General features: G+C 45.8%; 10 protein-coding genes and 1 long non-coding RNA gene across 12 annotated transcripts; 2 read left to right on the top strand and 9 right to left on the bottom strand.

The window, feature by feature from the left end:
• The first annotated feature begins 774 nt into the window (after positions 1-774).
• LOC125727584 (uncharacterized) lies at positions 775-7,640 on the top strand. Its single transcript, XR_007388800.1, has 3 exons — positions 775-834; positions 5,362-6,200; positions 7,596-7,640. It is a non-coding gene; the product is annotated as an uncharacterized LOC125727584 (long non-coding RNA).
• A 53,502-nt stretch (positions 7,641-61,142) lies between these two features.
• On the bottom strand, positions 61,143-80,619 carry LOC125727580 (germinal-center associated nuclear protein-like; the record flags this gene model as incomplete). The annotated part of the gene is made up of 24 exons (XM_049004404.1): positions 61,143-62,244; positions 72,364-72,514; positions 72,610-72,789; positions 72,978-73,107; positions 73,191-73,442; positions 73,546-73,936; positions 74,011-74,108; positions 74,261-74,447; positions 76,285-76,453; positions 76,536-76,688; positions 76,774-76,887; positions 76,971-77,102; positions 77,195-77,295; positions 77,385-77,581; positions 77,676-77,899; positions 78,019-78,173; positions 78,257-78,419; positions 78,501-78,769; positions 78,849-79,046; positions 79,143-79,247; positions 79,445-79,574; positions 79,953-80,091; positions 80,220-80,301; positions 80,416-80,619. Coding segments are annotated over 24 exons (4,083 nt in total), but the record flags the coding sequence as incomplete, so codon positions are not given.
• Positions 80,620-85,235: 4,616 nt separating this feature from the next.
• On the bottom strand, positions 85,236-99,034 carry LOC125727572 (germinal-center associated nuclear protein-like; the record flags this gene model as incomplete). The annotated part of the gene is made up of 13 exons (XM_049004394.1): positions 98,929-99,034; positions 98,635-98,832; positions 88,529-88,797; positions 88,285-88,447; positions 88,047-88,201; positions 87,704-87,927; positions 87,413-87,609; positions 87,222-87,322; positions 86,998-87,129; positions 86,801-86,914; positions 86,563-86,715; positions 86,283-86,480; positions 85,236-85,296 (listed from the first exon to the last, which is right to left on the bottom strand). Coding segments are annotated over exons 1-13 (2,046 nt in total), but the record flags the coding sequence as incomplete, so codon positions are not given.
• A 188-nt stretch (positions 99,035-99,222) lies between these two features.
• Positions 99,223-100,777, bottom strand: LOC125727577 (germinal-center associated nuclear protein-like). The gene is made up of 5 exons (XM_049004401.1): positions 100,511-100,777; positions 100,200-100,429; positions 100,005-100,086; positions 99,738-99,876; positions 99,223-99,359 (listed from the first exon to the last, which is right to left on the bottom strand). Exons 1-3 carry the CDS (start codon positions 100,596-100,598, stop codon positions 100,036-100,038), a joined length of 369 nt encoding a protein of 122 aa, XP_048860358.1. The 5' UTR covers positions 100,599-100,777; the 3' UTR covers positions 99,223-99,359; positions 99,738-99,876; positions 100,005-100,035.
• Positions 100,778-158,438: 57,661 nt separating this feature from the next.
• Positions 158,439-233,488, bottom strand: LOC125727578 (germinal-center associated nuclear protein-like; the record flags this gene model as incomplete). The annotated part of the gene is made up of 27 exons (XM_049004402.1): positions 158,439-159,539; positions 225,203-225,353; positions 225,449-225,628; positions 225,817-225,946; positions 226,030-226,281; positions 226,385-226,775; positions 226,850-226,947; positions 227,100-227,364; positions 227,575-227,728; positions 227,831-227,965; positions 228,042-228,104; positions 229,087-229,284; positions 229,367-229,519; positions 229,605-229,718; positions 229,802-229,933; positions 230,026-230,126; positions 230,216-230,412; positions 230,507-230,730; positions 230,850-231,004; positions 231,088-231,250; positions 231,332-231,600; positions 231,680-231,877; positions 231,974-232,113; positions 232,202-232,404; positions 232,785-232,923; positions 233,052-233,133; positions 233,249-233,488. Coding segments are annotated over 27 exons (4,686 nt in total), but the record flags the coding sequence as incomplete, so codon positions are not given.
• Positions 233,489-233,990: 502 nt separating this feature from the next.
• LOC125727575 (germinal-center associated nuclear protein-like) lies at positions 233,991-234,950 on the bottom strand (the record flags this gene model as incomplete). Its single annotated transcript, XM_049004397.1, has 1 exon — positions 233,991-234,950. A coding segment is annotated over exon 1 (960 nt), but the record flags the coding sequence as incomplete, so codon positions are not given.
• LOC125727576 (germinal-center associated nuclear protein-like) lies at positions 234,937-236,258 on the bottom strand. 2 transcript variants are annotated; one of them, XM_049004399.1, is made up of 5 exons: positions 236,043-236,258; positions 235,830-235,959; positions 235,462-235,641; positions 235,220-235,370; positions 234,937-235,125 (listed from the first exon to the last, which is right to left on the bottom strand). In XM_049004399.1, exons 1-5 carry the CDS (start codon positions 236,212-236,214, stop codon positions 235,039-235,041), a joined length of 720 nt encoding a protein of 239 aa, XP_048860356.1. In that variant the 5' UTR covers positions 236,215-236,258; the 3' UTR covers positions 234,937-235,038. The 2 variants fall into 2 exon arrangements, with proteins under 2 accessions (XP_048860356.1, XP_048860355.1); XM_049004398.1 differs by having other exon boundaries at positions 235,028-235,370.
• Positions 236,259-237,684: 1,426 nt separating this feature from the next.
• On the top strand, positions 237,685-239,860 carry LOC125727574 (uncharacterized). Its single transcript, XM_049004396.1, has 4 exons — positions 237,685-238,631; positions 238,861-238,957; positions 239,424-239,525; positions 239,712-239,860. Exons 1-4 carry the CDS (start codon positions 237,718-237,720, stop codon positions 239,790-239,792), a joined length of 1,194 nt encoding a protein of 397 aa, XP_048860353.1. The 5' UTR covers positions 237,685-237,717; the 3' UTR covers positions 239,793-239,860.
• A 2,145-nt stretch (positions 239,861-242,005) lies between these two features.
• On the bottom strand, positions 242,006-247,168 carry LOC125727571 (uncharacterized). The gene is made up of 8 exons (XM_049004392.1): positions 246,943-247,168; positions 246,478-246,580; positions 246,166-246,265; positions 246,025-246,077; positions 245,684-245,768; positions 243,699-243,753; positions 242,294-242,484; positions 242,006-242,151 (listed from the first exon to the last, which is right to left on the bottom strand). The coding sequence occupies exons 1-8, from the start codon at positions 246,963-246,965 to the stop codon at positions 242,006-242,008; spliced, it is 756 nt and encodes a 251-aa protein (XP_048860349.1). The 5' UTR covers positions 246,966-247,168.
• A 2,698-nt stretch (positions 247,169-249,866) lies between these two features.
• LOC125727579 (germinal-center associated nuclear protein-like) lies at positions 249,867-256,953 on the bottom strand (the record flags this gene model as incomplete). Its single annotated transcript, XM_049004403.1, has 22 exons — positions 249,867-250,232; positions 250,307-250,404; positions 250,557-250,821; positions 251,032-251,185; positions 251,288-251,422; positions 251,499-251,561; positions 252,552-252,749; positions 252,832-252,984; positions 253,070-253,183; positions 253,267-253,398; positions 253,491-253,591; positions 253,682-253,878; positions 253,973-254,196; positions 254,316-254,470; positions 254,554-254,716; positions 254,798-255,066; positions 255,146-255,343; positions 255,440-255,579; positions 255,668-255,870; positions 256,249-256,387; positions 256,516-256,597; positions 256,714-256,953. Coding segments are annotated over 22 exons (3,789 nt in total), but the record flags the coding sequence as incomplete, so codon positions are not given.
• A 1,403-nt stretch (positions 256,954-258,356) lies between these two features.
• LOC125727573 (germinal-center associated nuclear protein-like) lies at positions 258,357-260,595 on the bottom strand. Its single transcript, XM_049004395.1, has 7 exons — positions 260,332-260,595; positions 259,867-260,257; positions 259,512-259,763; positions 259,299-259,428; positions 258,931-259,110; positions 258,685-258,835; positions 258,357-258,590 (listed from the first exon to the last, which is right to left on the bottom strand). The coding sequence occupies exons 1-7, from the start codon at positions 260,422-260,424 to the stop codon at positions 258,504-258,506; spliced, it is 1,284 nt and encodes a 427-aa protein (XP_048860352.1). The 5' UTR covers positions 260,425-260,595; the 3' UTR covers positions 258,357-258,503.
• Positions 260,596-288,358: the final 27,763 nt, after the last annotated feature.

Raw genomic sequence — 288,358 nt, 5'->3', positions numbered from 1 at the left:
ATAGGAATGGCTAAGGTAAGATAGAATAGGATAAGGTAGGATAGGAATGTTTAAAGTAAGATAGGATAGGATGTGGTAGGATAAGAATGTGTAGGATTGGATAAGATAGGATAGGAACGGGTAAGATATAATAGAATAGGATAAGGTAGGATAGGAATGCCAATTGTAAGATAGAATAGCATGTGGTAGGATTAGAATGGGTATGATAGGATGGAATAGAATAAGGTAGCTTAGGAACGGCTAAGATATGATTGAATATGCTGATTAGGAAAGAGTAATTTAAGATAGAATAGTATAAGGTAGGATTGGAATGACTAGGGCAAGATAGAATAGGATGTGGTAGGATAAGAATGTGTAAGATAGGATAAGGTAGGTTAGGAACGGCTAAGGTATGATATAATCGGATAAGATAGCATTTGGTAGGATAGCAACGGGTAAGGTAAGATAGCCATTCTTATCCTACCACGTCCTACTCTAAGATATGATCAAATAGGATAAGGTAGTGTAGGAACGGCTAAGATATGATGGAACAAGCTGGTTTGCAACAGCTAATATAAGACAGAATAAGATAAGGTAGGATAGGAATGGCTAATGTATGATAGAATAGGATAAGGTAGCATAGGAACGGCTAAGATATTACAGGATAGGACAAGGTAGGATAGGAATGGATAAACGTAAGATAGAATAGGAGAAGGTAGCATAGGAATGGCTAAGGTAAGATAGAATAGGATAAGGTAGCATAGGAACGGCTAAGATATGATAGAATAGAATAAGGTAGGATAGGAATGCCAATTGTAAGATAGAATAGCATGTGGTAGGATTAGAATGGGTAAGGTAGGATGGAATAGAATAAGGTAGCATATGAACGGCTAAGATATGATAGAATAGAATAAGGTAGGATAGCAATGGCTAAAGGTAAGATAGAATAGGATAAGGTAGCATAGGAACGGCTAAGATATTACAGGATAGGACAAGGTAGGATAGGAATGGATAAACGTAAGATAGAATAGGAGAAGGTAGCATAGGAATGGCTAAGGTAAGATAGAACAGGATAAGGTAGCATAGGAACGGCTAAGATATGATAGAATAAGCTGGTTAGGAAAGAGTAATATAAGATAGAATAGGATAAGGTACGATAGGAACAGCTGAGCTATGATAGAATCGTATAAGATAGGAACGGCTAAGATAGCATTAGGTAGGATAGCAACGGGTATGCTAAGATAGAATAGGATAAGGTAGGATAGGAAAGGTTAAGGTAAGATAGGATAGGATGTGGTAGGATAAGAATGTGTAGGATAGGATAAGATAGGATAGGAATGGCTAAGATAGAATAGGATAAGGTAGGATAGGAATGCCAATTGTAAGATAGAATAGTATGTGGTAGGATTAGAATGGGTAAGGTAGGATGGAATAGAATAAGGTAGCATATGAACGGCTAAGATATGATAGAATAGAATAAGGTAGGATAGCAATGGCTAAAGGTAAGATAGAATAGGATAAGGTAGCATAGGAACGGTTATGATATGATAGAATAAGCTGGTTAGGAAAGAGTAATATGAGATAGAATAGTATAAGTTAGGATTGGAATGACTAGGTCAAGATAGAATAGGATGTGGTAGGATAAGAATGTATAAGATAGGATAAGGTAGGTTAGGAACGGCTAAGATATGATTGAATATGCTGATTAGGAAAGAGTAATTTAAGATAGAATAGTATAAGGTAGGATTGGAATGACTAGGTCAAGATAGAATAGGATGTGGTAGGATAAGAATGTATAAGATAGGATAAGGTAGGTTAGGAACGGCTAAGGTATGATATAATCGGATAAGATAGGAACGGCTAAGATAGCATTAGGTACGATAGCAACGGGTAAGGTAAGATAGAGTAGGATGTGGTAGGATAAGAATGGCTAAGATATGATAAAATAGGATAAGGTAGTATAGGAACGGCTAAGATATGAGGGAATAAGCTGGTTTGGAACGGCTAATATAAGACAGAATAAGATAAGGTAGGATAGGAATGGATATGGATAAAGGTAAGATAGAATAGGAGAAGGTAGCATAGAGATGGCTAAGGTAAGATTGAACAGGATAAGGTAGCATAGGAACGGCTAAGATATGATAGAATAAGCTGGTTAGGAAAGAGTAATATAAGATAGAATAGGATAAGGTACGATAGGAACAGCTGAGGTATGATAGAATCGTATAAGATAGGAACGGCTAAGATAGAATTAGGTAGGATAGCAACGGGTAAGCTAAGATAGAATAGGATGTGGTAGGATGAAAATGGCAAAGATATGATAGGATAAGGTGGTATAGGAATGGCTAATATGAGATAGAATAAGATAAGGTAGGATAAAAATGGCTAAGGTATGATAGAATAGGCCAAGATAGGATAGGAATGGCTAAGGTAAGATAGAATAGGATAAGGTAGGATAGGAATGGTTAAGGTAAGATAGGATATGATGTGGTAGGATAAGAATGTGTAGGAAAGGATAAGATAGGATAGGAATGGCTAAGATTTAATAGAATAGGATAAGGTAGGATAGGAATGGTTAAGGTAAGATAGAATAGGATGTTGTAGGATAAGAATGTGTAGGATAGGATAAGATAGGTTAGGAACGGCTAAGATATAATAGAATAGGATAATGTAGGATAGGAATGCCAATTGTAAGATAGAATAGGATGTGGTAGGATTAGAATGGGTAAGATAGGATGGAATAGGATAAGGTAGGAAAGGAACGGGTAAGATATGATAGAAAAGGGTAAGGTAGGATAGGAATGGTTAAGGTAAGATAGGATAGAATGTGGTAGGATAAGAATTTGTAGGATAGGATAAGATAGGATAGGAACGGCTAAGATATAAAAGAATAGGATAAGGTAGGATAGGAATGCCAATTGTAAGATATGAATAGCATGTGGTAGGATTTGAATGGGTAAGATAGGATGGAATAGAATAAGGTAGAATAGCAATGGCTAAAGGTAATATAGAATAGGATGTGGTAGCATATGAACGGCTAAGATATTATTGGATAGGATAAGGTAGGATAGGAATGGATAAAGGTAAGATAGAATAGGAGAAGGTAGCATAGGGATGGCTAAGGTAAGATAGAACAGGATAAGGTAGCATAGGCACGGCTAAGATATGATAGAATAACCTGGTTAGGAAAGAGTAATATAAGATAGAATAGGATAAGGTACGATAGGAACAGCTGAGGTATGATAGAATCGTATAAGATAGGAACGGCTAAGATAGAATTAGGTAGGATAGCAACGGGTAAGCTAAGATAGAATAGGATGTTGTAGGATGAAAATGGCAAAGATATGATAGGATAAGGTGGTATAGGAACGGCTAATATGAGATAGAATAAGATAAGGTAGGATAAAGATGGTTAAGGTATGATAGAATAGGCCAAGATAGGATAGGAATGGCTAAGGTAAGACAGAATAGGATAAGGTAGGATAGGAATGGTTAAGGTAAGATAGGATATGATGTGGTAGGATAAGAATGTGTAGGATAGGATAAGATAGGATTGGAACGGCTAAGATATAATAGAATAGGATAAGGTAGGATAGGAATGGTTAAGGTAAGATAGAATAGGATGTGGTAGGATAAGAATGTGTGAGATAGGATAAGGTAGGATAGGAACGGCTAAGATATAATAGAATTGGATAAGGTACGATAGGAATGCCAATTGTAAGATAGAATAGGATGTGGTAGGATTAGAATGGGTAAGATAGGATGGAATAGGATAAGATAGGAAAGGAACGGGTAAGATATGATAGAATAGGTTAAGGTAGGATAGGAATGGTTAAGGTAAGATAGGATAGGATGTGGTAGGATAAGAATGTGTAGGATAGGATAAGATAGGATAGGAACGGCTAAGATATAAAAGAATAGGATAAGGTAGGATGGGAATGCCAATTGTAAGATAGAATAGCATGTGGTAGGATTAGAATGGGTAAGATAGGATGGAATAGAATAAGGTAGCATATGAACGGCTAAGATATGATAGAATAGAATAAGGTAGGATAGCAATGGCTAAAGGTAATATAGAATAGGATAAGGTAGCATAGGAACGGCTAAGATATGATAGAATATGCTGGTTAGTAAAGAGTAATTTAAGATAGAATAGTATAAGGTAGGATTGGAATGACTAGGGCAATATGGAATAGGATGTGGTAGGATAAGAATGTGTAAGATAGGATAAGGTAGGTTAGGAACGGCTAAGATATGATATAATCGGATAAGATAGGAACGGCTAAGATAGCATTTGGTAGGATAGCAACGGGTAAGGTAAGATAGAGTAGGATGTGGTAGGATAAGAATGGCTAAGATATGATAAAATAGGATAAGGTAGTATAGGAACGGCTAAGATATGAGGGAATAAGCTGGTTTGGAACGGCTAATATAAGACAGAATAAGATAAGGTAGGATAGGAATGGATATGGATAAAGGTAAGATAGAATAGGAGAAGGTAGCATAGGGATGGCTAAGGTAAGATTGAACAGGATAAGGTAGCATAGGAACGGCTAAGATATGATAGAATAAGCTGGTTAGGAAAGAGTAATATGAGATAGAATAGGATAAGGTACGATAGGAACAGCTGAGGTATGATAGAATCGTATAAGATAGGAACGGCTAAGATAGAATTAGGTAGGATAGCAACGGGTAAGCTAAGATAGAATAGGATGTGGTAGGATGAAAATGGCAAAGATATGATAGGATAAGGTGGTATAGGAATGGCTAATATGAGATAGAATAAGATAAGGTAGGATAAAAATGGCTAAGGTATGATAGAATAGGCCAAGATAGGATAGGAATGGCTAAGGTAAGATAGAATAGGATAAGGTAGGATAGGAATGGTTAAGGTAAGATAGGATATGATGTGGTAGGATAAGAATGTGTAGGAAAGGATTAGATAGGATAGGAACGGCTAAGATATAATAGAATAGGATAAGGTAGGATAGGAATGGTTATGGTAAGATAGAATAGGATGTTGTAGGATAAGAATGTGTAGGATAGGATAAGATAGGTTAGGAACGGCTAAGATATAATAGAATAGGATAATGTAGGATAGGAATGCCAATTGTAAGATAGAATAGGATGTGGTAGGATCAGAATGGGTAAGATAGGATGGAATAGGATAAGGTAGGAAAGGAACGGGTAAGATATGATAGAAAAGGGTAAGGTAGGATAGGAATGGTTAAGGTAAGATAGGATAGAATGTGGTAGGATAAGAATGTGTAGGATAGGATAAGATAGGATAGGAACGGCTAAGATATAAAAGAATAGGATACGGTAGGATAGGAATGCCAATTGTAAGATAGAATAGCATGTGGTAGGATTTGAATGGGTAAGATAGGATGGAATAGAATAAGGTAGCATATGAACGGCTAAGATATGATAGAATAGAATAAGGTAGGATAGCAATGGCTAAAGGTAATATAGAATAGGATAAGGTAGCATAGGAACGGCTAAGATATGATAGAATATGCTGGTTAGTAAAGAGTAATTTAAGATAGAATAGTATAAGGTAGGATTGGAATGACTAGGGCAAGATAGAATAGGATGTGGTAGGATAAGAATGTGTAAGATAGGATAAGGTAGGTTAGGAACGGCTAAGGTATGATATAATCGTATAAGATAGGAACGGCTAAGATAGCATTTGGTAGGATAGCAACGGGTAAGGTAAGATAGAGTAGGATGTGGTAGGATAAGAATGGCTAAGATATGATAAAATAGGATAAGGTAGTATAGGAACGGCTAAGACATGAGGGAATAAGCTGGTTTGGAACGGCTAATATAAGACAGAATATGAAAAGGTAGGATAGGAATGGCTATGGTATGATAGAATAGGATGTGGTAGCATATGAACGGCTAAGATATTATTGGATAGGATAAGGTAGGATAGGAATGGATAAAGGTAAGATAGAATAGGAGAAGGTAGCATAGGGATGGCTAAGGTAAGATAGAACAGGATAAGGTAGCATAGGAACGGCTAAGATATGATAGAATAAGCTGGTTAGGAAAGAGTAATATGAGATAGAATAGGATAAGGTACGATAGGAACAGCTGAGGTATGATAGAATCGTATAAGATAGGAACGGCTAAGATAGAATTAGGTAGGATAGCAACGGGTAAGCTAAGATAGAATAGGATGTGGTAGGATGAAAATGGCAAAGATATGATAGGATAAGGTGGTATAGGAATGGCTAATATGAGATAGAATAAGATAAGGTAGGATAAAAATGGCTAAGGTATGATAGAATAGGCCAAGATAGGATAGGAATGGCTAAGGTAAGATAGAATAGGATAAGGTAGGATAGGAATGGTTAAGGTAAGATAGGATATGATGTGGTAGGATAAGAATGTGTAGGAAAGGATAAGATAGGATAGGAACGGCTAAGATATAATAGAATAGGATAAGGTAGGATAGGAATGGTTATGGTAAGATAGAATAGGATGTTGTAGGATAAGAATGTGTAGGATAGGATAAGATAGGTTAGGAACGGCTAAGATATAATAGAATAGGATAATGTAGGATAGGAATGCCAATTGTAAGATAGAATAGGATGTGGTAGGATCAGAATGGGTAAGATAGGATGGAATAGGATAAGGTAGGAAAGGAACGGGTAAGATATGATAGAAAAGGGTAAGGTAGGATAGGAATGGTTAAGGTAAGATAGGATAGAATGTGGTAGGATAAGAATGTGTAGGATAGGATAAGATAGGATAGGAACGGCTAAGATATAAAAGAATAGGATAAGGTAGGATAGGAATGCCAATTGTAAGATAGAATAGCATGTGGTAGGATTTGAATGGGTAAGATAGGATGGAATAGAATAAGGTAGCATATGAACGGCTAAGATATGATAGAATAGAATAAGGTAGGATAGCAATGGCTAAAGGTAATATAGAATAGGATAAGGTAGCATAGGAACGGCTAAGATATGATAGAATATGCTGGTTAGTAAAGAGTAATTTAAGATAGAATAGTATAAGGTAGGATTGGAATGACTAGGGCAAGATAGAATAGGATGTGGTAGGATAAGAATGTGTAAGATAGGATAAGGTAGGTTAGGAACGGCTAAGATATGATATAATCGGATAAGATAGGAACGGCTAAGATAGCATTTGGTAGGATAGCAACGGGTAAGGTAAGATAGAGTAGGATGTGGTAGGATAAGAATGGCTAAGATATGATAAAATAGGATAAGGTAGTATAGGAACGGCTAAGATATGAGGGAATAAGCTGGTTTGGAACGGCTAATATAAGACAGAATAAGATAAGGTAGGATAGGAATGGATATGGATAAAGGTAAGATAGAATAGGAGAAGGTAGCATAGGGATGGCTAAGGTAAGATTGAACAGGATAAGGTAGCATAGGAACGGCTAAGATATGATAGAATAAGCTGGTTAGGAAAGAGTAATATGAGATAGAATAGGATAAGGTACGATAGGAACAGCTGAGGTATGATAGAATCGTATAAGATAGGAACGGCTAAGATGGAATTAGGTAGGATAGCAACGGGTAAGCTAAGATAGAATAGGATGTGGTAGGATGAAAATGGCAAAGATATGATAGGATAAGGTGGTATAGGAACGGCTAATATGAGATAGAATAAGATAAGGTAGGATAAAGATGGTTAAGGTATGATAGAATAGGCCAAGATAGGATAGGAATGGCTAAGGTAAGACAGAATAGGATAAGGTAGGATAGGAATGGTTAAGGTAAGATAGGATATGATGTGGTAGGATAAGAATGTGTAGGATAGGATAAGATAGGATTGGAACGGCTAAGATATAATAGAATAGGATAAGGTAGGATAGGAATGGTTAAGGTAAGATAGAATAGGATGTGGTAGGATAAGAATGTGTAAGATAGGATAAGGTAGGATAGGAACGGCTAAGATATAATAGAATTGGATAAGGTACGATAGGAATGCCAATTGTAAGATAGAATAGGATGTGGTAGGATTAGAATGGGTAAGATAGGATGGAATAGGATAAGGTAGGAAAGGAACGGGTAAGATATGATAGAATAGGATAAGGTAGGATAGGAATGGTTAAGATAAGATAGAATAGGATGTGGTAGGATAAGAATGTGTAAGATAGGATAAGGTAGGATAGGAACGGCTAAAATATGATAGAATAGGATAAAGTAGGATAGGAATGCCAATTGCAAGATAGAATAGAATAAGGTAGGATAGCAATGACTAAAGGTAAGATAGAATAGGATAAGATAGCATAGGAACGGCTAAGATATGATAGAATAGGGTAAGGTAGGATAGGAATGCCATTTGTAAGATAGAATAGCATGTGGTAGGATTAGAATGGGTATAATAGGATGGAATAGAATAAGGTAGCATATGAACGGCTAAGATATGATAGAATAGAATAAGGTAGGATAGCAATGGCTAAAGGTAAGATAGAATAGGATAAGGTAGCATAGGAACGGCTAAGATATGATAGAATATGCTGCTTAGTAAAGAGTAATTTAAGATAGAATAGTATAAGGTAGGATTGGAATGACTAGGGCAAGATAGAATAGGATGTGGTAGGATAAGAATGTGTAAGATAGGATAATGTAGGTTAGGAATGGTTAAGGTAAGATAGGATATGATGTGGTAGGGTAAGAATGTGTAGGATAGGATAAGGTAGGATAGGAACGTCTAAGATATAATGGAATAGGATAAGGTAGGATAGGAATGCCAATTGTAAGATAGAATAGGATGTGGTAGGATTAGAATGGGTAAGATAGGATGGAATAGCATAAGGTAGCATAGGAACGGCTAAGATATGATAGAATAAGCTGGTTAGGAAAGAGTAATATGAGATAGAATAGTATAAGGTAGGATTGGAATGACTAGGGCAAGATAGAATAGGATGTGGTAGGATAAGAATGTATAAGATAAGGTAGGTTACGAACGGCTAAGGTATGATATAATCGGATAAGATAGGAACGGCTAAGATAGCATTTGGTAGGATAGCAACGGGTAAGGTAAGATAGAGCAGGATGTGGTAGGATAAGAATGGCTAAGATATGATAAAATAGGATAAGGTAGTATAGGAACGGCTAAGATATGAGGGAATAAGCTGGTTTGGAACAGCTAATATAAGACAGAATAAGATAAGGTAGGATAGGAATGGCTAAGGTATGATACAATAGGATGTGGTAGCATATGAAAGGCTATGATATTATAGGATAGGATAAGGTAGGATAGGAATGGATAAAGGTAAGATAGAATAGGAGAAGGTAGCATAGGAATGGCTAAGGTAAGATAGAATAGGATAAGGTAGCATAGGAACGGCTAAGATATGATAGAATAAGCTGGTTAGGAAAGAGTAATATAAGATAGAATAGGATAAGGTACGATAGGAACAGCTGAGGTATGATAGAATCGTATAAGATAGGAACGGCTAACATAGCATTAGGTAGGATAGCAACGGGTAAGGTAAGATAGAATAGGATGTGGTAGGATGAAAATGGCAAAGATATGATAGGATAAGGTGGTATTGGAACGGCTAATATGAGATAGAATAAGATAAGGTAGGATAAAAATGGCTAAGGTATGATAGAATAGGCCAAGATAGGATAGGAATGGCTAAGGTAAGATAGAATAGGATAAGGTAGGATAGGAATGGTTAAGGTAAGATAGGACAGGATGTTGTAGGATAAGAATGTGTAGGATAGGATAAGATAGGATAGGGATGCCCATTGTAAGATAGAATAGCATGTGGTAGGATTAGAATGGGTAAGATAGGATGGAATAGAATAAGGTCGCATATGAACGGCTAAGATATGATAGAATAGAATAAGGTAGGATAGCAATGGCTAAAGGTAAGATAGAATAGGATAAGGTAGCATAGGAACGGCTAAGATATGATAGAATATGCTGGTTAGGAAAGAGTAATTTAAGATAGAATAGTATAAGGTAGGATTGGAATGACTAGGGCAAGATAGAATAGGATGTGGTAGGATAAGAATGTGTAAGATAGGATAAGGTAGGTTAGGAACGGCTAATGTATGATATAATCGGATTAGATAGGAACGGCTAAGATAGCATTAGGTAGGATAGTAACGGGTAAGGTAAGATAGAGTAGGATGTGGTAGGATAAGAATGGCTAAGATTTAATAAAATAGGATAAAGTAGTATAGGAACGGTTAAGATATGAGGGAACAAGCTGGTTTGGAACGGCTAATATAAGACAGAATATGATAAGGTAGGATAGGAATGGCTAAGGTATGATAGAATAGGATGTGGTAGCATATGAACGGCTAAGATATTATAGGATAGGATAAGGTAGGATAGGAATGGATAAAGGTAAGATAGAATAGGAGAAGGTAGCATAGGAATGGCTAAGGTAAGATAGAATAGGATAAGGTAGCATAGGAACGGCTAAGATATGATAGAATAAGCTGGTTAGGAAAGAGTAATATAAGATAGAATAGGATAAGGTACGATAGGAACAGCTGAGGTATGATAAAATCGTATAAGATAGGAACGGCTAAGATAGCATTTGGTAGGATAGCAACGGGTATGCTAAGATAGAATAGGATTTGGTAGGATGAAAATGGCAAAGATATGATAGGATAAGGTAGTATCGGAACGGCTAATATAAGATAGAATAAGATAAGGTAGGATAAAAATGGCTAAGGTATGATAGAATAGTCCAAGATAGGATAGGAATGGCTAAGGTAAGATAGAATAGGATAAGGTAGGATAGGAATGGTTAAGGTAAGATAGGACAGGATGTTGTAGGATAAGAATGTGTAGGATAGGATAAGATAGGATAGGGATGCCCATTGTAAGATAGAATAGCATGTGGTAGGATTAGAATGGGTAAGATAGGATGGAATAGAATAAGGTCGCATATGAACGGCTAAGATATGATAGAATAGAATAAGGTAGGATAGCAATGGCTAAAGGTAAGATAGAATAGGATAAGGTAGCATAGGAACGGCTAAGATATGATAGAATATGCTGGTTAGGAAAGAGTAATTTAAGATAGAATAGTATAAGGTAGGATTGGAATGACTAGGGCAAGATAGAATAGGATGTGGTAGGATAAGAATGTGTAAGATAGGATAAGGTAGGTTAGGAACGGCTAATGTATGATATAATCGGATTAGATAGGAACGGCTAAGATAGCATTAGGTAGGATAGTAACGGGTAAGGTAAGATAGAGTAGGATGTGGTAGGATAAGAATGGCTAAGATTTAATAAAATAGGATAAAGTAGTATAGGAACGGTTAAGATATGAGGGAACAAGCTGGTTTGGAACGGCTAATATAAGACAGAATATGATAAGGTAGGATAGGAATGGCTAAGGTATGATAGAATAGGATGTGGTAGCATATGAACGGCTAAGATATTATAGGATAGGATAAGGTAGGATAGGAATGGATAAAGGTAAGATAGAATAGGAGAAGGTAGCATAGGAATGGCTAAGGTAAGATAGAATAGGATAAGGTAGCATAGGAACGGCTAAGATATGATAGAATAAGCTGGTTAGGAAAGAGTAATATAAGATAGAATAGGATAAGGTACGATAGGAACAGCTGAGGTATGATAGAATCGTATAAGATAGGAACGGCTAAGATAGCATTTGGTAGGATAGCAACGGGTATGCTAAGATAGAATAGGATTTGGTAGGATGAAAATGGCAAAGATATGATAGGATAAGGTAGTATCGGAACGGCTAATATAAGATAGAATAAGATAAGGTAGGATAAAAATGGCTAAGGTATGATAGAATAGTCCAAGATAGGATAGGAATGGCTAAGGTAAGATAGAATAGGATTATGTAGGATAGGATTGGTTAAGGTAAGATAGAATAGGATAAGGTACGATAGGAACAGCTGAGGTATGATAGAATCGTATAAGATAGGATAGGAATGGCTAAGGTAAGATAGAATAGGATAATGTAGAATATGATTGGTTTAGGTAGGATAGGATAGGATGTTGTAGGATAAGAATGTGTAGGATAGGATAAGATAGGATAGGAACGGCTAAGATATAACAGAGTAGGATAAGGTAGGATAGGAATGCCAATCGTAAGATAGAATACGATGTGGTAGGATTAGAATGGGTAAGATAGGATGGAATAGAAAAAGTTTGCATATGAACTGAATTTGATGATGTGCATTACTACTAATCCTGCTGACCTTTCTCTCCTGCAGACAGGGGCAACGCCGGAGGAAAAAGGACACTGGAAACGGAAAGCTGGAGTGTTGGGGAGTGATGGGGACTGGAGGGAACAAACAACTAACCTTCCTTTCCTCCCAAAGTCTGCCTTTCCAGGACTGGCAAAGGTGGCCCATGGATTGGACCATGCCTCACGCGATGCAATGGTTCAGTTGGTCCAGAGACACTGGGCCGCCCCTTTATTCACGGCTTATGCTCAAACTTTCGTTTCCAGGTGTTCCACATGTATGACTCACAACATGAGTCGTGCATTGAAGCCACCAACTGCCACAACTCCTCCAGCTGAGGGTCCTTTCCAACATTTGCAGATGGATTTCATAGAACTAACACCCTGTAGAGGTTATCGTTATTGTCTGGTGGTTGTTGATCTCTTTTCCAGATGGGTGGAAGCCTTCCCGGCCAAGCAAGCAACGGCCCAGATAGTTGCGAATAATCTGTTAAAAGAGATAACCCCACGATGGGGTGTTCCAGCCCGCATTACCACTGACAATGGTACACATTTCTCTAATCAGGTGGTCCACAAGCTCTCTGAGTGGTTCCAAACCGACCTTCGACACTACTGCGCTTATCACCCGCAGAGTGGAGGGATTGTTGAAAGAGCAAACCAGACTCTGAAATTAAAATTGGCAAAACTGTGTAGTGACACGGGACTAGATTGGGTGACAGCCCTGCCGATTGTGTTGGGGGCAATGAGAGGCCGCCCACACCAGCAGACAGGATTGGCACCACATGAAATATTGACAGGACGACCAATGCCAGTCCCGTATCCAGGGGGACGGGTGAACTTAGAAACTGTAGATGGCGATCTGTTAACTTATCTGTCTAGCTTACAGGAGACTCTGAAGGAGCTCCATCAGCAGGTCAAAGCCGCTACTGAGCCAGCAGTGGGACCGAACACATTGCTCGTCCGACCCGGGGAGTGGGTGCTGATCAAGGACCTGAGACGCAACCACTGGAACCAACCCCGCTGGAGAGGACCATTCCAAGTCCTGCTGGCCACCCCACACGCTGTGAAAGTTGAAGGAGTGACTGCATGGGCTCACCTGTCTCACTGTCGACGCACTGCACCACCGCTGGAGAAATGAGGAAGACAAAGGAAAATGGACTGATACTATTGGTGCCGCTCCACCGGCACTCCCTGCCAGGGCTGACTGTGTGCAGTGCTCAGAGGAGACAACAATCTCCACTGATGGCGGCGACTACATAGGTTTTAAAGAATTGTTCCTCCCTGAGGAAGATACTGACAGTGAAACGATGGTGTGATACAAAATTTGACATATTGTATCAAAGGGGGGAGTGTGATAGAAAATTCTTGATTATGCTAATCAGTGATCAATAATGAAATATAGATGTTATGCAAAATGCATTACCTAATCAGTAATTAACAATTAAGTTTATAATTGTGTTGTTGATTTACACATAGTGGTTGAAACAATGTAATTTACTTGTCATTAATTGAATGTATCAAACAATAATGCAAATCTGCAGAGATCAAAGGGGCTCCACTCCAACAACTGCTGCAAACGCCGCGGCTCCCTGAGTGCCATCACCCGTCAGCTCATCAGTCTCTGCAACCAACTGCCAAGACCCCCCCCCCCCCCCCCCCCACTCTGCAAACAAGTAAACCAACTTCCTTTTATTCTAACAACCTAAGCTATTTTTAACCTGCTATATGACGTTAGGGTCGTGTTCACACAAACTGTGCTTGCTTTGCAGAACAGTATTTCCCTTTTAAGGTTACTCATTTAAATCTGGTCATTGCATTTCCATAATTACACTGTTTGTTTCTATTCCGTTATTTCGTGTTTGTTGTTTGTGTTAAGTGTAATGTCTGTCTTATGTTAGTTGTAGTGTTAGCTAGGAATAAATGCATGTCTTTTACACAACTTCTGCCTCCGTTCATTGAATGCTCACAATAGTCCCTGCCTATGTGCGATCTGGCTACTAAGCTCTGAAACCTCAAATTCGCCTGAAATATCGCGAGACTCTCTCTCCACGACCATCAGGGGAGCTTCGCAATGTTTACATTGCCTGGTGATGCAGCTCTCTGGACAAGCCTTCTAACCCAGGTTACTAAGCGATACTGGTAATTAGTAAATCCCATTTAAGTGGCACACTAACAGACTCACGGGGATTCGCAAATTGAGTGTGGAGGAGCCGACCATTCAGCATAACAATGGGTTAATAATCAGCATTCAATAATAATTAAAGTTAATTAATTTCAAAACATATTGGTGGAGATATTAAAATTTACCTGAGCTAATAATTCCTACACGTTTCAGAACAATTTTACCCAGAGCAGCGACGGTCTGTTAGCGCGGTGCTATGCTAATTGACAGGAATTGTGGTCCTGCCATTTTTCATCAAGCTATATACAGCTAAATTACTTGAACAGAAGACACTCGTTCCAATTTGACAAGTATTATCTTCAGGGAAGCATGGCAAGACAGCATGAGACAAGGGGTTTTCTAGTTGGATTTTACAAATGCAATACTACTTAGATACTATATAGATATTGTATATAGTGTATAGTGCTGTATAACGTATTGTGCTGTACAATATAGATGTATTGAAATAGATTCGACTGTACTCATATTTAAACCCTGCTGATCATACATGTCATGCCCGGCCCGTCCGCTCCTCATGTGTGCCACGCCCCCTGATTACCCACGTGTGCTTCCCTGATCGTCTCCAGCTTTGTCTGTTACTTTGATTAGTCTCTGTGTGTTTTAAGTCCTGGTCTGACCTGTTCCCCTTGTCCGTCATTGATGTAAGTTAGCGTCCTATGTTACCTGATGTTAGTGAATGTCCGTGCCTTCGTTTCCATTAAACCCCTCGTTTGCCCTGATTTGCGGCTTCCAGCCTGTTTCTTGTTTGCCTGCCCGCACGATCGCCGTTCCGTCCGGCTTAGATCGTGACAATACACACATATACAGCAAATTTGCCAGTGTTAAATTAACACTGCATGGTGTTTATATAATTCTCACCAAACCAGTGTTGTTGTATATTGTTAAATTGTATTAGCTGTTATAGTGTTCAGTTGACACCATAGACTGTTAGATCACTGCAACTCCACCTCTTCCCAGATTCTAAGCCCATATACGTGGCACACAGGTGCATAATAGGTGGCCCCTATCTGCCCCATTTTAATGTGCACACAAGAACTCATATGAGGATCATAAGAACTGTCCTTATTTACCAACCATCATGAGAAAGACTCTGACCAAAAAGGCCCCCTCAGCCTTTTCTTATTGTGCATCAAAGTCTTTATAGCTCAGTGCCGATTGTTTTTGAAAACCAAAGACCCATGTGTTAATTAGTTAAGCGGCACCTTGCTTTTTATTGCGTATGGTTTTTACGTTAGTCTTTTGTCAGAAAAAAGTTTGTACTTGTATCTTTCAATTGTAGGTGTGGTGTATTTGTTGATCTAAGCCGATTTTGGTCACCCATTCTGACCTTGGTTGATGGGCTTTATATGTGGAAACATGTTACAAGAGTTGCGACACCTTTGCTATGCAGCTCCTGGTACCACCCACTTCCCTGTAATGATGCTGGATGTTTATTTGCATACCATGGTATGGTACAGCCTTTCAACAGATTTGTATTTTTTTTTATCCACCATGATGGTGTTCAATAAAGCAAGTATAAGAAATATTAGTAAAGCTTGTAGGGCAGTTATTAGAATTATTTTTCCTGGGGTCTGCTTTGGTAGGTTAGTGAGCGATTGATGCTCTCTGAAGAAGTTTTCTTGAGCTAGATAGAAATGCCATGATAAGGCAAATACTAATGGATGATAAATCTGAGTAAAACCATCTCCCAGGAAAAATGTCAGTATTGTATGTACTTGCCACATTGAACAGAATCCACATGAATTCCTCTGGGATCACACACCTATCATAAGTACTATACTATTCAGACCACCTGGCACACATCAATTCAAGCATAGGAAAAGGTCTAGATTTGTAACATTAAAATGTGGTAGAGACTAATATCCATGACATACCATCCTAAAACATGGTGTGTTCTAAAATTTAAGCCCAATAAACAATCTGAATATTAAATGAGCAAAATAATTTGATTTGTTCTTCTATCCAAAGTTGTGGTCTAAAAGCAGCAAGGCCACCACCCATTATATCTGCTTTAGGGAAAATGCACTCCTGTAGCCACTAGGGGAGCCCTCACCTTCTCTGAGCCCTGCTAATAATTATGTCATGCATTCTAACAAGCTTTATAAGCTGTGTTAATAGGCATTACTTTTACACTAACACTCCTGCTGAGAGACTAATTTGATTACCAGTCTTTGCCTTATCATTAGGAACACATTTAGAGAATTTGCAGAGTGCTGTTTCACAGTGGATTCTCCCTGGTTTTCCCCAAGAACGGTACCATACATTTTATTCACTTGCATACTGCAGATGATTGCAAGAAAGCTTAATTAGTTTACTCTTATACCAGTGCAAGGAAATTGTTTAATACATGCTTAAAAAGGAAATTAATAATTACATTTTTAAAACATTCATTCTCTAACCCAATCCCAACTTCATAGCACATGTAAGGCAAGAATCAAGAAGAAGCATGTATTCAGCTACCAAAACACAGTGTGCTGATCTTCAGAAAAATCAAAGTTAACATTATTTAAAGTTTACATACCAAGAGACCTTATTGCTTTTTTGCTATTTTTCATGATGGTGGGTTAATCAAACACAGTACTTAGCTGCCCCAGACATAAGCCACCCATTATGCACCTGTGTGTCACTTATATGGGCTTGAATTCTGGGAAGAGGTGGAGTTTCAGTGATCTAACACTCTATAGTGTCAAATGAACACTATAAGAGCTAATAAAATTTAACACTATACAACAACACGCATTGCACTCTACAAAGTGTTAAATGTAACGCTGATTAGGTGAGAATTATAAAAACAGTATGCAGTGTTAATTTAACACTGGCAAATTTGCTATGAAATTCACACAGAGCTTTCGCACTAGCCACAAGTGGCTACCGCACACTCTCACACGCCCCATCCACCCCCAGCAGTCACTACGACAGAGTGAGAGAGGGAAAGAGTGTTAATTGGAAGAGTGAAAACAGTGAAAAAGAGAAGGATAGAATGTTCCGCTTGTCATGTTAGATTTAGCAAAGCCTAACACACACTCGGCAGAAATTGCCCCTGTGTCAGTAACCCAGTAACCCTACCTTATCAATTACACAGCTGTGTCAATGACGCTTTTTAAGACTTATGTTTGATTAGAAGTGTAATCCACCAATCAGAGATATACATGCATGCACCAATCAGAAAGCTGCACTTCTGCTTGCCTTCAGTTACACATACATCACATATGCAATCTAACAAACCATTGCCACTTCTATACATTAAACACGAGAGTTCATCCTTCTTCACTCTGATGTACCAAATTAAATACAGGAGAGACTTCATACTAATCTGTAGAAAATAATCTGAATAACCTATCAAGTCAAGAGCTTTAGGATGAATGATCTAAATAAAAAGGTAAAAGTGAAAGATTTTGCCTGACTTTCTCCAGCCTTGTCTGAAACTTTGTCTTTATCTTACAGAGGTGTTAAATGCCGTTATATCATTAAGGAAGGTTTACTGTTGATCACTTGAGATTACAGTCTTCATGTACGTCTTTTTATTCATACCTCTTATAATGTATAATCAGTTACGCACTTGTATGTGGGAAGCTGAAGTACAGCCTTGCAACATTCATTACAAGTTCATTACACCTATATGACCAGAACATTTTTCCCCCCATCATATTAATGTGGATTTGGATAAAAATGTCTTCCTTTTAAATTTATATTAATGTATATTTCAGTTAACCAAATGTCAGCCTCACTGTAGGTAACAAAGGAGAGACATTTTATACCCTCACAGACCAAAAACAAGGGGTTCAACATGTGACGACTACACAGTAATGACTGGCTAAGATGTTTCTGTGACTAATATAAACTCACCTTGTGTAGGGCAAGTACAGCAGTACGCATAGGACGTCAGGACTCACACTGAAATTCCCTACATTTGGATATATTATGTAACTCATGGTTTTGTAGGAATGTTGATACACACATATACAAAGATATCATATATGAATTTGGATTTGGGACTGGAGAGGCTTGTAGTACAAATTCTGCAAAATTTTTATAATGGTTGTTGCAAATATTATGTACAAACTGTGACAGAAACTTGAATGCAAACATGGGTTTTGTTGGGAAAATATCATGAAATACATTACTGAGAAAACTGCGGTTTCTTTTACTCCTATTTAATACTATTAAGCAGAGACATCACAAGGAAAAGAAACTTATTTATAATGATTTATACAGCAGACAATAACTACACATACAAATATAGCACAGAAAAATCCAATAATACTATCGGACAAAATGGCCATGGAAATGTAACAGAGAGCTGTGAGCTGGAGACCAGAGTCTTGACCTTAAGGAGTCAAATAAAATATTTAATTTCTCTGTTGTGCCACAAACCTTACAGATACACTACTTTTCAAAAAGAAAAGAACTTACTTCCTCACACATTTCTAAAAGGATGTATTTGTCAAATCCCTCCAGCTCACTGAGAAATAACACATCAAGAGCACATATGGCCTAAATAAAGATATAATATAGACATATAATACACTGGGCGACATTTTAAAATGTTTTGTTAGGTGATTTAACAAAAAACAAGTGCATGTTCTACAGTTTTTTCTGTAGTTTCAGAATATGGCTTCCAATTTGCCACCACATGTCTGGTTTTGTCACAATTTACAATTAAAGTTCAACATAAATTACACTAACGACATCAAATTTGGTGAATAATATCAAATGACATTTTTCAAACACCCTTCATAAACAAACGTTTTTAGTATATTTAGTTTTGCTCCAGTATGTCTGCTTTTTTGACGTAACTTTATTTCATATACAATGCATTGTATTCCTAGTAATGTCATATTAAATCACCAGTAACCTGTCATAGACTCTTGTACAAACAAGTCAGCAGGGTTTACAGGCAGCTTGCAGTTATGTAAACTTACAGGTATGCTGCTGCAGGTCCACTGACGCCGACCTTTGCATGCAGAACTTTGATCCGCCTTCCGGTACTGAGTGACAGACCACCTTGAATTGTTGGACTATCTTACAATTATCATGCCCCGCTTGTCCGCTCCTCCGGTGTGCCACGCTCCCTCGTTAACCTCGTGTGAAATCCCGATGTTATTAGCAGTTTCCACTTGTTTTCATTAGTCCTATGTATTTAACTCCACATCAAAGTATGTTTCCCCAGTCCTGTTATTGGAGTCGCTACCTGTATTGCCCGACTTAAATATATAATTCATTGTACAATATAGGCCTACTATACATACGGTCAGGGGCGCATGGCGCATTCCCCGTACACGCGCGGCAATTCCTTGTTAGCAGCGCAAATGCGTATTTGTTTTATGTGCATTCATGTAATGACAAAAAAATTACCGTGCATGTTAACATTTATGTGGCTAATTTGTACTTCGTTCTGGACATGAAGGCTAGAATGCACAGTGATTCTTTGTCATAACAGCGCGAATGCACATAACATAAATACTCATTTGCGTTGCTACAAGACATTTCTCATACCAGTTATGTGTCCCCTGCATATGATCTGACAGCCTGAGTCTCGCGCCAGATGCGTCAGAGTTCAACGATGCCTCATTGCAGATTGCAATACGGCCAGGTCATGGTCCCTGCCACGGCCAGCCCGAGCGACTCAAGTGTTGCTAATTTTCATGGAGAAATACATAGAGCAAATAGTCAACGAATCAGATCTGAGAGACAGTGTAATTTCTGACCAATCAGAAATGAGTGGGCCAGGCTGCCCGTGGGCCTGGCCGTCTTGCATCCTGTAACGAAGCACTCTTTGCTAGGTTTGCTAAAGCTAAACTTTATCGGTGCGCCCTTACCCTACCTCCAACCTTGGATAAAGTGAGATGCTTTTATTGTCACTGAAAATACAATGAGATGTCATTTGGAGCAAGCCTGTAGACGCCATAGTAAGCATAAAACTATAGACTAACACTTATAGAGTATAAATACAGAAAAAAAACATTTAAAGGCTAAAGATACATACACCAAAAATAAAAAAGAATAAAAATAAAGAAAAAATTCTGGTGCTGGAAGCAAAGAAACCAGTAGCACATTGTAGTGATGAGTCGGTTGCGAACAAAACGGCTCTCGGAGCCGGTTCTTCAAAGTGAACGATCGGAGCCGGCTCCTGCCTGTGAGCCGGAGTCAGAACCGCTTTTTTTCTTTCTCTATTTTTTCCACCCGCACGGATTGGTCAACTACACGATGTGTGTCTGCACTGAGCAGGAGGGGGAGGGGCGGTGCTACAGGGTGCGTTCGACTTGGGATTTAAGTCTTAAGTCGTCTTGCTCTCGTGAGGTTTTTGTACCATGTGACATGGTCACGGATGGTAACATTTTGCAGCGCCGGCTGAAGTCGGACAAAAAAATCTAACCATGATGCATTGCGTTGGGACCACAATGCACTGCTTTAAGCAAGCACTGCAAATGGCTGTGTGAAGTCGAACGCACCCATAGACAAATACAGCAATCACATGCACTGAGAGAGAAACAGGAAGGAAGGAGATGTGCGCGACAAAATGAGTGACTGTAGGAAACGGAAAGTAAAATTTGGATACATTTCAATTGCATTGATAATACAAAGGCAGAGTGTAGAGCTTGCAAGGTTAAAATCTCATATCGAACAGGTTCTACAAATACCCTGCATTGGCACATGAGAACTGTACATCCATCAGTGCAGTGGGAAGAAAAAAGACAAGCAAGTGAACCTGCTACTAAGGAAAGTGACAGTTTGTCTACTGCAGTTTGTCAATGTCTACACCGTCATCCAGTACAGCACCACAACCACCTAGACCTACAACCTAGAGCTCTATGAGACAGTTTCTGCAAACAGAACACAATTGATGAGGAATTGTCTAAAATGATTGCGTGTGATTTCCAACCATAGTAATTCATTTCACTAATAATTTTACATTATTTCTGGTAATAAATTCATTTAAGCACCAAAGAAAATCTGAAGAGCCACTTGGGAGTCGAAAGAGCCGGCTCTTTTAAGTGAGCCGAGCCAGAAGAGCCGGATCTCTTAAAAGAGCCGGAATTCCCATTACTAGCACATTGTTAGATATTACACAACAACAGCGTAGCATTGAAAAGCTCCGGGCCGCTGTTTCTGCATGCACTGCCATTTTGGTTTTTGTTTACGTTGGAGTGGATGAGTCAGATGGCTGAAGATAGAAGACAACACTGCCATCTAGTGGTCAGGGGTTTAAATGCCAACAGAAAATGAAAAAGTCTGACAAATTTTTGAACTGATTAGCTGTGAATTTTGTAAAACAGCAGAGGCGGTTGGCTGGAGATGCACTAATGATCGGCTTGCAGGTAGTAGAACAATGACCAGCTGAGTCTTTCCTCAGTGTTTCTACTTTAAATAGCAAAGGGTATCATAACACACTTTAGAGTACTTGGTACTTCACTCATTCTTCTATCTTGGTGCCATGTTTCACCATCTCTATCAGTGTCATCAACATCAGTGAAAAGGTGTCTGGGATGCTGACCTTAGAAGCAGAGTTTCAAAGAAGAGCTGAGGAAAGGGGGGGAAAACACCCCCCTTTGAAAACCTCTGAACACTAGGGGATAAGAGCCTTAATGAAGGAAAGATCAGCAATTTGGTGTGAAGCACTTAAACAACTTAGTTAAACTTGGCATAAGAAAAGACAAACAACATAACAGAGAATGGTTTCAATCCATCGAACTCTGGGTTATGGGCCCAGCTCACTTCCTCTGCGCCAAACTTTAAACAGCAAAGGGGCTCTGGACACACATAATGGTACTTAGTGCTTCTTTTCAGAGACCCTAGGTTATAAAGCCCCCGTGAGGTGCAGCATGAGCCTTCCTCAAGCGATGCCTAATGTATGCATGACAAGCAGGTAAAAGCTGTTGGCCATAGACAAAGTGAGACCCAGCAGAGGACATGGCCGTTCTAAGCCTCAGACCTGGTATGGTGATGAAGCTTCCTGTTACACTTTCTACTGCCTTGGTTCATCGCAACAATCAATATGATAAAGAGAAGGAGTCATCCTAGATGGGACTCAAACCCACCCCTCCACTTTGGGATCCCCAGTACATAATGGGGAGCGGGGGGGGGCATAATGAATTCTGAAGGTCCCCGTAGCCCTCAGCCCACTGGGAAGATGCCCAGTACGGAAATGACAGATGCTAAAATAGATGCTAAAGACTCAAATGGCCTAATTGTCAGTGTTTGTTATAGACACCTAATGTAGCTGCAGAGAAAAGCAAAATGTTATATGACGACATCAGGATTATGAGTAATAAAAATGATGTGGTGGTTATGGGTGATTTTAATTTACCAGGGATACAGTGGGACACAGTCTCTGGCTCTTCTGTAAATGAACTCGAGATGGTGGAAGTGGTACAGGATTGTTTTTTTACTCAGTTTAATACCCCTACCAGGGGAGAAGCCATTCTAGATCTTCTTTTCTCTAATAACCAGGTTAGGATTGGAAAATTAGAGGTTTTAGAACCACTGGACAGTAATGAGCATAACATGGTTAAATTTCAGGCTAATTTTCGTGTCGGAAGAGCAAAATCCAAAAGAAAAAAATATATTGTGAGGAAGGCAAACTTTAATGGTATGCGACTGAAATTAGAAACTGTAAACAAGTTAAATGGCAAAACGGTTGAAGAGGCATGGGAATTTTTTAAAAGGACATTGTTGCAAGTGCAAGAGGACTTCATACCTGTTTCCAGCAACACTAAATCTAGGAAACTACAACCAAGGTGGTTTACTAAGGAAATTAAGAATAAAGTCCGGAGGAGAAGGGCAAAATAAAGCAGGAGTCTACAGGTTGAGTTAAAAAATAACATTAGACTCAATAAGAGGAATGTAGAAAGGAAGATTGAATTGGAAGCTAAGAATGACATTAAAAGTTTCTTCCAATGTTTTATCTCCAAAAGACTCTAAAAGCTAAAATCACTCATTTACAGGATAGTAAGGGGTTTATAATTGAAAATGAAATTGATATAGTAAATGAATTTAATGATTATTTTACACGGGTGTTCACAGTAGAAAACACAAATAACTCAGCACCATGTAGATTCATTGAATTATTAGATGTCCAGAAGTCCTTAAGCTCAAAGCTACAGGGTTTTTACAAACTGTATCAGCCTGGATTGAAAACTGGTTTACAGACAGGAAGCAGTGGGTAGTTATTAGAGGCATAATGTCACAGTGGACCTGCGTTCATTGTGGGATACCATAGGGTTCAATTTTAGGACCACTATTGTTCCTAATTTGCGCCAATGATATTGACATCAGTACATACAGTAAAATGGTTAAATTTGCTGATGATACCAAGGTGAGTGATGTAGCAGATACTGATCTATCAGAGGAGAGACTACAATAGGATTTAATTAGCAACTGGGCTGATACATGGCAGACGAAATTTAAAGTAGATAAATGTAAGGCTATCCATGGAGGGAGCAGAAATATAAAGTACAGATATTTTATGGGTTCCACTGAAATAAAGTTAGCTGATTATGAGAATGACCTCGGTGCGTATGTTGATGCTTTCATGTTCCACTCTCGTCAGTGTGGGGAAGTAATTAAAAAGGCCAATTGGATGTTAGGTTACATCTCTAGGTGTGTGGAGTTTAAGTCAAGGGAGGTCATGCTACGATTTTATTGTACAATTCCTTGGTAAGACCCCACCTAGAATATTGTGTGCAGGTTTGGTCACCATACCTTAAGAAGGACATTGCTGCCTTGGAAAAGGTGCAATGCAGGACTACGAGAATGATTCCTGGTCTTAGAGGAATGTCTTATGACGACAGATTAGTTGAGCTGAATCTGTTCAGCCTCGAGCAAAGAAGACTAAGTGGGGGCATGATCCAGGTATATAATATTCTAACAGGTCTGGATGGCGGTGACATGACATACTAGAACTCGTGGCCACAAGTGGAATTTAGCGGGAGAACATTTTAAAACTAATTTGAGGAAGCACTTCTTTACACAGCGTGTAGTTAGAGTATGGAATAGTCTTCCTACCAGTGTAGCGCAAGCTAAAACCCTGGGTTCCTTTAAATCAGAGCTAGATAAGATTTTACCAACTCTAAGCTGTTAGGTAAGTTTTCCCCAAAAGTGCTTGATGGGCCGGATGGCTTCCTCTCGTTTGTAAAATTCTTATGTTCTTAAGGTTACTTTTCCTATAGAACAAGTCTATACATTGTCCTTTTATTAAACAAACTAAATAGCCTTATGCTATTTATCTTATTTACGCAAAAGCTTGTCATTTTTGTCTCTACACGGTCGCACATTTACAATTCTCCTCTGCTCTCTGTATTGCGCATGGCGGACTTCCGCCCCGATGCAGACAGGTGAGCACACTCCCACCAGCGGACAGAGAGCGCGCGTCGGAAAGTATGTCACGTCAACCATCTGAAAAGCAGACAAAAATATCTGCTGTGCCATACATCTGTGTATGACTCCTCAGATCTCCAGTCCGGTCAAAAGTTTCACTAATTATCTACTTCTTTCCTTGCATGTTTAGTCCTATACTGAACTCCCTGATCGCTACACCTTACTGTTGCTTTAAGTTTAAGATTCGTCCAAATTTATAGTAACCTACCCACACTTATACTACAGAGAAAGTTTTTGCATTAAAGCTCGCAAATATTAAATTTCGATTCCACAGTTATGGCTTTAGATACCTAGGGATCCTGGTATATCATACTTACACAAAACTAATTATGGTAAATTACTATGTGAAACAAAGAATTATCTCCAAAGATGGGAAATCCTTCCTCTATCCTTATTGGGGAGAGTGGAGAGCATTAGAATGAACATACCACCTAGGCTTCTCTTTATGTTCCAGTCCCTGCCCATAGGGGTCCCTATATCCACATTCAAAACGCTCAATAAATGGTTATCCAAATTTACCTGGGAAAACAAAAGACCCAGGATTGAACTGAAAAGACTGTTAAACCCAAAAGAGAATGCGGGTCTGGACTTACCTAATTTAAAAAATTATTACTTGGCAGCCCAACTTATATCATAGTGGTATGGATAACCCAGGACAGGGAGGCTCAGTGGGTGGGAATGGAACAGAGTATCTGCCCAAATTTGCCGCTGGACATAGCAATTATTTTTAATCAAGATACATGGAAAGTAAATAAAATGATTAACATTTGGATAGGAAACACTCTGAAAAGTGAGAGAGAGGCTGAGACGCTCTTCATCAATATCAAGAGCAATGAAAATTGCACATGATGTTGATTTTTTACCATATAAATTAGATACAGGGTTTAAGACATGGGGAGAAAAGGGTTTAACCAGTTGGATCAGTTGTGTGATGGAGGAGATCTAATGTCCTTCGAACATCTTAGAAACAAATGTGGCCTCCCAGTGCCCAACTGTTTTAGATACCTACAGTCAACAAATATATTGTTTATATTAACAATTAAAGGATTGGTTAAAAAGAACATTATATCATATATTTATAAAATATTACAAAAAGAGTCAACAGTGTTAATATCAAAGAGAAATGGAAACTAGAGATGAATACTGTCATTAACGATGAAGATTGGACTCATTCATGTAAAGAAGGACACAGAATAACAAACAGTCCTACATGGAGGGAATTTGATTGGAAAGTTAAGATGAGATACTTTAAGACTCCCCTTCTCACCTCTACGTTTGGCAACACCTCTAATCAGGGGTTTATTGGAGGGGTTGTGACCTGGTAGGAGACCACACCCATATTTTTTGGGATTGTCAAAAACTGTCAGAGTACTGGCAAAATATACAGGAAGAGATAAAAAAAATGTTTGAACATAAAATTACCACTTGAACCAGTTCGTTTCATACTAGGAATTATGCCACAGAATATAGTGCATGAAAATAAGGTTGTATTACTGAGAGTTCTTCTTGTAATTGCCAGGAGGATGATAACGATCTCCTGGCTAAAACCCCAGCCACCCACGACAGTACAATGGAAACAAAGAGGAAAGAAAGTGTATAATATGGAATTTATAACTGAAAAATTGTTAACGAGAACGGAGTGTTTTGTGGAAGAAATTTCTCGAAGTCCGATGTTTAAGTGTTTGACAGAACTTTATTATTCGATGAGCTCACAGGGAACAGACACTCAGCAATCATGCGTCTTGTGTTCTGCTCCCCGAGCAACAAATGCATACATCTTTTATGGCCTAAAATGCGACAGTCATCTGACAAATCAAGGACAAATCGGATTTTTGGACGTTCCAGTTACTTCTGCCTTTCAAGGTCCAGGCAGTTCAAAGAAAGTTTGGCCATCTGGAGATACCAGTTTCTTCTACGTTTTCAAGGTCCACCTATCAGCTTAGAACAAGTCTATCTATTTGAGACTTTTCCTTTTGCTATATTATTCTAGGACTCGTTGTTCTCTTTTTCTACATTTCATGTTATCCAATACCATGCATTCATTTTATAATATCTTCTGCAACAGCTTACTTCTCAGGTCATGCCTTTGCTTTAACCTGGGCCTCTTGCTGATCAAGCAATATATGGCAAACATGTTAGTTCCTCTATAGAAAATAGAAATTTCTTACTTAAGCAGATTTGCATTCTTGTTTGATACATTCAATTAATGACAAGTAAATTACATTGTTTCAACCACTATGTGTAAATCAACAACACATTGTAAACTCAATTGTTAATTACTGATTAGGTAATGCATTTTGCATAATCATCTATATTCCATTATTGATTACTGATTAGCATAATCAAGAATTTTCTATCACAGTTTCTTTATTAAAAGGTTTCCAATCTGTAATTTTCTTTTTTCAACAGAAGTATGGCACTTAGGAAAGGATAGGGTTGAATTGAGACTTCCATGTACAGCACTGTGCAAAAATCTTAGGCAGGCAAAGAAAACGATGTTTAGATTGTCCTCGTGTTGGTGTAAAACTATGATATTATGCCTGTCAAAGTGTCTCAGCTTAGCCATTTCAGAACCTCTGCTAACATCATCCTAGTATTTGTAGCGACCGTCCAGTGCAGCCATGTATTTTTTGACTTGGCCACTAGCACACCTCATACAGCTAGTCAATCTGTCAAAATCATGGAACGGCTGAGGTGCCCCTGAGGAGAAGTTTGGGAACTGAAGCGGTGTTCATCTAGCCATCCGACTAGATATCAGTATCTTTTTAGAAAAGAGAAGAAATTATTACTAGTTTTTATTGTGTTCCTCTTAATTTACACATTCTAATGTTAAATTGTGTTATTTGTTCTAAGCCAAAGTACACTTGCTACCCAGATAAACAGCTTTAAACATTTCTTTGGACTGCCTAAGACTTTTGCACAGTACTGTATATCTTAGAACATAAGAAATTTACAAATGAGAGGAGCCCATTCGGCCCATCAAGCTCGTTTGGGAAGAACTTAACTAATAGCTCAGAGTTGTTAAAATCTTATCCAGCTCTGATTTAACCATCTCTCTCAATATAATATTGGGATCATTTATTCTCTTCAGAGGCCTCCATAGAATAATGCATCCATCCTCTCAATTATGTTTAGACAGACGTATCCTAAGGCACCAGGGCAACAACAGTCAGAATAACAACAGAATCATCAATTTCACAGCTAGTTTTAAAAATTGCTTTAATGCAGAGTGATTACAGAAAAAAAGATAAGCAAATTAGGTAATATTAACAAAATTATTAAAACATGTAGAGTAATAGACATATTTGTCTTTCAGACATATTGTGCTTTTTTAAGAGCAGAAGGGATACATTAAATCAGGATTATATTTTGTTTTTAATGATATATATATATATATATATATATATATATATATATATATATATAATTTTTTTATTTACATCATTATAAATGAGAACTATAAGTGATTGCTAATTACTGTTAACTAATTTCCTGTATGATCTTTCTCCCCTTCAGTGTTAAAAATAATTATATGTCAGGGGGCCAATCAGTGGAGGCACACGGACACGGTGGCCGGTTATCCTATTTGTTCAGCGCCAGCCCAACAAGTAGAGTATTCAGAACCATGGACAGTGATCTGTGCTACTATGACGTCAGGTCCTTTCATTGGCTCCATATATTTTTCTAGAAATAACTAATTGGCTCTTTTCTAGAAATGTCCAGCCTATATGAAGAGAATATTTTATTTTTATTTAGACTAAGAAACTACAGAAAATCAGCTCTGCATGTGATCTCCCCTTTACTGCTCAAGGAGGGCACACGCACATCAACAAATATCAATGCAACAATTACAGAAGAACAATTTCTCACAGCTTCAGAAGAAGTCAGATTTCTGTGTAATTCAGAGATTGTCCAAGACTTCTGCTAGAACATTTTCTGCACTTGAACCGAATTTCAAAATAAATGACACCTGGGTGACCCAGGTTCGAGTCTCTGCCTGGATCACATGTGTGTGGAGTTTGCATGTTCTCCCCATGTCGTCGTGGGGTTTTCTCCGGGTACTCCGGTTTCCCCCCCACAGTCCAATAACATGCTGAGGCTAATTGGAGTTGCTAAATTGCCCCTAGGTGTGCATATGTGAGTGAATGGTGTGTGAGTGTGCCCTGCAATGGGCTGGCCCCCCATCCTGGGTTGTTCCCTGCCTCGTGCCCATTGCTTCTGGGATAGGCTCCGGACCCCCCACGACCCAGTATGATTAGTGGTTTGGAAAATGGATGGATGGATAAACCTGGGACTATTAAAAGAAGGTGATGCTGCCTGAACCACCAACCAAGGCTGAGAGGAAAGGGAGGAACACTAGTCAAATGAAGGAAGAAAAGGCCACAGTATCTCATGGTCATGAGTACAAAAGTCAGGGAGTGTTATGAAGAAGACACCACACTTAAGACCATTGGTTTTATGCAGTGAATTACACCAGAGAGAGTTTTTGCATTTTAGCTGTGTCATGTAACATTCCTCAGACTTCATTTTAATGTTTTCTTCAACGCAACAAAGTCCCACGGTAACAAAAGCGCTGAGGTCTGGATCGTTAATTGCAATGTGGGGAGTGCAGACCAGCTGGGGTGGGGGATCGTGCTCAGTCACGATAAAAGGCAAACGGGTAAATTGTGAATACGCACTTAATCTAACTACAGTTTAACGTTGTTCCACATACCAATATCACTACGTATCGGTATCGCAAAACAAAATTTAAAATGTTAAGATTCTGTCATTCTGAATATCTGAGTATTTAAGACATTATGTTCCATAGCGATTTGTGGAGATAAATACCCTCGGACAGTAGCGTTCATTTCACAATTAAGTCTCTTTAAGTCATTGTTTTATGTTAAGCAGGATGAATGTGTGATTTTTAATTAATAAACGTTTAAGGGATATATGCTTATGCTGTCGCATACTGTTCTCGGTATACAACTTGACTTATAAAAGTCTGTTAATCTTATTATAGAATAATATAGAGAATAATTATACAAGAACTATAATTATTATGATGTTATTATTTAATGTGTGTGGGCCGTGTTGCTTGATTACATTTGACTCCTCGGCACGTGGGACGCTGCCGGTTTGAAAGACGCGGCTTCACTTGTTTTCTGCACCAAGGTGGGTTGCCATTCTGCTCCCATTTTATCGGATAATTTATCTTATTATTTAGTATTTGTCAAATTTGCATGTATATTAAAATATGTTTTATGAGTAAAGTCAGTATATTGCTTTTAAATAAAGTGATTTTGTTCCGGGCTACTATGTTAATTATATTTAAATTTTATGCGCAAAGTGTAGTTGACATTTAACTTTTCCGCGTGCGCTTTCCTGCGTTTAAGTACATTATTGCGCTTGCTAGTGAGTAAATTAGTTCATTTCTTTTAAATAAAGTGAACATTGTTGTGGGGTGCTGTGTTGGTTAAATTTAAATTTCATGTGCAAGTCGGCTAGTTTCCTGTGCCGCAAAGTCTAGGTGATATTTCACTTTTCCGCGTGCGCTTTCATGTTGCATTCTACTGCGGATGCGGGTGGTTTCGCTCGGTGCTGCCTACAGCAATGATATTCCACCAGACTAGGAGAGGGCAGATGTATTGTAAGAAACACAAATAAAAGTAGTGAAGCAAGTCCTGTAAAGTTTGTTTGGTGACTAAAATCAGTATATTGCCATTTAGTAAAATTTAAAATTGTTCCAGGCTTCTGTTTTGATTATATCTAAATTTTATGTGAAAGTTAACTAGTTTCCTATGCTATAATGCAATTGTTCATTGCGGAGGTGTCAGTGCAGAACTGTATTCCATGTGCCAGGAGTGACTGACAGCTCCATTGTATTGCCTGTATGTTGTTTTTCCTCATTCAGATACAGATGAATTGCAAAAGCTGTCAGCTGGAGCAACGCTGAACAGGAGAAGCGGTTTCAGAAAATGGATGAATGTCCCCAGAGGTGTGAGTTAACAGTTTTAACCACTGCATCACTGTACCATGCCCCTGTATAGGATATGTAGAAGAACCTGTTGCAGTTATCTGGTGTGTGTGTTTTTGACTCTCCCTGCCGGCCCCTGGAGGTTTGGGCTTCCCCTTTGAGTCTGGTGCCTCCCAAGGTTTCTTCCTTCTAGGGAGTTTTTCCTTGCCACTGTCGCCTATGGCTTACTCACTGGGGGCTTTGGGTGGGGATGCTGTAAAGTGCTTTCAGACAATGTAATGTTGTGATAACGTGCAATACTTTGTTGTGTAATTTTGTATTTACTCACGCAAATAAAATATTGTTTGATAACAAAAAACACTTGTTTCATTCTTTTTCCCTGCGAACATATCAGTCACTTCCCTCCTGCTCCTGCATTCAAAAATGAAAGTTTGTCCTGCACTGCACTTTATTGCTGTGGGTTCCACAGGAATGCAGACCTCTACTTTGGTGTAATCCTGCTGCTGTTGTAGATGGTCTGCTCGCACGCTTTCACATTGTGCACAAGCAGATTTTTTGTATCTCTGCAGAGAAGCATTCTTTTCTTCTGCCTGGCAAATCCATCATTATAATAGCAATCCACCTAGCGCCCCTAGCTCTTAAAGAAAATGTTTGAAAAAATTAGTTTATAGCATGTTTACACCATAAAAACAGCAGTGACTGAGTACACCCTTGTGGACCAGGCGCCTGGCTTTGACTATTTTTCTGCCATTAAACTAGCAAACGTGGGTTGGCCATGACGTAAAATAACTTGTGCCTTTAAATTAAAAAAAAAAGTCCTGTGTGTTGTAAAGTGAGGTATGAAACAGATACCAGGCCGCTTCAGTGAGGGTCAGCGTAAGTTTTATTCATGTGATTTTGCGGTTTAAACTGTTTCATTGGAATCAATCCAACCAGCAGCATGAAGACTGCAAGCCAAAGAAGTGGGACGATGCCTGAGAAGAACAACTCAGTCAATCCTCACGTCTCCTCTCTCCTCAGGCGATTGATGGACTCTGAGCATGAGACATGTACAAAAGATGAGGACTCTTCTCCACTATTCAAATGGAAATTGTTCTTAATCTTTTATTTATACCTTTTGCTTATACCGTAAGATTTAGGAACACACTGAAAAAGATCAACTTTAATACATTTGAAGGTTGAAGTTATTGGAATTTGTAACGGCTGATTTGGTGGAATATGATTTTGGACAGAACTGTCAAAAAATGTGGAATGAAAATGCAGTTTAATGGTTGAATCCGTGGCTTGCCTAACTTGTTATAAATTGCACACACATCCAGCATTAAAGTGACAGGGAGGTATTAGACCAGAGTTGTTGCATTACATTAACACAGACCAGCAAAAAATATAACATTATTCTAACATTAATGTAATGTTGTTCTGAATAGATTTCTATGTCCAGTCCTGATTTCAAATTGGGCCTTTAAGCCTAGAATATGGTCAGTTTTAAAAATACTTGACTTTGTTGCAACTCTGACTAAGTTGAATTCCATCAAGTGGTTAACGGGTGTGAAGATTATCCTGAAATTTTCAAGTTAATGTCATTCCAGTTAATGTGAGTTTGTTCTGTGTGGGTCTCTGTCTCAGGCTGTCATTTTCGTCTTAGTCTCATTTAAACCACTTAACAATATGCATAGATTGCATAGCTGCAAATGTAAAATACAAAAATTAACTTGGAAAGCATTCTACAACAACATTCAGTATTGTGGAGTATTAATAGCATTTATTGCCAATTCCAGTTGCTAGGTAACTTCTATATTTTGAATAGAATACAAGATAATATTTTAAACTAGATTATAGTTAATTTTTATTTTTCTGTTTAAAAAAGACAATTGCTGTAATTTACATAGGACAAAACCTGTAAAAGACATTTTGTAATTATTTTCTAAATGAAATGAAGATGCTTTGTTACTCCCCTTGGGGAAATTCTCTTTTCACCTACCCCATCTTGCTCTACTTGACACACGGGCACAGACAAAGGTAACAGCAAACCTGGCAGCAAAGGGCAGCCACCTGTAGGGACACCCATGGAGCTGGGGGTTTTACAGTGATTAACAGCAATTTTGCAATACTTTTCTGGCAGCTTTTTTTTTTGCTAGGTATTTACAGTAAATTCCACAGTCAGTTCTACACTAGAAGAGACATCATTCCTAAGCGCAGCATGGACTGCTTCTGGACACAGTATCTAATGCGACTTCCAGAGTCACTTGAGTAAGCTGGAGATAATTCATCCCCGGGAAAGAGAGCCTGCAGTAGGCAGTCTACCAAAAGAGGGCCTTTCCTGTTCCCTTGGTGAATTAGAACACCAGTGGAGAGAGCTCTCCTGTTGCAGTTTCACAGAGATGAACAACATGGAGAACTTTGGATTGAGGTTTTGCAGTAAGAGGGTGCTGAAGGAAAAAGGAGTTTCAAAGACATTGGACTGCCTGTACTGCCGATTTTGTCTCTGCCCATTTCAGATGTCCAGATGTTTACTAATGTGACATTCCTTAAATACAACCACCGAAACAGAACGGTTCTCAATTTGTTGCCAAGTTTGGTAGATGTACAACTTGGACTGCAAAGAGATGGACTGACGCAGAGGCGGAGCTGAGGATAGGCCTGGGTGGGATTGACAGCTGGACCTACCCAGTCAGATTAATGAAATGACATTTTTTATATATAAATTACCGGCTTCTAACTCTGTTCCTATACATCACTGTTGTTACTGTGGCAAGTATGACAGAATGTGTGAGCTCCCTCTAGTGGTGCTCTAGGTAGAACACCACAGTCGTGAGTGTATTATTGTTGCAGTCACCATGTTGTAAATATATAAGACAATTTAAGAAAATTTGGGGTAATGAGCTTCATTCAGACCCTCCCAAATTTAATACAAGTCCATCCATCAGCCACTTTACCGTATTTCAATGCTGCAGGAGGATGCTCACATGAAAAAAATAAGACTAATTCATTTCTTTATCCAAAACTATTTCTTTCCTCATTCATTAAAACGAAAAGAGCTTTAACTTGTGCATGCATTGCTTCATTTTAAGCAGCATTATGGAGTGTCGTTGAACATAAATTTTTCTATGAAGGGTCTGATTTTCTGCATGTTTTACTCCTGGTTTGGGCTATAAAATTGGAAGGAGTTGCCAAACCTGACTGTGCAGGGTCTGCGCTGTTCTCATCTGTGGACAGTGTGTGGGTTTGTGGGTCAGGCATAAATTTGGGGGGGGGGGGCTCCCTCTAGCATTAAAATAGGGAGATATCCACTAAAATAATTCTTCATATTCAAAAAAGTTCAGATAAAATGAATCAATCTCAACAGTTCATTTAAAGTGTTTTCACCCCAAGCACACCTATCCTTACTGAAAATGGTTTAGTCTAAAGTCCTGCTCTGGGGTACGTTTCCTATACCACAATGCACATTGGCAAAAGACAAATATATGTCAGGAAAATATATAGCAAGAGATCAAAGAAAATTGATACATTCTGTGGGCCATGTCTGCTGCCGCATGGCAGAAGGTGTGAGGGGGAAGTGCAGGGACGATGTCGGCATCACCAAAAGGAGGGCTACAGCTCTTTGGAGGGAGCCGGTGAGGAGGGCTGGGGGGAGCCAGTCTGCATCCTCTCACTCCTGGGGAGGACTGAGTATTGGCCATCCTAGATCTGAGCGGCACTAGAGGGAATCCCGGGGTGCATAAATCTCTGTAGTCTACCCACCTCCAAGACATCTATGCTTTCTACTCCCCAGCCACTTCCTCTTGGCCCACCAACATTTGGCCCCCTGTAGTGTGATCACCAGGGTTCCTCAATATGTGGCACCTCCACACCTGGCTCCTCTACATCAGCCATCCCTTGTCTGGGCCCCTCTACAGCAGCCCCCCTCTGACGTGGCCCTCAGTCTCTCAGGGCGACACTGTCCCCTGAGTCCCCAGAATCCCTTTCAGTCTGGGAGATCACCTAACCCCACCCATCCTGCTGCCTAATGCCGGTGTCGTGCTGTAAACTGTCCCCCTGCCACGGAATGTAATCTCTCATTTTAAAGGCAATGTCGCTTCGCTTCTCCTGCGCGGCAGCAGCGTCCGCTCGCTGTAACATCGGTTGTCTTGTTTAAGCAGACTAAAAACTCACATTTCTTGTTTATTATGATATTTTACAGTCAAAGTTAAGATTAACATCCTCCTGTAATACGTCGCAAATGTGACACTTACTACTATTTCATTTAAACGCGACAATAATGCATTTCTTTTCGACGCTCGTTCGTGCAAATACAGTCGCCTTCAGTCTCAAGAAGCGATTCATCTACTTGAGTAATATTTTTAATACTTTGTTGAATTAATTCTGCCTCAATTTCTTTGCTATTCTGTCTTCTTTTCATAACTATAATGCGGCGATTAGCTTCATACTGGGCACCGACACACCTGGAAATGACGTAACATTGAACCAAATGCCAAAAGTAATCAGAAGTCAGCACCCTGTCCAGAATGCACAGATAACAAGCTACACTGCAAGTCGTCCAGCCACGACGTCACCCAGCCACTCGTCTACCATCTAAAATACAGATAAATTACATGTGCTCCGTATTTCCGCAGATGACATTATTTTGAACTGGACCATAAAGAAAATATTCTTGGCCTGGAGGGAGGAGTGCTGGGCTATTTTATAGGAGGCTACTCTTTCTTAATAACCCCATTTTTAATTCTGAACAATAAGCTTAATAGGATGGGGCGACATGCTGGTGCAGTGGTTAGCACTGTTGCCTCACACCTCTGGGACCCGGGTTCAAGTCTCCGCCTGGGTCAGATGTGTGTGGAGTTTGCATGTTCTCCCCATGTCGTCGTGCGGTTTCCTCTGGGTTTTCCGGTTCTCCCCCACAGTCTAAAAACATGCTGAGACTAATTGGAGTTGCTAAATTGCCCGTAAGTGTGCATGTGTGAGTGAATGGTGTGTGAGTGTGCCCTGCAATGCGCTTCCCCCCATTCAGGGTTGTTCCCTGCCTCACGCCCATTGCTTCTGGGATGGGCTCCCGACCCCCGTGACCCAGAAGGATAAGAGGTTTGGAAAACGGATAAAACTGAAGAGCGATTTAAAATAGGTGATTGTCCAGTAAGAGGATTTAACTTTAGCTACAGTGTTTTTTGTTATACAGGTATATTTTGTTTTACGAAAACAACATTTACTTCTACACTATACGGTCAATTAAAGTACCTTCTGCATCCTGGAGATGGTCATTACCTTCTGGAGAGTCTATTTCCTCAGCAACTCTCTTGTTGCTACCTTCTGGAGACAGATGAATGCTGAAAAGATCTTCCATCTGGTCAGCAGTAATTGTGATTGGCTCAAAGCAGAACAGGTGGCGCAGAATGTAGACAGTGTTTATAACTCACTTATTAATTATCAATGTGTTACTGGTTACTTTATTAGTTTATATTCAAAGAAATAATAGCAACTTGATCCATGATGGTCAAAGGATAAAATTCTGATCCTAACTAACGTACATGTAAACAGAACACAGAATACCTCTGAAATGGACCCTGACCCCTGTGGATGACCTGAAACGTGACAATGTCATGTTCCAGCAGATTCCCGTCTCTTATTGACCGGATAGGCCTCAGACAACCTGCATTGGCCATGAAGTCAAGCAGAGGTGTCTTTCACTTCTCAAGGTCCTCCAGAGTTGTACTTTCAGGTACCTGCCATCAAAATGGACTGTTATTGAGGCTACTTGAATTATAACTTTTTAGTAAGAACCCACACACCCATATCATGTTTGAAGCCTTTCAATTGCAGCATTAAAATTAGGCAGCATTCGGCAGGTAAAGGAGCAATATTTACTGGCAGGCACATGGGACGATTAATCTGCGCAGTAGGGACAACGTGAAGAGAGGAAAATTTGCTGTAAAAAAACTCAATTTGTTCGCCATAATATCTTGCTGACCTCCTTCCCAGGGCTTAAACTGCCCACAATGCTTTTCCACCCTCTATGCATATTTAGTATTTCCCTGATATATCAGACGCTGATATGGGCAGTACGGTATGCGCTCCGTCTGGTTAGATGTGGGCCTGCACTTTCTTAGGGGCCTGCCCCTCCTGACACAGACTCTTCCAGAATCTCATACTCCTCTCCATTTCCCATTCTTCACACTGTTTATTAGTGTATGGGAACGGGACAACCCTAACTGAAGGGTCAGGACTTGCACACAACACACACCCCTCCTGCCCTAATGAAGTGGCAGTATACTTAGCCCATTTATACCACCAATTTCCAAGTGTACGTTTTGCTAACCCATCCAGGTCTACTTCATCTTGGGCATCCTTCTAAAATTTACTCACTCTCCTCACTCCCATATCTCCCCCCATTTCTCTCCGCTTTCGCTCACTGTAATCTGAGAGGTTATTCAGCATCAAAGGACCAGGCTGAGTCAGTGAAGTCAGTTGTCCTGTGCTCACCTGACCTGTGGTCCTGCTGTGCACCCAGACCTGAAGGGCCTGATAAATCATTAGCATCACTAATATCGTTGCTGTCAGCCGTACCAGAACCCACAGCTTCGTGTCCTGTCTGGAGTGGCTGGTCTGCTTGCGATGCTCTCTCTTGACCTTCACTCTGCTCTGATCCTGAAACTGACTCCACACCAAGCTGTGGAGCTCCTCTGGGAGCTCCATCAGGGCCATCTGAGTCAAGGGCAACTGCATCCTCTGTGTAGTTTTCAGTGACTCTGTCTTTCGTGCAGTACTCTAGTGCAGTGGTTCAAATGGTACCACGTATTACTCCCTTCTACCTGCACCGCTGTTGCTGTGGCTCGTGTCACCTTGAAGGGTCCCTCTCGTCGGGGCTCGTGCCACTTTCACCGGAACACTCGCAGGTAGACTTTATCTCCGGGAAAGATGACTGGCTCCTCCTGGTCTGTGTCTTCTTTCTGTGCTTTCTCCTTTTCCTGTTTGGAAATAGTTTTGTGTATTTTGGTTAAAGTCCTCATGTACAACTTTAATTCATCCCCCAGCTGATCTAGGCTGGGTCCCTTATACGCCCCCTCCAAGTCGATCCAGGCATAGGTCTCCCTGTCAGCATTTCATGCGGAGACAAATGCATCACCTGTGCGTTTCCATCCGATATGCCATCAAGGCTGTTGACAGGGCATCGACCCAGTTCATTTTCATGGCGGCGCAAATCTTATTCAGCTTCTGCTTAAGTGTGCCATTCACTCTCTCCACCATACCCTGCAACTGAGGGTGATACACACATGCCAACTTTTGTTTTATTCTCAGCTGTTAAACCACTAACTTTTAACTTTCCCCAAAAAGGCAGCTCCATTATCAGAGCTTATTTCAGTTGGTATCCCAAACCTCGGACTCTCTGATCAGGAATTTCACCACTGTCATCGCCCCCATGTCCTTGGACGGTATTGTCTCCACCCATCTGCTGAACCTGTCCACAATCACAAGCATATATCGCTTTCCATATGCTGTTTTTCCCATGTCCACATAGTCCATCACCAAGTGTCTGAACGGTCCCTCAGGCACTGGAATGTGCCCTACTGGGGCCGTGATTGCTTTGCGTAAATTGTTCTTAATGCACACCTCATATTCTGACAACCTTGCATCCGTCATTGCTTGCAGCTATGGTGTCCAGAAACCTTGTTCTGTAATTTTCTCTAACACCACCCCCCTTGTGCAATGGTCAAGACCATGCGCATCCGTTATCAAAATGTTGGCCTGGCTGCCGCATCAGAGGCTGCATTTCCTTGAATAACAAAATCACGACCTTTGCGGTGGGCCTGACACTTAACAATAGCCAAACGCTTGGGACGCATCATTGTGTGTAGCAACTCCAAAATCTGATTATAATGCTGAATGGGGGAGCCGTCACTTTTGCGAAAGCCCCCTTGCTTCCAGACTGCTCCAAAGAGATGGCATACATCGTGTGCGTATGCAGAGTCTGTGTAGATAGTAACTGTCTTATGTTGTCCTCGCCGGCACGCTGTAGTCAAAGCCTTTATCTCCACTAATTGAGCGGAACAGGGTTGTGCCACTGGCTCTGAAACGAGAGTGTGAAAATCATCACCCTGTGCCTGGACTACAGCAAACCCAGCCTTCAAGGCATCCCCATCTCTCCAACATGAGCCATCCACAAACAAAACCATCTCGCTATTTTCAATGGGAGAGCTCTCCAAGTCTGCTCTCAGTTTAGTGTAAACCAAAGACTCTGCCACACACTCATGTGGCTGCCCCTCATCCTCCAGGGGAATGCTGTCTGCAGGGTTTACTGTAGTGCAGTGCTTTATTGTCACATCCGGGTAAGAGAGAAATGCAAAGTACGCTAGCTGCCTTGCTGGGGTCAACACAAATTTGCCTTTGTCAATAACGTCCACCACCTTATGTGAAGTATAAAGTGTTTTTGCATTCTAGCTGTGTTACAGTATGTAACACAGCCTTCAACTTTTTTCCCAACGCAATGCAGAACATGCAGGGGTGCCAAACAAAACAGTGGAGCTGCAGTGTAGCCAATTATTTCTTTCAGTAGTTTTAAAATCATTTGTGTGGCTGTGTGTTAGAGATGGAGGTGAGCAACACTGAGGCATCTCAGGGAACCATGTTGCCCATATTAAAAAACACACACGCATGCAACTCAGGCAATCCAGCATTTCTTATTTCAGTTATATATGACACTGCATGAGGGGCATCGTGGTGGTGCAGTGGTTAGCACTGTTGCCTCACACCTCTGGGACCCGGGTTCGAGTCTCCGCCTGGGTCACATGTGTGCGGAGTTTGCATGTTCTCCCCATGTCATCGTGGGGTTTCCTCCGGGTACTCCGGTTTCCCCCCACAGTCCAAAAACATGCTGAGGCTAATTGGAGTTGCTAAATTGCCCGTAGGTGTGCATGTGTAAGTGAATGTTGTGTGAGTGTGCCCTGTCATGGGCTGGCCCCCCATCCTGGGTTGTTTCCTGCCTCGTGCCCATTGCTTCCGGGATAGGCTCCGGACCCCCCGCGACCCAGTAGGATAAGCGGGTTGGAAAATGGATGGATGGATATATCTTGTACTAAATGTGCCGGTGCAGTAGGTTGGTGTAGAACCTGTGGGGTTTGGTACCATCAGCAGCTCACCATGGATGAAGACCAGTGAAAAGTGAAAAGAGAGTGAAAAGAAAAAATCAGCTGTGAAAATAAGCACTGCTAGATGCCAAGCGAGTCCTAACAATGTGCTTCAAACTCCAGAGAGGGCAGTGGGGTGAGCAGGGTTAATGGGCGTCATGGAGGTGCTTGAGGAAAGAATCACCATCACTCTGGCTGGAAGAGTAACAGGATGGATCCGGACAGGGAAGCTTATAAATGCGTGGTGAGTCGGGTAAGAGCCTCATCCAGGCGACTCCACGCCACCGGAGAGAAGCCAGCAGGCTACATGCATCGCAGAGATGGGGCGGACGAGGTAGCATGCTGGGCTCCATTCATCCTGAGGCCATTGAGGGTATTTACCACCACTCAAACCATGCATTTGCATGGGGCCCCCTGTTGGCCACAAACAGTCACTACACTACATATTAAGTGAGCTCCCTCCTTACTTAGGAGACGCAGAAGCAGCGTGTTCTACCAATTAACTAACTACCATATTCTGACTTGGCTTGCTAGCTATTTATATAGAAAACTCTGAAAGTCAATTTCTGGATCGGGCCCCAGGAACATGCCCAGTCTAAGACAATCACCCCCTTCCCCTTGTACCTCGTGATTGTCAAATTAAGCTTTTTAACACGTACTGCAATATTAAAACGAGTATGAGCAGGTCACGCCCCATATCTGTCAGACGTAATTTGATGGTTCCTGCCTCTTATGCATCATTTTGATTCGTAGTGCTGGAGGTGGCAGAAAACAGAAGTGAGGGCCGTTATGTCACCGGAGAAGGTCAAACAACAGCAAGGGGAATAAATCATTAAAGGCCCAGCAATCAGAAGTTAGTGGCAACACTCATTACTGTCGGGGCGCTAGGCAACTGTGAAGGAATCAAAAGGCAAGGCATGGGGAGCAGGGGCTGATGGGAATCGGGAACCGGGGGGGCATGAACCAGGCTCAGTCTTTCTCTGGGACATTTTTTGTGTTTTTGAGAAAGCACAGGCAGTCATTCCTTATGGTAGTTGGAGGTTAAGGGCCTTACTCAGGGCTCCACCAATGACCACTCTGCCAACTCCAGCATTTGAACCAGCAACCTTCTGATTATAAGCATGAGGTTCCAAACTACTGCAGGATATGGGGAGGTTCTTCAGCAAGGTCAAAGCCTGCAGATCCTCTGGCCCTGACAGCCTCCCCTCCCATGTCCTAAAACCACAAGGAGCACCACTGGCCCATCTTCACTGGTATCTTCCACATCTCCTCATCCCTATATACTGTCGCTCTGTGCCTCAATAGGACTACAGTTGTGTCACTGTCAAAAAAGGTGGCACTGACCTCCGGAGTCATGAAATGTATCATCTCAAGGGACATTTCAGGAGGCATCCTAAGGATGCTCGTAATAAGTTTGTAAACGCCAACCCTAGCGGCCTCCCTACTCAGTTTAAAACAGTGGTCAGAGATCTTGGTGTCCTGGTAGACTCCGACCTCTGCTTCAGTGCTCACATAAATAGCATTACCAGTACAGCATTTTACCATCTACGGAACATAGCCAAGCTTCGGAAGATGCTTTCCTTTCAAGATGCAGAGAAACTAATACATGCCTTTATAACTTCCAGATTGGACTACTGTAATGCCCTCCTTTCGGGTTGTCCATCTGGATCCCTACATAAACTTCAGTTAGTACAAAATGCAGCAGCCAGAGTTCTCACAAAAACTAAAAAATTTGATCACATTAGCCCTATCCTGTCCTCCCTGCACTGGCTACCAGTCAAATCTAGGATTGACTACAAAATACTGCTGTTAACCTACAAAGCTCTGAATGGCCTTGCACCACAATATCTTAATGATGTTCTGGTCCCTTACAACCCTTCTCGCCTGCTTTGATCACAAGGAGCAGGATATCTATTAGTTCCTAGAGTAGACAGGACTACGGCAGGCTGCAGAGCATTCTCTTACAGAGCTCCGCAGCTGTGGAATGGTCTCCCCGCGGATGTGCAGGATTCAGGCACACTCTCGCTATTCAAGTCTAGATTAAAAACGCACTTGTATAGTTTAGCGTATAGGAAACCTAGTTCTAGTTCCAGCTAGTCGCTCACTCCCAGTTAGACTAACAGTATGAGGTGAAGAGCTGGGTGGGGATCAGTGTCCTTGGCTTTGGATAAACTGATGCGTCGGTGCTGTCACTCTAGCCTTACACTAGAGTGCTGATGTTCAGGGAGTCCCCATGCCTGTGTTCCCGCCTGTCTCTCCCTCTTTCTCATGCTGCTATAGCCAGATCTGCCGGAGCCTAGATGAATATTGCACTCAATCATTTTGCTTGCACTGCCTCTAGTTTCCTCAACTCTGGCTAATACACAATTTTCTTACTTCCTCCCCCACCCCTTCTGGGGTGTGCTGCCCGGAGAACCATAACATCGAGGAATTTATGCTTCTGCTGCCTGCAAGACCACTACCTCCACTTCCGGCAACTACCCTCCAGCCTGCCTGCCCTTGGCTCACGGATGCCTCTCCTTCCTCCCCTGCTACTGTGCCACTGTTCATCTTGCCATCATGCATTAAGCACCCCGTGCCTGCACCGGTCAGCCCCTGCATCGAGACTGAAATTTCAACCCCTGTATTAGCTTAAATTATATAATTTTGTTTTGTTTGACTCTTCTGCCGGCCCCTGGAGGATGGGCCCCCCCTTTGGGTCTGGTTCCTCCCAAGGTTTCTTCCTCTTAGGGAGTTTTTCCTTGCCACCGTTGCCTTTGGCTTACTCACTGGGGGGTCTTTACGTGGCAGAAATGTAAAGCGCATTGAGACAATGTAATGTTGTGATAATGCGCTATATAAATAAAATTGCATTGCATTGCATCTGCCCCCCTGGAGGGTCTCCCTCTCACCCATCATGGCACCTTTGAACATCAGGACAAAAAGAGCATCTCTGCCAGGATGTTATTCATCAAACTGACTTTCAAGATTATCACTGACAAGTTCCTGAGCCGGGCCTCAGGAGGTCCATCTGCAGCTGTCCTGGACATCTTTATTGACAGGATGCAGAAGGAGAAGATTAGGAATAAAACATCAAGGTCTTTGATCATCAACACAAGGACCCAAAGGGCTGATGCCTGAGCTCATGCTATGTTCCCTCCCGTGTGTCCGAACTCAGGGGCAAACATATAATTAAATCTGATAATACCACAGTAATCGGTCTCAGTAATCACAGAGTTCCTGTGTCTCCAACTGTGCGTCTTCTGGCTGCAGGAGGAACCCCAAGTGAACAGCATGAGAACTTGCAAAAGAACAAAAGCTCAACAGTGAAGTTGATGGAAACTTCTTTTTCCAGGGGGTGAATAATCTGCCCCCTGGCCTTATGAATCCTAGCCCCTCTCCCCCCTCATTCACAACATGCCACGCACACATGTACGACCTCTGGGGGGGGGGGGGGCATATGCCGTGCATACTACGGTGGGGAGGGCCATTTACGTGGCCTTACTCACTCTGTTGCGCGGCCTTCTGCCTCCCCGTTTTAATTGCACTTTAGTCATCACATACCAGTATACACACGGGGCCTTGGGGGGCGGGGGCACTACTCAGAGCCTGGTGGTATCACTCGCCTCTGTGCTGCTGCCGCCCCCAAATTTTACTCACATCATATACATTGAGGGTCTTGATGGGGAGGAGATGTGGAGGAGAGCTGTTCACAAGCAGCGCTCCTCAACGCTTCCCCCGTCAATTTTAAATTCATCTTAGTTTCTCAACTGTCATACTCACCCTTACACTACATACAGTCTCATACATCACCACACGCCTCCAACACTCTACCTTTCACACAGGTGCATGGGGGAGGAGAGTGGGAGGGTCTTCCTACTCCCCTGCTTCCTGCCGGGGGTGTGGGGGGGGCGCTTGGGTGGTCGCTCGGCTGGTGGCGCCCTGGGGTCGCGGCTGGTTGCATTCTCCCGCACGTCGGAGGGCAGTTCGGAGTAAATGGGCCTATGTCTTTTTGTCTCTGTGTGTGGGTGTCTGTGTATGTTGTGGGGATGTGTGTATGGTGTATGTGCATGGCTGCGAGGTGTGTTTGCGGGGTGTCTGTGTGGATGGTGGCGGCCTGGGTCCGTGCTTGCTGCTCCGTCCTGGGTGCGGTTGGTCTCCTGGGCATGGTTGCTGGCCCCTTTCCACTGGCTGGTGGCCCGGGGGGGGCTCGGGCCTCTCCAGCGTGGGTGAGGCTCTCTACTGGGAGCTGGTCGGCCCCCGGCCGCCTGGGGTCCTAGGGGCCCTGGCCTTAGCTCATACGGGAGTGGCCGCGCCCTCGCATTTGGGAACCCACCTCTGGTTCTTTGGGGCTCATGCCCTTTTGGCTGCGGGGGCTGCGTCTGGGACCTCCCTCCTCCCCCGGCTGGAGTGGAGGCATGGCTGTTATTGGGACGTGGGGCCCGGCTCTTCCGTGCTCTTTGGGTGCTGCGTACGTCCTGGTCCTCCCGGGCCTGTCTCCGCCGACCTCTGGCTCTTGTGGGGTGTGGTTGCGGCGTCCCACCCTTGCTATTTAGTCCATTTCATGTTGAAAACACACGCACACAACACACGCACACAACACACGCACACAACACATGCACACAACACACGCACACAACACACGCACCCTAGCCTGCATCTCGCCTACACAATTGAGCACACATGCACTTATACTTGCATGCATCCATCCAAGCACACACTAAGATTTTATATGCTTGTATAGTTGTGTTACTTTCTTCACTTTTTAATTTTGTTTGTTCCTGAATTCATCCATTTCTGGATAATTTCACATTTCTGAATTTATCCACTCTTGACATGTTTCTCACTTATTCCTTTTTTCTTTTTCCTTCTTTTTTCCCTCCTAATCTGTCCCTCCTCTTCGACCAGCTCACCCACTGCAAAATTTTGTATGTGTTCAAAATAAAATAAATAAATAAAATCAAATAAAATAAAATAAAGAAATCGATTAACATGAGGAGTCTATACAGAGTTTATAGAGCCCCTCATGGTAAAGCAAACATGTTTGGCAGAGCAGTGCATTCAGACCTCGATTCTGCTAAAGCTGCCGGACAAGACAAAGGCGAAAAAAAAGAAGAAGGTGGGGGTCAGTGCAGCAGTGGATAGTTCAGGTCCAGAAAGTAAAAATCCAGACCAAGATTTAGTTTCAACCAACCAGCTGAGTACTCTGAGTCTGTGGCACTTTACACAACTAGTTGTTTGAAACAAAATACAGGACTGGATTTTTACTCTCTGGACCTAAACTATCCACTTCTGGATCAGTGTCATTCTTAAAGTCGTGTTTCAACTTCTGGCAAAGTTCTCCCAGGAGCCCATCTCTGTTGTATGTACATTTGACATGTAATTCATTCCTGCCCAGATCCCTGACAAACAGTTGGAGGCAGAGTTACTTACTATCAGAGTATGTGAATTTATACACACACCAGCAGCTGTGACAGAATAAGATATTTCCTGTATACTGCTGCCACATAGTGGACACAAGGAAGACTGCAATCAATTCTAAAATCAGTCAGTCAACATGCTACCGCCACAGACTATTATTGGGAAGTGATAAAACTTCAGGGAACAATATGAATATAAAAATATAGATGTAGTAAGTATATTGTGCAAAATGTATCTTCATCTTAACTACGCTGAATGGTGGAGTGAGAGAGAGTGAGAGCCTGTCCCAGAGTAAGTGATCCTCACCTGGAGGCCCATCAGTGAAGAAGAGGATGAAGAGGAGCATCAGAGGAGCCTGAAGTGTGTATCGCTGACCTCAGATCTGTGGAGACTGACACTCACTTCCTGACTCTCCATAACTTCACTGCCTCCCTTTTTCTGGGTTTTAAATGTTTAAAAATCATCCATCTATCTTTGATAAAAATAAACTGTTTGTGCACTGATACATTTTCTCTCTATTTCTTGTCTGTAATAAGGAAAACAGTTTGATGCTGCTTTTGTCCTGCTCTTACCAGGAATAAATATTTTGATTACATCTAGAATCTTATTTTAGAAACATGATCCATCCATCCATCCATCATCTCCCGCTTAATCCGGGGTCGGGTCTCGGGGGCAGCAGCCTCAGCAGGGAGACCCAGACTTCCCTCTCCCCGGCCACTTCGTCTAGCTCCTCTGGGGGGACCCCGAGGCGTTCCCAGGCCAGCCGGGAGACATAGTCTCTCCAGCGTGTCCTGGGTCTTCCCCGGGGTCTCCTTCCAGTGGGACATGCCCGGAATACCTCCCCAGGGAGGCGTCCCGGAGGCATCCTGATCAGATGCCCGAGCCACCTCATCTGGCTCCTCTCAATGCGGAGGAGCAGCGGCTCTACTCTGAGTCCCTCCCGAATGACTGAGCTCCTCACCCTATCTCTAAGGGAGAGCCCAGCCACCCTGCGGAGGAAACTCATTTCGGCCGCTTGTACCCGCGATCTCGTTCTTTCGGTCACTACCCAAAGCTCATGACCATAGGTGAGGGTAGGAACGTAGATCGACTGGTAAATCGAGAGCTTCGCCTTTTGGCTCAGCTCTCTCTTCACCATGACAGACCGATGCAGCGCCCGCATGACTGCTGACGCCGCACCGATCCGCCTGTCGATCTCCCGCTCCATCGTTCCCCCACTCGTGAACAAGATCCCGAGATACTTAAACTCCTCCACTTGGGGGAGGACCCCATCCCCAACCCGGAGAGAGCACTCTACCCTTTTCCGGCTGAGAACCATGGTCTCGGATTTGGAGGTGCTGATTCTCATCCCAGCCGCTTCGCACTCGGCTGCGAACTGCTCCAGCGAGAGCTGAAGGTCACGGCTCGATGAGGCCAACAGAACCACATCATCCGCAAAAAGCAGAGACCTAATCCTGAGGTCACCGAACCGGACGCCCTCAACGCCCTGGCTGCGCCTAGAAATTCTGTCCATAAAAACTATGAACAGAATCGGTGACAAAGGGCAGCCCTGACGGAGTCCAACCCTCACCAGAAACGAGTCCGACTTATTGCCGCCCATGCGGACCAAACTCTGGCACCGGTCATACAGGGACCGAACCGCCCTTAAAAGGGAGCCCGGTACCCCATACTCCCGGAGCACTCCCCACAGGACCCCACGAGGGACACGGTCGAATGCCTTTTCCAAGTCCACAAAACACATGTAGACTGGTCGGGCAAACTCCCATGAACCCTCCAGAACCCTGCTGAGAGTATAGAGCTGGTCCACTGTTCCACGGCCAGGGCGAAAACCACACTGCTCCTCCTGAATCCGAGGTTCGACAATCCGGCGGACCCTCCTTTCCAGGACCCCCGAATAGACCTTACCAGGGAGGCTGAGGAGTGTGATCCCCCTGTAGTTGGAGCACACCCTCCGGTCCCCCTTCTTAAAGAGGGGGACCACCACCCCGGTCTGCCAGTCCAGAGGTACTGCCCCTGATGTCCACGCAATGCTGCAGATGCGTGTCAACCAGGACAGCCCCGCAGCATCCAGAGCCTTGAGGAACTCTGGGCGAATCTCGTCCACCCCCGGGGCCCGGCCGCCGAGGAGCTTTTTGACCACCTCAGCGACCTCCACCCCCAAGATAGGCGAGTCCACCCCCAAGTCCCCACACTCTGCTTCCATATTGGAAGGCGTGTCGGTGGGATTGAGGAGGTCTTCGAAGTACTCCCTCCACCGACCCAAAACGTCCCGAGCTGAGGTCAGCAGCGCACCATCCCCACCATAAATAGTGTTGATGCTGCACCGCTTTCCCGCCCGGAGCCGCCGGATGGTGGACCAGAATCTCCTCGAAGCCGTCCGGAAGTCGTTCTCCATGGCCTCACCAAACTCCTCCCACACCCGAGTTTTTGCCTCAGCGACCGCCAAAGCCGCATTCCGCTTGGCCTGCCGGTAGCCGTCAGCTGCGTCTGGAGTCCCACAGGCCAGAAAGGCCCGATAAGACTCCTTCTTCAGCTTGACGGCATCCCTTACCACCGGTGTCCACCAGCGGGTTCGGGGATTACCGCCGCGACAGGCACCGACCACCTTGCGGCCGCAGCTCCGGTCAGCCGCCTCCACAATGGAGGCACGGAACATGGCCCATTCGGACTCAATGTCCCCCGCCTCCCCCGGGATATGGGAGAAGTTCTGCTGGAGGTAGGAGTTGAAACTCTCCCTGACAGGGGATTCCGCCAGACGTTCCCAGCAGACCCTCACTATACGCTTGGGCCTGCCAGGCCTGGCCGGCTTCCTCCCCCACCAGCGGAGCCAACCCACCACCAGGTAGTGATCGGTTGACAGCTCCGCCCCTCTCTTCACCCGAGTGTCCAAAACATGCGGCCGCAAGTCCGACGACACGACTACAAAGTCGATCATCGAACTGCGGCCTAGGGTGTCCTGGTGCCAAGTACACATATGGACACCCTTATGCTTGAACATGGTGTTCATTATGGACAGTCCGTGACGAGCACAGAAGTCCAATAACAAAACACCGCTCGGGTTCAGATCGGGGGGGCCGTTCCTCCCAATCACGCCCCTCCAGGTCTCACTGTCGCTGCCCACGTGAGCATTGAAGTCCCCCAGCAGAACAAGGGAGTCCCCAGGAGGAGCGCTCTCCAACACCCCTTCCAAGGACTCCAAAAAGGGTGGGTATTCCGAACTGCTGTTTGGCGCATAAGCGCAAACAACAGTCAGGACCCGTCTCCCCACCCGAAGGCGGAGGGAGGCTACCCTCTCGTCCACTGCGGTAAACCCCAATGTACAGGCGTCCAGCCTGGGGGCAATAAGTATGCCCACGCCCGCTCGGCGCCTCTCCCCGCGGGCAACTCCAGAGTGGAAAAGGGTCCAACCCCCCTCAAGGAGACTGGTTCCAGAGCCCAAGCCGTGCGTCGAGGTGAGTCCGACTATATCTAGCCGGAACTTCACAACCTCGCGCACCAGCTCGGGCTCTTTCCCCATCAGAGAGGTGACATTCCATGTCCCTAGAGCTAGCTTCTGCAGCCGAGGATCGGACCGCCAAGGTCCCCGCCTTTGGCCGCCGCCCAGATCACTTCGCACCCGACCCCTATGGCCCCTCCCATGGGTGGTGAGCCCATTGGAGGGGGGACCCACGTGCCTTGTTCGGGCTGCGCCCAACCAGGCCCCATGGATGTAGGCCTGGCCGCCAGGCGCTCGCCATCGAGCCCCACCCCCAGGCCTGGCTCCAGGGGGGGGCCCCGGTGACCCGCGTCCGGGCAAGGGAAAACGTGGTTCCAATATTTTTCTCATCATAAGGGGTTTTTGAGCCGTGCTTCGTCTGGTTCCTCACCCAGGACCTGTTTGCCTTGGGTGACTTTACCAGGGGCATAAAGCCCCAGACAACATAGCTCCTGGGATCATTGTAACACGCAAACCCCTCCACCACGATAAGGTGTCGGCTCCAGGAGGGGTAGAAACATGATTTCATAGCAAAATTATTGATAGCTGGCCTTCACAGTGAATCATTCATGCTCACAGTTTAAACTACAAACAAATTAATCAAATAAGTCTAGTTCTTTTCTAAACTGTTACTTCCTCATATTGCAAATGAGCAAAGAGCAGTGAAATCAGACTTATTCTGAACAGCAGAAATGTCGTCATACAGGATGTGAGTGTGAGACTCTGCAGAAACACTGTGTGCCGCATACAGAGGGTCTGACCTCAGGCCTTTGTTTCAGTCTTTATTACGTTTTATACAGTTTTAAAATGTCACTGCAGTAGGTCCTTTTAATATCTGTGGATCAGTACAAATCAAGAAGTCCATTAGGAAGGTGTCTGTATGACAGGGGCGGGGGTGTCCAGAGGGGAAGGGGGGCAAAGTCAGGTGATTCACTTCATCTGGGTCTTATCAGCAGTCCTGTCAGACTGAGTGCTGTTTGTCTTTCTCTCAGCACCACAATGGTGTTTCACACATAATGGGGTCCGTGGGCGTCCTCAGTCATTTTCAGGCTTTCAAAGCTCATCAATCATAAAAAGTCACATGGATCTGACACTCTGACACTGTTATATTCATTTGTTTAAATTCAATGAAAATACTATATATTACAGCTAGTTGGTGGATCCGTCTGCTCTTTATCTGCTCCTCACTGGCATACCTGGGTCTCTCTACAGTGCTTCCCTGAAGCATCAGAACCATTTATAAGGGAATCTATGTGTGGCTGCCCTCTAGTGGATAAACAAAATTCAGCTACTTACATAGTTTGACTGTATTTCCCTCCTAGTTTAGTTTAGTTCCTAATTTAATCTATCTGATGAAGCTGAAGGCAGAGATGGAAATTAGTTTAGTCATGACTTCAGACAAGGGATTCTGTACAATCAGAGATGGAGCTGCTGGTTGGGCTGGTCATCTTTTTCTGACTGATGTAGCTCTGGATGTAAAGTTACAAACTGCTTAATATGTATCAATCTGTTTTATAATGTTCACACAAAAAAGTGCTTTTAATGTGTTTGCACCTTGTATCTCCCACAATGTGCTTCTGCATTTGATTCCTTCTTGGCTTGGAGGTAAAGAGATTTAACTGGATGGATTTTACTTTTGTGAAGCACTATAGTCCAAAGCTGAACTGATTATTCAAAGCTTTCTGGTTTTTAAGTAAAACTACTTCATTTAAATTATCTGTAACCCACTTTGCGCCTTTCTAGACTCAACAAAGCATCATTGCCAACAAAATATGTTACAATTAAATCAGGTAAAGAAGTTTCATTTGGAATTTACTGATCCAGGTTTTCAGAACCATGGACAGCAACTAGATTTACTGTCATTTAATGGGATTGAAAGCAGAAAACACAGGGATGTTTTCATTTGATGTTGTCTTTCTTTTTACTTTTGATATGCCGTCTTCCTCCTTAGTTGATATGTGAGGCTGCTGTCAGCTGAGACAAACTGGTGTGATTTGTGATTGGATTGGATGGTGGTGTGATTGGAGCGATAAGTGGGCGGTCCTGATTTAATGCGTACATCACCCTCTAAAAGAGTCCCTGATTGGTGGGCCCTGACAAGGAGGCGTGACCTAATAACCCCAAACCGTTTAAGTTTGTGGAATTTGTTTTTAATAATAACCAATTTCATAAAAATACTAAATGTTTTGTAAAGTATCAATTTATTAATCATGTATTAAAACAAATAATGACCAGTATAAAAGACATATACAAAACTATGCAAAAGTCTTGGGCCGTCAAATAAAATGATGTTCGTCTTGGTCTAGAATTATAATATTTTGTCCATCAAAGAGTGGCAGCCCAGTCATTTCAAAATCTCTTCTAAGTCAGTACAGCATTTGCACCAACCATCTAATACACCCATATATTTTTGACTTGACCATTAACACAACTCCTATGGCTAATCAATACATCATTAACATTTGTTTAATAATTAAATTAATTAAGCGAGCTGGTGGTGAAATTTAACAAATACATGGAATGGCTGAGGTGCCCCTGAGGAGAGATTTTGTAACCAAAGCGTGGTTCATCTAGTGATCCAACAAGGCATCAGCAACTTTTTGGAGAAAAGGAGAAATTCTTGTTAGTTTTTATTGTGTTAATTTTAATTTGCATATATTTTAATGATAATTGTGTTTTTGTTCTGAGCAAATATACAAAACCCAGATAAATAGCATTAAACATTTTCTTTGATGGCCCAAGACTTTTGCATAGTACCGCATTTTTTCAGAATTAATAGACAATTTAATAAAATCCAGTCTAACCTTCACTAGTTAACTATTATTAAACATTAACCAGCAAGTGGCAGCAAAGCGCTTGTGAATAAGTGGCCAATACGTGGTTGTACAGGTTCCCAACAGATAATCCAACACTGCAGATCAACCTCTCTGTGTTTAACTGACTCTCTTGCTATGACTGTACAGACTTAGCAGGGTCAAGTGAAAGAGGCCTCACTGCAGTTAACATAACCGTGTACCTCGGCCGGTTGGGGAGGTTCTTACCATCTGTCCGCAGGGGGTCCCTGCTTTTGGGGTATCCACTCTGCGGGGGGGGGGGGGGGGGGGGATCCAATAGAGGAGGAGGAGGGACTCAACCTGGATGTCTTTTGTCTTATGCAGTCTGAGAGTTGACTGAATGCTGGGGCGGGGGGTAGTTTTTCCTCTGTGGTGGGGTGTCTTGGGCTCTGTGGGGCCCGCTGATGCCACTGCCTTTGGCCCCGGTCTGGATGGGCCTGGGCCCCCCACCTTGGATGGATTTCGGGGGGGGGGGGGGGGGGGGGGGGGGTGCCTATGGGGGTCAGCGGGGGAGCTGGCTCCAGAGGGGGGGGAATTTGGCCCCCCGCCATTCCTTTCCTCCCCATCCCGAAGTGCCTCCCTTCTCCCGCTCCATCACACCACCACACACGTAGGGCTTTGAGGTGCAGGTGCGTTGCTGGGATACAGGGGAAGTATCCCTCCTCTGTCCCCTCGCGACCACATGTACCTCATTCATACACTACAACGTAGACACTCTCATTACTTACTCTCTCACAACACATACATTTAGGGCCTTGGGGGTGGGCACACAGAATGGCATCCAGAGGGCGGTCTGTTCATTCAGCCTTACCTCTGGTGCCAGGGCCCACATCTCAATTTTAATCACACATAGACATTGAGGGTTCTGGGGAGGGGCCGAGCTAACACCAGCTGTTGGTCGGCAGGGGATGGTTAGCGCTATGCCCTTCACCTGTTTTAAAAGCACTTTAGAACAACACGCACCAACAACACATCTGAGCGGGCGAAGGGGGGCATGGGGTCTTTTCACACCCCCGTTCCCTGTTCGCCATTTGGGGCTGGGGGCTGAGAGGAAGAGCTGTGGCCCCGCCGCCACACTCCCTGCCGGTGGATGGGGCCCCCGGCCGCTGGTGCGTTGGTGGTTCTCGATGTCCAGGGCTGGGTGCTTGGGTGGGTGCTGGCTCACCCTCGGCGGTTGCCTGGCGGGGTCTGGCCCTCCTGGCTCTGTCGGCCCTTGCTGGGGGGTGGGGGGGCCCTTGGATCTCTGGGCCCAGGGCCTGGTCTGTTCTGGTGGGGCTGGCCGCCGGCGGAGCTTGCGGGCTCAGCGCCACGGCCCCCTGGGGCTCCTGCACTGTGGCTGCCGGATGGCCTCCCTCCGGAGCTCTCCTCTGCCCTTTTCTGGGTGAGGGATGCTATTCTCCCTGCGGTGGTCCTCCGGGGGCTCCCATGCCCTGGGGGGCCTCTGGATGTCTGGGGTCCGGGCCTCCTCCGTGTCTGCTTCATGTCCTGAGGGATGGGGCTGTGGCTCCCCACACACACTACTAGACATTTACATGGAGAAACCTTTTGAACACCGGCGCGCTCACAGATACAGGTGTGCACACAGGGGTACAAACAGGTTCTCACAGACACAAACAGGAGTACAAACAGGTTCTCACAGATACACGCAGGTGTACAAACAGGTTCTCACAGATACAAGCAGGTGTACAAACAGGTTCTCACAGATACACGCAGGTGTACAAACAGGTTCTCACAGATACACGCAGGTGTACAAACAGGTTGTCACAAACACACACTGTCTTTATCGGCTGTTGCTCCTTAACATGCTCATTGTGATTCGTACAGATGTTGGTTGTTGTTTTCTCTCATCAGCAGGTATTGAAGCAGATTATCTGTGGTTTTCTTTCTTCTTAATTGTTTTTCTCTTTTCCCTCCCTCCCTCTCTATTTACCTTCCTCTCTGTTTTCGTCCTTCTGTCCCCCTCTCTCTCCTTCTCCCTCTCTTGAGGAAATAAATAAAAATAAATAGAAATAAAGTAGTCCTCCGCAGAGGGGGGGTGGTGGAGGGAATATATATATATATATATATATATATATATATATATATATAAAATATATATATAACCATTTATTTCCAGCTTGTCTGACTCATTCTGCTCCACGAAGGTCATCTCCTCTGCCAGCTTCCTCTAACACAGGGAGACCCTCTGCTTCTCTCTGATTGGTTCCCGCTTTCTACAGGAGGTCCAGTGCAGCTGAATGGTGATGATGGTGCAAATCAGATAAAACACACCAGTCCCAGCTTTCAGTACAGCATCCAGAACCTGCTCCCACCTGTCAGACATCAGTGTGTCTGTCAGTCACACGTATCACAATTAAACCTGAAGAACAGAAGAGTGAATCTATTCTGACTGAAGTAAAACCATCTTGATGATCAACAGCAGCACCGATAAGCCCAGTCCTACATGCAGAGCCAGCTGGACCAAAGAGCTGAATAAGAGGGTGGATTTGAACAGTAAAGTCTTACGTGCTTTATAGCAACATGGTACAGCCATCTGTACTACTGTATTACACAGGTTACATGTGAGGAACAGGAGACATTAACAAAGAGCATGAAAATAGCTAGAGATTATCACACAACATGTTACACTATTTTGTAAAAACAGGCCTGCAGTCGTTCCCCAGCAGCATAGGGCACAAGGCAAGGGCTCACCCTGGATGGGATGGGATCTCAAGTTTATTATTAATAAAATAAAATAAAAAATAATATCTTTTTCTCTTAAAATTAAAATGACAGTTTCCCATTACTGTGTGATCAGGTAAATGCTGCTAGCTGGATCCCCACACTACTGTAAATGCTGCTGAATGCTTACCTCAGTTTTTCATTATCCCCTCCTTCTTCATCATGTGCAGAGAAAAGGAGAGCAGTGGAAACAGGAGAAAGGATCGTTAATAAAAAGCAGTGCTCTGTTAGTCAATAAAGACAAAGAAAAGGTCACTCTTGAAACTGAAATATAAATTATGAAAGGTATTCTACAGAGAAAATGATTAGATGGAGAACAATGAATTAGTGTCATGACCAAAGTATTCACATCCCACGGCACTGATAGTGAACAGGTGAGATAAATGATTTTATTAACATATTATAATGTATTTATTGTAGCAGGGTGGCACGGTGGTGCAGTGGTTTGCAATGTCACCTCACACCTCTGGCACGTGTGCTCAAGTCTCTACCAGAGTTCTGTGTGTGTGGAGTTTGCATGTTCTCCCCGTGTCATTGTGGGGTTTCCTCCAGGTACTCTGATTTCCCCCCACAGTCCAAAAACATGCTGAGGCTAATTGGAGTTGTCAAATTGCCGGTAGGTGTGCTTGTGCGAGAGAATGGAGTGTGAGTGTGTCCTGCAATGGGTTGGCACCCTGTCATGGAACGTACCCTGCCTTGCGCCCATAGGGACCCTGAATTAGACAAGCAGTTTCAGACAATGGATGGATGCAGCACTGGAACAGATATTACAGAGTACAACTGTAACACTGGCCTACGCTGCAATGAAAAACCACCTACAGACATGTTAGTCAGTCTTCACACAATTAGACTGATCATAAACTAGAAGACACACATTCTATATTAGAGACACCAATTAGGCTGACTGTGTGTTTTTGGATTGTTGGAGGAAACCCACACAGCATGTAGAGAACATGCAAACTCCACACAGAAAGAGCAGAAGCCAGATTCAAACCCCTGAACATGGAGGTGTGAAGCAACAGCGCCACCTACTGGATCACCGTGCCACTATCATTGAAACAATAATCCCAATAAATTATTGTTTCACAACAGCTGATAAATATCCTCACAAAGAAGCACAAACCCCTTTGTGAGTGAAACTGCTGGGTTTCAAAAATAAAATAAAATTAGTATTTATCTATTTATATTCAAGCACAAAGGATTCACAGGCAGATTTAAATCAATTACTTACGTTTGACAGTTATATGAACTGGAATCTGCAGGTTTCCAGCAGCACACCAATGCCAGCCAGTGTCCTTCCTCTCCAGCCCACTCATTGTCACAATGAAGGTTTTATTTTCTGTGTCATCCCTGATCAGGACAGGCCTCCCATGCAAACTCACTGATCTCTCTGATGCACAGGAGCCCCCAATCTTACACCACATCCTTTGTCTTTTGTTGTTTCCATAGTAACACTGTCTCCATCCACACCCGTCACCTCCTGTTTGTCCACTGACAGCCCTGGAGGACTTCAACACACAGGTAAAACACTCAAAGACTTGCACAGCAATGAAATGTTTTATGAATGTCAGCCCATTACAACATACATACTGTATGTAAATGTTTGGCCAATAAACTGACATTTTTTAACATATTGCTTATCATATTTAACCTCATGAAGTCGCCCGATTTAGCTGACACTGTTACTTCTTCCAAGTCTCGTTTATCATATTGAATTAAATTAAAATGCAGATTTTTAAAATATTAAAAAAAATTTCCATCAGTGTTTGTGTTAAGGTCCTTCCTTTTTGACTCAGTGACATGTTACATACTGTGCATCTCATTGGCTACAGTCTGCAGTACAGACATCTTACCATCAGTGACTGACAGATTAACCTGATCAGAGAGGCTCCACTGATCTTCACACCACACCAGTACCGATCGGAGTCCTCAGCTGTCAGATTGTTGATGGTCACAGTGAAGACTCGCTGGTCAGGATCATCTCTGACTCACACTTTACCCTCCTGTGGAGAGTCAGTGTGTACTATGGGAGTACATGACCTCACATTATACCCTCTGCACCAGTATTTCACATGAGTTTTATATCTGTCACCATAGGAACATGGGATTGTTACAGATCATCTTCTCTGTACACAGGCCCATTTCACTGTAGACACACTGTCAGCACCTGTGGGGAAAATAATTAACTGAATAAGGATTTTCCATCTTATGACATCTCTAAGTAATTATGCTTGGTTTGTGTAATACTTAGATTAGGTCATGTGTAATTAACAGAACAGTGATGATGTATAAAAGTCAAAGACCATCATTTTACTATAAGAACAAGGAAAACAAAACTAGTGTCTGATCTTGGGAAGGGCTTCAGCAGGATGTGGGATCGGGAATCTGAGCCTGGCAGTGTTTTCTAGGGTCTGAGAGGAAAATCAGGACCTTAAATCCCTAGTAAAAGGCCTAGATGAGGTGAATGAATGGGCTTGTCACTGTGTGGGATGGCCACACCCCTTCAGTACTATGGCCTTACTTGTAAACATATCCAGTCCTGTGATACAGGCCCTCTCATATTCCCTCTATACATGCTTCCTTTGGGCTCTATTTGTGAACGTTATTATGTAAAATATCATTGCTATGCTGGTGATACGCAGCTCTATCTGCCATTAAAACCTGGTGACTGCTGCTCTCTGGTGGCCCTTTCTAACTGTCTGGAGGATATTAAGAACAGGACAGCAATGACTTTCGTCCAGATTAATGAAAACAAGACAGAGGTAATGAGTTTTGGTCACTGTTCATGATCTCAGAGAACAATTAGGGCCTCATTCAGAAAACTTCCAGTCACATACTAAAAATCTTGGTGTCATCTTTGATTCATCACTGAGTTTGATAAACAAATAAATGCTGTTGTGAAGGGGTGTTTCTGTCAGCTGAGTTCAATAGCCTGGCTTAAACCACACCTTTCAGCCAAAGACCTGGAGAGTTACTCCTGCTTTTATCCTGATTGGGTTACTGCCGTTCTCTGTACCCAGGTTTACCAGAAGCATCTTTATTCTGACTACACCTTGTTCAAAACGGTGCTACCAGGCTCTCAACAAAAAATAGACACCAAATTTCCCCTGTGTTGGCTGCATTGCATTGGCTACCTGTTAAGTTTTGAGAATTTCTGAGAATACAGTTTAAAGATTTCTTATTTCTTTCTAAGGCGATACATGGCATAGGTCCCCAGTCCGTCTCGGAGCTAATTCAGCCTTACACCGCTTCTTATTAGATGCATCTCTGTACTGACCCTGCACACACAGGAACACATTTTATTTATCTATTTAATCTGACTATTCTGCTTTGCACATCATGTATTTAACATTTATAGTGATTTTATATTTATTACTAGATTATTGTATAACTTTTGCACTGTTTTTTGAACTTGGTTGTTGCTTAGTCTTGTTTTTCCATGGAGCACCATTATACCAAAAATAATTCCTTGTAGGGTCAACCTACTTGGCAATAAACCACAGTCTGATTCTGATTATTTTTTGTGTAACATTGGCCAATGTCTCTACTTTTACTATATATTTATATTATTTTGACCTACAGCACTTTGGCACAACATAGATTGTTTTTAAATGTGCTATAGAAATAAAAATAATTCAACTTGATATAGAAACGTATTTCAAGTCATCCATCTTGCCGAGATGGGGGTTGCGCTGTGACCCCTGGTGGACAAATTATGCAGCAACAGTACTCATATCATGGTTGAAAGTTCTGTCTTCAGTCTCTCTGTTTCTTTTTAGTTATCATTAATTGGCCATTATAAACCAAATGCTGATAGCGATTTATCACAGACTCCTGCATTAATGAATTAAAATATTCATGATGAATAAAGAAGATGAATTGGCGCTAATGTGTATTTTTACTGTGTTATTGATGAGATAAATATTACAGTACACGGATCGCTCTGGTGTCTCAGAAATTGTCTCCATTTTTTCATACCAATTTATCATTAGTACAGTAGTGCTTGCAGTTCACAAATGCTTTGGCCTACAAACAATTTGGTTCACAAAAACAAAATTTGGTCAATGAACAAACTCGACCAGATTCCTTTTTTTATACTAGTGTAACACCGGCGGGGCGCATATCCCAGCATGCCCCGCGTACAATTGTAAATAGAAGGACCACGACAGGCACCCAACAAGCACCGAACCCAAATACACAGATGGGAAACACAATGTTGTCAGAAGCTGAACTGCGAAATGCAGATGCAGTGAGAGATTTACACACACTAAATACACGTTAGGATCGGACAGGGTATACACACAAGACATGGGCAAAGTGTAAAGTGAGGTAGACCTTCATGGGTCAGTCCATTGCAGGGCAATGGAAGCTGGAGAAATGCCATGTGAACAGCAGAAATGTGGTCATACAGGATGTGAGGGTGAGACTGTGTGCTGTATACAGAGGGTCTGACCTCACGGCTTTGTTTCAGTCTTTAGTATTGTGATGACATTGTGATAGCCCAGTGATAACTATACTGGATGGGTGGTACCCCTTTAAAGACACTTCCGGCATGTAAATGGAGAACGAAATTATAGTTATACCGAATCTCCTACACACAATACCAAGGTTACCAACTTTGCTCAGCTGACCGGAGTGAGACGTTCAATTCCCGTAAGATTTCAATGCGCCAGCCTGAGAGTCTGAAAACACGTCACACCAGATGCATGAGAGATGGAAACCTGGGATATTCAGTCGAATCAGATCAAATATGATGCTAAGTTAGTACTAAGTTAAAATATGTTCCGGACTTGTAACATGCACCCATGATGTGGAACAGTCAGCAGGCTGTCTCTGGCCACGCCCCCTACACTCGGTCCGGCCCCTGGCTTTTCCTGAATTCTGATTTCTTTAGATAAACATTGACTTCATTCATATTGTTATTGATTTATCGACAGACCATCATACGTTTTAGACGTTATAATAACAACACTCTATTGATCCCCAAAGAGAGAAATTCTCTCCTTGCCTGCCCCCTCTTACTGTCCATGATACACAAGCACATATGTAGAAAAACGTCAGCTTGGAAGCCAAGGCATGGACTTAACCTACTCTTTAGGGTTCAACTGGAAACTGCCCCATGGCCGAGCGGTCTCAAGCCTCCCAAGCAGCGTAAATGGCCTTTCAAAGTAAGGTGTATTCTGTTCTCCGAAGTAAGGCGTGGGTTTGAATCCAACTTCCGACAAAAGTTCTTCAATCGCTACAGCAGAATTTGAGCAACTGCTTGGCTTTAATTGCTTTGTTTTATTTTTGCGTTTCAGGCAAAACTACATAACACTTAAAGACACTTCCGGCATGTAAATGGAGAACGAAATTATAGTTATACCGAATCTCCTACACACAATACCAAGGTTACCAACTTTGCTCAGCTGACCGGAGTGAGACGTTCAATTCCCGTAAGATTTCTTTGCGCTAGCCTGAGAGTCTGAAAACACGTCACACCAGATGCATGAGAGATGGAAACCTGGGATATTCAGTCGAATTAGATCAAATATGATGCTAAGTTAGTACTAAGTTAAAATATGTTCCGGACTTGTAACATGCACCCATGATTTGGAACAGTGGCCAGGCTGTCTTTGGCCACGCCCCCTACAGTCAGTCCGGCCCTTGCCTTTTCCAGCGTCTAGTCGGGAAACTTCGACGCGTTTCGTACCGCTGGCACGAGTTCGGCTGCTTCGTTTCAAAATGTTTAATGTAGAACAGCGCTATGAAAGCAAATGTTAAAAGACATTATGTCAGGACTTTCACTGAAGGCAGCAGAGCATCATATGTTACTGCTAACGTTTCGTGTTGTGTTCAGGTTGTTAAATAACATATACTGTCATTCTGATTTCTTTAGATAAACATTGACTTCATTCATATTGTTATTGATTTATCGACAGACCATCATACGTTTTAGACGTTATAATAACAACACTCTATTGATCCCCAAAGAGAGAAATTCTCTCCTTGCCTGCCCCCTCTTACTGTCCATGATACACAAGCACATATGTAGAAAAACGTCAGCTTGGAAGCCAAGGCTGGACTTAACCTACTCCTTAGGGTTCAATTGGAAACTGCCCCATGGCCGAGCGGTCTCAAGCCTCCCACGCAGCCTAAATGGCCTTTCAAAGTAAGGTGTATTCTGTTCTCCGAAGTAAGGCGTGGGTTCGAATCCAACTTCCGACAAAAGTTCTTCAATCGCTACAGCAGAATTTGAGCAACTGCTTGGCTTTAATTGCTTTGTTTTATTTTTGCGTTTCAGGCAAAACTACATAACACTTAAAGACACTTCCGGCATGTAAATGGAGAACGAAATTATAGTTATACCGAATCTCCTACACACAATACCAAGGTTACCAACTTTGCTCAGCTGACCGGAGTGAGACGTTCAATTCGCCACAAGTCTGCACACCCAGATAACACGCATATAAAACGTATGCAACAGTTGTGTTACCTTTTAAATAGTCTGTAGGTTTTGCAAACTACTCTAACGCCTTTGGTGTCGCTGATTTTACGTTTATACTAGTGTAAAATAGACTTGCCGTAAGATTTCTTTGCGCCAGCCTGAGAGTCTGAAAACATGTCACACCAGATGCATGAGAGATGGAAACCTGGAATATTCAGTCGAATCAGATCAAATATGATGCTAAGTTAGTACTAAGTTAAAATATGTTCCGCACTTGTAACATGCACCCATGATTTGGAACAGTCAGCAGGGGGGGGGGGGGGGGAGGGATTATCTGCTCCCTGCATTTAAAAGTGCATAACAGAATTACATGACAGTGAGCGCAGGGGCAGGTAGACATTATTTCAACAAGCAGAAAACTATCAGAGGAAGCAGTTCATAATGAACATCATACAGAATACAGGAAGTCCCCAGAATAGAAGATCCATCCTAAGTCAGTCTTAAAGTCAAATTTATTGGTGTGAGAAGAGTAATACTACAGAACATTATAGTACAGTAATATTAAAAATAACTGCATACAGTACTGTACCTCAAGCCCACGAAAGAATAAAGCAGGGTGATGTTTTCATGAGCATCATAAAGTAATGCATATGTTTGATATTAAAAATAGTTTTAAACTAAATTAGTATGATAGGATCTATGGCCATCTGCTTTTAAATGCAAAATATCTTAGCTACATCAAGTCAGTCGAATATTCTTAACCAGCAGACTGTCTGTACATATGCAGATGGCTCCCTGCTGCCACCTGTAGGGCATCCACGGGCATATTTTCTTAAAAACCAGCCAGCCAGTTTATAAAAAGAACTCAGTGGCAGACTGCTTAGTGAACTGCTGTGATCTTCAGTTCAATTACATGAATATATAATTGAGCTGCATGACATTTCTTTAAGAGTCTAAAAAAAGACATACTTTTGCAATGGTGTACAATGCAGATATTACCTAAATTGTTAATTTTGACCAACAATACACAAGGTTAAAGAAACAGCAGTAACAACCCCACGTATGAGTGTCTAATATGGGCAAATAACGTCACAGGTTTTAAAGATTCTGCAGCAAATTGTGATTCAATTTAAAAGTACAATAAACAAAGTTTCATGATGGAAAAAAACAAAGAAATAGCCATGGGTTTCTAAATACAATAACATTTTAATATTTAAAATTTGCACAAAAAAAAAAAACCCTAAAAAACTGTCCATTTCCTATGACATGTTTTTCCCCCAGTTACAACACTCCCAATGTTGTGTAAATTACTGTACATCATACTCTTCAAAGCAATATATGCACAAGTACCACACAACTAAATATACTGCAGAAATCAGGCATAAGAGAGACAACTTGTGGCAGTCAACGGCAGACATCAGGTGGGTCACATGACACTCAGTCATCAACAATGTCCAGAAGGCAGCTTAGCTTCAGCTCACATGCGAGCTCCTCCTCCCGGCTTGCAGAGATCAGCTGCTCCAGCTCCTGTAGACGCCTCGCCATAGAACTGGCAGCTCCCCTGGCCTGGTCACTGCGGACACTGCGCTCCTTCTGCTACAAAAATGGGCACAGAAACAGTCTCAACTGATGAGCACAGGGTACTTGGGGTCTTAAAATGTGAGCAACTGTGTAGCACAGGGTCAATACCAGGGCAAGTGCAGGTGGGGCAGCCATCTTTGGGGAGGGCACTACGATCTCCGGTACAGACAGTAACGAAGAAGGCAAGAAAAGTGGTGAGGAGGAAGAGGAAGGGCCCAGGGACTCGACGTCAAGCCAGGTACGCAGCTGGTCCTGGAACCTGCAGATCCAAGTCAAACAGGAAATGGCTCAATGTTTATGCCACAACTCACATGAGAGAGTACACGTGTGTAGCATGTCTGTTCTCTGTCAGACCTGCGGCTCTGTTCTTTCTCCTCCTCAATGCGAGCCAGGAGGTCCTGGGGGCTGGAGGCAGCATCCAAAACAGGGGCAACACCGGATCCGGACTCAGGGTCCTCAACCATGCTGTGAAACAGCTTCTGTTGAAGACGTGGCCTGGCCAGTCGAGGATGAGGCCACATGCTCTGGTGACACCTGCAATGGCAGAGACTTTGGATAAGAAGACAGTATTGTACACCACTCTTGGGGATATGAGCAAGACTGGAAGCTGATGGCTTTCCCTCTTCTTCCATTTAATAGTAAATAATATTCATTAAATCTGCAGGTCACTGTTAACAGTCTATCTGGAATGTGTTAGATTTACATGGCTGGCTGGCTCTTACCCTGCCTTCCCCTGCTGCTTGTCCCTGTGCGTCTGCTTTACGGCATCCACCCAGCAGGACGGCGGTATGAAGCCCTGCAGCCCATCGCTCAGGAAATACACCGGGATTTCTCCGTCGTCACTGATGACATCTGGAGATGGTGGGATAGGTTCACACCTGCATGGCATCCCCAGTAGGCCCCCCCAAACGTCAGACCCACCCCACCCCCCTCACCTTCACTCACGGGGCACCCAGGAGGGTTCCAGTCCAGGAGTTGGTGCTCTACACAGAGCATGACAATTTCGTCCCAGGGCACCTCCCAGAAAGTGGGCTCCTTGTCCGGCCCCCCACCTCGGCCCACACAGTCCTGACGCAGCCTCTCCAAAAGGTTCTCCAACTGGGACATAAGGAGTGGCTGGCTGTGGCGGGACCATGGGATTTGAGATACGTACTGGAAGATGGAGGCAACCAGCTGGCTCCAAGGAGCTGGGTGGGGGGAGCGGTGGCAGCAGCAGAAATTTAAGGAAACAGACTAAGAAGCAGCCACTTAGCAAGAAATCCGAATTCCGAATCTGAGGCATGGACATACCCCCCACGGCTGGCAGCGGCCAGTCGGGCAGCCGCAGGCTCAGGACTGCCCCCTGGAGCCACTCCAGGTGCTCAGCCGAGTTCCAGAGCAGATGTGGTAGGCAGTCACCACCCCCTGGCACCGAGAACTCTGCCACGGGCCAGGAGAGGCCAGCCAGACTCGGGGACGACACAAGGCCAGCCAAGAAAGCCAGGACAGTGTTGTAGAGGCCGATGACGGGTGCAGGGCCCTGGGAGGGCAGTCCCGCCATGTCACGGTCCCTCCGATCACGGTGAAGCCTACCAGCAAACTCGCGGCAGAGCCCGGCCTCCACAACCTGCACCAACGTCTGCGAGACGAGCCGGGCTGGTGCCGTGGAGCGGGCAGCGAGCCACCTGACGGCATGGCGGATCTGCGGGGATACGGGGGGTGATAGTCAATGGGATGGTTCAATCTTACCGAGGCCAGCGACAACATGCACACTCACCTGCTCGGATCCTTGGGGTTCGTTCGTGGTCTCGGGGATATGGACGAACATGTACTCTGAAATCAAACCTTCCTCAATGAGTGTCTGAAGCATCAGGTCTTACAGGGAAAGGAAACCGATGGTCAGACAGGAGGAACAAACCAACTGTATTAGCTCTGCATACGTAAACATAGCCTCAAGAGAAATGCTATAAGTAAAGTAAGCGAATCCCACGCGACACCTGTTGTCATAGACACGGTTAGTGTCACACCTTCCTCTAGCCGTTCATCGCTGGCCCTGTGCCCAGCCTGCCCTGGGACCACCACCACCAGAGGAAGGGCCTGTGGCCAGGCATTAGCCTGCTGGATCTGCCGGAGCTGCAGCAGGGCGGATAACAGGAAGATGTCCCCGTCTTCCTCATCAGCCCCGGGACTGACTGCCGAGGGCAGCAGCATCAGCAGGGCGCCCATGCCCATCAGCCCCTTCCGCTTCTCCAATGCCAACTGGCCTTCCTCGCTGAGGGGCCCGCGGGCCACCTGACCCACAGTGAGAAACATGGCCTCACTTCCTGCACTTGCACCCTTCGCAAACATCTGTGTTACCACAGGACCTGCTAATATCACATAGTGCCAGACTATGCTAGGCTATGTTAAGCTATGCTAGACTAACATTAATGACAGAACATGCAACACAGGGGCATGAAGCCTGTCGATATTCATCGGCAAGTTCCCCCCTATCTGCCACACCTTCACACACACGTGCACTGTGTGCATGCGCTCCCCCACGCTCCGCAGGCCGCTGCTGATGCTCAAGGTTTGCATGTGTCCGTTGGGGACCATCTCCCTGTGTTCTTGCTTCTCCGAGTTACCGAATTTGGACTCCAGCCATTCTGTCAAAATCCTGCATCAGAGATGGGAGGGGGGCACAAATGTAAGCTCCAGGACCTCTAAACCCAACTAACACCCAATCCCTCCCCGAACGACACCCAGTTCCCCCACTTACTGGTTAGCAACACTGGCATCTCTTTCATGATCACTTGGCAACAAGAGGGCTGCCTTCCAGAAGATTGTGTCAGATGGGTTCGAGACGCTTGCTGCCACCAGACTGAGCAGGTCCAGTGGCCCCCACACAGATTCGCTGAAGTGGATGGAGATGTAGATGAGCACATGGAGAGTGATGGATGGCTAACAGCTACTCTACAGTAGCACCATACCTCAGGAGCTGCTGGTAGAACAAGTGAACCTTCATCTGATGCTCGGTTTCCCTTCGCATCTTCGCCAACCTGCAGAAGGCAGCAGAGTGTCAGCATCGGTACACTTAACACTATAGCAAATCAATGGCCAGCAAAATAAACGGACAGGACGGAAGTCATTTTGGGAAGTACTGTCTAATTCAGCAGAGGTGCCCCGATCCAATATTCAAGATACCTAATCAGACGGATCGGACATCGGCCACATGTGACCGATCCATGTTCAATAATTATTTAGTTATTGCCAGTCTATTTCTTCTTATACTGAGTGGTACAATCAAATCGCACAACAGCTTTCCCCCCTTTTTTATTTTTTGTGGCATTCAAGCTGAACGTTAACGCTTCCTCGGTTTTTTGACACTCAGTGTGTGTGAGTGCAGTGACTTCCCCTGCTATGACGTCATGTGCATGTCCTTTGTAGTGGAAGGATCAGGTGATGGTAGCAAATGCAACTTGCATGCTTGCGAAGCAAACTAACATGTCTAAAACCTGGAAGAATTTTATGCTTGAAACAACCAGTAGCACAGCGATTTGCGATCTTTGTAAAAACAAAGTAACATTCAGTGGAAAATCCCACTAATAGTGCACTCAATTAAGGCAATGCAAGTAATATGAAAAAAAGCGATGGTTTGGAAGCCAGCTTGGGCTGTTTTGCGCACTCGCTATAGCTTGATACACGAGGTGCTGCTATCACAGTGAAAAGTGACGCATGCCACTTGGGTGTACTTGTGAAGATATTCAAACAACTGCAAAATGTCTCAAAAATGCTCAATACAAGATGCACAAAAGAGGTGGAACAGTATCTTATGTATGTTTCTTGTGGGCTAATTAAAACTTCTTTTCCATTTGTATTTACTAGCTTGGAAAAAAAAAAGAGCTTTGGTCCTGGATCATACTCATAATCAGCCAATACCTTATGTTCAGGTATCAAGATTATATTGGCACTGAAAAAGTGGGATCGGTGCACCTCTATTATGAATATTATGTCAGCATTATTATGCTGTGAGAGAGATGTACCTGGTGCAGGAAACAGAGAGGTCCCCAGCGTGCCCCAGGTTGACCACGCCCCGGGCCAGCCTGTCCAGGCAGGGTGAGGGGGGGGCACTGGGGGCCAAGGCCTGCAGCCTGAAGCGGGGGTCCACACAGCCAGGGGCAGCAGGAAAATCACGCATCTGTCGCTTCAGCTGCCTGCGCACGGCCACCACATCACGCCACCTGCAACACATGCACAGGGTGAAGCCCGGTTGTCGGCGAGCATGTGGGCAAAATATCTGGTCCCCTTACCACTGCCCCTTACCTTTTGATGAACCTGCGTATACTCAGAAGCTCTGCTTCCAGGACGTCTTGGGCCAGCAGGGTGAGCTCACCACACAGCGTCTCCTCCAGCAGTACCTCACACACGTCTTGTGAGCTGCGAGCCACACATTCTGCCTGCTCTTCTTGGGCACGCCTGGCACGAAGGGGCATGCGTTCAGCCTATATACAGTTATCTGAACACTCTCTATGACCTCTGATCCCCCTTGGCTCACCAGTACCTGATCTCTGTTGAGGCAGTCTCCACGATGCAGTCGCGCAGCACCTCCTGTGTGATCTCGGCACACAGTGTCTTGCTGAGCCGGGCCAGGTGCTCCTCGTGTTCCTGCTTTCTCCTGACAGAGACAGGCCCATCAGATGGCACATCCCCTCAAAATGCACCCACCCCTCCTCCCCAGCCCAGACAGGTGAGGCCTACCTGGCTTCCTCCATCCTGCGCTTCTCCTCAGCGATATGCTCCCTCTCTGCCTGGATCTCGGCAGCAGAAACCTCCCGCAGCATCTGCTCCACCACCTCACTCAGCACTGCCTCCACCTGGCCGTTGCACATGCTGCAACAACCCATCCACATCACCAAACTGGTGTTGGTTGAGTGTGACAACCCTCTAGAGGCCACTGCTCCCTATCTGGCTCACGCTCCTACCTGAGTGCAGCAGAGATGTACTCGGCTCCGGTGGCAGCCACGTCAGCCACCTCGGCCTGCACTACCTCCTCCAGCATGGCCTCTACCTCCGTGGCGATGTCCTGCAAGGGGGGGGGGGGTTATTTGTCATTACTATGGCAATACCAACACACTGCTACTGGGTTGACACGCAGCAATGAGCAATCTATCACCTGCTCTGTGTAAACGGGCTCCGGTGGGGGAGGCGTAGGTGGGGCGACTGGTGGTGCCTCCGACGGAGATGCCCCAAGTGCTCCACTCTCCTCTCTACCAGGGAGGCCAGCTGACTCCGCTGGGTCGCTCGGCATCTTGGATCGGTGCTGGAGGGCCCGCGCATCCAGCTCAATGGGGGGCCTCTGAGGGGAGGCTGCTACAGCGTGGGCAGGAAAAATGACAAAATTACAATCAGAGGCCAGAAGGTGGACGAAGCGTAACAGTTAGCGGAAGGTGGAGTGCAGACGCACCAGCCCTGGGCACACTGCCTGCCTCCGCTGGCTGCCCATCCCCACGGTACTTGTTGCGGCTGTCAAAGCTGTTGACGGGTGTGTGTTGGGGTGGGTTGGGCAGTGGCGCGCCGTTGACCACTTGGCCCACCAGCACCTCCCGCTTCCTTGCGATGGCCACAGAGCGCTTTGGACGTGGCTGGATCTCAGGCTCCTGGTACGCTGTCCGGCTTAGCTCCACCATGCTAGGGGGAGGGCAGAGCTTCAATAAAATATACCACCCATCATAGATTAGCACCCCCATCAGAGATAAGCCACCCTGCCCCCAACACAAAAGGGACAACGAAGCACAGCCCAGCCTTACCCTGCATCGACCGCGAGCCCATACTGCAGCGCGAGGTCCGAAGCCTCGCCGGCATTCTGGAACATGAGCATCCGGACCAGGTCTTCGACCGGGAATGTGGTGGAACCACGGGAGCTGTAGGCCACATTCAGGGCCCGCAGAGCCTCACGGCGCACCTGTAGGGGGCACCAGAGCGGTCCAGGTAAGTGAGGTATTGGGGCTGATGAGGATGTAGGGAGCGGAGCAACGGCTCCCCCACCTGGTCGAAGTAGCGGTGCAAGATGCAACCAGCCAGATACGAGGCCACCTTGACCAGCTTGAAGAACCTCACGAAGTTGTTGCTGTTGACAGCGGCAAAGGCCTGGACGGCAAACTTCACCTCCGGAGAGTTTCGGAGCTCCGCCCGGAATTGCTGCACCTCCCTGCAGGTAGGGAGGGAATGAAATGTCAGCTGGAGAGGTGCCACGGTGACACGGGACACCGACTGCCGGCCAGCCACCCACCGGAGGATGTCTCCATCATTGAGCTTCAGGAGCACGCTGTACTGCCGAAACTCTGCCTCATGAGGGCAGTAGATGTTCTTGCTGGCCAGGTCCTGGTACATCTCCTTGAGGCTCTGCAGGCATTTGGTCAGGTTTTCATTGTTGATCTTAGCATCAAAGGACATCATGGGCTCCTGGCACAGGTGGTGTGCGCAGTGGATGTGGAAGCGGGCGCACTTTTCAATAAGGGACACCGTAAGCGGGTCGCACAGGTGCTGCTGAGTGATATCCTGCAGATGGCCCAGAAAAAGGATCAGGACGAGGCCCGCAGGGCACAGGAATAATGAGACACGGACTAATGTTGCTCACCTTCCGGATACCTCGTGTGCGGTTCCACACAAAGTCATACCAGTCACGGTAGTTGTCCTCACCCTGGTCCATGACCTGGGTAACCAGGTAGTTCATGGTCATGTTCAGCACAGTAAGGGGCCGCAGTTCATGGGGGAGGGGCTCCTCCTGGTCAGCAGAGGACCTGCTGTACTCCTTAATGGCAGCAGTGTGGTCCACCTGCGTGGGGTGCAGAGGGTGATTTGCAGCCTGTGGTCTGTCAATTCATGGCGGGGAGGGGGAAGCATTAGGAAAGAGGGGCAGGGGTGGTGATACCTTCTCCGTGTTGGGGATGACCTCAAAAGAGCTCAGTTGGTTCCGGGTCTCCCTCATGTAACGCTCCTTCTCCGGACACATGTCAGGACACGTACCCACAAACACCTTGGACAGATCCAGGTCGGTCCTCTTGGGCCGAGCTGTGCCAGAGGAGACCGTGTCAGCTGGCGATTCACTTTGGGGTGGGAGGGGGGGGTGGCTCAGCAACGTGACCCTAGGGGGACCTACCCTGTCGCAGGATCTTGTCCCGCTGCTCTAGCAGACGATACTTCTCCTCTGCGGTTTCAGCTACCTGGCCAATCAGGTGGAAGAGGGGAGAGGGGAGGCTGCTGGCTAGATGTTCGGATTCGAGGCCGTCTGGGCTGGGCTCCATCTGCGGCTCACTCTCAAACTGCAGGGCCTTTGTCGCCAGGGGTTTCTTGGCTGGTGACCTGAGAGGGACAGACCAAAGGCTGAAGAGCTTCTAAAAGCTGGCAAAACCTGGGCTCCTTTGAACACCTGGCCAGTAGGGGGCATAGCAGCCAAAGAACTCAGTTTGACTTTAATGTCACGAATCCGAGCCTGAGGTAAAGAGTTTCATTACCAGATGACCTAACATAACTCAAGCTGCTTGGAAAAAAAACAAACAAAATGTATACATAATAAAAAACCAGAGTGATCCAGATTTTTATTTTTTTTTAAAGAACTTGCATTGGGTTTCAAAAAGGTGATTTTCTTCCCTAACTTAATTTAATAAAGACCCGGCCATCTTATTGTAAAATTGAGTTATTTACTCTTACGGTAAGAGAATGATTTAAAGACAAGATTACCCTCTGGATAGGGATGAGCTGGAGGACCAGCCGGAGGTGGATTTGGAGAGGGCTTTGCAGACAGGGGCTGACTCAAAGCCTCCTGCCTGGCTCTGAGGATCAGGGTCATCTGGAGGCCTTTGGCCCTTCTCTCCTGGACCTAAGAGACACACAGAACCAGTTCATCGAAACAGCTGACATGGGAATGAAAGGCTGCAACGAGTCACAAAGACCCCGCCCTGGCCTTGGCTCGATGCACAGATAGAGAGCACCGTAATAGTCACTCACTCTGCTTCTTCCTCTGCCAGAAGATGGTGAGCTCATGCCTGCGCAGCAGTTTGCCCTTCTTCTTGGCTTTGGCAGCAGAAGCCTGAAAGATACCAAAAGTCAGTGAGGAAAGCCCGGGAGATCATGGACGAGACCACAGCCTAATGAGTACAGCGACCAAGCCCCCCCCCCAAAGGTGTGCAAAGCCATTGCTCACATGGTCGTGGAAGTGCACTATGGCCAGGTTCTTCTGGGGCCTGCAGAAGATCCGCTGCACACGTCCGAACTGGCGGAAATGTTCCCCCAGGATGTCCTTGCTGTTAAGACTGGCTGGAATGTTCTTGCATTGGAGCACCATGGCTTCGGAGGGTGACATCCCCCCCAGGCTGTCTGTGCTGTCCAGGCGGCGGGCACGTCTCACTGTTGATGCTGCCTCAGTTTCGGGATCTGTGGCAAGTGTCACAGAGTTCAGTTTTTCAGACTATACTTGGCTTCGAACCCAATGTGCTTCTTCCTGGGAGTACTCACCCAACTCCTCCGCCCTCTCAAGGACCTCCCGGGTTGGGGCCTGTGACCTTGGCGGCGTTGAGGGTGAGTGGCTGGTGGTCGGTGCCATCGAACCCTGGTGCTCCGCCTCCCCCCAGTCTGGCTGTGGCTCCTCACTCCTCTTCGGCTCTCGCCGGGTCTGTAGGGCCGGTGTCTTCAGGATGCTGGTCAAGGCACTGCGAAAGATGCTGCTGACAGGCCCCCGGCCCCGGACCAGGGGCCTCTTGGGAGGGTGCCTGGGGGCGGAGTCAGCACCAACTTGGGGCTCCTCTGATAAATGCTCCACCATCTCCTCCTTCCGCTTGGTACCCTTAGCCGCTGCCTCCCCTGCATTCTCCCCCTCATCGCCCCCCCCCCCACGGACCTCACCAGACACAACCCCAGCGTCAGTCTTGGGTTTTAGCGGACCAAAGCTGACAGCACCAAACAGTGGCCGGGGCTCATGGAGGCTAGAGGCAGAGTACCTGGAGACAGAGGCGGCCTGGGAGGTCCCCCCACCCAGGCCACTGCCAGCACCAACGGAGGGTGCTGCTGGTTTCGAGAAGCTGAACTCCTGGGTGGTGCTGGGATGTGCATCTTTGGTGGGGAGGATGCTGCTGGACACTGCGATGGGCTGTGAGAAGCTAAAACCTAATGCTCCAGAAAGGAACTCAGAGGCAGCAGGAGCAGGCCCACTGCTGTCCATACTGGTAGCGGTGGTGCTGGATGGGCTGGAACCAAAAGACTCGGACACAGCCTGGGACACAGCCGGTTCAGGACTGGCGCTATAAATAGGTTTGAACACAGCTGCGTCTGACGGCTTGAAGCTGAACTCTGAGGTGCTAAATCCGCGGCCCTGAACGCTTCCAGGGGAGAATACCGAAGAAGACCCTGTGGACAACTGTCCGAATCTCAGTGGTTGACTAGACCCCGAGGAGGGGGGAACAGAGGAGGCGGAGATAGCGTTAGAGCCGCCGAAGCCGGGTGTGTGCTGAGCAAATCCGCCGGTCTGTCCGAAGGCAGAGGTCTGGGGAAAAGCCGAGTTCTGGTTAAAGACAGAGCTCTGACCGACCCCGGCCGGCTGCCCGAAGGAGGGCGGCGGGCCGAACCTGGTGTCGCTCTGTACAAACGACGGGGTCTGACTCCCAGAACTGGGCATGCCGAAGGTCGGGGCCTGTCCAGACGCCGTCCCGCCAGGCTGCCCGAAAAGGGATCCGGTCTGGCCGAAGGCAGACGATGTACTGAAGAGCGAGGTCTGGCCGGTGCCCTGGCCGAGGGCAGGCGGCTGCACGAAAGGGGCGTTCTGCTGGCCGAAGGAAAAGAGCCCCGAGGTCGGGGCGCGCGGAGACTGAAACGCTCCGCCTTGTGTTCTGCCGAAAAGCCCAGACGGATTCATTGTGTAAAAAGCCCAAAAATACGGCCTTCAAAAGTCGAAACAGAGTTCTTACAGCGCGGTAGATTTCGGCGTCCTTCGGCCTGGGAGATTATATCCGCGCCTGTGTCACATCTGCGGAAATATACAAACTGGCAGCTCCCCTGGCCTGGTCACTGCGGACACTGTGCTCCTTCTGCTACAAAAATGGGCACAGAAACAGTCTCAACTGATGAGCACAGGGTACTTGGGGTCTTAAAATGTGAGCAACTGTGTAGGCACAGGGTCAATACCAGGGCAAGTGCAGGTGGGGCAGCCATCTTTGGGGAGGGCACTACGATCTCCGGTACAGACAGTAACGAAGAAGGCAAGAAAAGTGGTGAGGAGGAAGAGGAAGGGCCCAGGGACTCGACGTCAAGCCAGGTACGCAGCTGGTCCTCGAACCTGCAGATCCAAGTCAAACAGGAAATGGCTCAATGTTTATGCCACAACTCACATGAGAGAGTACACGTGTGTAGCATGTCTGTTCTCTGTCAGACCTGCGGCTCTGTTCTTTCTCCTCCTCAATGCGAGCCAGGAGGTCCTGGGGGCTGGAGGCAGCATCCAAAACAGGGGCAACACCGGATCCGGACTCAGGGTCCTCAACCATGCTGTGAAACAGCTTCTGTTGAAGACGTGGCCTGGCCATTCGAGGATGAGGCCACATGCTCTGGTGACACCTGCAATGGCAGAGACTTTGGATAAGAAGCCAGTATTGTACACCACTCTTGGGGATATGAGCAAGACTGGAAGCTGATGGCTTTCCCTCTTCTTCCATTTAATAGTAAATAATATTCATTAAATCTGCAGGTCACTGTTAACAGTCTATCTGGAATGTGTTAGATTTACATGGCTGGCTGGCTCTTACCCTGCCTTCCCCTGCTGCTTGTCCCTGTGCGTCTGCTTTACGGCATCCACCCAGCAGGACGGCGGTATGAAGCCCTGCAGCCCATCGCTCAGGAAATACACCGAGATTTCTCCGTCGTCACTGATGACATCTGAAGATGGTGGGATAGGTTCACACCTGCATGGCATCCCCAGTAGGCCCCCCCAAACGTCAGACCCACCCCACCCCCCTCACCTTCACTCACGGGGCACCCAGGAGGGTTCCAGTCCCGGAGTTGGTGCTCTACACAGAGCATGACAATTTCGTCCCAGGGCACCTCCCAGAAAGTGGGCTCCTTGTCCGGCCCCCCACCTCGGCCCACACAGTCCTGACGCAGCCTCTCCAAAAGGTTCTCCAACTGGGACATAAGGAGTGGCTGGCTGTGGCGGGACCATGGGATTTGAGATACGTACTGGAAGATGGAGGCAACCAGCTGGCTCCAAGGAGCTGGGTGGGGGGAGCGGTGGCAGCAGCAGAAATTTAAGGAAACAGACTAAGAAGCAGCCACTTAGCAAGAAGTCCGAATTCCGAATCTGAGGCATGGACATACCCCCCACGGCTGGCAGCGGCCAGTCGGGCAGCCGCAGGCTCAGGACTGCCCCCTGGAGCCACTCCAGGTGCTCAGCCGAGTTCCAGAGCAGATGTGGTAGGCAGTCACCACCCCCTGGCACCGAGAACTCTGCCACGGGCCAGGTGAGGCCAGCCAGACTCGGGGACGACACAAGGCCAGCCAAGAAAGCCAGGACAGTGTTGTAGAGGCCGATGACGGGTGCAGGGCCCTGGGAGGGCAGTCCCGCCATGTCACGGTCCCTCCGATCACGGTGAAGCCTACCAGCAAACTCGCGGCAGAGCCCGGCCTCCACAACCTGCACCAACGTCTGCGAGACGAGCCGGGCTGGTGCCGTGGAGCGGGCAGCGAGCCACCTGACGGCATGGCGGATCTGCGGGGAGACGGGGGTGATGGTCAATGGGATGGTTCAATCTTACCGAGGCCAGCGACAACATGCACACTCACCTGCTCGGATCCTTGGGGTTCGTTCGTGGTCTCGGGGATATGGACGAACATGTACTCTGAAATCAAACCTTCCTCAATGAGTGTCTGAAGCATCAGGTCTTACAGGGAAAGGAAACCGACGGTCAGACAGGAGGAACAAACCAACTGTATTAGCTCTGCATACGTAAACATAGCCTCAAGAGAAATGCTATAAGTAAAGTAAGCGAATCCCACGCGACACCTGTTGTCATAGACACGGTTAGTGTCACACCTTCCTCTAGCCGTTCATCGCTGGCCCTGTGCCCAGCCTGCCCTGGGACCACCACCACCAGAGGAAGGGCCTGTGGCCAGGCATTAGCCTGCTGGATCTGCCGGAGCTGCAGCAGGGCGGATAACAGGAAGATGTCCCCGTCTTCCTCATCAGCCCCGGGACTGACTGCCGAGGGCAGCAGCATCAGCAGGGCGCCCATGCCCATCAGCCCCTTCCGCTTCTCCAATGCCAACTGGCCTTCCTCGCTGAGGGGCCCGCGGGCCACCTGACCCACAGTGAGAAACATGGCCTCACTTCCTGCACTTGCACCCTTCGCAAACATCTGTGTTACCACAGGACCTGCTAATATCACATAGTGCCAGACTATGCTAGGCTATGTTAAGCTATGCTAGACTAACATTAATGACAGAACATGCAACACAGGGGCATGAAGCCTGTCGATATTCATCGGCAAGTTCCCCCCTATCTGCCACACCTTCACACACACGTGCACTGTGTGCATGCGCTCCCCCACGCTCCGCAGGCCGCTGCTGATGCTCAAGGTTTGCATGTGTCCGTTGGGGACCATCTCCCTGTGTTCTTGCTTCTCCGAGTTACCGAATTTGGACTCCAGCCATTCTGTCAAAATCCTGCATCAGAGATGGGAGGGGGGCACAAATGTAAGCTCCAGGACCTCTAAACCCAACTAACACCCAATCCCTCCCCGAACGACACCCAGTTCCCCCACTTACTGGTTAGCAACACTGGCATCTCTTTCATGATCACTTGGCAACAAGAGGGCTGCCTTCCAGAAGATTGTGTCAGATGGGTTCGAGACGCTTGCTGCCACCAGACTGAGCAGGTCCAGTGGCCCCCACACAGATTCGCTGAAGTGGATGGAGATGTAGATGAGCACATGGAGAGTGATGGATGGCTAACAGCTACTCTACAGTAGCACCATACCTCAGGAGCTGCTGGTAGAACAAGTGAACCTTCATCTGATGCTCGGTTTCCCTTCGCATCTTCGCCAACCTGCAGAAGGCAGCAGAGTGTCAGCATCGGTACACTTAACACTATAGCAAATCAATGGCCAGCAAAATAAACGGACAGGACGGAAGTCATTTTGGGAAGTACTGTCTAATTCAGCAGAGGTGCCCCGATCCAATATTCAAGATACCTAATCAGACGGATCGGACATCGGCCACATGTGACCGATCCATGTTCAATAATTATTTAGTTATTGCCAGTCTATTTCTTCTTATACTGAGTGGTACAATCAAATCGCACAACAGCTTTCCCCCCTTTTTTATTTTTTGTGGCATTCAAGCTGAACGTTAACGCTTCCTCGGTTTTTTGACACTCAGTGTGTGTGAGTGCAGTGACTTCCCCTGCTATGACGTCATGTGCATGTCCTTTGTAGTGGAAGGATCAGGTGATGGTAGCAAATGCAACTTGCATGCTTGCGAAGCAAACTAACATGTCTAAAACCTGGAAGAATTTTATGCTTGAAACAACCAGTAGCACAGCGATTTGCGATCTTTGTAAAAACAAAGTAACATTCAGTGGAAAATCCCACTAATAGTGCACTCAATTAAGGCAATGCAAGTAATATGAAAAAAAGCGATGGTTTGGAAGCCAGCTTGGGCTGTTTTGCGCACTCGCTATAGCTTGATACACGAGGTGCTGCTATCACAGTGAAAAGTGACGCATGCCACTTGGGTGTACTTGTGAAGATATTCAAACAACTGCAAAATGTCTCAAAAATGCTCAATACAAGATGCACAAAAGAGGTGGAACAGTATCTTATGTATGTTTCTTGTGGGCTAATTAAAACTTCTTTTCCATTTGTATTTACTAGCTTGGAAAAAAAAAAGAGCTTTGGTCCTGGATCATACTCATAATCAGCCAATACCTTATGTTCAGGTATCAAGATTATATTGGCACTGAAAAAGTGGGATCGGTGCACCTCTATTATGAATATTATGTCAGCATTATTATGCTGTGAGAGAGATGTACCTGGTGCAGGAAACAGAGAGGTCCCCAGCGTGCCCCAGGTTGACCACGCCCCGGGCCAGCCTGTCCAGGCAGGGTGAGGGGGGGGCACTGGGGGCCAAGGCCTGCAGCCTGAAGCGGGGGTCCACACAGCCAGGGGCAGCAGGAAAATCACGCATCTGTCGCTTCAGCTGCCTGCGCACGGCCACCACATCACGCCACCTGCAACACATGCACAGGGTGAAGCCCGGTTGTCGGCGAGCATGTGGGCAAAATATCTGGTCCCCTTACCACTGCCCCTTACCTTTTGATGAACCTGCGTATACTCAGAAGCTCTGCTTCCAGGACGTCTTGGGCCAGCAGGGTGAGCTCACCACACAGCGTCTCCTCCAGCAGTACCTCACACACGTCTTGTGAGCTGCGAGCCACACATTCTGCCTGCTCTTCTTGGGCACGCCTGGCACGAAGGGGCATGCGTTCAGCCTATATACAGTTATCTGAACACTCTCTATGACCTCTGATCCCCCTTGGCTCACCAGTACCTGATCTCTGTTGAGGCAGTCTCCACGATGCAGTCGCGCAGCACCTCCTGTGTGATCTCGGCACACAGTGTCTTGCTGAGCCGGGCCAGGAGCTCCTCGTGTTCCTGCTTTCTCCTGACAGAGACAGGCCCATCAGATGGCACATCCCCTCAAAATGCACCCACCCCTCCTCCCCAGCCCAGACAGGTGAGGCCTACCTGGCTTCCTCCATCCTGCGCTTCTCCTCAGCGATATGCTCCCTCTCTGCCTGGATCTCGGCAGCAGAAACCTCCCGCAGCATCTGCTCCACCACCTCACTCAGCACTGCCTCCACCTGGCCGTTGCACATGCTGCAACAACCCATCCACATCACCAAACTGGTGTTGGTTGAGTGTGACAACCCTCTAGAGGCCACTGCTCCCTATCTGGCTCACGCTCCTACCTGAGTGCAGCAGAGATGTACTCGGCTCCGGTGGCAGCCACGTCAGCCACCTCGGCCTGCACTACCTCCTCCAGCATGGCCTCTACCTCCGTGGCGATGTCCTGCAAGGGGGGGGGGGTTATTTGTCATTACTATGGCAATACCAACACACTGCTACTGGGTTGACACGCAGCAATGAGCAATCTATCACCTGCTCTGTGTAAACGGGCTCCGGTGGGGGAGGCGTAGGTGGGGCGACTGGTGGTGCCTCCGACGGAGATGCCCCAAGTGCTCCACTCTCCTCTCTACCAGGGAGGCCAGCTGACTCCGCTGGGTCGCTCGGCATCTTGGATCGGTGCTGGAGGGCCCGCGCATCCAGCTCAATGGGGGGCCTCTGAGGGGAGGCTGCTACAGCGTGGGCAGGAAAAATGACAAAATTACAATCAGAGGCCAGAAGGTGGACGAAGCGTAACAGTTAGCGGAAGGTGGAGTGCAGACGCACCAGCCCTGGGCACACTGCCTGCCTCCGCTGGCTGCCCATCCCCACGGTACTTGTTGCGGCTGTCAAAGCTGTTGACGGGTGTGTGTTGGGGTGGGTTGGGCAGTGGCGCGCCGTTGACCACTTGGCCCACCAGCACCTCCCGCTTCCTTGCGATGGCCACAGAGCGCTTTGGACGTGGCTGGATCTCAGGCTCCTGGTACGCTGTCCGGCTTAGCTCCACCATGCTAGGGGGAGGGCAGAGCTTCAATAAAATATACCACCCATCATAGATTAGCACCCCCATCAGAGATAAGCCACCCTGCCCCCAACACAAAAGGGACAACGAAGCACAGCCCAGCCTTACCCTGCATCGACCGCGAGCCCATACTGCAGCGCGAGGTCCGAAGCCTCGCCGGCATTCTGGAACATGAGCATCCGGACCAGGTCTTCGACCGGGAATGTGGTGGAACCACGGGAGCTGTAGGCCACATTCAGGGCCCGCAGAGCCTCACGGCGCACCTGTAGGGGGCACCAGAGCGGTCCAGGTAAGTGAGGTATTGGGGCTGATGAGGATGTAGGGAGCGGAGCAACGGCTCCCCCACCTGGTCGAAGTAGCGGTGCAAGATGCAACCAGCCAGATACGAGGCCACCTTGACCAGCTTGAAGAACCTCACGAAGTTGTTGCTGTTGACAGCGGCAAAGGCCTGGACGGCAAACTTCACCTCCGGAGAGTTTCGGAGCTCCGCCCGGAATTGCTGCACCTCCCTGCAGGTAGGGAGGGAATGAAATGTCAGCTGGAGAGGTGCCACGGTGACACGGGACACCGACTGCCGGCCAGCCACCCACCGGAGGATGTCTCCATCATTGAGCTTCAGGAGCACGCTGTACTGCCGAAACTCTGCCTCATGAGGGCAGTAGATGTTCTTGCTGGCCAGGTCCTGGTACATCTCCTTGAGGCTCTGCAGGCATTTGGTCAGGTTTTCATTGTTGATCTTAGCATCAAAGGACATCATGGGCTCCTGGCACAGGTGGTGTGCGCAGTGGATGTGGAAGCGGGCGCACTTTTCAATAAGGGACACCGTAAGCGGGTCGCACAGGTGCTGCTGAGTGATATCCTGCAGATGGCCCAGAAAAAGGATCAGGACGAGGCCCGCAGGGCACAGGAATAATGAGACACGGACTAATGTTGCTCACCTTCCGGATACCTCGTGTGCGGTTCCACACAAAGTCATACCAGTCACGGTAGTTGTCCTCACCCTGGTCCATGACCTGGGTAACCAGGTAGTTCATGGTCATGTTCAGCACAGTAAGGGGCCGCAGTTCATGGGGGAGGGGCTCCTCCTGGTCAGCAGAGGACCTGCTGTACTCCTTAATGGCAGCAGTGTGGTCCACCTGCGTGGGGTGCAGAGGGTGATTTGCAGCCTGTGGTCTGTCAATTCATGGCGGGGAGGGGGAAGCATTAGGAAAAAGGGGCAGGGGTGGTGATACCTTCTCCGTGTTGGGGATGACCTCAAAAGAGCTCAGTTGGTTCCGGGTCTCCCTCATGTAACGCTCCTTCTCCGGACACATGTCAGGACACGTACCCACAAACACCTTGGACAGATCCAGGTCGGTCCTCTTGGGCCGAGCTGTGCCAGAGGAGACCGTGTCAGCTGGCGATTCACTTTGGGGTGGGAGGGGGGGGGTGGCTCAGCAACGTGACCCTAGGGGGACCTACCCTGTCGCAGGATCTTGTCCCGCTGCTCTAGCAGACGATACTTCTCCTCTGCGGTTTCAGCTACCTGGCCAATCAGGTGGAAGAGGGGAGAGGGGAGGCTGCTGGCTAGATGTTCGGATTCGAGGCCGTCTGGGCTGGGCTCCATCTGCGGCTCACTCTCAAACTGCAGGGCCTTTGTCGCCAGGGGTTTCTTGGCTGGTGACCTGAGAGGGACAGACCAAAGGCTGAAGAGCTTCTAAAAGCTGGCAAAACCTGGGCTCCTTTGAACACCTGGCCAGTAGGGGGCATAGCAGCCAAAGAACTCAGTTTGACTTTAATGTCACGAATCCGAGCCTGAGGTAAAGAGTTTCATTACCAGATGACCTAACATAACTCAAGCTGCTTGGAAAAAAAACAAACAAAATGTATACATAATAAAAAACCAGAGTGATCCAGATTTTTATTTTTTTTTAAAGAACTTGCATTGGGTTTCAAAAAGGTGATTTTCTTCCCTAACTTAATTTAATAAAGACCCGGCCATCTTATTGTAAAATTGAGTTATTTACTCTTACGGTAAGAGAATGATTTAAAGACAAGATTACCCTCTGGATAGGGATGAGCTGGAGGACCAGCCGGAGGTGGATTTGGAGAGGGCTTTGCAGACAGGGGCTGACTCAAAGCCTCCTGCCTGGCTCTGAGGATCAGGGTCATCTGGAGGCCTTTGGCCCTTCTCTCCTGGACCTAAGAGACACACAGAACCAGTTCATCGAAACAGCTGACATGGGAATGAAAGGCTGCAACGAGTCACAAAGACCCCGCCCTGGCCTTGGCTCGATGCACAGATAGAGAGCACCGTAATAGTCACTCACTCTGCTTCTTCCTCTGCCAGAAGATGGTGAGCTCATGCCTGCGCAGCAGTTTGCCCTTCTTCTTGGCTTTGGCAGCAGAAGCCTGAAAGATACCAAAAGTCAGTGAGGAAAGCCCGGGAGATCATGGACGAGACCACAGCCTAATGAGTACAGCGACCAAGCCCCCCCCCCAAAGGTGTGCAAAGCCATTGCTCACATGGTCGTGGAAGTGCACTATGGCCAGGTTCTTCTGGGGCCTGCAGAAGATCCGCTGCACACGTCCGAACTGGCGGAAATGTTCCCCCAGGATGTCCTTGCTGTTAAGACTGGCTGGAATGTTCTTGCATTGGAGCACCATGGCTTCGGAGGGTGACATCCCCCCCAGGCTGTCTGTGCTGTCCAGGCGGCGGGCACGTCTCACTGTTGATGCTGCCTCAGTTTCGGGATCTGTGGCAAGTGTCACAGAGTTCAGTTTTTCAGACTATACTTGGCTTCGAACCCAATGTGCTTCTTCCTGGGAGTACTCACCCAACTCCTCCGCCCTCTCAAGGACCTCCCGGGTTGGGGCCTGTGACCTTGGCGGCGTTGAGGGTGAGTGGCTGGTGGTCGGTGCCATCGAACCCTGGTGCTCCGCCTCCCCCCAGTCTGGCTGTGGCTCCTCACTCCTCTTCGGCTCTCGCCGGGTCTGTAGGGCCGGTGTCTTCAGGATGCTGGTCAAGGCACTGCGAAAGATGCTGCTGACAGGCCCCCGGCCCCGGACCAGGGGCCTCTTGGGAGGGTGCCTGGGGGCGGAGTCAGCACCAACTTGGGGCTCCTCTGATAAATGCTCCACCATCTCCTCCTTCCGCTTGGTACCCTTAGCCGCTGCCTCCCCTGCATTCTCCCCCTCATCGCCCCCCCCCCCACGGACCTCACCAGACACAACCCCAGCGTCAGTCTTGGGTTTTAGCGGACCAAAGCTGACAGCACCAAACAGTGGCCGGGGCTCATGGAGGCTAGAGGCAGAGTACCTGGAGACAGAGGCGGCCTGGGAGGTCCCCCCACCCAGGCCACTGCCAGCACCAACGGAGGGTGCTGCTGGTTTCGAGAAGCTGAACTCCTGGGTGGTGCTGGGATGTGCATCTTTGGTGGGGAGGATGCTGCTGGACACTGCGATGGGCTGTGAGAAGCTAAAACCTAATGCTCCAGAAAGGAACTCAGAGGCAGCAGGAGCAGGCCCACTGCTGTCCATACTGGTAGCGGTGGTGCTGGATGGGCTGGAACCAAAAGACTCGGACACAGCCTGGGACACAGCCGGTTCAGGACTGGCGCTATAAATAGGTTTGAACACAGCTGCGTCTGACGGCTTGAAGCTGAACTCTGAGGTGCTAAATCCGCGGCCCTGAACGCTTCCAGGGGAGAATACCGAAGAAGACCCTGTGGACAACTGTCCGAATCTCAGTGGTTGACTAGACCCCGAGGAGGGGGGAACAGAGGAGGCGGAGATAGCGTTAGAGCCGCCGAAGCCGGGTGTGTGCTGAGCAAATCCGCCGGTCTGTCCGAAGGCAGAGGTCTGGGGAAAAGCCGAGTTCTGGTTAAAGACAGAGCTCTGACCGACCCCGGCCGGCTGCCCGAAGGAGGGCGGCGGGCCGAACCTGGTGTCGCTCTGTACAAACGACGGGGTCTGACTCCCAGAACTGGGCATGCCGAAGGTCGGGGCCTGTCCAGACGCCGTCCCGCCAGGCTGCCCGAAAAGGGATCCGGTCTGGCCGAAGGCAGACGATGTACTGAAGAGCGAGGTCTGGCCGGTGCCCTGGCCGAGGGCAGGCGGCTGCACGAAAGGGGCGTTCTGCTGGCCGAAGGAAAAGAGCCCCGAGGTCGGGGCGCGCGGAGACTGAAACGCTCCGCCTTGTGTTCTGCCGAAAAGCCCAGACGGATTCATTGTGTAAAAAGCCCAAAAATACGGCCTTCAAAAGTCGAAACAGAGTTCTTACAGCGCGGTAGATTTCGGCGTCCTTCGGCCTGGGAGATTATATCCGCGCCTGTGTCACATCTGCGGAAATATACAAACTGGCAGCTCCCCTGGCCTGGTCACTGCGGACACTGTGCTCCTTCTGCTACAAAAATGGGCACAGAAACAGTCTCAACTGATGAGCACAGGGTACTTGGGGTCTTAAAATGTGAGCAACTGTGTAGGCACAGGGTCAATACCAGGGCAAGTGCAGGTGGGGCAGCCATCTTTGGGGAGGGCACTACGATCTCCGGTACAGACAGTAACGAAGAAGGCAAGAAAAGTGGTGAGGAGGAAGAGGAAGGGCCCAGGGACTCGACGTCAAGCCAGGTACGCAGCTGGTCCTCGAACCTGCAGATCCAAGTCAAACAGGAAATGGCTCAATGTTTATGCCACAACTCACATGAGAGAGTACACGTGTGTAGCATGTCTGTTCTCTGTCAGACCTGCGGCTCTGTTCTTTCTCCTCCTCAATGCGAGCCAGGAGGTCCTGGGGGCTGGAGGCAGCATCCAAAACAGGGGCAACACCGGATCCGGACTCAGGGTCCTCAACCATGCTGTGAAACAGCTTCTGTTGAAGACGTGGCCTGGCCATTCGAGGATGAGGCCACATGCTCTGGTGACACCTGCAATGGCAGAGACTTTGGATAAGAAGCCAGTATTGTACACCACTCTTGGGGATATGAGCAAGACTGGAAGCTGATGGCTTTCCCTCTTCTTCCATTTAATAGTAAATAATATTCATTAAATCTGCAGGTCACTGTTAACAGTCTATCTGGAATGTGTTAGATTTACATGGCTGGCTGGCTCTTACCCTGCCTTCCCCTGCTGCTTGTCCCTGTGCGTCTGCTTTACGGCATCCACCCAGCAGGACGGCGGTATGAAGCCCTGCAGCCCATCGCTCAGGAAATACACCGAGATTTCTCCGTCGTCACTGATGACATCTGAAGATGGTGGGATAGGTTCACACCTGCATGGCATCCCCAGTAGGCCCCCCCAAACGTCAGACCCACCCCACCCCCCTCACCTTCACTCACGGGGCACCCAGGAGGGTTCCAGTCCCGGAGTTGGTGCTCTACACAGAGCATGACAATTTCGTCCCAGGGCACCTCCCAGAAAGTGGGCTCCTTGTCCGGCCCCCCACCTCGGCCCACACAGTCCTGACGCAGCCTCTCCAAAAGGTTCTCCAACTGGGACATAAGGAGTGGCTGGCTGTGGCGGGACCATGGGATTTGAGATACGTACTGGAAGATGGAGGCAACCAGCTGGCTCCAAGGAGCTGGGTGGGGGGAGCGGTGGCAGCAGCAGAAATTTAAGGAAACAGACTAAGAAGCAGCCACTTAGCAAGAAGTCCGAATTCCGAATCTGAGGCATGGACATACCCCCCACGGCTGGCAGCGGCCAGTCGGGCAGCCGCAGGCTCAGGACTGCCCCCTGGAGCCACTCCAGGTGCTCAGCCGAGTTCCAGAGCAGATGTGGTAGGCAGTCACCACCCCCTGGCACCGAGAACTCTGCCACGGGCCAGGTGAGGCCAGCCAGACTCGGGGACGACACAAGGCCAGCCAAGAAAGCCAGGACAGTGTTGTAGAGGCCGATGACGGGTGCAGGGCCCTGGGAGGGCAGTCCCGCCATGTCACGGTCCCTCCGATCATGGTGAAGCCTACCAGCAAACTCGCGGCAGAGCCCGGCCTCCACAACCTGCACCAACGTCTGCGAGACGAGCCGGGCTGGTGCCGTGGAGCGGGCAGCGAGCCACCTGACGGCATGGCGGATCTGCGGGGAGACGGGGGTGATGGTCAATGGGATGGTTCAATCTTACCGAGGCCAGCGACAACATGCACACTCACCTGCTCGGATCCTTGGGGTTCGTTCGTGGTCTCGGGGATATGGACGAACATGTACTCTGAAATCAAACCTTCCTCAATGAGTGTCTGAAGCATCAGGTCTTACAGGGAAAGGAAACCGACGGTCAGACAGGAGGAACAAACCAACTGTATTAGCTCTGCATACGTAAACATAGCCTCAAGAGAAATGCTATAAGTAAAGTAAGCGAATCCCACGCGACACCTGTTGTCATAGACACGGTTAGTGTCACACCTTCCTCTAGCCGTTCATCGCTGGCCCTGTGCCCAGCCTGCCCTGGGACCACCACCACCAGAGGAAGGGCCTGTGGCCAGGCATTAGCCTGCTGGATCTGCCGGAGCTGCAGCAGGGCGGATAACAGGAAGATGTCCCCGTCTTCCTCATCAGCCCCGGGACTGACTGCCGAGGGCAGCAGCATCAGCAGGGCGCCCATGCCCATCAGCCCCTTCCGCTTCTCCAATGCCAACTGGCCTTCCTCGCTGAGGGGCCCGCGGGCCACCTGACCCACAGTGAGAAACATGGCCTCACTTCCTGCACTTGCACCCTTCGCAAACATCTGTGTTACCACAGGACCTGCTAATATCACATAGTGCCAGACTATGCTAGGCTATGTTAAGCTATGCTAGACTAACATTAATGACAGAACATGCAACACAGGGGCATGAAGCCTGTCGATATTCATCGGCAAGTTCCCCCCTATCTGCCACACCTTCACACACACGTGCACTGTGTGCATGCGCTCCCCCACGCTCCGCAGGCCGCTGCTGATGCTCAAGGTTTGCATGTGTCCGTTGGGGACCATCTCCCTGTGTTCTTGCTTCTCCGAGTTACCGAATTTGGACTCCAGCCATTCTGTCAAAATCCTGCATCAGAGATGGGAGGGGGGCACAAATGTAAGCTCCAGGACCTCTAAACCCAACTAACACCCAATCCCTCCCCGAACGACACCCAGTTCCCCCACTTACTGGTTAGCAACACTGGCATCTCTTTCATGATCACTTGGCAACAAGAGGGCTGCCTTCCAGAAGATTGTGTCAGATGGGTTCGAGACGCTTGCTGCCACCAGACTGAGCAGGTCCAGTGGCCCCCACACAGATTCGCTGAAGTGGATGGAGATGTAGATGAGCACATGGAGAGTGATGGATGGCTAACAGCTACTCTACAGTAGCACCATACCTCAGGAGCTGCTGGTAGAACAAGTGAACCTTCATCTGATGCTCGGTTTCCCTTCGCATCTTCGCCAACCTGCAGAAGGCAGCAGAGTGTCAGCATCGGTACACTTAACACTATAGCAAATCAATGGCCAGCAAAATAAACGGACAGGACGGAAGTCATTTTGGGAAGTACTGTCTAATTCAGCAGAGGTGCCCCGATCCAATATTCAAGATACCTAATCAGACGGATCGGACATCGGCCACATGTGACCGATCCATGTTCAATAATTATTTAGTTATTGCCAGTCTATTTCTTCTTATACTGAGTGGTACAATCAAATCGCACAACAGCTTTCCCCCCTTTTTTATTTTTTGTGGCATTCAAGCTGAACGTTAACGCTTCCTCGGTTTTTTGACACTCAGTGTGTGTGAGTGCAGTGACTTCCCCTGCTATGACGTCATGTGCATGTCCTTTGTAGTGGAAGGATCAGGTGATGGTAGCAAATGCAACTTGCATGCTTGCGAAGCAAACTAACATGTCTAAAACCTGGAAGAATTTTATGCTTGAAACAACCAGTAGCACAGCGATTTGCGATCTTTGTAAAAACAAAGTAACATTCAGTGGAAAATCCCACTAATAGTGCACTCAATTAAGGCAATGCAAGTAATATGAAAAAAAGCGATGGTTTGGAAGCCAGCTTGGGCTGTTTTGCGCACTCGCTATAGCTTGATACACGAGGTGCTGCTATCACAGTGAAAAGTGACGCATGCCACTTGGGTGTACTTGTGAAGATATTCAAACAACTGCAAAATGTCTCAAAAATGCTCAATACAAGATGCACAAAAGAGGTGGAACAGTATCTTATGTATGTTTCTTGTGGGCTAATTAAAACTTCTTTTCCATTTGTATTTACTAGCTTGGAAAAAAAAAAAAGAGCTTTGGTCCTGGATCATACTCATAATCAGCCAATACCTTATGTTCAGGTATCAAGATTATATTGGCACTGAAAAAGTGGGATCGGTGCACCTCTATTATGAATATTATGTCAGCATTATTATGCTGTGAGAGAGATGTACCTGGTGCAGGAAACAGAGAGGTCCCCAGCGTGCCCCAGGTTGACCACGCCCCGGGCCAGCCTGTCCAGGCAGGGTGAGGGGGGGGCACTGGGGGCCAAGGCCTGCAGCCTGAAGCGGGGGTCCACACAGCCAGGGGCAGCAGGAAAATCACGCATCTGTCGCTTCAGCTGCCTGCGCACGGCCACCACATCACGCCACCTGCAACACATGCACAGGGTGAAGCCCGGTTGTCGGCGAGCATGTGGGCAAAATATCTGATCCCCTTACCACTGCCCCTTACCTTTTGATGAACCTGCGTATACTCAGAAGCTCTGCTTCCAGGACGTCTTGGGCCAGCAGGGTGAGCTCACCACACAGCGTCTCCTCCAGCAGTACCTCACACACGTCTTGTGAGCTGCGAGCCACACATTCTGCCTGCTCTTCTTGGGCACGCCTGGCACGAAGGGGCATGCGTTCAGCCTATATACAGTTATCTGAACACTCTCTATGACCTCTGATCCCCCTTGGCTCACCAGTACCTGATCTCTGTTGAGGCAGTCTCCACGATGCAGTCGCGCAGCACCTCCTGTGTGATCTCGGCACACAGTGTCTTGCTGAGCCGGGCCAGGAGCTCCTCGTGTTCCTGCTTTCTCCTGACAGAGACAGGCCCATCAGATGGCACATCCCCTCAAAATGCACCCACCCCTCCTCCCCAGCCCAGACAGGTGAGGCCTACCTGGCTTCCTCCATCCTGCGCTTCTCCTCAGCGATATGCTCCCTCTCTGCCTGGATCTCGGCAGCAGAAACCTCCCGCAGCATCTGCTCCACCACCTCACTCAGCACTGCCTCCACCTGGCCGTTGCACATGCTGCAACAACCCATCCACATCACCAAACTGGTGTTGGTTGAGTGTGACAACCCTCTAGAGGCCACTGCTCCCTATCTGGCTCACGCTCCTACCTGAGTGCAGCAGAGATGTACTCGGCTCCGGTGGCAGCCACGTCAGCCACCTCGGCCTGCACTACCTCCTCCAGCATGGCCTCTACCTCCGTGGCGATGTCCTGCAAGGGGGGGGGGGGTTATTTGTCATTACTATGGCAATACCAACACACTGCTACTGGGTTGACACGCAGCAATGAGCAATCTATCACCTGCTCTGTGTAAACGGGCTCCGGTGGGGGAGGCGTAGGTGGGGCGACTGGTGGTGCCTCCGACGGAGATGCCCCAAGTGCTCCACTCTCCTCTCTACCAGGGAGGCCAGCTGACTCCGCTGGGTCGCTCGGCATCTTGGATCGGTGCTGGAGGGCCCGCGCATCCAGCTCAATGGGGGGCCTCTGAGGGGAGGCTGCTACAGCGTGGGCAGGAAAAATGACAAAATTACAATCAGAGGCCAGAAGGTGGACGAAGCGTAACAGTTAGCGGAAGGTGGAGTGCAGACGCACCAGCCCTGGGCACACTGCCTGCCTCCGCTGGCTGCCCATCCCCACGGTACTTGTTGCGGCTGTCAAAGCTGTTGACGGGTGTGTGTTGGGGTGGGTTGGGCAGTGGCGCGCCGTTGACCACTTGGCCCACCAGCACCTCCCGCTTCCTTGCGATGGCCACAGAGCGCTTTGGACGTGGCTGGATCTCAGGCTCCTGGTACGCTGTCCGGCTTAGCTCCACCATGCTAGGGGGAGGGCAGAGCTTCAATAAAATATACCACCCATCATAGATTAGCACCCCCATCAGAGATAAGCCACCCTGCCCCCAACACAAAAGGGACAACGAAGCACAGCCCAGCCTTACCCGGCATCGACCGCGAGCCCATACTGCAGCGCGAGGTCCGAAGCCTCGCCGGCATTCTGGAACATGAGCATCCGGACCAGGTCTTCGACCGGGAATGTGGTGGAACCACGGGAGCTGTAGGCCACATTCAGGGCCCGCAGAGCCTCACGGCGCACCTGTAGGGGGCACCAGAGCGGTCCAGGTAAGTGAGGTATTGGGGCTGATGAGGATGTAGGGAGCGGAGCAACGGCTCCCCCACCTGGTCGAAGTAGCGGTGCAAGATGCAACCAGCCAGATACGAGGCCACCTTGACCAGCTTGAAGAACCTCACGAAGTTGTTGCTGTTGACAGCGGCAAAGGCCTGGACGGCAAACTTCACCTCCGGAGAGTTTCGGAGCTCCGCCCGGAATTGCTGCACCTCCCTGCAGGTAGGGAGGGAATGAAATGTCAGCTGGAGAGGTGCCACGGTGACACGGGACACCGACTGCCGGCCAGCCACCCACCGGAGGATGTCTCCATCATTGAGCTTCAGGAGCACGCTGTACTGCCGAAACTCTGCCTCATGAGGGCAGTAGATGTTCTTGCTGGCCAGGTCCTGGTACACCTCCTTGAGGCTCTGCAGGCATTTGGTCAGGTTTTCATTGTTGATCTTAGCATCAAAGGACATCATGGGCTCCTGGCACAGGTGGTGTGCGCAGTGGATGTGGAAGCGGGCGCACTTTTCAATAAGGGACACCGTAAGCGGGTCGCACAGGTGCTGCTGAGTGATATCCTGCAGATGGCCCAGAAAAAGGATCAGGACGAGGCCCGCAGGGCACAGGAATAATGAGACACGGACTAATGTTGCTCACCTTCCGGATACCTCGTGTGCGGTTCCACACAAAGTCATACCAGTCACGGTAGTTGTCCTCACCCTGGTCCATGACCTGGGTAACCAGGTAGTTCATGGTCATGTTCAGCACAGTAAGGGGCCGCAGTTCATGGGGGAGGGGCTCCTCCTGGTCAGCAGAGGACCTGCTGTACTCCTTAATGGCAGCAGTGTGGTCCACCTGCGTGGGGTGCAGAGGGTGATTTGCAGCCTGTGGTCTGTCAATTCATGGCGGGGAGGGGGAAGCATTAGGAAAGAGGGGCAGGGGTGGTGATACCTTCTCCGTGTTGGGGATGACCTCAAAAGAGCTCAGTTGGTTCCGGGTCTCCCTCATGTAACGCTCCTTCTCCGGACACATGTCAGGACACGTACCCACAAACACCTTGGACAGATCCAGGTCGGTCCTCTTGGGCCGAGCTGTGCCAGAGGAGACCGTGTCAGCTGGCGATTCACTTTGGGGTGGGAGGGGGGGGTGGCTCAGCAACGTGACCCTAGGGGGACCTACCCTGTCGCAGGATCTTGTCCCGCTGCTCTAGCAGACGATACTTCTCCTCTGCGGTTTCAGCTACCTGGCCAATCAGGTGGAAGAGGGGAGAGGGGAGGCTGCTGGCTAGATGTTCGGATTCGAGGCCGTCTGGGCTGGGCTCCATCTGCGGCTCACTCTCAAACTGCAGGGCCTTTGTCGCCAGGGGTTTCTTGGCTGGTGACCTGAGAGGGACAGACCAAAGGCTGAAGAGCTTCTAAAAGCTGGCAAAACCTGGGCTCCTTTGAACACCTGGCCAGTAGGGGGCATAGCAGCCAAAGAACTCAGTTTGACTTTAATGTCACGAATCCGAGCCTGAGGTAAAGAGTTTCATTACCAGATGACCTAACATAACTCAAGCTGCTTGGAAAAAAAACAAACAAAATGTATACATAATAAAAAACCAGAGTGATCCAGATTTTTATTTTTTTTTAAAGAACTTGCATTGGGTTTCAAAAAGGTGATTTTCTTCCCTAACTTAATTTAATAAAGACCCGGCCATCTTATTGTAAAATTGAGTTATTTACTCTTACGGTAAGAGAATGATTTAAAGACAAGATTACCCTCTGGATAGGGATGAGCTGGAGGACCAGCCGGAGGTGGATTTGGAGAGGGCTTTGCAGACAGGGGCTGACTCAAAGCCTCCTGCCTGGCTCTGAGGATCAGGGTCATCTGGAGGCCTTTGGCCCTTCTCTCCTGGACCTAAGAGACACACAGAACCAGTTCATCGAAACAGCTGACATGGGAATGAAAGGCTGCAACGAGTCACAAAGACCCCGCCCTGGCCTTGGCTCGATGCACAGATAGAGAGCACCGTAATAGTCACTCACTCTGCTTCTTCCTCTGCCAGAAGATGGTGAGCTAATGCCTGCGCAGCAGTTTGCCCTTCTTCTTGGCTTTGGCAGCAGAAGCCTGAAAGATACCAAAAGTCAGTGAGGAAAGCCCGGGAGATCATGGACGAGAGCACAGCCTAATGAGTACAGCGACCAAGCCCCCCCCCAAAGGTGTGCAAAGCCATTGCTCACATGGTCGTGGAAGTGCACTATGGCCAGGTTCTTCTGGGGCCTGCAGAAGATCCGCTGCACACGTCCGAACTGGCGGAAATGTTCCCCCAGGATGTCCTTGCTGTTAAGACTGGCTGGAATGTTCTTGCATTGGAGCACCATGGCTTCGGAGGGTGACATCCCCCCCAGGCTGTCTGTGCTGTCCAGGCGGCGGGCACGTCTCACTGTTGATGCTGCCTCAGTTTCGGGATCTGTGGCAAGTGTCACAGAGTTCAGTTTTTCAGACTATACTTGGCTTCGAACCCAATGTGCTTCTTCCTGGGAGTACTCACCCAACTCCTCCGCCCTCTCAAGGACCTCCCGGGTTGGGGCCTGTGACCTTGGCGGCGTTGAGGGTGAGTGGCTGGTGGTCGGTGCCATCGAACCCTGGTGCTCCGCCTCCCCCCAGTCTGGCTGTGGCTCCTCACTCCTCTTCGGCTCTCGCCGGGTCTGTAGGGCCGGTGTCTTCAGGATGCTGGTCAAGGCACTGCGAAAGATGCTGCTGACAGGCCCCCGGCCCCGGACCAGGGGCCTCTTGGGAGGGTGCCTGGGGGCGGAGTCAGCACCAACTTGGGGCTCCTCTGATAAATGCTCCACCATCTCCTCCTTCCGCTTGGTACCCTTAGCCGCTGCCTCCCCTGCATTCTCCCCCTCACCGCCCCCCCCCACGGACCTCACCAGACACAACCCCAGCGTCAGTCTTGGGTTTTAGCGGACCAAAGCTGACAGCACCAAACAGTGGCCGGGGCTCATGGAGGCTAGAGGCAGAGTACCTGGAGACAGAGGCGGCCTGGGAGGTCCCCCCACCCAGGCCACTGCCAGCACCAACGGAGGGTGCTGCTGGTTTCGAGAAGCTGAACTCCTGGGTGGTGCTGGGATGTGCATCTTTGGTGGGGAGGATGCTGCTGGATGCTGCTGGACACTGCGATGGGCTGTGAGAAGCTAAAACCTAATGCTCCAGAAAGGAACTGCCAGAGGCAGCAGGAGCAGGCCCACTGCTGTCCATACTGGTAGCGGTGGTGCTGGATGGGCTGGAACGAAGGCAGAGGTCTGGGGAAAAGCCGAGTTCTGGTTAAAGACAGAGCTCTGACCGACCCCGGCCGGCTGCCCGAAGGAGGGCGGCGGGCCGAACCTGGTGTCGCTCTGTACAAACGACGGGGTCTGACTCCCAGAACCGGGCATGCCGAAGGTCGGGGCCTGTCCAGACGCCGTCCCGCCAGGCTGCCCGAAAAGGGATCCGGTCTGGCCGAAGGCAGACGATGTACTGAAGAGCGAGGTCTGGCCGGTGCCCTGGCCGAGGGCAGGCGGCTGCACGAAAGGGGCGTTCTGCTGGCCGAAGGAAAAGAGCCCCGAGGTCGGGGCGCGCGGAGACTGAAACGCTCCGCCTTGTGTTCTGCCGAAAAGCCCAGACGGATTCATTGTGTAAAAAGCCCAAAAATACGGCCTTCAAAAGTCGAAACAGAGTTCTTACAGCGCGGTAGATTTCGGCGTCCTTCGGCCTGGGAGATTATATCCGCGCCTGTGTCACATCTGCGGAAATATACAAACTGGCAGCTCCCCTGGCCTGGTCACTGCGGACACTGCGCTCCTTCTGCTACAAAAATGGGCACAGAAACAGTCTCAACTGATGAGCACAGGGTACTTGGGGTCTTAAAATGTGAGCAACTGTGTAGGCACAGGGTCAATACCAGGGCAAGTGCAGGTGGGGCAGCCATCTTTGGGGAGGGCACTACGATCTCCGGTACAGACAGTAACGAAGAAGGCAAGAAAAGTGGTGAGGAGGAAGAGGAAGGGCCCAGGGACTCGACGTCAAGCCAGGTACGCAGCTGGTCCTCGAACCTGCAGATCCAAGTCAAACAGGAAATGGCTCAATGTTTATGCCACAACTCACATGAGAGAGTACACGTGTGTAGCATGTCTGTTCTCTGTCAGACCTGCGGCTCTGTTCTTTCTCCTCCTCAATGCGAGCCAGGAGGTCCTGGGGGCTGGAGGCAGCATCCAAAACAGGGGCAACACCGGATCCGGACTCAGGGTCCTCAACCATGCTGTGAAACAGCTTCTGTTGAAGACGTGGCCTGGCCAGTCGAGGATGAGGCCACATGCTCTGGTGACACCTGCAATGGCAGAGACTTTGGATAAGAAGCCAGTATTGTACACCACTCTTGGGGATATGAGCAAGACTGGAAGCTGATGGCTTTCCCTCTTCTTCCATTTAATAGTAAATAATATTCATTAAATCTGCAGGTCACTGTTAACAGTCTATCTGGAATGTGTTAGATTTACATGGCTGGCTGGCTCTTACCCTGCCTTCCCCTGCTGCTTGTCCCTGTGCGTCTGCTTTACGGCATCCACCCAGCAGGACGGCGGTATGAAGCCCTGCAGCCCATCGCTCAGGAAATACACCGAGATTTCTCCGTCGTCACTGATGACATCTGAAGATGGTGGGATAGGTTCACACCTGCATGGCATCCCCAGTAGGCCCCCCCAAACGTCAGACCCACCCCACCCCCCTCACCTTCACTCACGGGGCACCCAGGAGGGTTCCAGTCCCGGAGTTGGTGCTCTACACAGAGCATGACAATTTCGTCCCAGGGCACCTCCCAGAAAGTGGGCTCCTTGTCCGGCCCCCCACCTCGGCCCACACAGTCCTGACGCAGCCTCTCCAAAAGGTTCTCCAACTGGGACATAAGGAGTGGCTGGCTGTGGCGGGACCATGGGATTTGAGATACGTACTGGAAGATGGAGGCAACCAGCTGGCTCCAAGGAGCTGGGTGGGGGGAGCGGTGGCAGCAGCAGAAATTTAAGGAAACAGACTAAGAAGCAGCCACTTAGCAAGAAGTCCGAATTCCGAATCTGAGGCATGGACATACCCCCCACGGCTGGCAGCGGCCAGTCGGGCAGCCGCAGGCTCAGGACTGCCCCCTGGAGCCACTCCAGGTGCTCAGCCGAGTTCCAGAGCAGATGTGGTAGGCAGTCACCACCCCCTGGCACCGAGAACTCTGCCACGGGCCAGGTGAGGCCAGCCAGACTCGGGGACGACACAAGGCCAGCCAAGAAAGCCAGGACAGTGTTGTAGAGGCCGATGACGGGTGCAGGGCCCTGGGATGGCAGTCCCGCCATGTCACGGTCCCTCCGATCATGGTGAAGCCTACCAGCAAACTCGCGGCAGAGCCCGGCCTCCACAACCTGCACCAACGTCTGCGAGACGAGCCGGGCTGGTGCCGTGGAGCGGGCAGCGAGCCACCTGACGGCATGGCGGATCTGCGGGGAGACGGGGGTGATGGTCAATGGGATGGTTCAATCTTACCGAGGCCAGCGACAACATGCACACTCACCTGCTCGGATCCTTGGGGTTCGTTCGTGGTCTCGGGGATATGGACGAACATGTACTCTGAAATCAAACCTTCCTCAATGAGTGTCTGAAGCATCAGGTCTTACAGGGAAAGGAAACCGACGGTCAGACAGGAGGAACAAACCAACTGTATTAGCTCTGCATACGTAAACATAGCCTCAAGAGAAATGCTATAAGTAAAGTAAGCGAATCCCACGCGACACCTGTTGTCATAGACACGGTTAGTGTCACACCTTCCTCTAGCCGTTCATCGCTGGCCCTGTGCCCAGCCTGCCCTGGGACCACCACCACCAGAGGAAGGGCCTGTGGCCAGGCATTAGCCTGCTGGATCTGCCGGAGCTGCAGCAGGGCGGATAACAGGAAGATGTCCCCGTCTTCCTCATCAGCCCCGGGACTGACTGCCGAGGGCAGCAGCATCAGCAGGGCGCCCATGCCCATCAGCCCCTTCCGCTTCTCCAATGCCAACTGGCCTTCCTCGCTGAGGGGCCCGCGGGCCACCTGACCCACAGTGAGAAACATGGCCTCACTTCCTGCACTTGCACCCTTCGCAAACATCTGTGTTACCACAGGACCTGCTAATATCACATAGTGCCAGACTATGCTAGGCTATGTTAAGCTATGCTAGACTAACATTAATGACAGAACATGCAACACAGGGGCATGAAGCCTGTCGATATTCATCGGCAAGTTCCCCCCTATCTGCCACACCTTCACACACACGTGCACTGTGTGCATGCGCTCCCCCACGCTCCGCAGGCCGCTGCTGATGCTCAAGGTTTGCATGTGTCCGTTGGGGACCATCTCCCTGTGTTCTTGCTTCTCCGAGTTACCGAATTTGGACTCCAGCCATTCTGTCAAAATCCTGCATCAGAGATGGGAGGGGGGCACAAATGTAAGCTCCAGGACCTCTAAACCCAACTAACACCCAATCCCTCCCCGAACGACACCCAGTTCCCCCACTTACTGGTTAGCAACACTGGCATCTCTTTCATGATCACTTGGCAACAAGAGGGCTGCCTTCCAGAAGATTGTGTCAGATGGGTTCGAGACGCTTGCTGCCACCAGACTGAGCAGGTCCAGTGGCCCCCACACAGATTCGCTGAAGTGGATGGAGATGTAGATGAGCACATGGAGAGTGATGGATGGCTAACAGCTACTCTACAGTAGCACCATACCTCAGGAGCTGCTGGTAGAACAAGTGAACCTTCATCTGATGCTCGGTTTCCCTTCGCATCTTCGCCAACCTGCAGAAGGCAGCAGAGTGTCAGCATCGGTACACTTAACACTATAGCAAATCAATGGCCAGCAAAATAAACGGACAGGACGGAAGTCATTTTGGGAAGTACTGTCTAATTCAGCAGAGGTGCCCCGATCCAATATTCAAGATACCTAATCAGACGGATCGGACATCGGCCACATGTGACCGATCCATGTTCAATAATTATTTAGTTATTGCCAGTCTATTTCTTCTTATACTGAGTGGTACAATCAAATCGCACAACAGCTTTCCCCCCTTTTTTATTTTTTGTGGCATTCAAGCTGAACGTTAACGCTTCCTCGGTTTTTTGACACTCAGTGTGTGTGAGTGCAGTGACTTCCCCTGCTATGACGTCATGTGCATGTCCTTTGTAGTGGAAGGATCAGGTGATGGTAGCAAATGCAACTTGCATGCTTGCGAAGCAAACTAACATGTCTAAAACCTGGAAGAATTTTATGCTTGAAACAACCAGTAGCACAGCGATTTGCGATCTTTGTAAAAACAAAGTAACATTCAGTGGAAAATCCCACTAATAGTGCACTCAATTAAGGCAATGCAAGTAATATGAAAAAAAGCGATGGTTTGGAAGCCAGCTTGGGCTGTTTTGCGCACTCGCTATAGCTTGATACACGAGGTGCTGCTATCACAGTGAAAAGTGACGCATGCCACTTGGGTGTACTTGTGAAGATATTCAAACAACTGCAAAATGTCTCAAAAATGCTCAATACAAGATGCACAAAAGAGGTGGAACAGTATCTTATGTATGTTTCTTGTGGGCTAATTAAAACTTCTTTTCCATTTGTATTTACTAGCTTGGAAAAAAAAAAAAGAGCTTTGGTCCTGGATCATACTCATAATCAGCCAATACCTTATGTTCAGGTATCAAGATTATATTGGCACTGAAAAAGTGGGATCGGTGCACCTCTATTATGAATATTATGTCAGCATTATTATGCTGTGAGAGAGATGTACCTGGTGCAGGAAACAGAGAGGTCCCCAGCGTGCCCCAGGTTGACCACGCCCCGGGCCAGCCTGTCCAGGCAGGGTGAGGGGGGGGCACTGGGGGCCAAGGCCTGCAGCCTGAAGCGGGGGTCCACACAGCCAGGGGCAGCAGGAAAATCACGCATCTGTCGCTTCAGCTGCCTGCGCACGGCCACCACATCACGCCACCTGCAACACATGCACAGGGTGAAGCCCGGTTGTCGGCGAGCATGTGGGCAAAATATCTGATCCCCTTACCACTGCCCCTTACCTTTTGATGAACCTGCGTATACTCAGAAGCTCTGCTTCCAGGACGTCTTGGGCCAGCAGGGTGAGCTCACCACACAGCGTCTCCTCCAGCAGTACCTCACACACGTCTTGTGAGCTGCGAGCCACACATTCTGCCTGCTCTTCTTGGGCACGCCTGGCACGAAGGGGCATGCGTTCAGCCTATATACAGTTATCTGAACACTCTCTATGACCTCTGATCCCCCTTGGCTCACCAGTACCTGATCTCTGTTGAGGCAGTCTCCACGATGCAGTCGCGCAGCACCTCCTGTGTGATCTCGGCACACAGTGTCTTGCTGAGCCGGGCCAGGAGCTCCTCGTGTTCCTGCTTTCTCCTGACAGAGACAGGCCCATCAGATGGCACATCCCCTCAAAATGCACCCACCCCTCCTCCCCAGCCCAGACAGGTGAGGCCTACCTGGCTTCCTCCATCCTGCGCTTCTCCTCAGCGATATGCTCCCTCTCTGCCTGGATCTCGGCAGCAGAAACCTCCCGCAGCATCTGCTCCACCACCTCACTCAGCACTGCCTCCACCTGGCCGTTGCACATGCTGCAACAACCCATCCACATCACCAAACTGGTGTTGGTTGAGTGTGACAACCCTCTAGAGGCCACTGCTCCCTATCTGGCTCACGCTCCTACCTGAGTGCAGCAGAGATGTACTCGGCTCCGGTGGCAGCCACGTCAGCCACCTCGGCCTGCACTACCTCCTCCAGCATGGCCTCTACCTCCGTGGCGATGTCCTGCAAGGGGGGGGGGGTTATTTGTCATTACTATGGCAATACCAACACACTGCTACTGGGTTGACACGCAGCAATGAGCAATCTATCACCTGCTCTGTGTAAACGGGCTCCGGTGGGGGAGGCGTAGGTGGGGCGACTGGTGGTGCCTCCGACGGAGATGCCCCAAGTGCTCCACTCTCCTCTCTACCAGGGAGGCCAGCTGACTCCGCTGGGTCGCTCGGCATCTTGGATCGGTGCTGGAGGGCCCGCGCATCCAGCTCAATGGGGGGCCTCTGAGGGGAGGCTGCTACAGCGTGGGCAGGAAAAATGACAAAATTACAATCAGAGGCCAGAAGGTGGACGAAGCGTAACAGTTAGCGGAAGGTGGAGTGCAGACGCACCAGCCCTGGGCACACTGCCTGCCTCCGCTGGCTGCCCATCCCCACGGTACTTGTTGCGGCTGTCAAAGCTGTTGACGGGTGTGTGTTGGGGTGGGTTGGGCAGTGGCGCGCCGTTGACCACTTGGCCCACCAGCACCTCCCGCTTCCTTGCGATGGCCACAGAGCGCTTTGGACGTGGCTGGATCTCAGGCTCCTGGTACGCTGTCCGGCTTAGCTCCACCATGCTAGGGGGAGGGCAGAGCTTCAATAAAATATACCACCCATCATAGATTAGCACCCCCATCAGAGATAAGCCACCCTGCCCCCAACACAAAAGGGACAACGAAGCACAGCCCAGCCTTACCCGGCATCGACCGCGAGCCCATACTGCAGCGCGAGGTCCGAAGCCTCGCCGGCATTCTGGAACATGAGCATCCGGACCAGGTCTTCGACCGGGAATGTGGTGGAACCACGGGAGCTGTAGGCCACATTCAGGGCCCGCAGAGCCTCACGGCGCACCTGTAGGGGGCACCAGAGCGGTCCAGGTAAGTGAGGTATTGGGGCTGATGAGGATGTAGGGAGCGGAGCAACGGCTCCCCCACCTGGTCGAAGTAGCGGTGCAAGATGCAACCAGCCAGATACGAGGCCACCTTGACCAGCTTGAAGAACCTCACGAAGTTGTTGCTGTTGACAGCGGCAAAGGCCTGGACGGCAAACTTCACCTCCGGAGAGTTTCGGAGCTCCGCCCGGAATTGCTGCACCTCCCTGCAGGTAGGGAGGGAATGAAATGTCAGCTGGAGAGGTGCCACGGTGACACGGGACACCGACTGCCGGCCAGCCACCCACCGGAGGATGTCTCCATCATTGAGCTTCAGGAGCACGCTGTACTGCCGAAACTCTGCCTCATGAGGGCAGTAGATGTTCTTGCTGGCCAGGTCCTGGTACACCTCCTTGAGGCTCTGCAGGCATTTGGTCAGGTTTTCATTGTTGATCTTAGCATCAAAGGACATCATGGGCTCCTGGCACAGGTGGTGTGCGCAGTGGATGTGGAAGCGGGCGCACTTTTCAATAAGGGACACCGTAAGCGGGTCGCACAGGTGCTGCTGAGTGATATCCTGCAGATGGCCCAGAAAAAGGATCAGGACGAGGCCCGCAGGGCACAGGAATAATGAGACACGGACTAATGTTGCTCACCTTCCGGATACCTCGTGTGCGGTTCCACACAAAGTCATACCAGTCACGGTAGTTGTCCTCACCCTGGTCCATGACCTGGGTAACCAGGTAGTTCATGGTCATGTTCAGCACAGTAAGGGGCCGCAGTTCATGGGGGAGGGGCTCCTCCTGGTCAGCAGAGGACCTGCTGTACTCCTTAATGGCAGCAGTGTGGTCCACCTGCGTGGGGTGCAGAGGGTGATTTGCAGCCTGTGGTCTGTCAATTCATGGCGGGGAGGGGGAAGCATTAGGAAAGAGGGGCAGGGGTGGTGATACCTTCTCCGTGTTGGGGATGACCTCAAAAGAGCTCAGTTGGTTCCGGGTCTCCCTCATGTAACGCTCCTTCTCCGGACACATGTCAGGACACGTACCCACAAACACCTTGGACAGATCCAGGTCGGTCCTCTTGGGCCGAGCTGTGCCAGAGGAGACCGTGTCAGCTGGCGATTCACTTTGGGGTGGGAGGGGGGGGTGGCTCAGCAACGTGACCCTAGGGGGACCTACCCTGTCGCAGGATCTTGTCCCGCTGCTCTAGCAGACGATACTTCTCCTCTGCGGTTTCAGCTACCTGGCCAATCAGGTGGAAGAGGGGAGAGGGGAGGCTGCTGGCTAGATGTTCGGATTCGAGGCCGTCTGGGCTGGGCTCCATCTGCGGCTCACTCTCAAACTGCAGGGCCTTTGTCGCCAGGGGTTTCTTGGCTGGTGACCTGAGAGGGACAGACCAAAGGCTGAAGAGCTTCTAAAAGCTGGCAAAACCTGGGCTCCTTTGAACACCTGGCCAGTAGGGGGCATAGCAGCCAAAGAACTCAGTTTGACTTTAATGTCACGAATCCGAGCCTGAGGTAAAGAGTTTCATTACCAGATGACCTAACATAACTCAAGCTGCTTGGAAAAAAAACAAACAAAATGTATACATAATAAAAAACCAGAGTGATCCAGATTTTTATTTTTTTTTAAAGAACTTGCATTGGGTTTCAAAAAGGTGATTTTCTTCCCTAACTTAATTTAATAAAGACCCGGCCATCTTATTGTAAAATTGAGTTATTTACTCTTACGGTAAGAGAATGATTTAAAGACAAGATTACCCTCTGGATAGGGATGAGCTGGAGGACCAGCCGGAGGTGGATTTGGAGAGGGCTTTGCAGACAGGGGCTGACTCAAAGCCTCCTGCCTGGCTCTGAGGATCAGGGTCATCTGGAGGCCTTTGGCCCTTCTCTCCTGGACCTAAGAGACACACAGAACCAGTTCATCGAAACAGCTGACATGGGAATGAAAGGCTGCAACGAGTCACAAAGACCCCGCCCTGGCCTTGGCTCGATGCACAGATAGAGAGCACCGTAATAGTCACTCACTCTGCTTCTTCCTCTGCCAGAAGATGGTGAGCTAATGCCTGCGCAGCAGTTTGCCCTTCTTCTTGGCTTTGGCAGCAGAAGCCTGAAAGATACCAAAAGTCAGTGAGGAAAGCCCGGGAGATCATGGACGAGAGCACAGCCTAATGAGTACAGCGACCAAGCCCCCCCCCAAAGGTGTGCAAAGCCATTGCTCACATGGTCGTGGAAGTGCACTATGGCCAGGTTCTTCTGGGGCCTGCAGAAGATCCGCTGCACACGTCCGAACTGGCGGAAATGTTCCCCCAGGATGTCCTTGCTGTTAAGACTGGCTGGAATGTTCTTGCATTGGAGCACCATGGCTTCGGAGGGTGACATCCCCCCCAGGCTGTCTGTGCTGTCCAGGCGGCGGGCACGTCTCACTGTTGATGCTGCCTCAGTTTCGGGATCTGTGGCAAGTGTCACAGAGTTCAGTTTTTCAGACTATACTTGGCTTCGAACCCAATGTGCTTCTTCCTGGGAGTACTCACCCAACTCCTCCGCCCTCTCAAGGACCTCCCGGGTTGGGGCCTGTGACCTTGGCGGCGTTGAGGGTGAGTGGCTGGTGGTCGGTGCCATCGAACCCTGGTGCTCCGCCTCCCCCCAGTCTGGCTGTGGCTCCTCACTCCTCTTCGGCTCTCGCCGGGTCTGTAGGGCCGGTGTCTTCAGGATGCTGGTCAAGGCACTGCGAAAGATGCTGCTGACAGGCCCCCGGCCCCGGACCAGGGGCCTCTTGGGAGGGTGCCTGGGGGCGGAGTCAGCACCAACTTGGGGCTCCTCTGATAAATGCTCCACCATCTCCTCCTTCCGCTTGGTACCCTTAGCCGCTGCCTCCCCTGCATTCTCCCCCTCACCGCCCCCCCCCACGGACCTCACCAGACACAACCCCAGCGTCAGTCTTGGGTTTTAGCGGACCAAAGCTGACAGCACCAAACAGTGGCCGGGGCTCATGGAGGCTAGAGGCAGAGTACCTGGAGACAGAGGCGGCCTGGGAGGTCCCCCCACCCAGGCCACTGCCAGCACCAACGGAGGGTGCTGCTGGTTTCGAGAAGCTGAACTCCTGGGTGGTGCTGGGATGTGCATCTTTGGTGGGGAGGATGCTGCTGGATGCTGCTGGACACTGCGATGGGCTGTGAGAAGCTAAAACCTAATGCTCCAGAAAGGAACTGCCAGAGGCAGCAGGAGCAGGCCCACTGCTGTCAATACTGGTAGCGGTGGTGCTGGATGGGCTGGAACGAAGGCAGAGGTCTGGGGAAAAGCCGAGTTCTGGTTAAAGACAGAGCTCTGACCGACCCCGGCCGGCTGCCCGAAGGAGGGCGGCGGGCCGAACCTGGTGTCGCTCTGTACAAACGACGGGGTCTGACTCCCAGAACCGGGCATGCCGAAGGTCGGGGCCTGTCCAGACGCCGTCCCGCCAGGCTGCCCGAAAAGGGATCCGGTCTGGCCGAAGGCAGACGATGTACTGAAGAACGAGGTCTGGCCGGTGCCCTGGCCGAGGGCAGGCGGCTGCACGAAAGGGGCGTTCTGCTGGCCGAAGGAAAAGAGCCCCGAGGTCGGGGCGCGCGGAGACTGAAACGCTCCGCCTTGTGTTCTGCCGAAAAGCCCAGACGGATTCATTGTGTAAAAAGCCCAAAAATACGGCCTTCAAAAGTCGAAACAGAGTTCTTACAGCGCGGTAGATTTCGGCGTCCTTCGGCCTGGGAGATTATATCCGCGCCTGTGTCACATCTGCGGAAATATACAAACTGGCAGCTCCCCTGGCCTGGTCACTGCGGACACTGCGCTCCTTCTGCTACAAAAATGGGCACAGAAACAGTCTCAACTGATGAGCACAGGGTACTTGGGGTCTTAAAATGTGAGCAACTGTGTAGGCACAGGGTCAATACCAGGGCAAGTGCAGGTGGGGCAGCCATCTTTGGGGAGGGCACTACGATCTCCGGTACAGACAGTAACGAAGAAGGCAAGAAAAGTGGTGAGGAGGAAGAGGAAGGGCCCAGGGACTCGACGTCAAGCCAGGTACGCAGCTGGTCCTCGAACCTGCAGATCCAAGTCAAACAGGAAATGGCTCAATGTTTATGCCACAACTCACATGAGAGAGTACACGTGTGTAGCATGTCTGTTCTCTGTCAGACCTGCGGCTCTGTTCTTTCTCCTCCTCAATGCGAGCCAGGAGGTCCTGGGGGCTGGAGGCAGCATCCAAAACAGGGGCAACACCGGATCCGGACTCAGGGTCCTCAACCATGCTGTGAAACAGCTTCTGTTGAAGACGTGGCCTGGCCAGTCGAGGATGAGGCCACATGCTCTGGTGACACCTGCAATGGCAGAGACTTTGGATAAGAAGCCAGTATTGTACACCACTCTTGGGGATATGAGCAAGACTGGAAGCTGATGGCTTTCCCTCTTCTTCCATTTAATAGTAAATAATATTCATTAAATCTGCAGGTCACTGTTAACAGTCTATCTGGAATGTGTTAGATTTACATGGCTGGCTGGCTCTTACCCTGCCTTCCCCTGCTGCTTGTCCCTGTGCGTCTGCTTTACGGCATCCACCCAGCAGGACGGCGGTATGAAGCCCTGCAGCCCATCGCTCAGGAAATACACCGAGATTTCTCCGTCGTCACTGATGACATCTGAAGATGGTGGGATAGGTTCACACCTGCATGGCATCCCCAGTAGGCCCCCCCAAACGTCAGACCCACCCCACCCCCCTCACCTTCACTCACGGGGCACCCAGGAGGGTTCCAGTCCCGGAGTTGGTGCTCTACACAGAGCATGACAATTTCGTCCCAGGGCACCTCCCAGAAAGTGGGCTCCTTGTCCGGCCCCCCACCTCGGCCCACACAGTCCTGACGCAGCCTCTCCAAAAGGTTCTCCAACTGGGACATAAGGAGTGGCTGGCTGTGGCGGGACCATGGGATTTGAGATACGTACTGGAAGATGGAGGCAACCAGCTGGCTCCAAGGAGCTGGGTGGGGGGAGCGGTGGCAGCAGCAGAAATTTAAGGAAACAGACTAAGAAGCAGCCACTTAGCAAGAAGTCCGAATTCCGAATCTGAGGCATGGACATACCCCCCACGGCTGGCAGCGGCCAGTCGGGCAGCCGCAGGCTCAGGACTGCCCCCTGGAGCCACTCCAGGTGCTCAGCCGAGTTCCAGAGCAGATGTGGTAGGCAGTCACCACCCCCTGGCACCAAGAACTCTGCCACGGGCCAGGAGAGGCCAGCCAGACTCGGGGACGACACAAGGCCAGCCAAGAAAGCCAGGACAGTGTTGTAGAGGCCGATGACGGGTGCAGGGCCCTGGGAGGGCAGTCCCGCCATGTCACGGTCCCTCCGATCACGGTGAAGCCTACCAGCAAACTCGCGGCAGAGCCCGGCCTCCACAACCTGCACCAACGTCTGCGAGACGAGCCGGGCTGGTGCCGTGGAGCGGGCAGCGAGCCACCTGACGGCATGGCGGATCTGCGGGGAGACGGGGGTGATGGTCAATGGGATGGTTCAATCTTACCGAGGCCAGCGACAACATGCACACTCACCTGCTCGGATCCTTGGGGTTCGTTCGTGGTCTCGGGGATATGGACGAACATGTACTCTGAAATCAAACCTTCCTCAATGAGTGTCTGAAGCATCAGGTCTTACAGGGAAAGGAAACCGATGGTCAGACAGGAGGAACAAACCAACTGTATTAGCTCTGCATACGTAAACATAGCCTCAAGAGAAATGCTATAAGTAAAGTAAGCGAATCCCACGCGACACCTGTTGTCATAGACACGGTTAGTGTCACACCTTCCTCTAGCCGTTCATCGCTGGCCCTGTGCCCAGCCTGCCCTGGGACCACCACCACCAGAGGAAGGGCCTGTGGCCAGGCATTAGCCTGCTGGATCTGCCGGAGTTGCAGCAGGGCGGATAACAGGAAGATGTCCCCGTCTTCCTCATCAGCCCCGGGACTGACTGCCGAGGGCAGCAGCATCAGCAGGGCGCCCATGCCCATCAGCCCCTTCCGCTTCTCCAATGCCAACTGGCCTTCCTCGCTGAGGGGCCCGCGGGCCACCTGACCCACAGTGAGAAACATGGCCTCACTTCCTGCACTTGCACCCTTCGCAAACATCTGTGTTACCACAGGACCTGCTAATATCACATAGTGCCAGACTATGCTAGGCTATGTTAAGCTATGCTAGACTAACATTAATGACAGAACATGCAACACAGGGGCATGAAGCCTGTCGATATTCATCGGCAAGTTCCCCCCTATCTGCCACACCTTCACACACACGTGCACTGTGTGCATGCGCTCCCCCACGCTCCACAGGCCGCTGCTGATGCTCAAGGTTTGCATGTGTCCGTTGGGGACCATCTCCCTGTGTTCTTGCTTCTCCGAGTTACCGAATTTGGACTCCAGCCATTCTGTCAAAATCCTGCATCAGAGATGGGAGGGGGGCACAAATGTAAGCTCCAGGACCTCTAAACCCAACTAACACCCAATCCCTCCCCGAACGACACCCAGTTCCCCCACTTACTGGTTAGCAACACTGGCATCTCTTTCATGATCACTTGGCAACAAGAGGGCTGCCTTCCAGAAGATTGTGTCAGATGGGTTCGAGACGCTTGCTGCCACCAGACTGAGCAGGTCCAGTGGCCCCCACACAGATTCGCTGAAGTGGATGGAGATGTAGATGAGCACATGGAGAGTGATGGATGGCTAACAGCTACTCTACAGTAGCACCATACCTCAGGAGCTGCTGGTAGAACAAGTGGACCTTCATCTGATGCTCGGTTTCCCTTCGCATCTTCGCCAACCTGCAGAAGGCAGCAGCACTGGTTGTCGCGTTGAATACAGCCGTCTATGGGAGCGAATGCGTCAACAGAGCCGCCATCTTGGGACGGGGTAGAGCTCCTTTTAAATGAATGAACGTCTATCAGGGACAAGCTGGCATTCAGAAATAAAGAACCATAAATGGGCAAATTTGAGAAGCGATTTTTATTGTCTTGGTTCATTATAAATGTCAGACATGTATTTACGACCGAGCCACGAGTAAATCGACAGAGAAGCGGGTTTTCTTAACACAGCCTACTTTTATGTTCAAAATGTAATGCACATATAGGTATTTTTTCATTCTTCCATTCGAAATAAACATACACTACTCTCCTACTACATGCAGAACAATGCAAATACAAAACACAACAAAAAAAGGCCAGCAATGTTAGCTGAAAGACCCTGGTAATCTCCATGATAAGCCCCATTGCGTTACCACTCATGCATTTATGCAGGCCGGCCCGTGGCATTGGCAATATAGGCAAATGCTAAGGGCGCCATTCATCCAGGGGGTGCCACAAACGGAGGAAGAAAAAAGTGTAACATTCCACTATTCTTAAAGCTAGTTGGTATTAATGCGTCTTAATATGAAAAGAACAAGCCCACATGAATTTACCTGCTTAGCAAAGCCTATTAAGTAATAATAATAATAATAATGATGATGATGATGATGATGATACGTAACTTTCCTATGAGCCGCCCGCCCTTGTAACCTCCCTCAATAACGAACACAAGTTGATCTCTGATCACGGGCATTTATTCACATATCTATCCGGTCGAGCATGCCGTGAGAACTAGATAAAATAAAGCACATACATCAAAAAATGAATCAGTAAAAACACAGGCATTTTCCTAAAAATAACCAAACACAAACCTAAATAGGCTACAGCTTGCTCACGCCATTAACTTATGACTGCAGCTCATACAATAACTCCAATATCCATGAATATTGACGTTATAACTTAAAACACTTTCTCAGCCGCATAACAAATGCTGCACTTATAACTGAGCAAAACAAAAATGTTACCAGCAAAACTGACCAGACCTAAACCCAAACGCAACATTAGTTCCGCTATAGTTTCCCTACACCTGGGGGGGGGGGGGGGGGTGCCGGCGCTGATGCTCGCCTAGGGCGCCTCATCAGCTAGGACCGTTACTGCATTTAAGCATTTAGCAGACGCCTTTATCCAAAGCAACGGGCATTTGTATAGACTTGTAGAGAACTATAGTCAATGAACTGTACACAATACATTTTCCAGACAAGGAAAATACTTTATTATTTTTTTTACATTTACGGTAATATGAAAGATGAACATCCAGTTACCTCCTTTTTGGAAAAATAACTATAGACAGGGCAGGTCTATACACACAGGCATCTTGTATATATTTGTCAAGAACTATAGCCAATGAACTGCAATATATACTGGTGTCAGTACAGAAGCTGTGTCTTTCCTGTGACGTGGGGGTGGGAAGACAGAGGCTCTGTGTCTAGTATTTAGTATCCTTATAACAGTACTATTTTACACAGTTTCTTCCTCAAACTGCTGGTCTGTAGTTGGAGAGTATGTACTTTTGCCACATGGTCTTCTCTCAACTTGTGAAAGCAAGACAAGTGAAATTAAATTGAAGCGATGGTTGCCAATGCCATCTTGAGTTTCAGCAATGTGATCACAAAGATTAAATATATCCTGAAAACCTACATCTGCTTTCACAACCCTGTTCAACAGAGACTGGATGTTGGAGGCTTGTCTGATGCACTGCTCAGCTGAGCCAATCGCCTTTAATTAATTTAATTAATTAAATTAAACTTAAGTTGCTTCAAAATATTGTTTTAGTTTTGTAATTGATGCAATTTAAGTTTTAACAATAGCAGTCAGTGGTCAGAGACTTTTGCACAGTGTCAGTAAAGTAGAACAAGTTTATCCACAATTTCTACAGATTCAAATGAAATAATAAATTGATCATAACTTACAACTTGGAAGCCATTCTTGAGAAGTTGTTCAACAAAAGATGAAATCTTCAACAGAATCTGGAGCTCTTGTCTCGCTGGAAGCAGAGGTAGAGTGACTTTACATGTGCAGGTCTCCTCTCCTTTGGCACCTTACAGGGTCCTCGTCACCCAGTTTAATTTGCGGTTTAGAAGCATTTTTTTAAACATGTTGGGATTCAGTTGCAGCGCGCTGACTTTGTGTGTTTCGGGGCATATCTCAGGACGTCAGGATACCAAAATGGCGGAAAAAAAAAAAGTTTACGTCATCAAAATGGCGCCCGTGATTCTCTTTGGGTCCTAATGACCCAGTATTCAAATTTAATGGGATTAGGAGCGGAGCCTGCATTCAACTACCATGAAAAAAAAAACAACTAAATACTAATCAGATATGAAACCAAAGCGCTATGGCAATGCAGAAGGGATGGGGCTAAAGGTATGAAAGAATGATAGCTAGTAATAAACAGCTAAACTTGTAATAAAAAGCAGGCTCCGAAAAGACAGCCCACTGTGAATACGCTCAGAGTCCTAAGGACCTAGGATTCAACTTACCTAGTATTTCGCCGAGCTGGGCCTCTCCAAACGCTAGCACCGTGCAAAACCCTTGCAGCACCGTGGAAGACTCTCTCACTCCAGCGGGGGCGGGTCCGTAAAGAGATCGGCTGCCGCTTTCGCCGAGCTGGGCCTTTCCAAACGCTCTCACCGTGCAAAAGCAATGTAGCACCGGAAAAGACGCATTCACTCCCGCGGGGGGGGGTCCTCTGGGCTCGACTGCTGCTTTCCCTGAGCTTCCCCAAACGCTGTGCCAAAAGCCTTGCAGCTTCTGAGCAGAAGCGTCCACTCCTGAACTGGGGGGAACAACGGGGGAGGGGGTTTCGGCGCTCATGCAGGAATATTTTGCGACTTTGCTTTTCATCTGGGATTTAGCTCTTTACATAGAAGGTAAACATTGTGCTCTGAAATATCCAGAATGTTGCAAAATAGCAGCGAAATGTTTTTGTTTTGAAATGGGCTGGGGTGTTTGTATCCATTTAGTTTCGTTCTTTGCATTCCCCGTACACGTGATAGCTTTATGGCAGTAATTACTCTGGGCGCCTGCCTGTCTGGGTGGTCGGCTTCTTTTATCTTTTGTCAGTGACCAAATGGTGAGCTAGCAAGAGGTACTAAAAATAGCTTTACAGCAGGGAAGGACCAGGCACAGTTACTGAGCAGAAAACGGTCAAACGGTGGCAAAAAGCAACCAAATATATAATGGCATGCCCTTTTTATTTTCTTTTAATAAATTGTTTTTTAGAAGTCAGCATATTTTATACAACAAATTATGCATTTTGCATGACAAATTGCAGTTCAGAGTGTTTTCGAGGCTTTGGAATAAACAATTACCCAAATGTCGGGAAAGCCCATTGAAATGAATGGGAAGCGAGAGGCATAAAGCACTTTGAGGGGCTTGCGCAGTTACTTGGAGCGTTATAAAAGCAAACCATTTGAATATGTTTGCTCTAAAGAGATCCAAATTCATAAAAAAGTACAAGTCATTACATTTAATTTTTTTTACATTGATTTAACAATAAATATTGTAATTGCCGCTAAGTGTCGCACTTACTTTGACCGGCTTTCCACGGTCTATGTCGACATCTAGTGGTAAAAAAAAGCATTACATTACACATAAGGGATGACTTTTTGCAGTAAAGACGACATTTTTTGTATTCGCAAATTTAAAAAAAATATATTAATAAAACTATTAAAATTGGGTCACGAGGACGCGCAGCAGAATCATAGGATGGTGAAATTTGAGGAGCCAAAGTGCATACCATTCTGACCGCGTCCCCCACCTCCGCCCCCCGTAGCCCCGCCCTTCAGTGTCACTGTGAGGGACACCTTGAAATTCAAATGTGAAAGAAAGTAACTTTTAAAAATGATAAGAACTGAATTTATATTTCTAAATAAAGTGATAAATCGATAGTGCAGTTGTAAAACTTCTGCACGACTTCGCCACCACATCACATTTCCATCCATCCATCCATTTTCCAAACCGCTTATCCTATTGGGTCGCGGGGAGTCCGGATGCTAAGTTATGTTGCTGCTCATATACATTTGATTTATGTCTGTCTTTGCCATTTAAAGACCATGTTGTGACTCGGGCAACTTTAATATAAACTACTGGAGCTGAAATATTCTCAGTTTTACAATCCCTTGATTAATATGGAAGATCGTAATTTAATATAAACAGAATGGTAATAATGAAAGTTTGCTTTCTTGTCACAGTAATCTACCGCAACGCACCGCATACCATCGGAAGGCTACTGCGATTCTGAGCAACATTGGCAATATGATCCATTTTTTTCGCCGCTATTACCCTGAAATTTCTGACTGAAATCGCTACCCCGCTCTAATGCACACTAGGACTCACCCACTCTTCGCAGCGAGCCAGCCTTAACTGGAAACTGCCCCATGGTCGAGTGGTCTCATTCGCCCGACTCAACGTAAACAGCCTTCCGAAGTAAGGTGTATTCTGTTCTCTGAAGTAAGGCGTGGGTTCGAATCCAACTTCCGACAAAAGTTCTTCAATCACTACAGCAGCAACTGGTTAGCTCTAATTGCTTTCTTTTATTTTTGCGTTTCAGGCAAAACTACATAACACTTAAAGACACTTCCGGCATGTAAATGGAGAACGAAATTATAGTTATACCGAATCTCCTACACACAATACCAAGGTTACCAACTTTGCTCAGCTGACCGGAGTCAGACGTTCAATTCGCCATAACCCGGAACTTCATCAGAAGTAGTTAGAAAATGGATGGATGGATGGATGGATGGACGGACGGACAGATCAATAAAAGTACAGGACATCCATTTTACAAAGAACCGTCAACACTAAATGTGTGCACTGGTCATGCTCCTGGAAATTAAACTTCTTTTCTGAAAAGCAGCATGTTCATAAATTAGCTGCTGTTATACCTTGGGGAAACAAATGCAGATGAAACTGTAAAACAAACTGCAGTGGCAAAACAGTTCTGGCTGCCCGCCAGCCCTTCTGCCTGTGCTGCCCTGCCTGCCTACCCTCCTGCCCATGACATCCTGTCGGCGACATGCCACAAAGCAACCCTTCTTTGCCACAGGAAATGTCTGGTGCAATTTCTTTTTTAATTGTACATGTCAATTGCATAATACCTTAAACTATCCATCCATCCATCCATTTTCCAAACCGCTTATCCTATTGGGTCGCGGGGGGTCCGGAGCCTATCCCGGAATCAATGGGCACGAGGCAGGGAACAACCCAGGATGGGGGGCCAGCCCATCGCAGGGCACACTCACACACCATTCACTCACACATGCACACCTACGGGCAATTCAGCAACTCCAATTAGCCTCAGCATGTTTTTGGACTGTGGGGGGAAACCGGAGTACCCGGAGGAAACCCCACGACGACATGGGGAGAACATGCAAACTCCGCACACATGTGACCCAGGCGGAGACTCGAACCCGGGTCCCAGAGGTGTGAGGCGACAGTGCTAACCACTGCACCACCATGCCGCCCTACCTTAAACTAATTCTTTATTATTTCTATCATCATCATCATCATCATCCTGATAAGTATTTCATTAGTATTCCACGGTATTTTGATTTTTCAGGAATCATTGTGTGTACTGTATACTTTTAAATTAGTTTGCACTATATGTAGTGTCTCTGCACCTGTGCCTTACGTACTTGCTGCAGCTTGCACAACAACTTCTCTCAGGCATCAGTATAGTTTATCTAATGCAATATTTGTTGTTTGTTTATTAAGTGGTTTTAGGTATTTTGTGTGTTCCACTTAATTTAGTGTAATTAGTCCTAGTTGACTCAGGTTTAGTTTGATATTTCCTTCTGTTTGTTCCTCTGCATCATGCTACTGTCATAACATGTCAATGTCTTACCTAACTTTTGTGCATTATGTTTTGGAGAGAAAAAAATCATGACTTTTTTTTTTAGATTCATCCACTGATTCTATCACCTCTGACACATCCCCCCTCAATATTTGTTTGTTTGTTTGTTTATGTATTTGCTTGGGGGGTGGAATTAACAAACAGAAATAACTGAATGAATCAGGGTAGTGAAAAACATTTATAAACTTATAATTTTGGTATTGGTATGATCCTGTTCTGGTTAGTTAGCCGAGGGAGTAAATCATCAGGAGTTTCATCTCTCAAACTCCTACTACACTCACTCAGCATCACAGTATGGACTCCCCAATGCAACTGATCTGCACGTACTCTGGGAGGAAACCTGGTTCGGGAACAGCACCATGCAGGACAGACGAGCTCTACAGAGGGTTGTGCGATCAGCTGAGCGCACCATCTGCACCGAGCTCCCTGACCTGCACTCAATCTACAGCAGGCGGTGCTGGACCAAGGCCAAGAAGATCGTGAAGGACCTCAGCCATCCCAATAATGGACTGTTCATTTCATTAGAATCTGTAGAAATTGTGGATAAACTTGTTCTACTTTACTGACACTGTGCAAAAGTCTCTGACCACTGACTGCTATTGTTAAAACTTAAATTGCATCCATTACAAAACTAAAACAATATTTTGAAGCAACTTAAGTTTAATTTAATTAATTAAATTTTATTTTAATATAAATGTAAGTAATTAGTCAACATGTTTCAATAGCTATGATTATGTACATTACAAACCTAAAATAATATTTTGAAGCAGCTTAAGTTTAATTTAATTAATTAAATTTTATTTTAATATAAATGTAAGTAATTAGTTAACATGTTTCAATAGCTGTGATTATGTACTTTACTCAGTCTAGGAGCCATCAGGATATGCAAATGTTATTTATCCAAACCACTGTGAAACGAACAGTGTTGATGATGACTGGACTGTTTCTTTATTCAACTAAAAGTAATGAATCAAATCTAATCTTTATTTATGACTTTTTTTTATTTTATTTTATCCCCAGTGCTTCGAGCAGGCATTTCCTGCTCTGCTCCGTGTGCAAGAAGACACAGCCAAGCCTCTCAGTGCATCTGGCTAGGGTGTGCATGAAGAGGTCTTCGAAAGAGGCCATCCAGGAAGTGATGGAGAAGGAAAAGCAGAATTCCCTTGAACTTCTGCAGTGGGGCAGGGTCTTCAGCTACAGGCTGAACTTCAGCTACATTATGCCTGTCAAAGTGTGTCAGCTTAGCCATTTCAGAACCTCTGCTAAAATCATCCTAGTATTTGTAACGACCATCCAGTGCAGCCATGTATTTTTTGACTTGGCCACTAGCACACCTCATACAGTACAGCTAGTCAATCTGTCACTGACTTTTTAAACCATCCATCCATCCATCCATCCATTTTCCAAACCGCTTATCCTATTGGGTCGCGGGGGGTCCGGAGCCTATCCCGGAAGCAATGGGCACGAGGCTGGGAACAACCCAGGATGGGGGGCCAGCCCATCGCAGGGCACACTCACACACCATTCACTCACACATACACACCTATGGGCAATTTTGCAACTCCAATTAGCCTCAGCATGTTTTTGGACTGTGGGGGGAAACCGGAGTACCCGGAGGAAACCCCACGACGACATGGGGAGAACATGCAAACTCCACACACATGTGACCCAGGCGGAGATTCAAACCCAGGTACCAGAGGTGTGAGGCAACAGTGCTAACCACTGCGCCACCATGCCGCCCCCCTTTTTAAACCAGTATAATTAATTATTTAATTGAGCTGTTGGTGAAATTTAACAAAATCATGGAACGGCTGAGGTGCCGCTGGGGAGAAGTTTGGGAACTGAAGCGGTGTTCATCTAGCCATCCAACTAGATATCAGTAACGCTTTAGAAAACAGAAGAAGTTATTACTAGTTTTTATTGTGTTACTCTTAATTTGCACATGTTCTAATGTTAAATTGTGTCATTTATTCTAAGTCAAAGTACACTTGCTACCCAGATAAACAGCTTTAAACATTTCTTTGGACTGCCTAAGACTTTCACACAGTACTGTATGTCTTAGAACATAAGAAATTTACAAATTAGAGGAGGCCTTTCGGCCCATCAAACTCATTTGGGAAGAACTTAACTAATAGCTCAGAGTTGTTAAAATCTTATCTAGCTCTGATTTAATCATCTCTCCCAATATAATATTGGGATAATTTATTCTCTTCAGAGGCCTCCATAGAATAGTGCATCCATCCCCTCACTTATGTTCAGACAGTCAGAATAACAACAGCATCATCAATTTCACAGCTAGATTTAAAAATTGCTTTAACATAGAGTGATTACAGAAAAAAAAGTAAACAAATATTAACAAGATTATTAAAACGTAATAGACATATTCGTCATTCAGACATATTGCGCTTTTTTAAGAGCAGAAGGGATACATTAAATCACGATTATATTTTGTCCATAATATATATATATATATATATATATATATATATATATATATATATATATTTACATATATATATATATATGGTGGTGCAGTGGTTAACACTGTTGCCTCACACCTCTGGGACCCAGGTTCGAGTCTCTGCCTGGATTACATGTGTGTGGAGTTTGCATGTTCTGCCCGTGTCCTCGTGGGGTTTCCTCCGGGTACTCCGGTGTACCCCCACAATCAAAAACATGCTGAGGCTAATTGGAGTTACTAAATTGCCCATAGGTGTGCATGTGAGAGTGAATGGTATGTGAGTGTGACCTGCGATGGGCTGGCCCCCCATCCTAGGTTGTTCCCTGCCTCGTGCCCATTGGGAACTGGGATAGGCTCAGGAACCCCCGCGACCCAGTAGGATAAGCAGTTTGGAAAATGGATGGATGGATGGATGGATATATATATATATTTATAATTTTACATCATTATAAATGAGAACTATAAGTGATTGCTAATTACTGTTAACTAATGTCCTGTAATCAGTGGAGGCACACGGACACTTTGGCCAGTTATCCTATTTCTTCAGCGCCAGCCCAACACCCAGCACCACAGACAGTGACCTGTGTTACTGTGACATCTGGTTCCTTCATTGGCTCTATTTATTTTTCTAGAAATAACTAATTGGCTCTTCCAGACTATATGAAGAGAATATTTTATTTTTATTTAGACTAAGAAACTACAGAAAATCAGCTCTGCATGTGATCTCCCCTTTACTGCTCAAGGAGGGCACACGCACATTAACAAATATCAATGCAACAATTACAGATGAACAATTTCTCACAGCTTCAGAAGAAGTCAGAGTTCTGTGTAATTCAGAAATTGTCTAAGACCTCTGCTAGAACATTTTCTGCACTTCAAAATAAATGACACCTGGGTCCATTAAAAGAAGGTGATGCTGCCTGAACCACCAGCCAAGGCTGGGAGGAAAGGGAGGAACACTAGTAAAATGAAGGAAGAAAAGCAGCCCACCCTATCTCATGGTCACGGATACAAAAGTCAGGGAGTGTTATGAAGAAGACACCACACTTAAGACCATGGTTTTATGCAGTGAATTACACCAGAGAGAACTTTTGCATTTTAACTGTGTTACGTAACATTCCTCAGCCTTCATTTTTTTCCACAGAATGCAGGACATAATTTACGGTGCCAAACAAAACAGCGGAACTGCATTGTAGCCAATTATTTGTTTCAGTAGTTTTAAGATAAATAGAACATAAAATGGTTGTTTTACTTAGGTAAAAATCCAGTTGAAACAGACTTTATTTTAAAAAAGTTACATTGGCTTTAAGTGATGGCACATGTCGCTTGTGTTAATACTGCTTTGATTTTGAGGATGAAGTCTGAAGTGTAGGTGACATGCAGAAGCATGCAATTTGACGTTTGGGGATTGTAGTTTTTAATGGGACAATTTGAATAAGGAATACTGGTGATATGCTTTTTAAGGGGACAGCACACGAAAATTATAATACAGAGTATTAAAAGAACCGCTCTTTAAAGGAACTGAATTATCTTAGTGTATTTTACATCACAAGCACTCTCGGTCCGTTGGGGAGTCCGTCCCACTGTACTTGGAGAATGCTGCCATGCATTAATCATAAATTTCATTCAGTTGTGCGACAGAAGTTCCCTTCTAATGTTTTCTTCAACATAACAAAGTCCCACGGTAACAAAAACGCTGAGGCCAGGATCGTTAATTGCAATGTGGGGAATGCAGACCAGCTGGGGTGGGGGATCGTGCTCAGTCAAGGTAAAAGGCAAACGGGTAAATTGTGAATACGCTCTTAATCTAACTACAGCTTCTTGAATTGTGGGAGGCGTGTGTAACATAACGTTGTTCCACATACCAATATCACTACGTATCGGTATCGCAAAACAAAGTTTTAAATGTTAAGATTCTGTCATTCTGAAAATCAGAGTATTTAAGACATTATGTTACATAGCGATTTGTGGAGATAAATGCCCTCGGACAGTAGCGTTCATTTCATATTAAGTCTCTTTAAGTCATTGTTTTATGTTATGCAGGATGAATGTGCGAATTTTAATTAATCATCCTTTAAGGGTTATATGCTTACGGTGTTGTATACTATTCTCGGTGAACAAGTTAACTTGTAAAAGTCTGTTCCTCTAATTATAGAATAATATATAGAATAATTATACAAGAGCTATAATTATTATGATGTTATTATTTAATTGTGTGGGCCGTGTTGCTTGATTACATTTGACTCTTCGGCACGTGGGACGCTGCCGGTTTGAAAGACGCAGCTTCACTTGTTTTCTGCACCAAGATGACGAGGTACGTTGCTTTTCTGCTCCCATTTTATCGGATAATTTTTCTTATTTAGTATCTGTCAAATTTGCATGTATATTAAAATATGTTTGGTGAGTAAAGTCAGTATATTGCTTTTAAATAAAGTGATTTTGTTCCGGGGTACAATGTTAATTATATTTAAATTTTATGCGCAAAGTGTAGTTGATATTTCGCTTTTCCGCGTGCGCTTTACTGCGCTTAAGTAAATAATTGCGCTTGCTTGTGAGTAAATTAGTTCATTGCTTTTAAATAAAGTGAATATTGTTGCGGGCTACTGTGTTGGTTATATTTAAATTTTATGTGCAAGTCGGCTAGTTTCCTGTGCCGCAAAGTCTAGATGATATTTCACTTTTGCACGTGCGCTTTCCTGCGCTTTCATGTTGCATTCGGAAGAGGATGCGGGTGGTTGCGCTCGGTGCTGCCTACAGCAATGATATTGTCAGCAGACCAGGAGAGGGCAGATGTATTGCAACAAACACAGATAAAAGTAGTGCAGCAAGACCTGAAAAGTTTGTTTGGTGACTAAAATCAGTATATTGCCATTTAGTAAAATTTAAAATTGTTCCAGGCTTCTTTCTTGATTATATGTAAATTGTATGTGAAAGTTAACTAGTTTCCTATGCTATAATGCAGTTGTTCATTGCGAAGGTGTCAGTGCAGAACTGAATTCCATGTGCCAGGAGTGACTGACAGCTCTATTGTATTGCTTGTGTGTTTTTCCTCATTCAGAAACAAACGAATTGCAAAAGCTGTCAGCTGGAGCAACGATCGATACTGGGCAACTTGGGACAAGTGGATGGAAGTGATTGACTGGGAAGATGAGGAAGAGCTGTGCTCCCCAGCAGAATCACCCTCTGACCAGGCTGACCGTTCCATCGTGTCACACACCCGAAAGCCAATTGCCAAGGCAGTTAGCTGGACGGATGATGTGTATTGGGCAGCCTGGGACAAGTGGGATGAGATCATCTGCTGGGGTGAAGAAGGAGAGTGCTCCCCAGCAACTCCACCCATCAACCAGCCTGGGAGGGATAAGGGGTTAGACATGCATGGGTTAGAGGTTTTTCTGTTAAATGAAAGGACAGTCTCCATAAAGCCTGCAGATGACCACCAAGACAGGCTGAAAATAGGAGCCGTAGTGGTCGACCTCTGCCAGTTTGAGCTAGATGGTGTAAATGATAAATTTGAAATTGTCGAAATACAAATTGGAGAGGTCAAATTGGAGGAGACTGCAGAGAGGGGTTTTAATTCAGAATTTGAATTGGAAATTATGGATGTGGAGATAGAGGTTGTAGACAGTGAATTCCAGCTGAATGCTCTTAATTGGGAAATTGCTGGAACTAAAGTGGACAAATTATTAGTGGAACACCTGAACATAACTAATCTAGAAGCAGGCAGTGTGAAGGTGTCCACATCAAATGGGAATGTGGTATATGTCAATGGTATGTGAGTGTGTTTGGTAATGATGGGTGTGAATGGTGTGTGTAAGTGGTGTGTGTGTGTGTATGAGAATGGTGATTGAATGGTGTGTGTGAGGTAATGGCGTGTGAGTGAGTGTGAGTGGTAATGGCGTGTGTGAGTGAATGGTGTGTGTGAGTATATGGTGTATGTGAATGGTCTATGTGTGTGTGAATGGGGAGTGAATGGTGTGTGAGTGACTGGTGTGTGTCTGGTGTTTATGAATGGTGTGTGTGAGTGAATGCTGTGTGAATGGTGTTTATGAATGGTGTGTGTGTGAGTGAATGCTGTGTGAGTGACTGGTGTGTGAATGGTGTTTATGAATGGTGTGTGAATGAATGGTGAGTGTTTGTGTGTGTGTGTGTGAATGATCTGTGTGTGTGAGCCTGCCCTGTGATGGGTTGGTGTCCCATCCTGGGTTGTTCCCTGCCTCGTGCCTGTAGCCTCTGGGATCCATCTGACCGCCTGTTCCAAAAGGCAAATTGATCCCCACATCCCTGAACAGGAGAAGCGGTTTTAGAAAATGGATATATGTTCCCAGAGGTGTGAGGCAACAGTGCTAACCACTGTACCATGCATATGTATAGGATATGTAGAAGAATACCTGTTGCAGTTATCTGATGTGTGTGTTTTTCACTCTCCCTGCCGGCCCCTGGAGGTTTGGGCTTCCCCTTTGAGTCTGGTGCCTCCCAAGGTTTCTTCCTTCTAGGGAGTTTTTCCTTGCCACTGTCGCCTATGGCTTACTCACTGGGGGCTTTGGGTGGGGGTGCTCTAAAGCGCTTTGAGACAATGTAATGTTGTGATATCGTGCTATACTTTGTTGTGTAATTTTCTATTTACTCATGCAAATAAATAATTGTTTGATAACAAAAAGCACTTGTTTCATTCTTTTTACTGCGAGCATATCAGTCACTTCCCTTGTGCTCCTGCATTCAAAAATGAAAGTTTGTCCTGCCCTGCACTTAATTGCCATGGATTCTACGGGAATGCAGACCTCTACTTTGGTGGAATCCTGCTGTTGTTGTAGATGGTCTGCTCAAACGCTTTCACATTGTGTACAAGCAGATTTGTTTCTGTATCTCTGTAGAGAAGCATTCTTTTCTTCTACCTGGCAAATCCACAAATATAATAGCAATCCACCAAGGTGCAAGTGCACCTAGCTCTTAAAGAAAATGTTAGAAAAAATTAGTTTATAGCATGTTTAAACCATAAACACAGCAGTGACTGAGTACATCCCTTGTGGACCAGGCGCCTGGCTTTGACTATTTTTCTGCCATTAAACTAGCAAAGGTGGCTTGGCCATGACGTAAAATAACTTGTGCCTTTAAATTGTTAAAAAAAAGTCCTGTGTGTTGTAAAGTGAGGTATGAAACAGATACCAGGTCGTTTCAGTAACGGTCAGCGTACGTTTTCTTCATGTGATTTTGTGGTTTCAAATGTTTCATTGGAATCAATAGTATTTGCCAATTCCAGTTGCCAGGTAACTTCAATAATTTGAATAGAATACATGATAACATTTTAAACTAGATTACAGTTAATTGTTATTTTTCTGTTTAAAAAAGACAATTGCTGTAATTTACATACGACAAAACCTGTAAAAGACATTTTGGAATTCTTTTCTAAATGAAATGAAGGTACTTTGTTACTCCCCTTGGGGAAATTCTATTTTCACCTACCCCATTTTGCCCTACTTGACACATGGGCACAGACGAAGGTGACAGCAAGCCTGGCAGCAAAGGGCAGCCACCTGTAGGGACACCCATGGAGCTGGGGGTTTTACAGTGATTAACAGCAATTTTGCAATACTTTTCTGGCAGTTTTTTTTGCTAGGAATTTACAGTCAATTCTACACTGAAACAGACGTCATTCCTAAGCGCAGCATGGACTGCTTCTGGACACAGTATCAAATGCGACTTCCAGAGTCACTTGAGTAAGCTGGAGATGCTACATCCCCGGGTAAGATTACCTGCAGTAGGCAGCCTACCAAAAGAGGGCCTTTCCTGTTCCCTTGGTGAATTAGAAAACCAGTGGAGAGAGCTCTCCTGTTGCAGTTTCACAGAGATGAACAACATGGAGAACTTTGGATTGAGGTTTTGCAGTATGAGGGTGCTGAAGGAAAAAGGAGTTTTAAAGACATTGGTCTGCCTGTACTGCAGATTTTGTCTCTGCCCATTTCAGATGTTCATGTAAAGCGTGAATTTACTAATGTGACATTCCTTAAATATAACCACCGAAACAGAACGGTTGTAAATTTGCTGTCCAGATTGGTAGATGTACAACTTGGACTGCAAAGAGATGGACTGACACAGAGGCGGAGCTATGGATAGGCCTGGGTGGGATTGACAGCTGGGCCCACCCATTCAGATTAATGAAATTACATTTTTTATATATAAATTACCGGCTTCTAACTGTTCCTATACATCACTGTTGTTACTGTGGCAAGTACAATAGAATGTGTGAGCTCCCTCTAGTGGTGCTCTAGGTAGAACACCACAGTCGTAGGTGTATTATTGTTGCAGTCACCATGTTGTAAATATATAAGCCAATTTAAGAAAATTTGGGGTAATGAGTTTCACTCAGAAGTCCATCCATCAGCCACTTTTCCATATTTAAAGGCTGCAGGAGGATGCTCACATGGAAAAAAAAGACTAATTCATTTCTTTATCCAAAACTATTTCTTTCCTCATTCATTAAAACGAAAAGAGCTTTAACTTGTGCGTGCATTGCTTCATTTTAAGCAGCATTATGGAGTATCATTGAAGATAGAAAAGTTTATGAAGGGTCTGATTTTCGACATCTTTTACTCCTGGTTTGGGCTATAAAATTGGAAGGAGTTGCCAAACATGACCGTGCAGGGTCTGCGCTGTTCTCATCTGTGAACAGTGTGTGGGTTTGTGGGTCAGGCATAAATTTGGGGGGAGGGGCTCCCTCCAGCATTAAAATAGGGAGATATCCCCCAAAATAATATAATTCTTCATATTCAAAAAAGTACAGATAAAATTAATCTATCTCACCAGTTAATGTAAAGTTTTTTCACCCCAAGCACACCTACCCTTCCCGAAAATGGTTTAGTCTGAAGTCCTGCTCTGGGGTACGTTTCCTATACCACGATGCACTTTGCAAAAGACAAATATATATCAGGAAAATATATAGCAGGAGATGAAAGAAAAAAGATACATTCTGCGGGCCATGGCTGCTGCCGCCTGGCAGAGGGTATGAGGAGGAAGTGCAGGGACGATGTCAGCATCACCAAAAGGATGGTTGCAGCACTCTGGAGGGAGCAGGTGAGGTGGGCTGGGGGGAGCACCAGTCTGCATTCTCTCACTCCTGGGGAGGACCGAGTATTGGCCATCCTAGATCTCAGAAGCACTTGAGGGAGTCCCGGGGTGCATAAATCTCTGTAGTCTACCCACCTCCCAGACATCTGTGCTTTCTACTCCCCAGCCACTTCCTCTTGGCCCACCAACATTTGTCCCCCTGTAGTGTGATCACCAGGGTTCCTCAATGTGTGGCACCTCCACACCTGGCTCCTCTACATCAGCCATCCCTCCTATAGGCCCCTCTACATCAGGGCGACACTGTCCCCTGAGTCCCCAGAATACCTTTCAGTCTGGTAGATCACCAAACCCCAACCATCCTGCTTCCTTGTCACCACACGCCCCTCCTTCCCCCCACGCACTCAAGCCCACTGGTGCAGAAACATTCGCTGCCAATGTAGTGAAGAGCTCCTCAGGTCTGAAGGTGGAAAAAATATCTGTTCTGAGGGGCATCCGGGAGGAACCGGCAGCCCTGATGGAGCAGTATGAAAGACACCATAAAGAGGTGATCGCCTACCGGAGAGAGACACTGGCCTTACTGGCCCAAAGGGTCAGGAGGCCCAGTGTGACAATATACTGTATCTCCCCACCTCTTAATGTCAAGGGCGCCTCCAAGGGGCGGCCACATCCCTCCTTGGAAACCTCTGGCCACCCCTGTGGCAGCCCCCAAATATGGCTGTAGAGAGATTGTTTTATAGCGAAAGCTGTGGTGCACTCAGGGACCATTAACTGTGTAGCACCTGGGGCCTGCATCATGAAACTGAAAGTCTGAGTTAGAACAAAAGTTTTAGCCTAATAAAGTCAAACAAATGCAATGCGCGATCATAAAAATCATGCCTGTAAGAAGGCTCCTGCAGTTTTAAGGGCGCACCGGTGCATGCAAAGGACTGTGGGTGCACTGTGGGGACACCGAGGCACGCGCTGACAGCGTGTTAGAACTTAAAGTTTTTCCTGGTCAGCAATATATGGAAGTCCTTACATTATATGTATGTATTAAGTTATATAATTGTGCTATGTAATTACCGAATGACGCTAAACTCATTTAGTTTGGCTTTAATTATGCTGATGTTTAATGCCGGTGTTGTGCTGCAAACTGCCCCTCTGCCACGGATTGTAATCTTTCATTTTAAAGGAAGTGTAACTTCATTTATCTTGCTTTAAGCAAACTGAAAACTCACATTACTTGTTTATAATGATATTTTACAGACAAACCTGAAGTTAAGATTAACTACCTCCTGTAAAACGTCGCAAATGTGACATGATTTAAAGGCGACAGTAATGCTTCGCTTTTCGACGACAGACGCCTTCAGTCGCAAGAAGTGTTTCATTTTCTTGAATAATATTTTTGATACTTTGTTGAATTAATTCTGCCTCGATATTTTTGATATTCTGTCTTCTTTTCATACTTATAATGCGGCGAATAGCTTCATACTCGGCACATCACACCTGGAAATAAAATAACATCGAACTAAGCAACAGAAGTAATCAGAACATAAGAACATAAGAACTATACAAACGAGAGGAGGCCATTCGGCCCATCAAGCTCGCTTGGGGAGAACTAAACTAATAGCTCAGAGTCGTTAAAATCTTATCTAGCTCTGATTTAAAGGAACCCAAGGATTCAGCTTGCACTACATTATCAGGAAGGCTATTCCATACTCTGACTACACGCTGCGTAAAGAAGTGCTTCCTTAAATCCAGCTTGAAATGTTCTCCCGCTAATTTCCACCTATGGCCACGAGTTCGTGTATTTAAACTAATGCTGAAGTAACTATTTGGTTGAACAGCATCCAAACCTGTTAGAATCTTATATACCTAGATCATGTCCCCCCTCAATCTCCTTTGCTTGAGACTGAACAGATTTAGCTCAAGTAACCGTTCCTCGTATGACATTCCTCTAAGACCAGGAATCATTTTTGTAGCCCTACGCTGCACCTTTTCTAAGGCCACAATGTCCTTTTTAAGATATGGTGACCAAACCTGCACACAATATTCTAGGTGAGGTCTCACCAAGGAATTGTATAATCTTAGCATTACCTCCCTTGACTTAAACTCCACACACCTGGAGATATACCCCAACATCCTATTGGCCTTTTTTATTGCTTCCCCACACTGGCGAGAATGGGACATGGAAGCATCAACATACACACCAAGGTCTTTCTCATGATCAGCTACCTTTATTTCAGTGACACCCATGAAATACCTGTACTTTATATTTCTGCTCCCTAGATGGAGTACCTTACATTTATCGACGTTAAATTTCATCTGCCAGGTATCGGCCCAGTCACTAATTAAATCAAGATCCCGCTGTAGCTGCTGAGCCACTAATTCAGTATCTGCTACACCACCCACCTTGGTGTCATCTGCAAATTTCACCAGTTTACTGTATATATTGGTATCCATATCATTTATGTAAATTAGGAACAATAGTGGTCCTAAAATCGAACCCTGCGGTACCCCACTATGAACGCAAGCCCACTGTGACATTGTGCCTCTTATAACTACTCGCTGTTTCCTATCTGTTAACCAGTTATCAATCCAGGTGGCTACGGTACCTAAAATACCTGTCACTTTGAGTTTAAGTAGGAGCCTCTTGTGGGGGACAACATCAAAAGCCTTTTGGAAATCTAAGTAGATGACAAGTAGTCAGCACCCTGCACTTCTTAGTATTTAGAAGTTATGTTTTTCATTGGGTCGAACTTGCTATATCTTGACGTTAAAATTTAGAAAGCTATGTGATTTAAAAGTACTTTTTTCACTTTAATATGACATTATTTTATTAATGCTATATTATTCGTTAAACTTTTGTTTTAGTAGTGTGTGAGATCACAATCACCAGTTACAGCTACTCTTTGCTGAAACAGACATTAGACTAATTATGTCTGGATAACTGAGTACATACTGTATTGTGCATTTTTTCCCAGTGGCGAGTCTCCAAAGTTAGCCAGACTTCTGCATCAAGCTGCAAGGATATTAATGAGACAGTCTGAAAATTCAGACATAGTTGTAGCAGAAGCGACATCACTGGTGTCAAATCAAACACCTGGGGTGTCAACCTCAGCCAGTCTTTCTGCACTTGTTGCACATTCTGAATTTAACACATCTAGACAGGACCAGATTGAAAGAAATCTAGTCCAGCTGTTCCAGTTGTATGACCGTTTTAAGAGGACAAAGGGACCCATACCAAAGGGTGAAATAGAGAGCAAGTATAACAACAGAGTCATGGACACATGACTTCTTCTGTTTTGCGGAAAAAGATGTCCATCCTTTGCCAGAAGAACATAGTCATTTACAGAACTGTGGCCTAGGTAGGAAGCGAATAACATTCCCAGATAAAAATGGCAATTACAAAGACCTCTGAGATGTCCTGTATGCAGCTTATCCACCACTTAATACTTCTGGAGGATTTCAAATTTTGGCATGTTTTAGATCAATATATTTGGAACCTCTGCCAATACCACCCAATGGATATAGCGTGAAATACCTTAGAACAGAGAGTGGTTTGAATCAGGCAGTCGACTATATCCGTCCACTCCGTCCAAGTTAGCATAAGCACAGATGGATTGTGTAAGCTTAATGAGGTTAGTCACAAAAAATCTTGCCTTTTTTGTACACTTGTAAATGTTTCATGAAAGCATCTCACTTCTCCTACGAAATATCTTCAATTTCTTTAAACTACTACAAATAATTACTAAATAGAGTTATGTTCAGAGATTTACATATGTCTTGTTTGTATTATGCTGTGTTTAACTGTTATGCTTTCTACCTTAAGGGCCAAGCATTGGTGCTGGAAAAATGTCAGACCTGTAGAAATTATATTCCCATGCAGTCTCTAGTTCAGCATGTTGAACAGTGCTCAAGGTAAAATACATGATTTAGACTTTTTTTGTCTTGCATCACCTGAGACATTATTTCAATGTGTGTTAAATGGACTTTAAAACTCGCTGAGCATTTGTTAAAGTATTTAGATGTATGCTGAGTGATTTTAATGTATCATTTAAATGAAAATGTCTTTATATTCTTCTTGTAAAGCAAAACCAACAGCCAGATACCAGATGCCAGGCAGAGGAAGCACCTTGTACTTCACAATCACTAGCTAACATCCAAGCTGATATCACCCCGCAGATTTTAACTTCCACTGTTATAGACACAGAAAGTCCATCTGTTTGTACATACAGGTATGATTAATGTAAATGAGGTCTCAGAAAGATAGAAAATGTAAGAACAACCTCAAATGAGCAAATTTTTTCAGGGACTATTTGGACCTTGTTTGCTCTGATGTGAGTGAGTCAGAGGATGAACAAATCAGTCGAGCTATAGAAGAGTCATTGATAGAAATGTCAAGTGAGTTTAATGTTCAAATGTCGCAATTTTGTTATGTAGTGTTTTTTTATGTTTGGTTGTGTGACTGTCTTTTCAGGCTGCAGGATGTCTTGCAGATGCTGCAAAAGGAATATTGATAAGGATGAAGCTCTTCGGTTCAACATCAACCGGAAGAACATTTAGGATGGTGCTGTCCGCACAATGAGGAGACCAAATTTCTCTGCCAGAAAGAGAATTGATGCCAAATTCACTTATGAGGGAAATTCTGTAGAAGCAGTTTATATGGGTGGCCCAATGAGGGAGTTCTTCAGACTTGCATTTCAACATATAAGGCAGAGCCCAGTGTTCACAGGTTCTGACTACCAGCGAGTTTTGGAGTGCCATATATGTGTGTAAGTGTTGCAGAGGGAAACCATCAAACATTTCATATATATGTCAGGCTTTGGTTACTGTTGAGAATGTAATTGCATGATTTCTCATATTTCTCTGGTAGCTTTAAAAGAAAACAGCTACTTTTATGCAGGAGAGTTGATTGCAATGGGCATAGTTCAAGGAGGACCATCCCCACGTTTCTTTGCTCCAGTCTTGTATCAAGCCATAGTGTCAGGTGCAGAAAGTGCAGACATTGAGGACATTCATGATCATGAATTAAAAAGCTTGCTGTCAGAGGTAGGGGAAGAACGTGAATAATTGCATTTCAGACTGCTGTACAATTTTAAAATGGTGTTTATAGCAATGTTTACGTATTCTTTAGTACGTTTTGTCAGTTCTCTTTATGCTCATGTGCATTTGAAAAGCTTGATATTAATGTTTGCATGAACAAATAATTCACTGTAAAAATAAATGTTTTCAATCCAGTGTCAAGTTGTGGCTTCAGAGTTTAAGAAAAACCTGAACAAAGCTGTTGAAAGATGTGAGACCCACCTGATGCTGGCTGGATGTCTGCGAAGCATCTCTGTCAGTAATAAAAATGAAGTGGTGCAAGACGTCATTAATTGGTTTGTCCTTCAGGATAAGGAAACACTTTGAAAGGCATGTTCCTCATCATGTATTATCCATGTTCAAAGTTTATAGGGCATTCAAAATTAGTGGATGTTTTTTTTCTCTTTTGATCAATGTATCAAAATTTTTTATAGGTTCCAGGATGGGCTTCGTAGCTGTGGACTACTGGATGCTATCCAGAGCCATCCAGGCGTATTCAGAACGGTATTTACAAAGATCAACGAAAAGCTTACAGCTGAGAGTATTGAACAGCAGTTTACAGAACAAAGGTCTGAGCGAGGGAGCGACAAATACAAAATCGAAAATGAAGCTATCTCTTGGATGCTAAGAGAAGGTATTCCTCAACCACAATTAGAACCAAACTTAAAAGGATGTGGAATTCTAAAGAATGATGGTTCTTCCTAATATCAGCACTACATATATTTAAGTAAAATTCAGCCTTATTTACTTTATACATGGAACCTGGCAAAAGCAGCCAGCCATTACTGACACATGAGAAATTATAGATAGAACATTTTTCTTCTAAAATGTATAGTAATTTGTATCAAAATTGTAACTAATTAAAAATTAACTGACTAAGTATATATGACTATACTATACGCTACATAGTGCAGGACAGTTACACTTATTTTTGCATTGTTCATTGATTTTGCATATGCTTCATACAGGTTGATAGAACTGTTTGTTGTTACATTATTTTTACACTACAGAGACTTAAACTGTGCCTTATTGGCTCTTAAACTCAGAATCTCTCGAGTCCCCTTTAGGAACAGGCTGGGTCATATGATTTGACATGTTACACACTGGATAACTGTAACAGGTTTTCTCCTATATATCCCATACATGGGGATGGCACAGTGGTGCAGTGGTTAGCACTGTTGTCTCACAACTCTGGGACCATCCAACCATCCATCTTCTGAAACTGCTTCTCCTGTTCAGGGCCGCAGGGGCTTCTCCTGTTCAGGGCCGCATTTAAACCCAAATCCCAGAGGTGTGAGGCGAAAGCGCTAACCACTGCATCACCGTGCCACCCGCCTCTGGGAACATACTGCGGTTAATTGGAGTTAACAAGTTGACCATGAGTGTGAATGGTGCACACAGGCAGGCATGTAAGTAGGCAGGCATGTAAGTAGGCAGGCATGTAAGTAGGCAGGCAGACAGGCAAGCGCGCGCGAACACAGACAGGCAAGTATGCACACATGCATAAAGGCACTCCTCCAAACAGTCAAGCACACACGCACACAGGCAGGCACACACACACATAGGCACGCACAAATGTACGCACACAGGCACGCACGCAGACACACACACACATAGGCAGGCACAGACACAGGTAGGCTCACAGGCACTCAGAGGCACCCATGCATGCAAGGACACACAGAGACACAGGTGCATACAAGCACACAGGAATGCACGGACACTGGCACGCAAGCACAGGCATGCACAGAGGCATGCACACACACAGACATATACACACAGGCAGGCACACACACGGACACACACAGGCGCGCAGACAGGTAGGTACTTACACAGGAATGCACGCACCCACACAAGCACGCATGCACTCACACAGGCAGACATGTACACAGGCACGCAGACAGGTAGGTACTTACACAGGCATGCACACATGCAGGCACGCATGCACGCACAAAACTCCTCGTCCTTAACCCAGGACTTCCAAACATAAGCAAAACACAGTTACAATATTAGTTGTAATTATTAGCATTAGTAAGATTCCCCTTACATTGCATAATAGGTAAGAAATAAATGGATGTAGGGGCGGCATGGTGGTGCAGTGGTTAGCACTGTTGCCTCACACCTCTGGGACCCAGGTTCGAGTCTTCGCCTGGGTCACATGTGTGTGGAGTTTGCATGTTCTCCCCATGTCATCGTGGGGTTTCCTCCGGGTACTCCGGTTTCCCCCCACAGTCCAAAAACATGCTGAGGCTAATTGGAGTCGCTAAATTGCCCATAGGTGTGCCTGTGTGAGTGAATGGTGTGTGAGTGTGCCCTGCGATGGGCTGGCCCCCCATCCTGGGTTGTTCCCAGCCTCGTGCCCATTGCTTCCGGGATAGGCTCCGGACCCCCCGCGACCCGATAGGATAAGCGGTTTGGAAAATGGATGGATGGATAAATGGATGTAGAGAAGAAACATGTTTACAATTCAAAGTATATTAGAGATGCTGTAAGTATGTATGTGAAGGGTTCAATGGGGCTAATCCCACAATGATTAAAAACAATTTGACAAATTCAAATAACAGGCTGAGAAGGATGTTCAGCTTCAGCCACCGGCTCTCGTTTTTGACAGTGGGGTGTAATTTTGCCGGTTCTTTCCTTTCTTCTGTTTCCCATACGTTGTTTGCAGAGGCCCCTTCACCACATCGCCATGTGATGTGGACACCTTCACACTGCCTGCTTCTAGATCATTTATGTTGAGGTGTTCCACTTTAGTTTCAGCAATGTGTAAATTAACATCATTCAGCTGGAATTCATCGTCTACAACTTCTAATAATAATAATAATAATCAATACTTTATTAATCCCTGTGGGGATATTGCGTTTTTTGTGTCTCCCTCAACATGCCCTTTGTGGAGTAAGTTGTCTGTGAAGGGCAGCTACCTGTTGGGGCGTCTAGGGAGCTGGGGGGAATTAAGGGCCTTGCTCGAGGACCCGCAGACGTGCTGAGGCTGGGTTTGAACCGGTGACCTTCCGATTACAGGCACAAGGACTTGGTCTATGTATTGACCCCTGCCCCCCAACTGTGTATGAGTAGCATTTATGGTGTTTCTTGAATGTGAGCTAGTACATAAACCAGCTAGTACCCACCCTTGCAAAAATACTCTAGAGTTCCGTCATACACATTCTTTTATTTTCTTGCATTGTCCGTTTTTGTTCATAGTCTGTAATTTTCCGAATAACGGCAATTTCTGATAACTACTGGAACTATGAATTCCGGAGGGGAGAATATATTCATGCAAGTTCCATTACATGCTATAGATATATTGATCAGATACCTTTCTTTATCAGACTGTTACTGTACCACTGTTAAAAACCACAGATATTTTATTCTGATTGTATGCATTTCCTTATTAGGGCACATTAGTTAGTTCTTTTAAAAAATCAGTTTATTCTGACATCGTAAATTTCCTGATCAGAGTTTACCCTCTTTAAAATGACAGGGTTACACTTGTGCCATTTAATTTCCGTAATCTGTGGCAGTCAGTGACAATGACTTATTTACTACCAAACAGCACTGAGATTGAGTAGAGTGAGGGGCTTAGGGCGTATTACGGAAGAATAAAAGCTGAGTCCTGTATCCAGGCGAGATGCGTAGCTGACAGGCTGATGAACGTTTCAAACTCTTACCTCCACCGTACTGACAGGAACGGCGAGCAGCTGTGGCGTCATGGCATCAAACTTCTGTTTCTCCAGGCAAGAAAACAACCAAGACCAGCCTTAATAATCTAAACACTTTGAAGACTGATATAAATGGTAAATATGAGGCGTGAATACCATCCAACACTACCAGTTACTCAGTGAATACTCAGTCATGCAGAAATATAATCTAAAGTTATAATTATGGGGACATGTGGCCATCCACTGCAGGTGACAATGTCCTAAACTCTTTCATACTTAAAGAACGCTTACAGTTATTACTTTGTAAGGATGCATAGAACTCCAGTTCAGTATATTTATGGAATATATACAGCAGCAACTACTTTATGGTCATTTATTAAGTAACAGACTTATTTTCTACCTGCGGGATCTTATAATTATGCTGAAATAAAAATGTAACTTACAGCGTAAAAACATGGAATCCAGTCCAAAATTTATTTAGTTTGACATGTGATCAAAATTCAGAGTAAACTAATACATGATAGCATGCATGCAAAAGATCAAGGGCAGAACAGGGGCTGTGAACCCAGTCTGCATTAAAATGGAATTAACCATCTCTCTCAATATAAAATCGGGATAATTATTCTCTTCAGAGGCATCCATAGAATAGTGTATCCATCCCCTCACTCCTGTGTATAGAGGCATATCCTAAGGCTCCGGCAACAAATTTCAGCTCAACAACAGCATCAATAATTTTACAGCTAGTTTTAAAACTTGCTTTAACATACAGTGATTGCAGAAAATGATAAACAAATTAGGTAATATTAATTAAATCATTAAAATGTGCAGAAAAGGTTTTGAAGTTTACATCACGATAAATGAGAACTACACGTGATTACTAATTACTGTTAACTAATTTGCTGTCTGGACTTTTTACAGTGAGGGGGGAAAAGTCATTATATGTCAGGATGCCAGTCAGTGGCACAGACACAAGTTGGCCAGCTGGCCTATTCATTCAGCACCAGCCCATCAAGTAGAGAATTTATTTACGTAGTTTTAAGTGGACAGATTTCTGACTAATTTTGAAGCATGTGCAACAAGTAATGACAGATATTGACGTTAGTTTCACACATTCAAAAATATTCAGTAACTGCGTTGCTTGTGACATTTGCGTTTGGTTTATACTTTCATAAGGTGTTCGAATTTTTAACCAATATGTTTTGTTTTGCCATTTCCAAATATATGTGTTATTCTAACATCCGGAATACGGCACGTATGGTAGATGTTCATGGACGTGGATGGTACTCACACAAAGGATGTGAGGACCGACTTCAAATAGCATATCTCGGGGGGGCCAATAGTACTATTGGCACACGTTTCCCTTCGTATCAAAACATGGGTTAGTATGACGTGTTCGTAGTGAGCATATATATCCTCTATCAGTTTTATCACAATCTCGTATATCATACCTTTTGTTAGTATAGGTATCTAGCTATTCTCCCTTTACCTGTAGAGTCCATTAATCACGGCGGGGGTTGCGGAAAATAAGGAGGACGCTATAGCGGATCAGTCCAATATTTATCTTCTCCGTCAACTCCGGGAGAGAGAGCAACAGGACAGAGACAAAAAAAATCCAAAATCGAGGTAGTGAAAACAGACAGGTGGTCAGGCGATCGGCATCGGCAGTGAGAGGGCTAGGCTATAAGCGAAGGGCGGAAGAGGCAGAACAGAGGTGGAGACAGGTCAGGGAATAAACGCTGGAACTTAGCACGGAGGGCTGAAGACCGGCAGGTGTGCCAGACACGAATAAAAAGGCTCGCCGATTACCCCGACGGGCATCAGCTGGTAGAGGAGGGCAAACGGTAACCGGTCCTGCCGGTTCTCGGGACAGGTGTAGAAGCGCTACGGCCGCTGCTCAACTCCCTCCTAGGGAAACCAGCGGGGGTGTGGCAGGGGAGTCCCGCGTGACATCATAGGGGCTTCCCCTGGGCGATCCACGACACCATTATGCCCCTCCAGCTATTATGGACAACCCGTGGAATCTACATTGAGCTTGGTGTGTAGCTACATTATACATTCCCCCATGCCCAGTGCATAAAGTATCATTACACTGAGGTATTTCAGGCTTTAGATGTAACCACATAGTAGAACTAATACTCCACAGTTGCTTCCATGCACTATGATTAGATGTCAATAACATTCGTTGAACATTATTTCGTTGTATTTTGGCATTTAACATAGCCATAGTACATGCAGTCCAATTCATCCATCGAGTTCGGTCACAGCCACTTGAGGGGGCACTCCGGCAGACGCAAGGATGTTCTTCCCCCTATAACACCCCCTGCAGAAGTACATCTCACTTCCATTAGTAGGGGCCAGTTCAGCATGGTTGGTTTGCTGGACAGGTGAAGTTGTCTTGCTGTCGATCTTGTATGCTGCTTCTCCATCCAATCCTAAAAGTGGAAGTGTGCTCCAGCTCGGTCATTGGGACTGTATCATAGCCGAAGGCTGTCAGCAGCATTGGCCACGCCGTCCACCAGGGCCATTGCGCCATCCTTCACGCATAAAGAAGAACTGACATCCACATTACTGTAGTTTTCTCATAAATAACATTTATTAGCTGGGATACGTCACCAACTTTCGGCGCCTGGCTTCATAACGGCCACAGTGTTATCTTGTCCCACTGTTTCTATAAGGAAACATTCCAATTATTCCTTTTTCTGGATCTATTTTTATAAATGAATTGTGAAGGAAAAGGAAAATATGCAAAGGAGGCCAAACTAACACTGCAATCTGGAGTAATTTATTTTATTCTTTTTATAATAATGGATGAAGTTTAGCTTCCTTACACTCTCTCTGTACCTCTGTTTCTAATGCGGGTTTACGTGAAGAGTTGTACTGTATTTAATCTAACTACAGCTAGATCAGTACCAGAGATAAAAACACTGGATGTCCCGTTGAATACAGCCGTCTTTGGGAGCGAATGCGTCAACAGAGCCGCCATCTTGGGACGGGGTAGAGCTCCTTTTAAATGAATGAACGTCTATCAGGGACAAGCTGGCATTCAGAAATAAAGAACCATAAATGGGCAAATTTGAGAAGCGATTTTTATTGTCTTGGTTCATTATAAATGTCAGACATGTATTTACGACCGAGCCACGAGTAAATCGACAGGGAAGCGGTTTTTCTTAACACAGCCTACTTTTATGTTCAAAATGTAATGCGCATATAGGTATTTTTTCATTCTTCCAATCGAAATAAACATACACTACTCTCCTACTACGTGCAGAACAATGCAAATACAAAACACCACAAAAAAGGCCAGCAATGTTAGCTGAAAGACCCTGGTAATCTCCATGATAAATCCCATTGTGTTACCACTCATGCATTTACATTAATGCAGGCCGGCTCGTGGCATTGGCAATATAGGCAATGGGCCAAGGGCGCCATTCATCCAGGGGGCGCCACAAACGGAGGAAGAAAAAAGTGTAACATTCCACTATTCTTAAAGCTAGTTGGTATTAATGTGTCTTAATATGAAAAGAACAAGCCCACATGAATTTACCTGCTAAACAAAGCCTATTAAGTAGTAATAATAATAATGATGATGATGACGATGATGATACATAACTTTCCTATGAGCCCCCCCCCCCTTGTAACCTCCCTCAATAACGAACACAAGTTGATCTCTGATCACGGGCATTTATTCACATATCTATCCGGTCGAGCATGCCGTGAGAACTAGATAAAATAAAGCACATACATCAAAAAATGAATAAGTAAAAACACAGGCAATTTCCTAAAAATAACCAAACACAAACAAATAGGCTACAGCTCGCTCACGCCATTAACTTATGACTGCAGCTCATACAGTAACTCCAATATCCATGAATATTGACATTATAACTTAAAACACTTTCTCAGCCGCATAACAAATGCTGCACTTATAACTGAGCAAAACAAAAATGTTACCAGCAAAACTGACCAGACCTCAACCCAAACGCAACATTAGTTCCGCTATAGTTTCCCTACGCCTGGGGGGGCGCCGGCGCTGATGCTCGCCTAGGGCGCCTCATCGGCTAGGACCGTTACTGCATTTAAGCATTTGGCAGACGCCTTTATCCAAAGCAACGGGCATTTGTATAGACTTGTAGAGAACTATAGACAATGAACTGTACACAATACATTTTCCAGACAAAGAAAATACTTTATTTTTTTTTTACATTTAATATGAAAGATGAACATCCGTTTACCTGCTTTTTGGAAAAATAACTATAGACAGGGCAGGTCCATACACACAGGCATCTTGTGTATATTTGTCAAGAACTATAGCCAATGAACTGCAATATATACTGGTGTCAGTACAGAAGCTGTGTCTTTCCTGTGACGTGGGGGTGGGAAGACAGAGGCTCTGTGTCTAGTATTTAGTATCCTTGTAACAATACTATTTTACACAGTTTCTTCCTCAAACTGCTGCTCTGTAGTTGGAGAGTATGTACTTTTGCCACATGGTCTTCTCTCAACTTGTGAAAGCAAGACAAGTGAAATTAAATTGAAATGATGGTTGCCAATGCCATCTTGAGTTTCAGCAATGTGATCACAACGATTAAATATATCCTGAAAACCTACATCTGCTTTCACAACCCTATTCAACAGAGACTGGATGTTGGAGGCCTGTCTGATGCACTGCTCAGCTGAGCCAATCACCTTTACTGTACCATGGCTTAGTATCAGCAGGCCTCCATTGTTACGCAAGGTCAGCAGATGATAGTTCTGACGAGACGTGAAGGCACGGCTGTACTAACCAAGCTACTGCAGCACATCACACTTCAGCTTCTTCACGACCTGCCTAACAACAAAACCTGTGATATACACCAGAGCATTCTCAGTTAGGGCTCCAAAGCTGGCTGGCAAGTAGCTATGGTCTAACACAACACCAGTGACTTGCTCAAAAGGAGAGGACCCTCTTGTGTCCCTGTCCTTTGGCATGGCTTTGAACAGCAGAAATGCCCATGTTGCCTACATCAAAAGCTTTCTTGCATATCTTGCAGTATGCCCGATGTACATTATCTGTCACATGCCCTATCCAGTACCTGAACTCAGGATTTATCGTCCATTCCACCTTAAACGTACACCTCCTTCACATGATTCTGCTCTCCCTCTCTTCTGTAATTAGAAACACATTCTCTAAATTAACCATTATAGGATACTATTTTCCTGCAACACTGCCTATTAGTGTCAAAGATATTAAATACAGTAATGCACAAAAATGTAGGCTAAACAGAAATACTGATCCAATACAGATTTTCTGTAGGCTAACTGTGGTAAACTGAATGTGAAAGCATACCCATATAATTCCTCTAGAGGGAGCTAACGTTCTGGGGAATAATGGAAGCTAGCTAGAACAAGAAGTTGAGCCAGAAGCCGTTAAGCCTGTTTGTAGTAGTGCAAATAAACGGCACAAGCCAAGTAATATTTATTGTGTGGTGATTACTGGGCTTGAAGGATATCACAGGAACCTACACAAACACACAAACACAGGCATTTAGATGTAGGCTTCAAGTAGCCTAAGCTCAATTTGTTTTTAAATGAAAGAGCTCTAAGTCTAATCATTTTTAAGACTGTTATCGTCTTTGTGCTGTTTCAGATTTGGTTCACTGAATTTATTTGCTTAACAGTGGGACCACGTAGGCCTCCAAAATGATTTTAGATCGATTACCGTCATTGACAATTAGCACTATGCTAACACCTAATGGGAACTGCCATTAACAGGCTAACAGAAATTAGCATCGCCAATTTACTTGACATGTTTAACATGCGGCCTGGGTCCACATCAGATGGTATGAAGTAACAAAACTATCAGTTGCACCATATGCACTGTGGTCATACTTACAGTCATGAACTTGAGAAATTTCAATTGATGAACTGATATCCTTTTGTTCTCCTGTCAGCTACTAACAAGCTAGAGCAACGAGAGTCAAAATATGATAGGTCGCATTAAGTTGATGTCATTGTCCAAGGTATGCATAATGAAAACGAAGCGGCGGCCATTTTACTGGGGTGCGAGAGACAAGAGCAGCAAGAAAACTGGAGAAAACTGAGTAGGGGCTATGCTGTAACAACGCGAGACCTCGACGAGAAGCACGGCAGTATTGAACACGGCGGTGTGCAGCTGACTGCAAAAAGGTTATCAATCGGATTCTTTCCACGCCAACTTATCTCTAGACAGCCTTAAAGGTAATCAAAATTCATTTCAGTTGTATCCATAAAAAAATTTTGCATCCTGGAGCACAGTGAAATTCTGAACAGTTTAGAAAATTGTATAGACGAGTACTTCTAGAGAATTGCTATGCGGAAATCAGACAAAACACCGACCACTTCCACCTGTAAAAATAACTCGTCCTCCAAGAGAAGCCGCCCCGAGGACTCCCCAGAAGCGGCTTCTCGTAATACCAACGATGTGACAGACATTTTGGAGTCTATAGATATACGACTATCCTGCTTAGAGGCGCGTCTGTCCCTAATGGAAATTCTCCATAAAGAGTTCCAGGCTTTGCGTGAGTCATTGGAGTACAGCCAACAACAGGTGGAATCACTTGCTGCAGAGAATGCGACCCTCGGGGAATCGGTAAAATCCCTCACAGATGGAATGATGCGCCTTTCGGAGGAAAATTAAAAAATAAAATAAACTATCATTGACCTCCAGGCCCGCCGCATGACAGACAATTTAGTAATTTCAGGCATCCTGGAGAAAGCATATTTTAGCACTTTGAAATTGCTAAAATATAAAGTGCAATACAAATAAATTTTATTATTATTATTATTATTATTATTATTATTATTACAGTGAAAGAGTTCATTCTAACTCAGCTAAAACTCCCGGAGGACACAGTAAAAACCATCAGCTTCTATCGAGTTCACCACCTAGGAGTGAAGAGACCCGACGGACGCAGACCCAGACCAATAGTGGCTAAATTCGAGCACTTTAAACAAAAAGAACTGGTTAAAAGCCTCGGCCGGGAATTAAAAGGAACAAACTTTAGCATCAACGACCAGTTTCCCAAGGAGATCCTGGAAAGAAGGAAGATCCTGTTCCCTATAAGGAAAAAATTCATCGACGGAGGCTCCCGTGCTGTCATCGCGGTCAACAAACTGTATGTCAGCGGATGGGTCTTTTGCCACCGGACCCGGAGCCGTACAGCATCTTCCAAATAATAAAGTCCCAGGTCCCGATGGTTTCCCAGCAGAATTCTACAAAGTATTTTGGCCAACGTTAGCACCCGTTTTTATCAGAATGGTTACTCAAATTCAGAATGATCACTCGCTATCTCCAAACTTGAACTATTAGCCTGCTTCTGAAACCTGGTAAAGACCCAACGCTGACATCGAGCTACCGCCCAATCTTACTCATAGACGTAGATCTTAAAATAATTTGCCAAAGTCCTTGCCAAAAGATTAGAGAAAGTTAGTCCATTTCTTATACATCCTGACCAAACAGGTTTTTATCAAGGGTAGACACTCAGCCAATAATACACGTAGACTATTGAATGTTATAGACTATTGCTCCATTAACAAATTAGAAACCACGGTTATATCTCTAGATGCAGAGAAAGCATTTGACAAAGTAAATTGTAAATTTCTATTTGCAGTTCTACATAAATTTGGATTTGGTTCATCCTTCATAAGCTGGATTAAAACACTATACAGCTCTCCAAATGAACGTATTAGGACAAATGAACTATTTTCTCGAAGCCTCCGTTTGCAGAGGGGCACCAGGCAGGGCTGCCCGCTCTCTCCCTCGCTTTTTGTTATCTTCATTGAGCCACTAGCAGCGGCGATTAGACAAAATTTACATATTAAAGGAATTCAAACAAAAAAAAAATAGACCATAAGATAAGCCTTTATGCAGTTGACGTATTACTCTTTCTTAGGAACTCACCAGCCTCTCTTCTTAAGACAATATCACTTATAGATAAGTTCTCATCTATATCAGACTACTTCGTCAACTGGAGCAGACCAACAGTTCTGCCTTGTAATTTCCAAAACACAACTGCTACTCTATTGCAGTCAGGTAACCTCAGATACTTAGGCATACATTTTTCCACCAGGCTCTCAGACTTGGTACAGATGAATGACATTCCAGTATTAAAAATGGTAGATTTCATGCGATGGAAAAATCTACCTATATCACTCATGGGTAGAATTGCCACCATTAAAATGAAGATCCTGCCTAAAATCAATTACTTGTTCTCAATGATCCCTAATAAACCCTCTATTGCTTGGTTTATATCACTAGACACAAGCATCTCATCATTTTTATGGAAGAATAAACCATCGCGAATAAGATTAAAAACCCTACAAAATGCTAAAGGTGATGGTGGTCTAGAACTACCAAATTTCTATCACTACTTCTTAGCCAACAGATTGCAGTATGTATCAAATTGGATTAAATCAAGCCCAGTAGACAGTCCATGGCTGGACTTAGAACAAGCAATCAGTGGAGAAGTAAAAAATCTCTGATCTACCCTTTATAAGTCCTAGCATGAAGCGTTATAACTGTTTTAAAAGCCTTAGTAACCTCATTGACAGCCTGGTGGGAATTTTTTAAAATAACCAGGTCTGCACTTAGCCCTGTAATCTAACACCCATTTGGAACAATCCAGATATTTGCCAAAAAAAGAAAGCATTGAACTTTCCTGTATGGCGTGATAAAGGGATTATAAATCTATAAATAGATGACTCAATTTCCCTCCCAACCTCAAAATGGGAGCAAGATCTATCCATTGATCCCGAGCAAAACGTTTGGAATCAAATATGTTTAAACCCTTTCAAAATGACTAAAAGTCCCAACTTGCAACTTGTACAATACAAAACTCTCCATTGAATACACTACACAGGACAAAGGATGTTCCAAATAGGCCTTAAACACTCAAACTTATGTACCCACTGCTCAGGTAACTTTGTGGAGAACTACAGTACATGCATGCAATAAGGTCCTGCACACCGGTGCAGAAGTTCTGGCAGATGATATGTGAAGATCTATCAGTATGGTTTAATTGTCATATCCCAACCTCACCCACACTGTATATTTTAGGAGATGCAAGTGAATTAGATATGGAAGAAAATAAGGCACACATAATCCTTACTGCCTTAGGCATTGCAAAGAAAACTATCTTCATGAACAGGAAATCAAAAAATAATTTATGTATTACTCAGCATAGAAATTTACTGTTAGACCACTTAAGTATGGAGAGAATATCTGCTCCCATCCAAAATAAACAATTATGTGAATTGGATTCTCTCTGGTCCACTCTCTCTCTGGGCCAATTCCATTATATGGGGGGGGTGGTCGGCTGTGGTCTCGTCTCCTCGGGATCCTGGCGGATGGCGGGGTTGGGCCCTCGAGCAATGGGCGTCTAGTGGCTTCTTGGGATGGCTGCCGTTTTATGATGTCTGGGTGTTTGCCCTGGCTGGGGGTGGTGGGGGGGAGCTTGGGCGGGTGCTAACTGGTGGTTATGGGGCGTGGGGTCTGGAGTGCTGGTGGTGGCAGGGGCTGGCCCTGGGAGGGGCGGTTGACCTCTGTTACGTGCCGTAAGGTTTGGGGGGGATTGTCCTGATTGTTGTCCGGCTGCCTTCGTCTCCGCCTCCCGGACCTGGCCATGCCCCGAGCCTCGACGCTACTTCCGCGTTTGTGAATTGAAAAGGCCGGCGCGGGAGAGTAGCGGCAGCTCTGCTCACAGTTGGTTGTTGCGCTATTGATTTGCTTGTGTTCTTTCGATTGATCGTGTATGACAGTTTTTGGTTTTCCGGTTTTCGTCTCTTGCCTTATCCCTCTGTACCTTTGCCTTTGGTTTTGACTGCTTTCTGGTTTGTGATCTATTGCCTTCCTCCTGACTCCTCTCTTGCTTCGCCCCTCGGATACTGTGTTTCGGCTTTGGTGTTCTGTATGTCCGTTTCTGTTAAGTGCGTAGGGAGTGACGGCTGTTTTGTTTTGCGTACGTGTTGCTTATTCTGTGTTTTGGTTAGGGAGTTAGGATTAGTCTGTGTCATTTTCTTTTCATTTAGAATTAGCTTAGTTTGGGACGTGTTCGTTAGTGGGGTTTTGTTTATTGTTTTGGCGGTGTCACTCCCGAAGTCTGTTGCCCTATTGTGTGTGAAAGTCTTTGTGAATAAACATAAAAAAAATACAAAAAAAGATCCCTTTGTGTCCCGTGTTCCCTTTTCCCATACCCTGGTTGTCTCGTTTTCCCCTCTCCTTTCCCTTTACCTTTCTGGCGGTCCTCAACCCTAGACTGAGGATCGTAACACCTCTTTGGTGCAGGCCTCGGTACGGGGTTCGAGGCTGTGGCGCCTGGGGCCTGGCCATCTCTTCGGTGGGTGCCTCCCTGCGCCGGGGTGGCCTGTGTTTCCACCGGGGTGCCGCCGAGGGTGGGGGAGGGGTGGGGTGGGTTTTGGTGCTGGCAGTGCCCTGGAGGCCCCAGGTCCGCTCCTTCCCGCTCGGCGGGGGGGGCTGGGGTGCCTACTAAGGCAGCTGGTTAGCTGGCTTTCTTTTTCCAGGGGGTGAATAATCTGCCCCCTGGCCTTATGAATCCTAGCCCCTCTCCCCCCTCATTCACAACATGCCACGCACACATGTACGACCTCTGGGGGGGGGGGGGGGGGCCTATGCCGTGCATACTACGGTGGGGAGGGCCATTTACGTGGCCTTACTCACTCTGTTGCGCGGCCTTCTGCCTCCCCGTTTTAATTGCACTTTAGTCATCACATACCAGTATACACACGGGGCCTTGGGGGGCGGGGGCACTACTCAGAGGCTGGTGGTATCACTCGCCTCTGTGCTGCTGCCGCCCCCAAATTTTACTCACATCATATACATTGAGGGTCTTGATGGGGAGGAGATGTGGAGGAGAGCTGTTCACAAGCAGCGCTCCTCAACGCTTCCCCCGTCAATTTTAAATTCATCTTAGTTTCTCAACTGTCATACTCACCCTTACACTACATACAGTCTCATACATCACCACACGCCTCCAACACTCTACCTTTCACACAGGTGCATGGGGGAGGAGAGTGGGAGGGTCTTCCTACTCCCCTGCTTCCTGCCGGGGGTGTGGGGGGGGCGCTTGGGTGGTCGCTCGGCTGGTGGCACCCTGGGGTCGCGGCTGGTTGCATTCTCCCGCACGTCGGAGGGCAGTTCGGAGTAAATGGGCCTATGTCTTTTTGTCTCTGTGTGTGGGTGTCTGTGTATGTTGTGGGGATGTGTGTATGGTGTATGTGCATGGCTGCGAGGTGTGTTTGCGGGGTGTCTGTGTGGATGGTGGCGGCCTGGGTCCGTGCTTGCTGCTCCGTCCTGGGTGCGGTTGGTCTCCTGGGCATGGTTGCTGGCCCCTTTCCACTGGCTGGTGGCCCGGGGGGGGCTCGGGCCTCTCCAGCGTGGGTGAGGCTCTCTACTGGGAGCTGGTCGGCCCCCGGCCGCCTGGGGTCCTAGGGGCCCTGGCCTTAGCTCATACGGGAGTGGCCGCGCCCTCGCATTTGGGAACCCACCTCTGGTTCTTTGGGGCTCATGCCCTTTTGGCTGCGGGGGCTGCGTCTGGGACCTCCCTCCTCCCCCGGCTGGAGTGGAGGCATGGCTGTTATTGGGACGTGGGGCCCGGCTCTTCCGTGCTCTTTGGGTGCTGCGTACGTCCTGGTCCTCCCGGGCCTGTCTCCGCCGACCTTTGGCTCTTGTGGGGTGTGGTTGCGGCGTCCCACCCTTGCTATTTAGTCCATTTCATGTTGAAAACACACGCACACAACACACGCACACAACACACGCACACAACACATGCACACAACACACGCACACAACACACGCACCCTAGCCTGCATCTCGCCTACACAATTGAGCACACATGCACTTATACTTGCATGCATCCATCCAAGCACACACTAAGATTTTATATGCTTGTATAGTTGTGTTACTTTCTTCACTTTTTAATTTTGTTTGTTCCTGAATTCATCCATTTCTGGATAATTTCACATTTCTGAATTTATCCACTCTTGACATGTTTCTCACTTATTCCTTTTTTCTTTTTCCTTCTTTTTTCCCTCCTAATCTGTCCCTCCTCTTCGACCAGCTCACCCACTGCAAAATTTTGTATGTGTTCAAAATAAAATAAATAAATAAAATCAAATAAAATAAAATAAAGAAATCGATTAACATGAGGAGTCTATACAGAGTTTATAGAGCCCCTCATGGTAAAGCAAACATGTTTGGCAGAGCAGTGCATTCAGACCTCGATTCTGCTAAAGCTGCCGGACAAGACAAAGGCGAAAAAAAAGAAGAAGGTGGGGGTCAGTGCAGCAGTGGATAGTTCAGGTCCAGAAAGTAAAAATCCAGACCAAGATTTAGTTTCAACCAACCAGCTGAGTACTCTGAGTCTGTGGCACTTTACACAACTAGTTGTTTGAAACAAAATACAGGACTGGATTTTTACTCTCTGGACCTAAACTATCCACTTCTGGATCAGTGTCATTCTTAAAGTCGTGTTTCAACTTCTGGCAAAGTTCTCCCAGGAGCCCATCTCTGTTGTATGTACATTTGACATGTAATTCATTCCTGCCCAGATCCCTGACAAACAGTTGGAGGCAGAGTTACTTACTATCAGAGTATGTGAATTTATACACACACCAGCAGCTGTGACAGAATAAGATATTTCCTGTATACTGCTGCCACATAGTGGACACAAGGAAGACTGCAATCAATTCTAAAATCAGTCAGTCAACATGCTACCGCCACAGACTATTATTGGGAAGTGATAAAACTTCAGGGAACAATATGAATATAAAAATATAGATGTAGTAAGTATATTGTGCAAAATGTATCTTCATCTTAACTACGCTGAATGGTGGAGTGAGAGAGAGTGAGAGCCTGTCCCAGAGTAAGTGATCCTCACCTGGAGGCCCATCAGTGAAGAAGAGGATGAAGAGGAGCATCAGAGGAGCCTGAAGTGTGTATCGCTGACCTCAGATCTGTGGAGACTGACACTCACTTCCTGACTCTCCATAACTTCACTGCCTCCCTTTTTCTGGGTTTTAAATGTTTAAAAATCATCCATCTATCTTTGATAAAAATAAACTGTTTGTGCACTGATACATTTTCTCTCTATTTCTTGTCTGTAATAAGGAAAACAGTTTGATGCTGCTTTTGTCCTGCTCTTACCAGGAATAAATATTTTGATTACATCTAGAATCTTATTTTAGAAACATGATCCATCCATCCATCCATCATCTCCCGCTTAATCCGGGGTCGGGTCGCGGGGGCAGCAGCCTCAGCAGGGAGACCCAGACTTCCCTCTCCCCGGCCACTTCGTCTAGCTCCTCTGGGGGGACCCCGAGGCGTTCCCAGGCCAGCCGAGAGACATAGTCTCTCCAGCGTGTCCTGGGTCTTCCCCGGGGTCTCCTCCCAGTGGGACATGCCCGGAATACCTCCCCAGGGAGGCGTCCCGGAGGCATCCTGATCAGATGCCCGAGCCACCTCATCTGGCTCCTCTCGATGCGGAGGAGCAGCGGCTCTACTCTGAGTCCCTCCCGAATGACTGAGCTCCTCACCCTATCTCTAAGGGAGAGCCCAGCCACCCTGCGGAGGAAACTCATTTCGGCCGCTTGTACCCGCGATCTCGTTCTTTCGGTCACTACCCAAAGCTCATGACCATAGGTGAGGGTAGGAACGTAGATCGACTGGTAAATCGAGAGCTTCGCCTTTTGGCTCAGCTCTCTCTTCACCATGACAGACCGATGCAGCGCCCGCATGACTGCCGACACCGCACCGATCCGCCTGTCGATCTCCCGCTCCATCGTTCCCCCACTCGTGAACAAGATCCCGAGATACTTAAATTCCTCCACTTGGGGGAGGACCCCATCCCCAACCCGGAGAGAGCACTCTACCCTTTTCCGGCTGAGAACCATGGTCTCGGATTTGGAGGTGCTGATTCTCATCCCAGCCGCTTCGCACTCGGCTGCGAACTGCTCCAGCGAGAGCTGAAGGTCACGGCTCGATGAGGCCAACAGAACCACATCATCCGCAAAAAGCAGAGACCTAATCCTGAGGTCACCGAACCGGACGCCCTCAACGCCCTGGCTGCGCCTAGAAATTCTGTCCATAAAAACTATGAACAGAATCGGTGACAAAGGGCAGCCCTGACGGAGTCCAACCCTCACCAGAAACGAGTCCGACTTATTGCCGCCCATGCGGACCAAACTCTGGCACCGGTCATACAGGGACCGAACCGCCCTTAAAAGGGAGCCCGGTACCCCATACTCCCGGAGCACTCCCCACAGGACCCCACGAGGGACACGGTCGAATGCCTTTTCCAAGTCCACAAAACACATGTAGACTGGTCGGGCAAACTCCCATGAACCCTCCAGAACCCTGCTGAGAGTATAGAGCTGGTCCACTGTTCCACGGCCAGGGCGAAAACCACACTGCTCCTCCTGAATCCGAGGTTCGACAATCCGGCGGACCCTCCTTTCCAGGACCCCCGAATAGACCTTACCAGGGAGGCTGAGGAGTGTGATCCCCCTGTAGTTGGAGCACACCCTCCGGTCCCCCTTCTTAAAGAGGGGGACCACCACCCCGGTCTGCCAGTCCAGAGGTACTGCCCCCGATGTCCACGCGATGCTGCAGATGCGTGTCAACCAGGACAGCCCCGCAGCATCCAGAGCCTTGAGGAACTCTGGGCGAATCTCGTCCACCCCCGGGGCCCGGCCGCCGAGGAGCTTTTTGACCACCTCAGCGACCTCCACCCCCGAGATAGGCGAGTCCACCCCCAAGTCCCCACACTCTGCTTCCATATTGGAAGGCGTGTCGGTGGGATTGAGGAGGTCTTCGAAGTACTCCCTCCACCGACCCAAAACGTCCCGAGCTGAGGTCAGCAGCGCACCATCCCCACCATAAATAGTGTTGATGCTGCACCGCTTTCCCGCCCGGAGCCGCCGGATGGTGGACCAGAATCTCCTCGAAGCCGTCCGGAAGTCGTTCTCCATGGCCTCACCAAACTCCTCCCACACCCGAGTTTTTGCCTCAGCGACCGCCAAAGCCGCATTCCGCTTGGCCTGCCGGTAGCCGTCAGCTGCGTCTGGAGTCCCACAGGCCAGAAAGGCCCGATAAGACTCCTTCTTCAGCTTGACGGCATCCCTTACCACCGGTGTCCACCAGCGGGTTCGGGGATTACCGCCGCGACAGGCACCGACCACCTTGCGGCCGCAGCTCCGGTCAGCCGCCTCCACAATGGAGGCACGGAACATGGCCCATTCGGACTCAATGTCCCCCGCCTCCCCCGGGATATGGGAGAAGTTCTGCTGGAGGTAGGAGTTGAAACTCTCCCTGACAGGGGATTCCGCCAGACGTTCCCAGCAGACCCTCACTATACGCTTGGGCCTGCCAGGCCTGGCCGGCTTCCTCCCCCACCAGCGGAGCCAACCCACCACCAGGTAGTGATCAGTTGACAGCTCCGCCCCTCTCTTCACCCGAGTGTCCAAAACATGCGGCCGCAAGTCCGACGACACGACTACAAAGTCGATCATCGAACTGCGGCCTAGGGTGTCCTGGTGCCAAGTACACATATGGACACCCTTATGCTTGAACATGGTGTTCATTATGGACAGTCCGTGACGAGCACAGAAGTCCAATAACAAAACACCGCTCGGGTTCAGATCGGGGGGGCCGTTCCTCCCAATCACGCCCCTCCAGGTCTCACTGTCGCTGCCCACGTGAGCATTGAAGTCCCCCAGCAGAACAAGGGAGTCCCCAGGAGGAGCGCTCTCCAACACCCCTTCCAAGGACTCCAAAAAGGGTGGGTATTCCGAACTGCTGTTTGGCGCATAAGCGCAAACAACAGTCAGGACCCGTCTCCCCACCCGAAGGCGGAGGGAGGCTACCCTCTCGTCCACTGCGGTAAACCCCAATGTACAGGCGCCCAGCCTGGGGGCAATAAGTATGCCCACGCCCGCTCGGCGCCTCTCCCCGCGGGCAACTCCAGAGTGGAAAAGGGTCCAACCCCCCTCAAGGAGACTGGTTCCAGAGCCCAAGCCGTGCGTCGAGGTGAGTCCGACTATATCTAGCCGGAACTTCACAACCTCGCGCACCAGCTCGGGCTCTTTCCCCATCAGAGAGGTGACATTCCATGTCCCTAGAGCTAGCTTCTGCAGCCGAGGATCGGACCGCCAAGGTCCCCGCCTTTGGCCGCCGCCCAGATCACTTCGCCCCCTGACCCCTATGGCCCCTCCCATGGGTGGATGAGCCCATTGGAGGGGGGACCCACGTGCCTTGTTCGGGCTGCGCCCAACCAGGCCCCATGGATGTAGGCCTGGCCGCCAGGCGCTCGCCATCGAGCCCCACCCCCAGGCCTGGCTCCAGGGGGGGGCCCCGGTGACCCGCGTCCGGGCAAGGGAAAACGTGGTTCCAATATTTTTCTCATCATAAGGGGTTTTTGAGCCGTGCTTCGTCTGGTTCCTCACCCAGGACCTGTTTGCCTTGGGTGACCCTACCAGGGGCATAAAGCCCCAGACAACATAGCTCCTGGGATCATTGTAACACGCAAACCCCTCCACCACGATAAGGTGTCGGCTCCAGGAGGGGTAGAAACATGATTTCATAGCAAAATTATTGATAGCTGGCCTTCACAGTGAATCATTCATGCTCACAGTTTAAACTACAAACAAATTAATCAAATAAGTCTAGTTCTTTTCTAAACTGTTACTTCCTCATATTGCAAATGAGCAAAGAGCAGTGAAATCAGACTTATTCTGAACAGCAGAAATGTCGTCATACAGGATGTGAGTGTGAGACTCTGCAGAAACACTGTGTGCCGCATACAGAGGGTCTGACCTCAGGCCTTTGTTTCAGTCTTTATTATGTTTTATACAGTTTTAAAATGTCACTGCAGTAGGTCCTTTTAATATCTGTGGATCAGTACAAATCAAGAAGTCCATTAGGAAGGTGTCTGTATGACAGGGGCGGGGGTGTCCAGAGGGGAAGGGGGGCAAAGTCAGGTGATTCACTTCATCTGGGTCTTATCAGCAGTCCTGTCAGACTGAGTGCTGTTTGTCTTTCTCTCAGCACCACAATGGTGTTTCACACATAATGGGGTCCGTGGGCGTCCTCAGTCATTTTCAGGCTTTCAAAGCTCATCAATCATAAAAAGTCACATGGATCTGACACTCTGACACTGTTATATTCATTTGTTTAAATTCAATGAAAATACTATATATTACAGCTAGTTGGTGGATCCGTCTGCTCTTTATCTGCTCCTCACTGGCATACCTGGGTCTCTCTACAGTGCTTCCCTGAAGCATCAGAACCATTTATAAGGGAATCTATGTGTGGCTGCCCTCTAGTGGATAAACAAAATTCAGCTACTTACATAGTTTGACTGTATTTCCCTCCTAGTTTAGTTTAGTTCCTAATTTAATCTATCTGATGAAGCTGAAGGCAGAGATGGAAATTAGTTTAGTCATGACTTCAGACAAGGGATTCTGTACAATCAGAGATGGAGCTGCTGGTTGGGCTGGTCATCTTTTTCTGACTGATGTAGCTCTGGATGTAAAGTTGCAAACTGCTTAATATGTATCAATCTGTTTTATAATGTTCACACAAAAAAGTGCTTTTAATGTGTTTGCACCTTGTATCTCCCACAATGTGCTTCTGCATTTGATTCCTTCTTGACTTGGAGGTAAAGAGATTTAACTGGATGGATTTTACTTTTGTGAAGCACTATAGTCCAAAGCTGAACTGATTATTCAAAGCTTTCTGGTTTTTAAGTAAAACTACTTCATTTAAATTATCTGTAACCCACTTTGCGCCTTTCTAGACTCAACAAAGCATCATTGCCAACAAAATATGTTACAATTAAATCAGGTAAAGAAGTTTCATTTGGAATTTACTGATCCAGGTTTTCAGAACCATGATGATTGATGATGATGATTCAAACCCTTTATTGCTGTTGCAATATACCATGTCACTAGTCACAAGTACCAGCGAAAAGCAGGCCATCGCCCGACCTTACATATACAACATCACAGTAGGGGGTAGACCGGCCGGGAGACAGGGGAGGAGAGAAAAAGAGAAACAGGATGACATGAGGAGAGAGGAGGAGAAAACACCTCAGCAACATAAGCACATGATCACTACATCGTACAACATGAAAAGACACGACTCGCAACGGGTGAGGGAATGGGGAGGTGGAGGTAGTCCAGCATAGACAAACAGCCATCCGGTCCTGCAGCCATGGAGGCGCTGGTCACAGACCCGCCTGTTCACGCTGGGGGTATGAAGCGGCGAAGGCGTTGGATGGGGGGAGGGTGCAAGTCCTTGGGATTGGGGGAGAGGAATGCAAGAGAGTCTCACTGCCTGTTCTTCCGGGGGAGCTTTTTGTTCAGCAGCAGCCTTGGCCAAGGCCAGTGCTGATTAAGGGGAGCCAGAAGCTTGATAGAATAAGGTTGTTTGGGTTTCCGTGCGAGAAGCTGTAATTTCCAGCTCCTCTAATGTCCACGCTGGTCTCCGCCATCCAATAAGTTTTGCAAAGCTGTGAGCTTCTCCATGATGTTATCCAGTTTCACAGTCTGAGTGCTAACAGCTCTGCCCACTCCATCCAATGTTTTGCAAAGCTGTGAGCTTCTCCATGATGTTATCCAGTTTCACAGTCTGAGTGCTAACAGCTCTGCCCACTCCATCAATCATTCCGGCCAGCCTAGTGGGGCTTTGAGAGGCTGTCACGGTCTTCTTCAATTTTGATGAACCAGGGCAATGCCATGGACAGCAACTAGATTTACTGTCATTTAATGGGATTGAAAGCAGAAAACACAGGGATGTTTTCATTTGATGTTGTCTTTCTTTTTACTTTTGATATGCCGTCTTCCTCCTTAGTTGATATGTGAGGCTGCTGTCAGCTGAGACAAACTGGTGTGATTTGTGATTGGATTGGATGGTGGTGTGATTGGAGCGATAAGTGGGCGGTCCTGATTTAATGCGTACATCACCCTCTAAAAGAGTCCCTGATTGGTGGGCCCTGACAAGGAGGCGTGACCTAATAACCCCAAACCGTTTAAGTTTGTGGAATTTGTTTTTAATAATAACCAATTTCATAAAAATACTAAATGTTTTGTAAAGTATCAATTTATTAATCATGTATTAAAACAAATAATGACCAGTATAAAAGACATATACAAAACTATGCAAAAGTCTTGGGCCGTCAAATAAAATGATGTTCATCTTGGTCTAGAATTATAATATTTTGTCCATCAAAGAGTGGCAGCCCAGTCATTTCAAAATCTCTTCTAAGTCAGTACAGCATTTGCACCAACCATCTAATACACCCATATATTTTTGACTTGACCATTAACACAACTCCTATGGCTAATCAATACATCATTAACATTTGTTTAATAATTAAATTAATTAAGCGAGCTGGTGGTGAAATTTAACAAATACATGGAATGGCTGAGGTGCCCCTGAGGAGAGATTTTGTAACCAAAGCGTGGTTCATCTAGTGATCCAACAAGGCATCAGCAACTTTTTGGAGAAAAGGAGAAATTCTTGTTAGTTTTTATTGTGTTACTTTTAATTTGCATATATTTTAATGATAATTGTGTTTTTGTTCTGAGCAAATATACAAAACCCAGATAAATAGCATTAAACATTTTCTTTGATGGCCCAAGACTTTTGCATAGTACCGCATTTTTTCAGAATTAATAGACAATTTAATAAAATCCAGTCTAACCTTCACTAGTTAACTATTATTAAACATTAACCAGCAAGTGGCAGCAAAGCGCTTGTGAATAAGTGGCCAATACGTGGTTGTACAGGTTCCCAACAGATAATCCAACACTGCAGATCAACCTCTCTGTGTTTAACTGACTCTCTTGCTATGACTGTACAGACTTAGCAGGGTCAAGTGAAAGAGGCCTCACTGCAGTTAACATAACCGTGTACCTCGGCCGGTTGGGGAGGTTCTTACCATCTGTCCGCAGGGGGTCCCTGCTTTTGGGGTATCCACTCTGCGGGGGGGGGGGGGGGGGGGGGGATCCAATAGAGGAGGAGGAGGGACTCAACCTGGATGTCTTTTGTCTTATGCAGTCTGAGAGTTGACTGAATGCTGGGGCGGGGGTAGTTTTTCCTCTGTGGTGGGGTGTCTTGGGCTTTGTGGGGCCCGCTGATGCCACTGCCTTTGGCCCCGGTCTGGATGGGCCTGGGCCCCCCACCTTGGATGGATTTCGGGGGGGGGGGGGGGGGGGGTGCCTATGGGGGTCAGCGGGGGAGCTGGCTCCAGAGGGGGGGGAATTTGGCCCCCCGCCATTCCTTTCCTCCCCATCCCGAAGTGCCTCCCTTCTCCCGCTCCATCACACCACCACACACGTAGGGCTTTGAGGTGCAGGTGCGTTGCTGGGATACAGGGGAAGTATCCCTCCTCTGTCCCCTCGCGACCACATGTACCTCATTCATACACTACAACGTAGACACTCTCATTACTTACTCTCTCACAACACATACATTTAGGGCCTTGGGGGTGGGCACACAGAATGGCATCCAGAGGGCGGTCTGTTCATTCAGCCTTACCTCTGGTGCCAGGGCCCACATCTCAATTTTAATCACACATAGACATTGAGGGTTCTGGGGAGGGGCCGAGCTAACACCAGCTGTTGGTCGGCAGGGGATGGTTATCGCTATGCCCTTCACCTGTTTTAAAAGCACTTTAGAACAACACGCACCAACAACACATCTGAGCGGGCGAAGGGGGGCATGGGGTCTTTTCACACCCCCGTTCCCTGTTCGCCATTTGGGGCTGGGGGCTGAGAGGAAGAGCTGTGGCCCCGCCGCCACACTCCCTGCCGGTGGATGGGGCCCCCGGCCGCTGGTGCGTTGGTGGTTCTCGATGTCCAGGGCTGGGTGCTTGGGTGGGTGCTGGCTCACCCTCGGCGGTTGCCTGGCGGGGTCTGGCCCTCCTGGCTCTGTCGGCCCTTGCTGGGGGGTGGGGGGGCCCTTGGATCTCTGGGCCCAGGGCCTGGTCTGTTCTGGTGGGGCCGGCCGCCGGCGGAGCTTGCGGGCTCAGCGCCACGGCCCCCTGGGGCTCCTGCACTGTGGCTGCCGGATGGCCTCCCTCCGGAGCTCTCCTCTGCCCTTTTCTGGGTGAGGGATGCTATTCTCCCTGCGGTGGTCCTCCGGGGGCTCCCATGCCCTGGGGGGCCTCTGGATGTCTGGGGTCCGGGCCTCCTCCGTGTCTGCTTCATGTCCTGAGGGATGGGGCTGTGGCTCCCCACACACACTACTAGACATTTACATGGAGAAACCTTTTGAACACCGGCGCGCTCACAGATACAGGTGTGCACACAGGGGTACAAACAGGTTCTCACAGACACAAACAGGAGTACAAACAGGTTCTCACAGATACAAGCAGGTGTACAAACAGGTTCTCACAGATACAAGCAGGTGTACAAACAGGTTCTCACAGATACAAGCAGGTGTACAAACAGGTTCTCACAGATACACGCAGGTGTACAAACAGGTTCTCACAGATACACGCAGGTGTACAAACAGGTTGTCACAAACACACACTGTCTTTATCGGCTGTTGCTCCTTAACATGCTCATTGTGATTCGTACAGATGTTGGTTGTTGTTTTCTCTCAGCAGGTATTGAAGCAGATTATCTGTGGTTTTCTTTCTTCTTAATTGTTTTTCTCTTTTCCCTCCCTCCCTCTCTATTTACCTTCCTCTCCGTTTTCGTCCTTCTGTCCCCCTCTCTCTCCTTCTCCCTCTCTTGAGGAAATAAATAAAAATAAATAGAAATAAAGTAGTCCTCCGCAGAGGGGGGGTGGTGGAGGGAATATATATATATATATATATATATATATATATATATATATATATATATATATATATATATATATATAAAATATATATATAACCATTTATTTCCAGCTTGTCTGACTCATTCTGCTCCACGAAGGTCATCTCCTCTGCCAGCTTCCTCTAACACAGGGAGACCCTCTGCTTCTCTCTGATTGGTTCCCGCTTTCTACAGGAGGTCCAGTGCAGCTGAATGGTGATGATGGTGCAAATCAGATAAAACACACCAGTCCCAGCTTTCAGTACAGCATCCAGAACCTGCTCCCACCTGTCAGACATCAGTGTGTCTGTCAGTCACACGTATCACAATTAAACCTGAAGAACAGAAGAGTGAATCTATTCTGACTGAAGTAAAACCATCTTGATGATCAACAGCAGCACCGATAAGCCCAGTCCTACATGCAGAGCCAGCTGGACCAAAGAGCTGAATAAGAGGGTGGATTTGAACAGTAAAGTCTTACGTGCTTTATAGCAACACGGTACAGCCATCTGTACTACTGTATTACACAGGTTACATGTGAGGAACAGGAGACATTAACAAAGAGCATGAAAATAGCTAGAGATTATCACACAACATGTTACACTATTTTGTAAAAACAGGCCTGCAGTCGTTCCCCAGCAGCATAGGGCACAAGGCAAGGGCTCACCCTGGATGGGATGGGATCTCAAGTTTATTATTAATAAAATAAAATAAAAAATAATATCTTTTTCTCTTAAAATTAAAATGACAGTTTCCCATTACTGTGTGATCAGGTAAATGCTGCTAGCTGGATCCCCACACTACTGTAAATGCTGCTGAATGCTTACCTCAGTTTTTCATTATCCCCTCCTTCTTCATCATGTGCAGAGAAAAGGAGAGCAGTGGAAACAGGAGAAAGGATCGTTAATAAAAAGCAGTGCTCTGTTAGTCAATAAAGACTAAGAAAAGGTCACTCTTGAAACTGAAATATAAATTATGAAAGGTATTCTACAGAGAAAATGATTAGATGGAGAACAATGAATTAGTGTCATGACCAAAGTATTCACATCCCACGGCACTGATAGTGAACAGGTGAGATAAATGATTTTATTAACATATTATAATGTATTTATTGTAGCAGGGTGGCACGGTGGTGCAGTGGTTTGCAATGTCACCTCACACCTCTGGCACGTGTGCTCAAGTCTCTACCAGAGTTCTGTGTGTGTGGAGTTTGCATGTTCTCCCCGTGTCATTGTGGGGTTTCCTCCAGGTACTCTGATTTCCCCCCACAGTCCAAAAACATGCTGAGGCTAATTGGAGTTGTCAAATTGCCGGTAGGTGTGCTTGTGCGAGAGAATGGAGTGTGAGTGTGTCCTGCAATGGGTTGGCACCCTGTCATGGAACGTACCCTGCCTTGCGCCCATAGGGACCCTGAATTAGACAAGCAGTTTCAGACAATGGATGGATGCAGCACTGGAACAGATATTACAGAGTACAACTGTAACACTGGCCTACGCTGCAATGAAAAACCACCTACAGACATGTTAGTCAGTCTTCACACAATTAGACTGATCATAAACTAGAAGACACACATTCTATATTAGAGACACCAATTAGGCTGACTGTGTGTTTTTGGATTGTTGGAGGAAACCCACACAGCATGTAGAGAACATGCAAACTCCACACAGAAAGAGCAGAAGCCAGATTCAAACCCCTGAACATGGAGGTGTGAAGCAACAGCGCCACCTACTGGACCACCGTGCCACTATCATTGAAACAATAATCCCAATAAATAATTGTTTCACAACAGCTGATAAATATCCTCACAAAGAAGCACAAACCCCTTTGTGAGTGAAACTGCTGGGTTTCAAAAATAAAATAAAATTAGTATTTATCTATTTATATTCAAGCACAAAGGATTCACAGGCAGATTTAAATCAATTACTTACGTTTGACAGTTATATGAACTGGAATCTGCAGGTTTCCAGCAGCACACCAATGCCAGCCAGTGTCCTTCCTCTCCAGCCCACTCATTGTCACAATGAAGGTTTTATTTTCTGTGTCATCCCTGATCAGGACAGGCCTCCCATGCAAACTCACTGATCTCTCTGATGCACAGGAGCCCCCAATCTTACACCACATCCTTTGTCTTTTGTTGTTTCCATAGTAACACTGTCTCCATCCACACCCGTCACCTCCTGTTTGTCCACTGACAGCCCTGGAGGACTTCAACACACAGGTAAAACACTCAAAGACTTGCACAGCAATGAAATGTTTTATGAATGTCAGCCCATTACAACATACATACTGTATGTAAATGTTTGGCCAATAAACTGACATTTTTTAACATATTGCTTATCATATTTAACCTCATGAAGTCGCCCGATTTAGCTGACACTGTTACTTCTTCCAAGTCTCGTTTATCATATTGAATTAAATTAAAATGCAGATTTTTAAAATATTAAAACATTTTTCCATCAGTGTTTGTGTTAAGGTCCTTCCTTTTTGACTCAGTGACATGTTACATACTGTGCATCTCATTGGCTACAGTCTGCAGTACAGACATCTTACCATCAGTGACTGACAGATTAACCTGATCAGAGAGGCTCCACTGATCTTCACACCACACCAGTACCGATCGGAGTCCTCAGCTGTCAGATTGTTGATGGTCACAGTGAAGACTCGCTGGTCAGGATCATCTCTGACTCACACTTTACCCTCCTGTGGAGAGTCAGTGTGTACTATGGGAGTACATGACCTCACATTATACCCTCTGCACCAGTATTTCACATGAGTTTTATATCTGTCACCATAGGAACATGGGATTGTTACAGATCATCTTCTCTGTACACAGGCCCATTTCACTGTAGACACACTGTCAGCACCTGTGGGGAAAATAATTAACTGAATAAGGATTTTCCATCTTATGACATCTCTAAGTAATTATGCTTGGTTTGTGTAATACTTAGATTAGGTCATGTGTAATTAACAGAACAGTGATGATGTATAAAAGTCAAAGACCATCATTTTACTATAAGAACAAGGAAAACAAAACTAGTGTCTGATCTTGGGAAGGGCTTCAGCAGGATGTGGGATCGGGAATCTGAGCCTGGCAGTGTTTTCTAGGGTCTGAGAGGAAAATCAGGACCTTAAATCCCTAGTAAAAGGCCTAGATGAGGTGAATGAATGGGCTTGTCACTGTGTGGGATGGCCACACCCCTTCAGTACTATGGCCTTACTTGTAAACATATCCAGTCCTGTGATACAGGCCCTCTCATATTCCCTCTATACATGCTTCCTTTGGGCTCTATTTGTGAACGTTATTATGTAAAATATCATTGCTATGCTGGTGATACGCAGCTCTATCTGCCATTAAAACCTGGTGACTGCTGCTCTCTGGTGGCCCTTTCTAACTGTCTGGAGGATATTAAGAACAGGACAGCAATGACTTTCGTCCAGATTAATGAAAACAAGACAGAGGTAATGAGTTTTGGTCACTGTTCATGATCTCAGAGAACAATTAGGGCCTCATTCAGAAAACTTCCAGTCACATACTAAAAATCTTGGTGTCATCTTTGATTCATCACTGAGTTTGATAAACAAATAAATGCTGTTGTGAAGGGGTGTTTCTGTCAGCTGAGTTCAATAGCCTGGCTTAAACCACACCTTTCAGCCAAAGACCTGGAGAGTTACTCCTGCTTTTATCCTGATTGGGTTACTGCCGTTCTCTGTACCCAGGTTTACCAGAAGCATCTTTATTCTGACTACACCTTGTTCAAAACGGTGCTACCAGGCTCTCAACAAAAAATAGACACCAAATTTCCCCTGTGTTGGCTGCATTGCATTGGCTACCTGTTAAGTTTTGAGAATTTCTGAGAATACAGTTTAAAGATTTCTTATTTCTTTCTAAGGCGATACATGGCATAGGTCCCCAGTCCGTCTCGGAGCTAATTCAGCCTTACACCGCTTCTTATTAGATGCATCTCTGTACTGACCCTGCACACACAGGAACACATTTTATTTATCTATTTAATCTGACTATTCTGCTTTGCACATCATGTATTTAACATTTATAGTGATTTTATATTTATTACTAGATTATTGTATAACTTTTGCACTGTTTTTTGAACTTGGTTGTTGCTTAGTCTTGTTTTTCCATGGAGCACCATTATACCAAAAATAATTCCTTGTAGGGTCAACCTACTTGGCAATAAACCACAGTCTGATTCTGATTATTTTTTGTGTAACATTGGCCAATGTCTCTACTTTTACTATATATTTATATTATTTTGACCTACAGCACTTTGGCACAACATAGATTGTTTTTAAATGTGCTATAGAAATAAAAATAATTCAACTTGATATAGAAACGTATTTCAAGTCATCCATCTTGCCGAGATGGGGGTTGCGCTGTGACCCCTGGTGGACAAATTATGCAGCAACAGTACTCATATCATGGTTGAAAGTTCTGTCTTCAGTCTCTCTGTTTCTTTTTAGTTATCATTAATTGGCCATTATAAACCAAATGCTGATAGCGATTTATCACAGACTCCTGCATTAATGAATTAAAATATTCATGATGAATAAAGAAGATGAATTGGCGCTAATGTGTATTTTTACTGTGTTATTGATGAGATAAATATTACAGTACACGGATCGCTCTGGTGTCTCAGAAATTGTCTCCATTTTTTCATACCAATTTATCATTAGTACAGTAGTGCTTGCAGTTCACAAATGCTTTGGCCTACAAACAATTTGGTTCACAAAAACAAAATTTGGTCAATGAACAAACTCGACCAGATTCCTTTTTTTATACTAGTGTAACACCGGCGGGGCGCATATCCCAGCATGCCCCGCGTACAATTGTAAATAGAAGGACCACGACAGGCACCCAACAAGCACCGAACCCAAATACACAGATGGGAAACACAATGTTGTCAGAAGCTGAACTGCGAAATGCAGATGCAGTGAGAGATTTACACACACTAAATACACGTTAGGATCGGACAGGGTATACACACAAGACATGGGCAAAGTGTAAAGTGAGGTAGACCTTCATGGGTCAGTCCATTGCAGGGCAATGGAAGCTGGAGAAATGCCATGTGAACAGCAGAAATGTGGTCATACAGGATGTGAGGGTGAGACTGTGTGCTGTATACAGAGGGTCTGACCTCACGGCTTTGTTTCAGTCTTTAGTATTGTGATGACATTGTGATAGCCCAGTGATAACTATACTGGATGGGTGGTACCCCTTTAAAGACACTTCCGGCATGTAAATGGAGAACGAAATTATAGTTATACCGAATCTCCTACACACAATACCAAGGTTACCAACTTTGCTCAGCTGACCGGAGTGAGACGTTCAATTCCCGTAAGATTTCAATGCGCCAGCCTGAGAGTCTGAAAACACGTCACACCAGATGCATGAGAGATGGAAACCTGGGATATTCAGTCGAATCAGATCAAATATGATGCTAAGTTAGTACTAAGTTAAAATATGTTCCGGACTTGTAACATGCACCCATGATGTGGAACAGTCAGCAGGCTGTCTCTGGCCACGCCCCCTACACTCGGTCCGGCCCCTGGCTTTTCCTGAATTCTGATTTCTTTAGATAAACATTGACTTCATTCATATTGTTATTGATTTATCGACAGACCATCATACGTTTTAGACGTTATAATAACAACACTCTATTGATCCCCAAAGAGAGAAATTCTCTCCTTGCCTGCCCCCTCTTACTGTCCATGATACACAAGCACATATGTAGAAAAACGTCAGCTTGGAAGCCAAGGCATGGACTTAACCTACTCTTTAGGGTTCAACTGGAAACTGCCCCATGGCCGAGCGGTCTCAAGCCTCCCAAGCAGCGTAAATGGCCTTTCAAAGTAAGGTGTATTCTGTTCTCCGAAGTAAGGTGTGGGTTCGAATCCAACTTCCGACAAAAGTTCTTCAATCGCTACAGCAGAATTTGAGCAACTGCTTGGCTTTAATTGCTTTGTTTTATTTTTGCGTTTCAGGCAAAACTACATAACACTTAAAGACACTTCCGGCATGTAAATGGAGAACGAAATTATAGTTATACCGAATCTCCTACACACAATACCAAGGTTACCAACTTTGCTCAGCTGACCGGAGTGAGACGTTCAATTCCCGTAAGATTTCTTTGCGCTAGCCTGAGAGTCTGAAAACACGTCACACCAGATGCATGAGAGATGGAAACCTGGGATATTCAGTCGAATTAGATCAAATATGATGCTAAGTTAGTACTAAGTTAAAATATGTTCCGGACTTGTAACATGCACCCATGATTTGGAACAGTGGCCAGGCTGTCTTTGGCCACGCCCCCTACAGTCAGTCCGGCCCTTGCCTTTTCCAGCGTCTAGTCGGGAAACTTCGACGCGTTTCGTACCGCTGGCACGAGTTCGGCTGCTTCGTTTCAAAATGTTTAATGTAGAACAGCGCTATGAAAGCAAATGTTAAAAGACATTATGTCAGGACTTTCACTGAAGGCAGCAGAGCATCATATGTTACTGCTAACGTTTCGTGTTGTGTTCAGGTTGTTAAATAACATATACTGTCATTCTGATTTCTTTAGATAAACATTGACTTCATTCATATTGTTATTGATTTATCGACAGACCATCATACGTTTTAGACGTTATAATAACAACACTCTATTGATCCCCAAAGAGAGAAATTCTCTCCTTGCCTGCCCCCTCTTACTGTCCATGATACACAAGCACATATGTAGAAAAACGTCAGCTTGGAAGCCAAGGCTGGACTTAACCTACTCCTTAGGGTTCAATTGGAAACTGCCCCATGGCCGAGCGGTCTCAAGCCTCCCACGCAGCCTAAATGGCCTTTCAAAGTAAGGTGTATTCTGTTCTCCGAAGTAAGGCGTGGGTTCGAATCCAACTTCCGACAAAAGTTCTTCAATCGCTACAGCAGAATTTGAGCAACTGCTTGGCTTTAATTGCTTTGTTTTATTGTTGCGTTTCAGGCAAAACTACATAACACTTAAAGACACTTCGGGCATGCAAATGGAGAACGAAATTATAGTTATACCGAATCTCCTACACACAATACCAAGGTTACCAACTTTGCTCAGCTGACCGGAGTGAGACGTTCAATTCGCCACAAGTCTGCACACCCAGATAACACGCATATAAAACGTATGCAACAGTTGTGTTACCTTTTAAATAGTCTGTAGGTTTTGCAAACTACTCTAACGCCTTTGGTGTCGCTGATTTTACGTTTATACTAGTGTAAAATAGACTTGCCGTAAGATTTCTTTGCGCCAGCCTGAGAGTCTGAAAACACGTCACACCAGATGCATGAGAGATGGAAACCTGGAATATTCAGTCGAATCAGATCAAATATGATGCTAAGTTAGTACTAAGTTAAAATATGTTCCGCACTTGTAACATGCACCCATGATTTGGAACAGTCAGCAGGGGGGGGGGGGGGAGGGATTATCTGCTCCCTGCATTTAAAAGTGCATAACAGAATTACATGACAGTGAGCGCAGGGGCAGGTAGACATTATTTCAACAAGCAGAAAACTATCAGAGGAAGCAGTTCATAATGAACATCATACAGAATACAGGAAGTCCCCAGAATAGAAGATCCATCCTAAGTCAGTCTTAAAGTCAAATTTATTGGTGTGAGAAGAGTAATACTACAGAACATTATAGTACAGTAATATTAAAAATAACTGCATACAGTACTGTACCTCAAGCCCACGAAAGAATAAAGCAGGGTGATGTTTTCATGAGCATCATAAAGTAATGCATATGTTTGATATTAAAAATAGTTTTAAACTAAATTAGTATGATAGGATCTATGGCCATCTGCTTTTAAATGCAAAATATCTTAGCTACATCAAGTCAGTCGAATATTCTTAACCAGCAGACTGTCTGTACATATGCAGATGGCTCCCTGCTGCCACCTGTAGGGCATCCACGGGCATATTTTCTTAAAAACCAGCCAGCCAGTTTATAAAAAGAACTCAGTGGCAGACTGCTTAGTGAACTGCTGTGATCTTCAGTTCAATTACATGAATATATAATTGAGCTGCATGACATTTCTTTAAGAATCTAAAAAAAGACATACTTTTGCAATGGTGTACAATGCAGATATTACCTAAATTGTTAATTTTGACCAACAATACACAAGGTTAAAGAAACAGCAGTAACAACCCCACGTATGAGTGTCTAATATGGGCAAATAACGTCACAGGTTTTAAAGATTCTGCAGCAAATTGTGATTCAATTTAAAAGTACAATAAACAAAGTTTCATGATGGAAAAAAACAAAGAAATAGCCATGGGTTTCTAAATACAATAACATTTTAATATTTAAAATTTGCACAAAAAAAAAAACCCTAAAAAACTGTCCATTTCCTATGACATGTTTTTCCCCCAGTTACAACACTCCCAATGTTGTGTAAATTACTGTACATCATACTCTTCAAAGCAATATATGCACAAGTACCACACAACTAAATATACTGCAGAAATCAGGCATAAGAGAGACAACTTGTGGCAGTCAACGGCAGACATCAGGTGGGTCACATGACACTCAGTCATCAACAATGTCCAGAAGGCAGCTTAGCTTCAGCTCACATGCGAGCTCCTCCTCCCGGCTTGCAGAGATCAGCTGCTCCAGCTCCTGTAGACGCCTCGCCATAGAACTGGCAGCTCCCCTGGCCTGGTCACTGAGGACACTGCGCTCCTTCTGCTACAAAAATGGGCACAGAAAGTCTCAACTGATGAGCACAGGGTACTTGGGGTCTTAAAATGTGAGCAACTGTGTAGCACAGGGTCAATACCAGGGCAAGTGCAGGTGGGGCAGCCATCTTTGGGGAGGGCACTACGATCTCCGATACAGACAGTAACGAAGAAGGCAAGAAAAGTGGTGAGGAGGAAGAGGAAGGGCCCAGGGACTCGACGTCAAGCCAGGTACGCAGCTGGTCCTCGAACCTGCAGATCCAAGTCAAACAGGAAATGGCTCAATGTTTATGCCACAACTCACATGAGAGAGTACACGTGTGTAGCATGTCTGTTCTCTGTCAGACCTGCGGCTCTGTTCTTTCTCCTCCTCAATGCGAGCCAGGAGGTCCTGGGGGCTGGAGGCAGCATCCAAAACAGGGGCAACACCGGATCCGGACTCAGGGTCCTCAACCATGCTGTGAAACAGCTTCTGTTGAAGACGTGGCCTGGCCATTCGAGGATGAGGCCACATGCTCTGGTGACACCTGCAATGGCAGAGACTTTGGATAAGAAGCCAGTATTGTACACCACTCTTGGGGATATGAGCAAGACTGGAAGCTGATGGCTTTCCCTCTTCTTCCATTTAATAGTAAATAATATTCATTAAATCTGCAGGTCACTGTTAACAGTCTATCTGGAATGTGTTAGATTTACATGGCTGGCTGGCTCTTACCCTGCCTTCCCCTGCTGCTTGTCCCTGTGCGTCTGCTTTACGGCATCCACCCAGCAGGACGGCGGTATGAAGCCCTGCAGCCCATCGCTCAGGAAATACACCGGGATTTCTCCGTCGTCACTGATGACATCTGAAGATGGTGGGATAGGTTCACACCTGCATGGCATCCCCAGTAGGCCCCCCCAAACGTCAGACCCACCCCACCCCCCTCACCTTCACTCACGGGGCACCCAGGAGGGTTCCAGTCCAGGAGTTGGTGCTCTACACAGAGCATGACAATTTCGTCCCAGGGCACCTCCCAGAAAGTGGGCTCCTTGTCCGGCCCCCCACCTCGGCCCACACAGTCCTGACGCAGCCTCTCCAAAAGGTTCTCCAACTGGGACATAAGGAGTGGCTGGCTGTGGCGGGACCATGGGATTTGAGATACGTACTGGAAGATGGAGGCAACCAGCTGGCTCCAAGGAGCTGGGTGGGGGGAGCGGTGGCAGCAGCAGAAATTTAAGGAAACAGACTAAGAAGCAGCCACTTAGCAAGAAATCCGAATTCCGAATCTGAGGCATGGACATACCCCCCACGGCTGGCAGCGGCCAGTCGGGCAGCCGCAGGCTCAGGACTGCCCCCTGGAGCCACTCCAGGTGCTCAGCCGAGTTCCAGAGCAGATGTGGTAGGCAGTCACCACCCCCTGGCACCGAGAACTCTGCCACGGGCCAGGAGAGGCCAGCCAGACTCGGGGACGACACAAGGCCAGCCAAGAAAGCCAGGACAGTGTTGTAGAGGCCGATGACGGGTGCAGGGCCCTGGGAGGGCAGTCCCGCCATGTCACGGTCCCTCCGATCACGGTGAAGCCTACCAGCAAACTCGCGGCAGAGCCCGGCCTCCACAACCTGCACCAACGTCTGCGAGACGAGCCGGGCTGGTGCCGTGGAGCGGGCAGCGAGCCACCTGACGGCATGGCGGATCTGCGGGGATACGGGGGTGATAGTCAATGGGATGGTTCAATCTTACCGAGGCCAGCGACAACATGCACACTCACCTGCTCGGATCCTTGGGGTTCGTTCGTGGTCTCGGGGATATGGACGAACATGTACTCTGAAATCAAACCTTCTTCAATGAGTGTCTGAAGCATCAGGTCTTACAGGGAAAGGAAACCGATGGTCAGACAGGAGGAACAAACCAACTGTATTAGCTCTGCATACGTAAACATAGCCTCAAGAGAAATGCTATAAGTAAAAGTAAGCGAATCCCACGCGACACCTGTTGTCATAGACACGGTTAGTGTCACACCTTCCTCTAGCCGTTCATCGCTGGCCCTGTGCCCAGCCTGCCCTGGGACCACCACCACCAGAGGAAGGGCCTGTGGCCAGGCATTAGCCTGCTGGATCTGCCGGAGCTGCAGCAGGGCGGATAACAGGAAGATGTCCCCGTCTTCCTCATCAGCCCCGGGACTGACTGCCGAGGGCAGCAGCATCAGCAGGGCGCCCATGCCCATCAGCCCCTTCCGCTTCTCCAATGCCAACTGGCCTTCCTCGCTGAGGGGCCCGCGGGCCACCTGACCCACAGTGAGAAACATGGCCTCACTTCCTGCACTTGCACCCTTCGCAAACATCTGTGTTACCACAGGACCTGCTAATATCACATAGTGCCAGACTATGCTAGGCTATGTTAAGCTATGCTAGACTAACATTAATGACAGAACATGCAACACAGGGGCATGAAGCCTGTCGATATTCATCGGCAAGTTCCCCCCTATCTGCCACACCTTCACACACACGTGCACTGTGTGCATGCGCTCCCCCACGCTCCGCAGGCCGCTGCTGATGCTCAAGGTTTGCATGTGTCCGTTGGGGACCATCTCCCTGTGTTCTTGCTTCTCCGAGTTACCGAATTTGGACTCCAGCCATTCTGTCAAAATCCTGCATCAGAGATGGGAGGGGGGCACAAATGTAAGCTCCAGGACCTCTAAACCCAACTAACACCCAATCCCTCCCCGAACGACACCCAGTTCCCCCACTTACTGGTTAGCAACACTGGCATCTCTTTCATGATCACTTGGCAACAAGAGGGCTGCCTTCCAGAAGATTGTGTCAGATGGGTTCGAGACGCTTGCTGCCACCAGACTGAGCAGGTCCAGTGGCCCCCACACAGATTCGCTGAAGTGGATGGAGATGTAGATGAGCACATGGAGAGTGATGGATGGCTAACAGCTACTCTACAGTAGCACCATACCTCAGGAGCTGCTGGTAGAACAAGTGGACCTTCATCTGATGCTCGGTTTCCCTTCGCATCTTCGCCAACCTGCAGAAGGCAGCAGCACTGGTTGTCGCGTTGAATACAGCCGTCTATGGGAGCGAATGCGTCAACAGAGCCGCCATCTTGGGACGGGGTAGAGCTCCTTTTAAATGAATGAACGTCTATCAGGGACAAGCTGGCATTCAGAAATAAAGAACCATAAATGGGCAAATTTGAGAAGCGATTTTTATTGTCTTGGTTCATTATAAATGTCAGACATGTATTTACGACCGAGCCACGAGTAAATCGACAGAGAAGCGGGTTTTCTTAACACAGCCTACTTTTATGTTCAAAATGTAATGCACATATAGGTATTTTTTCATTCTTCCATTCGAAATAAACATACACTACTCTCCTACTACATGCAGAACAATGCAAATACAAAACACAACAAAAAAAGGCCAGCAATGTTAGCTGAAAGACCCTGGTAATCTCCATGATAAGCCCCATTGCGTTACCACTCATGCATTTATGCAGGCCGGCCCGTGGCATTGGCAATATAGGCAAATGCTAAGGGCGCCATTCATCCAGGGGGTGCCACAAACGGAGGAAGAAAAAAGTGTAACATTCCACTATTCTTAAAGCTAGTTGGTATTAATGCGTCTTAATATGAAAAGAACAAGCCCACATGAATTTACCTGCTTAGCAAAGCCTATTAAGTAATAATAATAATAATGATGATGATGATGATGATGATACGTAACTTTCCTATGAGCCGCCCCCCCTTGTAACCTCCCTCAATAACGAACACAAGTTGATCTCTGATCACGGGCATTTATTCACATATCTATCCGGTCGAGCATGCCGTGAGAACTAGATAAAATAAAGCACATACATCAAAAAATGAATCAGTAAAAACACAGGCATTTTCCTAAAAATAACCAAACACAAACCTAAATAGGCTACAGCTTGCTCACGCCATTAACTTATGACTGCAGCTCATACAATAACTCCAATATCCATGAATATTGACGTTATAACTTAAAACACTTTCTCAGCCGCATAACAAATGCTGCACTTATAACTGAGCAAAACGAAAATGTTACCAGCAAAACTGACCAGACCTAAACCCAAACGCAACATTAGTTCCGCTATAGTTTCCCTACGCCTGGGGGGGGGGGGGGGGCGCCGGCGCTGATGCTCGTGTAACCGGTCTCGTTTGGGTCTTTGTTTACGGCCCGATCGCGCCAAGCGAGTCCAGTTAAAACATAGTCCCGGTTAAAGTCCGAGAGCTGATGCTCTCACTCTGCGTTGTGTATTTTTTTTGTTGTGTGTGGTGTGTGGGTGCGGGAGAGGGAGAGACGACACCGCGTGGCTTCCTCTGAACTCGGGATCCGACGTCCCTTTATTGGCACGTGTCTTTTCCTCTCTGGTAATGAAGAGCAAAGCATTAATTCCCCAGCAGCATGTAGCAGCTCAACATTCTCTTCCTCGAAGAGACAGGGAAAGAGCAAAATGAAAAAAAATATACATCAATATATAAAAAAATAAAACAAACAAAACATACCTGGTAATGAAGAGCAAAGCATTAATTCCCCAGCAGCATGTAGCAGCTCAACATTCTGCCCATGTGCACCCCGACAATAAAAAGAAAAACACAAACCAAATGAAGTTCATACATTAAAATATTGCTTGATATATATTAACAATGATATGCTTAAACTTTTATTACAGGAATTTTATATAATAATAAAAGGATTATTTTCTATTTAATTAGATTAATGAGAGAGCCATGTTACCTCTTCCTCGAAGAGACAGGGAAAGAGGAAGAGGAAACACGTCACGCCCCCTTTTAACCAGTGGGAGGCACCATGAAGCAGGGCCTTCTGGGAATTCTCCTTACTCCCTCTCCTATTCATTTTACCAGGATTTTAATAACTAAGGAATTTTGAGTAATTATACATATCAAAACAACTTTGTTACATTCACCCCCCTAGAATTACACAAAATTCTTACATAGGGCGGGAGAGAGAAAAAAAAAAACAGACCAGGAAAGAGCATTATACAAACACAGTATAACCCAGTGAATCAACTACCCCAAAGTAGGGTCAAGGAGCACTTGAAGCATGCATGGCGCCTTGCAAAACCTCAAAGAACATCCTCGGGAAACCATAGTGCCATATACACTACACAGCTCAGTCCAATGACTGTTAACACCCATGACAGCAACATCATGGTACATACAGGACTTAATAGAAAAAAAAAAAGAAGAGAGGAAAAACACCATTCAATGTGCCAAATAACAAAAAGAAACAAAGAAAAAACAAGCACTAATGTGCCTCCAATCTATCTACTCTCAAAGGAGGGAACAACATGTGACATAGACTCAAGCAACCGTCGAACAGGTTTAATCATCCTCCCAAACCGTGAAACACGAGAGCCCTCACCTACATTAACTTGAGGCTGGCTAAACCCAGGGTGGGAAAGGATGTGGGGTAAAGGAGATACAACTACAGCACCTTCACTAGGAGAACCCCTAGAGTCTACCAAATTATGACATGTCGGACTAGAGGTATCAACTGCAGTCTCTGTACAAGGGGTATCTGGCTGTGCAGCCGCCGTCTGACTACTGACTGGAGAGGTATCACAACCTTCAGATCCAACGTGATCAACACCAGCAGAGAGATCCTGTAAGGAGCCAGCTGGAGAAAGCACAGATGAGGGTACATCAGAATCAACTACTGACAAATTGTCATTACTCACAACTGAAGAGAGCACATTATTACCTTCAGTCCTCTGGGAGACAGGCCCATCAGAAAGGCATTCCCCCAGTGGCAGAAACCCAGCGTGGAGAAGTAAATTGCGATGGACAACTCTCACATTGCCATTGCCATCCTTGACCCGATAGACGTGAGTGGAGGGATTTGACTCTACCACTGTATACAATACAGGTTCCCACTTATCAGCTAATTTGTGTTTCCCCCTTACACCTTTGTTAGCTACCAGTACAGCATCACCAATGCACAAGGCATAGCCTTTGGCTCTCTTGTTGTATTGTTGAGCCTGGTGTCGCTGCTCAGCAGTGGAATTCTTTTGAGCAAGAAGCATTGCTGAACGAAGGTTATCCACTAAGGACTTCACATACTTATCATAATCACACACCGAGGGATCGCGAAGGACATTTCTGAAAACTAAATCGACTGGCAGTCTGGGAACCCGACCAAACATGAGGAAAAATGGGGCAAAGCCAGTGGTCTCATGGACAGTGCAATTATAAACAAAAGTCATACTTTGTACCAACTGTGGCCACTTGTGCTTTGCTGCTGGAGGCAGCGATCGCAGCATGTTACCCAGTGTACGATTGAACCTCTCAGTTCCACCATTACCCATCGGATGGTACGGTGTGGTCCGTGACTTCTCAATATTGGTCAACTCTAGAAGCTCAGCAAGTAACTCACTGCCAAAACTCGTGCCCTGATCAGAGTGCAGTCTTTCAGGAAAGCCATAAACACAAAAGAACCCATCCCAAAGTTTCTTTGCCACGGTCTTTGCTGTTTGGTCCCGACAAGGAAAAGCATGTGCCAGCTTAGTAAAATGGTCAGTAATCACCAACACATCTACAGACTTATCATTATGTTCTGCTGACCAAAAGTCAATACAGACCAGCTCAAGTGGAGCTGAGGTCTTAATATTCTCCAAGGGAGCTCTCGCTGAAGGTTCAGGAGTCTTACTGACAACACATCGCCTACATGTTTTCACGTGGGCACGAACATCTTTCTCCATGTCACACCAGAAGAAGCGCTGCCGAGCAAGAGACAGAGTACGGGGAAAGCCCTGATGACCAGCACTATCGTGAATACCAGTTAGTGCAAGTGATCTCAAGGACTTAGGAACCACAAATTGGAATCGCTTATGTTTGGTCATAGGATCTTTCGTGACACGATACAGGACACCATTCAATATTGTCAACTTATCCCACTGCTTTAGAAGTTTTAATGTCTGAACAGTCACATGGGCTCGTTCCCGCCTCGAAGGCCTACGCTTCCTCACCACGTAAGGTACCACACTGGCGATTACCTGATCTTGGCTCTGATGGGACTGTAAGTCAGACAGGGAAAGGGTTTGAAACACCTCGTTAGCAGGAGGGACCACATCACTCAGGCTTCCAGCCAAAGTCAATGCACGCTGGGCTGAGGCTGACTCCCAACCATCATGTGCGGACAATAAAGAAGAGACCACCTCAGATGACAACGGGGCAGATGCAGCGTCTGAATGCACAAGCGAGTGAGGCATGCAAGAAAGCCGAAAAGCATCCTGAAGAAGCTCATGCCTCACACCCTGCGTCTGGTCAAGCAACACAGAGTATGATTCCGACATTAGCCGACGGTAAAGTGGTTTCACAAAGGGCTCCCTGCTCAATGCATCAGCCACCACATTCTGTCTGCCAGGAATATACTTGATGTCGAAAGAATAAGCAGCTAGTTTTGACACCCATCGCTGCTCGCAAGCGTCCAGCTTCGGCTTGGTTAAAATATAAGACAGTGGATTGTTGTCTGTCCATACCGTAAACTCATGACCCTTGAGCCAATGACTAAACTTGTCGCACACTGCCCACTTTAAGGCAAGAAACTCCAACTTGTATGCAGGATAATTAACCTGACTACGTGTAAGGGATTTACTGGCAAAGGCTACCGGCCTAGCTTTCTCCTCCCCCTCCGGGACCTGCGAAAGTACAGCTCCGAGACCATCAAGCGAAGCATCAGTGGACAGAACAAACGGACGACTGAAGTCAGGATGTGCTAGGACAGTGCTGCCCAACAGAGCAGATTTAAGATCAGCAAAAGACTTATCGCAAGCTGAAGACCAATCACTTGGTGTTAGCACACGGAATGTTCCTGGTTTCTTTCGCATTGATCGGCCCTTTTGCACACGTTTCTGACCTGCAGTCAAACCAAACAGCGGTTTAGCCAGAGATGAACAATCTGGAATAAAGTGCTGGTAAAACATGACCATGCCGAGAAAGGATCGAACCTTCTTCTGAGATGGAGTGCAGCCGTCTGCTTCCATCAAGTCCTCCTTCTTGAATTTTGTTATGACATTAACTTTCTCCTGATCGACCGAAACTCCACTTTCACCCACCACATGCCCTAAGAACCGGACAAACCTTCGGAGGAAATGACACTTCTTCTGGGATAACTTCAAATTGTTAGCTCTAAGACGCGAGAACACCATCTCCAGACGCTCCAGAGCTTCACCCTCCGATGGTGCAAAAACAAGTAGGTCATCTAAGTAACAAAGGAGATTGGAGAAATTAAGATCCCCGAAAATACTGAGCATCATACGCATGAATGAAGCAGGACTGTTGCAAAGGCCCTGAGGCAACCGGTTATATTCGTACAACCCAAGAGGAGTCGTAAAGGCTGTATAATGTTTGTCTTTTTCATGCAGAGGAATGTTGTAAAACCCTGAAGTCAAATCCATTGTACTAAAGAAAACATTACCACCAAGAGCCGCAAGACAGTCTGCCGGGTTCGGTAAAGGATGCGCATCCTTGAATGTTCTTGCATTCAGCATCCGAAAGTCTGTACAAATACGCAAGCCTCCATCTTTTTTCCACACCATCACCAAAGGTGAAGCATACTCACTCACTGACTTACTGATGATATTCTTCATTTCCATTTCAGTCAGAACCTCTCTTAACTTATGGTAGTGAGCTGGTAGAACCCTGCGGTAAGGCAATCTAAATGGCTTCTCATCAGAGAGTCTAATACGGTGTACGAAATCTCTCACTTCACCACAATCTAGATTCCCACGAGAAAAGACATCCTGGTACGAAAGAAGAAGCTCTGCCAACTTATTTTTCCACTCGCCGGACACCTCACACCCTTCGATGTTAATGTCACCTAATCCACACCCCGCAAGACTACGTACAGGATCAGGAACTGCTTGTGGAGACGAAGCATCAGTCACTCGAGAAGAATTAGCTAGCCCTTGCATGAAGGTCAGATCTTCTAGGGCAAGACAAGGGAATACATCCGCCAATTTCGCATTGCGACGCATGGTTACAGGGTGCTGAGAAGCATTCAGGATCTTCATGGGCACCCATCTGTCACCCCACATAGGTGTAACAACCCGGCCCACCATAATGTTCTTAGGTGTAGCACGGGAGGATGTTGGTTCCACAACAACAGTACTCCCTGGTGACATTGGAGCCTCACTGGGCAACTTTCCCCACACTACATACTCGCTGCGTGGAAGCAGTGTGATTGCCTGTCTGAGTTTTACTGTTCCAATTTTATTGGACACAGTGGAACTAGACCAGCGGGAGACACAACTAATAAGCTGGAGAAACTGTTCACAGTCAGAATTAGCTGAACGAGAAGAAATAAGATCCCAATACTTCTCAGAAGATTTCATGGAACTAATGACTGACCGCAAGACATTACTACCTACGATGAAATCATCTAGTTGACCAGGCACAACCAGTGTAGGTACTGAAAATTTTAGACCATAGACATCAATGTTCAGTTCGTAAATGCATTTTGGCTTTGTGGTCAGTCCACCACATCCGACGAGGACTACTGACTCTGGGACAGGCTGAGCAGCCAAAGGAACATTAGCTGCCTTAAGAAGTGCTTCAGCCGTTTCACTGAGAGTGCAAGACATACTCCCTGAATCAAGCATACCTCTTAAAGTACACAAACCACTGACTGAAACTGGAGTGTAAAACAACTCATTTGCTCCTTCAAGAGCCTGGGGTTCGACTGGGGTGGCGGACTGGCTGTTAGTGAGACCACAAGAACCACCATCATCAGAGCGGTCGAGGGAAGTCCCAACATAGCTCATGCTATCCCTCATTTCACATGAGCTAGTTAGTTTAAAGCCGGCGTAGACGAAGAAAGACCCACCGAACGAGACTGTGAAGGAAGTAACGACGGGCACTGACTCCTGAAGTGACCAGGCTTCAAGCAATGGCGACACAACTTATCACGCTTACAGTGTGCATAGGTGGAATGATCTCTAGCACTACAGACTCTACATGTTGTACTTGTCACATCCTTCTGACATCGAGAACGGTGAAAACCCATAGCAGGCAACGACTGAGACTCTGCAGAACATATAGTCAAGGCTTTGTCAAGGACAGCAACCAGCTGGCTCAGACCAGAGTCAGAGGAATAAGCATTAGGGGACTGGACAGCTGAATGAGGAACCACTGGGGTCATTGCAGCTAGCGGCCTGGCAGAAGAGGACACCGGCTGCACCGAACTGTTCACATGGGTGTTGGGACTATTAAAATATGTGCCACCCGTGTTAGAAGGCGTCGGCCCCAACTCACATTCATGACTCGGCGGAACAGGTACAACCACACACTGACCATAAACAGACATGCTCTGAGAACGGTGCGCTTTAGCATTAGCACCCTTCAGATAACTCACGTGGCTGTCCAATCGCTCCTGCACCTCAGCAGCAGTCCACTTTTCAGCTGGCTTGAACTTGAAAGACATCGCAAGCTCGGGATCAGGACAGTGAGAAATAAACATGAGCACAACTTCAGCGTTTGGATCCTCAATATGTTTCCCTCGTCTGCGCAAACATTCCCCAACCGCATCAATCATTTTGTTAAGCCTTATCCAATAATCTAAGGCCGACTCACCTGGCTTTGGAACTGTACTGTAAAAGTCTCTCATAGGCATATTAGAATAAGCAATATCACTGAAATTTCGTACAAGGATGTCAAAGACAGTTGCAGCAAGCTCTTCTGGCTCTAAATCGGCACTGCTCCGTAAAGACACTTTAACCACATCCCTAGCTTTACAGGTTAATCTGCTCATTACAAAATCATACATTTCACCATGAGTGTCATACGACATTTTGGCAGCATACCGCTCCATCATCTCCTTCCATTCATGGATGGTAAACTTATCTGAACCATCACCTCTGTAGAAGGGAGGCAGATCTGAGCTTGGCTGAACCACTACCCTTAGCTCTGAAGCATCATGGCGTCCAGGAGTTTGTGAAACACCCAGGGACTTTGACAGGCCACTGCTGTGGTGATTCAGGGTGGACAAATTAGCAGTAACACTCTCCCCAATTTGCTTGGCTAAATCGGCTATGATACTGCCCATAGCATCAACAGTAATCACTTGAACTGGATTATAGGAAGAGTCTGAAGCAGGGGTAGAATTAGCCACAGGAACTGGCTCAGGCTGTCTAGCTATGGGTGTAGTCTCACTTCTACCTGCATGGTTTAAAAACCAACCCCGTCCCCTACCAAGACTGCAAGGTGAAACTTCCCTATTAGTGTCTGGCAAACCCAGCATACTAAACATACCTACCTTTGACATGGCTAGAAGAATAAATCACAAGCAGTGATATGAAAGTCAGTACTCACTTAAAAGAAAGTTGAGAGAAAGGGGGAAAAAAAATCCTCAGTGATTATTACCAGCTTTAACTGATTAAACAACTACTCAAGGTAATACACTGTTAGACTAAACACTCACACTTAACTAGCATGACTACAATAATAAAACTGCACAACACGTGCTACTCCATACAATTGTACTACAGCTCACAATGTGGTCAGCAGTCTAAACATTCTGGTAATATACAGGAAATGTAAACAATCAGAGAGGGAAAGAAAAAAAAAGATTCATTAAATAACATGAAGTCACCCAAAAAAAAGGACAAATTTCAACACTGAGCTGAACGACACTTTTTTTCGGTCATTAACAGCTGTTAGTCCGGAGAGCGCGACGGGGAAAAGCAGCGTCCTCGCGGTGATCCTCTGCGCGGTTTCAGCACACACACACACCATCCGGGTCACGGCACCAAATGTAACCGGTCTCGTTTGGGTCTTTGTTTACGGCCCGATCGCGCCAAGCGAGTCCAGTTAAAACATAGTCCCGGTTAAAGTCCGAGAGCTGATGCTCTCACTCTGCGTTGTGTATTTTTTTTGTTGTGTGTGGTGTGTGGGTGCGGGAGAGGGAGAGACGACACCGCGTGGCTTCCTCTGGACTCGGGATCCGACGTCCCTTTATTGGCACGTGTCTTTTCCTCTCTGGTAATGAAGAGCAAAGCATTAATTCCCCAGCAGCATGTAGCAGCTCAACATTCTCTTCCTCGAAGAGACAGGGAAAGAGCAAAATGAAAAAAAATATACATCAATATATAAAAAAATAAAACAAACAAAACATACCTGGTAATGAAGAGCAAAGCATTAATTCCCCAGCAGCATGTAGCAGCTCAACATTCTGCCCATGTGCACCCCGACAATAAAAAGAAAAACACAAACCAAATGAAGTTCATACATTAAAATATTGCTTGATATATATTAACAATGATATGCTTAAACTTTTATTACAGGAATTTTATATAATAATAAAAGGATTATTTTCTATTTAATTAGATTAATGAGAGAGCCATGTTACCTCTTCCTCGAAGAGACAGGGAAAGAGGAAGAGGAAACACGTCACGCCCCCTTTTAACCAGTGGGAGGCACCATGAAGCAGGGCCTTCTGGGAATTCTCCTTACTCCCTCTCCTATTCATTTTACCAGGATTTTAATAACTAAGGAATTTTGAGTAATTATACATATCAAAACAACTTTGTTACACTCGCCTAGGGCGCCTCATCAGCTAGGACCGTTACTGCATTTAAGCATTTAGCAGACGCCTTTATCCAAAGCAACGGGCATTTGTATAGACTTGTAGAGAACTATAGTCAATGAACTGTACACAATACATTTTCCAGACAAGGAAAATACTTTATTATTTTTTTTACATTTACGGTAATATGAAAGATGAACATCCAGTTACCTCCTTTTTGGAAAAATAACTATAGACAGGGCAGGTCTATACACACAGGCATCTTGTATATATTTGTCAAGAACTATAGCCAATGAACTGCAATATATACTGGTGTCAGTACAGAAGCTGTGTCTTTCCTGTGACGTGGGGGTGGGAAGACAGAGGCTCTGTGTCTAGTATTTAGTATCCTTATAACAGTACTATTTTACACAGTTTCTTCCTCAAACTGCTGGTCTGTAGTTGGAGAGTATGTACTTTTGCCACATGGTCTTCTCTCAACTTGTGAAAGCAAGACAAGTGAAATTAAATTGAAGCGATGGTTGCCAATGCCATCTTGAGTTTCAGCAATGTGATCACAAAGATTAAATATATCCTGAAAACCTACATCTGCTTTCACAACCCTGTTCAACAGAGACTGGATGTTGGAGGCTTGTCTGATGCACTGCTCAGCTGAGCCAATCGCCTTTAATTAATTTAATTAATTAAATTAAACTTAAGTTGCTTCAAAATATTGTTTTAGTTTTGTAATTGATGCAATTTAAGTTTTAACAATAGCAGTCAGTGGTCAGAGACTTTTGCACAGTGTCAGTAAAGTAGAACAAGTTTATCCACAATTTCTACAGATTCAAATGAAATAATAAATTGATCATAACTTACAACTTGGAAGCCATTCTTGAGAAGTTGTTCAACAAAAGATGAAATCTTCAACAGAATCTGGAGCTCTTGTCTCGCTGGAAGCAGAGGTAGAGTGACTTTACATGTGCAGGTCTCCTCTCCTTTGGCACCTTACAGGGTCCTCGTCACCCAGTTTAATTTGCGGTTTAGAAGCATTTTTTTTAAACATGTTGGGATTCAGTTGCAGCGCGCTGACTTTGTGTGTTTCGGGGCATATCTCAGGACGGCAGGATACCAAAATGGCGGAAAAAAAAAAGTTTACGTCATCAAAATGGCGCCCGTGATTCTCTTTGGGTCCTAATGACCCAGTATTCAAATTTAATGGGATTAGGAGCGGAGCCTGCATTCAACTACCATGAAAAAAAAAACAACTAAATACTAATCAGATATGAAACCAAAGCGCTATGGCAATGCAGAAGGGATGGGGCTAAAGGTATGAAAGAATGATAGCTAGTAATAAACAGCTAAACTTGTAATAAAAAGCAGGCTCCGAAAAGACAGCCCACTGTGAATACGCTCAGAGTCCTAAGGACCTAGGATTCAACTTACCTAGTATTTCGCCGAGCTGGGCCTCTCCAAACGCTAGCACCGTGCAAAACCCTTGCAGCACCGTGGAAGACTCTCTCACTCCAGCGGGGGCGGGTCCGTAAAGAGATCGGCTGCCGCTTTCGCCGAGCTGGGCCTTTCCAAACGCTCTCACCGTGCAAAAGCAATGTAGCACCGGAAAAGACGCATTCACTCCCGCGGGGGGGTCCTCTGGGCTCGACTGCTGCTTTCCCTGAGCTTCCCCAAACGCTGTGCCAAAAGCCTTGCAGCTTCTGAGCAGAAGCGTCCACTCCTGAACTGGGGGGAACAACGGGGGAGGGGGTTTCGGCGCTCATGCTCATTTAGCTCTTTACATAGAAGGTAAACATTGTGCTCTGAAATATCCAGAATGTTGCAAAATAGCAGCGAAATGTTTTTGTTTTGAAATGGGCTGGGGTGTTTGTATCCATTTAGTTTCGTTCTTTGCATTCCCCGTACACGTGATAGCTTTATGGCAGTAATTACTCTGGGCGCCTGCCTGTCTGGGTGGTCGGCTTCTTTTATCTTTTGTCAGTGACCAAATGGTGAGCTAGCAAGAGGTACTAAAAATAGCTTTACAGCAGGGAAGGACCAGGCACAGTTACTGAGCAGAAAACGGTCAAACGGTGGCAAAAAGCAACCAAATATATAATGGCATGCCCTTTTTATTTTCTTTTAATAAATTGTTTTTTAGAAGTCAGCATATTTTATACAACAAATTATGCATTTTGCATGACAAATTGCAGTTCAGAGTGTTTTCGAGGCTTTGGAATAAACAATTACCCAAATGTCGGGAAAGCCCATTGAAATGAATGGGAAGCGAGAGGCATAAAGCACTTTGAGGGGCTTGCGCAGTTACTTGGAGCGTTATAAAAGCAAACCATTTGAATATGTTTGCTCTAAAGAGATCCAAATTCATAAAAAAGTACAAGTCATTACATTTAACTTTTTTTTACATTGATTTAACAATAAATATTGTAATTGCCGCTAAGTGTCGCACTTACTTTGACCGGCTTTCCACGGTCTATGTCGACATCTAGTGGTTAAAAAAAAGCATTACATTACACATAAGGGATGACTTTTTGCAGTAAAGACGACATTTTTTGTATTCGCAAATTAAAAAAAAATATATTAATAAAACTATTAAAATTGGGTCACGAGGACGCGCAGCAGAATCATAGGATGGTGAAATTTGAGGAGCCAAAGTGCATACCATTCTGACCGCGTCCCCCACCTCCGCCCCCCGTAGCCCCGCCCTTCAGTGTCACTGTGAGGGACACCTTGAAATTCAAATGTGAAAGAAAGTAACTTTTAAAAATGATAAGAACTGAATTTATATTTCTAAATAAAGTGATAAATCGATAGTGCAGTTGTAAAACTTCTGCACGACTTCGCCACCACATCACATTTCCATCCATCCATCCATTTTCCAAACCGCTTATCCTATTGGGTCGCGGGGGGTCCGGATGCTAAGTTATGTTGCTGCTCATATACATTTGATTTATGTCTGTCTTTGCCATTTAAAGACCATGTTGTGACTCGGGCAACTTTAATATAAACTACTGGAGCTGAAATATTCTCAGTTTTACAATCCCTTGATTAATATGGAAGATCGTAATTTAATATAAACAGAATGGTAATAATGAAAGTTTGCTTTCTTGTCACAGTAATCTACCGCAACGCACCGCATACCATCGGAAGGCTACTGCGATTCTGAGCAACATTGGCAATATGATCCATTTTTTTCGCCGCTATTACCCTGAAATTTCTGACTGAAATCGCTACCCCGCTCTAACGCACACTAGGACTCACCCACTCTTCACAGCGAGCCAGCCTTAACTGGAAACTGCCGCATGGCCGAGTGGTCTCATTCGCCCGACTCAACGTAAACAGCCTTCCGAAGTAAGGTGTATTCTGTTCTCTGAAGTAAGGCGTGGGTTCGAATCCAACTTCCGACAAAAGTTCTTCAATCACTACAGCAGCAACTGGTTAGCTCTAATTGCTTTCTTTTATTTTTGCGTTTCAGGCAAAACTACATAACACTTAAAGACACTTCCGGCATGTAAATGGAGAACGAAATTATAGTTATACCGAATCTCCTACACACAATACCAAGGTTACCAACTTTGCTCAGCTGACCGGAGTCAGACGTTCAATTCGCCATAACCCGGAACTTCATCAGAAGTAGTTAGAAAATGGATGGATGGATGGATGGATGGACGGACGGACAGATCAATAAAAGTACAGGACATCCATTTTACAAAGAACCGTCAACACTAAATGTGTGCACTGGTCATGCTCCTGGAAATTAAACTTCTTTTCTGAAAAGCAGCATGTTCATAAATTAGCTGCTGTTATACCTTGGGGAAACAAATGCAGATGAAACTGTAAAACAAACTGCAGTGGCAAAACAGTTCTGGCTGCCCGCCAGCCCTTCTGCCTGTGCTGCCCTGCCTGCCTACCCTCCTGCCCATGACATCCTGTCGGCGACATGCCACAAAGCAACCCTTCTTTGCCACAGGAAATGTCTGGTGCAATTTCTTTTTTAATTGTACATGTCAATTGCATAATACCTTAAACTAATTCTTTATTATTTCTATCATCATCATCATCATCATCCTGATAAGTATTTCATTAGTATTCCACGGTATTTTGATTTTTCAGGAATCATTGTGTGTACTGTATACTTTTAAATTAGTTTGCACTATATGTAGTGTCTCTGCACCTGTGCCTTACGTACTTGCTGCAGCTTGCACAACAACTTCTCTCAGGCATCAGTATAGTTTATCTAATGCAATATTTGTTGTTTGTTTATTAAGTGGTTTTAGGTATTTTGTGTGTTCCACTTAATTTAGTGTAATTAGTCCTAGTTGACTCAGGTTTAGTTTGATATTTCCTTCTGTTTGTTCCTCTGCATCATGCTACTGTCATAACATGTCAATGTCTTACCTAACTTTTGTGCATTATGTTTTGGAGAGAAAAAAATCATGACTTTTTTTTTTAGATTCATCCACTGATTCTATCACCTCTGACACATCCCCCCTCAATATTTGTTTGTTTGTTTGTTTATGTATTTGCTTGGGGGGTGGAATTAACAAACAGAAATAACTGAATGAATCAGGGTAGTGAAAAACATTTATAAACTTATAATTTTGGTATTGGTATGATCCTGTTCTGGTTAGTTAGCCGAGGGAGTAAATCATCAGGAGTTTCATCTCTCAAACTCCTACTACACTCACTCAGCATCACAGTATGGACTCCCCAATGCAACTGATCTGCACGTACTCTGGGAGGAAACCTGGTTCGGGAACAGCACCATGCAGGACAGACGAGCTCTACAGAGGGTTGTGCGATCAGCTGAGCGCACCATCTGCACCGAGCTCCCTGACCTGCACTCAATCTACAGCAGGCGGTGCTGGACCAAGGCCAAGAAGATCGTGAAGGACCTCAGCCATCCCAATAATGGACTGTTCATTTCATTAGAATCTGTAGAAATTGTGGATAAACTTGTTCTACTTTACTGACACTGTGCAAAAGTCTCTGACCACTGACTGCTATTGTTAAAACTTAAATTGCATCCATTACAAAACCAAAACAATATTTTGAAGCAACTTAAGTTTAATTTAATTAATTAAATTTTATTTTAATATAAATGTAAGTAATTAGTCAACATGTTTCAATAGCTATGATTATGTACATTACAAACCTAAAATAATATTTTGAAGCAGCTTAAGTTTAATTTAATTAATTAAATTTTATTTTAATATAAATGTAAGTAATTAGTTAACATGTTTCAATAGCTGTGATTATGTACTTTACTCAGTCTAGGAGCCATCAGGATATGCAAATGTTATTTATCCAAACCACTGTGAAACGAACAGTGTTGATGATGACTGGACTGTTTCTTTATTCAACTAAAAGTAATGAATCAAATCTAATCTTTATTTATGACTTTTTTTAATTTTATTTTATCCCCAGTGCTTCGAGCAGGCATTTCCTGCTCTGCCCCGTGTGCAAGAAGACACAGCCAAGCCTCTCAGTGCATCTGGCTAGGGTGTGCATGAAGAGGTCTTCGAAAGAGGCCATCCAGGAAGTGATGGAGAAGGAAAAGCAGAATTCCCTTGAACTTCTGCAGTGGGGCAGGGTCTTCAGCTACAGGCTGAACTTCAGCTACATTATGCCTGTCAAAGTGTGTCAGCTTAGCCATTTCAGAACCTCTGCTAAAATCATCCTAGTATTTGTAACGACCATCCAGTGCAGCCATGTATTTTTTGACTTGGCCACTAGCACACCTCATACAGTACAGCTAGTCAATCTGTCACTGACTTTTTAAACCAGTATAATTAATTATTTAATTGAGCTGTTGGTGAAATTTAACAAAATCATGGAACGGCTGAGGTGCCGCTGGGGAGAAGTTTGGGAACTGAAGCGGTGTTCATCTAGCCATCCAACTAGATATCAGTAACGCTTTAGAAAACAGAAGAAGTTATTACTAGTTTTTATTGTGTTACTCTTAATTTGCACATGTTCTAATGTTAAATTGTGTCATTTATTCTAAGTCAAAGTACACTTGCTACCCAGATAAACAGCTTTAAACATTTCTTTGGACTGCCTAAGACTTTCACACAGTACTGTATGTCTTAGAACATAAGAAATTTACAAATTAGAGGAGGCCTTTCGGCCCATCAAACTCATTTGGGAAGAACTTAACTAATAGCTCAGAGTTGTTAAAATCTTATCTAGCTCTGATTTAATCATCTCTCCCAATATAATATTGGGATAATTTATTCTCTTCAGAGGCCTCCATAGAATAGTGCATCCATCCCCTCACTTATGTTCAGACAGTCAGAATAACAACAGCATCATCAATTTCACAGCTAGATTTAAAAATTGCTTTAACATAGAGTGATTACAGAAAAAAAAGTAAACAAATATTAACAAGATTATTAAAACGTAATAGACATATTCGTCATTCAGACATATTGCGCTTTTTTAAGAGCAGAAGGGATACATTAAATCACGATTATATTTTGTCCATAATATATATATATATATATATATATATATTTACATATATATATATATATGGTGGTGCAGTGGTTAACACTGTTGCCTCACACCTCTGGGACCCAGGTTCGAGTCTCTGCCTGGATTACATGTGTGTGGAGTTTGCATGTTCTGCCCGTGTCCTCGTGGGGTTTCCTCCGGGTACTCCGGTGTACCCCCACAATCAAAAACATGCTGAGGCTAATTGGAGTTACTAAATTGCCCATAGGTGTGCATGTGAGAGTGAATGGTATGTGAGTGTGACCTGCGATGGGCTGGCCCCCCATCCTAGGTTGTTCCCTGCCTCGTGCCCATTGGGAACTGGGATAGGCTCAGGAACCCCCGCGACCCAGTAGGATAAGCAGTTTGGAAAATGGATGGATGGATGGATATATATATATATTTATAATTTTACATCATTATAAATGAGAACTATAAGTGATTGCTAATTACTGTTAACTAATGTCCTGTAATCAGTGGAGGCACACGGACACTTTGGCCAGTTATCCTATTTCTTCAGCGCCAGCCCAACACCCAGCACCACAGACAGTGACCTGTGTTACTGTGACATCTGGTTCCTTCATTGGCTCTATTTATTTTTCTAGAAATAACTAATTGGCTCTTCCAGACTATATGAAGAGAATATTTTATTTTTATTTAGACTAAGAAACTACAGAAAATCAGCTCTGCATGTGATCTCCCCTTTACTGCTCAAGGAGGGCACACGCACATCAACAAATATCAATGCAACAATTACAGATGAACAATTTCTCACAGCTTCAGAAGAAGTCAGAGTTCTGTGTAATTCAGAAATTGTCTAAGACCTCTGCTAGAACATTTTCTGCACTTCAAAATAAATGACACCTGGGTCCATTAAAAGAAGGTGATGCTGCCTGAACCACCAGCCAAGGCTGGGAGGAAAGGGAGGAACACTAGTAAAATGAAGGAAGAAAAGCAGCCCACCCTATCTCATGGTCACGGATACAAAAGTCAGGGAGTGTTATGAAGAAGACACCACACTTAAGACCATGGTTTTATGCAGTGAATTACACCAGAGAGAACTTTTGCATTTTAACTGTGTTACGTAACATTCCTCAGCCTTCATTTTTTTCCACAGAATGCAGGACATAATTTACGGTGCCAAACAAAACAGCGGAACTGCATTGTAGCCAATTATTTGTTTCAGTAGTTTTAAGATAAATAGAACATAAAATGGTTGTTTTACTTAGGTAAAAATCCAGTTGAAACAGACTTTATTTTAAAAAAGTTACATTGGCTTTAAGTGATGGCACATGTCGCTTGTGTTAATACTGCTTTGATTTTGAGGATGAAGTCTGAAGTGTAGGTGACATGCAGAAGCATGCAATTTGACGTTTGGGGATTGTAGTTTTTAATGGGACAATTTGAATAAGGAATACTGGTGATATGCTTTTTAAGGGGACAGCACACGAAAATTATAATACAGAGTATTAAAAGAACCGCTCTTTAAAGGAACTGAATTATCTTAGTGTATTTTACATCACAAGCACTCTCGGTCCGTTGGGGAGTCCGTCCCACTGTACTTGGAGAATGCTGCCATGCATTAATCATAAATTTCATTCAGTTGTGCGACAGAAGTTCCCTTCTAATGTTTTCTTCAACATAACAAAGTCCCACGGTAACAAAAACGCTGAGGCCAGGATCGTTAATTGCAATGTGGGGAATGCAGACCAGCTGGGGTGGGGGATCGTGCTCAGTCAAGGTAAAAGGCAAACGGGTAAATTGTGAATACGCTCTTAATCTAACTACAGCTTCTTGAATTGTGGGAGGCGTGTGTAACATAACGTTGTTCCACATACCAATATCACTACGTATCGGTATCGCAAAACAAAGTTTTAAATGTTAAGATTCTGTCATTCTGAAAATCAGAGTATTTAAGACATTATGTTACATAGCGATTTGTGGAGATAAATGCCCTCGGACAGTAGCGTTCATTTCATATTAAGTCTCTTTAAGTCATTGTTTTATGTTATGCAGGATGAATGTGCGAATTTTAATTAATCATCCTTTAAGGGTTATATGCTTACGGTGTTGTATACTATTCTCGGTGAACAAGTTAACTTGTAAAAGTCTGTTCCTCTAATTATAGAATAATATATAGAATAATTATACAAGAGCTATAATTATTATGATGTTATTATTTAATTGTGTGGGCCGTGTTGCTTGATTACATTTGACTCTTCGGCACGTGGGACGCTGCCGGTTTGAAAGACGCAGCTTCACTTGTTTTCTGCACCAAGATGACGAGGTACGTTGCTTTTCTGCTCCCATTTTATCGGATAATTTTTCTTATTTAGTATCTGTCAAATTTGCATGTATATTAAAATATGTTTGGTGAGTAAAGTCAGTATATTGCTTTTAAATAAAGTGATTTTGTTCCGGGGTACAATGTTAATTATATTTAAATTTTATGCGCAAAGTGTAGTTGATATTTCGCTTTTCCGCGTGCGCTTTACTGCGCTTAAGTAAATAATTGCGCTTGCTTGTGTTCATTGCTTTTAAATAAAGTGAATATTGTTGCGGGCTACTGTGTTGGTTATATTTAAATTTTATGTGCAAGTCGGCTAGTTTCCTGTGCCGCAAAGTCTAGATGATATTTCACTTTTGCACGTGCGCTTTCCTGCGCTTTCATGTTGCATTCGGAAGAGGATGCGGGTGGTTGCGCTCGGTGCTGCCTACAGCAATGATATTCCAGCAGACCAGGAGAGGGCAGATGTATTGCAACAAACACAGATAAAAGTAGTGAAGCAAGACCTGAAAAGTTTGTTTGGTGACTAAAATCAGTATATTGCCATTTAGTAAAATTTTAAATTGTTCCAGGCTTCTTTCTTGATTATATGTAAATTGTATGTGAAAGTTAACTAGTTTCCTATGCTATAATGCAGTTGTTCATTGCGAAGGTGTCAGTGCAGAACTGAATTCCATGTGCCAGGAGTGACTGACAGCTCTATTGTATTGCTTGTGTGTTTTTCCTCATTCAGAAACAAACGAATTGCAAAAGCTGTCAGCTGGAGCAACGATCGATACTGGGCAACTTGGGACAAGTGGATGGAAGTGATTGACTGGGAAGATGAGGAAGAGCTGTGCTCCCCAGCAGAATCACCCTCTGACCAGGCTGACCGTTCCATCGTGTCACACACCCGAAAGCCAATTGCCAAGGCAGTTAGCTGGACGGATGATGTGTATTGGGCAGCCTGGGACAAGTGGGATGAGATCATCTGCTGGGGTGAAGAAGGAGAGTGCTCCCCAGCAACTCCACCCATCAACCAGCCTGGGAGGGATAAGGGGTTAGACATGCATGGGTTAGAGGTTTTTCTGTTAAATGAAAGGACAGTCTCCATAAAGCCTGCAGATGACCACCAAGACAGGCTGAAAATAGGAGCCGTAGTGGTCGACCTCTGCCAGTTTGAGCTAGATGGTGTAAATGATAAATTTGAAATTGTCGAAATACAAATTGGAGAGGTCAAATTGGAGGAGACTGCAGAGAGGGGTTTTAATTCAGAATTTGAATTGGAAATTATGGATGTGGAGATAGAGGTTGTAGACAGTGAATTCCAGCTGAATGCTCTTAATTGGGAAATTGCTGGAACTAAAGTGGACAAATTATTAGTGGAACACCTGAACATAACTAATCTAGAAGCAGGCAGTGTGAAGGTGTCCACATCAAATGGGAATGTGGTATATGTCAATGGTATGTGAGTGTGTTTGGTAATGATGGGTGTGAATGGTGTGTGTAAGTGGTGTGTGTGTGTGTATGAGAATGGTGATTGAATGGTGTGTGTGAGGTAATGGCGTGTGAGTGAGTGTGAGTGGTAATGGCGTGTGTGAGTGAATGGTGTGTGTGAGTATATGGTGTATGTGAATGGTCTATGTGTGTGTGAATGGGGAGTGAATGGTGTGTGAGTGACTGGTGTGTGTCTGGTGTTTATGAATGGTGTGTGTGAGTGAATGCTGTGTGAATGGTGTTTATGAATGGTGTGTGTGTGAGTGAATGCTGTGTGAGTGACTGGTGTGTGAATGGTGTTTATGAATGGTGTGTGAATGAATGGTGAGTTTTTGTGTGTGTGTTTGTGTGTGTGTGTGTGAATGATCTGTGTGTGTGAGCCTGCCCTGTGATGGGTTGGTGTCCCATCCTGGGTTGTTCCCTGCCTCGTGCCTGTAGCCTCTGGGATCCATCTGACCGCCTGTTCCAAAAGGCAAATTGATCCCCACATCCCTGAACAGGAGAAGCGGTTTTAGAAAATGGATATATGTTCCCAGAGGTGTGAGGCAACAGTGCTAACCACTGTACCATGCATATGTATAGGATATGTAGAAGAATACCTGTTGCAGTTATCTGATGTGTGTGTTTTTCACTCTCCCTGCCGGCCCCTGGAGGTTTGGGCTTCCCCTTTGAGTCTGGTGCCTCCCAAGGTTTCTTCCTTCTAGGGAGTTTTTCCTTGCCACTGTCGCCTATGGCTTACTCACTGGGGGCTTTGGGTGGGGGTGCTCTAAAGCGCTTTGAGACAATGTAATGTTGTGATATCGTGCTATACTTTGTTGTGTAATTTTCTATTTACTCATGCAAATAAATAATTGTTTGATAACAAAAAGCACTTGTTTCATTCTTTTTACTGCGAGCATATCAGTCACTTCCCTTGTGCTCCTGCATTCAAAAATGAAAGTTTGTCCTGCCCTGCACTTAATTGCCATGGATTCTACGGGAATGCAGACCTCTACTTTGGTGGAATCCTGCTGTTGTTGTAGATGGTCTGCTCAAACGCTTTCACATTGTGTACAAGCAGATTTGTTTCTGTATCTCTGTAGAGAAGCATTCTTTTCTTCTACCTGGCAAATCCACAAATATAATAGCAATCCACCAAGGTGCAAGTGCACCTAGCTCTTAAAGAAAATGTTAGAAAAAATTAGTTTATAGCATGTTTAAACCATAAACACAGCAGTGACTGAGTACATCCCTTGTGGACCAGGCGCCTGGCTTTGACTATTTTTCTGCCATTAAACTAGCAAAGGTGGCTTGGCCATGACGTAAAATAACTTGTGCCTTTAAATTGTTAAAAAAAAGTCCTGTGTGTTGTAAAGTGAGGTATGAAACAGATACCAGGTCGTTTCAGTAACGGTCAGCGTACGTTTTCTTCATGTGATTTTGTGGTTTCAAATGTTTCATTGGAATCAATAGTATTTGCCAATTCCAGTTGCCAGGTAACTTCAATAATTTGAATAGAATACATGATAACATTTTAAACTAGATTACAGTTAATTGTTATTTTTCTGTTTAAAAAAGACAATTGCTGTAATTTACATACGACAAAACCTGTAAAAGACATTTTGGAATTCTTTTCTAAATGAAATGAAGGTACTTTGTTACTCCCCTTGGGGAAATTCTATTTTCACCTACCCCATTTTGCCCTACTTGACACATGGGCACAGACGAAGGTGACAGCAAGCCTGGCAGCAAAGGGCAGCCACCTGTAGGGACACCCATGGAGCTGGGGGTTTTACAGTGATTAACAGCAATTTTGCAATACTTTTCTGGCAGTTTTTTTTGCTAGGAATTTACAGTCAATTCTACACTGAAACAGACGTCATTCCTAAGCGCAGCATGGACTGCTTCTGGACACAGTATCAAATGCGACTTCCAGAGTCACTTGAGTAAGCTGGAGATGCTACATCCCCGGGTAAGATTACCTGCAGTAGGCAGCCTACCAAAAGAGGGCCTTTCCTGTTCCCTTGGTGAATTAGAAAACCAGTGGAGAGAGCTCTCCTGTTGCAGTTTCACAGAGATGAACAACATGGAGAACTTTGGATTGAGGTTTTGCAGTATGAGGGTGCTGAAGGAAAAAGGAGTTTTAAAGACATTGGTCTGCCTGTACTGCAGATTTTGTCTCTGCCCATTTCAGATGTTCATGTAAAGCGTGAATTTACTAATGTGACATTCCTTAAATATAACCACCGAAACAGAACGGTTGTAAATTTGCTGTCCAGATTGGTAGATGTACAACTTGGACTGCAAAGAGATGGACTGACACAGAGGCGGAGCTATGGATAGGCCTGGGTGGGATTGACAGCTGGGCCCACCCATTCAGATTAATGAAATTACATTTTTTATATATAAATTACCGGCTTCTAACTGTTCCTATACATCACTGTTGTTACTGTGGCAAGTACAATAGAATGTGTGAGCTCCCTCTAGTGGTGCTCTAGGTAGAACACCACAGTCGTAGGTGTATTATTGTTGCAGTCACCATGTTGTAAATATATAAGCCAATTTAAGAAAATTTGGGGTAATGAGTTTCACTCAGAAGTCCATCCATCAGCCACTTTTCCATATTTAAAGGCTGCAGGAGGATGCTCACATGGAAAAAAAAGACTAATTCATTTCTTTATCCAAAACTATTTCTTTCCTCATTCATTAAAACGAAAAGAGCTTTAACTTGTGCGTGCATTGCTTCATTTTAAGCAGCATTATGGAGTATCATTGAAGATAGAAAAGTTTATGAAGGGTCTGATTTTCGACATCTTTTACTCCTGGTTTGGGCTATAAAATTGGAAGGAGTTGCCAAACATGACCGTGCAGGGTCTGCGCTGTTCTCATCTGTGAACAGTGTGTGGGTTTGTGGGTCAGGCATAAATTTGGGGGGAGGGGCTCCCTCCAGCATTAAAATAGGGAGATATCCCCCAAAATAATATAATTCTTCATATTCAAAAAAGTACAGATAAAATTAATCTATCTCACCAGTTAATGTAAAGTTTTTTCACCCCAAGCACACCTACCCTTCCCGAAAATGGTTTAGTCTGAAGTCCTGCTCTGGGGTACGTTTCCTATACCACGATGCACTTTGCAAAAGACAAATATATATCAGGAAAATATATAGCAGGAGATGAAAGAAAAAAGATACATTCTGCGGGCCATGGCTGCTGCCGCCTGGCAGAGGGTATGAGGAGGAAGTGCAGGGACGATGTCAGCATCACCAAAAGGATGGTTGCAGCACTCTGGAGGGAGCAGGTGAGGTGGGCTGGGGGGAGCACCAGTCTGCATTCTCTCACTCCTGGGGAGGACCGAGTATTGGCCATCCTAGATCTCAGAAGCACTTGAGGGAGTCCCGGGGTGCATAAATCTCTGTAGTCTACCCACCTCCCAGACATCTGTGCTTTCTACTCCCCAGCCACTTCCTCTTGGCCCACCAACATTTGTCCCCCTGTAGTGTGATCACCAGGGTTCCTCAATGTGTGGCACCTCCACACCTGGCTCCTCTACATCAGCCATCCCTCCTATAGGCCCCTCTACATCAGGGCGACACTGTCCCCTGAGTCCCCAGAATACCTTTCAGTCTGGTAGATCACCAAACCCCAACCATCCTGCTTCCTTGTCACCACACGCCCCTCCTTCCCCCCACGCACTCAAGCCCACTGGTGCAGAAACATTCGCTGCCAATGTAGTGAAGAGCTCCTCAGGTCTGAAGGTGGAAAAAATATCTGTTCTGAGGGGCATCCGGGAGGAACCGGCAGCCCTGATGGAGCAGTATGAAAGACACCATAAAGAGGTGATCGCCTACCGGAGAGAGACACTGGCCTTACTGGCCCAAAGGGTCAGGAGGCCCAGTGTGACAATATACTGTATCTCCCCACCTCTTAATGTCAAGGGCGCCTCCAAGGGGCGGCCACATCCCTCCTTGGAAACCTCTGGCCACCCCTGTGGCAGCCCCCAAATATGGCTGTAGAGAGATTGTTTTATAGCGAAAGCTGTGGTGCACTCAGGGACCATTAACTGTGTAGCACCTGGGGCCTGCATCATGAAACTGAAAGTCTGAGTTAGAACAAAAGTTTTAGCCTAATAAAGTCAAACAAATGCAATGCGCGATCATAAAAATCATGCCTGTAAGAAGGCTCCTGCAGTTTTAAGGGCGCACCGGTGCATGCAAAGGACTGTGGGTGCACTGTGGGGACACCGAGGCACGCGCTGACAGCGTGTTAGAACTTAAAGTTTTTCCTGGTCAGCAATATATGGAAGTCCTTACATTATATGTATGTATTAAGTTATATAATTGTGCTATGTAATTACCGAATGACGCTAAACTCATTTAGTTTGGCTTTAATTATGCTGATGTTTAATGCCGGTGTTGTGCTGCAAACTGCCCCTCTGCCACGGATTGTAATCTTTCATTTTAAAGGAAGTGTAACTTCATTTATCTTGCTTTAAGCAAACTGAAAACTCACATTACTTGTTTATAATGATATTTTACAGACAAACCTGAAGTTAAGATTAACTACCTCCTGTAAAACGTCGCAAATGTGACATGATTTAAAGGCGACAGTAATGCTTCGCTTTTCGACGACAGACGCCTTCAGTCGCAAGAAGTGTTTCATTTTCTTGAATAATATTTTTGATACTTTGTTGAATTAATTCTGCCTCGATATTTTTGATATTCTGTCTTCTTTTCATACTTATAATGCGGCGAATAGCTTCATACTCGGCACATCACACCTGGAAATAAAATAACATCGAACTAAGCAACAGAAGTAATCAGAACATAAGAACATAAGAACTATACAAACGAGAGGAGGCCATTCGGCCCATCAAGCTCGCTTGGGGAGAACTAAACTAATAGCTCAGAGTCGTTAAAATCTTATCTAGCTCTGATTTAAAGGAACCCAAGGATTCAGCTTGCACTACATTATCAGGAAGGCTATTCCATACTCTGACTACACGCTGCGTAAAGAAGTGCTTCCTTAAATCCAGCTTGAAATGTTCTCCCGCTAATTTCCACCTATGGCCACGAGTTCGTGTATTTAAACTAATGCTGAAGTAACTATTTGGTTGAACAGCATCCAAACCTGTTAGAATCTTATATACCTAGATCATGTCCCCCCTCAATCTCCTTTGCTTGAGACTGAACAGATTTAGCTCAAGTAACCGTTCCTCGTATGACATTCCTCTAAGACCAGGAATCATTTTTGTAGCCCTACGCTGCACCTTTTCTAAGGCCACAATGTCCTTTTTAAGATATGGTGACCAAACCTGCACACAATATTCTAGGTGAGGTCTCACCAAGGAATTGTATAATCTTAGCATTACCTCCCTTGACTTAAACTCCACACACCTGGAGATATACCCCAACATCCTATTGGCCTTTTTTATTGCTTCCCCACACTGGCGAGAATGGGACATGGAAGCATCAACATACACACCAAGGTCTTTCTCATGATCAGCTACCTTTATTTCAGTGACACCCATGAAATACCTGTACTTTATATTTCTGCTCCCTAGATGGAGTACCTTACATTTATCGACGTTAAATTTCATCTGCCAGGTATCGGCCCAGTCACTAATTAAATCAAGATCCCGCTGTAGCTGCTGAGCCACTAATTCAGTATCTGCTACACCACCCACCTTGGTGTCATCTGCAAATTTCACCAGTTTACTGTATATATTGGTATCCATATCATTTATGTAAATTAGGAACAATAGTGGTCCTAAAATCGAACCCTGCGGTACCCCACTATGAACGCAAGCCCACTGTGACATTGTGCCTCTTATAACTACTCGCTGTTTCCTATCTGTTAACCAGTTATCAATCCAGGTGGCTACGGTACCTAAAATACCTGTCACTTTGAGTTTAAGTAGGAGCCTCTTGTGGGGGACAACATCAAAAGCCTTTTGGAAATCTAAGTAGATGACAAGTAGTCAGCACCCTGCACTTCTTAGTATTTAGAAGTTATGTTTTTCATTGGGTCGAACTTGCTATATCTTGACGTTAAAATTTAGAAAGCTATGTGATTTAAAAGTACTTTTTTCACTTTAATATGACATTATTTTATTAATGCTATATTATTCGTTAAACTTTTGTTTTAGTAGTGTGTGAGATCACAATCACCAGTTACAGCTACTCTTTGCTGAAACAGACATTAGACTAATTATGTCTGGATAACTGAGTACATACTGTATTGTGCATTTTTTCCCAGTGGCGAGTCTCCAAAGTTAGCCAGACTTCTGCATCAAGCTGCAAGGATATTAATGAGACAGTCTGAAAATTCAGACATAGTTGTAGCAGAAGCGACATCACTGGTGTCAAATCAAACACCTGGGGTGTCAACCTCAGCCAGTCTTTCTGCACTTGTTGCACATTCTGAATTTAACACATCTAGACAGGACCAGATTGAAAGAAATCTAGTCCAGCTGTTCCAGTTGTATGACCGTTTTAAGAGGACAAAGGGACCCATACCAAAGGGTGAAATAGAGAGCAAGTATAACAACAGAGTCATGGACACATGACTTCTTCTGTTTTGCGGAAAAAGATGTCCATCCTTTGCCAGAAGAACATAGTCATTTACAGAACTGTGGCCTAGGTAGGAAGCGAATAACATTCCCAGATAAAAATGGCAATTACAAAGACCTCTGAGATGTCCTGTATGCAGCTTATCCACCACTTAATACTTCTGGAGGATTTCAAATTTTGGCATGTTTTAGATCAATATATTTGGAACCTCTGCCAATACCACCCAATGGATATAGCGTGAAATACCTTAGAACAGAGAGTGGTTTGAATCAGGCAGTCGACTATATCCGTCCACTCCGTCCAAGTTAGCATAAGCACAGATGGATTGTGTAAGCTTAATGAGGTTAGTCACAAAAAATCTTGCCTTTTTTGTACACTTGTAAATGTTTCATGAAAGCATCTCACTTCTCCTACGAAATATCTTCAATTTCTTTAAACTACTACAAATAATTACTAAATAGAGTTATGTTCAGAGATTTACATATGTCTTGTTTGTATTATGCTGTGTTTAACTGTTATGCTTTCTACCTTAAGGGCCAAGCATTGGTGCTGGAAAAATGTCAGACCTGTAGAAATTATATTCCCATGCAGTCTCTAGTTCAGCATGTTGAACAGTGCTCAAGGTAAAATACATGATTTAGACTTTTTTTGTCTTGCATCACCTGAGACATTATTTCAATGTGTGTTAAATGGACTTTAAAACTCGCTGAGCATTTGTTAAAGTATTTAGATGTATGCTGAGTGATTTTAATGTATCATTTAAATGAAAATGTCTTTATATTCTTCTTGTAAAGCAAAACCAACAGCCAGATACCAGATGCCAGGCAGAGGAAGCACCTTGTACTTCACAATCACTAGCTAACATCCAAGCTGATATCACCCCGCAGATTTTAACTTCCACTGTTATAGACACAGAAAGTCCATCTGTTTGTACATACAGGTATGATTAATGTAAATGAGGTCTCAGAAAGATAGAAAATGTAAGAACAACCTCAAATGAGCAAATTTTTTCAGGGACTATTTGGACCTTGTTTGCTCTGATGTGAGTGAGTCAGAGGATGAACAAATCAGTCGAGCTATAGAAGAGTCATTGATAGAAATGTCAAGTGAGTTTAATGTTCAAATGTCGCAATTTTGTTATGTAGTGTTTTTTTATGTTTGGTTGTGTGACTGTCTTTTCAGGCTGCAGGATGTCTTGCAGATGCTGCAAAAGGAATATTGATAAGGATGAAGCTCTTCGCTTCAACATCAACCGGAAGAACATTTAGGATGGTGCTGTCCGCACAATGAGGAGACCAAATTTCTCTGCCAGAAAGAGAATTGATGCCAAATTCACTTATGAGGGAAATTCTGTAGAAGCAGTTTATATGGGTGGCCCAATGAGGGAGTTCTTCAGACTTGCATTTCAACATATAAGGCAGAGCCCAGTGTTCACAGGTTCTGACTACCAGCGAGTTTTGGAGTGCCATATATGTGTGTAAGTGTTGCAGAGGGAAACCATCAAACATTTCATATATATGTCAGGCTTTGGTTACTGTTGAGAATGTAATTGCATGATTTCTCATCTTTCTCTGGTAGCTTTAAAAGAAAACAGCTACTTTTATGCAGGAGAGTTGATTGCAATGGGCATAGTTCAAGGAGGACCATCCCCACGTTTCTTTGCTCCAGTCTTGTATCAAGCCATAGTGTCAGGTGCAGAAAGTGCAGACATTGAGGACATTCATGATCATGAATTAAAAAGCTTGCTGTCAGAGGTAGGGGAAGAACGTGAATAATTGCATTTCAGACTGCTGTACAATTTTAAAATGGTGTTTATAGCAATGTTTACGTATTCTTTAGTACGTTTTGTCAGTTCTCTTTATGCTCATGTGCATTTGAAAAGCTTGATATTAATGTTTGCATGAACAAATAATTCACTGTAAAAATAAATGTTTTCAATCCAGTGTCAAGTTGTGGCTTCAGAGTTTAAGAAAAACCTGAACAAAGCTGTTGAAAGATGTGAGACCCACCTGATGCTGGCTGGATGTCTGCGAAGCATCTCTGTCAGTAATAAAAATGAAGTGGTGCAAGACGTCATTAATTGGTTTGTCCTTCAGGATAAGGAAACACTTTGAAAGGCATGTTCCTCATCATGTATTATCCATGTTCAAAGTTTATAGGGCATTCAAAATTAGTGGATGTTTTTTTTCTCTTTTGATCAATGTATCAAAATTTTTTATAGGTTCCAGGATGGGCTTCGTAGCTGTGGACTACTGGATGCTATCCAGAGCCATCCAGGCGTATTCAGAACGGTATTTACAAAGATCAACGAAAAGCTTACAGCTGAGAGTATTGAACAGCAGTTTACAGAACAAAGGTCTGAGCGAGGGAGCGACAAATACAAAATCGAAAATGAAGCTATCTCTTGGATGCTAAGAGAAGGTATTCCTCAACCACAATTAGAACCAAACTTAAAAGGATGTGGAATTCTAAAGAATGATGGTTCTTCCTAATATCAGCACTACATATATTTAAGTAAAATTCAGCCTTATTTACTTTATACATGGAACCTGGCAAAAGCAGCCAGCCATTACTGACACATGAGAAATTATAGATAGAACATTTTTCTTCTAAAATGTATAGTAATTTGTATCAAAATTGTAACTAATTAAAAATTAACTGACTAAGTATATATGACTATACTATACGCTACATAGTGCAGGACAGTTACACTTATTTTTGCATTGTTCATTGATTTTGCATATGCTTCATACAGGTTGATAGAACTGTTTGTTGTTACATTATTTTTACACTACAGAGACTTAAACTGTGCCTTATTGGCTCTTAAACTCAGAATCTCTCGAGTCCCCTTTAGGAACAGGCTGGGTCATATGATTTGACATGTTACACACTGGATAACTGTAACAGGTTTTCTCCTATATATCCCATACATGGGGATGGCACAGTGGTGCAGTGGTTAGCACTGTTGTCTCACAACTCTGGGACCATCCAACCATCCATCTTCTGAAACTGCTTCTCCTGTTCAGGGCCGCAGGGGCTTCTCCTGTTCAGGGCCGCATTTAAACCCAAATCCCAGAGGTGTGAGGCGAAAGCGCTAACCACTGCATCACCGTGCCACCCGCCTCTGGGAACATACTGCGGTTAATTGGAGTTAACAAGTTGACCATGAGTGTGAATGGTGCACACAGGCAGGCATGTAAGTAGGCAGGCATGTAAGTAGGCAGGCATGTAAGTAGGCAGGCAGACAGGCAAGCGCGCGCGAACACAGACAGGCAAGTATGCACACATGCATAAAGGCACTCCTCCAAACAGTCAAGCACACACGCACACAGGCAGGCACACACACACATAGGCACGCACAAATGTACGCACACAGGCACGCACGCAGACACACACACACATAGGCAGGCACAGACACAGGTAGGCTCACAGGCACTCAGAGGCACCCATGCATGCAAGGACACACAGAGACACAGGTGCATACAAGCACACAGGAATGCACGGACACTGGCACGCAAGCACAGGCATGCACAGAGGCATGCACACACACAGACATATACACACAGGCAGGCACACACACGGACACACACAGGCGCGCAGACAGGTAGGTACTTACACAGGAATGCACGCACCCACACAAGCACGCATGCACTCACACAGGCAGACATGTACACAGGCACGCAGACAGGTAGGTACTTACACAGGCATGCACACATGCAGGCACGCATGCACGCACAAAACTCCTCGTCCTTAACCCAGGACTTCCAAACATAAGCAAAACACAGTTACAATATTAGTTGTAATTATTAGCATTAGTAAGATTCCCCTTACATTGCATAATAGGTAAGAAATAAATGGATGTAGGGGCGGCATGGTGGTGCAGTGGTTAGCACTGTTGCCTCACACCTCTGGGACCCAGGTTCGAGTCTTCGCCTGGGTCACATGTGTGTGGAGTTTGCATGTTCTCCCCATGTCATCGTGGGGTTTCCTCCGGGTACTCCGGTTTCCCCCCACAGTCCAAAAACATGCTGAGGCTAATTGGAGTCGCTAAATTGCCCATAGGTGTGCCTGTGTGAGTGAATGGTGTGTGAGTGTGCCCTGCGATGGGCTGGCCCCCCATCCTGGGTTGTTCCCAGCCTCGTGCCCATTGCTTCCGGGATAGGCTCCGGACCCCCCGCGACCCGATAGGATAAGCGGTTTGGAAAATGGATGGATGGATAAATGGATGTAGAGAAGAAACATGTTTACAATTCAAAGTATATTAGAGATGCTGTAAGTATGTATGTGAAGGGTTCAATGGGGCTAATCCCACAATGATTAAAAACAATTTGACAAATTCAAATAACAGGCTGAGAAGGATGTTCAGCTTCAGCCACCGGCTCTCGTTTTTGACAGTGGGGTGTAATTTTGCCGGTTCTTTCCTTTCTTCTGTTTCCCATACGTTGTTTGCAGAGGCCCCTTCACCACATCGCCATGTGATGTGGACACCTTCACACTGCCTGCTTCTAGATCATTTATGTTGAGGTGTTCCACTTTAGTTTCAGCAATGTGTAAATTAACATCATTCAGCTGGAATTCATCGTCTACAACTTCTAATAATAATAATAATAATCAATACTTTATTAATCCCTGTGGGGATATTGCGTTTTTTGTGTCTCCCTCAACATGCCCTTTGTGGAGTAAGTTGTCTGTGAAGGGCAGCTACCTGTTGGGGCGTCTAGGGAGCTGGGGGGAATTAAGGGCCTTGCTCGAGGACCCGCAGACGTGCTGAGGCTGGGTTTGAACCGGTGACCTTCCGATTACAGGCACAAGGACTTGGTCTATGTATTGACCCCTGCCCCCCAACTGTGTATGAGTAGCATTTATGGTGTTTCTTGAATGTGAGCTAGTACATAAACCAGCTAGTACCCACCCTTGCAAAAATACTCTAGAGTTCCGTCATACACATTCTTTTATTTTCTTGCATTGTCCGTTTTTGTTCATAGTCTGTAATTTTCCGAATAACGGCAATTTCTGATAACTACTGGAACTATGAATTCCGGAGGGGAGAATATATTCATGCAAGTTCCATTACATGCTATAGATATATTGATCTGATACCTTTCTTTATCAGACTGTTACTGTACCACTGTTAAAAACCACAGATATTTTATTCTGATTGTATGCATTTCCTTATTAGGGCACATTAGTTAGTTCTTTTAAAAAATCAGTTTATTCTGACATCGTAAATTTCCTGATCAGAGTTTACCCTCTTTAAAATGACAGGGTTACACTTGTGCCATTTAATTTCCGTAATCTGTGGCAGTCAGTGACAATGACTTATTTACTACCAAACAGCACTGAGATTGAGTAGAGTGAGGGGCTTAGGGCGTATTACGGAAGAATAAAAGCTGAGTCCTGTATCCAGGCGAGATGCGTAGCTGACAGGCTGATGAACGTTTCAAACTCTTACCTCCACCGTACTGACAGGAACGGCGAGCAGCTGTGGCGTCATGGCATCAAACTTCTGTTTCTCCAGGCAAGAAAACAACCAAGACCAGCCTTAATAATCTAAACACTTTGAAGACTGATATAAATGGTAAATATGAGGCGTGAATACCATCCAACACTACCAGTTACTCAGTGAATACTCAGTCATGCAGAAATATAATCTAAAGTTATAATTATGGGGACATGTGGCCATCCACTGCAGGTGACAATGTCCTAAACTCTTTCATACTTAAAGAACGCTTACAGTTATTACTTTGTAAGGATGCATAGAACTCCAGTTCAGTATATTTATGGAATATATACAGCAGCAACTACTTTATGGTCATTTATTAAGTAACAGACTTATTTTCTACCTGCGGGATCTTATAATTATGCTGAAATAAAAATGTAACTTACAGCGTAAAAACATGGAATCCAGTCCAAAATTTATTTAGTTTGACATGTGATCAAAATTCAGAGTAAACTAATACATGATAGCATGCATGCAAAAGATCAAGGGCAGAACAGGGGCTGTGAACCCAGTCTGCATTAAAATGGAATTAACCATCTCTCTCAATATAAAATCGGGATAATTATTCTCTTCAGAGGCATCCATAGAATAGTGTATCCATCCCCTCACTCCTGTGTATAGAGGCATATCCTAAGGCTCCGGCAACAAATTTCAGCTCAACAACAGCATCAATAATTTTACAGCTAGTTTTAAAACTTGCTTTAACATACAGTGATTGCAGAAAATGATAAACAAATTAGGTAATATTAATTAAATCATTAAAATGTGCAGAAAAGGTTTTGAAGTTTACATCACGATAAATGAGAACTACACGTGATTACTAATTACTGTTAACTAATTTGCTGTCTGGACTTTTTACAGTGAGGGGGGAAAAGTCATTATATGTCAGGATGCCAGTCAGTGGCACAGACACAAGTTGGCCAGCTGGCCTATTCATTCAGCACCAGCCCATCAAGTAGAGAATTTATTTACGTAGTTTTAAGTGGACAGATTTCTGACTAATTTTCAAGCATGTGCAACAAGTAATGACAGATATTGACGTTAGTTTCACACATTCAAAAATATTCAGTAACTGCGTTGCTTGTGACATTTGCGTTTGGTTTATACTTTCATAAGGTGTTCGAATTTTTAACCAATATGTTTTGTTTTGCCATTTCCAAATATATGTGTTATTCTAACATCCGGAATACGGCACGTATGGTAGATGTTCATGGACGTGGATGGTACTCACACAAAGGATGTGAGGACCGACTTCAAATAGCATATCTCGGGGGGGCCAATAGTACTATTGGCACACGTTTCCCTTCGTATCAAAACATGGGTTAGTATGACGTGTTCGTAGTGAGCATATATATCCTCTATCAGTTTTATCACAATCTCGTATATCATACCTTTTGTTAGTATAGGTATCTAGCTATTCTCCCTTTACCTGTAGAGTCCATTAATCACGGCGGGGGTTGCGGAAAATAAGGAGGACGCTATAGCGGATCAGTCCAATATTTATCTTCTCCGTCAACTCCGGGAGAGAGAGCAACAGGACAGAGACAAAAAAAATCCAAAATCGAGGTAGTGAAAACAGACAGGTGGTCAGGCGATCGGCATCGGCAGTGAGAGGGCTAGGCTATAAGCGAAGGGCGGAAGAGGCAGAACAGAGGTGGAGACAGGTCAGGGAATAAACGCTGGAACTTAGCACGGAGGGCTGAAGACCGGCAGGTGTGCCAAACACGAATAAAAAGGCTCGCCGATTACCCCGACGGGCATCAGCTGGTAGAGGAGGGCAAACGGTAACCGGTCCTGCCGGTTCTCGGGACAGGTGTAGAAGCGCTACGGCCGCTGCTCAACTCCCTCCTAGGGAAACCAGCGGGGGTGTGGCAGGGGAGTCCCGCGTGACATCATAGGGGCTTCCCCTGGGCGATCCACGACACCATTATGCCCCTCCAGCTATTATGGACAACCCGTGGAATCTACATTGAGCTTGGTGTGTAGCTACATTATACATTCCCCCATGCCCAGTGCATAAAGTATCATTACACTGAGGTATTTCAGGCTTTAGATGTAACCACATAGTAGAACTAATACTCCACAGTTGCTTCCATGCACTATGATTAGATGTCAATAACATTCGTTGAACATTATTTCGTTGTATTTTGGCATTTAACATAGCCATAGTACATGCAGTCCAATTCATCCATCGAGTTCGGTCACAGCCACTTGAGGGGGCACTCCGGCAGACGCAAGGATGTTCTTCCCCCTATAACACCCCCTGCAGAAGTACATCTCACTTCCATTAGTAGGGGCCAGTTCAGCATGGTTGGTTTGCTGGACAGGTGAAGTTGTCTTGCTGTCGATCTTGTATGCTGCTTCTCCATCCAATCCTAAAAGTGGAAGTGTGCTCCAGCTCGGTCATTGGGACTGTATCATAGCCGAAGGCTGTCAGCAGCATTGGCCACGCCGTCCGCCAGGGCCATTGCGCCATCCTTCACGCATAAAGAAGAACTGACATCCACATTACTGTAGTTTTCTCATAAATAACATTTATTAGCTGGGATACGTCACCAACTTTCGGCGCCTGGCTTCATAACGGCCACAGTGTTATCTTGTCCCACTGTTTCTATAAGGAAACATTCCAATTATTCCTTTTTCTGGATCTATTTTTATAAATGAATTGTGAAGGAAAAGGAAAATATGCAAAGGAGGCCAAACTAACACTGCAATCTGGAGTAATGTATTTTATTCTTTTTATAATAATGGATGAAGTTTAGCTTCCTTACACTCTCTCTGTACCTCTGTTTCTAATGCGGGTTTACGTGAAGAGTTGTACTGTATTTAATCTAACTACAGCTAGATCAGTACCAGAGATAAAAACACTGGATGTCGCGTTGAATACAGCCGTCTTTGGGAGCGAATGCGTCAACAGAGCCGCCATCTTGGGACGGGGTAGAGCTCCTTTTAAATGAATGAACGTCTATCAGGGACAAGCTGGCATTCAGAAATAAAGAACCATAAATGGGCAAATTTGAGAAGCGATTTTTATTGTCTTGGTTCATTATAAATGTCAGACATGTATTTACGACCGAGCCACGAGTAAATCGACAGGGAAGCGGTTTTTCTTAACACAGCCTACTTTTATGTTCAAAATGTAATGCGCATATAGGTATTTTTTCATTCTTCCAATCGAAATAAACATACACTACTCTCCTACTACGTGCAGAACAATGCAAATACAAAACACCACAAAAAAGGCCAGCAATGTTAGCTGAAAGACCCTGGTAATCTCCATGATAAATCCCATTGTGTTACCACTCATGCATTTACATTAATGCAGGCCGGCTCGTGGCATTGGCAATATAGGCAATGGGCCAAGGGCGCCATTCATCCAGGGGGCGCCACAAACGGAGGAAGAAAAAAGTGTAACATTCCACTATTCTTAAAGCTAGTTGGTATTAATGTGTCTTAATATGAAAAGAACAAGCCCACATGAATTTACCTGCTAAACAAAGCCTATTAAGTAGTAATAATAATAATGATGATGATGACGATGATGATGATACATAACTTTCCTATGAGCCCCCCCTCCCTTGTAACCTCCCTCAATAACGAACACAAGTTGATCTCTGATCACGGGCATTTATTCACATATCTATCCGGTCGAGCATGCCGTGAGAACTAGATAAAATAAAGCACATACATCAAAAAATGAATAAGTAAAAACACAGGCAATTTCCTAAAAATAACCAAACACAAACAAATAGGCTACAGCTTGCTCACGCCATTAACTTATGACTGCAGCTCATACAGTAACTCCAATATCCATGAATATTGACATTATAACTTAAAACACTTTCTCAGCCGCATAACAAATGCTGCACTTATAACTGAGCAAAACAAAAATGTTACCAGCAAAACTGACCAGACCTCAACCCAAACGCAACATTAGTTCCGCTATAGTTTCCCTACGCCTGGGGGGGCGCCGGCGCTGATGCTCGCCTAGGGCGCCTCATCGGCTAGGACCGTTACTGCATTTAAGCATTTGGCAGACGCCTTTATCCAAAGCAACGGGCATTTGTATAGACTTGTAGAGAACTATAGACAATGAACTGTACACAATACATTTTCCAGACAAAGAAAATACTTTATTTTTTTTTTACATTTAATATGAAAGATGAACATCCGTTTACCTGCTTTTTGGAAAAATAACTATAGACAGGGCAGGTCCATACACACAGGCATCTTGTGTATATTTGTCAAGAACTATAGCCAATGAACTGCAATATATACTGGTGTCAGTACAGAAGCTGTGTCTTTCCTGTGACGTGGGGGTGGGAAGACAGAGGCTCTGTGTCTAGTATTTAGTATCCTTGTAACAATACTATTTTACACAGTTTCTTCCTCAAACTGCTGCTCTGTAGTTGGAGAGTATGTACTTTTGCCACATGGTCTTCTCTCAACTTGTGAAAGCAAGACAAGTGAAATTAAATTGAAATGATGGTTGCCAATGCCATCTTGAGTTTCAGCAATGTGATCACAACGATTAAATATATCCTGAAAACCTACATCTGCTTTCACAACCCTATTCAACAGAGACTGGATGTTGGAGGCCTGTCTGATGCACTGCTCAGCTGAGCCAATCACCTTTACTGTACCATGGCTTAGTATCAGCAGGCCTCCATTGTTACGCAAGGTCAGCAGATGATAGTTCTGACGAGACGTGAAGGCACGGCTGTACTAACCAAGCTACTGCAGCACATCACACTTCAGCTTCTTCACGACCTGCCTAACAACAAAACCTGTGATATACACCAGAGCATTCTCAGTTAGGGCTCCAAAGCTGGCTGGCAAGTAGCTATGGTCTAACACAACACCAGTGACTTGCTCAAAAGGAGAGGACCCTCTTGTGTCCCTGTCCTTTGGCATGGCTTTGAACAGCAGAAATGCCCATGTTGCCTACATCAAAAGCTTTCTTGCATATCTTGCAGTATGCCCGATGTACATTATCTGTCACATGCCCTATCCAGTACCTGAACTCAGGATTTATCGTCCATTCCACCTTAAACGTACACCTCCTTCACATGATTCTGCTCTCCCTCTCTTCTGTAATTAGAAACACATTCTCTAAATTAACCATTATAGGATACTATTTTCCTGCAACACTGCCTATTAGTGTCAAAGATATTAAATACAGTAATGCACAAAAATGTAGGCTAAACAGAAATACTGATCCAATACAGATTTTCTGTAGGCTAACTGTGGTAAACTGAATGTGAAAGCATACCCATATAATTCCTCTAGAGGGAGCTAACGTTCTGGGGAATAATGGAAGCTAGCTAGAACAAGAAGTTGAGCCAGAAGCCGTTAAGCCTGTTTGTAGTAGTGCAAATAAACGGCACAAGCCAAGTAATATTTATTGTGTGGTGATTACTGGGCTTGAAGGATATCACAGGAACCTACACAAACACACAAACACAGGCATTTAGATGTAGGCTTCAAGTAGCCTAAGCTCAATTTGTTTTTAAATGAAAGAGCTCTAAGTCTAATCATTTTTAAGACTGTTATCGTCTTTGTGCTGTTTCAGATTTGGTTCACTGAATTTATTTGCTTAACAGTGGGACCACGTAGGCCTCCAAAATGATTTTAGATCGATTACCGTCATTGACAATTAGCACTATGCTAACACCTAATGGGAACTGCCATTAACAGGCTAACAGAAATTAGCATCGCCAATTTACTTGACATGTTTAACATGCGGCCTGGGTCCACATCAGATGGTATGAAGTAACAAAACTATCAGTTGCACCATATGCACTGTGGTCATACTTACAGTCATGAACTTGAGAAATTTCAATTGATGAACTGATATCCTTTTGTTCTCCTGTCAGCTACTAACAAGCTAGAGCAACGAGAGTCAAAATATGATAGGTCGCATTAAGTTGATGTCATTGTCCAAGGTATGCATAATGAAAACGAAGCGGCGGCCATTTTACTGGGGTGCGAGAGACAAGAGCAGCAAGAAAACTGGAGAAAACTGAGTAGGGGCTATGCTGTAACAACGCGAGACCTCGACGAGAAGCACGGCAGTATTGAACACGGCGGTGTGCAGCTGACTGCAAAAAGGTTATCAATCGGATTCTTTCCACGCCAACTTATCTCTAGACAGCCTTAAAGGTAATCAAAATTCATTTCAGTTGTATCCATAAAAAAATTTAGCATCCTGGAGCACAGTGAAATTCTGAACAGTTTAGAAAATTGTATAGACGAGTACTTCGAGAGAATTGCTATGCGGAAATCAGACAAAACACCGACCACTTCCACCTGTAAAAATAACTCGTCCTCCAAGAGAAGCCGCCCCGAGGACTCCCCAGAAGCGGCTTCTCGTAATACCAACGATGTGACAGACATTTTGGAGTCTATAGATATACGACTATCCTGCTTAGAGGCGCGTCTGTCCCTAATGGAAATTCTCCATAAAGAGTTCCAGGCTTTGCGTGAGTCAGTGGAGTACAGCCAACAACAGGTGGAATCACTTGCTGCAGAGAATGCAACCCTCGGGGAATCGGTAAAATCCCTCACAGATGGAATGATGCGCCTTTCGGAGGAAAATTAAAAAATAAAATAAACTATCATTGACCTCCAGGCCCGCCGCATGACAGACAATTTAGTAATTTCAGGCATCCTGGAGAAAGCATATTTTAGCACTTTGAAATTGCTAAAATATAAAGTGCAATACAAATAAAATTTATTATTATTATTATTATTATTATTATTATTATTATTACAGTGAAAGAGTTCATTCTAACTCAGCTAAAACTCCCGGAGGACACAGTAAAAACCATCAGCTTCTATCGAGTTCACCACCTAGGAGTGAAGAGACCCGACGGACGCAGACCCAGACCAATAGTGGCTAAATTCGAGCACTTTAAACAAAAAGAACTGGTTAAAAGCCTCGGCCGGGAATTAAAAGGAACAAACTTTAGCATCAACGACCAGTTTCCCAAGGAGATCCTGGAAAGAAGGAAGATCCTGTTCCCTATAAGGAAAAAATTCATCGACGGAGGCTCCCGTGCTGTCATCGCGGTCAACAAACTGTATGTCAGCGGATGGGTCTTTTGCCACCGGACCCGGAGCCGTACAGCATCTTCCAAATAATAAAGTCCCAGGTCCCGATGGTTTCCCAGCAGAATTCTACAAAGTATTTTGGCCAACGTTAGCACCCGTTTTTATCAGAATGGTTACTCAAATTCAGAATGATCACTCGCTATCTCCAAACTTGAACTATTAGCCTGCTTCTGAAACCTGGTAAAGACCCAACGCTGACATCGAGCTACCGCCCAATCTTACTCATAGACGTAGATCTTAAAATAATTTGCCAAAGTCCTTGCCAAAAGATTAGAGAAAGTTAGTCCATTTCTTATACATCCTGACCAAACAGGTTTTTATCAAGGGTAGACACTCAGCCAATAATACACGTAGACTATTGAATGTTATAGACTATTGCTCCATTAACAAATTAGAAACCATGGTTATATCTCTAGATGCAGAGAAAGCATTTGACAAAGTAAATTGTAAATTTCTATTTGCAGTTCTACATAAATTTGGATTTGGTTCATCCTTCATAAGCTGGATTAAAACACTATACAGCTCTCCAAATGAACGTATTAGGACAAATGAACTATTTTCTCGAAGCCTCCGTTTGCAGAGGGGCACCAGGCAGGGCTGCCCGCTCTCTCCCTCGCTTTTTGTTATCTTCATTGAGCCACTAGCAGCGGCGATTAGACAAAATTTACATATTAAAGGAATTCAAACAAAAAAAAAATAGACCATAAGATAAGCCTTTATGCAGTTGACGTATTACTCTTTCTTAGGAACTCACCAGCCTCTCTTCTTAAGACAATATCACTTATAGATAAGTTCTCATCTATATCAGACTACTCCGTCAACTGGAGCAGACCAACAGTTCTGCCTTGTAATTTCCAAAACACAACTGCTACTCTATTGCAGTCAGGTAACCTCAGATACTTAGGCATACATTTTTCCACCAGGCTCTCAGACTTGGTACAGATGAATGACATTCCAGTATTAAAAATGGTAGATTTCATGCGATGGAAAAATCTACCTATATCACTCATGGGTAGAATTGCCACCATTAAAATGAAGATCCTGCCTAAAATCAATTACTTGTTCTCAATGATCCCTAATAAACCCTCTATTGCTTGGTTTATATCACTAGACACAAGCATCTCATCATTTTTATGGAAGAATAAACCATCGCGAATAAGATTAAAAACCCTACAAAATGCTAAAGGTGATGGTGGTCTAGAACTACCAAATTTCTATCACTACTTCTTAGCCAACAGATTGCAGTATGTATCAAATTGGATTAAATCAAGCCCAGTAGACAGTCCATGGCTGGACTTAGAACAAGCAATCAGTGGAGAAGTAAAAAATCTCTGATCTACCCTTTATAAGTCCTAGCATGAAGCGTTATAACTGTTTTAAAAGCCTTAGTAACCTCATTGACAGCCTGGTGGGAATTTTTTAAAATAACCAGGTCTGCACTTAGCCCTGTAATCTAACACCCATTTGGAACAATCCAGATATTTGCCAAAAAAAGAAAGCATTGAACTTTCCTGTCTGGCGTGATAAAGGGATTATAAATCTATAAATAGATGACTCAATTTCCCTCCCAACCTCAAAATGGGAGCAAGATCTATCCATTGATCCCGAGCAAAACGTTTGGAATCAAATATGTTTAAACCCTTTCAAAATGACTAAAAGTCCCAACTTGCAACTTGTACAATACAAAACTCTCCATTGAATACACTACACAGGACAAAGGATGTTCCAAATAGGCCTTAAACACTCAAACTTATGTACCCACTGCTCAGGTAACTTTGTGGAGAACTACAGTACATGCATGCAATAAGGTCCTGCACACCGGTGCAGAAGTTCTGGCAGATGATATGTGAAGATCTATCAGTATGGTTTAATTGTCATATCCCAACCTCACCCACACTGTATATTTTAGGAGATGCAAGTGAATTAGATATGGAAGAAAATAAGGCACACATAATCCTTACTGCCTTAGGCATTGCAAAGAAAACTATCTTCATGAACAGGAAATCAAAAAATAATTTATGTATTACTCAGCATAGAAATTTACTGTTAGACCACTTAAGTATGGAGAGAATATCTGCTCCCATCCAAAATAAACAATTATGTGAATTGGATTCTCTCTGGTCCACTCTCTCTCTGGGCCAATTCCATTATATGGGGGGGGTGGTCGGCTGTGGTCTCGTCTCCTCGGGATCCTGGCGGATGGCGGGGTTGGGCCCTCGAGCAATGGGCGTCTAGTGGCTTCTTGGGATGGCTGCCGTTTTATGATGTCTGGGTGTTTGCCCTGGCTGGGGGTGGTGGGGGGGAGCTTGGGCGGGTGCTAACTGGTGGTTATGGGGCGTGGGGTCTGGAGTGCTGGTGGTGGCAGGGGCTGGCCCTGGGAGGGGCGGTTGACCTCTGTTACGTGCCGTAAGGTTTGGGGGGGATTGTCCTGATTGTTGTCCGGCTGCCTTCGTCTCCGCCTCCCGGACCTGGCCATGCCCCGAGCCTCGACGCTACTTCCGCGTTTGTGAATTGAAAAGGCCGGCGCGGGAGAGTAGCGGCAGCTCTGCTCAAAGTTGGTTGTTGCGCTATTGATTTGCTTGTGTTCTTTCGATTGATCGTGTATGACAGTTTTTGGTTTTCCGGTTTTCGTCTCTTGCCTTATCCCTCTGTACCTTTGCCTTTGGTTTTGACTGCTTTCTGGTTTGTGATCTATTGCCTTCCTCCTGACTCCTCTCTTGCTTCGCCCCTCGGATACTGTGTTTCGGCTTTGGTGTTCTGTATGTCCGTTTCTGTTAAGTGCGCAGGGAGTGACGGCTGTTTTGTTTTGCGTACGTGTTGCTTATTCTGTGTTTTGGTTAGGGAGTTAGGATTAGTCTGTGTCATTTTCTTTTCATTTAGAATTAGCTTAGTTTGGGACGTGTTCGTTAGTGGGGTTTTGTTTATTGTTTTGGCGGTGTCACTCCCGAAGTCTGTTGCCCTATTGTGTGTGAAAGTCTTTGTGAATAAACATAAAAAAAATACAAAAAAAGATCCCTTTGTGTCCCGTGTTCCCTTTTCCCATACCCTGGTTGTCTCGTTTTCCCCTCTCCTTTCCCTTTACCTTTCTGGCGGTCCTCAACCCTAGACTGAGGATCGTAACACCTCTTTGGTGCAGGCCTCGGTACGGGGTTCGAGGCTGTGGCGCCTGGGGCCTGGCCATCTCTTCGGTGGGTGCCTCCCTGCGCCGGGGTGGCCTGTGTTTCCACCGGGGTGCCGCCGAGGGTGGGGGAGGGGTGGGGTGGGTTTTGGTGCTGGCAGTGCCCTGGAGGCCCCAGGTCCGCTCCTTCCCGCTCGGCGGGGGGGGCTGGGGTGCCTACTAAGGCAGCTGGTTAGCTGGCTTTCTTTTTCCAGGGGGTGAATAATCTGCCCCCTGGCCTTATGAATCCTAGGCCCTCTCCCCCCTCATTCACAACATGCCACGCACACATGTACGACCTCTGGGGGGGGGGGGGGCCTATGCCGTGCATACTACGGTGGGGAGGGCCATTTACGTGGCCTTACTCACTCTGTTGCGCGGCCTTCTGCCTCCCCGTTTTAATTGCACTTTAGTCATCACATACCAGTATACACACGGGGCCTTGGGGGGCGGGGGCACTACTCAGAGGCTGGTGGTATCACTCGCCTCTGTGCTGCTGCCGCCCCCAAATTTTACTCACATCATATACATTGAGGGTCTTGATGGGGAGGAGATGTGGAGGAGAGCTGTTCACAAGCAGCGCTCCTCAACGCTTCCCCCGTCAATTTTAAATTCATCTTAGTTTCTCAACTGTCATACTCACCCTTACACTACATACAGTCTCATACATCACCACACGCCTCCAACACTCTACCTTTCACACAGGTGCATGGGGGAGGAGAGTGGGAGGGTCTTCCTACTCCCCTGCTTCCTGCCGGGGGTGTGGGGGGGGCGCTTGGGTGGTCGCTCGGCTGGTGGCGCCCTGGGGTCGCGGCTGGTTGCATTCTCCCGCACGTCGGAGGGCAGTTCGGAGTAAATGGGCCTATGTCTTTTTGTCTCTGTGTGTGGGTGTCTGTGTATGTTGTGGGGATGTGTGTATGGTGTATGTGCATGGCTGCGAGGTGTGTTTGCGGGGTGTCTGTGTGGATGGTGGCGGCCTGGGTCCGTGCTTGCTGCTCCGTCCTGGGTGCGGTTGGTCTCCTGGGCATGGTTGCTGGCCCCTTTCCACTGGCTGGTGGCCCGGGGGGGGCTCGGGCCTCTCCAGCGTGGGTGAGGCTCTCTACTGGGAGCTGGTCGGCCCCCGGCCGCCTGGGGTCCTAGGGGCCCTGGCCTTAGCTCATACGGGAGTGGCCGCGCCCTCGCATTTGGGAATCCACCTCTGGTTCTTTGGGGCTCATGCCCTTTTGGCTGCGGGGGCTGCGTCTGGGACCTCCCTCCTCCCCCGGCTGGAGTGGAGGCATGGCTGTTATTGGGACGTGGGGCCCGGCTCTTCCGTGCTCTTTGGGTGCTGCGTACGTCCTGGTCCTCCCGGGCCTGTCTCCGCCGACCTCTGGCTCTTGTGGGGTGTGGTTGCGGCGTCCCACCCTTGCTATTTAGTCCATTTCATGTTGAAAACACACGCACACAACACACACACACAACACACGCACACAACACATGCACACAACACACGCACACAACACACGCACCCTAGCCTGCATCTCGCCTACACAATTGAGCACACATGCACTTATACTTGCATGCATCCATCCAAGCACACACTAAGATTTTATATGCTTGTATAGTTGTGTTACTTTCTTCACTTTTTAATTTTGTTTGTTCCTGAATTCATCCATTTCTGGATAATTTCACATTTCTGAATTTATCCACTCTTGACATGTTTCTCACTTATTCCTTTTTTCTTTTTCCTTCTTTTTTCCCTCCTAATCTGTCCCTCCTCTTCGACCAGCTCACCCACTGCAAAATTTTGTATGTGTTCAAAATAAAATAAATAAATAAAATCAAATAAAATAAAATAAAGAAATCGATTAACATGAGGAGTCTATACAGAGTTTATAGAGCCCCTCATGGTAAAGCAAACATGTTTGGCAGAGCAGTGCATTCAGACCTCGATTCTGCTAAAGCTGCCGGACAAGACAAAGGCGAAAAAAAAGAAGAAGGTGGGGGTCAGTGCAGCAGTGGATAGTTCAGGTCCAGAAAGTAAAAATCCAGACCAAGATTTAGTTTCAACCAACCAGCTGAGTACTCTGAGTCTGTGGCACTTTACACAACTAGTTGTTTGAAACAAAATACAGGACTGGATTTTTACTCTCTGGACCTAAACTATCCACTTCTGGATCAGTGTCATTCTTAAAGTCGTGTTTCAACTTCTGGCAAAGTTCTCCCAGGAGCCCATCTCTGTTGTATGTACATTTGACATGTAATTCATTCCTGCCCAGATCCCTGACAAACAGTTGGAGGCAGAGTTACTTACTATCAGAGTATGTGAATTTATACACACACCAGCAGCTGTGACAGAATAAGATATTTCCTGTATACTGCTGCCACATAGTGGACACAAGGAAGACTGCAATCAATTCTAAAATCAGTCAGTCAACATGCTACCGCCACAGACTATTATTGGGAAGTGATAAAACTTCAGGGAACAATATGAATATAAAAATATAGATGTAGTAAGTATATTGTGCAAAATGTATCTTCATCTTAACTACGCTGAATGGTGGAGTGAGAGAGAGTGAGAGCCTGTCCCAGAGTAAGTGATCCTCACCTGGAGGCCCATCAGTGAAGAAGAGGATGAAGAGGAGCATCAGAGGAGCCTGAAGTGTGTATCGCTGACCTCAGATCTGTGGAGACTGACACTCACTTCCTGACTCTCCATAACTTCACTGCCTCCCTTTTTCTGGGTTTTAAATGTTTAAAAATCATCCATCTATCTTTGATAAAAATAAACTGTTTGTGCACTGATACATTTTCTCTCTATTTCTTGTCTGTAATAAGGAAAACAGTTTGATGCTGCTTTTGTCCTGCTCTTACCAGGAATAAATATTTTGATTACATCTAGAATCTTATTTTAGAAACATGATCCATCCATCCATCCATCATCTCCCGCTTAATCCGGGGTCGGGTCGCGGGGGCAGCAGCCTCAGCAGGGAGACCCAGACTTCCCTCTCCCCGGCCACTTCGTCTAGCTCCTCTGGGGGGACCCCGAGGCGTTCCCAGGCCAGCCGAGAGACATAGTCTCTCCAGCGTGTCCTGGGTCTTCCCCGGGGTCTCCTCCCAGTGGGACATGCCCGGAATACCTCCCCAGGGAGGCGTCCCGGAGGCATCCTGATCAGATGCCCGAGCCACCTCATCTGGCTCCTCTCGATGCGGAGGAGCAGCGGCTCTACTCTGAGTCCCTCCCGAATGACTGAGCTCCTCACCCTATCTCTAAGGGAGAGCCCAGCCACCCTGCGGAGGAAACTCATTTCGGCCGCTTGTACCCGCGATCTCGTTCTTTCGGTCACTACCCAAAGCTCATGACCATAGGTGAGGGTAGGAACGTAGATCGACTGGTAAATCGAGAGCTTCGCCTTTTGGCTCAGCTCTCTCTTCACCATGACAGACCGATGCAGCGCCCGCATGACTGCCGACGCCGCACCGATCCGCCTGTCGATCTCCCGCTCCATCGTTCCCCCACTCGTGAACAAGATCCCGAGATACTTAAATTCCTCCACTTGGGGGAGGACCCCATCCCCAACCCGGAGAGAGCACTCTACCCTTTTCCGGCTGAGAACCATGGTCTCGGATTTGGAGGTGCTGATTCTCATCCCAGCCGCTTCGCACTCGGCTGCGAACTGCTCCAGCGAGAGCTGAAGGTCACGGCTCGATGAGGCCAACAGAACCACATCATCCGCAAAAAGCAGAGACCTAATCCTGAGGTCACCGAACCGGACGCCCTCAACGCCCTGGCTGCGCCTAGAAATTCTGTCCATAAAAACTATGAACAGAATCGGTGACAAAGGGCAGCCCTGACGGAGTCCAACCCTCACCAGAAACGAGTCCGACTTATTGCCGCCCATGCGGACCAAACTCTGGCACCGGTCATACAGGGACCGAACCGCCCTTAAAAGGGAGCCCGGTACCCCATACTCCCGGAGCACTCCCCACAGGACCCCACGAGGGACACGGTCGAATGCCTTTTCCAAGTCCACAAAACACATGTAGACTGGTCGGGCAAACTCCCATGAACCCTCCAGAACCCTGCTGAGAGTATAGAGCTGGTCCACTGTTCCACGGCCAGGGCGAAAACCACACTGCTCCTCCTGAATCCGAGGTTCGACAATCCGGCGGACCCTCCTTTCCAGGACCCCCGAATAGACCTTACCAGGGAGGCTGAGGAGTGTGATCCCCCTGTAGTTGGAGCACACCCTCCGGTCCCCCTTCTTAAAGAGGGGGACCACCACCCCGGTCTGCCAGTCCAGAGGTACTGCCCCCGATGTCCACGCGATGCTGCAGATGCGTGTCAACCAGGACAGCCCCGCAGCATCCAGAGCCTTGAGGAACTCTGGGCGAATCTCGTCCACCCCCGGGGCCCGGCCGCCGAGGAGCTTTTTGACCACCTCAGCGACCTCCACCCCCGAGATAGGCGAGTCCACCCCCAAGCCCCCACACTCTGCTTCCATATTGGAAGGCGTGTCGGTGGGATTGAGGAGGTCTTCGAAGTACTCCCTCCACCGACCCAAAACGTCCCGAGCTGAGGTCAGCAGCGCACCATCCCCACCATAAATAGTGTTGATGCTGCACCGCTTTCCCGCCCGGAGCCGCCGGATGGTGGACCAGAATCTCCTCGAAGCCGTCCGGAAGTCGTTCTCCATGGCCTCACCAAACTCCTCCCACACCCGAGTTTTTGCCTCAGCGACCGCCAAAGCCGCATTCCGCTTGGCCTGCCGGTAGCCGTCAGCTGCGTCTGGAGTCCCACAGGCCAGAAAGGCCCGATAAGACTCCTTCTTCAGCTTGACGGCATCCCTTACCACCGGTGTCCACCAGCGGGTTCGGGGATTACCGCCGCGACAGGCACCGACCACCTTGCGGCCGCAGCTCCGGTCAGCCGCCTCCACAATGGAGGCACGGAACATGGCCCATTCGGACTCAATGTCCCCCGCCTCCCCCGGGATATGGGAGAAGTTCTGCTGGAGGTAGGAGTTGAAACTCTCCCTGACAGGGGATTCCGCCAGACGTTCCCAGCAGACCCTCACTATACGCTTGGGCCTGCCAGGCCTGGCCGGCTTCCTCCCCCACCAGCGGAGCCAACCCACCACCAGGTAGTGATCGGTTGACAGCTCCGCCCCTCTCTTCACCCGAGTGTCCAAAACATGCGGCCGCAAGTCCGACGACACGACTACAAAGTCGATCATCGAACTGCGGCCTAGGGTGTCCTGGTGCCAAGTACACATATGGACACCCTTATGCTTGAACATGGTGTTCATTATGGACAGTCCGTGACGAGCACAGAAGTCCAATAACAAAACACCGCTCGGGTTCAGATCGGGGGGGCCGTTCCTCCCAATCACGCCCCTCCAGGTCTCACTGTCGCTGCCCACGTGAGCATTGAAGTCCCCCAGCAGAACAAGGGAGTCCCCAGGAGGAGCGCTCTCCAACACCCCTTCCAAGGACTCCAAAAAGGGTGGGTATTCCGAACTGCTGTTTGGCGCATAAGCGCAAACAACAGTCAGGACCCGTCTCCCCACCCGAAGGCGGAGGGAGGCTACCCTCTCGTCCACTGCGGTAAACCCCAATGTACAGGCGCCCAGCCTGGGGGTAATAAGTATGCCCACGCCCGCTCGGCGCCTCTCCCCGCGGGCAACTCCAGAGTGGAAAAGGGTCCAACCCCCCTCAAGGAGACTGGTTCCAGAGCCCAAGCCGTGCGTCGAGGTGAGTCCGACTATATCTAGCCGGAACTTCACAACCTCGCGCACCAGCTCGGGCTCTTTCCCCATCAGAGAGGTGACATTCCATGTCCCTAGAGCTAGCTTCTGCAGCCGAGGATCGGACCGCCAAGGTCCCCGCCTTTGGCCGCCGCCCAGATCACTTCGCACCCGACCCCTATGGCCCCTCCCATGGGTGGTGAGCCCATTGGAGGGGGGACCCACGTGCCTTGTTCGGGCTGCGCCCAACCAGGCCCCATGGATGTAGGCCTGGCCGCCAGGCGCTCGCCATCGAGCCCCACCCCCAGGCCTGGCTCCAGGGGGGGGCCCCGGTGACCCGCGTCCGGGCAAGGGAAAACGTGGTTCCAATATTTTTCTCATCATAAGGGGTTTTTGAGCCGTGCTTCGTCTGGTTCCTCACCCAGGACCTGTTTGCCTTGGGTGACCCTACCAGGGGCATAAAGCCCCAGACAACATAGCTCCTGGGATCATTGTAACACGCAAACCCCTCCACCACGATAAGGTGTCGGCTCCAGGAGGGGTAGAAACATGATTTCATAGCAAAATTATTGATAGCTGGCCTTCACAGTGAATCATTCATGCTCACAGTTTAAACTACAAACAAATTAATCAAATAAGTCTAGTTCTTTTCTAAACTGTTACTTCCTCATATTGCAAATGAGCAAAGAGCAGTGAAATCAGACTTATTCTGAACAGCAGAAATGTCGTCATACAGGATGTGAGTGTGAGAAACACTGTGTGCCGCATACAGAGGGTCTGACCTCAGGCCTTTGTTTCAGTCTTTATTATGTTTTATACAGTTTTAAAATGTCACTGCAGTAGGTCCTTTTAATATCTGTGGATCAGTACAAATCAAGAAGTCCATTAGGAAGGTGTCTGTATGACAGGGGCGGGGGTGTCCAGAGGGGAAGGGGGGCAAAGTCAGGTGATTCACTTCATCTGGGTCTTATCAGCAGTCCTGTCAGACTGAGTGCTGTTTGTCTTTCTCTCAGCACCACAATGGTGTTTCACACATAATGGGGTCCGTGGGCGTCCTCAGTCATTTTCAGGCTTTCAAAGCTCATCAATCATAAAAAGTCACATGGATCTGACACTCTGACACTGTTATATTCATTTGTTTAAATTCAATGAAAATACTATATATTACAGCTAGTTGGTGGATCCGTCTGCTCTTTATCTGCTCCTCACTGGCATACCTGGGTCTCTCTACAGTGCTTCCCTGAAGCATCAGAACCATTTATAAGGGAATCTATGTGTGGCTGCCCTCTAGTGGATAAACAAAATTCAGCTACTTACATAGTTTGACTGTATTTCCCTCCTAGTTTAGTTTAGTTCCTAATTTAATCTATCTGATGAAGCTGAAGGCAGAGATGGAAATTAGTTTAGTCATGACTTCAGACAAGGGATTCTGTACAATCAGAGATGGAGCTGCTGGTTGGGCTGGTCATCTTTTTCTGACTGATGTAGCTCTGGATGTAAAGTTGCAAACTGCTTAATATGTATCAATCTGTTTTATAATGTTCACACAAAAAAGTGCTTTTAATGTGTTTGCACCTTGTATCTCCCACAATGTGCTTCTGCATTTGATTCCTTCTTGACTTGGAGGTAAAGAGATTTAACTGGATGGATTTTACTTTTGTGAAGCACTATAGTCCAAAGCTGAACTGATTATTCAAAGCTTTCTGGTTTTTAAGTAAAACTACTTCATTTAAATTATCTGTAACCCACTTTGCGCCTTTCTAGACTCAACAAAGCATCATTGCCAACAAAATATGTTACAATTAAATCAGGTAAAGAAGTTTCATTTGGAATTTACTGATCCAGGTTTTCAGAACCATGGACAGCAACTAGATTTACTGTCATTTAATGGGATTGAAAGCAGAAAACACAGGCATGTTTTCATTTGATGTTGTCTTTCTTTTTACTTTTGATATGCCGTCTTCCTCCTTAGTTGATATGTGAGGCTGCTGTCAGCTGAGACAAACTGGTGTGATTTGTGATTGGATTGGATGGTGGTGTGATTGGAGCGATAAGTGGGCGGTCCTGATTTAATGCGTACATCACCCTCTAAAAGAGTCCCTGATTGGTGGGCCCTGACAAGGAGGCGTGACCTAATAACCACAAACCGTTTAAGTTTGTGGAATTTGTTTTTAATAATAACCAATTTCATAAAAATACTAAATGTTTTGTAAAGTATCAATTTATTAATCATGTATTAAAACAAATAATGACCAGTATAAAAGACATATACAAAACTATGCAAAAGTCTTGGGCCGTCAAATAAAATGATGTTCATCTTGGTCTAGAATTATAATATTTTGTCCATCAAAGAGTGGCAGCCCAGTCATTTCAAAATCTCTTCTAAGTCAGTACAGCATTTGCACCAACCATCTAATACACCCATATATTTTTGACTTGACCATTAACACAACTCCTATGGCTAATCAATACATCATTAACATTTGTTTAATAATTAAATTAATTAAGCGAGCTGGTGGTGAAATTTAACAAATACATGGAATGGCTGAGGTGCCCCTGAGGAGAGATTTTGTAACCAAAGCATGGTTCATCTAGTGATCCAACAAGGCATCAGCAACTTTTTGGAGAAAAGGAGAAATTCTTGTTAGTTTTTATTGTGTTACTTTTAATTTGCATATATTTTAATGATAATTGTGTTTTTGTTCTGAGCAAATATACAAAACCCAGATAAATAGCATTAAACATTTTCTTTGATGGCCCAAGACTTTTGCATAGTACCGCATTTTTTCAGAATTAATAGACAATTTAATAAAATCCAGTCTAACCTTCACTAGTTAACTATTATTAAACATTAACCAGCAAGTGGCAGCAAAGCGCTTGTGAATAAGTGGCCAATACGTGGTTGTACAGGTTCCCAACAGATAATCCAACACTGCAGATCAACCTCTCTGTGTTTAACTGACTCTCTTGCTATGACTGTACAGACTTAGCAGGGTCAAGTGAAAGAGGCCTCACTGCAGTTAACATAACCGTGTACCTCGGCCGGTTGGGGAGGTTCTTACCATCTGTCCGCAGGGGGTCCCTGCTTTTGGGGTATCCACTCTGCGGGGGGGGGGGGGGGGGGATCCAATAGAGGAGGAGGAGGGACTCAACCTGGATGTCTTTTGTCTTATGCAGTCTGAGAGTTGACTGAATGCTGGGGCGGGGGTAGTTTTTCCTCTGTGGTGGGGTGTCTTGGGCTCTGTGGGGCCCGCTGATGCCACTGCCTTTGGCCCCGGTCTGGATGGGCCTGGGCCCCCCACCTTGGATGGATTTCGGGGGGGGGGGGGGGGGGGGGGTGCCTATGGGGGTCAGCGGGGGAGCTGGCTCCAGAGGGGGGGGAATTTGGCCCCCCGCCATTCCTTTCCTCCCCATCCCGAAGTGCCTCCCTTCTCCCGCTCCATCACACCACCACACACGTAGGGCTTTGAGGTGCAGGTGCGTTGCTGGGATACAGGGGAAGTATCCCTCCTCTGTCCCCTCACGACCACATGTACCTCATTCATACACTACAACGTAGACACTCTCATTACTTACTCTCTCACAACACATACATTTAGGGCCTTGGGGGTGGGCACACAGAATGGCATCCAGAGGGCGGTCTGTTCATTCAGCCTTACCTCTGGTGCCAGGGCCCACATCTCAATTTTAATCACACATAGACATTGAGGGTTCTGGGGAGGGGCTGAGCTAACACCAGCTGTTGGTCGGCAGGGGATGGTTATCGCTATGCCCTTCACCTGTTTTAAAAGCACTTTAGAACAACACGCACCAACAACACATCTGAGCGGGCGAAGGGGGGCATGGGGTCTTTTCACACCCCCGTTCCCTGTTCGCCATTTGGGGCTGGGGGCTGAGAGGAAGAGCTGTGGCCCCGCCGCCACACTCCCTGCCGGTGGATGGGGCCCCCGGCCGCTGGTGCGTTGGTGGTTCTCGATGTCCAGGGCTGGGTGCTTGGGTGGGTGCTGGCTCACCCTCGGCGGTTGCCTGGCGGGGTCTGGCCCTCCTGGCTCTGTCGGCCCTTGCTGGGGGGTGGGGGGGCCCTTGGATCTCTGGGCCCAGGGCCTGGTCTGTTCTGGTGGGGCCGGCCGCCGGCGGAGCTTGCGGGCTCAGCGCCACGGCCCCCTGGGGCTCCTGCACTGTGGCTGCCGGATGGCCTCCCTCCGGAGCTCTCCTCTGCCCTTTTCTGGGTGAGGGATGCTATTCTCCCTGCGGTGGTCCTCCGGGGGCTCCCATGCCCTGGGGGGCCTCTGGATGTCTGGGGTCCGGGCCTCCTCCGTGTCTGCTTCATGTCCTGAGGGATGGGGCTGTGGCTCCCCACACACACTACTAGACATTTACATGGAGAAACCTTTTGAACACCGGCGCGCTCACAGATACAGGTGTGCACACAGGGGTACAAACAGGTTCTCACAGACACAAACAGGAGTACAAACAGGTTCTCACAGACACACGCAGGTGTACAAACAGGTTCTCACAGATACAAGCAGGTGTACAAACAGGTTCTCACAGATACACGCAGGTGTACAAACAGGTTGTCACAAACACACACTGTCTTTATCGGCTGTTGCTCCTTAACATGCTCATTGTGATTCGTACAGATGTTGGTTGTTGTTTTCTCTCATCAGCAGGTATTGAAGCAGATTATCTGTGGTTTTCTTTCTTCTTAATTGTTTTTCTCTTTTCCCTCCCTCCCTCTCTATTTACCTTCCTCTCCGTTTTCGTCCTTCTGTCCCCCTCTCTCTCCTTCTCCCTCTCTTGAGGAAATAAATAAAAATAAATAGAAATAAAGTAGTCCTCCGCAGAGGGGGGGTGGTGGAGGGAATATATATATATATATATATATATATATATATATATATAAAATATATATATAACCATTTATTTCCAGCTTGTCTGACTCATTCTGCTCCACGAAGGTCATCTCCTCTGCCAGCTTCCTCTAACACAGGGAGACCCTCTGCTTCTCTCTGATTGGTTCCCGCTTTCTACAGGAGGTCCAGTGCAGCTGAATGGTGATGATGGTGCAAATCAGATAAAACACACCAGTCCCAGCTTTCAGTACAGCATCCAGAACCTGCTCCCACCTGTCAGACATCAGTGTGTCTGTCAGTCACACGTATCACAATTAAACCTGAAGAACAGAAGAGTGAATCTATTCTGACTGAAGTAAAACCATCTTGATGATCAACAGCAGCACCGATAAGCCCAGTCTTACATGCAGAGCCAGCTGGACCAAAGAGCTGAATAAGAGGGTGGATTTGAACAGTAAAGTCTTACGTGCTTTATAGCAACACGGTACAGCCATCTGTACTACTGTATTACACAGGTTACATGTGAGGAACAGGAGACATTAACAAAGAGCATGAAAATAGCTAGAGATTATCACACAACATGTTACACTATTTTGTAAAAACAGGCCTGCAGTCGTTCCCCAGCAGCATAGGGCACAAGGCAAGGGCTCACCCTGGATGGGATGGGATCTCAAGTTTATTATTAATAAAATAAAATAAAAAATAATATCTTTTTCTCTTAAAATTAAAATGACAGTTTCCCATTACTGTGTGATCAGGTAAATGCTGCTAGCTGGATCCCCACACTACTGTAAATGCTGCTGAATGCTTACCTCAGTTTTTCATTATCCCCTCCTTCTTCATCATGTGCAGAGAAAAGGAGAGCAGTGGAAACAGGAGAAAGGATCGTTAATAAAAAGCAGTGCTCTGTTAGTCAATAAAGACTAAGAAAAGGTCACTCTTGAAACTGAAATATAAATTATGAAAGGTATTCTACAGAGAAAATGATTAGATGGAGAACAATGAATTAGTGTCATGACCAAAGTATTCACATCCCACGGCACTGATAGTGAACAGGTGAGATAAATGATTTTATTAACATATTATAATGTATTTATTGTAGCAGGGTGGCACGGTGGTGCAGTGGTTTGCAATGTCACCTCACACCTCTGGCACGTGTGCTCAAGTCTCTACCAGAGTTCTGTGTGTGTGGAGTTTGCATGTTCTCCCCGTGTCATTGTGGGGTTTCCTCCAGGTACTCTGATTTCCCCCCACAGTCCAAAAACATGCTGAGGCTAATTGGAGTTGTCAAATTGCCGGTAGGTGTGCTTGTGCGAGAGAATGGAGTGTGAGTGTGTCCTGCAATGGGTTGGCACCCTGTCATGGAACATACCCTGCCTTGCGCCCATAGGGACCCTGAATTAGACAAGCAGTTTCAGACAATGGATGGATGCAGCACTGGAACAGATATTACAGAGTACAACTGTAACACTGGCCTACGCTGCAATGAAAAACCACCTACAGACATGTTAGTCAGTCTTCACACAATTAGACTGATCATAAACTAGAAGACACACATTCTATATTAGAGACACCAATTAGGCTGACTGTGTGTTTTTGGATTGTTGGAGGAAACCCACACGGCATGTAGAGAACATGCAAACTCCACACAGAAAGAGCAGAAGCCAGATTCAAACCCCTGAACATGGAGGTGTGAAGCAACAGCGCCACCTACTGGACCACCGTGCCACTGTCATTGAAACAATAATCCCAATAAATAATTGTTTCACAACAGCTGATAAATATCCTCACAAAGAAGCACAAACCCCTTTGTGAGTGAAACTGCTGGGTTTCAAAAATAAAATAAAATTAGTATTTATCTATTTATATTCAAGCACAAAGGATTCACAGGCAGATTTAAATCAATTACTTACGTTTGACAGTTATATGAACTGGAATCTGCAGGTTTCCAGCAGCACACCAATGCCAGCCAGTGTCCTTCCTCTCCAGCCCACTCATTGTCACAATGAAGGTTTTATTTTCTGTGTCATCCCTGATCAGGACAGGCCTCCCATGCAAACTCACTGATCTCTCTGATGCACAGGAGCCCCCAATCTTACACCACATCCTTTGTCTTTTGTTGTTTCCATAGTAACACTGTCTCCATCCACACCCGTCACCTCCTGTTTGTCCACTGACAGCCCTGGAGGACTTCAACACACAGGTAAAACACTCAAAGACTTGCACAGCAATGAAATGTTTTATGAATGTCAGCCCATTACAACATACATACTGTATGTAAATGTTTGGCCAATAAACTGACATTTTTTAACATATTGCTTATCATATTTAACCTCATGAAGTCGCCCGATTTAGCTGACACTGTTACTTCTTCCAAGTCTCGTTTATCATATTGAATTAAATTAAAATGCAGATTTTTAAAATATTAAAACATTTTTCCATCAGTGTTTGTGTTAAGGTCCTTCCTTTTTGACTCAGTGACATGTTACATACTGTGCATCTCATTGGCTACAGTCTGCAGTACAGACATCTTACCATCAGTGACTGACAGATTAACCTGATCAGAGAGGCTCCACTGATCTTCACACCACACCAGTACCGATCGGAGTCCTCAGCTGTCAGATTGTTGATGGTCACAGTGAAGACTCGCTGGTCAGGATCATCTCTGACTCACACTTTACCCTCCTGTGGAGAGTCAGTGTGTACTATGGGAGTACATGACCTCACATTATACCCTCTGCACCAGTATTTCACATGAGTTTTATATCTGTCACCATAGGAACATGGGATTGTTACAGATCATCTTCTCTGTACACAGGCCCATTTCACTGTAGACACACTGTCAGCACCTGTGGGGAAAATAATTAACTGAATAAGGATTTTCCATCTTATGACATCTCTAAGTAATTATGCTTGGTTTGTGTAATACTTAGATTAGGTCATGTGTAATTAACAGAACAGTGATGATGTATAAAAGTCAAAGACCATCATTTTACTATAAGAACAAGGAAAACAAAACTAGTGTCTGATCTTGGGAAGGGCTTCAGCAGGATGTGGGATCGGGAATCTGAGCCTGGCAGTGTTTTCTAGGGTCTGAGAGGAAAATCAGGACCTTAAATCCCTAGTAAAAGGCCTAGATGAGGTGAATGAATGGGCTTGTCACTGTGTGGGATGGCCACACCCCTTCAGTACTATGGCCTTACTTGTAAACATATCCAGTCCTGTGATACAGGCCCCTCTATACATGCTTCCTTTGGGCTCTATTTGTGAACGTTATTATGTAAAATATCATTGCTATGCTGGTGATACGCAGCTCTATCTGCCATTAAAACCTGGTGACTGCTGCTCTCTGGTGGCCCTTTCTAACTGTCTGGAGGATATTAAGAACAGGACAGCAATGACTTTCGTCCAGATTAATGAAAACAAGACAGAGGTAATGAGTTTTGGTCACTGTTCATGATCTCAGAGAACAATTAGGGCCTCATTCAGAAAACTTCCAGTCACATACTAAAAATCTTGGTGTCATCTTTGATTCATCACTGAGTTTGATAAACAAATAAATGCTGTTGTGAAGGGGTGTTTCTGTCAGCTGAGTTCAATAGCCTGGCTTAAACCACACCTTTCAGCCAAAGACCTGGAGAGTTACTCCTGCTTTTATCCTGATTGGGTTACTGCCGTTCTCTGTACCCAGGTTTACCAGAAGCATCTTTATTCTGACTACACCTTGTTCAAAACGGTGCTACCAGGCTCTCAACAAAAAATAGACACCAAATTTCCCCTGTGTTGGCTGCATTGCATTGGCTACCTGTTAAGTTTTGAGAATTTCTGAGAATACAGTTTAAAGATTTCTTATTTCTTTCTAAGGCGATACATGGCATAGGTCCCCAGTCCGTCTCGGAGCTAATTCAGCCTTACACCGCTTCTTATTAGATGCATCTCTGTACTGACCCTGCACACACAGGAACACATTTTATTTATCTATTTAATCTGACTATTCTGCTTTGCACATCATGTATTTAACATTTATAGTGATTTTATATTTATTACTAGATTATTGTATAACTTTTGCACTGTTTTTTGAACTTGGTTGTTGCTTAGTCTTGTTTTTCCATGGAGCACCATTATACCAAAAATAATTCCTTGTAGGGTCAACCTACTTGGCAATAAACCACAGTCTGATTCTGATTATTTTTTGTGTAACATTGGCCAATGTCTCTACTTTTACTATATATTTATATTATTTTGACCTACAGCACTTTGGCACAACATAGATTGTTTTTAAATGTGCTATAGAAATAAAAATAATTCAACTTGATATAGAAACGTATTTCAAGTCATCCATCTTGCCGAGATGGGGGTTGCGCTGTGACCCCTGGTGGACAAATTATGCAGCAACAGTACTCATATCATGGTTGAAAGTTCTGTCTTCAGTCTCTCTGTTTCTTTTTAGTTATCATTAATTGGCCATTATAAACCAAATGCTGATAGCGATTTATCACAGACTCCTGCATTAATGAATTAAAATATTCATGATGAATAAAGAAGATGAATTGGCGCTAATGTGTATTTTTACTGTGTTATTGATGAGATAAATATTACAGTACACGGATCGCTCTGGTGTCTCAGAAATTGTCTCCATTTTTTCATACCAATTTATCATTAGTACAGTAGTGCTTGCAGTTCACAAATGCTTTGGCCTATAAACAATTTGGTTCACAAAAACAAAATTTGGTCAATGAACAAACTCGACCAGATTCCTTTTTTTATACTAGTGTAACACCGGCGGGGCGCATATCCCAGCATGCCCCGCGTACAATTGTAAATAGAAGGACCACGACAGGCACCCAACAAGCACCGAACCCAAATACACAGATGGGAAACACAATGTTGTCAGAAGCTGAACTGCGAAATGCAGATGCAGTGAGAGATTTACACACACTAAATACACGTTAGGATCGGACAGGGTATACACACAAGACATGGGCAAAGTGTAAAGTGAGGTAGACCTTCATGGGTCAGTCCATTGCAGGGCAATGGAAGCTGGAGAAATGCCATGTGAACAGCAGAAATGTGGTCATACAGGATGTGAGGGTGAGACTGTGTGCTGTATACAGAGGGTCTGACCTCACGGCTTTGTTTCAGTCTTTAGTATTGTGATGACATTGTGATAGCCCAGTGATAACTATACTGGATGGGTGGTACCCCTTTAAAGACACTTCCGGCATGTAAATGGAGAACGAAATTATAGTTATACCGAATCTCCTACACACAATACCAAGGTTACCAACTTTGCTCAAATATGCAGATCAATCAAATATTTTGCAGATCAAATATGATGCTAAGTTAGTACTAAGTTAAAATATGTTCCGGACTTGTAACATGCACCCATGATTTGGAACAGTCAGCAGGCTGTCTCTGGCCACGCCCCCTACACTCCGGTCCGGCCCCTGGCTTTTCCTGAATTCTGATTTCTTTACATAAACATTGACTTCATTGATATTGTTATTGATTTATCGACAGACCATCATACGTTTTAGACGTTATAATAACAACACTCTATTGATCCCCAAAGAGAGAAATTCTCTCCTTGCCTGCCCCCTCTTACTGTCCATGATACACAAGCACATATGTAGAAAAACGTCAGCTTGGGAGCCAAGGCTGGACTTAACCTACTCCTTCCAGTCCAACTGGAAACTGCCCCATGGCCGAGCGGTCTAAAGCCTCCTGCGCAGCGAAAATGGCCTTTCAAAGTAAGGGGTGTTCTGTTCTCCGAAGTAAGGCGTGGGTTCGAATCCAACTTCCGACAAAAGTTCTTCAATCGCTACAGCAGAATTTGAGCCACTGATCGGCTTTAATTGCTTTGTTTTATTTTTGCGTTTCAGGCAAAACTACATAACACTTAAAGACACTACGGGCATGTAAATGGAGAACGAAATTATAGTTATACCGAATCTCCTACACACAATACCAAGGTTACCAACTTTGCTCAGCTGACCGGAGTCAGACGTTCAATTCCCGTAAGATTTCTTTGCGCCAGCCTGAGAGTATGACAAACACGTCACACCAGATGCATGAGAGATGGAAACCTGGGATATTCAGTCGAATCAGATCAAATATGATGCTAAGTTAGTACTAAGTTAAAATATGTTCCGGACTTGTAACATGCACCCATGATTTGGAACAGTCAGCAGGCTGTCTCTGGCCACGCCCCCTACACTCCGGTCCGGCCCCTGGCTTTTCCTGAATTCTGATTTCTTTACATAAACATTGACTTCATTGATATTGTTATTGATTTATCGACAGACCATCATACGTTTTAGACGTTATAATAACAACACTCTATTGATCCCCAAAGAGAGAAATTCTCTCCTTGCCTGCCCCCTCTTACTGTCCATGATACACAAGCACATATGTAGAAAAACGTCAGCTTGGGAGCCAAGGCTGGACTTAACCTACTCCTTCCAGTCCAACTGGAAACTGCCCCATGGCCGAGCGGTCTAAAGCCTCCTGCGCAGCGAAAATGGCCTTTCAAAGTAAGGGGTGTTCTGTTCTCCGAAGTAAGGCGTGGGTTCGAATCCAACTTCCGACAAAAGTTCTTCAATCGCTACAGCAGAATTTGAGCCACTGATCGGCTTTAATTGCTTTGTTTTATTTTTGCGTTTCAGGCAAAACTACATAACACTTAAAGACACTACGGGCATGTAAATGGAGAACGAAATTATAGTTATACCGAATCTCCTACACACAATACCAAGGTTACCAACTTTGCTCAGCTGACCGGAGTCAGACGTTCAATTCCCGTAAGATTTCTTTGCGCCAGCCTGAGAGTATGACAAACACGTCACACCAGATGCATGAGAGATGGAAACCTGGGATATTCAGTCGAATCAGATCAAATATGATGCTAAGTTAGTACTAAGTTAAAATATGTTCCGGACTTGTAACATGCACCCATGATTTGGAACAGTCAGCAGCATACCTGTCAAGGTTTGGATTTGAAAATAAAGGAAATTTTCCGGCACCCGCCGAGAGCCATCCCACCACCGCAACCAGGCTCCAGTATCCCTTACATTTTAAGACAGGTGTACAAGAAATATAAAATAACCATTTGTCATTTACATTTTATTTTCATTGCGCATTTTCTACTAATTTTTCATGTTCACTCATGCGGCTCTCTGTCATTCACTAATGACTTGGATTTTTCATGCCGACTGACATCGTTCCTTCCCCGTGGGAGACACTAAAATCGCATTTACAAATCTTACAGAACGCGTGACTGTGCCCCATCCTGCTCCTCTTTAGGAAAGTAAATTCGTCGTCCCATTTTCCGATGTATTTACATGACTTCTTTGTTTCTTGGCAGGGACGCCTTCTCCTTCTACACATCCATCCATCCATCCATCTCTCTCCTTTCTCCTTCCCGCTGTTGGCACTAATCTCGCGATAACTGCCACCCAGGCTATGCAGGTGGCAGTTCTCGCGAGGCTACTGACAGTTCAGTTTGGAGAGGCAGAAGAATTTTTAAATATATATATATATATTATTATACGGGAGATTTACGGGAAAATACTAATACGGGAGGACGGCGGGAAAGAGAAGTAAAATACGGTAGTTTCCCGGCCAAAACGGGAGACTTGACAGCTATGGTCAGCAGGCAGTCTCTGGCCACGCCCCCTACAGTCGGTCCGGCCCCTGGCTTTACCAGCGTGTTCGCGAAAACGACTTCATTTATTTTCTTATTGATTCATCGACAGACCATCATACTTTTTAGACGTTATAATAATAACACTCTATTGATCCCCAAAGAGAGAAATTCTCTCCTTGCCTGCCCCCTCTTACTGTCCATGATACACAAGCACATATGTAGAAAAACGTCAGCTTGGAGGCCAAGGCTGGACTTAACCTACTCCTTACGGTTTAACGGGAAACTGCCGCATGGCCGAGCGGTCTCAGACACCACGCACGACGTAACTGGCCTTCCGACGCAAGGGATATTCTGTTCTCCGAAGTAAGCCGTGGGTTCGAATCCCACTTCCGACAAAAGTTCTTCAATCACCACAGCAGCATTTGAGCAACTGATTGGCTTTAATTGCTTTGTTTTATTGTTGCGTTTCAGGCAAAACTGCATAACACTTAAAGACACTTCGGGCATGCAAATGGAGAACGAAATTATAGTTATACCGAATCTCCTACACACAATACCAAGGTTACCAACTTTGCTCAGCTGACCGGAGTGAGACGTTCAATTCGCCACAAGTCTGCACACCCAGATAACACGCATATAAAACGTATGCAACAGTTGTGTTACCTTTTAAATAGTCTGTAGGTTTTGCAAACTACTCTAACGCCTTTGGTGTCGCTGATTTTACGTTTATACTAGTGTAAAATAGACTTGCCGTAAGATTTCTTTGCGCCAGCCTGAGAGTCTGAAAACACCTCACACCAGATGCATGAGAGATGGAAACCTGGAATATTCAGTCGAATCAGATCAAATATGATGCTAAGTTAGTACTAAGTTAAAATATGTTCCGCACTTGTAACATGCACCCATGATTTGGAACAGTCAGCAGGGGGGGGGGAGGGATTATCTGCTCCCTGCATTTAAAAGTGCATAACAGAATTACATGACAGTGAGCGCAGGGGCAGGTAGACATTATTTCAACAAGCAGAAAACTATCAGAGGAAGCAGTTCATAATGAACATCATACAGAATACAGGAAGTCCCCAGAATAGAAGATCCATCCTAAGTCAGTCTTTAAATTCCCAAGTCAAAAATTTATTTAAAAGGCCAAGTCAAATTTATTGGTGTGAGAAGAGTAATACTACAGAACATTATAGTACAGTAATATTAAAAATAACTGCATACAGTACTGTACCTCAAGCCCACGAAAGAATAAAGCAGGGTGATGTTTTCATGAGCATCATAAAGTAATGCATATGTTTGATATTAAAAATAGTTTTAAACTAAATTAGTATGATAGGATCTATGGCCATCTGCTTTTAAATGCAAAATATCTTAGCTACATCAAGTCAGTCGAATATTCTTAACCAGCAGACTGTCTGTACATATGCAGATGGCTCCCTGCTGCCACCTGTAGGGCATCCACGGGCATATTTTCTTAAAAACCAGCCAGCCAGTTTATAAAAGGAACTCAGTGGCAGACTGCTTAGTGAACTGCTGTGATCTTCAGTTCAATTACATGAATATATAATTGAGCTGCATGACATTTCTTTAAGAATCTAAAAAAAGACATACTTTTGCAATGGTGTACAATGCAGATATTACCTAAATTGTTAAATTTTGACCAACAATACACAAGGTTAAAGAAACAGCAGTAACAACCCCACGTATGAGTGTCTAATATGGGCAAATAACGTCACAGGTTTTAAAGATTCTGCAGCAAATTGTGATTCAATTTAAAAGTACAATAAACAAAGTTTCATGATGGAAAAAAAACAAAGAAATAGCCATGGGTTTCTAAATACAATAACATTTTAATATTTAAAATTTGCACAAAAAAAAAACCCTAAAAAACTGTCCATTTCCTATGACATGTTTTTCCCCCAGTTACAACACTCCCAATGTTGTGTAAATTACTGTACATCATACTCTTCAAAGCAATATATGCACAAGTACCACACAACTAAATATACTGCAGAAATCAGGCATAAGAGAGACAACTTGTGGCAGTCAACGGCAGACATCAGGTGGGTCACATGACACTCAGTCATCAACAATGTCCAGAAGGCAGCTTAGCTTCAGCTCACATGCGAGCTCCTCCTCCCGGCTTGCAGAGATCAGCTGCTCCAGCTCCTGTAGACGCCTCGCCATAGAACTGGCAGCTCCCCTGGCCTGGTCACTGCGGACACTGCGCTCCTTCTGCTACAAAAATGGGCACAGAAACAGTCTCAACTGATGAGCACAGGGTACTTGGGGTCTTAAAATGTGAGCAACTGTGTAGCACAGGGTCAATACCAGGGCAAGTGCAGGTGGGGCAGCCATCTTTGGGGAGGGCACTACGATCTCCGGTACAGACAGTAACAAAGAAGGCAAGAAAAGTGGTGAGGAGGAAGAGGAAGGGCCCAGGGACTCGACGTCAAGCCAGGTACGCAGCTGGTCCTCGAACCTGCAGATCCAAGTCAAACAGGAAATGGCTCAATGTTTATGCCACAACTCACATGAGAGAGTACACGTGTGTAGCATGTCTGATCTCTGTCAGACCTGCGGCTCTGTTCTTTCTCCTCCTCAATGCGAGCCAGGAGGTCCTGGGGGCTGGAGGCAGCATCCAAAACAGGGGCAACACCGGATCCGGACTCAGGGTCCTCAACCATGCTGTGAAACAGCTTCTGTTGAAGACGTGGCCTGGCCAGTCGAGGATGAGGCCACATGCTCTGGTGACACCTGCAATGGCAGAGACTTTGGATAAGAAGCCAGTATTGTACACCACTCTTGGGGATATGAGCAAGACTGGAAGCTGATGGCTTTCCCTCTTCTTCCATTTAATAGTAAATAATATTCATTAAATCTGCAGGTCACTGTTAACAGTCTATCTGGAATGTGTTAGATTTACATGGCTGGCTGGCTCTTACCCTGCCTTCCCCTGCTGCTTGTCCCTGTGCGTCTGCTTTACGGCATCCACCCAGCAGGACGGCGGTATGAAGCCCTGCAGCCCATCGCTCAGGAAATACACCGAGATTTCTCCGTCGTCACTGATGACATCTGAAGATGGTGGGATAGGTTCACACCTGCATGGCATCCCCAGTAGGCCCCCCCAAACGTCAGACCCACCCCACCCCCCTCACCTTCACTCACGGGGCACCCAGGAGGGTTCCAGTCCCGGAGTTGGTGCTCTACACAGAGCATGACAATTTCGTCCCAGGGCACCTCCCAGAAAGTGGGCTCCTTGTCCGGCCCCCCACCTCGGCCCACACAGTCCTGACGCAGCCTCTCCAAAAGGTTCTCCAACTGGGACATAAGGAGTGGCTGGCTGTGGCGGGACCATGGGATTTGAGATACGTACTGGAAGATGGAGGCAACCAGCTGGCTCCAAGGAGCTGGGTGGGGGGAGCGGTGGCAGCAGCAGAAATATAAGGAAACAGACTAAGAAGCAGCCACTTAGCAAGAAGTCCGAATTCCGAATCTGAGGCATGGACATACCCCCCACGGCTGGCAGCGGCCAGTCGGGCAGCCGCAGGCTCAGGACTGCCCCCTGGAGCCACTCCAGGTGCTCAGCCGAGTTCCAGAGCAGATGTGGTAGGCAGTCACCACCCCCTGGCACCGAGAACTCTGCCACGGGCCAGGAGAGGCCAGCCAGACTCGGGGACGACACAAGGCCAGCCAAGAAAGCCAGGACAGTGTTGTAGAGGCCGATGATGGGTGCAGGGCCCTGGGAGGGCAGTCCCGCCATGTCACGGTCCCTCCGATCACGGTGAAGCCTACCAGCAAACTCGCGGCAGAGCCCGGCCTCCACAACCTGCACCAACGTCTGCGAGACGAGCCGGGCTGGTGCCGTGGAGCGGGCAGCGAGCCACCTGACGGCATGGCGGATCTGCGGGGAGACGGGGGTGATGGTCAATGGGATGGTTCAATCTTACCGAGGCCAGCGACAACATGCACACTCACCTGCTCGGATCCTTGGGGTTCGTTCGTGGTCTCGGGGATATGGACGAACATGTACTCTGAAATCAAACCTTCCTCAATGAGTGTCTGAAGCATCAGGTCTTACAGGGAAAGGAAACCGATGGTCAGACAGGAGGAACAAACCAACTGTATTAGCTCTGCATACGTAAACATAGCCTCAAGAGAAATGCTATAAGTAAAGTAAGCGAATCCCACGCGACACCTGTTGTCATAGACACGGTTAGTGTCACACCTTCCTCTAGCCGTTCATCGCTGGCCCTGTGCCCAGCCTGCCCTGGGACCACCACCACCAGAGGAAGGGCCTGTGGCCAGGCATTAGCCTGCTGGATCTGCCGGAGCTGCAGCAGGGCGGATAACAGGAAGATGTCCCCGTCTTCCTCATCAGCCCCGGGACTGACTGCCGAGGGCAGCAGCATCAGCAGGGCGCCCATGCCCATCAGCCCCTTCCGCTTCTCCAATGCCAACTGGCCTTCCTCGCTGAGGGGCCCGCGGGCCACCTGACCCACAGTGAGAAACATGGCCTCACTTCCTGCACTTGCACCCTTCGCAAACATCTGTGTTACCACAGGACCTGCTAATATCACATAGTGCCAGACTATGCTAGGCTATGTTAAGCTATGCTAGACTAACATTAATGACAGAACATGCAACACAGGGGCATGAAGCCTGTCGATATTCATCGGCAAGTTCCCCCCTATCTGCCACACCTTCACACACACGTGCACTGTGTGCATGCGCTCCCCCACGCTCCGCAGGCCGCTGCTGATGCTCAAGGTTTGCATGTGTCCGTTGGGGACCATCTCCCTGTGTTCTTGCTTCTCCGAGTTACCGAATTTGGACTCCAGCCATTCTGTCAAAATCCTGCATCAGAGATGGGAGGGGGGCACAAATGTAAGCTCCAGGACCTCTAAACCCAACTAACACCCAATCCCTCCCCGAACGACACCCAGTTCCCCCACTTACTGGTTAGCAACACTGGCATCTCTTTCATGATCACTTGGCAACAAGAGGGCTGCCTTCCAGAAGATTGTGTCAGATGGGTTCGAGACGCTTGCTGCCACCAGACTGAGCAGGTCCAGTGGCCCCCACACAGATTCGCTGAAGTGGATGGAGATGTAGATGAGCACATGGAGAGTGATGGATGGCTAACAGCTACTCTACAGTAGCACCATACCTCAGGAGCTGCTGGTAGAACAAGTGGACCTTCATCTGATGCTCGGTTTCCCTTTGCTGCCTTCTGCAGGTTGGCGAAGATGCGGAGTGTCAGCATCGGTACACTTAACACTACAGCAAATCAATGGCCAGCAAAATAAACGGACAGGACGGAAGTCATTTTGGGAAGTACTGTCTAATTCAGCAGAGGTGCCCCGATCCAATATTCAAGATACCTAATCAGACGGATCGGACATCGGCCACATGTGACCGATCCATGTTCAATAATTATTTAGTTATTGCCAGTCTATTTCTTCTTATACTGAGTGGTACAATCAAATCGCACAACAGCTTTCCCCCCTTTTTTATTTTTTGTGGCATTCAAGCTGAACGTTAACGCTTCCTCGGTTTTTTGACACTCAGTGTGTGTGAGTGCAGTGACTTCCCCTGCTATGACGTCATGTGCATGTCCTTTGTAGTGGAAGGATCAGGTGATGGTAGCAAATGCAACTTGCATGCTTGCGAAGCAAACTAACATGTCTAAAACCTGGAAGAATTTTATGCTTGAAACAACCAGTAGCACAGCGATTTGCGATCTTTGTAAAAACAAAGTAACATTCAGTGGAAAATCCCACTAATAGTGCACTCAATTAAGGCAATGCAAGTAATATGAAAAAAAGCGATGGATTTGGAAGCCAGCTTGGGCTGTTTTGCGCACTCGCTATAGCTTGATACACGAGGTGCTGCTATCACAGTGAAAAGTGACGCATGCCACTTAGGTGTACTTGTGAAGATATTCAAACAACTGCAAAATGTCTCAAAAATGCTCAATACAAGATGCACAAAAGAGGTGGAACAGTATCTTATGTATGTTTCTTGTGGGCTAATTAAAACTTCTTTTCCATTTGTATTGTAAAAAAAAAAGAGCTTTGGTACTGGATCATACTCATAATCAGCCAATACCTTATGTTCAGGTATCAGGATTATATTGGCACTGAAAAAGTGGGATCGGTGCACCTCTATTATGAATATTATGTCAGCATTATTATGCTGTGAGAGAGATGTACCTGGTGCAGGAAACAGAGAGGTCCCCAGCGTGCCCCAGGTTGACCACGCCCCGGGCCAGCCTGTCCAGGCAGGGTGAGGGGGGGGCACTGGGGGCCAAGGCCTGCAGCCTGAAGCGGGGGTCCACACAGCCAGGGGCAGCCCGAAAATCACGCATCTGTCGCTTCAGCTGCCTGCGCACGGCCACCACATCACGCCACCTGCAACACATGCACAGGGTGAAGCCCGGTTGTCGGCGAGCATGTGGGCAAAATATCTGGTCCCCTTACCACTGCCCCTTACCTTTTGATGAACCTGCGTATACTCAGAAGCTCTGCTTCCAGGACGTCTTGGGCCAGCAGGGTGAGCTCACCACACAGCGTCTCCTCCAGCAGTACCTCACACACGTCTTGTGAGCTGCGAGCCACACATTCTGCCTGCTCTTCTTGGGCACGCCTGGCACGAAGGGGCATGCGTTCAGCCTATATACAGTTATCTGAACACTCTCTATGACCTCTGATCCCCCTTGGCTCACCAGTACCTGATCTCTGTTGAGGCAGTCTCCACGATGCAGTCGCGCAGCACCTCCTGTGTGATCTCGGCACACAGTGTCTTGCTGAGCCGGGCCAGGAGCTCCTCGTGTTCCTGCTTTCTCCTGACAGAGACAGGCCCATCAGATGGCACATCCCCTCAAAATGCACCCACCCCTCCTCCCCAGCCCAGACAGGTGAGGCCTACCTGGCTTCCTCCATCCTGCGCTTCTCCTCAGCGATATGCTCCCTCTCTGCCTGGATCTCGGCAGCAGAAACCTCCCGCAGCATCTGCTCCACCACCTCACTCAGCACTGCCTCCACCTGGCCGTTGCACATGCTGCAACAACCCATCCACATCACCAAACTGGTGTTGGTTGAGTGTGACAACCCTCTAGAGGCCACTGCTCCCTATCTGGCTCACGCTCCTACCTGAGTGCAGCAGAGATGTACTCGGCTTCGGTGGCAGCCACGTCAGCCACCTCGGCCTGCACTACCTCCTCCAGCATGGCCTCTACCTCCGTGGCGATGTCCTGCAAGGGGGGGGGGGTTATTTGTCATTACTATGGCAATACCAACACACTGCTACTGGGTTGACACGCAGCAATGAGCAATCTATCACCTGCTCTGTGTAAACGGGCTCCGGTGGGGGAGGCGTAGGTGGGGCGACTGGTGGTGCCTCCGACGGAGATGCCCCAAGTGCTCCACTCTCCTCTCTACCAGGGAGGCCAGCTGACTCCGCTGGGTCGCTCGGCATCTTGGATCGGTGCTGGAGGGCCCGCGCATCCAGCTCAATGGGGGGCCTCTGAGGGGAGGCTGCTACAGCGTGGGCAGGAAAAATGACAAAATTACAATCAGAGGCCAGAAGGTGGACGAAGCGTAACAGTTAGCGGAAGGTGGAGTGCAGACGCACCAGCCCTGGGCACACTGCCTGCCTCCGCTGGCTGCCCATCCCCACGGTACTTGTTGCGGCTGTCAAAGCTGTTGACGGGTGTGTGTTGGGGTGGGTTGGGCAGTGGCGCGCCGTTGACCACTTGGCCCACCAGCACCTCCCGCTTCCTTGCGATGGCCACAGAGCGCTTTGGACGTGGCTGGATCTCAGGCTCCTGGTACGCTGTCCGGCTTAGCTCCACCATGCTAGGGGGAGGGCAGAGCTTCAATAAAATATACCACCCATCATAGATTAGCACCCCCATCAGAGATAAGCCACCCTGCCCCCAACACAAAAGGGACAACGAAGCACAGCCCAGCCTTACCCTGCATCGACCGCGAGCCCATACTGCAGCGCGAGGTCCGAAGCCTCGCCGGCATTCTGGAACATGAGCATCCGGACCAGGTCTTCGACCGGGAATGTGGTGGAACCACGGGAGCTGTAGGCCACATTCAGGGCCCGCAGAGCCTCACGGCGCACCTGTAGGGGGCACCAGAGCGGTCCAGGTAAGTGAGGTATTGGGGCTGATGAGGATGTAGGGAGCGGAGCAACGGCTCCCCCACCTGGTCGAAGTAGCGGTGCAAGATGCAACCAGCCAGATATGAGGCCACCTTGACCAGCTTGAAGAACCTCACGAAGTTGTTGCTGTTGACAGCGGCAAAGGCCTGGACGGCAAACTTCACCTCCAGAGAGTTTCGGAGCTCCGCCCGGAATTGCTGCACCTCCCTGCAGATAGGGAGGGAATGAAATGTCAGCTGGAGAGGTGCCATGGTGACACGGGACACCGACTGCCGGCCAGCCACCCACCGGAGGATGTCTCCATCATTGAGCTTCAGGAGCACGCTGTACTGCCGAAACTCTGCCTCATGAGGGCAGTAGATGTTCTTGCTGGCCAGGTCCTGGTACATCTCCTTGAGGCTCTGCAGGCATTTGGTCAGGTTTTCATTGTTGATCTTAGCATCAAAGGACATCATGGGCTCCTGGCACAGGTGGTGTGCGCAGTGGATGTGGAAGCGGGCGCACTTTTCAATAAGGGACACCGTAAGCGGGTCGCACAGGTGCTGCTGAGTGATATCCTGCAGATGGCCCAGAAAAAGGATCAGGGCGAGGCCCGCAGGGCACAGGAATAATGAGACACGGACTAATGTTGCTCACCTTCCGGATACCTCGTGTGCGGTTCCACACAAAGTCATACCAGTCACGGTAGTTGTCCTCACCCTGGTCCATGACCTGGGTAACCAGGTAGTTCATGGTCATGTTCAGCACAGTAAGGGGCCGCAGTTCATGGGGGAGGGGCTCCTCCTGGTCAGCAGAGGACCTGCTGTACTCCTTAATGGCAGCAGTGTGGTCCACCTGCGTGGGGTGCAGAGGGTGATTTGCAGCCTGTGGTCTGTCAATTCATGGCGGGGAGGGGGAAGCATTAGGAAAGAGGGGCAGGGGTGGTGATACCTTCTCCGTGTTGGGGATGACCTCAAAAGAGCTCAGTTGGTTCCGGGTCTCCCTCATGTAACGCTCCTTCTCCGGACACATGTCAGGACACGTACCCACAAACACCTTGGACAGATCCAGGTCGGTCCTCTTGGGCCGAGCTGTGCCAGAGGAGACCGTGTCAGCTGGCGATTCACTTTGGGGTGGGAGGGGGGGGTGGCTCAGCAACGTGACCCTAGGGGGACCTACCCTGTCGCAGGATCTTGTCCCGCTGCTCTAGCAGACGATACTTCTCCTCTGCGGTTTCAGCTACCTGGCCAATCAGGTGGAAGAGGGGAGAGGGGAGGCTGCTGGCTAGATGTTCGGATTCGAGGCCGTCTGGGCTGGGCTCCATCTGCGGCTCACTCTCAAACTGCAGGGCCTTTGTCGCCAGGGGTTTCTTGGCTGGTGACCTGAGAGGGACAGACCAAAGGCTGAAGAGCTTCTAAAAGCTGGCAAAACCTGGGCTCCTTTGAACACCTGGCCAGTAGGGGGCATAGCAGCCAAAGAACTCAGTTTGACTTTAATGTCACGAATCCGAGCCTGAGGTAAAGAGTTTCATTACCAGATGACCTAACATAACTCAAGCTGCTTGGAAAAAAAACTAACAAAATGTATACATAATAAAAAACCAGAGTGATCCAGATTTATTTATTTTTTTTTAAAGAACTTGCATTGGGTTTCAAAAAGGTGATTTTCTTCCCTAACTTAATTTAATAAAGACCCGGCCATCTTATTGTAAAATTGAGTTATTTACTCTTACGGTAAGAGAATGATTTAAAGACAAGATTACCCTCTGGATAGGGATGAGCTGGAGGACCAGCCGGAGGTGGATTTGGAGAGGGCTTTGCAGACAGGGGCTGACTCAAAGCCTCCTGCCTGGCTCTGAGGATCAGGGTCATCTGGAGGCCTTTGGCCCTTCTCTCCTGGACCTAAGAGACACACAGAACCAGTTCATCGAAACAGCTGACATGGGAATGAAAGGCTGCAACGAGTCACAAAGACCCCGCCCTGGCCTTGGCTCGATGCACAGATAGAGAGCACCGTAATAGTCACTCACTCTGCTTCTTCCTCTGCCAGAAGATGGTGAGCTCATGCCTGCGCAGCAGTTTGCCCTTCTTCTTGGCTTTGGCAGCAGAAGCCTGAAAGATACCAAAAGTCAGTGAGGAAAGCCCGGGAGATCATGGACGAGAGCACAGCCTAATGAGTACAGCGACCAAGCCCCCCCCCCCAAAGGTGTGCAAAGCCATTGCTCACATGGTCGTGGAAGTGCACTATGGCCAGGTTCTTCTGGGGCCTGCAGAAGATCCGCTGCACACGTCCGAACTGGCGGAAATGTTCCCCCAGGATGTCCTTGCTGTTAAGACTGGCTGGAATGTTCTTGCATTGGAGCACCATGGCTTCGGAGGGTGACATCCCCCCCAGGCTGTCTGTGCTGTCCAGGCGGCGGGCACGTCTCACTGTTGATGCTGCCTCAGTTTCGGGATCTGTGGCAAGTGTCACAGAGTTCAGTTTTTCAGACTATACTTGGCTTCGAACCCAATGTGCTTCTTCCTGGGAGTACTCACCCAACTCCTCCGCCCTCTCAAGGACCTCCCGGGTTGGGGCCTGTGACCTTGGCGGCGTTGAGGGTGAGTGGCTGGTGGTCGGTGCCATCGAACCCTGGTGCTCCGCCTCCCCCCAGTCTGGCTGTGGCTCCTCACTCCTCTTCGGCTCTCGCCGGGTCTGTAGGGCCGGTGTCTTCAGGATGCTGGTCAAGGCACTGCGAAAGATGCTGCTGACAGGCCCCCGGCCCCGGACCAGGGGCCTCTTGGGAGGGTGCCTGGGGGCGGAGTCAGCACCAACTTGGGGCTCCTCTGATAAATGCTCCACCATCTCCTCCTTCCGCTTGGTACCCTTAGCCGCTGCCTCCCCTGCATTCTCCCCCTCACCGCCCCCCCCCACGGACCTCACCAGACACAACCCCAGCGTCAGTCTTGGGTTTTAGCGGACCAAAGCTGACAGCACCAAACAGTGGCCGGGGCTCATGGAGGCTAGAGGCAGAGTACCTGGAGACAGAGGCGGCCTGGGAGGTCCCCCCACCCAGGCCACTGCCAGCACCAACGGAGGGTGCTGCTGGTTTCGAGAAGCTGAACTCCTGGGTGGTGCTGGGATGTGCATCTTTGGTGGGGAGGATGCTGCTGGACACTGCGATGGGCTGTGAGAAGCTAAAACCTAATGCTCCAGAAAGGAACTCAGAGGCAGCAGGAGCAGGCCCACTGCTGTCCATACTGGTAGCGGTGGTGCTGGATGGGCTGGAACCAAAAGACTCGGACACAGCCTGGGACACAGCCGGTTCAGGACTGGCGCTATAAATAGGTTTGAACACAGCTGCGTCTGACGGCTTGAAGCTGAACTCTGAGGTGCTAAATCCGCGGCCCTGAACGCTTCCAGGGGAGAATACCGAAGAAGACCCTGTGGACAACTGTCCGAATCTCAGTGGTTGACTAGACCCCGAGGAGGGGGGAACAGAGGAGGCGGAGATAGCGTTAGAGCCGCCGAAGCCGGGTGTGTGCTGAGCAAATCCGCCGGTCTGTCCGAAGGCAGAGGTCTGGGGAAAAGCCGAGTTCTGGTTAAAGACAGAGCTCTGACCGACCCCGGCCGGCTGCCCGAAGGAGGGCGGCGGGCCGAACCTGGTGTCGCTCTGTACAAACGACGGGGTCTGACTCCCAGAACCGGGCATGCCGAAGGTCGGGGCCTGTCCAGACGCCGTCCCGCCAGGCTGCCCGAAAAGGGATCCGGTCTGGCCGAAGGCAGACGATGTACTGAAGAGCGAGGTCTGGCCGGTGCCCTGGCCGAGGGCAGGCGGCTGCACGAAAGGGGCGTTCTGCTGGCCGAAGGAAAAGAGCCCCGAGGTCGGGGCGCGCGGAGACTGAAACGCTCCGCCTTGTGTTCTGCCGAAAAGCCCAGACGGATTCATTGTGTAAAAAGCCCAAAAATACGGCCTTCAAAAGTCGAAACAGAGTTCTTACAGCGCGGTAGATTTCGGCGTCCTTCGGCCTGGGAGATTATATCCGCGCCTGTGTCACATCTGCGGAAATATACAAACTGGCAGCTCCCCTGGCCTGGTCACTGCGGACACTGCGCTCCTTCTGCTACAAAAATGGGCACAGAAACAGTCTCAACTGATGAGCACAGGGTACTTGGGGTCTTAAAATGTGAGCACCTGTGTAGGCACAGGGTCAATACCAGGGCAAGTGCAGGTGGGGCAGCCATCTTTGGGGAGGGCACTACGATCTCCGGTACAGACAGTAACGAAGAAGGCAAGAAAAGTGGTGAGGAGGAAGAGGAAGGGCCCAGGGACTCGACGTCAAGCCAGGTACGCAGCTGGTCCTCGAACCTGCAGATCCAAGTCAAACAGGAAATGGCTCAATGTTTATGCCACAACTCACATGAGTACACGTGTGTAGCATGTCTGTTCTCTGTCAGACCTGCGGCTCTGTTCTTTCTCCTCCTCAATGCGAGCCAGGAGGTCCTGGGGGCTGGAGGCAGCATCCAAAACAGGGGCAACACCGGATCCGGACTCAGGGTCCTCAACCATGCTGTGAAACAGCTTCTGTTGAAGACGTGGCCTGGCCAGTCGAGGATGAGGCCACATGCTCTGGTGACACCTGCAATGGCAGAGACTTTGGATAAGAAGCCAGTATTGTACACCACTCTTGGGGATATGAGCAAGACTGGAAGCTGATGGCTTTCCCTCTTCTTCCATTTAATAGTAAATAATATTCATTAAATCTGCAGGTCACTGTTAACAGTCTATCTGGAATGTGTTAGATTTACATGGCTGGCTGGCTCTTACCCTGCCTTCCCCTGCTGCTTGTCCCTGTGCGTCTGCTTTACGGCATCCACCCAGCAGGACGGCGGTATGAAGCCCTGCAGCCCATCGCTCAGGAAATACACCGAGATTTCTCCGTCGTCACTGATGACATCTGAAGATGGTGGGATAGGTTCACACCTGCATGGCATCCCCAGTAGGCCCCCCCAAACGTCAGACCCACCCCACCCCCCTCACCTTCACTCACGGGGCACCCAGGAGGGTTCCAGTCCCGGAGTTGGTGCTCTACACAGAGCATGACAATTTCGTCCCAGGGCACCTCCCAGAAAGTGGGCTCCTTGTCCGGCCCCCCACCTCGGCCCACACAGTCCTGACGCAGCCTCTCCAAAAGGTTCTCCAACTGGGACATAAGGAGTGGCTGGCTGTGGCGGGACCATGGGATTTGAGATACGTACTGGAAGATGGAGGCAACCAGCTGGCTCCAAGGAGCTGGGTGGGGGGAGTGGTGGCAGCAGCAGAAATATAAGGAAACAGACTAAGAAGCAGCCACTTAGCAAGAAGTCCGAATTCCGAATCTGAGGCATGGACATACCCCCCACGGCTGGCAGCGGCCAGTGCTCGTGGGAGTTTTACTTACTCAAAAACGTTCTGAGGGCAGAACGAAAGATGATTGGTTTAGAGAAATAACCAATCAAATCATAGAGGAGGCGGGTCTAAAGAAACGGAGGAGGCGGGACCAAGAAACTGAATGTTAGGCGGGAGTTTGAAAAAAATGTGTCGGCAGCATTATCGGTGAAGCGATCCGGCGCAAAAAAGAAGACTTTCGGAAGATTTTTCGCTGCACTTATTCCAAAGGTAAGATTGTTTAACATTTATTTGGTTAACAGAATTTATTTTGATAAACTAGTTTGAGGCAATGAGCATGTTGTTATTCTTTTGCTAAGAGCTGGTTTGCATTAGCTTAAAAAGTTAACGATGTAAATGCTGATAAAATGATGATTGCATGTGATGGATTACTTATATTTGCGTATTTTATAACCACTTATAAAACTATATTATATTATATTAACTGTCTAAAAGGAGATTTTTTTTCCATTTTGCCAGCAGCCATGACTTGAGGTCAGGTTTGGTATTTTAACTGGCTATTTTTCTACATTAATACGATTTTTTGTTAGTGGTGTAGGGTTCTGAAGGTCCAAGGGAAGGAAGACTGTGTTGCAAGCAATATTTAGTATTAGTAATGTAGGGTAATGCTGCTACCCTTGGGGCAGGAAAGCTGTGCTGTCAGCATTATTATTGCTAGTGGTTAGGATTAGTAACGCAGTAATGCTGCTGCCCTTGGGGCAGGAAAGCTCTGCTGTCAGCATTGTTATTGCAACTGGTTAGGATTAGTAACGCAGTAATGCTGCTGCCCTTGGGGCAGGAAAGCTCTGCTGTCAGCATTGTTATTGCTAGTGGTTAAGATTAGTAATGCAGTAATGCTGCTGCCCTTGGGGCAGGAAAGCTCTGCTGTCAGCATTTTTATTGCTAGTCCTTGGCATTAGAAATGCAGTAATGCTGCTGCCCTTGGGGCAGGAAAGCTCTAATGTCAGCACTATTATTGCTAGTGGTTAGGATTAGTAATGCAGTAATGCTGCTGCCCTTGGGGCAGGAAAACTGTGCTGTCAGCATTTTTATTGCTAGTGGTTAGGATTAGTAACGCAGTAATGCTGCTGCCCTTGGGGCAGGAAAGCTCTGCTGTCAGCATTTTTATTGCTAGTCCTTGGCATTAGTAATGCTGTTTCCCTTGCTTAGTAATACCCTGGACTTAGTATCAAAGATACTGTCCATTTTTTGTGTATTTTTAACTTAAAAAGATTGTTTTGAGAATATGGTAGAATACAATCATAATTTTTGTTTACTTTTTCAGAAAATGGAGAACATTTGGATTGAAGGTGTCAGACGAAGAATGAAGAAGGTTAAAGATCCTGAGGTCATCCAAGAAGTTGTTGTTTTTGAAGAGGAGGAGGAGGATTTCATACATTCCTATATCAAGAAGCTAGAAGAGGAAACTCACAGCTATTTTACATCTCATGTCTGTCCTCGCAAGAACTATTACTATTACGCATGTGAGAGATCAAACAAAGCAACAGGATATAGCAAAGGAGAACCAAACAAAACCAGGGCTAATTCTTGCAGGGCCTATGTGTCTTTCAGTATAATCAAGGATGCTGGATTTACAGGTGCTATTGTGCACAAAATGCTGAAACACAGTGGACATGATATTAACATTCAAGAAGAGGGTGTAAAAAACCGTGTTGACCCAGAACTACTGGCTTTTATAGATATGTGGCTTGAGCAAGGACTATCGGTCTCAGAAACACTTTTGAAGAGTGTCGATTGGGCACAGCGCCATGGACATACAGATAGATGCAATCGTCGATACTATGTTACACCAGAGGATATTAGGATGACCAAGAAGAGCATAAATGCTCTCATTTTTCCTGATGTGAAAGACAGTATCAGTGTGGACAAACTATGCACATCAGAGCTAAAGGAGAACATTTGTTTTTATCAGCCATTAAGTGATGACCAACCACTGATTATTGTAGTACAGACACCCTGGCAAAAACAACTACTTAAAGAACATCCACATCCCATGATGTTTATGGATGCCACCTACAAAGGCATGACCTCATATGGCTATGCATTTTATGCATTGCTTCTGAGAAGCAGGATTGGAAGAGGATACCCATTTGCATACTTCATTATCAGTCAGGAATCAACATCTACACTCTCTCTCTGCCTGCAAAAACTTTCTATTTCTAATCCTGGCTTTCTTCCTCGGTCTGTAAAGTGTACTTAAGCTACTTTTGAGATGAACATTTGACTTTAAATAGGCCATGTCACAGAAAATAGTATTTTCCTGAAATTTTAAAAATAGCTTATTCAAATTCTAATAGTGGGCAGGGGCTGTAAAACTTTTGAAAATAAGACAGGAGCCCTTTTGTCCTCTATATTGTTTAGCAAAACACAGTCATTATTTTCATGCATATTCTCTTTTATTTCTGCATAGGTCAGTGATGATTGACAGAGACCTAAAAGAGCTAAATGCAGTAAGAGAGATATTTCCATCAGCAAAGGTCCTTGTTTGCTGGTTTCACGTGCTGCAGGTAAAGCTCAGAATCGTTCAGGCAAATGTAAATCCTTTTTAATTGACTTTTGAAGCCACTGCAAAAATAGTAATGTATTACAATGTATGTAATTCTTGCTAATAAGTCACAGATCCCTTGTAAACAACAGTATCTGTCTATTCTAAAATCTGAGTTAAAATATGTCACGCCCAGCTCCGTCCGATCCTCGTGTGTGCCACGCCCACCTCGTTACCTCGTGTTCCTGCCTGATTGTTCTCACCTGTTGCTCGTTAAACTCAGCTTGTCTTTTGTATTTACAGTAGTCCGCATCTGTTAGTTTCCCCTAGATCTGTATCGTCAATCCCGTGTGAGTATCAGTCCTGTCTGTTCGACCCTAATAAACCCCATTCCTCCGTCAATCTGGCTGCTCTCGACTCCCTTGCCTGCTCGCACCATGTGACAATAATTCACGAAACACTCAATTTTTATTTCCTTTTAAATGTAGGCTGTGCATAGGTGGTTGGTGAAACGAGATGGAGGAAACCTGCCAGTGGTCAAGAGAAACATGGTGATTCAAGCAATGGTGTCAATGAAGATGTGTTTAACAGTAAGTCTTTTTCACGTTTCACGATACTGTCAAACAATTGTTTTTCTATTTAGTTGAAGCTTTGTCAAATGTTAATCTTCAACATAGATTCTTTTACTCCCAAGTGCTTCAGCTTCTGCTTTTCAAACTATTGTAAAGTAAAAAAATAAATTAAAAAATAAAGTGTTTGTGTTCCTCCTCAGGAAGATGAGTTTGACAACACGTCTGCCACAAAATGTAAAGAGCTGGATTCCTACCTTGGAAGTAAACACGTATCTACTTACCTGAAGAATCAGTGGATTTCCTGTGGAGAGCTGTGGTCTAATTTTGGCAGGTCATTCAATCATGAAAACAGTGAAACCAACAACAAAGCAGAGAGGTATAGGACCTTTTATATGATTATCAAAAACTGTTAGTGTGAATTTTGTTAGGCATGTTTTTTTGTAAATGTATACTTATGCTAATGTATATATTTGCAGTGCTAAGTATAGGTATACATTTTTTGTAAATACGTACTGCATGTCTTCTGTAACAAAAAAGTCAAAACTGCAAACTTTCTGCAAAAACCTAACATATCAAAAATCCCTTAAAACAATAATTTTTAATATATTGACTGACAAGAAATCTTTCTCACATAGATTCTTCCTCACGATGAAATATCAATTCCTGAAAGGGAACACCAACAGACGGATTGACCAACTCCTTAAACTGCTCTGTGGTGATGTTCACAAATATTACTGGTAAATTTACAAATCCAAATTTATAATTCATGCTAATTTTTAATGTCATTATAAATTATTTCTTGATACTATGACTATTTCTACTGACTGATTGCTTGTAATTGTAAGTTACATGGATGACCTGGCAGAAAGCGGACGAATCAAGGGAGTAGATGCTGACAACTTCTCCAATGCTGTCAAGTCTATGATTGAGATGGGGTTGGATTCAAATGTTAAATTTAATGAAGAGGGAATATGTTTCGTTCCATCTCATACAAGCTCTCAGCCTCACTCAGTTGATTTGGTGATGGTCAAATGTGACTGCAGAACATCCAAAAGTGGTTCTCTTTGTAAACATATTGTTTTCTCAAGAACAGTTGCACAGCAACAAGGACTAGTTATTCAAGACATCAGGAGTGCTCTTGCTAAAAAAATCATTGATTGTCACTCCTATAACTCAGATGATGAAAACCTCACAGTCTTTTACAGTGATGGGAGTGTAGGAACTATAAATCACAAAAGTCCAAAATTCTGTACATGTATAGCAAATAGTCATAATGAAACATGTGTCTGTATTTTGGTTCACAGCATCCTTTATCCTCCACTGACACCTTGTGAGGTAATCTCTAATCAATCAGATTGCCAGAAAACAAACATAAAGCCAAAAGCTGACCTGAACTCCATGTTAACAGACCTCATGGAATGGAGCCAATCAGAGAAGTACACTGAAAATAAGGAGCTTTACAAGATGGTAGAGAGGGCATACAAACTAGTTTTTTCACGTTTTAATCTTCGGTCAAGAAAAAGAAAAATAACTGTACTGCACGCCTATCGCCAACGGTTAAAAAAGGCGAAACATGTACTCACCATGAATTACCCTACTAGGCGAAAAAGAAGGAAAATGCGGCAAAAATAAACTGACAAATCATTCATTATTAGAATTCTTTAAAAAAAATTCAATAATTTTAGGTGCTTTGAATATTAATGTGCTTTGTGAGTACTTTACAGTGAGTGGTGCACATACATGAAAACTACATTCTCCAGTACTTTTGAGATCTACACAAAGCATAAATTAGATTAATACAGTAGTAAGAACACCATTGTAATGTTTTAGAATTCTTCCTTGGCATCATACATGGCATGTAAAATGTAAAACTTCTGATACAAATCTTAAATCTATAAATTTATAAACCACTTGCTTCTTATTTGTTTATAATCTGCATGCACTAGAATATGAATGTGTAGTTGAAATGTGAAATTGAACAGTTTTCATTGTAAACTTAAATTTGTATTTCTTTTTAGTTTAGATATAAGCTGTGTAAATGATTTGTAAATGAGTTCAACTAATTATGAATATGTTTTGCAGACCTAGGAAAAACAATTGTATAACAGGTAACACTAAGTAAGCATGGTGATGTTTTAAACAATGAATAAATGTAAGCAGGCCAAAATAAACCTTGAAATACTTTGTTTTTATTTGTATTGCACATATTACTTTTTTAATTCAGCTGAACACAATGAACATAAAATGGCAAGAAAAAAAATGACTCATTTTTGGAGTCTTGATTTCAGTGCTCTCATTTTCTCTTTAAGACAAGAATCAATTAAAGCAAAAGTGCCTTTCATAACTGCAGGCCCAAGACCATGTGTAGCCAGGTCAAATGTTTCCCAGTTACTTTCTAAAGTATTCTTCACAGCTTCCAATGTCTTCCTACAATTGAAAAGACCATCAGTTATTTAGCTTTCCAGTTAAATTGTCTTATTCTGTTACCTTTAAGTGTATTAATTAATTAATGACCTGCAGTCTTCTATTTTGGCCATGGCCGCATGGACATTCCCATCCTCCAACAAGGCTCGACCCACTTTTTCCTTTGGGATGAATTTTGCTGCCAGGTACATTATATCCCCAGCCAGATCACTGCATTCATCTACACACAGTAATTTGTAATAATGTGAAACTTCATATAAAATGTAAAAAATAAATAATTGTAACAATATTATGGGTTTTGTAACAGTTTTGTGATACAGGACAAAGATTTGGTACCCTTTATTCTCCCATTCCATTATTACCTTCACAAAGTTTGGAACACTGTGAAGTCAACTTTGTGCGCTTTGATGGCTTCACCTCCATCTCTGTCAACTTCTCTTCAATTGTTTTTTTTTGTCCTTTGGCCTTCCGCAGATAAGCCACCACAGTGTTCACAGAGTAGCTCTCTGGTGGAGAGCATCTCCTCCGTAGTTCTTCTGAAGTGACCTGATATCTGAAATATCAATGTACAATGAATCATTAATAAAAATAACTTAAAAAGCCCTTCTTTGAATACATACAGTAGGGGAAATAATTATTTGTTAAACACTATTTATTTAATTAATTATTTGGATATAATATAATGGAGAGAGACAGAATATAAACTGAAAATCAGGAGTATCTGTAACTGATAGATTGTAATCTGTGTGCAAGATGGCCACACAGCCAGTCTGTGGGAGCCAGAAGTCTGGCTGGGTTGTAGAGGATCAAAAACTTTTCAGTCAATGGCATGAAAATCAATTTATAACTTTTATGTAACATGTTTTTTCTTGATTTTTGGTTGATATTCTGTCTCCATAAAAATGAAACTACCTCATAAACTAGAGACTGTTCGTTTTTTTGTAAGTCAGGAAACTTAAATTCAGCAGTGGATAAAATAATTATTTCCCCCACTGTAGATGTTATGTAAGAATGGCTATGATAGTATGATTGTAGGTGAGGCTCTGCACTAGTTCAGGTGGAGTTTGTTGTCGCCATGGGGTGTCGATAAGAACACTTAGGACAGGGCACGACAGATGCTTGCTCTTTGGTGAGGATTTATTAACTTCCGTAAAACTTAAGGTATGACTTGGCACCGGCCTGTATACTGTTGGATATGTGTGGTCTGAAACAAACTATATAAATACTTAAAGGGACTTTCCCCTTTAAAGTACAGCCTGTGCACTAAGAATCACAAATTACCAACAAATAATAAACTTTACTGCTGCTTACTCCTAACACAATTACAGAGATTGTAACCTAATATACTGTAACACGGCAATACGGCCGTCAATACACAATTACTTCACGACTCTGTGGCAAGTGAGAAACTAAATGTGCTTTCTTTCTATAACTAACTAACGGAAACAAGTTAGATATCGGAAACTTATTTCATATCAAGTTAGACACATGGGGAATTAAGGAAGACTTCACAACTAAAGAAACTAAATAAAATAAATCTTCAGAAACCAGCACGTCTGGGTTGTTTAGTCTAGTTCACAGCTCTGAAGCTCCGCGCTCCGATTTGCCGAGAGATCGCGTGACCTGCTTTAGTGGACGGAAAGTCTTAAAGGCGCCTCACCCTCCATCTCTCTTGTACAATGATTTTTTAAAATATAATGAAACTGATCTATATCATAATTTGCTATTATACAAAACAACAACATTTTATGAGATCATAGTCTTTACCTCTTCGCTTGGTGAAAGTCTGAAACTTTTAGAGCACTTTCCACCAGAAATCCCCCTGTAAGGGTGGAGGACCAAAAAAGGTTAAAGTACCAATAAAGTTAAAGTACCTATACATACATACATACATACATACATACATACATAATATATATATATATACACACACACACACACACACACACACACACACACACACACACACACTTCTTTTACCTCTTTGATCTTCTTGGCTTTGTCCAGCATTGTCTTTATTTTGGTGACTTTCTCCTGAACTGTCTTCTGTCTCAACTCCTCTGTTGTTTTGGTGACTTTCTCCTGACCTGTCTTCTGTCTCAACTCCTCTGTTTTGGTGACTTTCTCCTGACCTGTCTTCTGTCTCAACTCCTCTGTTGTTTTGGTGACTTTCTTCTGACCTGTCTTCTGCCTCAACTCCTCTGTTGTTTTGGTGACTTTCTCCTGACCTGTCTTCTGCCTCAACTCCTCTGTTGTTTTGGTGACTTTCTCCTGACCTGTCTTCTGCCTCAACTCCTCTGTTGTTTTGGTGACTTTCTCCTGACCTGTCTTCTGCCTCAACTCCTCTGTTGTTTTGGTGACTTTCTCCTGACCTGTCTTCTGCCTCAACTCCTCTGTTGTTTTGGTGACTTTCTCCTGACCTGTCTTCTGCCTCAACTCCTCTGTTGTTTTGGTGACTTTCTCCTGACCTGTCTTCTGCCTCAACTCCTCTGTTGTTTTGGTGACTTTCTCCTGACCTGTCTTCTGCCTCAACTCCTCTGTTGTTTTGGTGACTTTCTCCTGACCTGTCTTCTGCCTCAACTCCTCTGTTGTTTTGGTGACTTTCTCCTGACCTGTCTTCTGCCTCAACTCCTCTGTTGTTTTGGTGACTTTCTCCTGACCTGTCTTCTGCCTCAACTCCTCTGTTGTTTTGGTGACTTTCTCCTGACCTGTCTTCTGCCTCAACTCCTCTGTTGTTTTGGTGACTTTCTCCTGACCTGTCTTCTGCCTCAACTCCTCTGTTTTGGTGACTTTCTCCTGACCTGTCTTCTGCCTCAACTCCTCTGTTGTTTTGGTGACTTTCTCCTGACCTGTCTTCTGCCTCAACTCCTCTGTTGTTTTGGTGACTTTCTCCTGACCTGTCTTCTGCCTCAACTCCTCTGTTGTTTTGGTGACTTTCTCCTGACCTGTCTTCTGCCTCAACTCCTCTGTTGTTTTGGTGACTTTCTCCTGACCTGTCTTCTGCCTCAACTCCTCTGTTTTGGTGACTTTCTCCTGACCTATCTTCTGCCTCAACTCCTCTGTTTTGGTGACTTTCTCCTGACCTATCTTCTGCCTCAACTCCTCTGTTGTTTTGGTGACTTTCTCCTGACCTATCTTCTGCCTCAACTCCTCTGTTGTTTTGGTGACTTTCTCCTGACCTGTCTTCTGCCTCAACTCCTCTGTTGTTTTGGTGACTTTCTCCTGACCTGTCTTCTGCCTCAACTCCTCTGTTTTGGTGACTTTCTCCTGACCTGTCTTCTGCCTCAACTCCTCTGTTTTGGTGACTTTCTCCTGACCTGTCTTCTGCCTCAACTCCTCTGTTGTTTTGGTGACTTTCTCCTGACCTGTCTTCTCTCAGAATTAATAATTTTAGAAATAATATCAACGTTAACAGAATGTCTATTAGTGGCATTTTACAATAGTCTTACTGCTATAAAATGCAACATCCGAAGGTGTTACTTTAACTGTACATGTGTCAACCACTACTGTCATAATGCACAACTCAATGGTTTTAGGCCTGAATGCTATTGTGATCGTGAAGGCACCTGTGGGGAAAAATGTGTAAAGTTAATGACATAGGCTAGCATTGGCATTTACTTGAGGTTTAGTTATATTTTGAAACCATTATTGCTTATTGATGTAATGGATGTGTGCCAAATCAGATTTTGTCATACAAGCTCAGTTTTCAAAGCATATTTAATAAATACACTTTCAGTCCCAAAATTCACTACCTTTGCAAAAAAGACACCTGCTGTCCTCTTGACTCCCAGGTAGACATTTTGTATGAATATTTGCAAAACAAGAAGAGCATCTTCCCTAGATCGATCATATGCACAAGACATGGAAAGTCAAGGTTATCCAATTTCAGAGGAGCTTTTTTTATTGTATTTTAAAATGCAATTTTACTACCCAATTAGCAAGTTGTACATGGCAAATTAGCCTAAAAGGAACGAAGTAAACTGGAATTTAAAGGATTTTATTTAAATCATCATCTGTTTAGGTTCTTTATTTTTAGATTTAAAACCATGTAACATTAAATTTAATTAAAAATTAAAATATCTGTGTCACTTGCCTTGTTCTTCACAGACACACTCTGGTGACAGATACCACAAATACCAGACTTATCTAAAAAATACAGGAAACATATTTGCTCCATTATTACTCTTTATACATGGGACAATCAATAAAAAACTCTAAATATAAATATACTTACCAAGTGAATTGAAAAGAAGTAACCCTAGTCGTTCCCTCTCTTGCTCTACAGATGGGCAAGCAAGATACTCCTCCTTGCCTTCTAGAAAGATCTCAGCAAACTAATGGGGACCCAAACAGAATGATACATTTAATATCACAGTAGCAAAATTACTCTAGTTTAGCCTCACTTAAACTGTTCTTAGAATGTGTTCCTTAACCAAATATGCATTCATAGTAAAACCGTAAAAGACTATTATATCTAAAATTCATAAAGTTTGCCATAGATCTATTTCTAATTAATAACAACAACAACAAAAAAATAAAAAATTACCACAGCTGTGAAAATGCCACATGAAATACTATCAGTCTGAAGGGTATGTTCCCGCTTTATCCTTTTCCATGGCCCCAGGTAGCCTTTTGATGCAGCAAAGGCACTGAAATGCAGGTGAAGATTTGCTCTGTCAAATGATGTGAATGTAACTGCAAATGTAAATCAGTAATCTTATATATACAGTATACACAAAATATAGTATATTTTACCTCCAATTCTTTTCTATTTTAGAGTACTGCTCATCCTGTTCCCCTAGTGAGTTTAGGTACGTTATACTCCGGTCCACAATATTACTATGCTAGAAAAAACAAAAAATTAAAATAAATATTTGATTCTATGTCAACAGCTCTGGGAGGCAATATTTTTAGAAATACTTTTAGATTATGGTACATCAGTACTGAAAGAAGCACTCGGTTTTACCTAGTACGTAAAAAACTACAAAAATGTTTAGTGTGAGTGACTTACAAAAAATGTCCAATGATTCCCATGCTCCAAATAGGGACCAACAACCTCCCTTTTATGTTCAAAGATGTTCTTCTACAAAAAGAATTGAAATTTTAAAAATTGAAAATAAAATAATTCAAATAATTTGTATGTTTTTTCCTAGCAAACTAACAACTATATTGATATTGGTTGTATTGGTTCTACCTGTAACTAGCAAGTACTAACAATTAAAGTTTTGTCATGGTAATTTGCCTTGATAAAATAACGGCTCTTTGCTCTTGCGTTCCCTTCCAGAATATGGGTCAGGGTATGGGTGTTAATTGCCACAACATCTGGTCGCCTCTACAAAAGACACCAGAAATTAGGTAGACAACCCTTAAATGCTCCGAACTTCACTTATTGAACAGAGTCAAGTAAATTGAAACTCTCTGAATCTCACATTTAGGCAGAGTATATTCAATATCCAAATACCTAAGGTCATTTTAAAATAAGACACATGATCAATTTGTGTTAACACACACATGTAGAATGACCCTAGTCAAGGAAGTCAAAATGTTCAAAGTAGTTTAGTTAATCTATTACCATGCTGAACAGATGGAACAAGGCATCCATGGTCTGTGGAGGCATCAGCCAAAGAACAAAGGAAAATTAAGAGTCAGAGAAAAAGCACTGAAATACCTATACTAATAGCTAAATTCAAATGTGTTCATATAGCTGTTTTAACAACTGACAAGGTCACTAAGCAGCTTTAGCTGTTCCCAGGCCTAATCCTGTAAAAACACATCTATCGTGCCAATAAACCTGTATTGACATAAGAATGTTGTGAGTTTGGGTAGGGCTTTCAAAGTAGTGTTTCTGATGAGAAATAATTAACTGTGAAATGAGGGAGTACATGAAAAACTTGAGCAGAATTCTGGATGTGTAAAATTTGAATTTCTTTGAAAATTTTATCCAATGTAGCTTGTATTGTTATACTGTTATATGCTTTACCTGCAGACATACAAAGAAATGTTTACTTTAAAACACATAGAAAATGTTACCTCATCAGACACTTTGTTGCTCTCTACAAGGGATTCAAAACTTTCCATGTGAAGTGGGTAGGGTCCTACGCATCCAATTTTGGCATGTCTTCTTTGCAATCCCCTGGACCGCATAGCCTGTAAGACTGCATTAGTAACATGAATCATTTAGCTGCCTCTTTTTATGTGTTTTTTTAAACAATTATTTTAACTGAAGGTCTCAGGTAATATCAATTAAAAGCATAGGCACAAAAATGTTTTATGCTTACCACTCATGTTTCTCTGTAGAAATATTGCTTAAAGACAAACAGGGAGAAATTGGCAAAGTACAAACATTCCATGTTAAATCACTGTGTTTGTGTAACTAAAATATTACATGTTATGCAAATAACATAAAAGAATGACATCCCTTAAAAGTAATTGCAAACTTATTTTAATTAAAAGACAAACTGCATTTCTAATGCCAAGGACTAGCAATAAAAATGCTGACAGCAGAGCTTTCCTGCCCCAAGGGCAGCAGCATTACTGCGTTACTAATCCTAACCACTAGCAATAACAATGCTGACAGCAGAGCTTTCCTGCCCCAAGGGCAGCAGCATTACTGCGTTAGTAATCCTAACCACTAGCAATAATAATGCTGACAGCAGAGCTTTCCTGCCCCAAGGGCAGCAGCATTACTGCATTTCTAATGCCAAGCACTAGCAATAATAATGCTCACAGTAGAGCTTTCTTGCCCCAAGGGTAGCAGCATTACTGCGTTACTAATCCTAACCACTAGCAATAATAATGCTGACAGCAGAGCTTTCCTGCCCCAAGGGCAGCAGCATTACTGCATTACTAATCCTAACCACTAGCAATAATAGTGCTGACATTAGAGCTTTCCTGCCCCAAGGGCAGCAGCATTACTGCATTTTTAATGCCAAGCACTAGCAATAATAATGCTGACAGCAGAGCTTTCCTGCCCCAAGGGTAGCAGCATTACTGCATTACTAATCCTAACCACTAGCAATAATAGTGCTGACATTAGAGCTTTCTTGCCCCAAGGGCAGCAGCATTACTGCATTACTAATCCTAACCAGTTGCAATAACAATGCTGACAGCAGAGCTTTCCTGCCCCAAGGGCAGCAGCATTACTGCGTTACTAATCCTAACCAGTTGCAATAACAATGCTGACAGCAGAGCTTTCCTGCCCCAAGGGCAGCAGCATTACTGCGTTACTAATCCTAACCACTAGCAATAATAATGCTGACAGCACAGCTTTCCTGCCCCAAGGGCAGCAGCATTACCTTACATTACTAATACTAAATATTGCTTGCAACACAGTCTTCCTTCCCTTGAACCTTCAGAACCCTACACCACTAACAAGAAATCGTATTAATGTAGAAAAATGGCCAGTTAAAATACCAAACCTGACCTCAAGTCATGGCTGCTGGCAAAATGGAAAAAAAATCTCCTTTTAGACAGTTAATATAATATAATATAGTTTTATAAGTGGTTATAAAATACGCAAATATAAGTAATCCATCACATGCAATCATCATTTTATCAGCATTTACATCGTTAACTTTGTAAGCTAATGCAAACCAGCTCTTAGCAAAAGAATAACAACATGCTCATTGCCTCAAACTAGTTTATCAAAATAAATTCTGTTAACCAAATAAATGTTAAACAATCTTACCTTTGGAATAAGTGCAGCGAAAAATCTTCCGAAAGTTTTTTTTTTGCGCCGGATCGCTTCACCGATAATGCTGCCGACACATTTTTTTCAAACTCCCACCTAACGTTCAGTTTCTTGGTCCCGCCTCCTCCGTTTCTTTAGACCCGCCTCCTCTATGATTTGATTGGTTATTTCTCTGAACCAATCATCTTTCGTTCTGCCCTCAGAACGTTTTTGAGTAAGTAAAACTCCCACGAGCGCGGCCAGTCGGGCAGCCGCAGGCTCAGGACTGCCCCCTGGAGCCACTCCAGGTGCTCAGCCGAGTTCCAGAGCAGATGTGGTAGGCAGTCACCACCCCCTGGCACCGAGAACTCTGCCACGGGCCAGGAGAGGCCAGCCAGACTCGGGGACGACACAAGGCCAGCCAAGAAAGCCAGGACAGTGTTGTAGAGGCCGATGACGGGTGCAGGGCCCTGGGAGGGCAGTCCCGCCATGTCACGGTCCCTCCGATCACGGTGAAGCCTACCAGCAAACTCGCGGCAGAGCCCGGCCTCCACAACCTGCACCAACGTCTGCGAGACGAGCCGGGCTGGTGCCGTGGAGCGGGCAGCGAGCCACCTGACGGCATGGCGGATCTGCGGGGAGACGGGGGTGATGGTCAATGGGATGGTTCAATCTTACCGAGGCCAGCGACAACATGCACACTCACCTGCTCGGATCCTTGGGGTTCGTTCGTGGTCTCGGGGATATGGACGAACATGTACTCTGAAATCAAACCTTCCTCAATGAGTGTCTGAAGCATCAGGTCTTACAGGGAAAGGAAACCGATGGTCAGACAGGAGGAACAAACCAACTGTATTAGCTCTGCATACGTAAACATAGCCTCAAGAGAAATGCTATAAGTAAAGTAAGCGAATCCCACGCGACACCTGTTGTCATAGACACGGTTAGTGTCACACCTTCCTCTAGCCGTTCATCGCTGGCCCTGTGCCCAGCCTGCCCTGGGACCACCACCACCAGAGGAAGGGCCTGTGGCCAGGCATTAGCCTGCTGGATCTGCCGGAGCTGCAGCAGGGCGGATAACAGGAAGATGTCCCCGTCTTCCTCATCAGCCCCGGGACTGACTGCCGAGGGCAGCAGCATCAGCAGGGCGCCCATGCCCATCAGCCCCTTCCGCTTCTCCAATGCCAACTGGCCTTCCTCGCTGAGGGGCCCGCGGGCCACCTGACCCACAGTGAGAAACATGGCCTCACTTCCTGCACTTGCACCCTTCGCAAACATCTGTGTTACCACAGGACCTGCTAATATCACATAGTGCCAGACTATGCTAGGCTATGTTAAGCTATGCTAGACTAACATTAATGACAGAACATGCAACACAGGGGCATGAAGCCTGTCGATATTCATCGGCAAGTTCCCCCCTATCTGCCACACCTTCACACACACGTGCACTGTGTGCATGCGCTCCCCCACGCTCCGCAGGCCGCTGCTGATGCTCAAGGTTTGCATGTGTCCGTTGGGGACCATCTCCCTGTGTTCTTGCTTCTCCGAGTTACCGAATTTGGACTCCAGCCATTCTGTCAAAATCCTGCATCAGAGATGGGAGGGGGGCACAAATGTAAGCTCCAGGACCTCTAAACCCAACTAACACCCAATCCCTCCCCGAACGACACCCAGTTCCCCCACTTACTGGTTAGCAACACTGGCATCTCTTTCATGATCACTTGGCAACAAGAGGGCTGCCTTCCAGAAGATTGTGTCAGATGGGTTCGAGACGCTTGCTGCCACCAGACTGAGCAGGTCCAGTGGCCCCCACACAGATTCGCTGAAGTGGATGGAGATGTAGATGAGCACATGGAGAGTGATGGATGGCTAACAGCTACTCTACAGTAGCACCATACCTCAGGAGCTGCTGGTAGAACAAGTGGACCTTCATCTGATGCTCGGTTTCCCTTTGCTGCCTTCTGCAGGTTGGCGAAGATGCGGAGTGTCAGCATCGGTACACTTAACACTACAGCAAATCAATGGCCAGCAAAATAAACGGACAGGACAGAAGTCATTTTGGGAAGTACTGTCTAATTCAGCAGAGGTGCCCCGATCCAATATTCAAGATACCTAATCAGACGGATCGGACATCGGCCACATGTGACCGATCCATGTTCAATAATTATTTAGTTATTGCCAGTCTATTTCTTCTTATACTGAGTGGTACAATCAAATCGCACAACAGCTTTCCCCCCTTTTTTATTTTTTGTGGCATTCAAGCTGAACGTTAACGCTTCCTCGGTTTTTTGACACTCAGTGTGTGTGAGTGCAGTGACTTCCCCTGCTATGACGTCATGTGCATGTCCTTTGTAGTGGAAGGATCAGGTGATGGTAGCAAATGCAACTTGCATGCTTGCGAAGCAAACTAACATGTCTAAAACCTGGAAGAATTTTATGCTTGAAACAACCAGTAGCACAGCGATTTGCGATCTTTGTAAAAACAAAGTAACATTCAGTGGAAAATCCCACTAATAGTGCACTCAATTAAGGCAATGCAAGTAATATGAAAAAAAGCGATGGTTTGGAAGCCAGCTTGGGCTGTTTTGCGCACTCGCTATAGCTTGATACACGAGGTGCTGCTATCACAGTGAAAAGTGACGCATGCCACTTGGGTGTACTTGTGAAGATATTCAAACAACTGCAAAATGTCTCAAAAATGCTCAATACAAGATGCACAAAAGAGGTGGAACAGTATCTTATGTATGTTTCTTGTGGGCTAATTAAAACTTCTTTTCCATTTGTATTTACTAGCTTGGAAAAAAAAAAGAGCTTTGGTCCTGGATCATACTCATAATCAGCCAATACCTTATGTTCAGGTATCAAGATTATATTGGCACTGAAAAAGTGGGATCGGTGCACCTCTATTATGAATATTAGGTCAGCATTATTATGCTGTGAGAGAGATGTACCTGGTGCAGGAAACAGAGAGGTCCCCAGCGTGCCCCAGGTTGACCACGCCCCGGGCCAGCCTGTCCAGGCAGGGTGAGGGGGGGGCACTGGGGGCCAAGGCCTGCAGCCTGAAGCGGGGGTCCACACAGCCAGGGGCAGCAGGAAAATCACGCATCTGTCGCTTCAGCTGCCTGCGCACGGCCACCACATCACGCCACCTGCAACACATGCACAGGGTGAAGCCCGGTTGTCGGCGAGCATGTGGGCAAAATATCTGGTCCCCTTACCACTGCCCCTTACCTTTTGATGAACCTGCGTATACTCAGAAGCTCTGCTTCCAGGACGTCTTGGGCCAGCAGGGTGAGCTCACCACACAGCGTCTCCTCCAGCAGTACCTCACACACGTCTTGTGAGCTGCGAGCCACACATTCTGCCTGCTCTTCTTGGGCACGCCTGGCACGAAGGGGCATGCGTTCAGCCTATATACAGTTATCTGAACACTCTCTATGACCTCTGATCCCCCTTGGCTCACCAGTACCTGATCTCTGTTGAGGCAGTCTCCACGATGCAGTCGCGCAGCACCTCCTGTGTGATCTCGGCACACAGTGTCTTGCTGAGCCGGGCCAGGAGCTCCTCGTGTTCCTGCTTTCTCCTGACAGAGACAGGCCCATCAGATGGCACATCCCCTCAAAATGCACCCACCCCTCCTCCCCAGCCCAGACAGGTGAGGCCTACCTGGCTTCCTCCATCCTGCGCTTCTCCTCAGCGATATGCTCCCTCTCTGCCTGGATCTCGGCAGCAGAAACCTCCCGCAGCATCTGCTCCACCACCTCACTCAGCACTGCCTCCACCTGGCCGTTGCACATGCTGCAACAACCCATCCACATCACCAAACTGGTGTTGGTTGAGTGTGACAACCCTCTAGAGGCCACTGCTCCCTATCTGGCTCACGCTCCTACCTGAGTGCAGCAGAGATGTACTCGGCTTCGGTGGCAGCCACGTCAGCCACCTCGGCCTGCACTACCTCCTCCAGCATGGCCTCTACCTCCGTGGCGATGTCCTGCAAGGGGGGGGGGGGTTATTTGTCATTACTATGGCAATACCAACACACTGCTACTGGGTTGACACGCAGCAATGAGCAATCTATCACCTGCTCTGTGTAAACGGGCTCCGGTGGGGGAGGCGTAGGTGGGGCGACTGGTGGTGCCTCCGACGGAGATGCCCCAAGTGCTCCACTCTCCTCTCTACCAGGGAGGCCAGCTGACTCCGCTGGGTCGCTCGGCATCTTGGATCGGTGCTGGAGGGCCCGCGCATCCAGCTCAATGGGGGGCCTCTGAGGGGAGGCTGCTACAGCGTGGGCAGGAAAAATGACAAAATTACAATCAGAGGCCAGAAGGTGGACGAAGCGTAACAGTTAGCGGAAGGTGGAGTGCAGACGCACCAGCCCTGGGCACACTGCCTGCCTCCGCTGGCTGCCCATCCCCACGGTACTTGTTGCGGCTGTCAAAGCTGTTGACGGGTGTGTGTTGGGGTGGGTTGGGCAGTGGCGCGCCGTTGACCACTTGGCCCACCAGCACCTCCCGCTTCCTTGCGATGGCCACAGAGCGCTTTGGACGTGGCTGGATCTCAGGCTCCTGGTACGCTGTCCGGCTTAGCTCCACCATGCTAGGGGGAGGGCAGAGCTTCAATAAAATATACCACCCATCATAGATTAGCACCCCCATCAGAGATAAGCCACCCTGCCCCCAACACAAAAGGGACAACGAAGCACAGCCCAGCCTTACCCTGCATCGACCGCGAGCCCATACTGCAGCGCGAGGTCCGAAGCCTCGCCGGCATTCTGGAACATGAGCATCCGGACCAGGTCTTCGACCGGGAATGTGGTGGAACCACGGGAGCTGTAGGCCACATTCAGGGCCCGCAGAGCCTCACGGCGCACCTGTAGGGGGCACCAGAGCGGTCCAGGTAAGTGAGGTATTGGGGCTGATGAGGATGTAGGGAGCGGAGCAACGGCTCCCCCACCTGGTCGAAGTAGCGGTGCAAGATGCAACCAGCCAGATATGAGGCCACCTTGACCAGCTTGAAGAACCTCACGAAGTTGTTGCTGTTGACAGCGGCAAAGGCCTGGACGGCAAACTTCACCTCCAGAGAGTTTCGGAGCTCCGCCCGGAATTGCTGCACCTCCCTGCAGGTAGGGAGGGAATGAAATGTCAGCTGGAGAGGTGCCATGGTGACACGGGACACCGACTGCCGGCCAGCCACCCACCGGAGGATGTCTCCATCATTGAGCTTCAGGAGCACGCTGTACTGCCGAAACTCTGCCTCATGAGGGCAGTAGATGTTCTTGCTGGCCAGGTCCTGGTACATCTCCTTGAGGCTCTGCAGGCATTTGGTCAGGTTTTCATTGTTGATCTTAGCATCAAAGGACATCATGGGCTCCTGGCACAGGTGGTGTGCGCAGTGGATGTGGAAGCGGGCGCACTTTTCAATAAGGGACACCGTAAGCGGGTCGCACAGGTGCTGCTGAGTGATATCCTGCAGATGGCCCAGAAAAAGGATCAGGGCGAGGCCCGCAGGGCACAGGAATAATGAGACACGGACTAATGTTGCTCACCTTCCGGATACCTCGTGTGCGGTTCCACACAAAGTCATACCAGTCACGGTAGTTGTCCTCACCCTGGTCCATGACCTGGGTAACCAGGTAGTTCATGGTCATGTTCAGCACAGTAAGGGGCCGCAGTTCATGGGGGAGGGGCTCCTCCTGGTCAGCAGAGGACCTGCTGTACTCCTTAATGGCAGCAGTGTGGTCCACCTGCGTGGGGTGCAGAGGGTGATTTGCAGCCTGTGGTCTGTCAATTCATGGCGGGGAGGGGGAAGCATTAGGAAAGAGGGGCAGGGGTGGTGATACCTTCTCCGTGTTGGGGATGACCTCAAAAGAGCTCAGTTGGTTCCGGGTCTCCCTCATGTAACGCTCCTTCTCCGGACACATGTCAGGACACGTACCCACAAACACCTTGGACAGATCCAGGTCGGTCCTCTTGGGCCGAGCTGTGCCAGAGGAGACCGTGTCAGCTGGCGATTCACTTTGGGGTGGGAGGGGGGGGTGGCTCAGCAACGTGACCCTAGGGGGACCTACCCTGTCGCAGGATCTTGTCCCGCTGCTCTAGCAGACGATACTTCTCCTCTGCGGTTTCAGCTACCTGGCCAATCAGGTGGAAGAGGGGAGAGGGGAGGCTGCTGGCTAGATGTTCGGATTCGAGGCCGTCTGGGCTGGGCTCCATCTGCGGCTCACTCTCAAACTGCAGGGCCTTTGTCGCCAGGGGTTTCTTGGCTGGTGACCTGAGAGGGACAGACCAAAGGCTGAAGAGCTTCTAAAAGCTGGCAAAACCTGGGCTCCTTTGAACACCTGGCCAGTAGGGGGCATAGCAGCCAAAGAACTCAGTTTGACTTTAATGTCACGAATCCGAGCCTGAGGTAAAGAGTTTCATTACCAGATGACCTAACATAACTCAAGCTGCTTGGAAAAAAAACTAACAAAATGTATACATAATAAAAAACCAGAGTGATCCAGATTTTTATTTTTTTTTAAAGAACTTGCATTGGGTTTCAAAAAGGTGATTTTCTTCCCTAACTTAATTTAATAAAGACCCGGCCATCTTATTGTAAAATTGAGTTATTTACTCTTACGGTAAGAGAATGATTTAAAGACAAGATTACCCTCTGGATAGGGATGAGCTGGAGGACCAGCCGGAGGTGGATTTGGAGAGGGCTTTGCAGACAGGGGCTGACTCAAAGCCTCCTGCCTGGCTCTGAGGATCAGGGTCATCTGGAGGCCTTTGGCCCTTCTCTCCTGGACCTAAGAGACACACAGAACCAGTTCATCGAAACAGCTGACATGGGAATGAAAGGCTGCAACGAGTCACAAAGACCCCGCCCTGGCCTTGGCTCGATGCACAGATAGAGAGCACCGTAATAGTCACTCACTCTGCTTCTTCCTCTGCCAGAAGATGGTGAGCTCATGCCTGCGCAGCAGTTTGCCCTTCTTCTTGGCTTTGGCAGCAGAAGCCTGAAAGATACCAAAAGTCAGTGAGGAAAGCCCGGGAGATCATGGACGAGAGCACAGCCTAATGAGTACAGCGACCAAGCCCCCCCCCCCCAAAGGTGTGCAAAGCCATTGCTCACATGGTCGTGGAAGTGCACTATGGCCAGGTTCTTCTGGGGCCTGCAGAAGATCCGCTGCACACGTCCGAACTGGCGGAAATGTTCCCCCAGGATGTCCTTGCTGTTAAGACTGGCTGGAATGTTCTTGCATTGGAGCACCATGGCTTCGGAGGGTGACATCCCCCCCAGGCTGTCTGTGCTGTCCAGGCGGCGGGCACGTCTCACTGTTGATGCTGCCTCAGTTTCGGGATCTGTGGCAAGTGTCACAGAGTTCAGTTTTTCAGACTATACTTGGCTTCGAACCCAATGTGCTTCTTCCTGGGAGTACTCACCCAACTCCTCCGCCCTCTCAAGGACCTCCCGGGTTGGGGCCTGTGACCTTGGCGGCGTTGAGGGTGAGTGGCTGGTGGTCGGTGCCATCGAACCCTGGTGCTCCGCCTCCCCCCAGTCTGGCTGTGGCTCCTCACTCCTCTTCGGCTCTCGCCGGGTCTGTAGGGCCGGTGTCTTCAGGATGCTGGTCAAGGCACTGCGAAAGATGCTGCTGACAGGCCCCCGGCCCCGGACCAGGGGCCTCTTGGGAGGGTGCCTGGGGGCGGAGTCAGCACCAACTTGGGGCTCCTCTGATAAATGCTCCACCATCTCCTCCTTCCGCTTGGTACCCTTAGCCGCTGCCTCCCCTGCATTCTCCCCCTCACCGCCCCCCCCCACGGACCTCACCAGACACAACCCCAGCGTCGGTCTTGGGTTTTAGCGGACCAAAGCTGACAGCACCAAACAGTGGCCGGGGCTCATGGAGGCTAGAGGCAGAGTACCTGGAGACAGAGGCGGCCTGGGAGGTCCCCCCACCCAGGCCACTGCCAGCACCAACGGAGGGTGCTGCTGGTTTCGAGAAGCTGAACTCCTGGGTGGTGCTGGGATGTGCATCTTTGGTGGGGAGGATGCTGCTGGACACTGCGATGGGCTGTGAGAAGCTAAAACCTAATGCTCCAGAAAGGAACTCAGAGGCAGCAGGAGCAGGCCCACTGCTGTCCATACTGGTAGCGGTGGTGCTGGATGGGCTGGAACCAAAAGACTCGGACACAGCCTGGGACACAGCCGGTTCAGGACTGGCGCTATAAATAGGTTTGAACACAGCTGCGTCTGACGGCTTGAAGCTGAACTCTGAGGTGCTAAATCCGCGGCCCTGAACGCTTCCAGGGGAGAATACCGAAGAAGACCCTGTGGACAACTGTCCGAATCTCAGTGGTTGACTAGACCCCGAGGAGGGGGGAACAGAGGAGGCGGAGATAGCGTTAGAGCCGCCGAAGCCGGGTGTGTGCTGAGCAAATCCGCCGGTCTGTCCGAAGGCAGAGGTCTGGGGAAAAGCCGAGTTCTGGTTAAAGACAGAGCTCTGACCGACCCCGGCCGGCTGCCCGAAGGAGGGCGGCGGGCCGAACCTGGTGTCGCTCTGTACAAACGACGGGGTCTGACTCCCAGAACCGGGCATGCCGAAGGTCGGGGCCTGTCCAGACGCCGTCCCGCCAGGCTGCCCGAAAAGGGATCCGGTCTGGCCGAAGGCAGACGATGTACTGAAGAGCGAGGTCTGGCCGGTGCCCTGGCCGAGGGCAGGCGGCTGCATGAAAGGGGCGTTCTGCTGGCCGAAGGAAAAGAGCCCCGAGGTCGGGGCGCACGGAGACTGAAACGCTCCGCCTTGTGTTCTGCCGAAAAGCCCAGACGGATTCATTGTGTAAAAAGCCCAAAAATACGGCCTTCAAAAGTCGAAACAGAGTTCTTACAGCGCGGTAGATTTCGGCGTCCTTCGGCCTGGGAGATTATATCCGCGCCTGTGTCACATCTGCGGAAATATACAAACTGGCAGCTCCCCTGGCCTGGTCACTGCGGACACTGCGCTCCTTCTGCTACAAAAATGGGCACAGAAACAGTCTCAACTGATGAGCACAGGGTACTTGGGGTCTTAAAATGTGAGCACCTGTGTAGGCACAGGGTCAATACCAGGGCAAGTGCAGGTGGGGCAGCCATCTTTGGGGAGGGCACTACGATCTCCGGTACAGACAGTAACGAAGAAGGCAAGAAAAGTGGTGAGGAGGAAGAGGAAGGGCCCAGGGACTCGACGTCAAGCCAGGTACGCAGCTGGTCCTCGAACCTGCAGATCCAAGTCAAACAGGAAATGGCTCAATGTTTATGCCACAACTCACATGAGAGAGTACACGTGTGTAGCATGTCTGTTCTCTGTCAGACCTGCGGCTCTGTTCTTTCTCCTCCTCAATGCGAGCCAGGAGGTCCTGGGGGCTGGAGGCAGCATCCAAAACAGGGGCAACACCGGATCCGGACTCAGGGTCCTCAACCATGCTGTGAAACAGCTTCTGTTGAAGACGTGGCCTGGCCAGTCGAGGATGAGGCCACATGCTCTGGTGACACCTGCAATGGCAGAGACTTTGGATAAGAAGCCAGTATTGTACACCACTCTTGGGGATATGAGCAAGACTGGAAGCTGATGGCTTTCCCTCTTCTTCCATTTAATAGTAAATAATATTCATTAAATCTGCAGGTCACTGTTAACAGTCTATCTGGAATGTGTTAGATTTACATGGCTGGCTGGCTCTTACCCTGCCTTCCCCTGCTGCTTGTCCCTGTGCGTCTGCTTTACGGCATCCACCCAGCAGGACGGCGGTATGAAGCCCTGCAGCCCATCGCTCAGGAAATACACCGAGATTTCTCCGTCGTCACTGATGACATCTGAAGATGGTGGGATAGGTTCACACCTGCATGGCATCCCCAGTAGGCCCCCCCAAACGTCAGACCCACCCCACCCTCCTCACCTTCACTCACGGGGCACCCAGGAGGGTTCCAGTCCCGGAGTTGGTGCTCTACACAGAGCATGACAATTTCGTCCCAGGGCACCTCCCAGAAAGTGGGCTCCTTGTCCGGCCCCCCACCTCGGCCCACACAGTCCTGACGCAGCCTCTCCAAAAGGTTCTCCAACTGGGACATAAGGAGTGGCTGGCTGTGGCGGGACCATGGGATTTGAGATACGTACTGGAAGATGGAGGCAACCAGCTGGCTCCAAGGAGCTGGGTGGGGGGAGCGGTGGCAGCAGCAGAAATTTAAGGAAACAGACTAAGAAGCAGCCACTTAGCAAGAAGTCCGAATTCCGAATCTGAGGCATGGACATACCCCCCACGGCTGGCAGCGGCCAGTCGGGCAGCCGCAGGCTCAGGACTGCCCCCTGGAGCCACTCCAGGTGCTCAGCCGAGTTCCAGAGCAGATGTGGTAGGCAGTCACCACCCCCTGGCACCGAGAACTCTGCCACGGGCCAGGAGAGGCCAGCCAGACTCGGGGACGACACAAGGCCAGCCAAGAAAGCCAGGACAGTGTTGTAGAGGCCGATGACGGGTGCAGGGCCCTGGGAGGGCAGTCCCGCCATGTCACGGTCCCTCCGATCACGGTGAAGCCTACCAGCAAACTCGCGGCAGAGCCCGGCCTCCACAACCTGCACCAACGTCTGCGAGACGAGCCGGGCTGGTGCCGTGGAGCGGGCAGCGAGCCACCTGACGGCATGGCGGATCTGCGGGGAGACGGGGGTGATGGTCAATGGGATGGTTCAATCTTACCGAGGCCAGCGACAACATGCACACTCACCTGCTCGGATCCTTGGGGTTCGTTCGTGGTCTCGGGGATATGGACGAACATGTACTCTGAAATCAAACCTTCCTCAATGAGTGTCTGAAGCATCAGGTCTTACAGGGAAAGGAAACCGATGGTCAGACAGGAGGAACAAACCAACTGTATTAGCTCTGCATACGTAAACATAGCCTCAAGAGAAATGCTATAAGTAAAGTAAGCGAATCCCACGCGACACCTGTTGTCATAGACACGGTTAGTGTCACACCTTCCTCTAGCCGTTCATCGCTGGCCCTGTGCCCAGCCTGCCCTGGGACCACCACCACCAGAGGAAGGGCCTGTGGCCAGGCATTAGCCTGCTGGATCTGCCGGAGTTGCAGCAGGGCGGATAACAGGAAGATGTCCCCGTCTTCCTCATCAGCCCCGGGACTGACTGCCGAGGGCAGCAGCATCAGCAGGGCGCCCATGCCCATCAGCCCCTTCCGCTTCTCCAATGCCAACTGGCCTTCCTCGCTGAGGGGCCCGCGGGCCACCTGACCCACAGTGAGAAACATGGCCTCACTTCCTGCACTTGCACCCTTCGCAAACATCTGTGTTACCACAGGACCTGCTAATATCACATAGTGCCAGACTATGCTAGGCTATGTTAAGCTATGCTAGACTAACATTAATGACAGAACATGCAACACAGGGGCATGAAGCCTGTCGATATTCATCGGCAAGTTCCCCCCTATCTGCCACACCTTCACACACACGTGCACTGTGTGCATGCGCTCCCCCACGCTCCGCAGGCCGCTGCTGATGCTCAAGGTTTGCATGTGTCCGTTGGGGACCATCTCCCTGTGTTCTTGCTTCTCCGAGTTACCGAATTTGGACTCCAGCCATTCTGTCAAAATCCTGCATCAGAGATGGGAGGGGGGCACAAATGTAAGCTCCAGGACCTCTAAACCCAACTAACACCCAATCCCTCCCCGAACGACACCCAGTTCCCCCACTTACTGGTTAGCAACACTGGCATCTCTTTCATGATCACTTGGCAACAAGAGGGCTGCCTTCCAGAAGATTGTGTCAGATGGGTTCGAGACGCTTGCTGCCACCAGACTGAGCAGGTCCAGTGGCCCCCACACAGATTCGCTGAAGTGGATGGAGATGTAGATGAGCACATGGAGAGTGATGGATGGCTAACAGCTACTCTACAGTAGCACCATACCTCAGGAGCTGCTGGTAGAACAAGTGGACCTTCATCTGATGCTCGGTTTCCCTTCGCATCTTCGCCAACCTGCAGAAGGCAGCAGCACTGGTTGTCGCGTTGAATACAGCCGTCTATGGGAGCGAATGCGTCAACAGAGCCGCCATCTTGGGACGGGGTAGAGCTCCTTTTAAATGAATGAACGTCTATCAGGGACAAGCTGGCATTCAGAAATAAAGAACCATAAATGGGCAAATTTGAGAAGCGATTTTTATTGTCTTGGTTCATTATAAATGTCAGACATGTATTTACGACCGAGCCACGAGTAAATCGACAGAGAAGCGGGTTTTCTTAACACAGCCTACTTTTATGTTCAAAATGTAATGCACATATAGGTATTTTTTCATTCTTCCATTCGAAATAAACATACACTACTCTCCTACTACATGCAGAACAATGCAAATACAAAACACAACAAAAAAGGCCAGCAATGTTAGCTGAAAGACCCTGGTAATCTCCATGATAAGCCCCATTGCGTTACCACTCATGCATTTATGCAGGCCGGCCCGTGGCATTGGCAATATAGGCAAATGCTAAGGGCGCCATTCATCCAGGGGGTGCCACAAACGGAGGAAGAAAAAAGTGTAACATTCCACTATTCTTAAAGCTAGTTGGTATTAATGCGTCTTAATATGAAAACAAGCCCACATGAATTTACCTGCTTAGCAAAGCCTATTAAGTAATAATAATAATAATGATGATGATGATGATGATGATGATACGTAACTTTCCTATGAGCCGCCCCCCTTGTAACCTCCCTCAATAACGAACACAAGTTGATCTCTGATCACGGGCATTTATTCACATATCTATCCGGTCGAGCATGCCGTGAGAACTAGATAAAATAAAGCACATACATCAAAAAATGAATCAGTAAAAACACAGGCATTTTCCTAAAAATAACCAAACACAAACCTAAATAGGCTACAGCTTGCTCACGCCATTAACTTATGACTGCAGCTCATACAATAACTCCAATATCCATGAATATTGACGTTATAACTTAAAACACTTTCTCAGCCGCATAACAAATGCTGCACTTATAACTGAGCAAAACGAAAATGTTACCAGCAAAACTGACCAGACCTAAACCCAAACGCAACATTAGTTCCGCTATAGTTTCCCTACACCTGGGGGGGGGGGGGGGTGCCGGCGCTGATGCTCGCCTAGGGCGCCTCATCAGCTAGGACCGTTACTGCATTTAAGCATTTAGCAGACGCCTTTATCCAAAGCAACGGGCATTTGTATAGACTTGTAGAGAACTATAGACAATGAACTGTACACAATACATTTTCCAGACAAGGAAAATACTTTATTATTTTTTTTACATTTACGGTAATATGAAAGATGAACATCCAGTTACCTCCTTTTTGGAAAAATAACTATAGACAGGGCAGGTCTATACACACAGGCATCTTGTATATATTTGTCAAGAACTATAGCCAATGAACTGCAATATATACTGGTGTCAGTACAGAAGCTGTGTCTTTCCTGTGACGTGGGGGTGGGAAGACAGAGGCTCTGTGTCTAGTATTTAGTATCCTTATAACAGTACTATTTTACACAGTTTCTTCCTCAAACTGCTGGTCTGTAGTTGGAGAGTATGTACTTTTGCCACATGGTCTTCTCTCAACTTGTGAAAGCAAGACAAGTGAAATTAAATTGAAGCGATGGTTGCCAATGCCATCTTGAGTTTCAGCAATGTGATCACAAAGATTAAATATATCCTGAAAACCTACATCTGCTTTCACAACCCTGTTCAACAGAGACTGGATGTTGGAGGCTTGTCTGATGCACTGCTCAGCTGAGCCAATCGCCTTTAATTAATTTAATTAATTAAATTAAACTTAAGTTGCTTCAAAATATTGTTTTAGTTTTGTAATTGATGCAATTTAAGTTTTAACAATAGCAGTCAGTGGTCAGAGACTTTTGCACAGTGTCTGTAAAGTAGAACAAGTTTATCCACAATTTCTACAGATTCAAATGAAATAATAAATTGATCATAACTTACAACTTGGAAGCCATTCTTGAGAAGTTGTTCAACAAAAGATGAAATCTTCAACAGAATCTGGAGCTCTTGTCTCGCTGGAAGCAGAGGTAGAGTGACTTTACATGTGCAGGTCTCCTCTCCTTTGGCACCTTACAGGGTCCTCGTCACCCAGTTTAATTTGCGGTTTAGAAGCATTTTTTTTAAACATGTTGGGATTCAGTTGCAGCGCGCTGACTTTGTGTGTTTCGGGGCATATCTCAGGACGGCAGGATACCAAAATGGCGAAAAAAAAAAAAAGTTTACGTCATCAAAATGGCGCCCGTGATTCTCTTTGGGTCCTAATGACCCAGTATTCAAATTTAATGGGATTAGGAGCGGAGCCTGCATTCAACTACCATGAAAAAAAAAACAACTAAATACTAATCAGATATGAAACCAAAGCGCTATGGCAATGCAGAAGGGATGGGGCTAAAGGTATGAAAGAATGATAGCTAGTAATAAACAGCTAAACTTGTAATAAAAAGCAGGCTCCGAAAAGACAGCCCACTGTGAATACGCTCAGAGTCCTAAGGACCTAGGATTCAACTTACCTAGTATTTCGCCGAGCTGGGCCTCTCCAAACGCTAGCACCGTGCAAAACCCTTGCAGCACCGTGGAAGACTCTCTCACTCCAGCGGGGGCGGGTCCGTAAAGAGATCGGCTGCCGCTTTCGCCGAGCTGGGCCTTTCCAAACGCTCTCACCGTGCAAAAGCAATGTAGCACCGGAAAAGACGCATTCACTCCCGCGGGGGGGTCCTCTGGGCTCGACTGCTGCTTTCCCTGAGCTTCCCCAAACGCTGTGCCAAAAGCCTTGCAGCTTCTGAGCAGAAGCGTCCACTCCTGAACTGGGGGGAACAACGGGGGAGGGGGTTTCGGCGCTCATGCAGGAATATTTTGCGACTTTGCTTTTCATCTGGGATTTAGCTCTTTACATAGAAGGTAAACATTGTGCTCTGAAATATCCAGAATGTTGCAAAATAGCAGCGAAATGTTTTTGTTTTGAAATGGGCTGGGGTGTTTGTATCCATTTAGTTTCGTTCTTTGCATTCCCCGTACACGTGATAGCTTTATGGCAGTAATTACTCTGGGCGCCTGCCTGTCTGGGTGGTCGGCTTCTTTTATCTTTTGTCAGTGACCAAATGGTGAGCTAGCAAGAGGTACTAAAAATAGCTTTACAGCAGGGAAGGACCAGGCACAGTTACTGAGCAGAAAACGGTCAAACGGTGGCAAAAAGCAACCAAATATATAATGGCATGCCCTTTTTATTTTCTTTTAATAAATTGTTTTTTAGAAGTCAGCATATTTTATACAACAAATTATGCATTTTGCATGACAAATTGCAGTTCAGAGTGTTTTCGAGGCTTTGGAATAAACAATTACCCAAATGTCGGGAAAGCCCATTGAAATGAATGGGAAGCGAGAGGCATAAAGCACTTTGAGGGGCTTGCGCAGTTACTTGGAGCGTTATAAAAGCAAACCATTTGAATATGTTTGCTCTAAAGAGATCCAAATTCATAAAAAAGTACAAGTCATTACATTTAATTTTTTTTTACATTGATTTAACAATAAATATTGTAATTGCCGCTAAGTGTCGCACTTACTTTGACCGGCTTTCCACGGTCTATGTCGACATCTAGTGGTAAAAAAAAAGCATTACATTACACATAAGGGATGACTTTTTGCAGTAAAGACGACATTTTTTGTATTCGCAAATTTAAAAAAAATATATTAATAAAACTATTAAAATTGGGTCACGAGGACGCGCAGCAGAATCATAGGATGGTGAAATTTGAGGAGCCAAAGTGCATACCATTCTGACCGCGTCCCCCACCTCCGCCCCCCGTAGCCCCGCCCTTCAGTGTCACTGTGAGGGACACCTTGAAATTCAAATGTGAAAGAAAGTAACTTTTAAAAATGATAAGAACTGAATTTATATTTCTAAATAAAGTGATAAATCGATAGTGCAGTTGTAAAACTTCTGCACGACTTCGCCACCAAATCACATTTCCATCCATCCATCCATTTTCCAAACCGCTTATCCTATTGGGTCGCGGGGGGTCCGGATGCTAAGTTATGTTGCTGCTCATATACATTTGATTTATGTCTGTCTTTGCCATTTAAAGACCATGTTGTGACTCGGGCAACTTTAATATAAACTACTGGAGCTGAAATATTCTCAGTTTTACAATCCCTTGATTAATATGGAAGATCGTAATTTAATATAAACAGAATGGTAATAATGAAAGTTTGCTTTCTTGTCACAGTAATCTACCGCAACGCACCGCATACCATCGGAAGGCTACTGCGATTCTGAGCAACATTGGCAATATGATCCATTTTTTTCGCCGCTATTACCCTGAAATTTCTGACTGAAATCGCTACCCCGCTCTAACGCACACTAGGACTCACCCACTCTTCGCAGCGAGCCAGCCTTAACTGGAAACTGCCCCATGGCCGAGTGGTCTCATTCGCCCGACTCAACGTAAACAGCCTTCCGAAGTAAGGTGTATTCTGTTCTCCGAAGTAAGGCGTGGGTTCGAATCCAACTTCCGACAAAAGTTCTTCAATCACTACAGCAGCAACTGGTTAGCTCTAATTGCTTTCTTTTATTTTTGCGTTTCAGGCAAAACTACATAACACTTAAAGACACTTCCGGCATGTAAATGGAGAACGAAATTATAGTTATACCGAATCTCCTACACACAATACCAAGGTTACCAACTTTGCTCAGCTGACCGGAGTCAGACGTTCAATTCGCCATAACCCGGAACTTCATCAGAAGTAGTTAGAAAATGGATGGATGGATGGACGGACGGACAGATCAATAAAAGTACAGGACATCCATTTTACAAAGAACCGTCAACACTAAATGTGTGCACTGGTCATGCTCCTGGAAATTAAACTTCTTTTCTGAAAAGCAGCATGTTCATAAATTAGCTGCTGTTATACCTTGGGGAAACAAATGCAGATGAAACTGTAAAACAAACTGCAGTGGCAAAACAGTTCTGGCTGCCCGCCAGCCCTTCTGCCTGTGCTGCCCTGCCTGCCTACCCTCCTGCCCATGACATCCTGTCGGCGACATGCCACAAAGCAACCCTTCTTTGCCACAGGAAATGTCTGGTGCAATTTCTTTTTTAATTGTACATGTCAATTGCATAATACCTTAAACTACTTCTTTATTATTTCTATCATCATCATCATCATCATCATCATCATCATCATCCTGATAAGTATTTCATTAGTATTCCACGGTATTTTGATTTTTCAGGAATCATTGTGTGTACTGTATACTTTTAAATTAGTTTGCACTATATGTAGTGTCTCTGCACCTGTGCCTTACGTACTTGCTGCAGCTTGCACAACAACTTCTCTCAGGCATCAGTATAGTTTATCTAATGCAATATTTGTTGTTTGTTTATTAAGTGGTTTTAGGTATTTTGTGTGTTCCACTTAATTTAGTGTAATTAGTCCTAGTTGACTCAGGTTTAGTTTGATATTTCCTTCTGTTTGTTCCTCTGCATCATGCTACTGTCATAACATGTCAATGTCTTACCTAACTTTTGTGCATTATGTTTTGGAGAGAAAAAAATCATGACTTTTTTTTTTAGATTCATCCACTGATTCTATCACCTCTGACACATCCCCCCTCAATATTTGTTTGTTTGTTTGTTTATGTATTTGCTTGGGGGGTGGAATTAACAAACAGAAATAACTGAATGAATCAGGGTAGTGAAAAACATTTATAAACTTATAATTTTGGTATTGGTATGATCCTGTTCTGGTTAGTTAGCCGAGGGAGTAAATCATCAGGAGTTTCATCTCTCAAACTCCTACTACACTCACTCAGCATCACAGTATGGACTCCCCAATGCAACTGATCTGCACGTACTCTGGGAGGAAACCTGGTTCGGGAACAGCACCATGCAGGACAGACGAGCTCTACAGAGGGTTGTGCGATCAGCTGAGCGCACCATCTGCACCGAGCTCCCTGACCTGCACTCAATCTACAGCAGGCGGTGCTGGACCAAGGCCAAGAAGATCGTGAAGGACCTCAGCCATCCCAATAATGGACTGTTCATTTCATTAGAATCTGTAGAAATTGTGGATAAACTTGTTCTACTTTACTGACACTGTGCAAAAGTCTCTGACCACTGACTGCTATTGTTAAAACTTAAATTGCATCCATTACAAAACTAAAACAATATTTTGAAGCAACTTAAGTTTAATTTAATTAATTAAATTTTATTTTAATATAAATGTAAGTAATTAGTCAACATGTTTCAATAGCTATGATTATGTACATTACAAACCTAAAATAATATTTTGAAGCAGCTTAAGTTTAATTTAATTAATTAAATTTTATTTTAATATAAATGTAAGTAATTAGTTAACATGTTTCAATAGCTGTGATTATGTACTTTACTCAGTCTAGGAGCCATCAGGATATGCAAATGTTATTTATCCAAACCACTGTGAAACGAACAGTGTTGATGATGACTGGACTGTTTCTTTATTCAACTAAAAGTAATGAATCAAATCTAATCTTTATTTATGACTTTTTTTAATTTTATTTTATCCCCAGTGCTTCGAGCAGGCATTTCCTGCTCTGCCCCGTGTGCAAGAAGACACAGCCAAGCCTCTCAGTGCATCTGGCTAGGGTGTGCATGAAGAGGTCTTCGAAAGAGGCCATCCAGGAAGTGATGGAGAAGGAAAAGCAGAATTCCCTTGAACTTCTGCAGTGGGGCAGGGTCTTCAGCTACAGGCTGAACTTCAGCTACATTATGCCTGTCAAAGTGTGTCAGCTTAGCCATTTCAGAACCTCTGCTAAAATCATCCTAGTATTTGTAACGACCATCCAGTGCAGCCATGTATTTTTTGACTTGGCCACTAGCACACCTCATACAGTACAGCTAGTCAATCTGTCACTGACTTTTTAAACCAGTATAATTAATTATTTAATTGAGCTGTTGGTGAAATTTAACAAAATCATGGAACGGCTGAGGTGCCGCTGGGGAGAAGTTTGGGAACTGAAGCGGTGTTCATCTAGCCATCCAACTAGATATCAGTAACGCTTTAGAAAACAGAAGAAGTTATTACTAGTTTTTATTGTGTTACTCTTAATTTGCACATGTTCTAATGTTAAATTGTGTCATTTATTCTAAGTCAAAGTACACTTGCTACCCAGATAAACAGCTTTAAACATTTCTTTGGACTGCCTAAGACTTTCACACAGTACTGTATGTCTTAGAACATAAGAAATTTACAAATTAGAGGAGGCCTTTCGGCCCATCAAACTCATTTGGGAAGAACTTAACTAATAGCTCAGAGTTGTTAAAATCTTATCTAGCTCTGATTTAATCATCTCTCCCAATATAATATTGGGATAATTTATTCTCTTCAGAGGCCTCCATAGAATAGTGCATCCATCCCCTCACTTATGTTCAGACAGTCAGAATAACAACAGCATCATCAATTTCACAGCTAGATTTAAAAATTGCTTTAACATAGAGTGATTACAGAAAAAAAGGTAAACAAATATTAACAAGATTATTAAAACGTAATAGACATATTCGTCATTCAGACATATTGCGCTTTTTTAAGAGCAGAAGGGATACATTAAATCACGATTATATTTTGTCCATAATATATATATATATATATATATATATATATATATATATATATATATATATATATATATATATATATATATTTACATATATATATATATATGGTGGTGCAGTGGTTAACACTGTTGCCTCACACCTCTGGGACCCAGGTTCGAGTCTCTGCCTGGATTACATGTGTGTGGAGTTTGCATGTTCTCCCCGTGTCCTCGTGGGGTTTCCTCCGGGTACTCCGGTGTACCCCCACAATCAAAAACATGCTGAGGCTAATTGGAGTTACTAAATTGCCCATAGGTGTGCATGTGAGAGTGAATGGTATGTGAGTGTGACCTGCGATGGGCTGGCCCCCCATCCTAGGTTGTTCCCTGCCTCGTGCCCATTGGGAACTGGGATAGGCTCAGGAACCCCCGCGACCCAGTAGGATAAGCAGTTTGGAAAATGGATGGATGGATGGATGGATATATATATATATTTATAATTTTACATCATTATAAATGAGAACTATAAGTGATTGCTAATTACTGTTAACTAATGTCCTGTAATCAGTGGAGGCACACGGACACTTTGGCCAGTTATCCTATTTCTTCAGCGCCAGCCCAACACCCAGCACCACAGACAGTGACCTGTGTTACTGTGACATCTGGTTCCTTCATTGGCTCTATTTATTTTTCTAGAAATAACTAATTGGCTCTTCCAGACTATATGAAGAGAATATTTTATTTTTATTTAGACTAAGAAACTACAGAAAATCAGCTCTGCATGTGATCTCCCCTTTACTGCTCAAGGAGGGCACACACACATCAACAAATATCAATGCAACAATTACAGATGAACAATTTCTCACAGCTTCAGAAGAAGTCAGAGTTCTGTGTAATTCAGAAATTGTCTAAGACCTCTGCTAGAACATTTTCTGCACTTCAAAATAAATGACACCTGGGTCCATTAAAAGAAGGTGATGCTGCCTGAACCACCAGCCAAGGCTGGGAGGAAAGGGAGGAACACTAGTAAAATGAAGGAAGAAAAGCAGCCCACCCTATCTCATGGTCACGGATACAAAAGTCAGGGAGTGTTAAGAAGAAGACACCACACTTAAGACCATGGTTTTATGCAGTGAATTACACCAGAGAGAACTTTTGCATTTTAACTGTGTTACGTAACATTCCTCAGCCTTCATTTTTTTCCACAGAATGCAGGACATAATTTACGGTGCCAAACAAAACAGCGGAACTGCATTGTAGCCAATTATTTGTTTCAGTAGTTTTAAGATAAATAGAACATAAAATGGTTGTTTTACTTAGGTAAAAATCCAGTTGAAACAGACTTTATTTTAAAAAAGTTACATTGGCTTTAAGTGATGGCACATGTCGCTTGTGTTAATACTGCTTTGATTTTGAGGATGAAGTCTGAAGTGTAGGTGACATGCAGAAGCATGCAATTTGACGTTTGGGGATTGTAGTTTTTAATGGGACAATTTGAATAAGGAATACTGGTAATATGCTTTTTAAGGGGACAGCACACGAAAATTATAATACAGAGTATTAAAAGAACCGCTCTTTAAAGGAACTGAATTATCTTAGTGTATTTTACATCACAAGCACTCTCGGTCCGTTGGGGAGTCCGTCCCACTGTACTTGGAGAATGCTGCCATGCATTAATCATAAATTTCATTCAGTTGTGCGACAGAAGTTCCCTTCTAATGTTTTCTTCAACATAACAAAGTCCCACGGTAACAAAAGCGCTGAGGCCAGGATCGTTAATTGCAATGTGGGGAATGCAGACCAGCTGGGGTGGGGGATCGTGCTCAGTCACGGTAAAAGGCAAACGGGTAAATTGTGAATACGCTCTTAATCTAACTACAGCTTCTTGAATTGTGGGAGGCGTGTGTAACATAACGTTGTTCCACATACCAATATCACTACGTATCGGTATCGCAAAACAAAGTTTTAAATGTTAAGATTCTGTCATTCTGAAAATCAGAGTATTTAAGACATTATGTTACATAGCGATTTGTGGAGATAAATGCCCTCGGACAGTAGCGTTCATTTCATATTAAGTCTCTTTAAGTCATTGTTTTATGTTATGCAGGATGAATGTGCGAATTTTAATTAATCATCCTTTAAGGGTTATATGCTTACGGTGTTGTATACTATTCTCGGTGAACAAGTTAACTTATAAAAGTCTGTTCCTCTAATTATAGAATAATATATAGAATAATTATACAAGAGCTATAATTATTATGATGTTATTATTTAATTGTGTGGGCCGTGTTGCTTGATTACATTTGACTCTTCGGCACGTGGGACGCTGCCGGTTTGAAAGACGCAGCTTCACTTGTTTTCTGCACCAAGATGACGAGGTACGTTGCTTTTCTGCTCCCATTTTATCGGATAATTTTTCTTATTTAGTATCTGTCAAATTTGCATGTATATTAAAATATGTTTGGTGAGTAAAGTCAGTATATTGCTTTTAAATAAAGTGATTTTGTTCCGGGGTACAATGTTAATTATATTTAAATTTTATGCGCAAAGTGTAGTTGATATTTCGCTTTTCCGCGTGCGCTTTACTGCGCTTAAGTAAATAATTGCGCTTGCTTGTGAGTAAATTAGTTCATTGCTTTTAAATAAAGTGAATATTGTTGCGGGCTACTGTGTTGGTTATATTTAAATTTTATGTGCAAGTCGGCTAGTTTCCTGTGCCGCAAAGTCTAGATGATATTTCACTTTTGCACGTGCGCTTTCCCGCGCTTTCATGTTGCATTCGGAAGAGGATGCGGGTGGTTGCGCTCGGTGCTGCCTACAGCAATGATATTCCAGCAGACCAGGAGAGGGCAGATGTATTGCAACAAACACAGATAAAAGTAGTGAAGCAAGACCTGAAAAGTTTGTTTGGTGACTAAAATCAGTATATTGCCATTTAGTAAAATTTAAAATTGTTCCAGGCTTCTTTCTTGATTATATGTAAATTGTATGTGAAAGTTAACTAGTTTCCTATGCTATAATGCAGTTGTTCATTGCGAAGGTGTCAGTGCAGAACTGAATTCCATGTGCCAGGAGTGACTGACAGCTCTATTGTATTGCTTGTGTGTTTTTCCTCATTCAGAAACAAACGAATTGCAAAAGCTGTCAGCTGGAGCAACGATCGATACTGGGCAACTTGGGACAAGTGGATGGAAGTGATTGACTGGGAAGATGAAGAGCTGTGCTCCCCAGCAGAATCACCCTCTGACCAGGCTGACCGTTCCATCGTGTCACACACCCGAAAGCCAATTGCCAAGGCAGTTAGCTGGACGGATGATGTGTATTGGGCAGCCTGGGACAAGTGGGATGAGATCATCTGCTGGGGTGAAGAAGGAGAGTGCTCCCCAGCAACTCCACCCATCAACCAGCCTGGGAGGGATAAGGGGTTAGACATGCATGGGTTAGAGGTTTTTCTGTTAAATGAAAGGACAGTCTCCATAAAGCCTGCAGATGACCACCAAGACAGGCTGAAAATAGGAGCTGTAGTGGTCGACCTCTGCCAGTTTGAGCTAGATGGTGTAAATGATAAATTTGAAATTGTCGAAATACAAATTGGAGAGGTCAAATTGGAGGAGACTGCAGAGAGGGGTTTTAATTCAGAATTTGAATTGGAAATTATGGATGTGGAGATAGAGGTTGTAGACAGTGAATTCCAGCTGAATGCTCTTAATTGGGAAATTGCTGGAACTAAAGTGGACAAATTATTAGTGGAACACCTGAACATAAATAATCTAGAAGCAGGCAGTGTGAAGGTGTCCACATCAAATGGGAATGTGGTATATGTCAATGGTATGTGAGTGTGTTTGGTAATGATGGGTGTGAATGGTGTGTGTAAGTGGTGTGTGTGTGTGTATGAGAATGGTGATTGAATGGTGTGTGTGAGGTAATGGCGTGTGAGTGAATGGTGTGTGTGAGTGACAGGTGTGTGAATGGTGTGTGTGAGGTAATGGCATGTGTGAGTGAGTGTGAGTGGTAATGGCGTGTGTGAGTGAATGGTGTGTGTGAGTATATGGTGTATGTGAATGGTCTATGTGTGTGTGAATGGGGAGTGAATGGTGTGTGAGTGACTGGTGTGTGTCTGGTGTTTATGAATGGTGTGTGTGAGTGAATGCTGTGTGAATGGTGTTTATGAATGGTGTGTGTGTGAGTGAATGCTGTGTGAGTGACTGGTGTGTGAATGGTGTTTATGAATGGTGTGTGAATGAATGGTGAGTGTTTGTGTGTGTGTGTGTGTGAATGATCTGTGTGTGTGAGCCTGCCCTGTGATGGGTTGGTGTCCCATCCTGGGTTGTTCCCTGCCTCGTGCCTGTAGCCTCTGGGATCCATCTGACCGCCTGTTCCAAAAGGCAAATTGATCCCCACATCCCTGAACAGGAGAAGCGGTTTTAGAAAATGGATAAATGTTCCCAGAGGTGTGAGGCAACAGTGCTAACCACTGTACCATGCATATGTATAGGATATGTAGAAGAATACCTGTTGCAGTTATCTGATGTGTGTGTTTTTCACTCTCCCTGCCGGCCCCTGGAGGTTTGGGCTTCCCCTTTGAGTCTGGTGCCTCCCAAGGTTTCTTCCTTCTAGGGAGTTTTTCCTTGCCACTGTCGCCTATGGCTTACTCACTGGGGGCTTTGGGTGGGGGTGCTCTAAAGCGCTTTGAGACAATGTAATGTTGTGATATCGTGCTATACTTTGTTGTGTAATTTTCTATTTACTCATGCAAATAAATAATTGTTTGATAACAAAAAGCACTTGTTTCATTCTTTTTACTGCGAGCATATCAGTCACTTCCCTTGTGCTCCTGCATTCAAAAATGAAAGTTTGTCCTGCCCTGCACTTAATTGCCATGGATTCTACGGGAATGCAGACCTCTACTTTGGTGGAATCCTGCTGTTGTTGTAGATGGTCTGCTCAAACGCTTTCACATTGTGTACAAGCAGATTTGTTTCTGTATCTCTGTAGAGAAGCATTCTTTTCTTCTACCTGGCAAATCCACAAATATAATAGCAATCCACCAAGGTGCAAGTGCACCTAGCTCTTAAAGAAAATGTTAGAAAAAATTAGTTTATAGCATGTTTAAACCATAAACACAGCAGTGACTGAGTACATCCCTTGTGGACCAGGCGCCTGGCTTTGACTATTTTTCTGCCATTAAACTAGCAAAGGTGGCTTGGCCATGACGTAAAATAACTTGTGCCTTTAAATTGTTAAAAAAAAGTCCTGTGTGTTGTAAAGTGAGGTATGAAACAGATACCAGGTCGTTTCAGTAACGGTCAGCGTACGTTTTCTTCATGTGATTTTGTGGTTTCAAATGTTTCATTGGAATCAATAGTATTTGCCAATTCCAGTTGCCAGGTAACTTCAATAATTTGAATAGAATACATGATAACATTTTAAACTAGATTACAGTTAATTGTTATTTTTCTGTTTAAAAAAGACAATTGCTGTAATTTACATACGACAAAACCTGTAAAAGACATTTTGGAATTCTTTTCTAAATGAAATGAAGGTACTTTGTTACTCCCCTTGGGGAAATTCTATTTTCACCTACCCCATTTTGCCCTACTTGACACATGGGCACAGACGAAGGTGACAGCAAGCCTGGCAGCAAAGGGCAGCCACCTGTAGGGACACCCATGGAGCTGGGGGTTTTACAGTGATTAACAGCAATTTTGCAATACTTTTCTGGCAGTTTTTTTTGCTAGGAATTTACAGTCAATTCTACACTGAAACAGACGTCATTCCTAAGCGCAGCATGGACTGCTTCTGGACACAGTATCAAATGCGACTTCCAGAGTCACTTGAGTAAGCTGGAGATGCTACATCCCCGGGTAAGATTACCTGCAGTAGGCAGCCTACCAAAAGAGGGCCTTTCCTGTTCCCTTGGTGAATTAGAAAACCAGTGGAGAGAGCTCTCCTGTTGCAGTTTCACAGAGATGAACAACATGGAGAACTTTGGATTGAGGTTTTGCAGTATGAGGGTGCTGAAGGAAAAAGGAGTTTTAAAGACATTGGTCTGCCTGTACTGCAGATTTTGTCTCTGCCCATTTCAGATGTTCATGTAAAGCGTGAATTTACTAATGTGACATTCCTTAAATATAACCACCGAAACAGAACGGTTGTAAATTTGCTGTCCAGATTGGTAGATGTACAACTTGGACTGCAAAGAGATGGACTGACACAGAGGCGGAGCTATGGATAGGCCTGGGTGGGACTGACAGCTGGGCCCACCCATTCAGATTAATGAAATTACATTTTTTATATATAAATTACCGGCTTCTAACTGTTCCTATACATCACTGTTGTTACTGTGGCAAGTATAATAGAATGTGTGAGCTCCCTCTAGTGGTGCTCTAGGTAGAACACCACAGTCGTAGGTGTATTATTGTTGCAGTCACCATGTTGTAAATATATAAGCCAATTTAAGAAAATTTGGGGTAATGAGTTTCACTCAGAAGTCCATCCATCAGCCACTTTTCCATATTTAAAGGCTGCAGGAGGATGCTCACATGGAAAAAAAAGACTAATTCATTTCTTTATCCAAAACTATTTCTTTCCTCATTCATTAAAACGAAAAGAGCTTTAACTTGTGCGTGCATTGCTTCATTTTAAGCAGCATTATGGAGTATCATTGAAGATAGAAAAGTTTATGAAGGGTCTGATTTTCGACATCTTTTACTCCTGGTTTGGGCTATAAAATTGGAAGGAGTTGCCAAACATGACCGTGCAGGGTCTGCGCTGTTCTCATCTGTGAACAGTGTGTGGGTTTGTGGGTCAGGCATAAATTTGGGGGGAGGGGCTCCCTCCAGCAGTAAAATAGGGAGATATCCCCCAAAATAATATAATTCTTCATATTCAAAAAAGTACAGATAAAATTAATCTATCTCACCAGTTAATGTAAAGTTTTTTCACCCCAAGCACACCTACCCTTCCCGAAAATGGTTTAGTCTGAAGTCCTGCTCTGGGGTACGTTTCCTATACCACGATGCACTTTGCAAAAGACAAATATATATCAGGAAAATATATAGCAGGAGATGAAAGAAAAAAGATACATTCTGCGGGCCATGGCTGCTGCCGCCTGGCAGAGGGTATGAGGAGGAAGTGCAGGGACGATGTCAGCATCACCAAAAGGATGGTTGCAGCACTCTGGAGGGAGCAGGTGAGGTGGGCTGGGGGGAGCACCAGTCTGCATTCTCTCACTCCTGGGGAGGACCGAGTATTGGCCATCCTAGATCTCAGAAGCACTTGAGGGAGTCCCGGGCTGCATAAATCTCTGTAGTCTACCCACCTCCCAGACATCTGTGCTTTCTACTCCCCAGCCACTTCCTCTTGGCCCACCAACATTTGTCCCCCTGTAGTGTGATCACCAGGGTTCCTCAATGTGTGGCACCTCCACACCTGGCTCCTCTACATCAGCCATCCCTCCTATAGGCCCCTCTACATCAGGGCGACACTGTCCCCTGAGTCCCCAGAATACCTTTCAGTCTGGTAGATCACCAAACCCCAACCATCCTGCTTCCTTGTCACCACACGCCCCTCCTTCCCCCCACGCACTCAAGCCCACTGGTGCAGAAACATTCGCTGCCAATGTAGTGAAGAGCTCCTCAGGTCTGAAGGTGGAAAAAATATCTGTTCTGAGGGGCATCCGGGAGGAACCGGCAGCCCTGATGGAGCAGTATGAAAGACACCATAAAGAGGTGATCGCCTACCGGAGAGAGACACTGGCCTTACTGGCCCAAAGGGTCAGGAGGCCCAGTGTGACAATATACTGTATCTCCCCACCTCTTAATGTCAAGGGCGCCTCCAAGGGGCGGCCACATCCCTCCTTGGAAACCTCTGGCCACCCCTGTGGCAGCCCCCAAATATGGCTGTAGAGAGATTGTTTTATAGCGAAAGCTGTGGTGCACTCAGGGACCATTAACTGTGTAGCACCTGGGGCCTGCATCATGAAACTGAAAGTCTGAGTTAGAACAAAAGTTTTAGCCTAATAAAGTCAAACAAATGCAATGCGCGATCATAAAAATCATGCCTGTAAGAAGGCTCCTGCAGTTTTAAGGGCGCACCGGTGCATGCAAAGGACTGTGGGTGCACTGTGGGGACACCGAGGCACGCGCTGACAGCGTGTTAGAACTTAAAGTTTTTCCTGGTCAGCAATATATGGAAGTCCTTACATTATATGTATGTATTAAGTTATATAATTGTGCTATGTAATTACCGAATGACGCTAAACTCATTTAGTTTGGCTTTAATTATGCTGATGTTTAATGCCGGTGTTGTGCTGCAAACTGCCCCTCTGCCACGGATTGTAATCTTTCATTTTAAAGGAAGTGTAACTTCATTTATCTTGCTTTAAGCAAACTGAAAACTCACATTACTTGTTTATAATGATATTTTACAGACAAACCTGAAGTTAAGATTAACTACCTCCTGTAAAACGTCGCAAATGTGACATGATTTAAAGGCGACAGTAATGCTTCGCTTTTCGACGACAGACGCCTTCAGTCGCAAGAAGTGTTTCATTTTCTTGAATAATATTTTTGATACTTTGTTGAATTAATTCTGCCTCGATATTTTTGATATTCTGTCTTCTTTTCATACTTATAATGCGGCGAATAGCTTCATACTCGGCACATCACACCTGGAAATAAAATAACATCGAACTAAGCAACAGAAGTAATCAGAACATAAGAACATAAGAACTATACAAACGAGAGGAGGCCATTCGGCCCATCAAGCTCGCTTGGGGAGAACTAAACTAATAGCTCAGAGTCGTTAAAATCTTATCTAGCTCTGATTTAAAGGAACCCAAGGATTCAGCTTGCACTACATTATCAGGAAGGCTATTCCATACTCTGACTACACGCTGCGTAAAGAAGTGCTTCCTTAAATCCAGCTTGAAATGTTCTCCCGCTAATTTCCACCTATGGCCACGAGTTCGTGTATTTAAACTAATGCTGAAGTAACTATTTGGTTGAACAGCATCCAAACCTGTTAGAATCTTATATACCTAGATCATGTCCCCCCTCAATCTCCTTTGCTTGAGACTGAACAGATTTAGCTCAAGTAACCGTTCCTCGTATGACATTCCTCTAAGACCAGGAATCATTTTTGTAGCCCTACGCTGCACCTTTTCTAAGGCCACAATGTCCTTTTTAAGATATGGTGACCAAACCTGCACACAATATTCTAGGTGAGGTCTCACCAAGGAATTGTATAATCTTAGCATTACCTCCCTTGACTTAAACTCCACACACCTGGAGATATACCCCAACATCCTATTGGCCTTTTTTATTGCTTCCCCACACTGGCGAGAATGGGACATGGAAGCATCAACATACACACCAAGGTCTTTCTCATGATCAGCTACCTTTATTTCAGTGACACCCATGAAATACCTGTACTTTATATTTCTGCTCCCTAGATGGAGTACCTTACATTTATCGACGTTAAATTTCATCTGCCAGGTATCGGCCCAGTCACTAATTAAATCAAGATCCCGCTGTAGCTGCTGAGCCACTAATTCAGTATCTGCTACACCACCCACCTTGGTGTCATCTGCAAATTTCACCAGTTTACTGTATATATTGGTATCCATATCATTTATGTAAATTAGGAACAATAGTGGTCCTAAAATCGAACCCTGCGGTACCCCACTATGAACGCAAGCCCACTGCGACATTGTGCCTCTTATAACTACTCGCTGTTTCCTATCTGTTAACCAGTTATCAATCCAGGTGGCTACGGTACCTAAAATACCTGTCACTTTGAGTTTAAGTAGGAGCCTCTTGTGGGGGACAACATCAAAAGCCTTTTGGAAATCTAAGTAGATGACAAGTAGTCAGCACCCTGCACTTCTTAGTATTTAGAAGTTATGTTTTTCATTGGGTCGAACTTGCTATATCTTGACGTTAAAATTTAGAAAGCTATGTGATTTAAAAGTACTTTTTTCACTTTAATATGACATTATTTTATTAATGCTATATTATTCGTTAAACTTTTGTTTTAGTAGTGTGTGAGATCACAATCACCAGTTACAGCTACTCTTTGCTGAAACAGACATTAGACTAATTATGTCTGGATAACTGAGTACATACTGTATTGTGCATTTTTTCCCAGTGGCGAGTCTCCAAAGTTAGCCAGACTTCTGCATCAAGCTGCAAGGATATTAATGAGACAGTCTGAAAATTCAGACATAGTTGTAGCAGAAGCGACATCACTGGTGTCAAATCAAACACCTGGGGTGTCAACCTCAGCCAGTCTTTCTGCACTTGTTGCACATTCTGAATTTAACACATCTAGACAGGACCAGATTGAAAGAAATCTAGTCCAGCTGTTCCAGTTGTATGACCGTTTTAAGAGGACAAAGGGACCCATACCAAAGGGTGAAATAGAGAGCAAGTATAACAACAGAGTCATGGACACATGACTTCTTCTGTTTTGCGGAAAAAGATGTCCATCCTTTGCCAGAAGAACATAGTCATTTACAGAACTGTGGCCTAGGTAGGAAGCGAATAACATTCCCAGATAAAAATGGCAATTACAAAGACCTCTGAGATGTCCTGTATGCAGCTTATCCACCACTTAATACTTCTGGAGGATTTCAAATTTTGGCATGTTTTAGATCAATATATTTGGAACCTCTGCCAATACCACCCAATGGATATAGCGTGAAATACCTTAGAACAGAGAGTGGTTTGAATCAGGCAGTCGACTATATCCGTCCACTCCGTCCAAGTTAGCATAAGCACAGATGGATTGTGTAAGCTTAATGAGGTTAGTCACAAAAAATCTTGCCTTTTTTGTACACTTGTAAATGTTTCATGAAAGCATCTCACTTCTCCTACGAAATATCTTCAATTTCTTTAAACTACTACAAATAATTACTAAATAGAGTTATGTTCAGAGATTTACATATGTCTTGTTTGTATTATGCTGTGTTTAACTGTTATGCTTTCTACCTTAAGGGCCAAGCATTGGTGCTGGAAAAATGTCAGACCTGTAGAAATTATATTCCCATGCAGTCTCTAGTTCAGCATGTTGAACAGTGCTCAAGGTAAAATACATGATTTAGACTTTTTTTGTCTTGCATCACCTGAGACATTATTTCAATGTGTGTTAAATGGACTTTAAAACTTGCTGAGCATTTGTTAAAGTATTTAGATGTATGCTGAGTGATTTTAATGTATCATTTAAATGAAAATGTCTTTATATTCTTCTTCTTGTAAAGCAAAACCAACAGCCAGATACCAGATGCCAGGCAGAGGAAGCACCTTGTACTTCACAATCACTAGCTAACATCCAAGCTGATATCACCCCGCAGATTTTAACTTCCACTGTTATAGACACAGAAAGTCCATCTGTTTGTACATACAGGTATGATTAATGTAAATGAGGTCTCAGAAAGATAGAAAATGTAAGAACAACCTCAAATGAGCAAATTTTTTCAGGGACTATTTGGACCTTGTTTGCTCTGATGTGAGTGAGTCAGAGGATGAACAAATCAGTCGAGCTATAGAAGAGTCATTGATAGAAATGTCAAGTGAGTTTAATGTTCAAATGTCGCAATTTTGTTATGTAGTGTTTTTTTATGTTTGGTTGTGTGACTGTCTTTTCAGGCTGCAGGATGTCTTGCAGATGCTGCAAAAGGAATATTGATAAGGATGAAGCTCTTCGCTTCAACATCAACCGGAAGAACATTTAGGATGGTGCTGTCCGCACAATGAGGAGACCAAATTTCTCTGCCAGAAAGAGAATTGATGCCAAATTCACTTATGAGGGAAATTCTGTAGAAGCAGTTTATATGGGTGGCCCAATGAGGGAGTTCTTCAGACTTGCATTTCAACATATAAGGCAGAGCCCAGTGTTCACAGGTTCTGACTACCAGCGAGTTTTGGAGTGCCATATATGTGTGTAAGTGTTGCAGAGGGAAACCATCAAACATTTCATATATATGTCAGGCTTTGGTTACTGTTGAGAATGTAATTGCATGATTTCTCATCTTTCTCTGGTAGCTTTAAAAGAAAACAGCTACTTTTATGCAGGAGAGTTGATTGCAATGGGCATAGTTCAAGGAGGACCATCCCCACGTTTCTTTGCTCCAGTCTTGTATCAAGCCATAGTGTCAGGTGCAGAAAGTGCAGACATTGAGGACATTCATGATCATGAATTAAAAAGCTTGCTGTCAGAGGTAGGGGAAGAACGTGAATAATTGCATTTCAGACTGCTGTACAATTTTAAAATGGTGTTTATAGCAATGTTTACGTATTCTTTAGTACGTTTTGTCAGTTCTCTTTATGCTCATGTGCATTTGAAAAGCTTGATATTAATGTTTGCATGAACAAATAATTCACTGTAAAAATAAATGTTTTCAATCCAGTGTCAAGTTGTGGCTTCAGAGTTTAAGAAAAACCTGAACAAAGCTGTTGAAAGATGTGAGACCCACCTGATGCTGGCTGGATGTCTGCGAAGCATCTCTGTCAGTAATAAAAATGAAGTGGTGCAAGACGTCATTAATTGGTTTGTCCTTCAGGATAAGGAAACACTTTGAAAGGCATGTTCCTCATCATGTATTATCCATGTTCAAAGTTTATAGGGCATTCAAAATTAGTGGATGTTTTTTTTCTCTTTTGATCAATGTATCAAAATTTTTTATAGGTTCCAGGATGGGCTTCGTAGCTGTGGACTACTGGATGCTATCCAGAGCCATCCAGGCGTATTCAGAACGGTATTTACAAAGATCAACGAAAAGCTTACAGCTGAGAGTATTGAACAGCAGTTTACAGAACAAAGGTCTGAGCGAGGGAGCGACAAATACAAAATCGAAAATGAAGCTATCTCTTGGATGCTAAGAGAAGGTATTCCTCAACCACAATTAGAACCAAACTTAAAAGGATGTGGAATTCTAAAGAATGATGGTTCTTCCTAATATCAGCACTACATATATTTAAGTAAAATTCAGCCTTATTTACTTTATACATGGAACCTGGCAAAAGCAGCCAGCCATTACTGACACATGAGAAATTATAGATAGAACATTTTTCTTCTAAAATGTATAGTAATTTGTATCAAAATTGTAACTAATTAAAAATTAACTGACTAAGTATATATGACTATACTATACGCTACATAGTGCAGGACAGTTACACTTATTTTTGCATTGTTCATTGATTTTGCATATGCTTCATACAGGTTGATAGAACTGTTTGTTGTTACATTATTTTTACACTACAGAGACTTAAACTGTGCCTTATTGGCTCTTAAACTCAGAATCTCTCGAGTCCCCTTTAGGAACAGGCTGGGTCATATGATTTGACATGTTACACACTGGATAACTGTAACAGGTTTTCTCCTATATATCCCATACATGGGGATGGCACAGTGGTGCAGTGGTTAGCACTGTTGTCTCACAACTCTGGGACCATCCAACCATCCATCTTCTGAAACTGCTTCTCCTGTTCAGGGCCGCAGGGGCTTCTCCTGTTCAGGGCCGCATTTAAACCCAAATCCCAGAGGTGTGAGGCGAAAGCGCTAACCACTGCATCACCGTGCCACCCGCCTCTGGGAACATACTGCGGTTAATTGGAGTTAACAAGTTGACCATGAGTGTGAATGGTGCACACAGGCAGGCATGTAAGTAGGCAGGCATGTAAGTAGGCAGGTATGTAAGTAGGCAGGCATGTAAGTAGGCAGGCAGACAGGCAAGCGCGCGCGAACACAGACAGGCAAGTATGCACACATGCATAAAGGCACTCCTCCAAACAGTCAAGCACACACGCACACAGGCAGGCACACACACACATAGGCACGCACAAATGTACGCACACAGGCACGCACGCAGACACACACACACATAGGCAGGCACAGACACAGGTAGGCTCACAGGCACTCAGAGGCACCCATGCATGCAAGGACACACAGAGACACAGGTGCATACAAGCACACAGGAATGCACGGACACAGGCACGCAAGCACAGGCATGCACAGAGGCATGCACACACACAGACATATACACACAGGCAGGCACACACACGGACACACACAGGCGCGCAGACAGGTAGGTACTTACACAGGAATGCACGCACCCACACAAGCACGCATGCACTCACACAGGCAGACATGTACACAGGCACGCAGACAGGTAGGTACTTACACAGGCATGCACACATGCAGGCACGCATGCACGCACAAAACTCCTCGTCCTTAACCCAGGACTTCCAAACATAAGCAAAACACAGTTACAATATTAGTTGTAATTATTAGCATTAGTAAGATTCCCCTTACATTGCATAATAGGTAAGAAATAAATGGATGTAGGGGCGGCATGGTGGTGCAGTGGTTAGCACTGTTGCCTCACACCTCTGGGACCCAGGTTCGAGTCTTCGCCTGGGTCACATGTGTGTGGAGTTTGCATGTTCTCCCCATGTCATCGTGGGGTTTCCTCCGGGTACTCCGGTTTCCCCCCACAGTCCAAAAACATGCTGAGGCTAATTGGAGTCGCTAAATTGCCCATAGGTGTGCCTGTGTGAGTGAATGGTGTGTGAGTGTGCCCTGCGATGGGCTGGCCCCCTATCCTGGGTTGTTCCCAGCCTCGTGCCCATTGCTTCCGGGATAGGCTCCGGACCCCCCGCGACCCGATAGGATAAGCGGTTTGGAAAATGGATGGATGGATAAATGGATGTAGAGAAGAAACATGTTTACAATTCAAAGTATATTAGAGATGCTGTAAGTATGTATGTGAAGGGTTCAATGGGGCTAATCCCACAATGATTAAAAACAATTTGACAAATTCAAATAACAGGCTGAGAAGGATGTTCAGCTTCAGCCACCGGCTCTCGTTTTTGACAGTGGGGTGTAATTTTGCCGGTTCTTTCCTTTCTTCTGTTTCCCATACGTTGTTTGCAGAGGCCCCTTCACCACATCGCCATGTGATGTGGACACCTTCACACTGCCTGCTTCTAGATCATTTATGTTGAGGTGTTCCACTTTAGTTTCAGCAATGTGTAAATTAACATCATTCAGCTGGAATTCATCGTCTACAACTTCTAATAATAATAATAATAATCAATACTTTATTAATCCCTGTGGGGATATTGCGTTTTTTGTGTCTCCCTCAACATGCCCTTTGTGGAGTAAGTTGTCTGTGAAGGGCAGCTACCTGTTGGGGCGTCTAGGGAGCTGGGGGGAATTAAGGGCCTTGCTCGAGGACCCGCAGACGTGCTGAGGCTGGGTTTGAACCGGTGACCTTCCGATTACAGGCACAAGGACTTGGTCTATGTATTGACCCCTGCCCCCCAACTGTGTATGAGTAGCATTTATGGTGTTTCTTGAATGTGAGCTAGTACATAAACCAGCTAGTACCCACCCTTGCAAAAATACTCTAGAGTTCCGTCATACACATTCTTTTATTTTCTTGCATTGTCCGTTTTTGTTCATAGTCTGTAATTTTCCGAATAACGGCAATTTCTGATAACTACTGGAACTATGAATTCCGGAGGGGAGAATATATTCATGCAAGTTCCATTACATGCTATAGATATATTGATCTGATACCTTTCTTTATCAGACTGTTACTGTACCACTGTTAAAAACCACAGATATTTTATTCTGATTGTATGCATTTCCTTATTAGGGCACATTAGTTAGTTCTTTTAAAAAATCAGTTTATTCTGACATCGTAAATTTCCTGATCAGAGTTTACCCTCTTTAAAATGACAGGGTTACACTTGTGCCATTTAATTTCCGTAATCTGTGGCAGTCAGTGACAATGACTTATTTACTACCAAACAGCACTGAGATTGAGTAGAGTGAGGGGCTTAGGGCGTATTACGGAAGAATAAAAGCTGAGTCCTGTATCCAGGCGAGATGCGTAGCTGACAGGCTGATGAACGTTTCAAACTCTTACCTCCACCGTACTGACAGGAACGGCGAGCAGCTGTGGCGTCATGGCATCAAACTTCTGTTTCTCCAGGCAAGAAAACAACCAAGACCAGCCTTAATAATCTAAACACTTTGAAGACTGATATAAATGGTAAATATGAGGCGTGAATACCATCCAACACTACCAGTTACTCAGTGAATACTCAGTCATGCAGAAATATAATCTAAAGTTATAATTATGGGGACATGTGGCCATCCACTGCAGGTGACAATGTCCTAAACTCTTTCATACTTAAAGAACGCTTACAGTTATTACTTTGTAAGGATGCATAGAACTCCAGTTCAGTATATTTATGGAATATATACAGCAGCAACTACTTTATGGTCATTTATTAAGTAACAGACTTATTTTCTACCTGCGGGATCTTATAATTATGCTGAAATAAAAATGTAACTTACAGCGTAAAAACATGGAATCCAGTCCAAAATTTATTTAGTTTGACATGTGATCAAAATTCAGAGTAAACTAATACATGATAGCATGCATGCAAAAGATCAAGGGCAGAACAGGGGCTGTGAACCCAGTCTGCATTAAAATGGAATTAACCATCTCTCTCAATATAAAATCGGGATAATTATTCTCTTCAGAGGCATCCATAGAATAGTGTATCCATCCCCTCACTCCTGTGTATAGAGGCATATCCTAAGGCTCCGGCAACAAATTTCAGCTCAACAACAGCATCAATAATTTTACAGCTAGTTTTAAAACTTGCTTTAACATACAGTGATTGCAGAAAATGATAAACAAATTAGGTAATATTAATTAAATCATTAAAATGTGCAGAAAAGGTTTTGAAGTTTACATCACGATAAATGAGAACTACACGTGATTACTAATTACTGTTAACTAATTTGCTGTCTGGACTTTTTACAGTGAGGGGGGAAAAGTCATTATATGTCAGGATGCCAGTCAGTGGCACAGACACAAGTTGGCCAGCTGGCCTATTCATTCAGCACCAGCCCATCAAGTAGAGAATTTATTTACGTAGTTTTAAGTGGACAGATTTCTGACTAATTTTCAAGCATGTGCAACAAGTAATGACAGATATTGACGTTAGTTTCACACATTCAAAAATATTCAGTAACTGCGTTGCTTGTGACATTTGCGTTTGGTTTATACTTTCATAAGGTGTTCGAATTTTTAACCAATATGTTTTGTTTTGCCATTTCCAAATATATGTGTTATTCTAACATCCGGAATACGGCACGTATGGTAGATGTTCATGGACGTGGATGGTACTCACACAAAGGATGTGAGGACCGACTTCAAATAGCATATCTCGGGGGGGCCAATAGTACTATTGGCACACGTTTCCCTTCGTATCAAAACATGGGTTAGTATGACGTGTTCGTAGTGAGCATATATATCCTCTATCAGTTTTATCACAATCTCGTATATCATACCTTTTGTTAGTATAGGTATCTAGCTATTCTCCCTTTACCTGTAGAGTCCATTAATCACGGCGGGGGTTGCGGAAAATAAGGAGGACGCTATAGCGGATCAGTCCAATATTTATCTTCTCCGTCAACTCCGGGAGAGAGAGCAACAGGACAGAGACAAAAAAAATCCAAAATCGAGGTAGTGAAAACAGACAGGTGGTCAGGCGATCGGCAGTGAGAGGGCTAGGCTATAAGCGAAGGGCGGAAGAGGCAGAACAGAGGTGGAGACAGGTCAGGGAATAAACGCTGGAACTTAGCACGGAGTGCTGAAGACCGGCAGGTGTGCCAAACACGAATAAAAAGGCTCGCCGATTACCCCGACGGGCATCAGCTGGTAGAGGAGGGCAAACGGTAACCGGTCCTGCCGGTTCTCGGGACAGGTGTAGAAGCGCTACGGCCGCTGCTCAACTCCCTCCTAGGGAAACCAGCGGGGGTGTGGCAGGGGAGTCCCGCGTGACATCATAGGGGCTTCCCCTGGGCGATCCACGACACCATTATGCCCCTCCAGCTATTATGGACAACCCGTGGAATCTACATTGAGCTTGGTGTGTAGCTACATTATACATTCCCCCATGCCCAGTGCATAAAGTATCATTACACTGAGGTATTTCAGGCTTTAGATGTAACCACATAGTAGAACTAATACTCCACAGTTGCTTCCATGCACTATGATTAGATGTCAATAACATTCGTTGAACATTATTTCGTTGTATTTTGGCATTTAACATAGCCATAGTACATGCAGTCCAATTCATCCATCGAGTTCGGTCACAGCCACTTGAGGGGGCACTCCGGCAGACGCAAGGATGTTCTTCCCCCTATAACACCCCCTGCAGAAGTACATCTCACTTCCATTAGTAGGGGCCAGTTCAGCATGGTTGGTTTGCTGGACAGGTGAAGTTGTCTTGCTGTCGATCTTGTATGCTGCTTCTCCATCCAATCCTAAAAGTGGAAGTGTGCTCCAGCTCGGTCATTGGGACTGTATCATAGCCGAAGGCTGTCAGCAGCATTGGCCACGCCGTCCACCAGGGCCATTGCGCCATCCTTCACGCATAAAGAAGAACTGACATCCACATTACTGTAGTTTTCTCATAAATAACATTTATTAGCTGGGATACGTCACCAACTTTCGGCGCCTGGCTTCATAACGGCCACAGTGTTATCTTGTCCCACTGTTTCTATAAGGAAACATTCCAATTATTCCTTTTTCTGGATCTATTTTTATAAATGAATTGTGAAGGAAAAGGAAAATATGCAAAGGAGGCCAAACTAACACTGCAATCTGGAGTAATGTATTTTATTCTTTTTATAATAATGGATGAAGTTTAGCTTCCTTACACTCTCTCTGTACCTCTGTTTCTAATGCGGGTTTACGTGAAGAGTTGTACTGTATTTAATCTAACTACAGCTAGATCAGTACCAGAGATAAAAACACTGGATGTCGCGTTGAATACAGCCGTCTTTGGGAGCGAATGCGTCAACAGAGCCGCCATCTTGGGACGGGGTAGAGCTCCTTTTAAATGAATGAACGTCTATCAGGGACAAGCTGGCATTCAGAAATAAAGAACCATAAATGGGCAAATTTGAGAAGCGATTTTTATTGTCTTGGTTCATTATAAATGTCAGACATGTATTTACGACCGAGCCACGAGTAAATCGACAGGGAAGCGGTTTTTCTTAACACAGCCTACTTTTATGTTCAAAATGTAATGCGCATATAGGTATTTTTTCATTCTTCCAATCGAAATAAACA

This window comes from Brienomyrus brachyistius, unplaced genomic scaffold (assembly GCF_023856365.1).
Source record: "Brienomyrus brachyistius isolate T26 unplaced genomic scaffold, BBRACH_0.4 scaffold103, whole genome shotgun sequence".
Lineage (NCBI taxonomy): Eukaryota > Metazoa > Chordata > Actinopteri > Osteoglossiformes > Mormyridae > Brienomyrus > Brienomyrus brachyistius.
This window is presented reverse-complemented; position numbering and strand designations above follow the sequence as displayed.

What these genes read in the sequence shown, in the direction of transcription:
- LOC125727577 (XM_049004401.1), bottom strand. Translation starts at nt 100,598, where the DNA reads ATGGCACCGACCACCAGCCACTCACCCTCAACGCCGCCAAGGTCACAG. An exon ending in TGAGAGGGCGGAGGAGTTGG is followed by an intron (nt 100,430 to 100,510) that starts GTGAGTACTCCC and finishes CACTTGCCACAG; the next exon opens with ATCCCGAAACTGAGGCAGCA. An exon ending in TAGTGCACTTCCACGACCAT is followed by an intron (nt 100,087 to 100,199) that starts GTGAGCAATGGC and finishes GGTATCTTTCAG; the next exon opens with GCTTCTGCTGCCAAAGCCAA.
- LOC125727576 (XM_049004398.1), bottom strand. Translation starts at nt 236,214, where the DNA reads ATGTCCCAGTTGGAGAACCTTTTGGAGAGGCTGCGTCAGGACTGTGTG. An exon ending in AAGCAGCAGGGGAAGGCAGG is followed by an intron (nt 235,642 to 235,829) that starts GTAAGAGCCAGC and finishes CTGCCATTGCAG; the next exon opens with GTGTCACCAGAGCATGTGGC. An exon ending in GAGAAAGAACAGAGCCGCAG is followed by an intron (nt 235,371 to 235,461) that starts GTCTGACAGAGA and finishes TTGGATCTGCAG; the next exon opens with GTTCGAGGACCAGCTGCGTA.
- LOC125727574 (XM_049004396.1), top strand. Translation starts at nt 237,718, where the DNA reads ATGGAGAACATTTGGATTGAAGGTGTCAGACGAAGAATGAAGAAGGTT. An exon ending in AATCCTGGCTTTCTTCCTCG is followed by an intron (nt 238,632 to 238,860) that starts GTCTGTAAAGTG and finishes ATTTCTGCATAG; the next exon opens with GTCAGTGATGATTGACAGAG. An exon ending in CAATGAAGATGTGTTTAACA is followed by an intron (nt 239,526 to 239,711) that starts GTAAGTCTTTTT and finishes CTCCTCAGGAAG; the next exon opens with ATGAGTTTGACAACACGTCT.
- LOC125727571 (XM_049004392.1), bottom strand. Translation starts at nt 246,965, where the DNA reads ATGGGAATCATTGGACATTTTTT. An exon ending in GTGGCATTTTCACAGCTGTG is followed by an intron (nt 246,266 to 246,477) that starts GTAATTTTTTAT and finishes GGTCCCCATTAG; the next exon opens with TTTGCTGAGATCTTTCTAGA. An exon ending in GTGTGTCTGTGAAGAACAAG is followed by an intron (nt 245,769 to 246,024) that starts GCAAGTGACACA and finishes TGATCGATCTAG; the next exon opens with GGAAGATGCTCTTCTTGTTT.
- LOC125727573 (XM_049004395.1), bottom strand. Translation starts at nt 260,424, where the DNA reads ATGCTTCAGACACTCATTGAGGAAGGTTTGATTTCAGAGTACATGTTC. An exon ending in TGGGTGCCCCGTGAGTGAAG is followed by an intron (nt 259,429 to 259,511) that starts GTGAGGAGGGTG and finishes CACCATCTTCAG; the next exon opens with ATGTCATCAGTGACGACGGA. An exon ending in CCCCACCTGCACTTGCCCTG is followed by an intron (nt 258,591 to 258,684) that starts GTATTGACCCTG and finishes CCATTTTTGTAG; the next exon opens with CAGAAGGAGCGCAGTGTCCG.